At 40.4% G+C, this 213,587-nt stretch overlaps 2 protein-coding genes, 2 long non-coding RNA genes and 1 pseudogene across 18 annotated transcripts; 3 read left to right on the forward strand and 2 right to left on the reverse strand.

Annotated features, from left to right (window-relative positions):
* Window positions 1–14,792: 14,792 nt before the first annotated feature.
* On the reverse strand, window positions 14,793–34,197 carry LOC109114037 (uncharacterized). Of its 3 annotated transcripts, XR_016077091.1 has the most exons (11): window positions 33,638–34,197; window positions 33,379–33,549; window positions 24,502–30,301; window positions 20,383–24,399; window positions 20,082–20,271; window positions 19,289–19,459; window positions 18,304–18,451; window positions 17,997–18,215; window positions 17,341–17,508; window positions 15,253–15,509; window positions 14,793–15,116 (listed from the first exon to the last, which is right to left on the reverse strand). It is a non-coding gene; the product is annotated as an uncharacterized LOC109114037 (long non-coding RNA). The 3 variants fall into 3 exon arrangements; XR_016077090.1 differs by lacking the exons at window positions 20,383–24,399; window positions 24,502–30,301 and having other exon boundaries at window positions 15,253–15,512; window positions 33,638–34,171; XR_002022134.2 differs by lacking the exons at window positions 20,383–24,399; window positions 24,502–30,301 and having other exon boundaries at window positions 33,638–34,167.
* Window positions 30,339–33,149, forward strand: LOC104587733 (vacuolar protein-sorting-associated protein 11 homolog pseudogene; annotated as a pseudogene).
* Window positions 34,198–48,233: 14,036 nt separating the features above from the next.
* Window positions 48,234–55,869, reverse strand: LOC104587722 (ArgH (DUF639)). 4 transcript variants are annotated; one of them, XM_010245438.2, is made up of 10 exons: window positions 55,711–55,869; window positions 54,059–54,287; window positions 53,488–53,589; window positions 52,880–53,049; window positions 51,388–51,521; window positions 51,018–51,195; window positions 49,971–50,526; window positions 49,594–49,706; window positions 49,198–49,441; window positions 48,234–48,655 (listed from the first exon to the last, which is right to left on the reverse strand). In XM_010245438.2, the coding sequence occupies exons 1-10, from the start codon at window positions 55,767–55,769 to the stop codon at window positions 48,440–48,442; spliced, it is 2,001 nt and encodes a 666-aa protein (XP_010243740.1). In that variant the 5' UTR covers window positions 55,770–55,869; the 3' UTR covers window positions 48,234–48,439. The 4 variants fall into 4 exon arrangements, with proteins under 4 accessions (XP_010243740.1, XP_010243739.1, XP_088745531.1 ...); XM_010245437.3 differs by lacking the exon at window positions 55,711–55,869 and adding an exon at window positions 55,542–55,704; XM_088889405.1 differs by lacking the exon at window positions 55,711–55,869 and adding an exon at window positions 55,429–55,640.
* Window positions 55,870–73,709: 17,840 nt separating this feature from the next.
* LOC104587721 (uncharacterized) lies at window positions 73,710–77,343 on the forward strand. Its single transcript, XR_733638.3, has 3 exons — window positions 73,710–73,956; window positions 74,040–74,122; window positions 77,159–77,343. It is a non-coding gene; the product is annotated as an uncharacterized LOC104587721 (long non-coding RNA).
* Window positions 77,344–90,630: 13,287 nt separating this feature from the next.
* FIP2 (potassium channel tetramerization domain-containing protein / pentapeptide repeat-containing protein) lies at window positions 90,631–186,487 on the forward strand. 10 transcript variants are annotated; one of them, XM_088889883.1, is made up of 11 exons: window positions 90,631–90,888; window positions 91,311–91,414; window positions 103,593–103,727; window positions 104,746–104,901; window positions 105,417–105,500; window positions 110,072–110,184; window positions 122,999–123,072; window positions 161,921–161,979; window positions 162,257–162,316; window positions 173,133–173,213; window positions 185,973–186,487. In XM_088889883.1, exons 1-11 carry the CDS (start codon window positions 90,849–90,851, stop codon window positions 186,249–186,251), a joined length of 1,185 nt encoding a protein of 394 aa, XP_088746009.1. In that variant the 5' UTR covers window positions 90,631–90,848; the 3' UTR covers window positions 186,252–186,487. The 10 variants fall into 10 exon arrangements, 8 of the variants coding, with proteins under 8 accessions (XP_088746009.1, XP_088746015.1, XP_088746013.1 ...); XM_088889888.1 differs by having other exon boundaries at window positions 90,641–90,888; window positions 186,017–186,203; XM_088889885.1 differs by lacking the exon at window positions 110,072–110,184 and adding an exon at window positions 122,627–122,673 and having other exon boundaries at window positions 90,644–90,888.
* The last annotated feature ends 27,100 nt before the right edge of the window (window positions 186,488–213,587 follow it).

Here is a 213,587-nt window from a genome sequence, read left to right on the forward strand (position 1 = left end):
AAAGATTCATCTCAGCTATGCGGGAGATTGTTAGAACTTAAGCTTGAGATGAATCAGCAACTGGGACCTAATAGTGTCTAGAACTAGTTGCTTCTATAGTCATCATTATATCTAAAAGTAATGTCATTTGATCTTTTGTTTGCTTGAAACCAATTGAAATACATCACTTTTTCTTTGGTTTTACGTTCTGATAAGATTTGTTTTTCTTCTGCAATTTTAAGACCTCAGATTGGTAGATGAATAACTCTGAATGCGTTTAAAGGGGACAATGTTATTTCTAAGGTCCAGATCTCCATGTGTTATTCTTTGGTCATCTTGATTTGATGTATATGAAGTGCTAGCAAAAATTATTTAATTCCAAAAGGCTTAAAAGTTTTAGAAATTTTTTTGTGAATTCACATTTTTTTGAATTTTGACTTGAGGAAGCCATAAATGTAATTCAGGTGTCTGCGAATTGACTGAACTGGATTGGACTCAATTTTCTTGAGTACTGTGTCAATTTGTTGAAGTTATCTTGAGAACTACAACTATAGGTCCAGGATTCTCCAGGCATTCTAGAATTGAAATTTATATACTATTAATATAAACCTATATACATTTTGTAAACTTCTACAACTTGTATAAATCTATATGCATTATATACTATTAATATAAATCCATTCTAGAAGACATGAGAATGAGTACTCAAATAGATGCTTTCTTGAGTTGCATGGCCACTGGATTCAATTTCAAGACTTGGCAGCCTATTGCTTAAACCATGTTTAGTCATGTCATAAATATGGTTAATAGACAATGACTGATTTCCCCATTTAGGAAATAATAGATTAACCATAGTAGATATTTACAAAATACTTCTTCAGGAGTTCTATGTCTTTGCTTGTGAAAATTGTGGGTATCAACTCGGCGACTGAGGATGAAGGGAACCACTTCTGAGTCATCCACCAGTACAATAGTCTAGGGGTATAATGTGCTATTCCAAGTGTCCATTGATCCTGCACAAGCTACTTCCTTTTTTCCTCCCTTGAAAGATTTGAAGGAAAAGAAGGCCATCAGTATTTGATGGCAAGAACTAATGGGATGCACATGCTAGCCTGCAAATATGAATTTAAATCAGACCTAAAAAGAAAGATTAGACAAGAAAAATCAGAGTGACAGAAATCACAAAGTTAGTACATGCCTATGTGGTATATATTTAAGGCAACTCCAAATGGGGTAACCCCCATTCTAATCACATAGATATATTTTGTTGATGATATATATTTAAGTGGAATTCTAACATGCATTGCAAATCTTCAACATTAGACTTCAACCCAGTGTAGACATGCTGGGGTGACACTAGCAGACAAAAGCCAACAAGCATCATACCATGTTTGCAGTTTGATCTTTGATGAAGCCTGCAGATGAACCCTCCATAATGAAAATGACAAAAAAGAATTGAAGTTAACAAAAACAAGAAACAACTTGTAATGTAGATTCTAGAAAACTATTACGCACACACCTACCCAAACTTACAAACCTTGTGAAGGACTGTTGCTTTGGGGATAGGAGAAGTCCTTCAATATTATCACCATCAATTACAAACCTCTAAGTCTAGATTCTAGAAAACCATTATGCACACACCCAAACTTACAAACCTCTAAGTTTTTGAACGGCAGCTGCTTTGGGGATATAAGAAGTCCTTCAATATTATCACCACCAATCACTTCGATCCTGCCATTCCTATAGTAGTCTAAACAAATAAAAAGAAATAAAGTAAACTATATAGGAAAATCTAAGAAAGAAAATGTAATGAAAATTGCCTCGTAGCTCTCTATTTATGTCATTAATATTGCATGATGTAAGAATATCCTATTTTAGCAATGTGATCTTGCAAGTGATTTTAGACCTCAGATAGAATGCTCATTATTTGACATTTTGAAAATACTCACATATCAGAAAGTTTATATCACTTGATCATTAAGGTAAATCCATATCAAGGAGATTGATGAAACAATTATAATATATGAGATCTAGTGGATTAGACAATGGTTGCTTTGTTTCTTAATATGGCATTTGGTGTAAATTAGGTGCTAGTAATTAGCAGGTCAATCCAACTCATTGATTATAACAACATTGCACTTGCAGTCCAATTTCATTTAGTATATCAGAGTTTAAAGTAAGTATTTATAGAGACCTATTGGAGATAATCCTCATGGAACCTATCCTAACCGAACCAGCTTTGGAGATAATCCTCTTGGAGGTTATCCTAATAGATCCAGAACCTCTAACCAATCCAGATCCAATCTGGGCTCTGAGAAAGATAAGGATAAGGACTGTAAATCAAGATCAAGATGATCCATCCTATATCTAATTTTTTGTTGTTATCTTGTACATATCATTGTATGATCCAAACTCTTCACTAAAGTCTATAAATATCATTAGCTACAGTGCTCCAACTCACTGAAGTCAATTTTCTCATATCTGTCTCTCTATTTTTGTTATTTCTTTAGTTTAAACTTGGTATCAGAGCCAATGGATTTTTCTCAAGGGAGCATGGCAGTCGAACCAATGTGGATGCTGGTTCGAATATTTCAGGATTGACATCTTCGATTCCTTCTCTTTAGAATGTAATGCACTACCTTCCCATTAAGCTAGGTAGTGACAACTACCTACTATGGCGTGTGTAGTTCCTTCCTATACTCCAACATCACCATCTGATGGATCTTGTTGAAGGGAAAAAGTAACCTCCACCAGAGATGATACCTGATCTAGTAGGCGATGGGAGTATCTTGAATCCAGAATATGTCAAATGGTATGACACTGATCAACTTGTTCTAAGTTGGTTAATTTCTTTTCTTATTGAGGGCGTCATAGCCCAAGTTGTGAAATTTTCGACTTCAGTAGAGGTATGGTGCCCTCCTGCTACATCTTACTCAACCCATGCTAGATCTCGCATCCTACAACTTAGGAAGCAGTTGCACAGTTTAAAGAATGGGTCTTTATCTATTTCTGCTTACATTCAAAAAGCAAAATCTATAGCAGACAGTTTGTCTATTGTTGCTAAACCTGTTAGTAAATCTAATTTGGTTTTATATATTCTAGTTGGGTTAGGCAATGAATATGAGTCTGTTGTGACTGCCATAACCAACAGGCCAGATGTGCATACCCTCGGTGTGCATGATATTATTGGCTCTCTTCTGAACCATGAGAGTTGGCTTGAAGAGCAAGGACTTACCTCGTCAGATTCGGGTGTTCCACCAACTGCTAATGTAGCTAGAGTGAAACCGAAAAATAATATAGGGTTCCAGAATCAACAAAAAAATTCTCAGAATATGTACGGCCGCGGTAAAGGCCGAGGGTGAGGTTAACAACAAACTTTTTAGAATTATAATTCTCAACAAAATTACAACCATAATCAATTCTTTAATGGTGGACAAGGTAAGGCACCTCCAATTATCTGTCAGATTCACAACAAACCTAGACATGGTGTGCTCACTTGCAGGAAGGCGAAATACATTTTTGCAAATAACAGTGACCAAAATTATGAACCTACTACCTACAATAGTCTCACTGCACCTTCCTACAACAATGGTAATTCTTCATTTGATCCAATATGGTATCCTGACTCTGGTGCAACACATCACATCACAATCAATGTTGATAACATCCAAAATCGGTCCAAATACTAGGGTTCAGATCAGGTCAGAGTGGGTAACGCCAAGGTTTGCAAATAACACATACTGAACCTTTATCTCTTCTCTTTAATCAGCATGCTTTCACATTGATTGATATATGTCATGTTCTTGCAATCTGCAAAAATTTATTGTCCGTTAGCAAGTTTTTAAAGGACAATGATATATTTTTTGAGTTTCACCGTGATTGTTGCTTTGTGAAGGAGTATACGGGGAAAATCTTACTTCGAGGAGTCGGTAGAGGAGGGTTGTACTGTTTCCCATCAACAACATCCATTTCACACAGCTCGACAACTGCACCTTTTGCTCTTGTTAGTGAATGGACAAACAACACTTCATATAGTCTAGCAAGTCATCTTTCAGTATGGTTTACCGTATTCTAGTCAAAATTCTAGTTTATTTGTTTGTGAATCTTGTCAAATGGGTAAGAATCATCGATTGTCTTTACCTTTGTCTTCGTCTAGGTCTCAGAGTCCATTGGAACTAATTTTTTCTTATGTGTGGGGTCCTTCTCCAGTTAAGACTAATAAAGGGTATTCTTACTATGCGTTATTTCTTGATGATTATTCAAAATTTTCTTGGATATATCCCTTTGCATGAAAATCTGATGTTTTTTAGGTCTTTTTAAAATTTAAGCACCATGTTGAATTGTTCTTCAACTCCAAAATTCATGCTTTTCAATTTGATTGGGGAGGGGAGTATCGCAAGCTCTCCTCTTATCTTGATTCACAGGGTATTTCCCATCGGGTGTCCTATCCGCACACACATGAGTAGAACGGTACAGTTGAGAGGAAGCATCGTCACATTATTGAATCCACTCTTGCTCTACTAGATACCTCCAAGCTCCCCTTCTTCTAGGCCAATGCAGCTGAGATAGCCATATACTTGATTAATCGGCTCCAGGTTCCCATTTTGCAAGGTTCATCTCCTTTTTAGAAGTTGTTTCAGAAGAACCCAGACTACACTACGTTGCGGTGTTCTGGATGTGCCTGCTATCCCCTTTTGCAACCATACAATGCTTATAAGTTTAAATACCACTCTTTGCAGTGTATTTTCCTTGGCTATAGTCACTCTCATAAAGGGTACAGGTGCCTTCATGAAAGGGATGGGAGATCCATCATATAGATGGCCAAACCCTGCAAGAAGGTTGGGAAAATTTTCAAAAAATTTCTTTACTCCCATCTGGGAATCCTATTCCCAATTTAGAAAACTATATTTTCAAGGTTCGTTCTTGTATCCAAACCGGACCAAATCTAAAACCAAATCAAGGGAGGGATATACCTGATACGGAATCCACGCAAGAATGTTCCTCCCAACATAGGTGTTCACGCCCAACGAGAGTACCAAATCCTCCCTCCACTGAAGATGACACAACTTGGGATGAAGCAGGATCAATAGGTAGTTCTTCACCAACAACTAGTCATTCTTAAGCAAGAATCGAATGGGACAGTGAAAACAACTTCTAAATTGTTTCTTTTGGAAAGAAACAATATCAAGATAGAATATTGATCCAATCCAAGAACTGGAGATCGAACAGGGTAGGGCGGCAAACACAAGAAGAAAATGAGTTCCACTAGCACTTGCACTTAGGTCATAATAGCTCCCACTTGCACTTGCACTTAGAATAAATGTCATAATGTACATCATGCTGATTGGAGATAAGGGCATATACTGTCTAACAGCTCCCATTTGCACTTAGGTCCAATCGGGTATAAGCAAGAGTTCCATACTTTCCATGTGTTTCTCAAACACTTTTTGTGTTAGCGGCTTAGTCAATGGATCTGCTACATTTTCCACTGATGTTACCTTCTAAATCAGGACATCCCCTCTTCCAACTATCTCCTGCAGTACATGGTACTTCCTCTCAATGTTCTTTAACTTCGAGTGGGCTCGTGGCTCCTTAGCCTGAGCAATGGCTCGATTGTTGTCATACAATAGTGGAATGGGTGATGTGCTGGATGGAACTACTCTTAATTCATGAATGAACTTCTTCATCCTTACGGCTTCCTTGGCAGCTTCACTTGTGGCAATGTACTCGGCCTTAATTGTGGAATCTGTTGTGGACCCCTGTTTGTTGTTTTTCCAACTAACTACACAGGACCCCACCATAAACATGTATCCAGATGTAGACTTTCAACCATCTGGGTCTGACTGGAAATCGGCATCAGTGTACCTAAGGATTTGTAGTGAACTACCATCAAATACCAGACAAAACTCTTTTGTCCTTCGAAGGTATTTCAGTATGTTTTTCACAGCGGTCCAATGCTCTTGTCCTAGGTTAGATTGGTATCTACTTACCACACTCAAGGCCTGAGCAATGTCTGGCCGAGTGCACAACATGGCATACATGGCATACTTACCACATAGGGAACTTCCTCCATGCCCTCAATATCCTCAGGTGTCTTGGAAGACATACCCTTGGAGAGAGTGACTCCATACCTGAAAGGAGCATTTCCTTTCTTGGAGTTCTTCATACTATATATTTTGACTATCTTGTCAATGTAAGTAGATTGGGATAATTCTATCATCCTCTTCGATCTATCTCTATAGAGTCGAAATGCCAAGATATAAGAGACTTCTCCAAGATCTTTCATGGAGAATTGCTGTGAAAGACATACTTTCACCGTAGTCAACTAACCACATCATTCCCAATGAACAGAATGTCGTCTACATAAAGAACCAAGAACGTAACCTTATCCCCATTGGTCTTCCTGTAAACACAGGGCTCATCCAGATTCTGCTTAAAGTCAAACTATTTGACAGTAGAGTCAAATCGGATGCTCCAACTTCTAGAAACTTGCTTAAGTCCATATATTGATCGGTTGAGTTTACATACCATGTGCTCCTGACCTGCAGTTATGAAACCTTGCGATTGCAGCATATAGATATCTTTAGTAAGATCTCCATTCAAGAACGCGGTTTTGACATCCATTTGCCAAATCTCATAGTCATGGTATGCTGCTACAGCTAGCAGGATCCTAATGGATTTAAGCAGGCCACGGGAGAAAAGGTTTTCTCATAATCGATTCCTTCTTTCTGAGTGTACCCTTTCGCCACAAGATGAGCCTTGTAGGTCTCAACCTTACCATTGGGGCCCTTCTTCCTCTTATAGATCCATTTGCAACCAATTTCTTTTACCCCAGGGAGCGGATCTACTAGAGTCCAGACTCCATTGGTCTCCATTGAGTCCATCTCAGCTCTCATGGCATTTATCCACTTCAAGGAATCTATGTCCAACATAGCTTCTGTATAAGTCATGGGATCCTCCTCATCGGTTGTGGCTTCCACCAAGTAACTTTCTTGGTCATAGTCGTAACAAACTGGAGTCCTAGATGCCCGGGATGATCTCCTAGATTGGTTATTAAATGGAACTTGTGGGACATCTCTCACTACTCCTGAGCTCTCCTCATCAAGAACAACTTCTTGACAATGATTGTTTAGGATGTAATCTTCCTCCTAGAAATGGGCATTTCGACTACAGAACACCTTCTGCTCTCCTGGGTCATAGAATAAATACCCTACAGAGCCTTTTGGGTAACCTACAAATAGTCAATGATTAGTTTTAGATTCCAATTTGTCAGTACTATGTGTCAGACAACCCCAAATCTTCAAGTGTCTCACACTTGGTTTCTTACTAGTCCAAAGCTTATAGGAAGTCTTCAGAACAGATTTGGTTGGAACTCGGTTCAGCACGTATATCACAGTCTCCAATGCGTAACCCCAAAAGGATGTGGGTAATTCCGAGTGTATGAGAATTGATCGGACTATATCCAATAAAGTTTGGTTCCTCCTTTCTTACACACCGTTTAATTGTGGTGTAGCAGGAGGAGTTAGTTATGATACTATCCCATTTTCCATTAAGTAGTCCCTGAATTCATCAGAGAGATATTCGCCTCTTCGATCGAATCAAATGGCCTTAATGTGTCTCCCCCACTGTTTCTCGACCTCTTGCCTGAACTCTTTGAACTTTCAAAGGATTCAGACTTGTATCTCATTAGGTACACGTAACCATACTGAGAGTGATCATCGGTAAATGTTATGAAATAAACGTGTCGATTACGTGTACTAACATTCATGAGACCACATACATTTGTATGTATAAGGTCAAGTGTGTCTGTTGATCTTTCAGGCTTACCGTTAAATGCTCGTTTCGTCATCTTACCCTAAAGGCAAGGTTCACAGGTTAGGAGACCTTCTACAGTTAGAAAATCCAAAGGACCATCCTTTACCAACCTTGTGATACGATCTATGTTAATGTGGCCAAGTCGGTAATGCCACAGGCACATGGGATTAACTGTATCACGGGTTATTATCTGACGTAGTTTCAGTTATATTTGTTTTCAGAGAATGATGGAGAATATAGAGACCATTCTCAAGTTCTCCACATGTGAGGAATTTGTTATTCCTTTTGATAGTAATCACATTACTAAAGAGAACAGAATAACCATCCACACACAGTTCTGAAATAGAAATCAAATTTCTTTTCAAATAAGGTACATAAAGACAATCTCTTAATGTAATTATTCCTTCTCTGAAATACAATTATACAGTTCCTATGGTTGTAGTTGTAACGCTTGCAAAAGTCCCAAAGTAAAGAATCACTTCACCGTCACTCAGTCTTCTACTTGTCCTGAACTCTTGCAATGTGTTACTTGCATGAGTATAACCCCCGAATTCAATACATCAGGAAGCAGAAGTCACCAACATATTGGTTTCTATGACAAAGGATTCGAAATTACCTTGTTTCTTGGTCTCTAGGTACTGAGGACAGTTCCTCTTCCAGTGGTCGGTCTGTTTGCAGAAGTGACAGGCATTTGATGCCTTGTCCTTCCTCTGCTTTTTAGGCTTGCTAGTTTTCTTCTAAGGTTTCTTCTTTGCCCTCCTCTTCTTCTTGCTCGATTTTCCACTTTCAACAAGCATGGCAATGAGCTCATCCTTCTTTATCAGTTCTTCGGCCCTCTACAACATATTGTTGAGTTCCTGAAGGCTAACAGCTTGTTCATATTGTAATTCATTATAAACTGATTGAAGGAAGGAGACAAAGAGTTCAGGATGGCATCAACTTTGGTGACATGATCTATCCCAGATTCAAGAGCCTCCTGTTCAATGATATATCCCATCATCTTATGACAATGGTCATGAACTAGCTGGTTCTTGGACATTTGTGCGGTCATAAACTGCTTTATGACCTTCTGACGAGTAGAACAATTCTGCTCTTTATAAATTGTCCTTAGACTATCCAAGATATCTTTGGACACTTCGATCTGATCGAATTGTCGTTGTATCTGATTGTCTAAGGAGGCTATGATATAGCACCGGGCAAGAGAGTTTTTCTCTTCCCATTCTTGATATTCCCTCCTGCGGGCCTCAGAAGCTCTATCACCCAGACGATCCGAAGCAGGGTTCTTAACAACTTTGTCCAATTTCTCGGACGTCAAAACCAGCATAAGGTTACAATACCAGTAAGCATAATTTGGGCCCTTAAGCTTATTATCGTCCAACAGTTTGGCGAATTGTCCATTTGCCATTTTTGATAAAAGGCAAAGCAAATATTAATCCACAACCCGATTTGATTCATGTTATCTACATAGATATGGCTTTTAATCTATGTTAAGGATCACATCCACTCATCTCATGAGCTTTTCCTTTGCCCTCTGTCAAACAAGGTTCATTGCCATTTTAGGTTAAACCTTTCTGTCTAGTGAGTGTTTACTCATCATATCCGTGAACGCTAAGGTACCATGAGAGAGTCTTCTATTTTAGGATAGGCCCCTCCCACATCAGTCTATGACGCCCCTATCATCTTATGAAACAATCCAACAGATCCAGCAGCAAATGGATAGAACAATTTTATGGTGCATTTCCTCATTACTGAAGGACCCATCTTCATGCTAATGATGGAAGGCCTTTAGAGAGTTCATCATATGAATCTCCCTATCACATGCACTCATATTTTAGTGGAGGGAACGAAATATTACGCCCTACATTTATTTAGGTCTAACCAAAGTGGCTCCCACTGACTTTCTCAAAGCCATATTTAAATGGGCCCTAAACGGCTAGGGTTCCGCATGGTTCCTCTTGGGGAGGAAGCTGATGTGGGGCCCACCAAACGGGGAGATCATCCAATGATCTTATGGACACCCTGGCAATGATATGCATTCATCCATGGTGTGCGAAAGAGCCACTATCGAAATAATCATGGGCCAAGTACTTATGGTCCATATACGTAGCACATCACACATTCATACATCACATGCATGAAATAAATTGATCCAATCAATTAAAACATCTGTAAAATCATTAATTAATTAGATTAAATCAGTATCATCCCAACAGAGCCCATAATGTTATCATATAACATTATCTAGGTACATGGGTTGTACTGCAAAAAGCAGTTTGGCCCATGTAGCTAGATTAGGGCTGATTCAGTTTTATCATATTAAATTTAGGTTTTACAAAGGTGGTCCGAATTAAAACTTAAAGTGGGCCATCAACCCTCTAGCCTAAATCGAATTAGGGTTAGAAAAGCCTACCCCATCGAACCAACAATTCGGTCCAACCAGTTTGGACCAAATCTGGTGTAAATTGGCCCAAGTTTTGGTGTCCAGTTCAAGATTTAATTCAAGAATAATGATCTGAAAATAAATTAATTCAAGATAATTAGGTTATCAAGAAACTAAAATAGAGGGCTGCATCGTGATTTTCTTGGATATCTTGCAAACCTACAAAGAACAATTATTTGCAGATTGCATAATCGATATCTGCAAAACCACATATCGCAGAAGTTGTTTCTGCAAAATCTTCCTCTCCTCTGTTGCGTGCTCCAGCAATCTCCAGATGGAAATAAAATAGAAAAACCTAATTTTTCTATTATTACATCACATCGAATTCCTATACAATTTGTCTAAAAATAAAAAAATATATATATTTATAGACCATAATTGATTAGAAAAGAAATCGTAGGGTGTGTCATTCTTGGCACCAAAAAGATTCGATCTCCATCATATGTGCAGACCAAATATTCAAGAAACATTCATGGAACAATACTATAAATATGACAGAATAATAAAGATTTATTTTTCAGATTATCCGCCCATAATCTGGGAACCAATTCCTAAAAAAAATGCTAATTGCGCAAATTGGGTAGAACGCCTTCTGCCCATTTGCGCAAATTCAGATCTGTTCTAATTTGGTTCAAGACTTGAACCTAGTTCTGATACCACTGAAGGGATGGGAGATCCATCATATGGATGGAAAAACCCTATAGGAAAGTTGGGCGAAATTTCAAAAAAAAATCTTTACTCCCATCCGGGAATCCTATTCCCAATTTAGAAAACTGCATTTTCAAGGTTCGCTCTTGTAACCAAACTAGACCAAATCTGAAACTAAATCAAGGGAGGGATATACCTGATACGAAATCCATGCAAGAATGCTCCTCCCAACATAGGTGTTCACGCCCAAAGAGAGTACCAAATCCTCCCTCCACTAAAGATGACGCAGCTTGGGATGAGGCAGGATCAGCAGGTAGTTCTTCACTAAGAACTAGTGATTCTTCAGCAAGAATCAAATGGGACAGTGAGCACAGCTTCTAAATTGTTTCTTCTGGCTAGAAATAATATCAAGATCAAATCTTGATCCAATCCAAGAACTGGATATTGAACAGGGTAGGGCGGCAAGAGCAGGAAGAAAAATAGCGAAAGGCAAGATCAGTCTAAATGTGTGGTCTCCTCTCTATATTCAGTGAGTGTGTTTTGAAGGTTCGCCCTGCTTTCTTATTTATAGCCTTAAAGAGACAATTTCCTAATCTCATTAGGGGTTTCCTGATCCAAATCTTTTATTTGGATCTAGACTCTTTAAGTAATAAGGATAATCCCTTATCTTATCTGTAGATAAAGATCAGCCTTCCTAATCAAATTAGGAGTTCCTCTGATCCAAATCTTTATTTGGATCTAGACCCTTCAAGTGGATAAGGATAATCTCTTATCTTATTTGTTGATCCAAATCCCATATCCGACCCTATTTAATTAATCCAATTAACCCAATTCAAAATGGGTTTTTGGGCCCATTAAGCTTTCAAGCTCACTTCTACTTTGATGTTGGCTAGCTTGGCTCTCTTTGTATGGCATGGAACCCTATCGTTGATCTACACATCAGCCACATGGGTTCAACCTAGCCTATGTTATAAAGTCTGGCCGACTTCACTACTGAATACAGTGAACCCCTGAGTCCATCACTATGGGCTCTTAATGGGTCCAACATTTACACTAAATGGTCCTTGAGTCCAGCCATCTTATGAAGGCCCAAGGACTGTGGGCAGATGCTAGATTATCCCATCAGGTATAATCGTCAATGGTCTTACACTTAACTCTCAGCCCATAATGAACAAACACTGTCCGACAAGAGAGGACCTCTCCCTTGGTTGCAAGGTGCAGTGCTGCACTCTCTACTCACATGGATCCCGGGAATTAAAACCTTTTGCACACACTTTGAAACCATAATATATATATATATATATATGTATGTATATCTCTATATAAATATATTTTGCAAAAACAAATTTCAACGATTGAAATTAATTGCCGGTAATTTGGGTTTCCATCAGAGAGAGTACATCCCCGATCATTCACTTTGTCCGACAAAGGGGCTGATCTTGTCAATATGATCACACACTCAGATGAATTCTCGGACTGTTCCAACATACCCAGTTTTTGACCCCCTCTAAGGATCTCATTGATTGGCATGTCAAAGACAGCCCAATCTGACACCTAGTGTTGTATCATAATTGAGTCTAGGGGTCATGTGTAACATTTCAGTTTTGCCCATCTATCTCCAAGGTCCAGGGCAATACTAGAATTTTGGTCCGGTTCAGGGTTTCAAGAAAACTCACACTACATGTGCCTCATGTCTCACCTTGGCTGCTAAGACAAGCCACCCTAACCAACTTGGTGGTACGTCAGTGTCAGCCTTGGCAGGATAAATCTCTCTAGATTTATCCAATTGCTGTGAAGATTTTAAACTAACACGAGTCTCATATGTGTCTAGTTTAAGGGTATTACATAGAAACACACCATAATAACACGAATCAAATATGTACTTTATTCATTTACAATAAATGTCATAATGTACATCATGCTGATTGAAGCTAAGGGCATATACTGTCTAACACTTCACCCGTCGACAAGTTGAGAATTTATTACCCGCCATGTGGTATTCGATAAAGGTCTATTTCCTGGAATTCCTCCAGCTCCATCGCCCACCTTAACCGGGATTCTATCTACATGTACCTTCACATATCCCAGCATCTCGGGTATCTCCACCTTTAGTTCAGTCACTAGATGCAGCACCTCTTCCTAATCGCACCACTTCCGATTCGGCTGAGAACTCTTCTCCTATACAAGCTCCTATCCATAGTTTGTACAATGGAGGACTTGTTGGCTCACACACCAGCTATACCACCACCCACTCGGCAGCACTCTATGACCACTTGTTCTATGGATGGCACTCTCCCTGCTCGATCACATCTCACTACTCGATATCTCATTCCAATCGCCTTACTTAGTTCTCTCCTCTGAACCGAAGCCCCACTCCTATACAGAAGCAGCCAAGTCTCCCCAATGGAGGTCGGCTATGCAACTGGAGTTCGATGCTCTTTTGAAAAATCAAACATGGGATCTCGTGTCGTACCATTCTTCCATGAACGTAGTTGGTACTAAATGGGTGTATAAAATTAAGAGGAAGTCAAGTGGTTCTTTGGAGTGGTACAAGGCCAGACTTGTTGCCCAAGGTTTTCATTAGGTACCTGGTATTGATTTCACTGATACCTTTAGTCTAGTAGTCAAACCAGTAACTGTTCGTACCATTTTAGCCCTTGCCACTACTCATCGGTGGTTTGTACAGCAACTAGACATCAACAATGCTTTTCTTCATGGACTTATAGCAGAGGACATCTATGTTCGCCAATCCAAGGGGTTTGAACATCCTAACTACCCAAACTATGTCTGTAAGCTGAAGAAGGCCCTGTATGGGCTCAAGCAAGCCCCTCGTGCTTGGTATTTTCATTTGGCTTCCACTCTCATTCAACAATATTCCCCCATCATGCAAGCATTTATTTATTTATTTATTTTTTTTTTTTTTTGAGATTGTATTAGAAACATGTACAAGTATAGCTCATGCACAGAGAATGACTATATAATGAAGGTGGTTAGAACCAAAAAAAAAAGATAAAAACAGATAGAAACAGACACATCTTGCCCTCAAACCTTACACAAACAAACAGTTAGAAACAGATTGCAAGAAAGGCTGCATATTCTAGAATGCATTGAATTTTCTGTTATCACTTTTTCAATAATGGATTATCACTTTGTTAGAGTGTTTGCGCCTCACCTTGCACCTAAGGCTCTAGGATCCATTTGTGCTTTAGTTGTATTTCTCACTTTCAAAAGAATGCCTCTTGGGTACCTCAACAACATGGCATAAAATTTCAATTCTAGATTATCACTCATAGACGAATTGGGAATATATTTTGTGTCATTTGACAGAGCTGGTTATGGAGAAAGTGATCCTAATTGGTAGGTCTGCACTACAAACCGCCAGCATTGCTTTTAGCCGGCGGTTTACCAGTGGTCTTTATTTTGCTAGTATAACCACCGTTGGGGAAAGTCGTGACCACCCAAACATCTATTCGAAACCGCCAGTAAAGGGGGTACCAATTTTGACCATTAAATTAAGCCACTACCGGTGGTTTGCCAGAATTGTTGGCCATCCTATATTATACCGGCAGTTTAGGAACATCAGTAAAGTAAAAAAAATAAATAAATATTTTTTTAAATATATTATAAATACCGACATTATAGACCGCTGGTACAAGTAAAAGCAGACCGCCAGCTTGATTTGCAATTTACATGTGTGCCGGCGGTGTAAACCACCGGCGTAGACACCAAGGACCACCGGTGTAGGTTTTGGTAAAAAAACCCTACTCTTTTAGGTGGCGGTCAGAACCGCCGGCTATAGCTTTGCAAAAATGTGGCCTACTCCTTTAGGCGGCAGTCTGGACCGCCGTCTGAACCGCCGGCTTAGATCATATCTAAGTTGCCATTTAGGCCTTATGTAAAACTCAATCTATTAATATAAAGAATAATCATTATAATATTGAAAATAAATTGTTCAAATACAACTTATTGATCCATGGTGTTTTTTTCATGCAACTGTCTGGTAGAAACCTATGGAGAAATCACATTGCTATAGAATATTTGCTTGATTTCCTTTCAAGACGGCTACTACTTGTTCCTTGTTTTTATCTTCTGTGCATTTTCTTGTATTTTACAATGCAGAGCATCTTCCTTTCTATCCGCAGGTTTTCTTTTAGTAGAGGCATCTATTATAATTCCAATGGAGACCAGAGGCATCAACTATAATTCCAATTCAAGCACAAAGTTCTCTTTGGAACTGAAACATGGAAAGCCACAAATTTTATGAGTAAAATTTATAATACTACTGATCCATGCCACACATATGGCAAGTCAATCCAAAGTAAATACAATAATATATTAAAATGTATTTTGATATTTACTACAAGGATTACCTTTTGCCATATATGAAATGGAACAAGAGAAATAAAGTCAGTATCACCAGTTTCAGTTGTCAGATATGGAATGGAATGGATCTGTGGCCTAGCTCCGTCGTGTTCTTACTCGAGGCTTTATAGTACCATTACAATCGCCAGTAGTTGTAGCCGGTGTAGACTGTAACTAACAAACAGAAGCCGGTGCAACTGACAAACAGTTGTAGCTCTGTGACCAATTTGGCTAATCTTGCCAAATCATAATACAGTACCTCTTGCTGCTTCAAAATACGAAATAAATACCAAGATACCAATTAAAAAAAGCAAAGAATAAACTAGAATAAATAACAGAAATAGAAATATAAGCAATACCATTAGATAGAGTACTCCTTATCAACATGACATTTGAGCCAAATTTCAACCTATATTCTATTCTTTTGAAAATCAAAGTCAGTGCATAACCCTATAAGAACAACTTAAAGAATAACTCTATAACAATGCATACTATATTATGATGCAACAGAACAAACTGACATGGTTTAAAAGAAAAGTTTACTTGCAAGCATTATAGAAAGGTATCGATGGGAAAGATGCAACTTGGTGGGATTGAGTTGAAAATTTGTTGAAATTTAAATTGTAAATTCTTCAAATCAAGCACCCAACTTGCACCCAGATAGGATCAGAAGAAACTCCATAGCAAGGTCTAAGAAGATCCATATGGTACAGATTTTCTCCTGCAAGATTATATTAGAATTTAGCAATCACAAGAAGTCCTAACAAATACAACTTTGGATACTGCATCCCTTGTTAACTATTTACCAGATGATTCTCTTGGCCCATCTAGGATGAATGGTCAGATTTGGAATTTTGACCGAACTAGATCAGTTACTTGCTCCTCTCTCTTAAAGGTTTTAAGTGAAAATTTCTTAGCTCCATTAGTATTTGTGTAAAACCACTTTGGCTATGTCCTATTCCTTCAATTTTTTTTTTTTTTTTGATAAGTACCTATTCCTTCAAAAATTAGAATATTTTGCCAAGAAGATATGCACCAAGCCACCAAAATATTAACACTTACTAAATGTACCAGTGCAAAAGGAAATCCTAGCATTTACTCCCCTGCCCCTCCCCCTCCCCAAAAGAAATGCATTTTCTTTGTAAAGAACATTATTTAGCAGACTATTATCTCTTTGTTACATCTGACTTGTGTTGTAGGGATTTGGAACATTTCATAACCCTATTTGATGCTCAATGACAGCCTTGCAGTTGTTAAACCTACACTCTTTGCAGACAACTTCTTTTCTCGTAGGAAGGGACAGATTTGTATATAGTTCATCTAAGAGGGAGAAAAGGTCCTCAAACCTTCTCCCTCCCTACCTCCCTCTTGGGAAATTAAATTGAACTTCTAAAATATACACATTTTATAGTATGATTTGTTAAAATATATCATACCACATTAAATATTTATAAAATGTTAACACTATGAAGTAAACAAGTTTCCTGAATCATCTGGTGTCCTATCAGGTACATATCACGTCCAACACAAGTAATTTAAGCATGTACAAGTATCCAGTTATTACAGTCCATCACCACCAAAGTAGTCCAATAGCTACACACTAATAGGATTTCATATATTTCTGCATCGATGAGATGGTCAGAGGATGGACTCTCACATAGACTCATTTTAACAGTTGCTCCATGAATCAGAAGACTCGTCTTAACCTGAGAATGAGGCACTACCGCAAAGCCTCAGGCTTGTGGCAGAAACTAGTCGACAGCATGATGAGGGAAATTAACTTGGATTGTCATAGGCTAGTTAGATGGGCACAGAGGTCAACCAGCACTCAAATGTTTTTCTACCCTCATTCCATCCATCTATTTAAATGTTTTCTTCCCTAGTCCCTGCTTTCATCCATGTATTAAAGCCGCATGCTATCTTAGATAACCAAATGAACAGAAAAAATAGAGACTTACCTAATACATTCTCACAAGAAACCAGAAACATGCAGGATCAACATTGTCAATTCAAGGAATCCATTGATAAAAAAATAAAATAAACTAAGAATATGATACTAGTTATAGAAGTCAATTCAAACAATAGGGATCACTAACCTGCTTGCCCCTTCAAAGCCAGAGTAAATTATTCTCCCTTTTTCCACGACCTTAAACATGATATACTTAAGGCTAAAAGAGAACCCCCAAGAATAACCCCAAACCTAATGGTAGCAATGCTTTCAGTTAGCATGAAGGAAAGGAAGCCACCAACAGAAAGCAGGAGACCTACATAGAACAAGAACTCCAACAAAAATGTGTAAGTCAAACCAAAACAATTTACAAGTTACAACTACAGCTTATCTCTGTGAACCAAAAGATTATCAGGAATGAGAAGAAACCCTAAGGTTTCGTTTTCAGACAGAATAACATACAAATATATCATTAGTGGTGAGAGTTGCAAATTTTGGGAGAATCTAATTTCTCCCAAAATGGCAAACCTCCCAAGGATATAAGATAATTGAATTTCTCCCAATAATTCTTCTGAGAAACCCTAAGGAACAGTAATGCTATTACAGGTAAAGTAGTAAAGCGGTTAATTATTAGAAGCTGGAAATGGAATTTGGCTTTGTTCGGGATACAGAATCCCCCCCCCTTCTAAGCAGAAGGGTCTCATTCTTAAATTCTTATTGTAATCAATTTTGGTCAGTTATAAAAAGCTTGTCATGTGGGAAATTTATTTTTCCTTTTTAACAGTAATTGATGTATGGGCATACCTGAGGAGGAATCCCTAGTTCAAGAAAAAGGGGTCCCAGGATGAAGCCTCCTCCAAGACCAAGCAATCTGCCAACTACACCAGCTACAATCTCACACAAGCAGTAGAAGAAAAGTAGGTGCACTTTCAAATTTGTTACTTCCTTTCCCTTGGATGCAATTACCCTCTTTCAATTGTATAAGCATACAGCTTCATGTGACACAGAGACAACAATGGGTACCTTCAAAACATGAAATAATTGTTAGATATAATGATGACTATAGAAGCATTCTTTGCTCTAGAAATGGACTGAAATAAGTAAAACCGACCTTGAGCTGTTGATGTGAAGTTGGCATCCATGGCTCTATTCCGACATTAGAGACCAGAAACACCTCTTGCAGTTTTGTTATTTTTTCTCTCTCTTCTCTGTAAGAAAACGAACCGGAGAACACTTTGCTCCTTGCTGAACTGCAAAATCTGAAAAACAGAGTACAATGGGGACTCTTATCTCTAGTTACGGTTGCTCTCAACCGATGGATGGCTAGTGTGTGTGTGTGTATGGGGTTCTATTTGTAGAGCCCGAACCGCCTAGAGAGGGGCCTTCCTTCATGGTTAAGGAACTGTAAAACCAGAGGCTCCATCAACCTCTGTTTTACAAACCATTGGATATAAAACCATGTACTCCCTCTCTCAGTGGGAGCCTTAGGTGGGCTTCTAGAATAGCTTGGCATTTCAGCAGCTAGTTCTAGACACTACTGGGTCCCAGTTGCTGATTCATCTCAAGCTATAAGTTCTAACAATAATTATATTGAAACAAACTGGTTGAAGGACCTGGACCTCAAGAGGAATACTTGAACAGACTAATATAATGTAAATTGTCTCATTTTGACTACTCAAAAAGAGAATTTTCCTTTCAGAAAGAGGCTCTAGGTAAAAGACAAACATAGAACAGGTGCTTTCCTGGGGCTAGGAGCTTGGGTATGGCTGAGGTGCTTTTCCTTAGGGTGTTTGACTGTCTGGTATGGTCAAGTATCTTGAGGAACTGAGTATATTTCAGGCTTTGCCTTTTGTTTGTTGGGTCGGACCGGGTCTTTTTGGTCGGTGGGTTGCTTATTTTGTGTATGTTTTGTTGGCCTAATTTTTGCTGGGCTGCTTATTTTTGTGCTTCCAACCTTTTCTTTTAATAAAATATTTATTTTATAAATAAAAAATATAGTAGCACACAACACTCCTAACAAACAAAACATAATGCACCATATGTATTTAAAATACCTGGATGATAACACCATTAACAAGATTGATAAAGAAGATTACCTAGAGTGACCTTAATCACAGGAAAGCCTTTACTCTTCCAAGTGCAGCCTTGACCATCTTTTCTGCCATCACCATAGCTATTCTTTGGACAACAGCAGTAGAAAGATCCTATTGTATTTGTACAAATGCCTACACAAGGATTATTCCTTGGATATTCACACCCATTTACATCTGCAGAAGCAAAATACAAAGCATTAGCTACTCCAAACACTTGGCATGTAGCCTAAACCACCCAAAGATCTCCCATAGGCATTGCCTAATACCCCTGAAGGACCCAAGTGTTGACCTCCCTTTATAGGGTCCATTTGGTTCATAGTCTGAAATGGAATTGGAATGATCTATTCCCATAGTCTGTTTAGTTCAGACATGAATCGGAATGGAAATGGGAATTAGCTGGAATGGGATTTCATTCCCAAGGGAGGAGGAGGGAATGTCATTCCACCAGGAATGGGAATAGGATTCCAATTCCGCCCAACCAAACAGTTGAAATGGCCCATTCTCATTCCGATTCCAGACCCCTATTCTAGTAAACCAAATGGTCCTATAATTTTTTTGGTAAAATAAACTGCCCTATAATGCTTTCCCAATAGAACTTGTGAAATTAAGAAAAATTCTCTATAAGCTTTAATGGCTAATCTCACTACAATATCAGGTAGCACAAATTGGACCAGAGGATTTATTAATACATGTTCATACTGGTCCCATGATTCTTCTACTTAAAGAGTCCTAATATTTGCCAGGGTTTGGCTGCATTTTCATAAGCAGAAAAGGACTCTAAGAAGTGAACTCATACCTTGGCATCCATTGGGGAGATAAGGATTCCCGTGGTAACCTTTTATACAATGACAAAGATATCCAGGGCCATTAGTGGAGTTTGTGCAGTAGGTGTTCTTCCCACAAGCATAATCAGCCATTCATTGTGCTTCCCCACATGTCTTGGATTTGAGTTCAGTGCAAAAATATACTATTAGTCAAAGACAAATCTGCATATCAAAAAAAGCCAATGAGGGAAGTGTTTGATTAGGAGAGATTCATTGTAAGCAATAGTGTTGAATAAAAAATTGCAAAAAACATGCCTTTAGACATGGTTTAACCTGTCTAGGTTAGCAAGACCCCTAGTACTGCTTTAGGAGCAATTGGATAGACCTCTGAAAAAGTGGTTTGTCCTATCCCCTTTTGATGCATGTGGAGCAATATTCTCCCGTGCAAATTGTGTTACACTTTCTTTAAACTATTAGTATCACAAATGAGAGCTATGAGAAGACAACCAGTGTTATTAACTGAATATTTTCAAAGAAAGATCGTGGTTTTGTTTCCATATCATAGACAGTTCCAACACCTAGGAAATTATTTTTTCAACTCCTTTTCCTTGACCAACAATAAATAAATAAAATCAAATCCATCTATTGAACAAACATACTAAATTGAGAAAATATAAAATCCAATGTAACTTGTCTTAGAAAATACAAAAAGCATGTAAGCCAAAAGTAAACAGAAACTATATAAATAAGAAATTAATAAACTTTTCCATCATTTAAATCCTCAACGTTGTACTGGTTTAACCTACAAACAAAAACATTTAACCGGTTGAATAAATATCTTAACTATAACATAAAAGCTCATTGATAAAATTAGACTCAAAATTCTATATCTTACATATAGAGATAGCCAAGGAATATTCACCCCAACAGCTGTTCCAACTGTTCTAATTGAGCCATATGGACGAACAAGTGGCTGTTCCGGCAATATTGGGACAGTAACCATAACCTTATACCATCCTTGACCAAGCATTTGGGGCCCTACAACTTTTGATGGATCTGAGCTAATGACTGTTCCTTCTGCCACAAGAATTCTGGTTTTCGATGAGGCTTAGTAAATCTGTTGTGGATGCATTCGTGGGAAGAATTACCGCCGCCGGCAGCAGCAGTGAGGGGGCCCACACAGCAGCTTATCTTGCCACGTCAGCTCTTCTTGCCAGCTCGCCAATAGTTTACTTATTCCAGTTCTGTTCTTACTTATCTATTAGAGATAGGAACTGAGTTCTGTTAGAAGTAGGAGTTCTGTTCTTACTTATCTAGTTCTATTCTTACTTATCTATTAGAGATAAGAACGGAGTTCTGTTAGAAGTCTGTTAGAAGTAGGAGTTTGATTTAAAGTTGGATTGTCCTAGCTTAGTCGAATGGAGTAAGGAGTCTCCTCTTGTAATCTCCTATTTAAGGAGCTGTGATTTGGGGAATAAAGTATTCAGTTTCCGGTCAAGAGAAGAGTGAGGAGAGTTCGGGTGGTCTCTTGGACAAATCACCCATTTGGTTTTCCACAATAGGGTCTGCACGCAAGGGAAGGCGCAAGGGGAAGCAAGAGGTTCTTCCCGTGGACCGACCCGTGACGAGATCCTATGCCCGGGCCCATAACATTCTGGTATCAGAGCCTACCATCATGGGGGAACAGGAGCCGCTGTCTTCCAGGGTCCACGAACTGGAACATAGGCTCGCAAAAACCAGCATGGGGGTTCGTGAAGTCAAGGATGATGTCCGGGAGCTGTGACGCCTGCTGGAAGCATTCCTCTCCAACAAGGACAGAAGTTTTGAGGGAACCGCCACCACAAACAATCACCGTCCGGACTGGGCAGAGACGTCTAGCGAACAGCAGATCGCTGCCCCGACAGCCGCAGTTATTCCCAAGTATAGCCGGCTGGAATTCCCATCTTACAACGGCACCAGAGACCCGTTAGGATGGCTGTATTGCTCGAACAATTCTTCCGTAATCAGCGCACTGATGACAAAGATAAGGTCAGTCTGGCCGCCTTCCACCTATCAGAAGAGGCGCAGCTCTGGTTCTACCGACTGGAGCAAGAAGAACCCGGGCTCAGTTGGGGGCAGTTTAAATCATATTGTCTCCTCAGGTTCGGACCACCGTTGACAAGCAACCCGCTGGGCGAGTTAATCAACCTCAAGCAAACTGGAACCGTGCCAGAGTACCAACGCCAGTTCCAAACCCTTCTCGCCAGAGCAACCTCGGTTCGCGCAGATCAGCAAGTCGATATGTTCACCGCGGGGCTAGCAGAACCCCTAAGAGTGGACGTGGAGATGCAACACCCTCCCAACCTGGTCACAGCCATGAACCTAGCACGCGCCTTCGAACGCAAACTACAACTCAGTCACGGAATCTTCAGTATGAGGCGGCCTCCATCAGCATGGGCATCCCCGGAACCACTCGGAATGGCTCCATATCCAGCAGCCAGCCAAGAACGGAAGCCACAGACGAGCACCAATTCCAAATCAGCATCCAGTGTGGGGAGCAGCATCGTTACACCCCCTATTAAACACTTGTCCAGGGCTGAGATGGCAGAACGCAGGGCGAAGGAGCAATGTTTTAATTGCGATGAACTCTACTCAGCAGGGCACAAGTGCAAGAGATTTTTCTGCCTCCTGGTGAAACAAGAGGAAGATGAGGATGAACCCCCTTCATTGGAACCCAATCCAGGAGGGCAAAGTCATTCCACCTATCTGGGATTCCTTTGACGGTGTTTCCTGACACCCATCCTGAATTCGAGCTTGAGGACAAGCTCGTAGTCCAAGAGGGGAGTAATGTTGTGGATGCATTCGTGGGAAGAATTACCGCCGCCGGCAGCAGCAGTGAGGGGGGCCCACATAGCAACTTATCTTGCCACGTCAGCTCTTCTTGCCAGCTCGCCAATAGTTTACTTATTTCCAGTTCTGTTCTTACTTATCTAGTTTTGTTCTTACTTATCTATTAGAGATAGGAACTGAGTTCTGTTAGAAGTCTGTTAGAAGTAGGAGTTATGTTCTTACTTATCTAGTTCTGTTCTTACTTATCTATTAGAGATAAGAACTGAATTTTGTTAGAAGTCTATTAGAAGTCTGTTAGAAGTAGGAGTTTGATTTAAAGTTGGATTGTCCTAGCTTAGTCGAATGAAGTAAGGAGTCTCCTCTTGTAATCTCCTATTTAAGGAGCTGTGATTTGGGGAATATAAGTATTCAGTTTCCAGTCAAGAGAAGAGTAAGGAGAGTTCGGGTGGTCTCTTGGACAAATCACCCATTCGGTTTTCCACAATAGGTTCTGCACGCAAGGGAAGGCGCAAGGGGAAGCAAGAGGTTCTTCCCGTGGACCGACCCGTGACGAGATCCTACGCCCGGGCCCATAACAAAATCAACTTTAGAACCATCCTGTAGATGAGGCATTTATATATCAATATAATGGAAAACTAGAATCTTATTATTTATTAAAATTATATATAAAATAACATATACTGGAATATTTTATGTTTCAGAGTTGAAAAATGGCCACTAAACTGAGAGAAGGGAGCAGATGAATAATGTCTTCGTATTTGAAATGAATCCATGGGGTCCTAATTCAGACATTAAGAAGACAATTAACAACATTATATATAAATATAAATATATATAATAAAGAAACATCAATAAAGTAAGATACTGAAAGATAAAACCTATGTATTCTGCATCATAGACATGAAATCATTCATTTGATTTTGCATGGATAACCAGTCCGCCCTCAAAGTAGGCACTTCCATCTCAACCTTCTTTGCATGTTCCTTAAACCATGAAGGAAACTCCCTATTATGAATCATTTATAGATTATGTGGTCTCGCCCTAAGGTGTTGTTGCCGAATCATTTCCATATGTTTTCTGCATATGGTGGAAATTATAAGCCAAGGAGTCTAGGATAAAAAATACAGTTTGAGCAACAAATCTCAAACTTTATCTTTATTGTTCTATACAAATAAATTTTATTTATCAAATACTTCTATATAAATAACTTACTGGATATAAGGAGCAACTGCATCACAGTTGGTTAAGACATACAAGTGAGCCTTCATCATTGTGTCTCTATCAAGTTGAAATGTACTCATACTACAAATAGCATGGCCGATTTTGGAAAAGATTGCAAATCCTTCTTCCACTTCACACATTTCATCGTTTCTATTCCTCATTGGCCGGTTCAATTTGGACTCAACCCCTTGAAGATACCTCGAGTAGAATGTCAAACATTCTTCTGCTAGGTATCCCTCAGCTATGCTTCCTTCAGGTCAACTTTTATTTCGAACATAAGATTTTAATGTTCGAAGGTACCTGCTCAAATAAAATTATCATTATATTATAGAAATATCCAACATGGACATGAGTAAAAGAAAGAAAAAAATGAAATCACAAAATTGACCAAACTAAGCTTACCTTTTTATAGGGTACATCCAACAATATTGAACTGGTCCAGCTATCTTAGCCTCTTGAGCTAAATGGATAGGTAAATGCACCATCATGTCAAAAAAGGAAGGTGGAAAGATCCTCTCCAATATTACAAAGTACTACTGAAATTTGAGATTCCAATCGAAGGAAATCACCTCTTCTTGCAACGCTTGAGCACAACTCTTTAAAGAAGTTACACAGTTGTATTACAACTGAGCTTACATTTTGAGGCAAAACTCTTCTTATGGCTATTGATAGCAATTGCTGCATCAAGACATGACAATCATGACTCTTCAATCCAGTAAGTTTATGCTTCTTTGCTTGTACTATTCGTGAAATAGATGCATATCCATCCGGGACTTTCACATTCTGCAACACCTTGCAAAGAATAGCTTTCTCATTCTTATTCATTGCATAGCATGCTGAAGGTAAGGAGGTTCAACTAGGGCAAGAACCAGGCACTAGATGAAGTGCCTTCTTTATATCCAAGAGCTGTAAATCAAGACGAGATTTCAAGTTATCTTTCATCTTTCCCTCAATATTCAAAAGTGTTCCCAATAAACTCTCACACACATTCTTCTCTATGTGCATCACATCTAGGTTGTGACGCAACAACAAGGTTTGCCAATATGGCAACTCAAAGAATATGCTTTTCTTCTTCCAATTTAATTTCTTCTTTGAATTACCAACAACTTCATCATTCTGCCCAGGAGTGCGTCTCTTTATACTATTCCTCCCACCAACAACTTCGTCATTCTACCCAAGAGTACTTCTCATTTTACTCTTCCTCCCACCAACAACTTCATCATTCTGCCCAAGAGTGCTGCTCTTTTTCTTCCTTCCATCAACTTCATCTTTCTTCCCAAGGGTAAAAGTTAGGCCTTACAATTGCACTAACACTTGGTTACCAGTTAAAGGAATAGGTGTAGTCCTCCACTCTCCATTCCCATCAAATGATGTTTTATTACTACGAAACTTGTGGCCTTCATCCAAAAATCTAAGATGGCCTGTATAACAAAATATATGGCTATGCTTCAGCTTTAGTGAACAAGTATCCTTATTACATGAAGGGCATGTCAATTTTCCTTTAGTGCTCCATCTTGACAGGTTAGTATAGGCAGGAAAGTCACTAATAGTCCACATAACAGCTGCATATAATGGGAACATTTCATTCCTTGATGCATCATATGTTTGTATGCCACATTCCCATAGTTGAAGTAATTCACCTATCAAGGGTTGCAAGTAAATGTCCAGTTCATTTCCTGGTGCACATGGTCCCGGAATAAGCAATGACATCATCATATAAGGTTGCTTCATGCACATCCATGGGGGCAAATTGTATATTGTTAAAACAACAAGCCATGTGCTATGAGTAGAAGTCATTGTCCCAAATGGACTAAATCCATCAGTTTCCAACCTAAGCCTAACATTACGTGTTGAAGGGATGTGAGATCCATCACATGGACGCCCAAAAGTTGCGGAATAGGGTGGGCGAATTTCAAAAATTTATCTCCCTTCAACTGAGAATCGTATTCCCTATTTTAGAAAAATCATATTTTTCAAGGATCAATCTTGAACCATAAACCGAACCAGATCTGAAACAAAACAGTAGGAGAGGGATATACCTGATACAGAGAAATAATATCTCTCAATGGAGGTGTTCACGCCCAAAGAAGATCACCAAAAACTGCTCCCACTGAAGATGACACAGTGGATGGAGGAGCAGAATCAGCAGGGTCCGTCCCACGAACCGAATTCTTCAGCAAGAAATCAATGGAGGCAGTGAGCACAACTTCCTATCAGCCTTTCAGCAAAGACTGATGTCAATATCCAATCTTGATCACTCCTACAATGTTGGAGAACGAACTGGTAGTATGGCGGCGGCAGGAAGGGATCACAGGGAAAAGGCGCAGTCACATTGTGTATTCTTCTCTCTATAATTCGAGATCTAGTATCTCTGGAATTTATGGGATTGTTTTTGATGGATCGCCCCCTCCTACTTTTACAAGCTTAAAGAGATCAGCTCCTGATCCTATCAGGAGTTTCCTAATTCAGATCATTATCTGAATTTGGACTCTTTTTAAGTGATAAGGATAAGACCCTTATCTTATCTGCAGATTAGATCAGCCTTCTCCTGATCTTATCAGGAGGTTTCCAGATCTGAATTCAGATCTAGTCTCTCTGAGTGGATAGGGTAGGACTCTATCCTATCTGCTGATTTAATCCCAGATCCGCCTCATCTATTTAACTAATCAAATTAGACCAGTTCGAAATGGGCTTCAGGCCCAATAAGTCCATGTGCTCAAAACTGCTTCCAAACTGTTGCCCAATTGGGCTTCTTTGTATGGCGTGGGACCCAAGCATTGATCTACACATCAGCCACATGAGTTCGGCCTAGCCTTTGTTACAAGGCCTGGCCGAATACACTGTTGTGGACAGTGCACCCCCTAAAACCACATGGGCTTCTATTGGGCCCAACACTTACATTAAGTGGCCCCTAGGCCAAGCCACCTTATAAAAACCCAGGGACTGTGGGCAGATGCAAAATTAGCCCATCAAGCATTACCCTCAGCGGCCTTACACTTAACCTCTCAGTCCATAATGATCAAACACTGCCCAACAAGAGAGGACCTCTCTCCCTCGGCTGCAAGGAACAGTGTTGCACTCTCTGCTTATATGGATCCCGGGAATTAAAACCTTTTTGCAAACATTTTAGAAACCGTAATATATATACTTTTATATCTCATATAAAATATATTTTGCAAAACAAATCTCAACGATTGAAATCGGCTGCCGGTAGTCTTGGTTTCCATCAGAGAGAGTGCATCCCCGATCATTACCTTTGTCCGACAAAGGGGCTGATCCTGTCACTATGATCACCCACTCAGATGAATTCTCAGACTGTCCCAACATACCCAGGTTTTGACCCCTGCTAAGAATCTCACTGATTGGTACATCAAAGACAGCCCAATCCTACACCTAGTGCAGTATCATAATCGGGTCTAGGGGCCAGATGTAACTTTCCAGTTTTGCCCATTAATCTCCAAGGTCCTGGGCAATACTGGAAATCTGGTCCGGTTCAAAGATTCAATTAATCTTACACTGCATGTGCCTTGGGTCTCACCCTGGTGGCTGAGACAGGCCACCCCAACCGACTTGGTGGCACATCAGTGTCAGCCTTATCAGGATAGGTCTCCCCAGACCGACCCATCGGCTGTGAACATTCTAAACTAACACGAGTCTCATTAAGTGTCCAGTTTAAGGGTATAACACAGAAACAAACCACAAGAACATGAATCAAATATGCACTTTATTCATTTATAGTAAACGTCAAAAGTACATCATTCTGATTGAAGCTAAGGGCATATAACTGTCTAACACGTGTATCTGCAGCAAATGAATGATGAATGTTGTCAAAGGTTTTCCATGCTGGAGAGTCCGTAGGATGCCTTAATACCCCATCCTTGGTTCGCCCTTCATCATGCCATCTCATGAAAGATGCAGTTTTTTATGACATGAATAATCTTGATACCCTTGGTATCAAGGGGAAGTGGTGTAGAACCTTCGCTGGAATTTTGGTCTTAAGTCTAGCCGAAGGATTATCACCATGACCTTCTAAAGTAGAAACATGTTCAACCCATCTAGACGTGCCACATACTTTACATGTTTCCCTATTTTCATCGTGGGAAGTGGTGTAGAACCTTCGCTGGAATTTTGGTCTTAAGTCTAGCTGAAGGATTATCACCATGACCTTCTGAAGTAGAAACATGTTCAACCCATCTAGACGTGTCACATACTTTACATGTTTCCCTATTTTCATCGTCCTTCCAATATAGCATACAATCATTGGGACAAGCATGAATCTTATTGTAATTAAACCCTAAGTCCCTAATGATCTTCTTGGTTTCATAGTATGAAACCGGCAGCATTTCACCCTCAGGGAGTGCCTCTTTCAGCAATTCAAGTAGCATAGTGAATGACTTGCCGGACCACCCACAAAGGCATTTTATTTGGAATAGCCTCACAAGAAAAGATAACTTTGTGAATTTTTTACATTCCGGGTAGAGTTCTTGTTCAGCATCTCTTAACAAATTCAAATATTTGTTAGCTATTGCAGTAGGCCCTTCTTCTATATCTGTATGTGATGCATTAACCCCTTCACCATCAAGATTTGGTAAACCAAATGATTCTCTTAGCATCTCGTGAATGTCAGCATCAACAATCAGCCCATCGTTACAGATAGTCCTATCAGTAGATGTGCTTTGTTGCATCTTTTTCCCATGAAAAATCCAATCAATGTAACTAAGGAGGAACCCCTTCCACAACAAATGCTCTTTGACCCCTTCTATATCTAACAATTTAGAGTTGGCACAACTCTTACATGGACATAAGATCTTACCATAACGAGAATGGTGAGAGAAGGCAAAATCAAGAAATTTGTTGATGCCTTCAAAGTATGTTGGATCATTCCTAATTCATAAAATAGCACATAGGTATGTCAACATATTTTGTACTAAAATGTAGGACCTACATATAGAAAATAAGCTAGGTACTAAATGTACCTTGAAAGACTAATCCAACTCTTATCCATAAGTGCAGATCTGAATGATCCAAGGAATTATCAGTCAAAAAATGAATGTAAGGAATTGCCAAATACTTTATCCATCTACATGTGAAACCAAGCAAAGGAAAGTTAGGTTTCATGCAATGCATGGAGTTGAGTAGAAATTTGGTTAGGTATCAATTGGCAAAGTTGAGTGAAGAGGCCAACCATGGGAGGAGAAGGAGGAGCAAACAAACATGGATGAGGACCAACCATCCATGGAGATTCTGGGGCATAGGGGGACCATGGCTCCCCTGCCCCACTCCCAAGTCTTCGCCACCGATCTTGGGCTGACTGTTAACCCGGCCCAACCTATCTAATTTATACCCCTACTTTCTTGGAGAGTTCTAAAAGGGGTGACTAGGATTTTAAGAGGAAATGATGAATTTAATGGGGGAGAGACATACTACAAACATTGACTATAGGAGGTCTATCTTATAGTCAACCACCTAAATTCCCTATTGCCAACTAGTCAAATTGGTATACCAAAATATTTAGGTATTAGCATATTTAAATGTTAAAGCATGGTTTCTTTGCAGTGCAAATCCATTTTTATTGGTGCAGATGTATGATAGTGCAAATGAAATGAGAACATTGAGCATTGATCAAGACTAAGGATAAACTTATCCTTCCACACATGAATCGATATACAAGACTAAGGAACTTGAACATTGATCTTAAAATGAAAAGAACATGACTAAATAACCACCACAAAGTTAAGGATGATATGAAAATTCACAAGGGGCTGCTGCTGATGGACCATTCAGTGAAAGTGATTCATATGCCATTTGAAAAAAGGAATGTGAGAACAGTTGATCAACTTTAAGCAAGAACCATTTAACAATTCTATACACAGAATACCATCTTAGTGTTCAAGTGTGTTGGATAACTTTTATTCAAACTTTAAAATCTAAAATTTCCCAATAGAAAATCAATGTAAAATTTCACATAAATATGGAAGCAATCCAAATTTCAGTCAAAAGTTCAAGTAACCCAGAATAGACTGTCCCAAATGAATGCAAGTGTCCATGCTAGGGTACATCTCAGATTCTGACACCCCATGGATTCTTGAGGAATCTCCTTGTTACAAAGTTTAACTTTAAGATAATTTTCAGGGATATAGTCCATAAGTCCTTTTTCAGCTTACCGAACTGGACTTCTAGACACACATCCTGATTTCCCAATCTGTGTCCATGAAACATATGAAGCATGTATCAACACCAATAAAACATAATAAGCAAGTATTTAACCCTACTACTATGAAATTCAACATTGTATACTTGGTCAAGTACCATGATCAAATTTGACATCAAGAAAGAGTTCTGTGGTTCAACCAATAAAAGCATTTAATAAAAGGAAAGAAGTTGCTGAAAAAAACTAGAGGCTTTCACCAACTCCCACCATGCTATTTAAAAGTTTCAACCACAATTTCTGGATAGAAAGATGAAAAGGAAGGTCTTCTGATGAACCCTTTTTGTTTGTGACAAATAGGTAGGTTGGTTGAATTAAGGTCTCCTCAGTTGACACAACCCATCACTCTTCCCCTCTTTAGCAGGTTGCTGTCAATCTTTCTCCAATCCCTACATGTTGGACAAAGTAAAGGGATGACTGCAACAGAGCCAGTGACAGGTCCAGTTTATCCTATAATTAAGATCACTACCCACTCTTGTGGTGATGATGGTGGTGATAGTCGAAGCAAATGATAGGACAGACCTTCTAGTTCTAGTCCATGTTCTATGGATTCAAAATTCTCAGCTATTTCTCTTATTACTGCAATTGTTAGCAAGTTAATCTAAGTATTCTTGCTTTAACTGCAGTACTGTAATACTAAAGGTGGTTTCAGTGGCCTACAAGATATATGAAGGTTGATGACACTAAAGCCATGATATTCCCTGAGGTGAAGGTCAATGATCCTCCTAATCTTGTTTCTTGTCATTTTGGTTGTTCATATAAGGCGATGGGATAAGCTAGACTAATATGAAGGTTGACCATTGGTCACCTTGAACCTTCTTATGTGATACAGAAATTTCTTGATGCACAAAGAATATACAACCTTACAAATTACCTGGAAAACTTACATGAGAAGGGGCTGGCTTCTAAGGACCACACCACTCTCCTTCTCAACTGTTATACTAAACTGAAAGATGTTGAGAAGTTAAATATGTTTATCAAAAGTGAAGACAGCATTGGAGAACATAATTTCCCATCCGTCTCACAAGAAAACAGTGTCATTGATTCTAGAGCAACAAGTTCAATGGTAGCAGCTAAGATGTCCATGGAAGATTCCAAGGAAAGATCAATTGTTAAGGGAAAAGATAGTGACAAGGAAAAGGATCACCTTAGAAGACTAGAGAAAGGACTACACTTGCTTAAAAATGCATGGCCATCTGACCTGGAACATCCACTGTATGATGTCAATCTTGCTATCATTCTTTGTGAGATGAATACATTTAAAGAAGGGTTGTTATCTCTGTATGAGAAGATGAAACTATATAAAGAAGTGATTGCTTGCTACATGCAAGCCCATGACCATGAAGGGTTGATTTCATGCTGCAAGAAGCTGGGGGATTCAAGTAAAGGAGGTGATCTACTGAAATACTTTGGTGAGCTTGGAAAAGATTGCTCCAAAGAAGTAAAGGAAGTGTTGACTTATATTGAAAGGGATGACATATTACCTCCTATTGTTGTTCTTCAGACACTGTCCAGAAATCCATGTCTCACTCTCTCCGTTGTCAAGGATTACATTGCTAGAAAACTTGAAGAAGAATCAAAACTGATTGAAGAAGACTGCCGATCTATTTAGAAATACCAGGAAGACACCTCAGTGATGAGGAAAGAAATCCAGGATCTTAGGACTAATGCAAGGATTTTCCAGCTTAGTAAGTGCACTGCATGCACTTTTACCCTTGATCTCCCTGCTGTGCACTTCATGTGTATGCATTCATTCCACCAGTGTTGCCTTGGAGATAATGAGAAAGAATGCCCTGAGTGTGCTCCTGAGTACAGATCTGTCCTAGAGACGAAGAGAAGCTTGGAGCAGAATGCCAAGGACCAAGATCGGTTCTTCCAACAAGTGAAGAACTCAAAGGATGGATTTTCTGTGATTGTTGAGTATTTTGGCAAGAGGGTTGTGAGCAAAACTAGCAATGGCACTACTGATGCTTTTAGATCAGGCAGCACTGCCCCCAGTAGTGTCTTCTGACATGGCTTGTTTATTATGTTAGGTCATTTTTGTGGAACAACATTTTAGCTATTTCATTCTAATCTTTGGTGAGTGTTGTCGAGGCTTATATGGAACATGATTGGGGCTCAGTTGAGGGGTTGATGCATTTGATGCTCTTGAGATTGAGTTGTATTTGTACCAGAACCTTATCCAGCCAATTGATCAGCTAATTAAGGAAGAGGGAGAAAGATCCAAATCTCATTTACCAGTACATTTAAAAAGGCTTTTAGGGGTTGTCATATTTCATGGCGGGTAATCTGTTTCTCTTTGTGAGAATTAGTGGAAAAGGCTAGTCTTTTATGTTCTCTTTTTACAATCAGAAAATTAAAATTGGTTGAGGATATGGTTTTTGTGGCACATTTTAATTCTTTCTAGTGTAATGAAATGAGGTTTGTTAAAAAAAAAAAAAAAGACAAGCTAGACTAGGTCTAGATGCTCTCTTTTTTTGAAGTTATTAAGCCACAAATGGGTCTTTCTTGCATGCTTAGAGTGCCAATCTAAACAGGAATTATGCATGAAATTCTGCCCATTCACACCAAGGAATCCATGTGGGATTCAACCAGACTCAAACTCAAATTTGAGATGCAAATTGAGAATCTTCATTGAACCAGTCAATATAGTTGATTTCCAAATAAAAAAAGCAATTGAGATAGTTTGATGAGTCGTCACAAGTGGAAACTATTAAAACCACTAAACAAAAAAAGGAAATAAGTGTTTGGATTTTATTCTTTCTTCACAAAAGGTGGTATGCCAATCTCACATTTCTCAAAGGTATAGCAAAATCCATCAACAGCCAAAAGAGAATAAAAGGATTTGATTACAAAATTTCTATGCAAATTCCCTTATTAAGAAAAGAACGGAATATTAAGGAAACACAGTTCAGGCAAAGTAAGAGATCAACAAGTTCAGAAGGTCCGTTCTCTCTGGACAGGCTTTTCAGTTTGGATTCAAAAAGAATAATTTTACTACTGTTGTGATTCAAAAAAATAAGCTTAGAAATTAAACCTTCTATGAATGAATTATTTATGGTTTGACGTACCTTCTTTTGAATTTGACTTGACCTGCTGCCATCTATATGCTTCAAGAATCCAACAGGTCTCTTCTATTCAGGGCTTCACAAAAGAATCCAATAGGCCGTCTTTATGCAGCCATCTTTATGCTTCACAAAAGAATCCAATAGGTCTCTTCAAGAATCCGATAGATGAAATCCCTGCATATGAGGCGAAACAGAGGTGAAGATAAACAAAGAAATCCCATAATAAAAATATATAAAATCATAAAGGAAAGAAGGTGAATACCGTTCGCACAAGCAGGAATGGAGTACCAGGAACGAATCTTCTGGCTTCAAATCCTTCTCTCTGAGTTGGGCAGAGATATTCACAAAAATGCACAGTCCTCTTGAAATCTCCATTCTCACATCCACGGTTCTTTTGAAATCGAACTCAAGGCATGGTTTATCACACTTCTCAACCGATAAGCTAAATTGAGGAAGAAAGCTATTGCATCGAGATTCAAAGAAAGGAAGATTTTCATGGAGAGATATTCGTCGATTACGTTTAATGAACCCCTCATTTGGCGCAATATAGCCGTTTTGGCGGGACCTGTTTCATTAATCAATTAGGTTATTATTTTCTTTCTTTTTTCAAATAATAACCGCCGAGACCCATCATGCGGTTACATTATATGATTTGTTACAATTTGACCGCCGGCCCACAATTACCGAGTGAGCGGGCAAATTTGTTGTTCGATTTCGCTGGGATTTGCTGGCATTGGACGCGACCGCCGGAGACAAACCACCGGCTAATAGGAAATTTCTTGTAGTGTTAGTTTGAGGTCTTTGGTTGTCTCAAATGTTTCCAAGAAGATGGGGTGACTGTATTTGCTGCATGATAGATAAATTTCCTTAAGAAGACTTGGCTTTGGATGTTCTTGATTGGTTGGTTAGCTGTGGCCATGCATGTATTAGATAAAAGCTGGTTTGTGATTACTGCTAAAATATTTAACTATAAATCTATTCCGGATAGGGTGATTTGGTCCGACCTAGTAATAGGGGGACACGTGGACACGACCTAACCAATAGGATGACAGCTCATCTCGATGTCTGTGATGGACTGAGCTTGGATAATCGAACCACCTTGGGGTAAGTCCACCTCGGGGCAAGTCCACCTTGGAGCAAGTTCACTTCGGAATACGATCGCATCAGGATCACCTCGATTCCAAGGCACTCCGGCATTCGTACCAGGTCAGATCCAAGGGGCACTAGTCGGGTAGTATTGACTGACCTCTGCATGACAACGCCGAGGATCACACCACCAGATTCCACGCTTTGCGGGATCACGCCTCGTAACAGCTAGCCATATCTCCTCTGACCGATTCGGGCGGCAATAATATGTCTTATCGGCTAGCGACGTTATCTCCAGTTAATACGGAAATGGGCCTCATCATAGCAAGAATCCTGGAACCACTCCGAAAAACCCGCAAGGACTCCAATATATAAAGACCCCAACCCTCCGGGGGCAAAGGTACGCGTAATCTCTGCTTACTAGCTCTCTTGCTTTATAAACTACCTTCAGCTCGCAAATTACTGACTTAAGCATCGGAGCGACCTCGCCGGGTAAGCACCCCCGGGTTCTATAATTCTCTTTGTGTAGACTAGCCAACTCCGTTGTCTACTGGAAGCCAAGTCATCTCCAGCTAGGAGCAGCCAGATTGCGTTGCATCATTTGACGTCGGTTGTGGGAAACGCTTCAAAAAGTTTTTTTCCACTAAGCATTCCAGATTCTGCTTCCATGGCATCTTCCAGTAATGCCGGACACAATGCTAACATGAACGTTTTCGGGGGGCAACTCCAGGTCCCAACCGTGTGCATTGGACAATTCACTGTACCTCTCTCTGTGGATGGGGTCCCCACACTGAATGTGCCTCAGGTCATTGCACCGGTGAATGCCCCACTCCCTCTTACGGTGAGTGCAACCTTCGCCGAACCCTCTGTTATACCCCCGGTGGTCGGACTGAATCAACTTGACGACCTGGTACACTGCATGCGGGCTATGCAAGCCCAAATGCAGTAGTTTCAGCTGTACTAGTAGCAAGTTCTGCATCATGTTTATCAGCAACAATACCAACAGTAGTTCCCTCCACTACCACAGAATCAACAGTCGTTTCCACCTCAGCGTCCGGCAACACAGCAAGTCAAGCCTCGCCGCCAGAGCAAACGCCCTCCACGTCGGGGAGAGACCTCCCAGATCCAGAACCCTCTTGGAAGCCAGGTCTCATCCCGCGGCAGGAGGGAGAGACAGGTTACTCCTCCCGCCTCGCAGCAAGTAAATAGGTCGGGAGACACCCAGCCCACCAGAGTCGCTTCACCTTGGCCTTCACAGTTCGAAGTTCCACTTGCAGAAAACCGGTTCGGGGTTCTGGCCGCGGACTCTAGACAAGGCCCCTCAGTCCATAGCAGCCGTCGCCAGCAGTTCGAGTAGCTCCCTGCAAGAACAGTGCCTAACAACACAGAAGCTAGCAGCACTAATGCGGAGCCAGTAAAGAAGTAGCAGAAGCGGCGTCGTAAGGCTCGCCGAGCTGCAATTCAAAGTCAGCCCAAACAACCTAAAGGCAAAGAAGAGGCGAGATCAAGAACCGTGAAGACCACTCCACTCCTTTTCGTGCCGTCTCCTTTATCCCCGAGCTCCTGGCTGTCCCGATGCCCAAAGACTTCAAGGTACCTCCCCTGGACAAGTACGACGGGTTGTTTGATCCGAATGACCATGTGGATTCTTTCCAATCACAGATGCACCTAGCCGGGGCTGATGAACCCTGCATGTATTTGCTTTCTCCACAACCTTTAAAGGAGTAGCTCTTACATGGTACAAAAACCTCGCGCCCGGGACAGTTAAGAGTTGAGCGCAGTTCGTGCAGATTTTCACCTCGCACTTCATCACTAGCAAGAGGTGCCCGAGGTCCCAAGAAAGCCTCCTCAGCATAATCCAAAGGGAGGGAGAATCTATTCGGAGCTATATCAAGCATTTCAACCACGCATGCTTGTAGATCCCCGACCTAGATCCCACCGTGAGACTCACAGCTGCGAAAAGAGGCATCACCCACAAAGAGTTCAAGTGGCACGTGATTGCCAACAAGCCCAAAGATGTCACAGAGTTTCCCAAGCTCGCTGACCAATTCGTTGGAATAGAAGAAGAGGTGAACCAAAAAAGCGAAAATCCACCAGAAAAGAGGAAAATAGAAGGTGAAACCTCAACAAACAGGGATAATAAGCGGAAGAAGGATGAGCCAGCTCGATGAGGGAGTAAACCGGATCAGCCTTTCCGAACCCCTCCAGTTGAAAGGACGAACTACACACCCTTGAATGCGAAGCGAGGAGAGATTCTTATGGCAATCAAGGACGCCTCCTATGTTAAGTGGCCACCTCGGATGAGAGGGGATCCAAACACTAGAAACCGAAATGTATATTGTCACTTTCACAGAGACCACGGTCATAGCACCGAGAATTGTAAAAACCTCCGCGATGAGATCGAAGAACTCATCCGTCGTGGATACCTCAAAAATTTTGTATTAAAAGAAAATAAAAATCAAACAGATCGGCAGGGGGAGCAAGGAAGAGATGCACCCAAATCCAGCAATAGGCAGAGCGAGCAGCCGCAGAGACAGCTGCCCGAAGAAAGGCCGGTTCGAGGAATAATTCACATGATCACCAGCGCATCAATTGTCGCGGGCTACACATCAGCCGCGGCTAAGACATCAGCTCGTGAGATGGAAAGAGAAGAACAGAATCCTCCGAAGCAGCCGAGGTTAGAAGAGCCCATATTCTTCACCAAAGATGACGTGCACGGAGTTCAGTACCCCCATGATGACGCGCTCGTCATAAAAATGAGAATCAATGATTTCAAAGTGAAGTGCATCCTGGTCAGTTCTGGAAGTTCGGCAGATATACTGTTCAAGAATGTGTTCGACAAGCTGCAACTCCCAGAAAGTGACATCAAGCCCGCGAACACTCCTCTGGTAGGCTTCAGCGGAGAGGAAGTCAGGCCCCTGGGACGAATTTCAGTACCTATAGAGGTTGGTACGTGGCCTAGCATTGTGAGGTTCGACCACACTTTTCTAGTGGTCGCAACTCCCTCCCCGTACAACGCCATTATAGGTCGGCCTATCACCCACGCTCTTCGCGTAGTGGTGTCCACCTATTATTTAGCCATGAAGTTCCCTACGGACTTCGGAGTAGGGGTAGCGCGAGGCGACCAGCTCGAGTCTCACAAATGTTAAGTCGCCGCCCTCAAAGAGAAACACAAGGTAGCAGATGACCTCGAGCTAGAAAGACCTGCGGAGTACACTGAGGAGCGAGCTTCACCGATAGAAGAGACGGTCCTTATACCCGTTTCGACAGAAGATCCAACCAGGACTCTCCAAATCGGCGCATCAATTGAGGAGCCTCTGCATTCTCAGCTGGTAAGTTTCTTACTTGAAAATTTAAATGTGTTTGCATGGTCCGCGGCAGAGATGTTCGGCATAGATGCTAAAATAATAACTCATAAGTTGAACGTTGATCCTGTAGTTAGGCCCGTTAGACAGAAGAAACGCAACCTAACCCCAGAGCGCTGGAGAGCAGTCGACGAGGAAGTCGGGAAGCTTCTTGCAGCCAATTTCATCAGGGAGGTTCATTACCCGAGCTAGGTGGCCAACCCCGTTCTGGTAAAAATGGCCAACGGTAAATGGCGCATGTGCGTCAACTATATCGACCTGAATCGAGCTTGCCCGAACGACTGCTTCCCACTTCCCAAGATCGACCATCTAGTGGACGCGACCTTAGGGCATGAGTTTCTGAGCTTTTTGGATGCATACTCGGGCTACAACTAGATCTAGATGGATCCTGCCGATGAAGAAAAAATGGCCTTCATAACCGAGCTAGGCCTCTACTGTTACAAGGTCATGCCCTCTGGATTGAAAAATGCCAGGGCAACATTCCAAAGACTTATAAACCGACTCTTTGAGCCACTGATCGACAAAAAAGTAGAATGTTATGTAGACGACATGGTCGTCAAAACTCAGTTTTCAAATGATTTAATAAAAGATTTACATTCTATTTTTGAAATTTTGCGCAAATACAACAAGAAGTTAACCCCTAATAAATGTGTCTTCGGTGTCACCTCGAGTAAATTCCTAGGTTACATCGTTAACCGACGTGGCATCGAAGCCAACCCTGACAAAATAAAGGTCACCCTATATATGAGACCGCCCCATAAATTGAAAGAGGTTCAGAGGTTGAACAGTCGTATAGCCGCTCTGGGCCGCTTCATGTCTAAGTCGGCAGATCACTGCCTGCCATTCTTCAAGGCAATTAAAAAGAGCAAGGACTTTGAATGGACCGAAGAGTGCCAGCTCGCCTTCGACGAGCTCAAAGGGTACCTAACCAGTATCCCGGTTCTGACCCGACCCTAGGAGGGAGATATTTTGAAGTTGTACCTCTCTGCGAGTGATGAGGTAGTCATCTCGGTACTGATAAAAGAAGTAGATCGGGCTCAACGACCCATCTACTATGTTAGTAGATACCGTACTTTCAAGCCCATACCGTCGTCCTCCTCACCAACAAACCTCTGAGGCAAGTCTTGCTCAAGCCCGAGGTCTCCGATAGATTGACGAAGTGGGCCATTGAACTCAGCAAATACAACATCCAGTACGAGCCTCAAACAGCTATCAAGGCCCAAGCCTTAGCCGACTTTGTCGCGGAATGTACTTTTAGCACTGCAGTCCCTGAATCGATCGAGCCCGAGCACAAAGAGGAAGCTTCAACCAGTTGGCACCTCCCCCGGTTAGAGCAACACCAACCTAGGATGAGGAGCCATGGATCCTCCATGTGGACGACTCTTCAAATCAGCAAGGTAGCGGAGCTAATGTCATTCTGTACGGGCCAAGTGGGGTGAAGCTGGAGTACGCGCTTCGGTTCAAGTTCATCACGTCCAATAACGGGGCGGAGTACGAAGCATTGATAGTCGGGCTTGCTTTAGCGAATGAAGTAAGATCCAACCACATCGTTATTTGTAGTGACTCCCAGCTCGTGGTCAACCAGGTCACCGGTGAATATGAAGCTCGCGAGCCAACCATGGTCAGAGAGGCTCTGTGCGGTTTCCTGTCTTACTTCATCAAGCAGATCCCAAGGTCCGAGAACGCTGAAGTCGATGCCTTGTCCCGGTTATCCAGCACAAGTGACAACACCATGAGGACCGTGTACATAGAGAACCTACCTCGGCTTAGCATTCTCGGGAGGGCAGAAGAGGTCGCTCCTGTTGCACAAGCAGAGCCGAACTGGATCGATCCACTCGCGAGCTACCTGCTTCACGGGTCCCTCCTTGCAGATCCCAATGCGGCTAGACGGGTAGAGCAACAGGCACCCAAGCATGTCATAATAGACGGATGGTTGTACCGAAGATCCTACACACGCCCCTACTTGCGCTGCTTGCGACCCTCAGAAGCCGAGCTCCTTCTCCGCGACACTCATGAAGGTCTGTGTGGCGGACACTTGGGGGGCAGGGCTCTCACCCAAAAAGCGCTACGACAGGGTTACTACTGACCAACGATGAAGGCAGATGCGCTTGAGCTCATCAAAAGATGCAACAAGTGTCAAAGGCACGCCAACGTCCACCACCAGCCGTACCTGAAGTATCTCACTAGCCCATGGCCCTTCGCACAGTGGGGAATCGACATCTTTGGACCATTCCCGCCAACGATGGGACAGAGAAGATTCTTAGCGGTAACAGTGGACTACTTTACAAAGTGGGTGGAGGCCAAACCTCTTGCACGATCACAGCACGAAGCGTGCAAAATTTCTTTTGGAGGAGCATACTATGCCGCTTCAGACTACCCCGAGTGCTTATCTCCGACAACGGCAAGTAATTTGAGGACATCAAGTTTCAGAACCGGTGCAACCAGATGGGGATACAGCAGAATTTCACCTCGGTAGCACACCCTCAAGCAAACGGTCAAGTGGAAGTCACGAATAGGGCCATCCTCCGTGGACTGAAAGCACGCCTAGCCCGAGCTAAAGGACTATGGGTAGACGAGCTGCCCAGTGTACTATGGGCTTATCAAACCACTATGAAGACCGCCACAGGTGAAACCCCCTTCAACCTCACCTACGGCACAAAGGCAATGATCCCAGCCGAGATCGAGGTGCCTACACTACGCCTGGAGGAATACAACGAAGAGGCAAACGATGACGAGCTACGCACCAACCAAGACCTAGTTGAAGAGGTACGGGGACCTCGCATACATTCGGACCGTGGCCTACTAGCAAAGAGTGGCTCGGTACTATAACGCTAGACTCAAGAAGCGAAACTTCCGTGTTGGAAACCTGGTTCTTTGTAAAGTCATGGTGTCTGAGCCCGGTGTTGGTAAGCTCAGACCGAATTGGGAAGGACCCTACCGAGTAAAGCGGGTGCTCGGGGAAGGTACGTATGAGCTCGAAACCTTAGAAGGAAAATAGGTGCCTCGGGCATGGAACGTCAGCAATATAAGGCGGTACTACCTGTGATCGTCTAACTGGAGAGCGTACTATAAGTCACTCTCAGAAATCTAAGGACTAAAAGTGTCGAGCTAATAAAAGACCTCGGCATTATATAAGCCCCAATCGCCTCTTCGGCATGGGCAAATTCCAAGAGTGGATTACGAGTCGCTCCCAAGGCCTAAGGGATAAAGTATTGAGTTGACGGACTCATCACCGTATAAGTTCCAATCGCCTCCTCGGCATGGGCACCTAGGACCCGGTCGCCTCTTCGGCATGGGCATATAAGTCCTAGTCGCCTCTTCGGCATAGGCAAAGTACCTCTAATGCCTAAGGTGTAGACAGCTCGGGTATAAGCCCTACGATGTCTAGCCCACTTTGGCATATAACAATAGGTTGGGCCTGTTAGCGACAACTGATATCTAAATGAGTAGCCTATGCGCGGACAGGTCGGGTATATACCCCGTAATGCCACTCACCTCGGCGTACATTACGTGAAGTTACTCCCACTAGTAGTCTGGGCAAACAATTCGGGGTAATCTACACTTAGAAAAAATTTATTTTTGGTTATCCTTACTTATTGTCCAGCTCGGTAGCTCGACAATTCGGGTAACCTGTACATTCGCTACCTAGATCGAGAGTCACTCACTCTTAGAATATTTTTACACAAGGATTAGCCAAAAAGTTTAAATTTCATTAATGAAAAGATTGTAAGTACATAGATCTCATTGCGACCCAAGCTCAGTGGCTTCGGGGTGTACATCCATGATTCAAAAAGGAAGAGGAAAGAAGAATAAGCTATCAAGCGGGAGGACTGCTAGCCACATCAGAGGGGTCCACTACTCCGACCTCGTCATCGCTCTCCTCCTCCAACGAGTCGGGCTCCTCATTTGCTTCCCTAGCCACTCTGGGAGCTAAGCCCGACATCGTGATGGCACCGAGGTTGAGATCGGGGAACTTCTGTCGGACCAGATACCTGCACAGCTAGAACCCGGAGCGGTAGAAGCTTGAGCCATATTCGACCTGGAGAGCGCGGAACTCCGAGGACTCCTTGAAGCGTTCAACGGCCTGGTTCCTCTCTTTTGCCCGTGCCTCCTCGATGGCGGTCTTGAGGATCTGGGTACGCTCTTGAACCATCGCTTCGAGGTTTTTGACTTCTCATTGAAGTTGTGCCTTCTCCTCAGTCATTGTCGCGATTAGCTCCTTCTGCTTCGTGTTCTCCTTGGTCATCGCTGAAATCAGCTCCTTGTGCTTAGCATTCTCCTCGATCAGCGAGGAGATCTGCCCCTCCTGATCCAGAATCAGCTGCTTCTGGCACTCAACTCCCTTTTTATCCCGAAGTACCTCACCCCGAGCTAGGTCCAGCTCGCGATGGAGCTTCCGTGCTTCCGCCTTAGCATCCCGAGCTTCCGACAAGCGAATTGCGAACTGGCAGGCCAATGCGTGAATAGCAGAATTGACCTGTCAAAAGAAAATCAAGGTAAGTAAAAAAAAAAAAAAGAGAGAGAGGGGAACTGAAGGCAGGATACTTACCACCATGCAGTGGTCGGAAGCCATTCCCAGGAGCCAGGCCGAAGACATATCAGTCCATCGCGCGACCTCATGCGAAAAGATGGCATCCCTGCTCTTACGCATCGCGGTTATGTGGTCCAGGATGCTCTCTTTTTCGCTCATATGGGCGCTCTCTGGCTCGGCAACAGGCCCCTCTAAAGCGGATGCATCCTCCGGTTCTTGAGGACGAGCTTCCTCCTCGCGGCTCTTGTCCAAGACCACCTCGGGGCCTGCAAGTCGGGCCTCCTCCCTAGAGAGCTCAGTGGAGATCGGCTTCACGGCCAGGGCCTCGGTTTCTCCTGACGTTGAAGGCCCGACATCCTGGCAAAGTCTCTTCGCGGCCTTCTGCTTCTTCCCCCTCCGAAAGCTCGTCAGGAGGCTCTCCGCATCAACCTTTGGCATTGTAATTACAAAAAAACAGATAGTTAGTCAAAAAACTTAAGCAAATATCTGAAAGGAAACCTACCAGGAGGGCTCAAACCAGCTCGCAACAGCGTGTCCTTGGCCAAGAAGTTTTTCATCTCAAGCCCAAGGTCCCTCCATGAGTTGATCACCGCCCTGGTCTCTCCATTCAAGCTCACCCCGGGGTCTTATGTAGCTACCCTCCAATGGGCTGGGAAAGATCACCCTTCCGGGTTACGAGCGATGAAGTATCGCCTTTTCCAAGCCGGAACCTTGTTCAGACAACCGTGAAAGATTTTGAATCCGGGAATGGGAGAGATATAATAGCTCTGTCTGACATCCCCGCGCAGATAGGCCAAGTTACGCTTGATCGCACAGATCGAGCTGAAGATATCCAGGGTTAGAGGTCGGCTGTAGGAGTAGAATAGAGAAATAGTGCCAACGATATTCTGACTAGAGTTCGGATGAAGCTGGTCAATGGTGATGTTGTAAAACTTAACTACTTCTATAAGGAAAGGGTGAAGTGGGAAGTGCAGCCCTGCCACAAGCTGCTCCTCAAAAATGGCGAGCTCATTGTGATCATGAGCCCATGGGTATTGACCTAAGGGTACACTAAAGACTAAGCTATCGGGGAGACAATAACGGGACACTAAGTACAGCAGTCAGTCTGTCTGAAGACAGTTTGGAAGGCCCGAAGTCATCGGGATCCCGACCTCAGGAAGAAGTTGGGGCCCCCGACCTAGAGGATGGACCCTCTTCTTGAGCTTCAGTCTCCCCAAGCCGAGATGGCTCAACTTCGGGGTTAGAGGTTTCCTCCAAAGACCGGAGAGGGGAGGCACCCTACCACGGTCTGACTTCCCCGGCAAGAATAACAACACCCTCCACCTCGTAACACTATCTACGAGCCTATCTATGCTAGAACTCGACATAATCGGAGAGCATGAAAAAGCTAAGGAATGGGGACTCACCGAAAAGAAAGAACAAAGTGGAAAACAGAAAGAAGACCGAGCTGGCAGACTCCAACGTGACCTCGGGAGAGCTCAATCACTGAATTTGTTGCGAGAAGAATGAGTCGCAGACCCCCTATTTATAGCTGCTATGTCCGAGAACCAATAGTCGAGATCGAAGCAATCCAACGGCTCCTAGGAAAACCGGTTGCACAATTCCCGAGGATAAATCGGTTTAGCTCGTTTTTTGATGTCCACGGAGTTTATAAATCGTGTGACGTCCGCGCGTAAGGCAGACGTGGCCTGAGTTTTCCTAGTTGAGTCGGGTGGCCGAACAAGTCCGACCCGTGATTCATCTGACTAGCTGCCCGGTCCTCGAACCAAATCCACTTGGCTCGTCATGAACTCCCCGCACCAGGTCAGGACCCCTGGCCCAGGGAGTGGGGGGCAATTGATGTAGGGTGATTTGGCCCAACCTAGTAATAGGGGGACACGTGGACATGACCTAATTGACAGGATGACAACTCATCCTGATGTTTGCGACGAACCGAGCTCGGATATCGAACCACCTTGGGGCAAGTCCACCTTGGAGCAAGTTCACTTCGAAATACGATCACATCAGGATCACCTCGGTTCCAAGGCACTCTAGCATTGATACCAGGTCAGATCCAATGGGCACTAGCTCGGGTAGTATTGACCGACCTCTGCATGACAACCCCGAGGATCACGCCATCATATTCCACGCTTTGCGGGATCACGCCTCGTAACAGCTAACCTTATCTCCTCCGACCGATTCGGGCGGCAATAATATGCCTTATCGGCTAGTGGCGTTATCTCCTGTTAATACGGAAACGGGCCTCATCATAGCAAGAATCCCGAAACCACTCCGAAAAACCCGCGAGGACTCCAATATATAAAGACCCCAACCCTCCGGGGGCAAAGGTACACGTAATCTCTACTTACTAAATCTCTTGCTTTCTAAACTACCTTCAACTCGCAAATTACTGACTTAAGCATCAGAGCGACCTCGTCAGGTAAGCACCCGCGTGTTCTTTGATTCTCTCTGTGCATACTAGCCAACTCCATCGTCTACTGAAAGCCAAATCATCTCCAATTAGGAACAGCGAGATTGAGTCGCATCAAATATGTAATTCATTTGGTCAAGAATGGCCAGGGGTGTTCTGCGGATAGAAGCTACTAGGATCGGGAGGGAAGCCTTAAATTGAATGTTCCTAATTGGGTTAATAAATCCATCTGGTTCTGTGATGGAGGTAGCTAGGTAGGAATAGCCATACTGCCGGTACTCCAAGATTTTTGACCACTCAAAATCCCCGAATTCTGATAAATACACCTGATGGTTGTTTACGTATCTTTCAACCTGGTTGGTTACATTTCTTTCATATATCATTGTCGAAGTCGAACCCGGAGGAAAGATATATGAATCCATATGTGTTGTGTCTCTCACTAAATCTTTTCTTGGTGCTGCAGGTGGTCGTTTTGTCGTTTTGTTTTGTTGGATGTAGTGGAGTCGGAACTTATGGTTATTTCCAAAGTCCTTTTGAAGGCTAGGGAGTATGGTTTGAAATCACTTGATGATCTGTTCAGACTCTTGGCACAGTGCGGAAATAAACCATGTTCAGATAAGTTTCAAAGAAAGAGCAAAAATTGAAATAAACATGAAGAAAAATTCTTCAATGAATACTTAAGAGAAAATCAACATAAAATTCTCTTAGTTTTACCCAAATTACTCTTTATATAGACTTACATTCTTATGGTTCATACAAAAAAAATTCCTAATCTATGATTACACTCTTTAATAGAATCTTACTAAAACTCTTCAAAAAGAAAATCCTAATTGAACAAAAATTCAGAAATCGCAACATAACGCTAACTTGGTAATTATGAACTAAGGTAGAAGTTCCGCATTGACGCTAACTTGGTAAATTCAAAATAGGATAAAAATTTATGCTGGTGCTAACTTGGTAATTGCTTACTCAGTTGGGTTAGTAATGTCATCCCAGTTTCTTATGTTTCTTGTAGTGATCCCAACTTACATAGAACTTATTAGCCTCTTTTTGTATTACATAATCCTCCCCCTATACGTGCTAAGATTGTTTTCGAAAATTAACTTTATAAATGTTTACTCAATTGGTGAAATCTCATACTACATCATTCTCCTTGGATTGGAGAAAATCCAACATCGGATTCAAATTACCATATGAGAGGCACCAATATATGTTGTTGCACTTTTGCTATGGTTCTTTGTTTCTGACCATCTAACAGATAACTGGTGGTGCAATCATCCAATACGAATTTGAATATTTGTATCATATATCTTATATTTTGAATATATTTCCTATAGTTCATATAAGATACTTCTTTTTTTAATGATCATTTTGGACATTGCAAAATTGTTTGCCAATAAGAATCCTCATATGCTTGTATAAAAACAATGTGATCATAACCCCCAACATAATAAGTATTATCTCCATCATCTTGTAAATCATGATGAAGGATAACATACTCCTCTTGAGCAATGGATTCTTCATCATAGATTGGAGGTTTGGTCCAATCAACATGTTCTTCAACAAATGTTGTTAAGGAAAATGGCCATACAAGATTTTTGTTACAATCCTCAACAATATTAGTACAATCAATAAAGTCATAAGATATGATTTTACCTTCAGACTCTAAAATCGTTAATTCCTCTATGGAATTCCAATCCATGAATTCATTTGAGGTTATACCTCCATTAAACTCCAAGAACTCAAACCTGAGATCTGTTTCACATCGCTTCTGTTTTCCACTTGCAATTACAGTCAGTTTAGTTGCTTGCTGAGTAGAAAAACCTTCATGAAACTTTGGGATCTTAATCTTGAAACTCGTTTTCCACCATTTTTTGTCACCATCTACAACTACAGCTGACCTAGACGCTTGCCTTGATGATGAAAAGAAAAGAGCAGAGGCACTTGCATCGGAGACACTGTCCCCTCACAACGATTTCAACTCTTGAGCAAATGTATCGACTTGTCTTCTTAGCTCTGCCATTGCTTCTTATGTTTTGTTGTTGAGTTCCTACTCCATGATTAGACCTGTTCATGGGCCGGGCCGGACCAGGCTCGGGCCGGGCTTTCACTTATCACTAATGAAAATATACTAGGCCCGAGCTCGAGCCCAGCCCTAGTAAAAAACCCGAAACCCGAGCCTGAGCCCGAAGCCCGACCTAATTGAAAAAAAAAAAACAATTTTCCCTATTCAAATTAGAATTAAAAATTCAGATAGTATTTTTTTTCTATTTAAATGAACAATAGGCCCACAAGATGGTATTTTTCCCTTTCTTTTATATTTTAAAACAATTTTACATTCTTAAATCAAAAAAATTATTCAAATGGACATAATCACTTAACTAATTTTAAGTTTAATATTAGGTCGGGCCGGGCTATTTTAACAAAACCCAAGCCCGGCTCAAATTTATTGCGAGCCGGGCTTTTTGGCCCGAATTTAAGCCCACGGGCCTATAAGCGTGTTCAAGCCCATCCGGGGGTCGGGCCAGGCCAGGCCAACCCATCGGGCCACCCGGCCCATGAACAGGTCTATCCATAATGTGAACCATTTGTTTCTTCTTAGGAGCCATAATCTAAAAAATGATCAAACATGAACTCTGATACCAACTAGCACAGAACGGAAACAAATCATGATCAGAGAAGATTTAAGGAAAAAAGAAAAAACTGAAATAAATAGAAAGAACAATTCTTCACAAAATACTTAAGAGAAAATTAACATAAAACTCCCCTAACTTTACCCTAGCTACTCTTTATATAGACTTATACCCTTATGGCTCCTACAAAAAAGTTATAAGACTCTTTAATAAAATCTTATTAAAACTCCTCAAAAAAAAAAGTCCTAATTGAACAAAAATTCAAAAATCACGATCTAACAGTTCTGTGTTAACACCAACTTGATAAACTCAAACTAGGATAGAAATTTCATGCTAACGCTAACTTAATAATTGCTTACTTGGTTTCTTGTTGTAGTAGTCCTAACTTATATAGAACTTATTATTAGCCTCCTTCTATACTACACCATCCTCCCCTATGCATGCTAAGATAGTCTTTAAAAACCAACTTTGTAAATATTTACTCGGTTAATTAGTGCAATCTCGTACTGTATCAGACTATCAATCCGTTGTGCAGGAATTTCAAAATTCAAATGTTGAGATTCCCAGGCAATGCCTGTTGCTTGTTAACAAAATTAAGTCTAATTTGGGCCAGTTTAGTTGAATTTGATTAGGAGGACCTATGACAAACCTGCAGCTCGACTTATTTATGGCCCAGTGTTAACAAAATTAAACCTCTGATAACAAAATGGATTATAGTACCACGGCATTGTGTAAAACCATCAATGCTTTAACCGTTAGGAACCAAATTCGCAGTCCAGAAAAGTACTGTAAATCCAGGAAGAACAATTGAATAAGCAGGACAAAACATGGTGTAAACCAATATAAAATTACTTCATGACCAGGTATATTCTTGCTTCTTGCATGCAAAGCTTTCTGATATATTCTTTAGAACAGTCTAAGGAAGTATATATAGTACATCCATCAGCACTCTGTCGTCCACATTGTCCCATATTATATTGTAACCAAGCAGAAGCCGTCGGAAAAGACGACCAAACAAGACAGTAGTACTTCAAACAGATTATGGAGTTTTCTCTACAACTCGAACGGGAACAATTGGAACTGAGTTCCACCACTCCCTCATTCGTCTGTTGCTATGCTCATTTTCCATATATTTCCCAATCTCTGAAGACATCACAAAGTAATACAATGTGGTGGCTATGATGACAAACTTGAACGGGATTACTGCTAACAACATTGCCAATCCAATCATCACTACCATTACCTGATCTGTGTGCTGCAATGAAGGATTTAAAAATTAGAAGATACAATTCCTTCAACCTATAACCAGTGTTCAATAAAGGCAGATAATGGAATGGAAATAGAAAATAACTCCAACCAATGGCCTCTGATACCAGAAGAGCTTTTACCAATTTACAACTTTTGTGGTTCCGGTTGATTAGTTATTATAAGCTTTTTCCAGTATCATAGTCGATCCCTTATTCTTATATCATCCGTCTCACTAGACATAGTGTAATGAGAACTACACAAACCAGTAACTAGTGTATCAAGGGCATGTGGGGAGGCAGAGGTTGTACAGTGAAAATCATGGCAAGGGAATATGAATACCACACTCCTATCCTTTAGTCATTAAAAAAAAATCATGGTTGCGGTGCTATGCTGTTCCCATCATGATCTACTCTTAAAATTTCTATTTGAAGTTATTTCTGTCAGATATGTTGGTATTTAATTTCAGTGCATACATTGAAAACCCAATAGAACACAAAGCTATTATTTAAAAATAACACCCACACGAAACAGCAGTTGTGATATAAGTACCTTAGGTGCTTTTGAAAGCAATATGGACTGAATTTTCAATATTGTGATATTTGCAGTTTGTAGCATTGAATAGACACTTAACAATTGATGTTGTGCAGATACAATGCTCTCCACGGTTGTCTGATCAGAAGAATTGGAGACAATGACCTCAGTAAATTTCTCCCCTGTCCTATCATGTCTTGCCTTGAGAATTTTTCCGACTGCCCACACTAAGAATACTGCCAGCATTTTGCCTATCCACTCCCTATGTTGTAAAAAATGTTACTGAGTATGTCTTGAAGTAAAACATTTGCCTTAGCTAAATAGATTGGTAATTTACTTTCTTTTCTAACTTATGAACAGCATCAGTGTTGATCAAGTAGCAAAATGATGGACATAGTTGGGAATAAAACTTACTTGTAGATGATTATAACAGTCATGGAAAGTACAAAAACGGTGAATGAAGGCTTCTCCCACGAAATGACTCTTTGACACCATGGTAACACAGTCTTAAATGGACTTATTAGCTCCTGCACAACCCATTGATATAATATTAGATGGCTATAACGAATATGAGATAACAAAATCCACATTCATGTGCAGATGAAATCTACTAATACACAGGTGTTTCTATAACCTGTTTTAACGCATACACCCTCAGTGAGGTGTCACTTATGCTATATATATGAAACTTAAGATAATCCGTCCATTCAGAAAAACGACCAAGCATGCATTCTAACAGATGATGTAGATCACCAGCATGTCAAAGTAATCAAACTTGTCAAGGAGCTTACCATTAGAACAAGGATGTTATCGCTAATCCCTTCCTCTTTCAATCCATCAACAGTTGCCTTGGCAATACCAACCTCCTTTGCTTCCTCCCTTACTTTATTAATCTTAGTCTCCAATGATAAGAGATTGTCAGCTTGGCCACCTGCTATACTTTCCTCAATCTCTTCATTTACTCTTATGTTTGACATACTTGGGTGGGACATGTTTAAACTACAGAGGATAGAGCCTGCACTGCATGGGTTAATGCTACTAACCTGCTTCAAACCATTGGCAACCTCTTCCAACACGTAGTCCCCCTTAGGCAACTCCTCAAACAAGGCAAAGATTAAAAAGTTGGTGGGAACTGGGGGAAAAATTCTTAGCATCTCTCTAGCTGCATGGAGCCTAACAATCCCTAGTATTGTTCTTGCATGCATCTCCCATGCCTGTATTGTGGATTCAACCTTGAATTTTAACAAGAACTGGTGCAGCAAGATTACTTCCTTTATTAAAGCAAGCCAATGATCACGTCGTGTGGAGCTTGTCATCTCTGGGAATTCGAGCACTACAGCCTCTGATCTGCAAAGTTGGTGAACATGCTTTTAACTTGGAAAAGTTTCTTTGTTACAAAATTACCCAGTCCCTAAGGACAATATTTGTGTCATCCCCACAACACTCTAATACCACTAAAGTTTATCACATAAACATTTAGGTTATATTATCTATACCTGGAGATAAGTAGTACAAATAAAATGGATGTGTAAGGTTATTCAAAAGTAGATCAAATACCACCCATCAACTTCATAGCCATAAATCACAAGGTATTCCCCTAAGAGTACTCCTAGGGTAATAGAAACCATCCAATCATTTACACAATTACTTGAAAAGGTAAAATGGGCAATTAAGATAATATGGCTACTTATTTAATTTGTTGATGCATGGTAATCCTTCTTTTTTGGACTTAGAAGGGTCTACACTAAGTGTCTTTCCATTATAGAATATGAGCCATATATCAGCTTAAAAAATTAAGCCTTTTATATACATTTTGAGTAATGAAATTTCCAGCTTACAGTTGGGATGATTCATAAATTATGGCCTTGTCAAAAATTGGAGCTCCCCAAGGGCCAGTGGAAGAGGGTTGCACACTGTGATCAGCATTCTTCGAAAGGTCAATTTTAATTGCATCCTCATATGATATTACTCCCGATGCCTCAAAATAAAGAGCGTAATTCGTTAGTATGAGTCTACCTAGAAAAAGCAATTCCATGATTAGGATAACCCTAGGAATAGGCAACATAACACATAATTAGATAAACCAACCCAACTTGTTTCTAGCCAACCCAGAAAAAGCAACATGATTAGGATAATCCTGGGAATATGCAACCCAACATATCAATCTAACTTTATGTCATAATGGATATGTGAAATTTTGAGTCAAACCAGGCCAACTTGTTCCTCCAATGTGGCGCACAACCCTCTGTGATCCTGCAGTTCCCTCCATGTGCAATACAAATTCATCATCTGCAAACTCCATGCCAGTTGGTGTTGCTTGTTTTTGCAAGTACTTGATGCATCTATATATTCAAACCATCCAAAAACAAATTTTTTAAGCTGTACATGTGGCTAAAATATAAAAAAGGTGCGACCAACATTTTATTCAAACCACTTGGGAGTAGGCCTATCAATGGGTCAGGTGTGGTCTGGGTCGGGTAGATTACTACTGAAACAATGAGAAATGAGAACAAGTACAATAGACCTGGATCCAACTCAGACAATCTGATTCATGTCTCTGCATAAATAATATTTTATTATGTATATCAAAATTATGATGAATTCTAATGTTAATTTTTGAAATTCAAAGAACCATTTAATAGTTAAATTACTTTAAAATTGCCAAGTGAAGCTCATAACCTTTTCCTATTTGCTACATGGACCTGCTAAGTGAAGATCATAGCCTTTCCCTATTGGACAGTTTAAATGGTTAGACCATTGTTTTATAGAGGCATTTAAAGTGAAGAATCATAAGTTTGGAGAGTTCACAAAGCAGGAATTTTGGTAAAACTCTTGATGCACACTATATATAGCAGTTCAACATGTACTAGTCAAGACCTATGTGGTGCATGGGCTTTATTTATAAGCAAAATTGAGGACCTAGCTCTATGAATTTTAGGCAATTTATTAATGGAGTAATGGAGAGAGAGAGAGAGAGAGAGAGAGTTAGTGGCATGAGTTATTTAAGGAGAGAGTTAATAACATAATTAATAAGGAGAGATAATTAAAAGAGCTAATGGTGTGTTAATTAGGAGAATTAAAAGTTTTAAGGTGATTGTACACTTGAGTTATTTTGTTCAATTCTAAAATTAGACAAATTCAAAAAAAACAAAAAAAAAAGTAAAGAGCCTTTGAGAAGAAACAAAAACCAAGGAAGTACCAGCTTGGCACATTCCATTTTAATGTATAGATATAGATGTTGGGCACAAGTTATCTTGCGGACATGTGTCAACTCACGAGTCCCCTCCAAAGGTTGGGACTGGCAACCTACCTAATTATTATCAAGTATGAAAATTTGGAATCAAGAGATTCAAGACTGATACATTGGAATTAGGAGTCAAGGACCTGTCCCAGACCCTTTATAGTAGGGACTGATCCGATCATGTTATTAGCACAACCTAGATCCTTGACAGTCCTACTTGAGATATATTGTATGCCACCAAAAGGAAAAAGGAAAAAAACAACCAAAAAAACAATAATGAAATCTCCCTGGTCTATATTATTTTGTCAGCTAACAATATGATGCGGTTTCACTAGCTACAAGCATGGCATAGAGATAAGCTATAGATATGATGAAATTATAAGAGGCACCTATTTGTTTTTCTTTTATATTTTTGGAAGAAGTATGCATTTGTAAGACAATATAAGAGAGATGTGTTACTTGTCAATTTCTTTAATATATCTGTCATAAGCAGGGAAGTGAAGCCGGTTGGCAGTTGTTGCTGTTAATGCTTCAAAAGTGAATTGGCCATTCACAATGTCTGCAGGTAAAGGAGCCAAGGATCCCATCCACACAAAAGCATCTTCCCCAATGCTTGGATCTTCACTAACCTAAAAATGCAAAGTTATGGCCTAAGAATAATCCCATACTTAACAGAAAACCAACATGAAAATATCTTTAAGGGAAGGCATATGTGATCATATAATCACTAATATAATCATACAAGATTAATCCCTATTTAAAAGTATGCCTTTGAATGTTAGTTCATCTAATACCAATCATAGAGTTATTATTAAGATTTTAGTGACAAACAAGGATACATCTTCTATGTTCTGCATGTGTATCATTTTACGCACTAATAATTTAACAGTGGATAGGTTTTCAAATATATAGAACTGATTGGCAAAACAGGATTCAAGTAGCCAACCCCATATAGTTGGGATAAGGGATGGATGATGGTGATGAAGATGTTTACCAATTTATTAATGAGGAAAAATATATGCATTGTTTAATGTCTAAAAACATTTAGAAAGATATCACTGCCTTACAAGTAGTGGCATGATGTCAGAGTAGAAAAGAGGGATATCATCATGTTCTTCACGTCCTTTTGGAGGTATATTATTCTCTTCTTTCTGCTTAGCCACACTCTCCTAGAAGAAGGTATAGAAACATTGTCAGTACGCCAAGGCAAACCCATACAAAAAAGGGGAATGAAAAGATAAAAATAGAAGGTTGGTACCAACTCCAAATGGTTGCTCATTGTTTATATTATGTATTACTCTGTATGGTAAATTAAAAACAAACTTCAATTTTTTTACTAGAAAAATATCCCTTGATATTTCACATTCCATTTCTTTTCCAAATATATTATAAAGAGTAGCCAAACTCTTCATCTTATAGCAATGGTAGCTAGACCACATCCCAACAATTGATAAACAGTGTAGAATGTGAAAATGCTGGCACTGGCTCTAATATCTGATCAAAATCACAAATGTAAGCTTCTGTTTGAATACTAATGAGAACCTAAATCAGTATAACCATGAGTCAATAACTATTACACATTTGTGTACAAACAATACATTCTTCACTAATTCATAAAAGACAAGGCAACATGCAAACCGAATATGACTCTTCATCTTCTAAGCTGGGTCTCTCCCAAGCAAGCATCATATCAAAGGTGATTCGGCTAAATGACCCATCGGCAATTTTATCTTCTATGTTACAACAGATGTTACTAAGAGCCTTTGAGCTGCAGAACTCCACCAGTTTCCTGGAATAACCATGTCCTTCAGCCTTCCACCCTGCCTCAAAATCTTCCACAAGGCCATCTACAGAGATGTCTAGAATCCTGCAAAATCTTGTGGTTACTGCACGGAGAATTTAGCATTCCACTTTTGTTTGTAGTGAAAGTATGCACAATGGTCTCAAATTTTCACTTCACAATAAATAAAAAGCTGCATTGGGCATTTATGTTTCAAATGAAAGGATATAATCTGAATAGGTGTAACACAACAGAGCATCTACTGCCAAAAAAAGACCTCAAGCTAAAAGTGACTGTGTACACTTTACAAACAACCTGTTTCCTCTGATTGGTGGAATCCACTTAGCTTACTTTTATTTTCATGAAAGAGCATCTACTTCCTTTTGCAGAAACTAATAAATAAACACCAACAGTTTTGACCATTCATAATGAAGTTTAATTAATTAATTAATTAGCATACAACAAGCCCAATCATTGGATTGAGTACTGTTCTAGTGGAGCAATTGAATACGTTCAGTCAAACAAGCCAACTGGCGATGATCCTACCTTTTCAGCTAGGTCCTTCTCAACCATATTCTGCTCATGTTGCAGCCTGTGATTTTGTTCTGTCTTCTACTTCAGTATGTTTCCACTTTCTTTTGATAATCTAGACGGTCCATATGCAATCCCAATTTTAAGGATTATATGAATTATCTCTATGAATCACCCAAATCCTTAAACCACCCATATCCATACCCCTTTTTTGCCTTTCTTGGTGAGTTGCAACTGAAATTGCAACCATCTAGGTTTTATTTGGCTGCAACAGAATCCTATTCTCACATCTTTCTTATAACTGCAAGTATTCTAGAACCTGATATCTTTCAGTTCATGACCTCTTTCAGCTCCCCTCCTTTTTTATTCCTTGATGAACATCTTTAACAGCTATCTTTGTTGTATTTCTTACCCTGAAGCCCCCGAAAACCAGTCTCTTCTCTTCACACGCAAGGAGACAGTACTACCCCGGCTATTGACATCAATTAACAACAATCTGAACCTGAAGAGACTAATCAGTTTAATCAGGTTAGACCGAAGGATCATGTCATCCAGACAGATAACATCAAATTTAGTGAATAGTTGTCCTGCTGCTAAAACCCCGTTTAACAATAGTACACGACGAACTGAACGTAGTTCACAATGATTAACAGATCAAGATCAAGTGAAGCACAAAATCACACTATAATCAATCTACCTCATTAGCAGAACCCCAGATTGATTGAATGAACTTGATCGATCAACTCAATGAACTCATCATTCCTAATAGCTTGTAGAAGTACAGTATATAACTGATCATACGATGATCACCTTATTATGTTGATTTCTGGTTCAAAGTGTTTCCTCAGATGGAGCCCATTAATTGCACGATTAAATTTGTTGGATTTGTAACCCATGCATCATATGGATCTGAGCCATTACAAGTATCATATAAGACGACAAGTGCAGAGAGAAAGTGAAAGAGAGAGAGAGAGAGTACTGTGAACATTTTTGAAGAACGTCGTTGGCAATGGTGGATAGATGCTTCCTCTTCATCATCTCTTCTTCTTCTTCTTCTCAGAGGAATTGGAAGCTAGATGTCTAATGGAAAAGATCGATTCAGCATGGTTGAGATAAAAGATCATTTTTATAGGAAGGTCCACGACGTGGTTCCTTCACAATGCGACAAGTGAATGTCATGCAAATTATCAACAGACAAAGTTTTTCCCAATTCCTTATGTAAAATGAACCGTACGGCATACGGGAAACGTGGAGAGTTGCGTGCTCTTGAGAGAGTGCAGCTGTTGTTCGAATTCACATCTGGCGGTTGTAGTCACAGCACTCCCATTACGATCCCAAACGAAGCAGGGTAAATGACTCAAATACCCATTCAGTTCTGACAAATATTTTAAGTATTCTAAGATTCAAAACCTATTTAAAGCACCCCGAGGCTTGATGAATTCAGATTAGGCTATTAAATTGTAATTCTTCAAATTTGCAATGTGTTCTCATGATGTACGATCTGACAGTTTCATGTTGAAAGGTGACTCGGATGATGAATTGGTTACTTCGTGGAGTCGAATTGAAAAGAAACAGTATTAAAGTGTCCAGTGGGCATTATGATGTTTAAGTAAGCAAATTGGAAATTTAGGAGATAGAGAGCGAAATAGCTAAGAGTATTTTAGATTTGAATCGCACGCATACCTTCTCTAAGGAGTTTTATATAGGTGTAAGAAACAATGAGCTTCTTGTAATGTGAACCGTGTCCGCTAAGTTCAGAGGAGATCTCTTAGGTGGATATGTAATCTATACAGAGGAATAAGGTCCGTCTGATCAACTTTGATGCAAATGATGCGGAAATACGGGTCTAACAGCCAAGCATTGTGATCCTGGAGAAGTCAGAGATAATAACTCACTCAAAGGGGGAGATTCGACAGGTCGCTAACTGAACTCAAGTCAGGTCGACAGAAGCAGATCGCCTCTCATGCCGACCTAACATCTTGATGGGACCGGGGTAGTCCAGTGGAAGCAAGTCACATCACACACTGACCTAAGATCCCATCTAGTTGTTCGCAGTTTAGTCTATCTGGGTGGCCCCAAGGTTACTGATGCAATTATAAAGTGTCCAAGGTGATTTGCTTATGTGGTGCCAAAGTCACCCAACTATTTTGAGATACCACGTGTCATGATGTCATTGAAGGACCAAAATTTCCCCCTCTCTCGAGTACAGGGTGGCTAGTCCAACGAGGAAGTAGTTATGACTTGAGGCAATTTGGTCCATTCTCCATCCTTGCTCGTGATTCGACCAATGGCTCGGGATCGGGTCGGTTTAGTCAGTCCAGCCTAGGCATAAAGTAACGTACCGGGGAACGCGTGAACGTTATGCAACTATTAGGTCGTGTGGACGTCAATAACTCAATCAAAGGAGATCCGGCAGGTCGCTAAGTGAACTCAGGTCAGGTTGGCATGAGTGGATCGCCTCTCATGCCAACCTGACATCTTGACAGGACCGAGTTAGTCCGGTGGAAGCAGGTTGCTTCATACAGTAACTTGAGATCCCATCTAGTTGTTTGCAATTCAGTCTACCGGGTGGCCCCAAGGTTACTGATGCAATTATAAAGTGTTTTGAAGTGATCTACTTATGTGGTGCCAAGGTGTCACCTATCTGTTATGAGATGCCACGTGTCATTATGTCATTGGAGGACCAAATTACCCCCTCATCATGTTCCTTGAGGTTTCGGATTTATTACCAACTTGATGGCTGTCAACACAATCCCAACATGTTGTGGGAGCATCGTAACACGTGACTATACTTCCATGAACAAGAATAAGGGTGATCTTGGAGTCTTTAAGGCGGGCAAGGAAATGCCTTACGGATTGAAGAAGGTGATAAAAGGTTTAGAAATGGCTAAGGGAAACAAAATCAAAAGTTATTCAAATGTTTTGCGTGCTTGTTTGTTTATAGGATTGTAAGAGGAAAGCTACATGCATGCTAATGTATGTAGGGGGTGTCAATGGACCAGTTTTGGATTGGACCTGTCCAAAACAAAATCAATCTGGATGGACTGGGCGGATAGAGCCAATATCTGGTCCATTCATAATAGATAGGAATATAGGTGTCAATGAACTATGTTTGAATTAGAATTAATATAAATTAAAACAAATTTGAATAGATTGGACGATCTAGACATTGAATTGGACCAGCTTAAAATGGTCAACAATATTCATTGGATTGGACCTGATCCATTTGTAATTGACTCACATTGAGTGCATTGGTGTTGAAACAAATTTTGTGTATTTTGATTAAAAAAAATATGGAGACAAATTACAAAAATGAATTTGTAATAAAGAAAAGGGAAATTTTCAAATTAGTACCCTATAATTTGTCCCTAGTGTCACTTTGGTCTTCAAACTTCAAAACATGCCAATCTAATACCTAAACTTCCAAAATGTACCAATTTACTCCCATCATTAACAATCCGACAGTTATCTTGCCAAATGATAACATGTGTGACTTAAAACTTTCAAATTGTCAAAATTACCTTTCAAAATAAAACACTCTTCATCATCTTCTTCCTCAAGAAGAGGAAACAAAGCCCAAAAATATTTGTTAAGTATCAATTGCAGCTCATTAACTAGGAGTGGAAAAGATTAAAGCACCCAATTGCGTACAGAACAAAGAACTAAGTAATACGAACACAAGTAAATCAGGTTGTGCCACCCGCGGCCCAACACGATTTTGAGCCAGCCCAACCCGATTGTATAGGCCGATGGGTCGTGCCAGGCTTCGGGTTTCAAGTCAGCAGGTTGGGCCGGCATAGCCTAGACCGCAAGCCCGTAGTGGGCCGTGCTTGGCCCATCTGAAGAACTAGCCATTGGAGACCCCCCCAACAATTATAAATAGCTATATAGGGGGTATTTATGTATCTTGGCTTTAGGGAGATAAAATGAAAATAATGCCCCCCAACAACTATATAACAACTAATTTATGGGGTATTTAGGCAAAATGATAAATGACTTTATAATGACCAAAATACCCCTCCCAACAACTAAAAGATAGCTAGTTTTTAGGGTATTTTGGGGAAATAAATTATTTTCTTCCTATATATAGACTTATCCTCTACCATTCTCATTACACCAATTCACATACTCTCAAATCTCAATCTCTTCTCATATACCATACTCTCACATATACTCTTATACTCTCTCTACTCTCCAATTCTTAACTTGATTCAAGTTTCAACAAGAAAAACGCTTGCTTGGATATCTCAAGTTAGCAACTTGGGAGACTTTGAGGCTTCAACCATTTAAATCAAGTTTAAATTCCAACCCTACAATCCAAGTAAGTGCAATTAAATTAATTTCTTTTTATAATTAAAAAAAATGATCGGCTCCTCATCTCGCTCTCAGCACCAATTCCCCAATGTAGTCAATATCAACGATGATGATTGATGCTGCACAATCTGGGCACTCCTAGCTGGCTGAGAGTTGGCTCCTAGCTGTGACAAACTGCACCTGAGAGGATGAAGAAAGTGAAGGGTTCCCGGGCAGCTCTCCCGGCAGGAACACTCCAAAGGCTAAGTTAGAGCTCTAGAGAAATCTCAAGGAAAAACAGAGAGTAAGAGTGCTGAGAGTGCTAGCTTCAATACCTTTGCTTCGTGAGGGTTGGAGTCCTTTTATACCGGAGCTGGTCACATCAAGCATAACCGCCACTGCCCTAGCCGTTACTACCAGGGCAGGTGTGGCAGGTACAGGTTGCTGCTACAGGCCGTTGTTGAAAGGTACGGACTCGATAGTCGTGCCATGCTTTTCAGAGACGGCAAGCAGAACACCGCCTGGCAAGTAGAATGCCGCCTGTCAAGGGATCAGAGCCCTGCCACCGGATCCGGCAAGTATGGATGTCAAGCAGATCCCCCTGCAACCTGCCCAGCTATTGTACGCCGAACCCCCCGGGGCAGGTTTGCCTTGCACCGAGGTGTCGAGGTGCCGAGGTACGCCGAGGTGCCTGTACTGGAGGCGGGCCTTAAGCAAGTTTGAACAGGAGTCTCGACAGTGCTGCCCCGAGGTGTTTCTCCCTCGGGACACTTAGCCAAAAACCGAGGTGCTCCCTTCTTAGGAAGGGAGAGCTCAGGGCCCCTCAAGAGGAGCTCAGGTCTCAAGGGGAGCTCAGGCCCTGAGAGGAGTTCGGGACATCCCATACTTGGTGGGAGTCAAGGTTGGTCGGACGCTAGTCCCCGACGAGTCGCTTAACCCGTCGGGTGGCCAATGTTGGACTCGACGGCTCCCTCTCGTCGAGTCACGGTTGTGCTGTTAGGCTGAGTTGTTCATCGAGCCAGGTCACACACATGTGTCCCTGTGCTACGAGGTCGGGCCAAATCACCCTTCATCAATTTCTCCCCACTCCCCGTGCTGGGGGTGCTGACCTAGCGCTGGGAGTTCACGGTGCGCCAGGTGGATTTGGCTCGGCACTTATGCCACCCTGTCGGGCAACCCGTTGGCCAAACCGATCTGGCACTCGGTTCACTCGGAAGGAAAAACCCGGGCTGCGTACAACTCACGCGATATGGACTTCGCGGACGCCAAAAAATGCGCTAAATTGATTTCACCTCGAAAGCCTCGCAGCCGGTTTTCTTGAGAACCATCTGATTGCTTCGATCATAACCGTCGGTGCCCGGGCCTAGCGGCTATAAATAGCGGGGGACCCTGGTCATTTTCTTCCGCCACTAAGTATCCTTCGTCTAACTTGAGCTCGCATCTGGAGTCTTTAGTTCGGTCTTCTAACTCATCCAGTTCTAGTTCGGTTGCGTTTTTTCTTGGTAAGCCCCCGAGCCTCCTTTTCTCTCTTTTCAGTTCAGTTCAGTTCATTCAATGTCTAGCGGGGATGGTCTCTAAGACGAGCCTGAGGTGGGTACCTCGAGTCGGGGTGACCCCGCTGTTGCCCAGCCTTCCCACGAAGCACGGGTGACCTCGGGTAGGCTGACGTCCACCTCCCGTCGAGGTCGGGTACCAAATCAGTTCGGTCCATCCACTATGACGCTGGAGAGACTTCAGCACCTCGTCCAGCACTTCAACCTACCTCAGGAATACACATATAGTCTTCCAACCGGCAACTTCCTTGGGAACACGGTCTGGATGAGATCATGGTCTTTAGGGAGCAACTCGTCAGCGGGCTTCGTCTCCCTCTTCACCCCCTTATCCCCAAGGTGTTGAGACATTTTAACGTCACGCTGGACCAGCTCCATCCAAACTCTATCTGAAACGTGGTCAGGACTATTTCCCTTTGTTTCGAGTACAACCTTCCCCTACATATAGATATCCTTTGTTCTATTTTGTCAATAAAGAAGAGCGCCTCGGGCGTTCTCCCCGAGCACAGGCGGACTTACTATCTGTCCCCTCGTTCGGGCTTCAAATTTTTACATAAACTCCCAAGTAAGGTCCCGGCCAAGAAGCGGGACTACTTTGTAGTCCGGAGCAGCACGGGGTGGCCCTTCCTTACTAGCTGGAGGGTGGCTACCCAAGACCCCGGCATTATTCTCGACCAGAAGACGAGGGAAACGTTCCACCCATGGGCTCAAGTCAGGTTCGATTACAAAGATTACATTGCCGAAGAGAAGCTCATTCAGGCCAATTTGAGCCCGGGTAGGTCTATTTTTATCTTAGCGTCTCGCTTAATCAGCTAAGTGTTTTCAAGCATACTGACGTCAAGCTCTATTGTAGGTCCCATGGAGGAAGAGAGGATTATGGGTCAGAGGCTCCTTCGCCAAATGAAGAAGAGGAAGAAGCGAGCCGCCAAAAAGGCACGCATAGAGCCCCCAAGTACCCCCACCCTGGAGCCCAACCTCCCACAGGTTCCTTCTTCGGGGCCCGAGCTCTCACAGGCTCCTGTCTCAGAACCCAAGCTCCCTAATGCCCCTCCAGTGATAGATTTGGAGGGGGACTTGCCATCTTAGGAGCCTAAGGTGGCGCCAGAGCCGGTCGCTGAGCCAGTTGGGGTTGTTGCCGAGGCTTCTGAAGATTCGGCTCATCGTGCTGCTGAGGCGACAGTGTCCAGCTCGGGGAGCCAAGAGGAGGAGGAGAGCATCCTGATCCCCCAGTGTAGCCTTGAAAAAAGTAAAGGGGTTGTCCATCCCGCAGAGGTTACAGGCTGGGCCAATCTCACCCCTAGTCAGCTCGAGGCTCGTGCTGCAACTCACGCTATGGTGGTGAGTTCACACTCTAAGAATCATCATTTTCCCATTCTTTCGTTCTTCCCCTTAGTACTGACCGACCTCCTTTTGTCAGGTGAACACCACCGTGCACTCGTTGACCCTTCAGTCTGATAGACATCTGCAGCGGGCTTTGGCTGCTGAGGAGTCATCTCACACAGCTCATACTGATCTGAGGGCAGCTCGGTGCAAGATCCATCAGTTGGAAGGTGACGCTGTAGCTCAGAAGAGCTTCATTGAAGCTCTGTTGTCAGAGAAAGAGGAGCTAGCCCGTGAGAGGGACAGGCTGAAGGCTGAGGTGAACGGGCTCAGAGCAGACCAGGAGGCCTTAAAGCTCGAGGTGGAGAGCCTCAAGGCGGGTCAGAAGGCTTCGCAGCTCGAGGTGCAGGAACTTAAGGAAGCCAAGGGGGCCCTGGAGCACGAGGTGGAGTACCTCAAAGCTGATATTAAGGAGAAGACTGAGATCTTCGATCAAGCTCTCGAGGAGACAAAGGTCCAGGTCGTCATCGACTACATCAAATCATCTAGGTTTGATGATGTGATGTTGCAGGTCTACCGTAGGGGGTTTAAGCTCAACAGGTGGCTGATAAGGCATACAAACCCCGACCTCGAAACAAGTGCCATCACCACCTGGAGGATCACAGACGACATGGCTCGCCAGCCCATGGATGACCCAGACTCCAAAGAGGAGGGCGACGATGAGGAGGCTGGTGCTACCGACCTGGCTGACACCCACGAAGAGGCTCCGAGTGAAGTCGACAAGCTTTTGAAGTAGTTGTGTGCTCCTTGTACCCTGGGCCTGCAAGCTCAGTTTTATTTTCTCCTTTTCTTGATCCTTTGTACCGCGGTTTTTATAATGGAAGCACATATTATGTAATGGAAGTACATATTTTGTTAAGTGTTTGTGTAATTCTCTTCTGCCGAAGTGTTTGTCTTTTCTGGGCTATCGAGCAAGCGAGTTTAGTTCTTGAGGCGGGCGTCCCTTTACCGCTGTCACCCCGAACTGTTTTCCTGTACTTGGTAGGGGTGACCATAAGATTTTACAACATACCCCGAGGGGGACATAGTAAGGCGCATGCCCGACTTGGCTACTTAGGTTGGTGTTTACCCCTATATGCGTATATCGAGGTAGGCTAAGCGTCAGGGAGTTCATACCCGAGACTCCTTCTGTCCTTGGCATACTAAGCCTATGCTGGTGAGATGGTTAAGTCATGCATAGCGTCGAGGTCTTCAGTTAGCTCGGCGTGTTGGCCCTTAGGCTAGAGGGAGCGACTCGTGGTCCATTCTCCTGGAGTCTGCCCCTGCCGAGGGGGTGACTGGGTCTCGTGTTGCCGAGGTTGTCGCTAGCTTGGCGAATTGGCCCTTAGGCTCTAGGAGCGACCCGTGGTCTACTTAATTCGGTAATTATGGGTAATATTGTCGTAGTAAGACACAGTAAGGCAAAGTAAGGCATAGTAAGGCATATGCCCGAACTGCCTTCTAGTTATATGCTGAGGTGGGCTAAGTGTTGCGGGATCTACTTGTGCCCTTGATACGTCATGTACTGTGGTGGCCCCTTGAAATTTATTCGCGTCATAGAGGTGGTCCGCTCTTGGAGAGACTCATGGTTCGCTCTCGGAGTTTTATTGCGTCGAGGTCTTTGTTAGCTCAGCATTTTGGCCCTTAAGCCTTGAGAGTGACTCATGGTCTACTCAGTTATAGGTAATATTGCCTTAGGTTGACAATATTTCATGCCCGAGGTACTTGTTCCCCTTCCAGGGTTTCAAGCTCGTACGTTCCTTCCCCGAGTACTCGCTTTACTCGATAGGGTCCTTCCCAGTTCGGACCGAGCTTGCCAACACCGGGCTCAGGCATCATAACCTTACGAAGAACCAGGTCGCCAACGCGAAGAGTCTTCTTTTTGACCCTGGCGTTATAGTACCGAGCTACCCTTTGTTGGTAGGCCGCGGTCCTAATGTATGCGAGGTCCCGTACTTCATCAAGCAAGTCGAGGTTGGTGCGTACCTCGTCTTCATTCGCCTTGTCATCATGCACTTCTACTCTCAGCGATGGTACTTCGATCTCGATTGGAATGACTGCTTCGGTGCCGTATGTGAGGTTAAAGGGGGTTTCTCCTATGGTGGTCTTTTTTGTGGTACAATAGGCCCATAATACACTGGGCAGCTCGCCTTCCCATAGTTCCTTAGCTCGGTCTAGTCGCACCTTTATTCCGCGGAGAATAGTTTTGTTCGTGACTTCTATCTGGCCATTTGCGTGAGGGTGTGCCACTGAGATGAAGTTCTGCTGAATTCCCATGTCTCGGCACTAGTTTTGGAATTTGATGTCTTCAAACTGCTTACCATTGTCTGAGATCAGTACCCGAGGTACTCCGAAACGACATACTATGTTCTTCCAAAAGAAGTTCTGCACATTCTGAGCTGTGATTGTTGCTAGAGGTTCAGTTTCGACCCTCTTTGTGAAATAGTCAACTGCCACCACTAGGAACCTCCTTTGTCCTATTGCTGGTGGGAATGGCCCGAGTAGGTCAATCCCATATTGTGTGAATGGCCACGGGCTAGTGAGATACTTTAAGTCGACAGTAGGCCGGTGGTGGATGTTGGCATGCTTCTGACACTTGTCGCGTTTTTTGATGACCTCGGTTGCACCCGCCTTCATCGTTGGCCAGTAATACCCCTATCGTAATGCTTTCTGAGCGAGGGCTCTGCCCCCCAGGTGTCCACCGCACAAGCCTTCATGAGTATCGCGGAGGACGAGCTCGGCTTCAAAGGGTCGCAGGCAGCGCAGGTAGGGGAGAGTGTAGGATCTTCAATACAGCCGTCCGTCTATCATGACGTATTTGGATGCCTGACGCTCTACCCTCCTGGCGGCATTACGATCTGCAGGGAGGGTCCCGTGTAGCAGGAAGCTCATGAGCAGATCAATCCAGTTCGGCTCTGCTTGAACGACGGGAGCGACCTCCTCTGCCCCCTGAGAATGCTAGGCTAAGGCAAGTTCTCTATGTACACAGTCCTCAAGGTGTTATCTCCCGTGTTGGCTAACCGTGATAGGGCATCGGCCTCAACGTTCTTTGATCTCGGGATTTGCTAGATGAAGTGTGACCGGAAGTTGAGCAGTGCCTCTCTTACTTTGGCTAAGTATGCTACCATGGTTGGTTCGCGAGCTTCGTACTCACCCAGAACCTGATTGACCACGAGCAGGGAGTCACTGCAGACGACGATGTGCCTGGCTTTAACTTCCTTTGCCAAATCCAACCCGCCTAGCAGTGCCTCGTACTCTGCTTCATTGTTGGATGCCGCGAACTCAAAGCATAGTGAGTATTCCAGTTTCACACCGCTCGGCCCGTACAGAACGATCCCAGCTCCGCTGCGCTACCGATTTGATGATCCATCTACGTGAAGGATCTAGGGTTCTTCATTCCAGTTCGGGCTTGGCCTAACTAGGAGAGATGTCGCGTTGGTTGCTACTTCACGACGCTGGAGCTCAACCAACCCGAGAACCCCGAGCTCTCCCGCACTAGGGGCCTCATGTTCCACTGGCCTGGGGACTTCGGAGCTAAAGGTGCATTCTGCGACGAAATCTTCCAAGGCTTGGGCCTTGATAGCAATTCGCGGTTTATACTGGAGTTCGTACTCGCTGAGCTCGATGGCCCACATTGTCAACCTTCCTGAGACCTCGGGCTTGAGCAAAACTTGCCTCAGAGGTTTGTTGGTAAGGACAACGATGGTGTGAACTTGGAAGTATGGGCAGAGCTTTCGGGCTGCTATAACCAGTGCATAGGCTAACTTTTCTATCTCTGGGTACCTTGTCTCTGCTCCCTGCAACACTTTACTAACATAATAGACGGGTCGTTGGACCCGATCTACCTCTCTTATTAGTACTAAGCTGACCACCTCGTCACTTGCCGAGAGGTATAGCTCTAAAACATCACCCACTTCAGGTCGGGTTAAGACTGGGATGCTGGCGAGGTGCCTTTTGAGCTCGTCAAACGCGAGCTGGCACTCTTTGGTCCATTCAAAGCCTTTGCTTTTTATGGCCTTAAAGAAAGGCAAGCAGCGATCTGCTGACTTGGACAAAAAGCGACTCAAGGCGGCCAACCGGCCGTTCAGCTTCTTACCCTCCTTTAATTTTCGAAGTGGTCTCATTTCTAAGATGTTCTTGATTTTGTCTGGGTTGGCCTCAATGCCTCGCCGGTTAACGATGTACCCTAGGAATTTACCCGAGGTGACACCAAAGACACACTTGTTAGGGTTTAGCTTCATATTAAATCTACGCAAAATTTCATAACTGAATGCAAATCTTGTATTAATTCATGTGAAAATTGGGTTTTGATGACCATATCGTCTACATAACACTCTACTTTTTTGCCAATTAGTGGCTCAAACAGTTTGTTTACAAGTCTCTGAAAAGTGGCCCCAGCGTTCTTCAGCCCAAAGGGCATGACCTTGTAGTAGTACATGCCAAACTCGGTTATGAAGGCAGTTTTCTCCTCATCAGTTGGGTCCATTTTGATTTGATTATAGCCTGAATAGGCATCCAAGAAGCTCAACAACTTGTGCCCCAAGGTCGTGTCCACTAGACGGTCGATCCAGGGAAGGGGGAATCAATCCTTTGGGCAAGCTCGGTTCAGGTCGGTGTAGTCGACGCACATGCGTCACTTACCGTTAGCCTTTTTCACCAGAACGGGGTTGGCCACCCAGCTCAGGTAATGGGCTTCCCCGATAAAATCGGCTGCAAGGAGTTTCCCCACCTCCTCGTCGATTGCCCTCCATCGCTCCGGAGCTAGGTTACGTTTCTTATGTCTAATGGACCTAACTACAGGATCAGTGTTAAGTCTATGAGTGATAATGTTGGGGTCTATGCTGGGCATTTCTGCCGCTGACCATGCAAAATCATCTAAATTTTCGAGTAAGAAGCTTAGCAGTTGAGACCGCAGGGGCTCCTCGATGGAAGAGCCGACCTGAAGTACCCGAGCTGGATCATCTGTCGAAGCCGGGATGGGGATGGTCTCCTCGGTAGGTGTAGCTCGCTCCGCGAACTTCTCTACAGGTCATCCTAGCTCGAGGTCATCAGCTACCTTGGCCTTTCCTTTGAGGGCGGCAACGTAGCACTTACGGGACTCTAGCTGATCGCCTCATGCCACTCCGACTCCAAAGTCTATGGGGAACTTCATCGCCAGGTGGTAGGTGGAGACTACCGCTCACAAGACGTGGCTGATGAGCCGTCCTACTATCACGTTGTATGGAGAGGGGGTCGCGACCACCAAGAACTCATGATTGAGCCTTACCACATTGGGCCAGGTACCAACCTCCACCGGCACAGTAACTTTCCCCAAAGGCCTGACCTCCTCGCCGCTGAATCTCACTAGTGGAGTGTTTGCGGGCTTCGGGTCGCTTATTGGGAGCCGAAGTTGATCGAAGGCTACCTTGAAGAGGATATCCGCCGAACTGCCCGAGTCTACTAGGACACACCTGACTTCAAAGTCGTTGATCTTAATCTTGATGGCGAGGGCGTCATCGTGGGGGTAATGGACCCCTCGCGCATCGTCTTCAGGGAAGAAGATTGGTTCCTCCACCCTTGGCCGCTTTGGGGGGTTTAGTTCTTCTCTGGCGGCTTCGCGAGCTGATGACCGAGATGCTACCGAAGTGCAACCCACGACAATCGATCCTCCGACGATTACGTGGATAGTCCCCCGGATTGGTCTCTCGTCTGGAGGCTGCCTCTGCAGCTGCTCTACCTGTCTGCTGGACTCGGGGGCTTCTTTATTCTACTCCCCATGCCGACCTGCTTTATTATTAATGTTGTTGTGTTGTACAAAATTTCTCAAATATCCGCGACGGATGAGTTCTTCTATCTCATCGCGGAGATTCTTACAACTTTCGGTACTATGACCGTGATCTCTATGGAAACTACAATGCAAGTTCTTGCTCCTAACATTAGGATCGGCCTTGAGCCGAGGTGGCCACTTTACATACGGGGCGTCCTTGATCACCATGAGGATCTCGGCCCGTTTTGTGTTGAGGGGCATAAACACCCTTTCTGCTGCTGGAGCTCAGAAAGGCTCAACAGGCTTTGCTCCCCAAGCTTGGTCCTTCTTCTTCTTGTAGTCACTTGAAGTCGGGGGTTCTGGTTCCCTTTTTCTTTTCTCGAGGGCGTGCTCACCCTTCTGGTTGATCTCCTCATCTGTCCCTATGAACTGATCTGCGAGCTTGAGGAACTCAGTGACGGTCTTGGGTTGGTTGACGACCACGTGCCCCTTGAACTCTTTGTGGGTGACGACCAATTTGGCCACGGCGAGCCGAACTGCAGGGTTCAGGTCGGGTATCTGCAGGCAAGCGCCATTAAACCGCTTGATGTAGTTCTAGATGGACTCCCCATCCCTCTGGACTATGCTGAGGAGGCTTTCCTGAGTCCTCGGGCACCTCTTACTGGTGACGAAGTGGGAGGTGAAGACCTGCACAAACTGCGCCCAACTCCTTATTGAACCCGACGTGAGGTTTCAGTACCAGGTGCGGGCTACTCCTTTGAACGTAGTGGAGAAGGCCACACACGTGCAAGATTCACTCGCCCTGGCCACATGCATCTGGGACTGGAAGGCGTCGACGTGGTCGTTGGGGTCGAAGGACCCGTCATACTTGTTCAACGGAGGGAGCTTGAAGTCCCTAGGCATGGGGACAACGAGGAGCTTTGGAGACAGAGGAGAGGGGACCGAGAGAAGTGGTGCAGCTCTTACCTCTCCCAAACTTATTTCTATTTTTCCCTTGAGCTCAGGCAGATTGTGGGAGGTGGCAGTTTGGCGAGCCCGGTGGCGTCTCCACTACTTCTTGGTCGGCTCGGCGTTGGTGTTGCTGGCCTCAGTATTGCTGAGCTCGATGGGCCTAAGGGGAGGCAGGGATGGTTGTCGGTAGCTGCGAACAAAAGGACCTTGTTCCAGGTCATCGGCTAGCACTTTGAACTTGTTCTCTGCAAGCAGAGGCTCGAACTACGAAAGCTGAGGTGACACCGGCCTAATCGGCTGGGAAGCCTCTGACCTAATTACGGGCCGCGTGGCAGGGGTAGGGAGTCTTCCCTTCCTTCCATGCGAGGATGCCGAAGTCTCTCCCCGGCGGGAAGGGAGTTCTCTGCGGCGATGAGGCTTAGTTGGCTGTTCAGCCGGATGTCGGGGAGGGAGTGACGGGAATTGTTGCTGGTACTGATACTTGTTGGGATACTTGGTGCAACACTTGCTACTGGTGGAACTAAAGTTGTTGAAACTGCTGCATCTGGGCCTGCATTGCCCGCATGCACTGCATCAGGTCTTCAAGTTGACCTTGGTCGGCCACCGGAGGGAGGATGGTGGGTTCAGCGAAGGTCGTCCCGACTACAGGGGGCAGCGGAACAGTCACGTGTGCCACCGTCGTAGGCACGTTCAGGCTAGGAACCCCATCCGCAGAGAGGGGGATGGTGAATTGCCCGATGCAGACGGTGGGCAGTTGGAGTTGCTCCTCTGGGGTGTTCCGACGTCCGGAATTGCTGGAAGAAGCCATGGACGTCGGTGGTGCTGATGAGTTAAAGAGAATAAAGTTTCACAGAAGTTAGAGGGAGGCTTTTTGAAGCGTATTCCCACAGACGACACCAAATGATGCTGCACAATCTGGGCACTCCTAGCTGGCTGAGAGTTGGCTCCTAGCTGTGATGGATGACACCTGAGAGGATGAAGAAAGTGAAGGGTTCCCGGGGAGCTCTCCCGGCAGGAACACTCCGATGGCTAAGTTAGAGCTCTAGAGAAATCTCAAGGAAAAACAGAGAGTAAGAGTGCTGAGAGTGATAGCTTCAATACCTTTGCTTCGTGAGGGTTGGAGTCCTTTTATACCGAAGCTCGATCACATCAGGCATAACCGCCACTGCCCTAGCCGTTACTGCCAGGGCAGGTGCGGCAGGTGCAGGTTGCTGTTACAGGCCGTTGTTGCAAGGTACAGACTCGACAGTCGTGCCATGCTTTTCATAGACGGCAAGCAGAACGTCGCCTGGCAAGTAGAACACTGCTTATCAAGGGATCAGAGCCCTGCCACCGAATCTGGCAGGTACAGATGTCAGGCAAATCCCCCTGCAGCCTGCCGAGCTATTGTACGCCGAACCACCTGGGGCAGGTTTGCCTTGCATCGAGGTGCCGAGGTACGCCGAGGTGCCTGTACTGGAGGCGGGCCTTAAGCAAGTTTGAACAGGAGTCTCGACGGTGCTGCCCCGAGGTGTTTCTCCCTTGGGACACTTAGCCAAAAACAGGATGCTCCCTTCTTAGGAAGGGAGAGCTCGGGGCCCCTCAGGAGGAGCTTGGGTCTCAAGGGGAGCTTGGGACCTCCCATACTTGGTGGGAGTCAAGGTTGGGCGGGCGCTAGTTCCCGACGAGTCGCTTAACCCGCCAAGTGGCCAATGTTGGACTCGGCGGGTCCCTCCCGTCAAGTCATAGTTGTGCTGTTAGGCTGAACTGTTCATCAAGCTAGGGCATGCACACGTGTCCCTGTGCTACGAGGTCGAGCCAAATCACCCTCCATCAATGATCTCAATGTTCAATCGCAATATGATAGTGTTAGCGCCAATATGGATGTTGCTGATATTGCCAACATTCTCACACCTAGTACTGCTATTAGAGGTAGGGGAAAGAAAATGGAAGACACTAGGTAGATTGGCCCAGTTTGGATAAAACTTAGAATAGAGGAGGTTGAGGGGAAGGGAAAGAGAGCCATTTGTCAAAAATGTTGGAGTGACTTTAGCTATATCGGTAGTGGTGGTACTGGCAACTTGGCCAGACATTTGAAACGCCATTTGATGAAAAAAGAAGGAAAAGAAACATCACAAGCACAAATAAGGAGAGATTTTTTGTACTTTTAAATATTCCCAAGAAAAAATGAGGCAAGAATTAGCAAAATATATTGTGCATGTTGAACATCCAATTTTATTAATAAGAGGTATAATGTTCCTGCACATCAAATAGCAAACTGGAGCAAACATAACACGCAAGAGCATTTTTGTTATCTCAATATCCTCCTATTTCGTCTGTCCAAAACTTTGTAAGTTGCTCTTTCTGTTAATGTAATTTTACTTGTCAAAAAAACTGCATCAAATAATCCAATAATAATTCATTCAACATCTAAACAACAAAAGGTTCAGCATAATATCTACTTAGAAAGATGTTGAAACAACAAAAGAAACATTTGAGACAAATAAATGGATTGTATATAAGGGACCATTATTACTTCTGATCAGCACCCTCGCTTCGAACCCCATAACATAAATATCACTGCCCGGCGGGAATCCTATTCGAGGGCCTTCATTGTACCTACAACTCCTATCCATATGTTCGCTAGACATCACCCCCTTCTTTGACTTTGCACCAGACCCATCCAAAAAAGGAGGCAAAGGTGGGAAAGGGAAGCATTCACACACTTAACCAGGGGGAAGCACTTGCAACCGTGCATCGCAGATTTGGAGAGTACTGAAGGAATGTTGAGAACAAACAACAACTTTAGTTACTTGTGAACAATAACCAAAAGTTTACATGCATAAATCCTAACAAGGATATGTACAACTAGCGGAGGGCCCCTGCGTTGCAAGGGCTTGGAAAAGTTAAATTATTGTATAGAAAAAAAAAAAAGGTCACTACAGGAAAATGGGGTAACTACTGTATTTTAACTACGGACATTAAAACCGTAGCTAAAAGTTAGGCTATAGCCACAAACATGTTCCTGTGGCAAAATGTTGAGGTTTAGCTACGGTCATTCTGCCCGTAGTTAAAAGCATTTGTCCGTAGCTAATAGCTACCTATAACCACGGTTTTTAGGCATCCGTGGCTATAAATTAACCTGACCTATTACTACGGCTTTTTTTGTGGCTAAATACCACTTTCTTCATGGCTAGAAGCTACTTATAGCTATAACCACGGATTTTAATAATTTATTAATTACTATCAATAGTTACTAATTATTCTTCACCAAATAATTATTAGTAATTAATAAATATTATTATTAGATAATTATTAACAAATCATAATAACGATGAATGATTATTAATTAAAACTAATTAAATTAACAAATAAATTGTTAATATTTTCATAAGTAAATTAATAACAAATAAATAGTTTATAAAATGTAAATAAATAATTAAATATTAACTAAAATTAGTAATGAATAATTAATTACTTTATTTAATGAATTATTAATTAAAAATCAAATGATAATTATTAATTTATAATTAAAATTATTAATTAATATTAGTTCAAATAAAAGATTAATAAATTCATTTCTATATTAATAACTTAGTAATTAAATTATTAGTAATTTCATAACAAGTCATATATAAATAAATAAAACTTAATTATTATTTAATTAAATAAAACCTAATAAACTTAATTATTTATTCACAAAAATAAATAAATTTAATTATTTAATTTCATAACAATCTCTCTATCTCTCTTAGATGCATGGGGAAAAATGTTATGGCTTAGCCTATTACTCTACGAGGCTACACAACTTGAGTGTAGGGATGGCAATTTTCCCCATCCCAACTGAGTGCCCAACCCCCCATCTAGGCAAGGATGGGGATGGAGATTACCTTACCAGGGGTAGGGTGGAGATGGGGTTAATAGGAATGCCTTAATTGGGGACAGGGACAGGGACAGGGACTAAGCATATCAACAATGCCCAAAAATCCAACGCTCGATATGGGTGTTCACATTAAATGTCAAAACAACCAAATTGTCCTAACCCAACCCGGAACTGATCTTATATGTTTAAGTAATTATTAATTAGTCCCTACCCTATATGTTAAATGTTGATATATATTATTTGTTAGTTAGAACCTTGAAAAAAACTTGGTTATTTATGATAAAAACTAAAAAGTAAAACAATACAAATATAATATAATGGTACAATATTTAATTTAAACTAAATCTTGGTTATTTATTTTGATTTTGCATAAAAACTAAAAGGAAATAAACTTAAATATAAATAGATATTTTAGTTTAAAATATATATATAAAAACTGACTAAATCGATAAACCGACCCTTCATGTTTGGGTTGGTATTGCTTCAGGGTAGGTCGGTTTTGATTTAGTCAATTAGTAAACTGACTAGGTCAGGTAAGAAAATGACTCAAATTGACCCAACCCCGACCCATGAACACCCCTAATGTTCGATCTGATATGACTCGATTTGAATTCAAATCCTATTGGTAAGTCAGTTCTGATCAGATCCAAGTTTTTTTCTTTAACAATTAATAAATTATTAAAAGAAAATTAAAAGACACTAATTTAAATAAAGTAAAAGCAAAAAAATACAAGTTTTTTTTAATTATTTTCATCATATATATCATGTTTTTTGAATCGTCATTGACCTGGCCAGTCGGATCATTCGGCCTGGGAACCATCCAGGCAACCAATGGCTAGAGCGGTTTCGTTTCAGATTGTTTTTTAAAACACTGATATATATACATGTTTTTCATAAAAAATAAATAATATAACAAATTTATAAAAATATAATATAATAATATATTTATAAGTAAATAAATATATATTTATATGTATATACTATTTATATTTATAAATAAATAAACAAATTTATAAAATAAAAATATATGTATATAACAAATTTATATTTAAAATATAAAAATATATTTATAAATATATATATATATATAATATTTATATATTATGCCTTTTGAACAAATGTTAATGGAGGGGACACAGCTTAATGATGGTCCCATCACATTCTATCATTTCGAATTGGAGAAATTAGAGAGCAAAGAATTTAAAGACTAGAGGGAAAACCAATTTCAAACTATCAAACGAATTAACAAATCAAAAACCCTTGGTCTTCCTCTTCATTCTTGGCGCGATAGAGAAACTTTCACTCTCCCAGTCTCAGAGATTCGGACATCTCAAGCTCTCTCACGGACGACGCCCGACATCTGACGAGACGACGACCGACGCCCAACGAAGCGACGACCAACGCCCAACGAAGCGACGACCAACGATCTTAGACTCTCAGCAATCAACAATCAGCTCTCTGCAAGTCTGCAACTATTTCTTCTTCTTCTTCTTCTTCTTCTTCTTTTAATATTCCTGATTTGGGGTTCATGTTTGTCCTTTCTACAGCTATTCGTATTTGGTGATTGGCTATCAACTCCTTTGTAGCCAGCAACCACAGCACAATGACCATCATCCAACAACATTCAAAGGTAACACAACACCCAAAAAACCCTTTAAAGAAATGCAATGAGATGCTTCAGCTCTCTGCAAGTCTAAAACTATTTTTTCTAATATTCCTGATTTGGGGTTCTTGTTTGTCCTTTTTATTCTTCTTCTAATGCAATGAGATGCTTCAGTTCTTGTTTGCTGGGTTCTGTAGTACCTCTAAGTTTTAGGAAAATGTTTTTGCTGGTTTGCTGGGATCAAATTCTTTTTGTGAGAAGGCCATCAATTGAAAGGAGAATACCCATAGAAGAGCCCTTGATTGCACATAGAAATACAAATCAAATTAAAACTGATGAAAATCAAATTAAAACCCTTGTTGAGATCTTCCGGTTAGTAAAGCCCTGTTTTCACTACAATAAAGAGTAGGCTCTTCCTGCAGATTTGCAGAAGTGGGTAAGTATGCAGGCTGTCTTGAAACATTGTCAACATTTCCCTCCTTGGAAGTTTGACAAAGTATCTTATTTCTCCAACTAAATGCCAAGAAACCTGACATCTATTATTCCTAAGCCAGTCCACTACCTTTTTTAAAAATAAAAATCAAAGTTTTATTCATATAAAAAAATAATATGCAAATTTACTAAGGAAAATAGTGGACCATACATACAATCCACCCCAAACATTCAGTTCCTCTATAGTGTTCTAATTCCCTTAAGATATATCTGTACTTCCACGTTGCTTGTGCATTGTTTCCCTTAGGATACATCTATTTGTATGAGCTTCTTTTGATTTGATAAAAAGCTAATTTGGTACCAATAAAAAAAATGTATCCCACTTAACCTCAAACCTTGTAACAAAGAAAATACATCAACATGAGGCCATGAACCAAGTTAATGTCCCTACTTAGATAGAACCACCTTTGCCACTCAGTTCAGAGTAGGCATGATCACCACCAAGCCCTGAAGACCTTGGATTTCCTAGGAAGCACCCTTGTATAAGTAATTAAATAAATTACCAAGTGTACAGCTTGACAATAAAAGAAAAAAAAACATGCATCACAGTACACTCTGTAATGCTTTACATTATACTACCCTCTGCACTCAAAATGCCAGTCTAGTTAAACACAGATCCCTTCTACTAAAAGAACTCAATATGCAAGGGCCAATCCATAAGGAGATTACTGGTATCCATGCAAAGCCCAAAAAAAGCCTTTGTTCTTTTCAAATGCATGCCAATTTCTTTTGTTCCACAAAGCCCAAAAAATGACACCAGAAACCATTGCCCACAAAATGGCAGCTCCATAGCCAGCTGAAACTGATGGAGATGGCTTTTTTTGATAGATAACTGAAAATTTTCTTAAGAATGCATCAAATTTATAGAACTATGTACAATAAGCACAAGCTAGATATACTTACCTATCTCGCAAAGAAGAAAATTAACAAATTACAAAACAGCCAAAAATAATTAACCCTTGTTTAGCCAAAAAAAAAAATCAGACATTATTGTTCAATCTTGGCACCCACTGAAGTTAACTCCCATATTCAAAGTCGGTCATTTAATTTAAGTTCCTCTCAAGTCCACAAAGCTTTACCTTCATTGGATAACCCGATTACTATAGTCTTTGAATCACCTTCAATGAGCAGATTAGTGACATTCATTTGCTTTGCCAAACTGATGCCCTGAAGTGGTGCTAGCAGTTCTGCTCTAATAGAATCTTCAATCCCTATTCGACCTTAGAACACTGCATTAACTCTGCCATGTTCATCCCTGAACACACCACCCATTCCAAATGGACCTGGATTCCCCAAATTACTGCCATCAAAGTTGAATTTGATGGCTCTCCTATCAGGCGGTTTCCATGGATTTTTCACCACCACTTTCTTAGAGGAAGAATAGACCACCTCCCCCTATATCTACACAATATCATCAAAAGCGAAAGGAGAAAAGATAATAAAAGACTTTACCTAATGAGTTACTCTTTTTTTTTTGAACAATAACAGAAAATTTTCATTAAAAGATATGAATCAAGTACAAAGGTGGGAAGAGTTAAACTCTCTTAACTCTCCTCCCAAAGAAAAACAAAATTACAAAGTAGCCCAAAGCAAATGATTTCTTCCCACCCCTTGTTTACCAAGTTCGTCTGCAAAGGAATTGGCATATCTTTTTACCAACTGCAGCTTGACTTCCATGCTTTGAGTCAGAGAAACCAAACCTAAATAGAAGAAACAAAGGGGAAGGGGATTAAAAAATGGTAACAAAACTCACCACTGGCTTTACAAAGAGTACAACAGTTAGGAGACAAGTACCAAAACGGCTTCTTCCTTTGAAGTTGGTCTCAAGTGTTAGTTCTTTCCAAGACTTTCCCAGCACAGTGCTCCATCCCTTGGAATATACTTTATAAGTATGTAAATGTCATAAATTATTGAATTGACAATGCTGGAAACTTGATTCAAATTCAATTAGAAGAGAATCTAAACAATAATAAAATGGATAACTGTTGGTGCTTCACCCCTCTTTGAATAGTGAGGTCATATTCTCAACTGCCAGATAAACTTAAAGCAAGATTTTGGCTTAAGGAGGTATAAAATGAGAAATGACAACTTAGACACTTTGGTTGATAAAAGAATGAAGTAAAGCCATACACTAGCAAGAAGTGGAGTTGTAATAGGGAAGCTTTGTGATGGGGTTTATGATGTCCTAGGAATGATCTGTAAAGTGCTTATGACTTCATAGGTTTTTGTTTGTTGGCTGTATGTGATATCTTATAATCACCCTTCATTTCAAAGAGCTTGAAATGCTAAGGGTTGCCTTTTCCTTCTACCATATTAGTGCCCATTTGGGAGGGATTTCGGGACACTTCTTCTGTTCCGGGCTGGGCCCTACGTAGAATTCATAAATGCTGTTGTATTTAATGAAAATCCAGAATTCATGAAAGTTGTGTTTGATCTCAATCCTTGCATTTGTCATTTGTTTAACATTAGGCTTGGAAAGTAGGCAAGTTTATATTGCATATATATTTAATCAAATTTTCATACATGATTTTATATCTCAAAAAATGTGATTTCTAACTTATTTTCTTATAGGTTGAACATGGTAAAGGAGGATACTTCACACGTGTAGATGGAGACATTTGATTAAACTTTACATGACCCGTTTTTTTTTTTTTTGGATTGAGTTTCATGTATTCAAGAACCTTTAATTTGTAATAAACACATAAAACGTTATTTTTTAGCACAGTCAATGAAAACCGTTGCTGAAGGTTATATTAGCTAGCTGCAGCTAATTCACTTCCGTAGCTATAGATTGTTGTTCTTCTACTACATAAAACGTTAACCGTAGCTATAGGTTATTTTTTTAGCTACGGCCATAATATCCATACCTATAGATTGATGTCTTTTGCTACCAACTATTTAAATCGGTTATAAATGCAAATTTTGTAACGACGGACATCACAAAACTGTAGCTAGAAAGTCAAATTTGTAGCTATGGCTAACTTAAAAACTATACCTACAAGTACATATATAATTATTTAGATTAGGCTTTAGCTACAAGCACAAACCGTAGTTATAGGTTAGTTATAGCTATGGATTCGTTTAGTAGTAAATATTGCCTATAGCCACCGTGACTGTAGCTACCATTTCTTGACTGTAGCTAGTCCGTAGCTATAGATCTATAGCTATGGTTTTTGACATTTGTTGCTACGGTTTTGTCTATAGCTATAAGTTTATTTTCTTGTAGTGAGTTGAGAAGGTATTTCTTTTAGTGAAAGTATCTTAGCAAAAAAGTTACTTTAAATAAATTAAAATTTATGTCTAGTAATAGTGGTGAGAACCTCACATCGAAATGGCTACAGAAACAGGTTTTTAATTATTTTTTGGGTAAGTTATTTTTGAAATTATGGTAGAGAGAGTAGGTTATAAAAAAAATAAATCTATTTCTGGAAATTAAGGTAAATTATTTTTTTTCTGAAAATTAAGGTAGAGAGAGTCGGTTACAAAAAAAGGGTTGTTAAGTACACTGCAACCTAATGCAGAAATCTGAATTACAGCCCCCCATTGTATTGTCCCTCAGAAATCTGAATTTACAGCCCCCCACTGTATTGTCCCTCAGAAATCTGAATTTAGTCTAGTAGTAGCCCCTTATAAACTGCATCGTCAAGATTTATTCCACCTATACAATGGAGCTAAGGTTTTTAGGGGTGGATTGAGCAGTAAAACCCCAAAAAAATAAATAAATCTGCACTTGGAAATTCCATTTACTAAATGCTAAAACCATCCACGTATCACCATTTCATAATATATATATATATATATATATAAAGAGAGAGAGAGAGAGAGATGCCTTTCTCTTCGAAAATCTTTTTCATCGATTGGGGTACGAGGTATCCAACTATCCATTTCACACGTTTTCCTTCCTTTCCTACCTTATCTTTCCATAGTACCGTTACATCATTTAAATTACCTAAATGCCCTCTGCATCACTAATCAAAAATCAAAAGGGTATTTTGCTTTCGGAGAGAATGCAATTGGATGATCTCGATCTCCACCAATATTTGTGGTGTGGCCAATTACCATGCATGTTCCCTGGCCATGGGCCTCCCTACCGTATCCATATCATGCATGCATGGTGTTTTCACCATGGACTCTTAGCAATTGGTCAGTTCTTCGAAGGTCCGGAGATGGCAACGGGAAAGAGAGAAATGATGTGGGGAAGGAGGAAGAGAAGAGAAAAGGGAGAATCCTCCTCTCTGAGAAACCCTAGGTCTAAGTTATTATTGTGTTGTTTCCTAGGAAAGAATTGCTCTCCCCTTTTTATAGAGAGAAGGAGTTCTTTCTTATTAAGAAAGAGGATCTTTTTCTATTAGGAAAGCAGACATTTCCTTTTGTTTGACTATTAAGGGAGCATTACTAGAGAATCCTATCCCTTTTGGATTCTCTCTGTATGTGACCCTATTATACTAACGTGGCATGAGTGGCATCATCGTTCGGCGGGCATACTTTTATTAAACCCGCATGCGTATTTTAAAGACACACATATAACTATGATTCCATGGTTTTGTAATGGTCTCAGGTTCATCGCAACTCTGCACGCGTCTGAAGTTTATTGCGAATCCGCGCATGTCTTTTATAAATCATTGCAAATTTGCGTGTGTTTAAGCTTTATCGTAAGTTTATGTATGTCTAAGGTTTATTGCAGATTCGCGCTAGCCAATGTTCATCGCGGCCTGTTTCGAGCTGATTCTAACTCAACAACAGTCCATCGCTAGATTAGAGAGCCAAATAGGACAGCTAGCTGAAGCCAATGTGAGGAGAGAAGTAGGACAACTACCAAGTCAACTGTTTATGAATCCTAGAAATCAACCACCGGGTTTTCCTCCACAGCAGGTTCAACCACTTCCTAGGAACCCTCAATTTGAAAATGTCAAGGCTATTACGACTTTAAGGAATGGGAGCATTTTAGAGGACACATATGAGAAAAAGAAATTTGAAAACATCAGTGAAAAAGAAAAAGAGCAAGAAGACCATAAGTTTGGAGGGGAAATAAAAAGGAAAGGAAAATTTAGAAGAACCAATAGTGAACCAACCTATAGTTCCCTTTCCAACCACTCACAGCCAAGCCATTGCAAAAGACGAAAGAAACTCACAACGAGGAGATCAGGGACTTATTCAAGCAAGCCCATGCCAAATTCTTGAAAGAGTTATATACTCAAAAGAGGGAACCACGATCGGCCCCACAAAAAGTGATGCTCTCAGCAGATGTTAGTGCAGTTCTCCTAAACCAACTCCCTTAGAAAATGAAAGACCCTGGTACTCCTCTAATAAGTTATGTCATCTCTAGTATCATTTTCGATCGGGCCCTATTGGACCTTGGGGCTAATGTAAATCTGCTCCCCTCTATTATTTATGAAAGGTTCAAGATCGGCAAGTTAAAACCTACCCCGGTAATTCTGCAACTCACTAATCGGTCAATCAAGACTCCTCGAGGTGTTATTGAGGGCGTCATTGTCAGAGTAGAGGATTGTTACTTCCTAGTGGATTTTATCGTCCTACACATGACCCATACTGAGGAACTGAACCATAACCCGATAATCTTAGGATGTCCATTTCTAGCAACTACCAATGCAAATATCAATTGTAAATCGGGAGAAATGGACATTTCATCTGGGGAGCAAAAAGTCCGATTAAATGTATTTAGTGCTACTAAGTATTCAAACCTAGGGGAAGATGAGTTCAAGGTAGATGTAGTGGATGACATTGCCGATACCCTGTCTACCCTTTGGTTAGCCCAATTTGAGCCCTGTTTGTGTAAAGAATAAAGCGAGTCTGGAAGTGTAGATGTGAGAAGTGAGTGAAGGCGTAGCTGAAGACGTTAAATTTAGTGCTAGTTAGGAGGCAACCCAACGAAATTTTATTTTAGTTGTCTTGTTAGAGTTTGTCTTTTCTTTTGAATAAGTTTTAGAATTCAGTTGGCAAATCCTAAACTCCTGTTGAATTCTTACTTCTTGATTGTTCCCTTTGGCCCAAGTCCCTTTTGCATCATTCTAGTCATGCCATTGGGAACAATGGCATTTAAGTTGGGAGTGAGGAAAGAGATAAAGTTTTGAAAATTTGACAGAAAAAAAATTGAGAAGCTAAGCCTTTAAATATGTAGAATTAAAATTTCACTAAAAAATTAATTTTTTTTTCCATTAAAAGATATTCCCGAACAAAAAAAGTTAAAGAAACTGATAAAAGAATATTGAATTTTATAGAGATTGGTAGCAAGTGACAGGAGTTAAATTAGTCTTGTTTGAATGTTGTCGAAACTGTTTAGAAATTGAAAATACTCCCAAGTTTTCCCTTGTGAAGATAAGAAGAGAAAAATTGAGAAATCAAACGAAAAATTCTTCAAATTAATAGAGATAGTGGACTACCCCGAATAGTGCTGAATTTTACACAGTAGAAAAAAAGAAAGAAAAATGGAGAATAAAAGGTCAATGGAGACCCTAGACTTAGTAACCGAGTCTCTTCACCTAAGTTAAGTGTCGAGATTTGCGTCAAACGAGAAAAGGAATGCCAAAGACACTTACCTAACACTTAGTAACCGGGTCTCTTCATCTAAGTCAAGTGTTGAGATTCGCGTCAAACGGTGAAAGGTAGCAATAAAAATGTGTGTGCATATCAAGTTCAGGGGTAGAAATCCACTGTCAGAAATGATAAGAAGAATGCCTGCCTGATTTTAAAAATCAATCTCAGCTTATTAAGATAGTCTGCAAATGGAAGGGTATAAAAGATTTTTAAGCCAAGTTTCAGTAATGTTTAAAGCATGACGGTTTTACCCCTTAAACCCAATACTGATCTATACAAAGTTTGAGAATTCTAAAATCATGATACTTGGCTAATTTTGTTAGGGATGATCTTGCAATGGGAATGATCTCTTTATTCAGTGTAATTTTAAGGCTGCATTGCTAAGGGACTAGCAATGATCAAGTTGGGGGTGTGATAACTCTGTATTTTGATGCCTTACCAGGCATCATTTTAAGGTTACCTAGGCCTTAGAATAGTCAAAATGTGGCATTTTCCTAGTTAAATTCAATATTGTGACCTTTGAGGAGGGTCCCTATGCAAATGCTAGGGAAAACTGGGGAAGTTTCAGGGCTGAAATGCAGCTTTTGAGAAGTTGGTGTGAATTCCAACTGAGAGAGTGGGTGTTTATATTAAAAAATGAGCATAGAAGGGCGCCTCCTATCTACCAAACCCAGATAGGCGCCCCTCCCACTAAATTAGCAGAACTCTCTCTCGTCATTGAAACCCTAGGTGCCTCCCCCTCATCTTTTTCTCTCTTGGCCGCCCTAGGCTATCAAATCTCCACCCTCCACTTGCTCCTAACCTCTAATCTCAACCATACAAGCCTTAGTAACCTCTCATACCCTTAGATCTCTCCCTAAACAGTATTCTAGCCTTACACCTCACTCCTTAAAACTCAACCAATCACCTTAGGGCGCCCAAATCTCTGCCCTACATAATATTGGGCGCTCTCTCCTCCTCTTCTCAACTTTAGGATCTCCTTAAAACAATCCTAACCCTCCATTCTTAAATCTTAGGGCTCCCACATTTTTGCATAAACCCAAGAACTGCCCATCTTTTCCTCTCTAATCCCAGTTATGTCCACCATTCTCTATAAAAAAGGACACAAGGGGCCCTTGAGAAGGGGTTGGTTAGCCCAGTTCACAAGGTCAAGGCTTCTTGAGGGGTTCAAGGGTTACAGGAAGGAGAATGCCCAGTTCTTGTCAGGAAGGGTTCCTACAAGCAGTTTGTCCAACCTGCAACTGCCGCCACTGGAGCTGATCCACCATTTTTATTTTGTTTTATTTTCTTTCTTTTTGTTATTCAGTTTTTCTAGCAATTTAATTTTTGTAATTTTTTATTTTGGTTTGATTTAATTTCTATTTTCTTTGTCTTTTGCATATCTGAATTTTCAGTTGAACCTCTAACCTATGACCCTCTCCCTTTTTATGGGTTGATGCCTAGCCCAATTCTCTAAAATTGATATTTATTATATATATTTTAATGATGAATTTTAGCTTTTATTGATAGCCATCCACTAACAAATGAGTTTAACTAAGAACTAAAATACATATTTATATAACAAACACTTGTGGTATGGTATAGTAGAGGTGTAAATATGGTCATGTTGCCCGGGGCTCGGCACGAACTTGGACTGGCCCGGCACGGTTCGACATGACGGTCTGTGGGTCATGCTAGGCCTAGGGTTTTAGGTCCACGGGCCGACACGACCCAGCTTGTAGTCCCAGCATGGCCCGTGGCACGACTCATATATATTATTTATATATATTTATAATATTATATAAATTATAATTATATAATAATATACAGTATATATTATATTAATAAAATAAGTAATTTTTTAATTTTATTATACTAATTTATTTAATTATTGTGTATATATATATAAGCAATTGTATACACAAAATTCATATTAAATTAAAATTTTAAGTTTTTTGTCATTTTTCTAAATAAATAGCTTTGGCCCGACTTGGCCCAAAGCTCGGCCTATGGACTTGGGCCGTGCCGGGCTGACACCCAAAATTTTCATCGAGGAGGGCAGCACGGCCCGTAACAGCCCACGGGCCAACATGGCACGGCCCGCACTTTGTGCAGGCCGCCCGGAGGTCATGCTGTGCCAGCCCGATACGACCCACTTTACACCTCTATGGCATAGTGGTGGACTTATAGTCATTACAAGCTAATGACTAGGGTTTAAATCCTTTTCTCCCCTATTTGTGATTTTTAATAGGCAAGTTAGCGGTATCTCAAATTCAAATTCTAATTTGAACATTGCCTAAAATGCACTATTTAATTTACCTTTAATAACGTTTAATTAAATGTGATAATTAATTAAGAGTCATTGAATTTGAAAATTTAATATTCAGAGAGAATGAGAAAAATTAAATGTGATATTTAAAAGTTGCCAAAATTAAATAAGAAAGAAAAGAATATTAAATTCGAGAATATTCAATAAGAAAGAAAAAATATTAAAATCGGCCGATATGGACCGATGCAAAATTTTAAACCTTGGATACAAATATCGATTCATGATGTGCCAAGGGGAGGAAGATCTCATGTGCTATAGAGCAATGAAAATTTTAACTCATGGTTTGTCGAGGGCAGAAAAACTCATGTGCTATAGAGCGAATAAAATATTTTGATTCACGGTTTGACAGGGTGAAAAACTCATGTGCTATAAAAAGTGGTGAAAATATTTTTATTCACTACTTACTAAGGTGGGGAAACTTGTGTGCTATAGATCAGTGAAAATATTTTGATTCACGGTTTGCTAGGGAAAAATAATCATGTGCTATAGAGCGGTGAAAATATTTTAAAATTTTATTTTGCTAGAAAGGTAGTAACTTATGTGCTATGAAGTGGAGAAAAATGGTGATGTGTTAGTGTGGAGAAAAAATATGGGCTATGGAGTGGGCAATACTCAATGATGTGCGATGTGCTAGGGTAGTGGAAAAGCTCATATGCTATAGGGCGAGAAAAAAAGTGATTTACAATGTGCTATAGTGGCAGAAAACTCGTGTTATAGAGCGGGAAAACAATGTGATTTTATATGTGGTAGGGTGATGAAAATCTCATTATGATGCAATGAATGTTTAGAAGATGAAATTCGATTGGGGACTATTCCAAACTTAAATGAGAGATAAGAGTGGCCACCTCTTCCTCAGAAAGCAAAGATAAAAAACACATCAAACCTCAAAGACATAAACATTGGATATGCAAAAATTGTTAATCAAAGATTCACATAAAGAAATACCAATAAGAAGGGAGGTACCCCAATTAGGATCAGTAAAAAAATGATGTATCACAAAGGGATTAGTTGCTCAATTTAAAGCAGTGAAGCTGATGATTTAAAAAATGGGTACTTATGGCAAACTTCAAATGTGGGATAAAGTTGAATTTGCTTATGCTAAGTTAAGTGGTAATTTTGCCACGCTTCAAATTATTTACCTTGACTTTCCTTGATACTTAATTCCATGATGGATTGCACCCTTGTTTTTATTATTCTTCAATTCCATTCCTTGGGGTGGTTTTCTAGGTTTTCATCATCATTTTTAATTCCTTCATTAGTAGTGATTATGTTTGTCCAACATTAATTGCCAATTTATCAAGGATGGAAGAGGACTTCCAACTAGGATGAAACGTGGCCTAGTGCAAGGGTTTTGAAATGAAGGATAAAAGGCTCAAGAAAACTTAATTGCAATGGGTGTCAAATGTTTGAATCAACATCTAAGGCTTTATTCAAGGTTATCCTCATATGCTTTTACCTTCTCTAACTTTAACACTCTTATGGCCATAGATGAAAACATATTCCTCATGTCTTTCAATACTATGGGTTATGCACCCAATTGATCAAGGGGCTTTATTCTAGGACAAAATGTAAATAGGTAAGGCTTGAATAAAGATGGATTTCACTATTGGAGGATAATTTATCAACTTGACTATCGTATCTACCTTACTTTTTCTTGTTTATTCTTCTCTTCTTTTTCACGGAAATTGACTGCCCCAAATTTTTCTTGCTACCTCATTTCCTTTTTCTTTATGGAAGTTAACTGCCCCAGTTCATCCTTGCTACTTCCTTTTTCTTTTTCTTTTTCTTTCTATTTTTCTTCTTTCTTTGTTTTTATTTTAATTTGCGCATTTGCCCCAATTTTTCATATTTATTTCTTTATTTCTGCTTTTTCCTCAAAAATTGATTGAGATTCATACACACAACCGAATATTTGACATCCGTCTCCTGGGAGGGTTGGATTAAGCTGATAAAGGGGGTTTAAAGTGAAAGGGATAAAACAACTAGTCAAAAGAGGGATTTATATCATTTGATTGCTTCAACACTTCAAAACTTTTAGGTTACTTGAACGAGAGTGTTCCTACTCTTGGTATTATAATTCTTTGCCTTCTCTTATTTCCGTCTCATTCCTTATTATTTTTTTATTTATTCCTTTTTTCTATTTTCTCTTTTTCTCTTTTTTCTAAAACCCTTTCTCCAGCCCTTTGGAAAAAAAACATCCTAATAATTTGATGGATTTAACATAGAAGAAGGCCTAATGAATAAGATCAATGGACTAACTAGTAGTGTTGACAATGGAAATGAGTTTGGGAGAATAAAAATAACTGATAATGGCCTCTAGTCCTTTCCCCGATTAATCAACAAAGCACTAGGTTGTTATGACACCTTCATTCTATGTTGGCTTAGGAAATGAAACCACAAGAATGCATATCCCATCCCAATGACTTCAACCTTATTATTGCCCTGATTTGAGCCATCAATGATGGATTTGTTGTTTTGATTTGACAGGACCACCCCCTCTTTGAGCATTTATGGCTATGGACCTTCAATCAACAATCATTCTCTCATGTAATTAAGTATTTGGGGCTTATTTTAATTTTCATGATCAAAGAAAACCATGTTCATGCAATCATTTCAAAGGAAGTGGCGACTCTATGAAAAAAAGATGAATTTGTGGAACATCTAAGTAAAGCAAAAATAACAAAACGACACTATGGAACATCTAAGTAAAACTCAAGGCACCAAACCTAAGAAATTGAATTTATTATACATATTGCAAAATGAGATGATAAAAAGATGAATTTATACCTTTATTAGGAAAAACTAATTGATCCAAGAATTAGGACACTATTATTACTATATAGAAGTGACAACATGTCCAGAACCTTTAGGCTATGTTTCGTTTGAAGGAAAAGGTAGGGAAAGGAAAGGAAATATAGGGAAACATTTACAAACCTTGTATAGGTTTCCTTGCCTTTTCCCTTCCTTTCCCTACTTTTTTCTTCAAACCAAACATAGCCTTAGGTTAACCTTATCTTGTTCTTGTTTCTCTTACCATTTTTTCCCCCTTTCATCTTAAAAGAGCATTGAACCTCAAACAATGGATAACTTACACATGAGACAAAATAAAGGAAAAAAACAAAAATGTGCACATGTGTGTGTGCCATTGGTGGTGTGTATGAAATGCAAGAAAACGATGTGAGGATTTATTGGCTAAGGTAGGGTATAACCTATCAAGGGGCAACCTAAGGTTGTTCAACAAGTATGAAGAAGCCTAGAACTAGAAAATTATATTATTTGAATGGAAAGATTATTGACCATGAAATTTTACTTGATTATGAAACTTTATTTTTATTTTATTATCCCGGTCAAACCCAAGCACCATTACCCAAGTTGCCTATGTACCATTCGTGGGGGATCAGACCAAGTATAGTTTGGGTTATTTACAAATTTAAATCCAAAGCAACAGAAAATGATGCAAAACCAAAGGAATAAAACTTGCGGTATGCCACTGAAGTAGAAAGGTTCCACTATCAATAATATTCTACATTGTAAACCGGAGAAGAATACACTGATCAGTAGGATGTCTTGACATTTTATGATAATCGCAAAATGTACTCGATCTAGACCCTTGAGGAAGCACATTTGGAACTGGTTTTGGCTGAAGTGGAATTACATATCCTTCGTGTACCGGCCGAGGAAGTAACTGAGAGAGAGGCATTAGGAATGGAGCAAGCCTTCTCTTAACCCTTTTACCTAATTGTGAGGGAGTAGCATGACACTTCGTGTACCAGTCGGATTGTAGCATCTTGATAAAAAATTATGCTCAATTATCTTTCCAAAAGCGACTATGCCTTTGAAATTCTTAAAATTCTGATACTTCATGAATGTATCTCCTCCAAAGGGATACTTCATCTCCTCCAAAGGGGTGATACTTCATGAAATTCTTAAAACTCTAAGTTCCTTAGAAACAAGTTGATCATCTCCTCCAAAGGGATGAGAGTTTTCAATGGAGTAGTAGTAGGTTTCATCGATGTACATATTTAGCAAAAGATTCCTCTAATGCTTTCCACATGGCTTCTAATGTCTCTCTTGTTGGGGCCAGATCTATGCCATATTCAAACCTATCTAGAAAAGTTGTGACCACTTGGTTCCAACTTCCAAGTCTTCTTCTTATCTACTCCAAGTTATGTAAACCATGCTAGTGCTTTACCCTCCAAACTCTATTGGAAAAGTTGAACAATAACATTCTCATATGCTTTAAGTTGAAAAATCTCTCACAGTGTGTGCTCAGGTGCACTTTAGGACAACTTCTTCCATTATACTTCTCAAAGTCTAGAATTTTGACCCCCTTTTGGTAGCTCCACCCCTGGGTATATGCATAGCTTGTTAAAGTCTTGCATAGGAGAGGTCTAAATGTGCCTTATCTCCTCTAAAAGGGGTACAATTCATCAGGGAATTAAATATCTAAGACAATTAAGTGATCAACCATTCGAAGTGTGGCATAATTATCAATCAACCCAGTTTGAGCAAATTCAATTTTATCCTTCATTTGAAGATTGCCATAAGCACTCAAATTGATAAATCATCACCTTCACTACCTTAAATTGAGCAACCATTTGCTTTGTGAAACACCCTTTTGATTGATCTAAATTGGAGAAAACCTCCTTCCAACTAGTATTTATTGATGTGAATCTTTGATTAGTAGTTTTGTGTTTCTAATCTTCATGTCATAGAGTGGAGAAATATATACCAACTCTTCAAAAGCACTATCAAGAAAATCTATGTTAACACTTTAAGAAGTATAAAAAAATACACCAATAGCCCTAATCTTTGTCTAATTAAACCATTAACTAGAGGTTGTTCATATCATCAAATAGAATCAAAAGAGAGTTATTCTCATTATATTTGTTTTCTTACTACCAATTTCATAGTGTAATTTATCTCCATATTTCATGTTAATTCAATGTAGTAATGTAAAAGAATAGTATAATCGGGTAACTCATGAATTAGCCCAATATAACTTATACGGGATCATTACAGTGATGTGTGTCAGCCCGTATATCGTGCAGTATTGGTCGATACATCCAATATTCAAAGGCGTATTGAGGGCGTATCAAACAACACACTATAAAAATTAGAGGGTGGTATGATTTGAACCTAAGACACCATTGCCCAACAATTAAACATGTCATTAACCACTAAGCTAACACTCGTTTAACAATAATAAATTAAATACATTAACTTGTATTCAATTTAATGTCCACAATCAATTCAAATAAATAACATATATTATATCCAACCACCCAATTATAAATTAAAAAGAATAGTATTTAAAATTATTATTTTATAAATTAATAAAACAAATAATCTATGAAATCCACATTTATATCAAAATATGATATTTAATCTCAAGAAATTTATACAAAATAATTGTAAAGTTGTATGATATCTATGCATCTTACTATAAAATTGTAATGTATTTCTTAATATATATTTTCTATGTATTTATACACTATATATAGTTATTTTAACATTAAATTTAACGTTCGATACAATACCTAATACTAATACTTTAATCCTAGTATAATACTATTCTTTTTCATCATTCTTAATATTTGTATCATACTTTATTTCCTTTTATGTATTATAAAAAAAATTCTTTTATATAAAAAGAAATATTCTTACGGTACATAGATCATGTATTGGAACGTGTTTGGAGGGATTTTTATTGTCCTCGGATTAGGTGGGGTTCATTCAATTTACTCCACACTAGTCATAAATGTAAGTGGCGTGAATAGGACAATAACTAAAAAAGAGTACAGATCGCCTGCAACAAAACATGTTCCAACCCTCTACTAACAATATATCACGCCACACATCTCATACATGGCGAGTCTCAGTTTCGTGGTGAGATGTGCATCATTAGATCTATTATGTGTTTGGAATTGTGAGCATTTATTCACTAAACATTTGCACTTGATTTGTTTGCAAAACCGAAAAAAGCAATAATGAAGCCATTTATTTTCACTTAGGCGCCACTAGATGCCATTAGACACCACATTAGCAAAACAGTGAACAAATTGCCTACCTATTAGGGAAGCACTAAAATAAAGTTTCCCCCAGCAGTAGGCGCACACATAAATCAAAGCCTACTTTTTCGAATCTCTATGCGTATGGATCCACATAATGGGGGAAATGCTGAAGTGGCGCCTACGTGGTAGCGTTTATTCAATAAACGCCCATGGTTCCAAACACATGCCTAATTGGGAGAGGGTTGGAACTTGTTCTGTTGGCAGAAGATCATATATATAGGTCCCATTTGGCACATCTTTTTGCATGGGCTGTCAGCTTTTTAGAAGCTTGACAACTCGTGTTTTCTTATTTTCCTGTTTGGTTGGGAAAAAGTCTAGTCGCCGAAAGTTACAACCCTGAAAAGATGTGGAAATCCTAATTCGGTCTTTAAGCTGCTAAGATCTTAATGCAAAAGCTTACATTGGCTTTTGACTGTTAGATCTACTATAAGATCTTCTAAAAAAAGACTTGCCAAATGACCTCTAAAACAACCACCAGTGCACGGATGCAAGTGCTGTGAACGAGACAACGAAGAGGATTCTATGAAGAGGAAATCCTAGAGGTGTAAAGTAGGCCGTGTTGGGCCGTGCCGCCCTCCCTAGTGAAAAATTTGGGGGTCGGCCCAGCACAATCCACGACCCAGGCTCGTAAGGGCCCGTGTTGTGCCATGGGCCAGGCTAGCCGGTGGGTCGAGCCTTGGGCCAAGTCGGGCCGTGCATTAGGCCAAAGCTATTTATTTAAAAAATTGATAAAAAACTTAAAATTTTAATTTTATATGAATTTTGTGTAAACAATTGCTTATATATACAATAATTAAATAAAATAGTATAATAAAATTAAAAAAATTATTTATTTTATTAATATATTATATACTATACATTATTATATTATTATAATTTATATAATATTATATAAATATATAAATAATATATATGGGCCGTGGGTGACACAGCGCGCTTGGTCATGCCGTGCCGCCCATGGACCTAAAACCCCATGCCCAGCATAGCATGGGCCATTGTGCCGGGCATGGCCTGTGGGCTGTCGTGTCGTGCCTTGCCGCGCCTCTAAAATCCGGATTCGGCTGCAAGTTCTGTGAGGTGGGAGTGAAGAGGATGTTGTGAGTAGGGATTTTCCTTCGCAGAGGACGATACAAGATGGTGCACAGCCATCAGGGCAGCGAAGTGTCGGGCTTACGGCGTTATTTAGGGAAAAAATAGGGGTAATAAATTAAAAATTTCGTTCTTCAGCCCCACAATTAAGAAAACAAACAGTGATTAATTCGCGATGACGTCTGCTAGTTTCTCTGTTTCTCTGGTGCTTCTCTAGCAGCGGAGAACAACGACGATGACGTCTAATTCTCTTTCGTTGGTTCGTCTTAATATAGGTAAATAACTTTGAATCTCTTTCTAATTTCGTGTTTTAAATTTCATTGTATCTGTTCTTCTTGGTTTTCTTGGAAGCAACATTAATCGGTATTGCAGTTAATTGTTGAGATGCCAACCCTAATTTGCAGTTCATCCAGAAGAAAAAGAATGAAATTATAATATTTTGTTGTTCTTATTTGGATTCTTTACTGAAGAATGTGTCAGTCTACTAAATCTTTGAAATTGTCTGAATTACTCGCGTCTTTAGTTCCCGTTTTGCTTTCATTACATTCGCGAGTAAAATGTAAGCTATTTTCATGGTTATGTTGTTGCTTGTTTCTTTTCGCCTTCTTTTTATCCTTTTAGTTGAGGTTGTTTTAAATGATTTCTTTATTTTAATATGGAGAATTCGTTCAACTTATAAATATTTTCTGGTTACTAGGAGGGAAAAAATTTTGTACAACGATTGACACATTAACCCAAAGGGAGCCTGATTCGATGCTTGCTGCGATGTTCAGTGGCCGTCATACATTGTGTCAAGAAAAGGTACTTCCCTGCTATTGTTGTAGAACTTATGTTTTATGATTCTGCTTTACCATCTCTGCTATTTAACCATGCCATCACGATTTTAACATTGAATTAAGGTGCCTTGACTTATGGACATAAAAGTAGCAATGTCAATAAAGCTACTTGGTGCTGGTGCAATGGTGAAGTGTAAATGCCTCATTGATTAGGGCTTATTCTACGTTGTTCCATTAGGCTCAGTTTTGAAAGAGTACAAATACAAATATGTACAGTACAAAAACATACAAAATGCAAGGTTTTGCACTCTACATGTTTGTATTTGTATTCCTTCCGAACTGAGCCTTAGTAAAAACCCCATCCTCTAATCCCCGGAAAATTTTTCAAGGTCATTTTAATTACTAGAGTCCTATAATCGCAAGTCAAACCCTAGGCAGATCTCAGTGAAGAAGAAGACGGAGAGCTTTGTTCAGGTGACAAAATGGAGAAGAGTATTTCAGCTGGAGAAGAAGAAGATCCTATGGAGGAGATAACAAACAAAGGGAAGAAGAGTCTGAAAATAAGGGAAGACTGACGAGCAATGATCCTAATGGACTCAGAAGTGGTGGACTGGTTTAAAGGCTTCGTAGATGGTTTATTATTCGCAGAAAGAATACAAGATGGGGAAATGAAACGACAAACAATGGGAAGAGATTAACAGTAGAAAATAGAAGGAATAGGAATGGAGGATTTATTTTATTAACAGAGTTCTATGGCAAAGGGAGGAAACAGATAGTATGCCTACCGGAGGGACAAGCTAAACAGGGGTGGAAGACAGTCACAGGTGCACTTGATGAGTCAACCAGAAAAAAGGGAGCTCCTAAATACTGAAGAGCAAACTTTGAGGGAAGAACAAAATTCGGTGGAGGTAAGTGAGAGCTTAACTGGGAAAACAAGCCAGTTAAAACAAAAAAATAACAAGACTACTCTCATAACAGTACTTTCAACAGATAATAGTTCGAAAATATTGTGGGATGGAAGGAACGTGGACTGGGATAAGAGGAAGGTCGTGAAAGTAAAAACAGAGGTTGAGGATTGGAAAGAAGTATTGCAAATCTTGATGGAGACACTTCAGCCAAAAGAGAAAATTACCCTTATCCCCTTTGAAAAGAGTAAAGCAATTCTTGACATGGCCGAACATCAGATTGAGAGTAGAATCCTAGAAACCAAACTTGGCCAGATTGTAGTGGAAAACTGGTCGCCCTCCTGTAACGAATTGAACATCTCTCAGAAGACCACAATTATCAAGATTCTGGGGTTACCTTTTAACCTTTGGCAAGAACACATCTTCCACAAAATAGCAGTGGTTTGTGGTGGTGTGTTGGAAGGGTTTTGCGTGCAAAATCTTCAAGTGGCAAAACTCAAAGTGGCAGGAGTAAGATCTCGAAAAATACCAAGTATGGACATCTTTGCTGATGAATGTTGGAGAACGGTGTGGTTGGCGTCGGAAGTCGAAGCAAATCTCTGGAACAATTCAGAGGAAGAAGAAGATGCTGACATGGAATTTTGGAGGCCATGTGGTAAGAGCTGGGTGGACCGCTCGAAGGTCAAGTTGACCAGGAAATTATGGAAGCTGAAAAGTTGGGTAATAGTCTAAAGGACTCTTTGCCATTTAAGGGAGAATTTTCGAAAAAATTTGAATGGGATCCAACGGCCCAAAGGAAGTCCTACTCTAAGGTGCTGCGATCGAGAAGCGGGCTATCTTGTGCCCATCTCACAAAGGAAAATGGGAAGTTTGAGCCAGAGCTACATAACCTGGCCCAAATGTTTAAACCGGTTCATAATATTAAAGTTGGGTCACGTGACCCTTTAAAACTCACGCACGAAGGTCCTATGTGCCTATGGGGGATGATAATTGTGGTCTATCATCGTCTCCATCGACCTCCCCTTTGACGTCTATCAGGCCCTATGCGCCTATGCGCCTACGGGAACGACAAACAGAGTCATCCCCCCTCTCTTTCTCAGGCTGCAGGCGCCTTCTTTGCACAAGGAAAGATTCTTCAATGGAGGACGGCTGCTGAAGAGAACTCCATGACGCTTGAAAAGCCGAACCCTTGATACAATAGGAACTTGCAAGGGGATTCTGAAGATGATAGACTGGGAGGATTTGAGAGATTTGGAAGAGGAAGAAGTGGATCAGCTGTCGAGCATAGGCATCCCCGACTCAACAAAGGTCTGTAATTATATAGATCTCTAGGTCTTTGGAACTGAACTCCTCTTTAATGAAGAAGCTAGTACGGAAGTTTTTGAACTATAGGATTCAGGGGATGGTGACTCTTCTGCAGAGAGTGGGAGGCCTCTAGATGATTCTTAGAGAGAGGAGAAAGTAGAAACAAATCAAGAACAAAAGCAGGGTAGCGGGTTTGAGGAGATGGATTTGCACTGCAAACCAAACGTGGAACCACTTGAGGAACAACTCCCCCCAGTTGCACAGGTGGCTATTGAACTTGAACTCGAACCATTAGGGGTTGTATATGGAGTGGTCGATGGAAACCAGACTCAGGATCAGGGAGTTTCTTCCCCCCTTTCCCTTACCCTAATTCTTTCTCCCTCCCCATTTTACTTTCAAAACTCAATCGATATTGCTCCTTGTAGTAATCCTCAGCCTTTGGTTTTTGCAGTTCCAGCCGTTGAAACTTCACCGGTGGCGGATAATGACCCTTGTGAGGCAGGAGAAGAAGACGGGAGAGGAGATAAAGATAGGGAGGAGGAAGTAATCCTGAAAGTGAATCAAGAGAAGGTGTCAGAGAAGGAAGAAGGGGAAAATGGAACAATTGTAGGCACAGAAGAAGAGGGGAAGGAACTTAGTGTGTTAGATGAGAAAGAAGATGAATGCAGAGAACCACCCAAACTAAAAGGCAAGAACAAAAAGAAGCTAGAGGAAAGTTCACCAAAGGGAAGGTCTATCTTAGAAAGGAGATAGGAGATGACAAAAAAAGAAAAAGGAGAATGAATGAGGTAGAAAAGCTAATCTATGGAGTATCTTATGAGAAATCTGTAAATAGGAAGAGGGGGAAAAAAAGAGGAGACTAGGACTTGGAAACATGGAAGGGTTTAGACAAAACGTGGAATGAAGATTCTTTGTTGGAATGTAAGAGGGTTAAGGAGTGCAAAGAAAAGGAGAATCATTAGGAATGTGATAAGAATGGAGAGATCGGTAGTAGTCATGCTCCAGGAAAAAAAACTTTCGGATTTGGACGGAAGATGGATAAGAAGTATTTGGAGTAGTAGGGGTCTAAGTTGGTCCTTTGCCCCATCTTGGGGTGCCTCGGGTGGTATCCTTACAATTTGGAAGAACAAGGAAGTTGATTGTCAGGAGGAATTGATAGGACAATACTCAGTATCAATAAAAACCAAGAGGATGAGTGATGGAAGGATTTGGGTGCTGACTAATGTGTATGGCCCAAACTCATATAGAGAGAGGGATACATTCTGGGGGGAGTTAGCCGCAATTAGGGGCCTTTGGGATGGCCCATGGTGTTTGGGAGAGGATTTTAATGTGATATGAGTCCCTAGAATTGAGAGAACCTACCTTATTGCAAGCCTCTTTCACTTGGTCAAATCTTTAGGAAGGTCAAGTGTGTTCAAAACTGGATAGGTTCCTTTTCTCCATTGATTGGAAGGAGTCGTGGGGAAGCTTAACATTTAAAGCCCTTCCTAGAGTAACCTCAGACCACTGCCCCCTAAGCCTCTACCAAGAAAACCTTATTGGAGGCCCCACACCTTTTAGATTTGAGAATATGTGGCTGGAAGTTCCAAACTTTATGCAAAAGGTAAAAGATTGGTGGTCAGAAGGTGGAATAAGGGTTAGAGAGAAAGTGGTGAGATTCTTCAAGAAGTTGAAAAGATTGAAGGAAACGATCAAGGAATGGAACAAAGAGGAATTTGGAAAGCTTGAGGTCATACAGGAGGAATTAGCTAGGAAAATAGAGGATTTGGACCAAAAGGAAGGCCATAAAGAATGCGGGTCGGAGGATAGAGTTGAAAGATGGAACTTAAAAGTGCAACTAGAGGAGATCCTAAGGAAGGAAGAAATTTCTTGGAGACAAAAACCAAGGTGTAATGGCTTCTAGAGGGGGATGGAAACACCAGTTTTTTCCACTCCCTAGCAAATGGGAGAAGAAGGAAAAACCAAATATCTAGTATAGAGGTGGAGGGAAGAGTAGTAAATTCAAAGGAGCTTTGTGGATCATTTCAAGTCAATCCTTGGATCCTCTGTTGAAAGCAATTTGGAATTGGGAGATTTACAATGGGATAGAGTGCCAGAAACCGAAGCTGCCCTCTTAGAAAGAGCCTCCAGTGTAGAGGAGGTCTTTGAAGCAATTTTCTCGATGGATAGATCGAAAGCTCTGGGGCCGGATGGTTTTTCAATGGCTTTATATCAAGATTGTTGGGAAATCTTGAAGGATGATTTAATGGATGTCTTTGTTGAATTCTATCAAAAGGGAAATTCTCTCCAGGAGCAAATGCAACCTTTATTGCTCTAGTGTTACAGGGGTAGTTCTACTGCGTAAGAAACCCGTGCGGCGTCCAGGCCAAGGTAGGCCAGGACAAGCCTTTGTGTGCTTGGAGGCTAGGAGTTGCCCGATGAGATGGCTCCACCAAGGTCAGTAGCACTGGATCATGACCTCAAGTCGCATGGCTAGGGCACTCGGCTGGCTCAGACCGGTCCATGGGAGGTGCTGCTTACGTGCTAAAGGGGGATGGCCATAATGCAAGGCGACTGTACGCCGAAGAGGTGACTGGGCACCGATGCGAAGGGTCTCCTGTACGCCGATGATGTGGGCACCTGTGTGCCATGATGATAGGCAACCGTTGGGCCGAAACACACCCATGCGCTAGGGGCAACGGGATAGCTCAATCAGCTTGGGCAAGGGGCTGGCGAGGTGAAAGGTCATGCTTGAGCCAAGCCTGCATGCCAAGCCTCCCTTGAGTGTCGATAACGTAGTGCCAGTCCATGCACTGTCCCCATGAGCATGTGTGCGCCCATGAGGAACCTTGGTAGCCATGCTAGCCATTAACCAGGGCCGCCCGCAAGGGGATGATGGTTTAGGAGTGCCAAGGTTAGGCACCCAAGGAGGTCGACCACCCCTCCTCAAAGAGTACGCTAAGCTTTTGGTGGTCTGCCTAAAGATAACATCAATTCTCCCAAAAATCTTACAGGCAAAAATGACGGTGATGTCCCTTAACGTAAGCCTGCCAAGCGTAGGCAAGGCTAAGCCTGTGTTAGACCGTAACACTAGGAGCTTTTGTAGAAGGGAGACAAATAGTGGATCAAATCTTAGTGGCAAATGAATGTGTGGCAGCTAAGAAAAAACAAGGTGGCAAAGGTTTGATTTGTAAGTTGGACCTAGAAAACAACTTATGATATGGTGGATTGGTCATTCTTGTTGAATCTCATGGAAAAGATGGGTTTAGGTGAAAGATGGAGACTGTGGATCAAAGGAAGTATTAGCTCGACACATTTCTTTATCCTCTTAAATGGGGTAGCAAAGGACTTCTTCCCTGCTAAAAGAGGATTGAGACAGGGTGATCCCTTATCCCCATTTTTATTTACTTTGGTGGCAGAGGTTCTGAGTAGACAAATCATCAAGGCTGACTAAGAAAATCAGTTTAAAGGCTGGAGGATTGGTAGTTCAGAAGTGGTGGTGTCTCACTTGCAATTTGCAGATGATACAGTCATTTTCTGTGAGAGTTGTGATGAATCCAGTTTGAGGAATCTGAAAAATTTGGTGGACAGTTTCAATTGGCCTCCAAACTAAAAGTGAACTGGGAAAAAGCTGTGTAGCTGGAATAAACATAGGGGAGGGGGACATCCAAGCTATGGCAAATTTGCTAGGCTGTGAAGTGAAAAGCTGGCTTCTAGAATACCTAAATATGCCCTTGGGAGGAAACGTGAAAGCTGAAAGCTTTTGGAAGCCAATTTTAGAGAGATTCACAAACAAGTTGGCAATGTGGAAGAGAAATTATATTTCCTTGGGGGGAAGAATCACCTTGATAAAATCCACCCTAGCAAACCTGCCCACCTATTTCTTCTCCACCTTTAAGATCCCCGTGAAAGTAGCAAGGAAGTTGGAGAAGATAATGAGGGATTTTTTGTGGGAACCTAGTGATGAAAAGAGAGATCATTTAGTGAAGTGGGAGCAAGTCTGTAAACCTAAGGTGCAAGGTGGCCTAGGTATTGGGAACATCTTACAGAAAAATAAGGCCCTCCTAGGGAAATGGTTGGGGAGATTCCCTTGTGAAGAAGATAGGTTGTGGCACAAGGTCATTAAAAGCATTCATGGTGAAGCAGAAATTGGATGGGATGCAAAACTAGCTTCCAATGCAGCTCTGAATTCCCCTTGGAAGGCAATCTTTGAGGTACTACCAACCTTTCTTCAATTTATCCGTTTTGATGTTGGGTGTGGCAATAAAGTTTTATTCTGGGAAGACCTTTGGGTTGGGGATTTGCCTTTTAAGGTTAAATTCCCGGACCTCTACTCTTTATCAAACCTTAAAAACAAACCTGTTGCTAGGGTTGGCATACTTTCAGACTTGGGTATCTCTTGGGACTTTGGCTTTAGAAGGGGGCTAAGGGGAAATAAATGTGAGTCTTTATTGCTTTTGTTCTCAACCCTTGAGAAGGTCTATTTAGATCAAACTACAACTGACAGTAGAGTCTGGTCCCCAACTCCTGATGGTTTATTTTCTTATGCTTCTTTCTTCGGTTTGTTCACTCTGATCCTTTGGGGGTGAACTTTCCAGTGAGAGAAATCTGGTGTAAACCGATCCTTCCTAAAGTACAAGCCTTCTGTTGGGAAGTGTTTCTAGGGAAGGTAAACACTTGTAATGTGCTACAGAAAAGAAGGCCAAACAAATGCCTCTCTCCTCATGTGTGTGTCCTTTGTAAGGATTGTGGTGAAACCCTACCCCACTTACTCTTATCTTGCTCTTTTGTTTCTTGTATTTGGGAAATTGTTTGTTCTCTCTTTGGATGCAGATGGGCTCCTCCACAGGATGTGGTTAGTCTATTCAGCCCCTCCTTTCTGAGGCAACAGAAGAAAAGAGGAAAGTGCTTATGGAAGGCACCAAGAGCTGCTGTGGTATGGACTAAATGGGAGTAAAGAAACCAAAGAATCTTCTCTGAAAAAAGTAAATCAAAGGAGGAAGTCATTGAAACCATAAAAATCAGAACTGCACATTGGGTGATGACCATGGAACTATTCAAAAACTTCTCCACGAATGAGATTCTAAGAAGCTGGACTGAAGTAGCACAAACAGATGTACCCAAAGAAGTTGTGAGAGCGGAGTGGAAGCCACCTGCACCGAACAAACTAAAACTAAACTTTGATGGGAGTTCCTTTGGTAACCCGGGAAGGGCAGGTATAGGGGGTGTGATTAGGAATCATCTAGGTGAAGTTGTGGCACTCTTCTCAGGACCAATAGGTATTGGTGACTCTCAATACAGGCTGAACCTCTGGCTCTACTTCAAGGTTTAAAGATGGCTGAGCAGATTGGTACAACAGATTTAGAAATAGAAGGAGACTCACTACTGGTCATTTCTTAGGCTAAAAACATCACATCAGCACCTTGGAAGCTCAAATTTATATACATAGAAATTGACATAATTGCAAGGAGGTTCAACTCTCAGTTTGGGTGGGTCAAAAGGACCGCAAATGGGTTGGCGGACACCCTAGAAAAACAGGGGGCAAATAGATCTACCTTGTACTGGGCAGAACTATAACTGTTTTGTATGTGTTTGCAGATTGGATTAATGCATTCTGCAACCTATAACTATTGTAATTCAATATTCTGTTATCAATAAAAGTCTTTTAGCTGATTAAAAAAAATAATCGCAAGTCAAAATATTGGAACATTAAAAGCTGACAAAATAGAGTATCTAATAAATGTTGACTATTTAGAGATAGGCATTGAATGTATCTGCTTAAGTGTTAACGTCTATGATACCCAGATATGGCTAAGACATATCTTGACAAGGTGTCTGACATGGAACTTACATTGACTATTGAAATGTTGGATATGGTGTAATACTAACATAGTGTCTGAGGTCAAATAACTTGAACAAAGTGAAAGGAAGATCACTTAAACACAACAAATAGAACTTGAGCTTGTCTTTCCAACTCCTATGTGGTCTTCTCGTAGCATCTCCTGAACACAATAAACAATCCCAAATTTTTTGAGTTATAATTTCCAAACATTTTTTTATGAAGGAAAGCAAAAAGCTGGCAGGAGTATGGTACTGAGGAAGGCAAGAGGTACGTGGTTGAATGCAAGAGAAATGCCAAGGGATTCTACATAGCTTTGATTGAATTTTTTGGTAGGGGAAGGAAGCAATTAGTTTGTTTCTCAGAAGGAAGACAGAACTATGGCTGGGGGAAATTAATAAAATGCTCAATGAGTTCTGGTCCTATAGAGTAACAGATGAAAAGGAAATCTCAAGGGAGGGGAAGATTGGTGTGGTAGGTGCTTCTGAAGCTGAAGTTAGAGTATTGGTGATTGGTCTGAGAATGGTTAAATCTCTTCAGCTTAATTCTGTTCTCATCAAGGGGGATTCTGGGAATGTTATTAGTTGAGCCTCCCACTCAGATAAGGGCCCTTGGAGGCTAGGTCACTTTCTCAATGATATTTTTTTGATAAACAAAGTAAATCATTGTATTAATTTAAATTAATAAGTGAAAGCTGATACCAGCAGACTTGGAGAGGTGCGAGCTGCGTTTTCAAAGTGGGGAGAGAGAGAGAAGGGACTCTTTGTGAAACAGGGGAGAGCGGAGGTTGTGGGAGAGAGAGAGAGACCAGAGGGGGAGGGGGAGGGGGAGGACATCAACGCCAAGTACTGTATAGGAGGAGGTGGATTGGGGAGCGTTTTCAAAGTGGCATTGTCACGTTCTGGCCCCTCTCTCTCTCTCATTTGGACTTGGCAAACCGAACTTTGGCTTGCTAACGTCTCCAGAAATGGCGGAAACGGCTCGGTTCGTCTGTTTTGCTGCTCCACTTATACCGATCATTGCTGATGCTGATACGGGTGGTGGCAATGCTCTCAATGTTTAGAGGACTATCCAGGACTTATTTGCAGTGGGTGCTATTGGTTGTTTTCTTGAGGATCAAGCATGTCCAAAGAAGTGTGGCAAAGAAGTGAGGATCAATGTTTAGCGGGTGCTACTAGAGCAGGTTTTCTGAATGATGCCGGTGTTGAGATGAAGGGGACAAGGGTAATGTTGGGTTTTAAAAAAAATTATAGGTCACATGGGGTCACATGTGCACAGATCGCGACAGAGCACTAACGGATGCTAACGGTAGGGGTAGAGCTAGTCAATTGTCAGAAACAGTACGGGTAGTGTTAGACAATAGTCAAACAGTAAGGGTACAGTTAGTCAATTTTGCAAACAGTAGGAGTAGTTTAAGGAAATTGCCCTTCTATAAATTCCTATTCCAATCTATCGTAAGCTTTCTACATATCAATTTTATAAGCCATGATGCCCTTTCTGCCCTTCTTTTTCCTCAATAGTGTGGGGCATCTAATGAGCCAAAAGAATGCTATCGTTAACTTGTCTATTTGGCACAAAGGCACTTCGGAATGGGGATGTGACATTATCCCGAAGATGTTTGATCCTGTTTACTAGAATTTTTGCTATTAGCTTGTAAATAACATTACAAAGGCTAATGGGTCTAAAATTGTTTACTGTTTCTGGGTTTTTGATCTTAGGCTAATAGGGTAACATTAGGCTAACATTTTTCATTCATGTCTTTTTGTTACAACTTACATGAATAATCCAAAGTATCAATGTCAAGAAAGTGTATTCTTATGTATTAAGGATTTTTGCAATATGCTTATCTTGGTACAAGATACTTAAATAGTTCCTGGTTGGAGGATTATCAAGAGGGTTTTGATAATTCGGATAGACTAGCACATATTTTGCTTGCCTTTATTGGGTGATGAATCTTAAGTCACTAGTGGAGACACTGAAACAAATATGTGGGTGCTTGTTAGAGAACAGGTTTATTGAACTTGAGTCATTAATAAATAGCTACATGGAATCTTTTGTCAATAACTGATTCAATCATCACAGTTGTGTAGATGATCTTTAGACCTAAGGCATCATAGATACCTTGTGCATGGGCCTCCATAGTTTGATAGTGGATATAAGCATACACATGCCGGCTATGGTGGCTTGTACATGGAGGAATGTGAATGCACAAAATGGAATGCCACTCTCAATGAGGAGAGAGAATGTCCTATGCAACTAAGATTCATGTGACTCAACTAATTCTTGGCCAAGGCAATATGATTTATGGAAAGAGTTCCAAGTTTCACCTTATGAGTCATCATCAATACAGTGAGACATATGATTGGGCCAGTAGGGTTTGACAAATTTATCATGACTGTTTGCTCTTTCAGGACATTGTGTGATAGAAGAATCCTATTGCATGCTAATTGTAGATAAAAAGGTTCAATCTGCCAAATTCAAATTATTAGGGTGGTCATGACATACTGATAAGTGTCACTCATGACCTATGGAGTTCCATTGGGATGCTAAAGGAGTTTGACATCATTTTCCACTGCCTAATAGTGTCGAACCTAAGAGGTCACACACATTAAGGGGCAAAATCTGGAAGTATGAGGGAAGGGTGCATTCATTGAGAGGGATCTTAGTGGAGGGACCTTATTGCAATTATAGGAAACTTATGAGATAAGATTGAGCTCTATAAAAGGAGTGCATGGGGCGTCCCTAGGGTTTTTGAGAGTGTTTTCCCTGCTAAACTAAACCCCAATCATAGATAAGATTGCTAGCACATTCTTGGAGCCACCCCTTACTCTCCCTCTTCATCTTTCTCTCTTGGATCAAACTCTAGAAAAGATTTAGGAGCTTTGATTTGCTGCTGCTTTGTGTGCACTATCTTGGAGCCCAAACAATTGTAAGGCTGCAGAAAAAGTACCAAGGCAATTCTTTGCACACCTTTCTTGGAAATCAATCTACATAGACTCATGGAGGTATGCAGTTTTTATTTATTTTTAATTAGGGTTTTATACACCACGATGGACGTGATCTTGGTTTAACCAAGATTCTTTAAAATTTAAATTTCCGCTGCTAAATAATTAAAGATGGCTGTGGTTGGTCACTTGGTTGGTACAAAGTATTCTCCAATAGGTTAAAGAAAACATTTAGATGTGTGCTTTGGGTCTCACCCTAACAGTTGAAAGAAACTACTAACTGCCCAAGTTCACCATTGGCCAGGAATAGTTTAGTCAACATACTGAATATGCTTGTCTCCATTATTTTTGTAATCAACATAATCCTAAAATGCAGGTCAAGGGCTATTCACAAAAAAAAAAACCAAATAACACATGCGATTGTTCATGAAACGATTCTTTTATTCAAAATAAAAGCAGTTTACATATCCTATTGGATCCTGAGAGCATACATTGTCTGACAGTCTCCCCATTTTAATGCTACTGTCCCATACATATTCGGGGCAGGACAATCATTTAAATGTATCCTATATCAGTAAACATACATCTGGCTGCCAGAGGAAGAGATTGGTTCTTTTCTCTCCTATCTTCTTTCTCTTCTTCTCTCTATCTTTTCTTTCTTTCTCATAGACTGAATAGTGAATACCATTTACAAGATGCAGTACTAGGTTGGTTTCAGATGCAATAGTTAAGAAAAGGGAGGGAGGGAGGCAAGTAGTGCTGTTGCCACTAAGAGAAAGAAAGAGGATGGCTCCTTAATGCACAAACTCCAAGTGTTGCAGAGAAAACAAGCTTCATTCAAACTTTATTTATTTACTACCTTTATAGAGATAGACTACATACAAGAATTCCTATCCCCACTACTATCTCATAAAATGACAAATAAAATAAAAAAACCAGAAAATATCTTCTAGCAAATTTTTGGAGGAAATTGCATTACCTAATACTGCCATCTTAAACATTGTACACTGTCATGGCAATTATATAATTATAAATTGAATAGCCTTTACAGAACAATGATAAGTTTGATAGTTTAACATAATTCTCTTGCATAACTAATTTATCTATTATGTTAATTCATTCGCCAAAGTTTATGCTTTTGCATTTCATATATTTGTTTAGCATGGTATATTCTCTTCTTTCAGGTATTTGAATCAACCTTTATTCTTTGATTATACTGAATTCTTGCAGGGGTTTGTCTTTGTTGATAGGGATGGGAAACATTTTCGGCATATACTAAACTGGTTGAGGGATGGTGTTGTTCCCACACTTGAAGACTCACAATATCCAGAGCTTCTCCGAGAAGCAGAATACTATCAGCTACTTGTAAACCCTAACTCCTTGTAGTTTGATAGAACAGATTTATTCTTCACTGTATAATTTTGGGTAATTTGTTAGAGTTCATTTATTGCTAACTAAATATTGCTTATTATTTTTTGCTTCTTGAAGAATCTGGATAGTCTAGAACAAGCTTACTTCCAGTTTTGAGGTGTTGCTAGAAATTTTCTTTTGCAGTTGTTCTTCAGCATGTGAAAGTAAAGACCTAGTTTTTTTTGAAGATGTTTAAATCCTCTGCATCTAAAAACTGTACAAGAATGTCTTGAAGTATTAATTGAATATACTAGCAACATAAGAAATTTGTCTCAAGTTACAGGGCTAGAGTAGAAGTAGTAGGAAATTATTTAAGTGCCAATAATTTGACAGTGGATATGGCATTAAAAACAATGTAATGACGATACAGGATTCGTGTTAGCCAACTCCATATAGTTGGAATAAGGCTTGGATGATGATGGTGAAGACTAGAAGCTTAAGAAATTACTTCTGAAGAGTTAAGTCTATATTGGTTAATATTCTTGCAATGGCAAAAATCAATTGAAATCTGAACAATCACTCGCAGTTCTTGCAACAAAAGTTATTTATGCATAAGAGAGAAACTAATTTTGTTTAAAAAAAAAGTATGTCCTAGCATTGCTTTGCTTGATCTTTTATATATTTGTTTAGACACTATGACTTCATTATCCTAATTCAGGAAAAACCTTGAATTTTAAAAACTCACCTAAAAAGAATCTTAAATAACTTTCTAATGTGAAATTCCATTATAGATTGACAGCCTATTTGTGCTTTGGTTGTAGTACTCCCGAAGTCCATTTTATTTGTCTAATAGTAGGCTGGTTAGGTAAGTGAATGAAAGCCTTCTGATATGGCAATTTATTTCATGTTCTGTTTATTTTATGTCAAAGAGGAATTCCACTAAACACAAATCTGACAAAAATGAGTTAAATTGGTTTAATGTGTTTATGTATTGTCATCTCTATTCAGAAATGTTTTGCATGCATAATTTCAGGGGTTAGTTGATGGGATCAATGCAGTCTTGAATAGGAGGAAGGATGATGATGACTTGAAAACTGAATTGACACGTACAGATATAATCAAATGCATACAGTCTAAGAGAGTCAGATTCCGAGGGGTGAATCTTTCAGGACTTGATCTTTCAAAGTTGGTATGATTTCACATCCCAGCTGTTTTGACATTTTTCAGTTACATGTCAAAATAATTAACCTGTTACTACTAAAATTTTGTTGCTAGTGCATGTATTTTCTGTAGCCATTAGCCACTATTGGAAAATATGCTATGCTATCTACCTATCTTGCAAAATTTGGGGTTATCTTCACACAACCCATACTTTTGTAGGATGGCAAACTGGATTGCAAGTGTTGCCTAGATTTGAGTGTATCTTCTTTACTTCTGTTTAAGATCATTGAAAATGATTTGTTTCCTTTTTCTTAGTAAATTACTATCATGATTTTTTGAAATCTTTATCTGAATGTTATCTACCAAGTTGATTTATTATTTTATTATGAGAAAAAGCAGCGGAAAAGGAATGTAAAACTAAACTTCTGTGTTAGTTGTTTTCTTCACATTTTCATCATGTTTGCTCTGCATGGCTTTTATCTACCAGACTTGTCGTCAAAAAAATACATCCTGCTTTAATGCATGCTGTTTTGGAATTTGCAGGATCTGTCATTTGTTGATTTCAGCTATGCATGCCTTAAAAATACCTTCTTTTCTCGTGCAAACCTTCAATGTGCAAAATTCCGGGTATTACTCTTTGATCAGTTCAGTGTATTTTCTAGTGCACTTTATTAGTCCCTCATTTGAATGATCTTAAATCCCCCATGATTTTATTGGTCGTAAAAATGAAAATATATTAATATAGAAAGAAGAGTACAATAAGGTGATAAGAAATCACCCAACAAGAAAAAAAAGTATCATCTCAAACCAATGTAAAACAAATCCAACATTCATCTCCACACCAAGACAAACCCCACATAAGTTTTCAAAGATATTTGTTTTCTATTTCATTTGAGGTTGAGCTCAACTATAATAACACAAATGCTTGGGCAAAGGTTCATGTTTCAAGACTCAGACCAGACTGGATGGTTGGACTGTTCAACCTGGTAATCAGAAGGCAATTCAGTTTTTTAAAGCCCTGATTTTCTTTTTTTTTTTGAAAAACTGGAAGAACCAGTCAAAACCTGGTGGAACTGTTTCAATGACCTGCCCGGGTCACTAAAGGCACATATATTTTAAAATGCAAATGGAAAGACTTGAACTTGAGATCTCACAGTTACATGTGTTAGCATCAAACCACTAAGCGATCATATATTTTGTGCTTATTTATTTATTTTGATCTGTAATCAGTGGAATTTCATTTCATTATACAGAAGAAAAGTAGTACAGATAAAGATCAATTTTAGACATATGAGAAGCAAAGCTTTTCAAAAGTTACAAGATTATCCCAACTCTGCCTAGAAAAGTTGATCCCTATGTACCCCTTGTTTTTTCAAAGTATCAGCCATCCCATTTGATGTTCTCTTGACCCACTTGAAGCTTGCATCGAGATCCTTCGCTAAGCTCTTTATTTCTTTTGACCCACTTGACACCTGGATTGCTGTCATCCATCCAGAAAATTACTAATTTTGAATTATCTTCTATTTCCAAGTTCTTAAACCCCCCTTGTTTTGCTAGTTTCAGACCTTGAAGTGAGGCTGTTATTTCTGCTCTTGCCGAGTCCCCTATTCCTAATGGTCCTGAAAATAGGGTTATCACTGTGAAGAGTCCCAATGATGTGTTATATTACTGTAGTCCTTGTTGTATTAGATCTCTTATTTTCTTCTTTAGCTCCATAAGGGCTTTTTGGTAAATACTCGTATTTCACCCCTGACTTCTGTGTTCTCTTGTATGCATTGCTCGTGTGACATGGTATCAGAATAGGTTGCTCTATAGAGTGTGTGTGCAACATGTTCACTTACTAACTTCTCAAAGTTTAATGGTTTCTGGATTCATCGACTGAAGCTAGGGTTGTTTTGGTCAACCCTAACCCTGGGTTACTCTGTTCTGTGATTTCAGCAAGAGAAGACCTAATAGAACTCTCTGGAAAGGCAGCTGTTTGAAGTGAAATTTTACTGGCTGTGTCACCCAGACCAAGTTTACGTATTCAGAAAGTTTCATTGAGATTGGACAAGTATTGGAGTTCTGATCTCCTCTCTAGGACGGCAGTTTCTGAAAACCTGCACACACCAGGTTGGTGAATCACCTCTTTGTTTATTCAGCTGTCTTCTCTTCTTCTTGGACCCTAGATTTGGTATCGCCCTAGGGTATTCCTACTCCTCAACTGCTTTGTTGAAGTTCTAAATCAGTTCTGGGGTGTTTTTAATCCTCTCTTCAATTTGACAGTCCTGGAACACTACTGATTTGGAGTGTCAGCACTAGGAACTATCAAGTTGGATCTGTTCTGGTACTTTCTTGGAGGATTTCAATTCCTCTATAGGGTGAAACGTTTCTGTGGATTGTACAACTGAAGTTGGGTGATTATACATATCTTCTGGCCCAGTTTTTCTGCTGTTTCTCTGTAGTGCTTGCTTCGGCCTTGCTGTCAAGGGTTTTTCTTCTGAGAAACTCCCTTGTTTGGATGCTAGGATATTGATTTCAGCATTTACATTGTTTCTGGATCAAGTGTAGCGATTAACAAACTTGGCAATTAAATATCAGTGCTGTTATTTGTCTCTCTGGACTATATTTTTGGATTGAAATGGCTAAAAAAGTGGAAATTATTCCGATGAAGTTTGATGGAACCAATTGGGGAAGAGGGGGAGAGCAATCAAGAAGTTGAGTCTATTGGGGTCGTAGGGGCAAAGGAAGTAAGAGAAGAGGAAGAAGTGAGAAGGGACAGAGGGAGGAAAGGGGATAATGGTTTAGTGGAGAAAAAGGAAGGGGAGAGAGGAGAAGGGAATGAGGGAGGGGGAAGTTAGGGAATAGGAAACAAGAGTTGAGATGATGTAAGAACATATAAAAGGAAAAGATGAGAACTTTTCCCTTAGAAGAAAACAGAGAGAGGGGATTGAAATTGGACTCGGGGGAGGAAAGTGAGGATGATCCTTTGATAGATGAGATGCATAAGGTGGAGGTTACTTGTGACATTTGTTGAGTTTTGGGATGATATAACATGTTTTTTATTTACATAGCATAGTTAGGGAGTTATTGGGTCTTAGGCCCATTAGTTTATGTTTTAAGTTAAGAGTGTTTTTTAAATTCTCACAAGTAGCCGACTTACTAAGGGCATACTTGTCTTTGTACTCTCTTTTATTTATGAGTATATAATCTAATGAAAGGGGCGGCCAGACCTAATTCTGAACTTCTCCCATTCTCTTCTATCTCTCTTCTCTCTCTTTCTTAGCTAAAACCTTTTCTTCTCTTTCTTTTCTTCTTTCTTTTACAGTCTTTATATCAAAATAGGTTGTCCAAATCTTTCTACTTGGTATCATAGCAAGTTAAAAGATTTCTTGAGCTGCTCCACCATGCAACTCTAGATTGGTCGACTGCATGATAAGGTAAAGGGTTGATCGAAGACTTCAGGTAAGCCTAGTTTTTGGTGGAATTGCAATCCTTTGTAGCTGGTCTTGGGTTTTACACCAAAATTAGGAAGAACTAGAGAAAGGGGGAGAGTCCTGTTTTAGGACTTTCAATTTTCACCTAGGAAGTGGCGTTCTAGGGTTCCTTGAGGGTTTTTGAAGGGGCGGTTCAAGTCCCAACCTTTTTGGAGGTCCTTGGAGGGAGCGACAACCTCTTCTCTTTATTTTCCTGCTCCCACGGAAAAAGGAATCCTTGGAGGGAGGGGCTTTTAAGATTCCAAGAGGGTGTTTAAGGTTTCTAAAGAAGATAAATACCTTCTTTTTCATCTCAAATTGATTTCCTAATCTATTCGGAGAGTTGAAAACAAATTTACAAGAGAAATGAGATTCTGGGGATGAGGTGTTGGAGACCTCTTCGGGGCCAGAACCATCACTACAGTCAAGTTGGATGGTACAAACTACTTAGAATGGTCACAATCTGCAAAGATGACCATTGGTGCTCGTGGGAAATTGGGGTATGTCACCAATGAGGAAAAGAAACCTGAAACTAACCATTCTCGATGTGTACAGGAGAACTACATGGTGATGACCTGACTGTGTAATTCCATGTTGCCCCATATAAGTAAGAACTTTTTATGGGCTAACACAACTAAGGAGATTTGGGATGGAGTAGCAGAAACCTATTCATAGGATGAAAAAGTTGCTAGAGCCTATCAGTTGAGAAACTAGGTAATTGTTACTAGGCAAGGAAAATAAGTTTGTTGCTATTTATTTTTCAGCCCTCAAAACCTTATGGCAAGAGATAGATCATTTGGAGATTGTGGTTTGGGAAAGTAGCAAAGATGTAACAACTCAAAGCTGGTAGAAAAGAATATGGTTTTTGAGTTTTTAGTTGGACTTAACCTTGAGTATGATATTGCACGACAAAATATTCTTTTCGAGACAGTGTAACTCTCTCTCAAGCATATGCCTTTATGTCTGGAGAGGAGAGTAGGAGGAATGTGATGATAAGGAACCTAGGCCTTAAGCAATCAACTATGGTTAGCACTTAGCACAATGAAGCCTAAGCCGAGTGGGGACAAGGGTGGAAATGAACGGAGGAAGGAGGACAAAAGGGATTTGATCTGTGACTATTGTAAGAAACCCAAACATACTAGAGATACTTGCTGGAAGCTTTACCCACGCCTTGTATCGAGTCGGCTTAGAAATAAGAAGGGAAATGTGAATATGGCTATGTCTAGTGATTTATCAGGGCCACCTACTATAGCTTCTCTAGAGTTTGTTGCAACGGCTGCAGTGAGGGCCAAATTGGAGAGATATGGGCAGTTCCTAAATCAGAAGGATATAGCTAGTTCCAACTCATTATCAAGTGGACAACAAGGTGTAGGTGGATCAGTAGGTAGTCATTCTACTTCATTTGCACACACAGGTAGTTCACATGCCACTACAAATTATGTATCCACTACAGGTAAAGGGGGACCTCCCTGGATTATAGACTCAGGAGCCTCAGAACATATGGCCAACATTTCCACCATTTTCACCTCATACCACCTTTGCTCTGGCAGAGGTAAAGTTTCCACAATTGATGGATCACATGTTCCCATTACTGGGAAAGGGTCTGTCAGGATAACTGATACCATTACCCTACCTTTTGTCCATCATGTTCCTTGACTGAGCACTAATCTTTTATCCGTTAGTAGCTTGACAAAGAATTTGAACTGTTCTGTGATTTTTTCCCCTGGTCATTGTGTTTTGTAGGATCTGGAATCAAAGAGGACGATTGGGAGTGGTCGTGAGGTGAATGGAATCTATCTTCTTGATGCACTTTTCAATCATCAGAGTCATCATGCCAGCAGGAGCATCAAGTCAAAGTCAGTGGGTCAGATTATGCTTTGGCATAATCGGTTAGGACATTTTTCTTTTGCTTCTTTGCGTTTTTTGTTTACCAAATTGTTGGAGTGTGAGGGCTGTTAACTTGGAAAGCATTTTAGACATTCCTTTAAAGCAAGTAATAAAAAATATTCTTTTGTTTTTGATATTGTTCATACTGATGTATGGGGGCCATACTATGTTTCATCTATGGGTGGCTATTGATATTTTATTCTGTTTGTGGATGATTATTCTCAGTACTTTTGGATATATTTGATGAGATCCCGTGATGAGGTGCCATCTTTGGTTCAACAACTCCATCAGATGGTGTTGACATAGTTTGGGGTAAGAATGAAAGTATTTAGATCAGACAATGCCATGGAATACTTTGAAAAAAACCTGTCATCATACCTATTGGAGCATGGGGTTATCCATTAGTGTAGTTGTACATACACTCTACAACAGAATGGTGTAGCTGAAAGGAAGAACAAACATATTGTGGAAGTAGCAAGAAGCATGATGTTGAGCTCTATAGTTCCAGTTTGTTTTTGGGGTGATGCAGTTCTTACAATAGTGTTCTTGATTAATCGGGTGCCTTCTCGTGTTCTTAGATATAGCACTTTGTTTAGCCTTCTTTTTCTTGAGGGGGAGACATTCCATATTCCTCTAAGGGTGTTTGGATATGTATGCTTTGTCCATGTTCTTGGTTCTCACTACTCAAAGCTAGATCCTAAGGCAAAGAAGTGTGTTTTCCTTGGGTATGTAGTAAATCAGAAGGGGTATTGCTGTTATGATTCAGTCTCCGGGAGTTGGTATGTTACTATGGGTGTCACCTTTTTTGAGTCCACACCTTTTTTCTCGAGGGGTTCTTCTCAGGGGGAGTGTTTTGGAGAAGGAAGTGAGCAATCTATACCACTTCCTGTTTCAGCTCCTTTGTCTACTTCAGTGTCTGACCTACCTATCTTACCCACTTTGCCACCTCTATTGCGTCCTGTTTCTTAGTGTTTTAACGACAACGCCTACGACAATACATGGAGGTTGATTCTATAGTAGAGGAGTCCATGTCACTCCCTATCGGCTCATCGAAGATTCCAGGTTCAATTCACATAGACCCGGGTCTGCCTCTTGTTCCCCTGATGGTTTAGTTCCTATTGATCTATTACCCCTACTCCTAACGCCATTGCAGATGACTTTGATCTCCTTATTGCCCTTGGAAAAGGGAAGAGGAAGCGTACTGCTCATTGCATTTTACACTATCTTTCCTATAGTGGATTATCCCCTTCCTATTGGGCCTTCCTTTCCTCCCTTGACTCTGTGTCTATACCTAGGAGTATTAGTGAGGCTTTCTCCAAACCTGAGTGGAAGACAACTATGTAGGAGGAATGCCTTTCTCAATGGGGACTTGCAGGAGGTGTATATGGACCTTCCAGCTGGCTTCTACAATAATATGTAAAAAGGAAAGGTATGTAGGTTGAAGAAGTCCCTATATGGTTTAAAGCAATCACCCAGAGCTTGGTTTGACAGGTTTAGAAGTTCATTGGTTGTATTTGGCTATACTCAAACTCAATCTGATCATACTCTTTTTGTGAAGAGGAGAGGGTCACTGGTGTCAGTTTTGATAGTGTATGTGGATGACATTGTAGTTATAGGAAATGATTTGAGTAAGATTGATACCCTGAAGAAGAATTTGCACAAAGAGTTTGAGATTAAGGATCTTGGGGAGCTTAAGTACTTTTTGGGCGTTGAAGTGGCAAGGTCCAAGCATGGGATCTTCATCTCACAGAGGAAGTATGTTCTAGATCTACTACAGGAGACAGGAAAGCTTGGGGCAAAGGCAACTGATACACCTATTGATCAGGACCATAGGATAAATGCTTTAGAAGGTGAACTCGTAAAGGATGTTGGAAGATATCAGAGGTTAATGTGGTGGTTGCTATACATATGTATGACACGACCAGACATCTCTTATACAGTGAGTGTGGTAAGTCAATACATCCATGCCCCATGAGTTCAGCATTAGGAAGCTATTGACAGGATACTTTCCTATTTGAAGGGACACCCAGGTAGAGGCATATTGTTTGCTAACCATGGACAGTTGAAGTTAGAGGCTTACACAGATGCTGATTGGGCAGGGTGGCCAAATGATAGGAGATCTACATCAGGAGTTTGTACTCTTGTTGGAGGTAATTTAGTTTCATGGAGGAGTAAGAAACAAACAGTTATGGCAAGGTCAAGTGTAGAAGCTGAATACAAAGCCATGACACATGGTGTTTCAGAAGCTGAATACAAAGCCATGACACATGGTGTTTTAGAGCTCCTCTAGATTTGTTCCTTGTTAGGGGAGATTGGAGTTGAGGCCGAAGAACCTATGATGCTATATTGTGACAATCAGGCAGCAATTAACATTGCCCACAACCTAGTTCAGCATGATAGGACGAAGCATATAGAAGTGGATAGATACTTTATAAGGGAAAATGTGACATTTGAAGAAGTTTGCTTGCCATATGTTGTATTTGACTTGCAGCTTGAAAATGTTATTACAAAAGGAGTTGCAAGGAACAAGTTGGAGCATGATCTATGCTTGTTGGGAATGTGTGACATTTATTCCTAGCTTTAGGGGGAGTGTTAAGTTTTGGGCTGATATAACATGTTTTTTGTTTACATAGCATAGTTAGGGAGTTATTGGGCCTTAGGCCCATTAGTTTATGTTTTAAGTTAAGAATGTTTTTTAAGTTCTCATAAGTAGCCGACTTACTAAGGGCATACTTGTCTTTGTACTCTCTTTTATTTATGAGTATATAATCTAATGAAAGGGGCAGCCAGACCTAATTCTGAACTTCTCCATTCTCTTCTATCTCTCTTCTATCTCTTTCTTAGCTGAAGCCTTTTCTTCTCTTTCTTTTCTTCTTTCTTTTACAGTTTTTATATCAAAACGGGTTGTCCAAATTCTAGTTGTGAATAATGAAGTGGAAGTGAGCAAAATTCTGGGTCTATTTTTCCTAGGAGGGGAGGAATTTGTGAAGGAAGCTTTCAAGTCTGTGGAGGAAAGGAATGGTGAGAGCGAAATTAAAATTGATAGTGGTTGATGGCAAGTCAAGTAACTTCTCAAATCAAGGGTTGGAAAAGTTAGACGGAGGCAGTGAAAATAACAAGGAAAAGGGAGAGGTTTTGGAGGGGGAATTTGTTTCAGATAGGGGCAGGATTCTGAGGGGAAGATGGAAGAAGTCACTTGGACATTAAATACGGTGAGGAGATTCAAAACTTAGAAGATTAAGAGAAGTCAACAGTAGGTACTAGTGATAGAAACCAAACAGGCTCAATAGTTTTGTGTAGAGAGATATTTTCCCAGTTTTCTTCCTTCTTTATCTTGTTCAGGAGGTAGAGCTGCCTCGAAGTAGCAGGTCCGGCCCATCAAACCTGAGTCACAACCCATTAAGATTGAAAGAGAAGATAACCTTATTGGGCCTAAAGCCCATTTCGAACTAGGCTGATTTGATCAGTTAAATGAGGGGCAAATTCTGAGATTAGATTAGCAGATAGGATTGGGTCTTAAGATTCAGATTTGGACACCTCCTAATAGGATTAGGAGGGGGCTGATCTAATATGCAGATAAGATAAGGGTTTACCGTTATCACTTAAAGGGAATTCTGATCCAAATATGATTTGGATCAGCAACTCCTAATGGGATTAGGAGCTGATCCCTTTAAGCTTATAAAAGGAGGAGGGGGCTGCAGCCTTTAGAAGATATTCATATTCATATCCTCTTCAGAGCTGAAATCACAGAAGAGAGAATTCAGCATCACTGCGCTAAATCTCTCTTGTTGTCTCTTTCCTGCCGCCGCCATATCTGCCAGTTCGATCTCCTATTTTCAGTGGGAGTGATCAAGATTGGATCTTGATATCAGTCCTTTGTGAAAGGGCTGATTGGAAGTAGTGCTCACGTGCCGTCCAATTGATACTTGCGAAGGATCTGTTTCTTTTGAAGAATGCTGCTGATTCTGCTCCATCCTGCACTGCACCATCTTCAGTGGGAGCAGTTTTTGGTTCCTTCCTTGGGCGTGAACACCTCCATTGGGAGATATTATTTCTCCGTATCAGGTATATCCCTCTCCTACTGCTTTTGTTCAGATCTGGTTCGGTTCTTGGTTCAAGATTGATCCTTGAAAAATATGATTTTTCTAAAATAGGGAATACGATTCCCAGTAGGATGGAGAGAAATTTTTGAAATTTGCCCATTCTATTCCGCAAGATTCGGGCGTCCATACGATGGATATCTCATCCCTTTAGAAGAAGGATGTTCAGGGGTATGTAGCTAGATGTACAGTTTGCCAACAACAAAAATACTCCACGCAAGCTCTAGCAGGGCTCCTACAACCTCTACCAATCCCAAAGCGGGTGTGGGATGATGTGATCATGAATTTTATAATGGGCTTGCCTAAATCCTTGGGAAAGTCAATAACTTTGGTGGTTGTGGACAGGCTTAGCAAATATGCTCACTTCATAGGCCTGGCCCACTCATACACAACAGCTCAAGTGGCCCATGCTTATGTCCAACAAATGACTAAATTGCATGATACTCTGGTCTCTATTGTAAATGACCGTAACCCAGCCTTCGTGAGCAGGTTCTGGGAAGAGTATTTCAAGGCTCAAGGGGTCAACATCTACCATTCAACCAGCTACTACCCACAAACCGATGGACAGACTGAGGTGGTCAATCGGTGTCTTGAAACATATCTCCGGTGCTATGTGAATGAAAAGCCTACCCAGTTGATGAAATGGTTAGCCTGGGCTGAATATTGGCACAACACATCCTATCATGTAGCAGCTGGAACCACACCTTTCAAGTTCTATATGGGTGGGAACCCCCATCTCTTCGACCTTATGAGAAGGGCTCCACTCCAGTAGTAGAGGTAGAAGCACAACTGTTGGAACAAGATGATACCCTGCAAACTCTCAAACTGCACATCCAGGAAGCCCAACAGAAGATGAAAACATATTATAACAGGCATCACCGAGAGGTTGTTTACTAGGTAGGAGATTGGGTGTTCTTGAAATTGCAGCCTTACTGATAGACTACCATTGCCAAAAGAACTTGAAAGAAGCTGTCTCCTAGATACTATGGCCAGTGATTTAAAAGGCGCGCCTAGGCGCACAGGCGAGGCACATTTTAGGGTATGCACCTCGCCTAGGTCCTAGGCGCAGCCCTTTCAAAAGGCGTACGCCTGGTGCGCCTAGGTGTGTGCCTGATGCGCCTTGCACCTCAGCCCAGGCGTGTACCTTTCGAAAATTTGGCACTTTTTTGCTTTTTTTTGAACATAACGGCTGGGCTGGGGGCTCCGCCCCCGGACCCCCATGCCACGCCCCTCGAGGCAAGCCCAAACAAGTCCATGTTAGGTCTTAAATTCTTAGTTTTCACACAAAAAATAATGATTTTATAGTTTTATTTGCTTTTCAAGAAGACATTTTATTAGGATGAATGAATGAACAACATTACCAAACAAGCCCAACCCCCAATTTGGTAATGTTGTTCATTCATTCATCCTAATAGTGTCTTCTTAAAAAGCAAATAAAACTATAAAATCATTATTTTTTGTGTGAAAACTAAGAATTTAAGACCTAACGTGGACTTGTTTGGGCTTGCCTTGAGGGGCGTGGTACAAAGCCGGCTCGTAGAATCAGGAATGTAATATGTTTTACATTACATTAGCTATGTGAAGTACTACAATTGAGTGAAAAAGGAAATTAGAGGTTTTACATGCTTGAAAATGTTTTATATGTTTGATTTTATTTTTAAATTCTCATTCGAATATGCTTTACATCTTATGTTTATGTATTTTAATTTTAGATAATAGGTTTTTTAAAACATTATTTTAAAATTTTAGTTTATATTTTTTTTATTAATATTATGTTTAATATTTTTTTTATTTTTTTTGAAAATTTTGGCATTTTTTTTGAAGTTTTGAAATTTTTTTGTTTTAGCATTTTTTTTTTAAATTTTTGCGCCTTGCATCAAAAAGGTGTGCGCCTCACCTTGGGCCTTGCGTCTTAGGCGCAAATTGAAGGGGACTCCAAGGTGGTGGTAGGTTGGTTAAGAGATCCAAACTCAATGATTTGATGTTATAGAAGTGAAATGAAGAAGTTTCAGTGCTTAACACAACAGATGAGTCTAAGTATACAGTGTGTGGGGAGAGAGGCTAATGCTTTGGTTGATTCATTAGCTAAGCAAGGGGTGATTAGGGATTCTTTGTATTGGGCACAATTGTAATTCTGTACTAGCTCTGTTCTAACGGTGAGGCTGCATCTTGCGCCTCCTTGTGGGGTGCTTGTAATGATGCCTATCTTTATGATTTTCAATGAATTTTAGTGATCTTTTACTTGTCAAAAAAAGTACGGATTCCGTCTATTATTTCACGATTGGGGTACAAATATTTTGTATTGTTTATTGATGATTGTACCAAGTACACTTGGATATACTTTCGCAAACACAAGTCAGAAGTGTTTCCAACCTTTCGATTGTTTCATGCTATGGTTCGAGTTCGGTTTCAATCAAGTGTACGGATCTTACTTTCCGACTTAAGGGGAGAATATAGTGGTGGAGAATTTCTAGTTTATTTGAAACATCATGGACATCATGGCATATAAGTTCAATGGAGCTATTTAGATACTCAACAAAATGGTGTGGTGGAACAGAAGAATGACCACGTTCTCAATGCTGTGAGGACTCTTTTGCATGAGTCACATGCGCCTCTCTCATTTTGGGTAGAGACTGCTAGTACAGCTGTGTGTTTAATTAATTGTATTTCTTCATCAGTTCTTGTTAACATGTCTAGTCATCAAAAAATGTTTGGTTTGCCTCTAGGTCATTCTCATCTTCATGTTTTTAGATGTCTTGTTTTGTACATCTTCCCTCTCGTGAATGTTCTAAGCTTTCAGCTCAATCTATTTTGGGTGCCTTTGTAGGATATAGTCCTAACCACAAGGGATTTGTTTATTATGATCCCTTTGCACGTCATATTTGTATTTCTTGGAATGTAGTTTTTCTTGAGCATCTCTTTTTTTTCAGGACTAGCCAAGTTATCTGCACCTTTTGTTTTTGTTTTGTGTGACTTTGATTCACAAGATGCTTTATCTTCAACTACTATGAAGGATCTTCTCATCTTCTCTCGCAAGCGAGTTTGTTGTCCACTACCTGCGCTTACAACCCCCTTTTCTCACAGTCTAGATCCTTCGTCCGTCTCAAACAACCCTATAAGTGACACTCCTATTTCAGATTCCTCTATTGTTTCTTTTGTTCCTTTGTGTTGTTCTACTTGTTTCTCTAGACCGCCTGATTGCTATGGTTTTCCTTCAGACCATTGCTCATTTTCTGCTGTTTTGTCTTCTATAGATATTACTTGCTCTTACTACCAGGCCATTAGCAGTCCTCAGTGTGTTAGATAGTTTTGTATGCCCTTAGCTTCAATCAGAATGATGTACTTTATGAGTTTATTGTAAATGAATAAAGATACATATTTGATTTATGTTCCCTTGGTATGTTTCTGTGTAATACCCTTAAACTGGACACTTAATGAGACTCGTGTTAGTTTAGAATGTTCACAGCCAGTGGGTCGGTCTGGGGAGACCTATCCTGACAAGGCTGACACTGTAGTGCCACCAAGTCAGTTGGGGTGGCTTGTCTCAGCTGCCAGGGTGAGACCCTAGGCACATACAGTGTAGGATTAATTGAATCTTTGAACTGGACCAGATTTCCAGTATTGCCCTGGACCTTGGAGATTGATGGGCAAAACTGGAAAGTTACACCCGACCCCTAGACTCGATTATGATATTGCACTAGGTGTCGGATTGGGCTATCTTTGATGTACCAATCAGTGAGATCCTTAGCGGGGGTCAAAACCTAGGTATGTTGGGACAGTCCGAGAATTCATCTGAGTGGGTGATCATAGTGACAAGATCAGCCCCTTTGTCGGACAAAGGTAATGATCGGGGATGCACTCTCACTGATGGAAACCAAGACTGCCGGCAGCCGATTTCAACCGTTGAGATTTGTTTTGCAAAATATATTTTATATAAGATATAAAAGTATATATATATGGTTTCTAAATTGTTTGCAAGAAGGTTTTAATTCCCGGGATCCATGTGAGTGGAGAGTGCAACACTGTTCCTTGCAGCCGAGGGAGAGGTCCTCTCTTGTCGGGCAGTGTATGATCATTATGGGCTGAGAGGTTAAGTGTAAGACCATTGAGGTTAATACCTGATGGGCTAATCTTGCATCTGCCCACAGTCCCTGGGTGTTACAAGGTGGCTTGGCCCAGGGACCTCTTAGGGTAAGTGTTGGGCCCGTAGAGCCCATTTGATGGGTTTCAGGGGGTGCACTGTCTTTAACAGTGTATTCGGCCAGGCCTTGTAACAAAGGCTAGGCCGAACCCATGTGGCTGATGTGTAGATCAATGCTTGGGTCCCACGCCATACAAGGAAGCCCAACTGGGCAGCAGTTAAGAGGGTTAAGTGAGCACATAAGCTTAATGGGCCTAAAGCCCATTTCGAACTGGGCTGTTTATTTAGTTAATAAAGGGGCGAAATCTGAAGTGGATCAGCTAATAGGATTGGGCTTAGACCCTATCCACTTAGAGAGTCCAAGATCTAAATAAGATTTAGATCTGGAAACCTCCTAATCAGATTAGGAGATGGCTGATCTGATCTCCAGATAAGATAAGGATTATCCCTTATCACTTAAAGGGACTTCTAACCCAAATATGATTTGGATTAGCAACTCCTAATCTGATTAGGAGCTGATCCCTTTAAGATTATAAAAGAAGAAGGGGGCGGCAGCCTAAAGTATATACACACAGATCATCAGGTTTTCTTTAGTGCTGAAATCAAGAAGAGAGAATTCTGCTCCCTGCAAATACTCTCTTGCCGCCTCCCTGTTCTTGCCGCCCTGTTTGCCGGTTCGATCTCCACTTGTGGGAGAAGTCAAGATTGGATCTTGACATCAGTCCTTTGAAAAAGGATTGAAAGGAAGCTGTGCTCACGTACCATCTTGCTGATTCTTGCGAAGGACAGAGTTCTTGGAGAAGAACACTGCTGATTCTGCTCCACCTGCACTGCGCCATCTTCAGTGGGAGTAGTCTTTGGATCCTTCCTTGGGCGTGAACACCTTCGTTGGGAGATATTATTTCTCCGTATCAGGTATAATCCTTCCCACTCCTTTTTGGTTCAGATCTGGTTCAGTTTATGGTTCAGAATTGATCTTTGAAAATATGATTTTCTAAATGGGGAACACGATTCCCAGTTGAAGGGAGAGAAAAATTTTGAAATTCGCCCCTTATTCCGCAATCTTTTGGGCGTTCATAGGATGGATCTCTCATCCCTTCACAGTGAAGAGATGCCATGGCTACAGATGTTAAATCTTTGCATGAGAACGCCACTTGGGACCTCATTCTAGCTCCTTCAGATGGCTCTATTATTGGAAGCAAGTGGATCTATTCCATCAAGTTGAAATATGATGGCTCTCTAGACTGGAGTATGGCATTAATTATGAGGAGACATTTGCTTCAGTGGCCAAGATGACTATAGTTTGTGTTCTTTTAGTCCTCTTTGTAGCACACTCTTGGACCATTTTTCAATTGGATGTGAAAAATGTTTTTCTACATGGGCATTTAAAGGTGACAATATATATGAAACACCCTTTGGGTTATTGTAGTGATCCTTCCCTTGTCTGTTTCTTGAAGAAATCTCTCTGTGGGTTGAAGCAAGCTCCTCGGGCATGGTTTGAAATATTAAGGGATGTTGTGAATGCTACTTATACTCGGAGTGCTTTTGATTACTCTCTCTTTGTTCGGAAAAGGCCCCTTGGATTACAATTTTCTTCTAGAAATGATATAGAGGAAATTCAGGGCCTCAAAACTCTTCTTCACAGTTACTTTTACATGAAGGATTTGGGTCTTCTTACCTATTTCTTAGGACTTGAAGTCCAAAGGAGTCACTGGGGATATTTAATTTGCCAACACAAATATGCCTATGATCTTGTCAAGTTGGCCATACCTTACTGATGATAAATAGGTTGATACTCCCTTAGAGCTGATTGTTAAATTGTCCCAAGTTAGAAGGTTCTTTACTTATTGATGCCTCCATCCATCGACAACTTGTGGGGTCTCATCTATCTCATTATGACTCATCCTAACATTTCAGATGCAGTTTAGGTTGTAAGTCAGTTTGCCTCTACTTCTCGTTAACCTCATTTGACTACTGTACATCGGATTATTCGCTATGTTTGGGGCACCTTTTCAGAGACTATTCTTCTCTTTATCCTATTCTATCCAATTGAGGGCCTATGCTGATCTAGATTGGGTAGGCTTCCCCGACACACACTGTTATACTATTGGGTGGTGTGTCTTCATGGGTGATTCTCTATCTCATGGAAATGCAAGAAATAACAAATTGTGTCCAAGTCATCTACGAAGGCAGAGTATAGGACAATGTCATTTGTATGCAGTGAAGTTGTTTGGCTTCAATATCTATTTAGGGAACTGAGTCACTCCTCTACTCTCATCCCTCTATATGTAAACAACACTAGTGCTATAAAGATTGATTCTAACACTGTAATTCATGAAAGAACGAAGCACATTGAGGTGGATTGCCACTTTATCTAAGACTCATTCCTTGCTAGCTCTATTTCTCTCCCTCATGTTGCCTCTGATATGCAAGTTGCTGGCATCTTCACAAAGGCCATGACGAGATCCAAACATTTATTCCTTGTGAGCAAACTGGTGCTAATGCCTTCGCATCAGTTTGAGGGGGAGTTTGAAGGGTCCCAATGATGTATCATATTGCTTTAGTCCTTGTTGTATTATCCATCTCTTATTTTCTTTTTTAGCCCTGTAAGGGCTTTTCTATAAACACTCATATTTCATATATATCGTAGTTGTCGAGGTGATGCCTAGGTGGGCACCTAGGTGACAAGGCGCCCTTGGAGGCTCGCCTCACCCAATCGCCAAGCTGTTTTGTATATTGTCTTATAAAATATTTTTATATTGTTATTTTTTTGAGATTATAATTATAAAACAGACATTATTAAACAAATATATTTATTTTTTGTGTTTATAAACTAATTTCTTTTTATTATTTTCTTATTTGTTAGGGTTTAATCAACACAAACATTGCTAACTACTTTATTGAACCCTCAAAGACTTCAAAATCTGAACCAATAAGTAAGGGAAGAACTTAAAATTTTGTCTTATCAACACATTTCTTCTTCCACATCTTCTTCTTTCAATTATTTTCTTCTTCTTCTTTCACTTATGCTTTTCTTCTTTTCCTATAACAAAAATAGGGGTTCAGCCTCTATTTTTTTGAATTTTCTTTTCCTTCTTTTTTTCTCATAAATATGTTGATTTTCTAGACTTAAACATTAGGTTTGTAATTTTCTGATGAAAATTATGGGATTAGTTATTAAGGAATGATGGTTATGGAACCTAGGGAACTACCGTAGGATATGTGGCTTTTACTTAAATAATCCATCACCTCGGCGGTTAGGCGCCCCCCTGCTGCATAGCCTCGCCTTGGGGTGGGTTCAATTGATTTAGTTTTCACCTGACTTCTGTGTTCTCTTGTACGAACTTCTTGTGTGACAATTACTTTCCCTCCATCATCCCTGAACACTCCTATTCCTTAAAGCTCAGGATTTCCTAAAGAGCTTCCCTCAAAATTTAACTTTAGTCTTTTAGGCTGAGGAGGCTTCCAGTCCAAGACTACTTTGTCTTTCACAGTGGCTGGATTTGCTACTCCATACCAGTCTCTAAGAACATAATCTACTGCCACCAGTATGAATGCTTCCAAAATTTTTACCCAGTTTGCTGTTTTGATCTTTATGCTTTCAATAAGGTTATCTATGCTCCATGCCTTTACTTTGAAGAGTCTGCCATTTCTTTCGTCCCATAGTGTCCAAATTGTTGTTGCCCTTGCTGTTTCCCATAGCAATCTTCCTCTCTTTTTTCTCCTGCCTGAAAATGGTTGGGCTGAATAGAGTCGTAAAGTCCTGTGGAGGGTCCCACCTGCAGCCAAAGAGTGAAGATATGCATGACCAAACATATTTTGTGCTTATTCATGTATCTTTAATATCTATATTGATTAAATATGCATATACTTTTAATAAAATACAAGTAATGAGACTTGAACCCTGGTCATTTATGCCAAAATTCAATGCCTTAACCATCTAGCCGTCACTAACATTTAGTTTATAGATGAAAATATCTATTATGTATTTTTTGCAACTTGCATTCAAACTGTTTGATCCATGACCCGACAAGCATTCTGGTTTTGTGTCCGGTCTGAATCTTAAAACATTGGTAAAGAGTATTCACACCTAGTCCATTATGTATAGGTGTTCTTTTTATGTGTCTCACATCAATGAACTATGTTGGAACCTCTGGTTTCATATTGCAGGATGTGGAGGCTGAGGGTGCCAATTTTCACAATGCAATTCTGCGCGAGTAAGATGCTTAATAGAGTTTTTATAATTCTTAGATGTCTTAGGTTTAGTTTCTCATTTCAGCGACCATCATAGAAAAGGATATTTCTGGACTTTTGGTTATTGCTATATTATAGAAGAATACTATCTTTATATTTGGATTTTTGATATGAATGCTTCACCATGGTCAGCATTGATTGAAAATCCATGGTTCTTACAGGATTTATGTGTTGTTTCACTGACAAAAATATGTTGCTTTTAATATATAACCTTTACATCTAGCATTGCCGTGTCTTTTAAGTTCATATTGCATGGATTATCTTAATGCTTTGTCTTTCCTAGGGAAGATGTGAATTTACTGCTGCAAATCTTCGTGGTGCTTTATTAGCTGGTGCTGGTCTTCAGAGTGCAAATCTACAAGGTACTCTCTTATTATCTTTTCTTGATATTACTGAATAATGTATTGATTACTCTTGCTGACCATAAAATACTTTTGATAATACTTTCTTCAGTTTATAATATTATATTCATCACTCTTTCTTTTTGAGTTGATTACAAATATTTCTTTCTTTAAGGAAAGATTAAAGGCATGGTGGGTGTTAGAACTGTTAGAAGTAGTTAATAGGGGCAGTATTGTCTTTTTCATGTTATTCTTTCTCTCTTATATCTGCTGTAACTTTCCTAAGGGTATTGTAGTCATTTTAGCCTTAGTAGAATGCTAATACAACTTAGGTCGACAGTAAGGAAAACTGAACAGATTTCTCCTTTCTAGTCTTCCCTCTTTTCTTCTCTTTCCCTTCCCTTTCTCTTCCTATCTTCTTCTCTTTCTTTCTTCTATCCTTTTCTTCATCTTTTCTTACTTTATTAAAGTTGGATCATGATATCAGAGCCTTGAGGTCGACTATACTGTTCGCGACACTGTTCACGTCTCAACTTTTTGTGCCCTAGGAATAAAGAATATTCTCTATTCTTCGTTGGAAAGGAAAAGGACTTAAGAGGACTGGTCGCCCACTTGGGAAAGAGGCTTTAATGCCTCAAGTTGCAGTGTCATTTGAGTTGGTGGTGTTTTTCTAAAAGCCCTCTATTTGACAGTTTGAAGAGGGCAGCTTTGTGATGTTTCGAGTTATGAGGTAGGTGCTCCTCAATGTGTGGTGATTTTGTAGTGATTTGTGTTGTGGTGACACCTTGTAGTAAGTACGCAATCTTTTCCAAGTGTTTCTAAAGTAGAGGGATGATGATTCTCGTTGTTTCTCCTAAAGAAAAAAGTGTGTTGCTGTAGTTGCATACCAGTTGTTTGACAGTTGCGTAGGTGACAAATCAGTGATCTCCTCTCACCCATGGCTTCATCAAATGGTACAATGAATGGGTACAAGAGAATTCCCAAATTATGACATCACTTTGGAATAGTATGGAGAAACACATTAGTGTAAACCTTATGTTTCTAGACACGGCCAAGGAGATTTGGGACCATGCCAAACAATTGTACTCTGGACAAGACAATGTCACAAGAATTTACCAGTTGTACCAAGACTATTTTTCTCTTCAACAAAGGGATAAAAGTGTTGAAGAATACTATGCTTTTCTAAAAAGTTAACTCCTATCCATTGATTTGAAGACTCAACAAGAACAACGGGAATCTAGACGTAGCAAGATTTTTATCTGGGTTGAGGTCTGAATTTGAACCAGTGCGGGCCCAAATCTTAGGGAGTAGTGATCTTCCCTCCTTGTCTGAGGTTTTCTCTCACACAAGGAGAGCCTCAAATCCACATAGTGATCATCCCCCACCTTCAGAGAGATCAGCCATGGTGGTTTCCAGAGGAGGTTTTACTAGTAGACATATGTGTGGTAGAAGTGGAGGAAATGTGAGGGGTTTTGGCCATAGGCCCAGAGGTGCACGAGGTGGTAGAGAGTTTGGTGGTGCAAGGGGTGGTGGTGGTCGTAGTGGTAGTGGCCGTAGTTCAGCCCGTGAGTGCTCACATTGTGGACGAGAAGGTCGCATAGTCGACTTTTGTTATGATCTTCATGGCCCTCTAACTTTCTGGGCTAACCAAGCAATGGTGGAAGGTGATTTTGGGAGTCTTAGTGTGATCGGAGATGCTCCTACTTCCAATGTTGGTAAGGATAAGGACACAATCTCTATCTCACGTGAGGAGTATGAAAAGCTTCGCCAGTCTACCTCTTCTAGTTCTGCCACTGCTACACTTGTGAAGTCAGATACTGCTTGTCTTGCTTCTAGTTATTCACCTTCACCTTGGGTAATTGATTCTAGAGCTTCAGACCACATGACTGGCTTCTCAAATATGTTTTTATCCTTGTGACCACTTTCTACCTCTCAAACCGTTAACATAGCTGATGGTTCTTCTTTTGCTATTACTAGTACCGGTAATGTGTCTCTTGGTTTTGACCTTAGTTTATGCTTGTTTTTTTATGTTCCTAAGTTTCCCTTTAGTCTCTTGTCTGTTATTAAGCTTACTCAAACCCGTCATTGTTCAACAACATTTTATCCTTCATATTGTGTCTTTCAAGATCTCAAGATGGGGAAGATGTTTGGTGGTGGTCGTGAAGTTGGAGGACTGTATTACTTGGATGACCATGCTCTTTAGAAGGCTCTTCATTCCTCTCTTACACCACATCAGTGGCATTATCGTCCTTCTCTGCGTGTTTTGAAAAAGCTAGTCCCAACTTTGGTGTTTGTAACTCAGCTAGATTGTGAGTCATGTCAGTTGAGTAAACATCATAGAGTGTCGTTTGTTCCTAGGGATGATAAGAGAGTCCTAAATCCTTTTGCTTCAGTCCACTCAGACATTTGGGCTAGTCGTGTGTCATCTTATAATAGATTCAGATATTTTGTAACGTTTATTGATGACTATTCAAGAATGACATGGATTTACTTAATGAAGGATCGTCAAAACTGTTCTCTATTTTTCTATCTTTTCATACCAAGATAAGGAATCCATTTGGTGTATGCATTGAAGTGTTTCATTCAGATATTGCCAAGGAATACTTTCATAATAATTTTCAGTCTTATTTTGACTCTCATGGTATATTATACATCAACCCTCATGTTTACACACTCCTCAGCAAAATGGTGTGGCTGAGAGAAAAAATTGCCTTGTGATTGAAACTGCTCGGCCCTTCTTGATTCAAATGTTAGTTCCTAAAATCTATTGGAGTGATGCAGTTCTCACCTCTTGTTTTCTTATAAACCATATGCCTTTTCCGGTCCTAGATGGCAAGTCACCTTTCTCTATCTTGTTTCCTTCCACCTTGCCTTTCTCTCTTCCTCCTTGTGTGTTTGGTGTGTGTTTTGGTCACAAATTGGGTTTAGGCCATGGTAAACTTGACTCCAGAGCTATTAGATGCGTTTTTCTTGGTTACTCTCATACTCAAAAAGGTTACAATGCTATGATCCTATTTTACGGAAAGCTTTTGTTGCTCCGGATGTCACCTTCTTTGAGAGTTTACCCTATTTCTTTGGATGTGAACCTTCTCCTATTCCTCTTCCCTTTGAATTTGGTGATGTCTTTATTCCCTTGCCTACTATGGAGGAGCCTATTCGACTATCTATTCATAGAGTGTACTCTAGATGTGATAGACAACCAGAATTGTCGCCAATAGTTGATCTGGCTCTAGCTTCTGACATGCCACTAGAGTCTTTGCCATTGATAGATTCACCATCCTCAGATCTTGATCTTCCTATTACCCTTCGTAAAGGTAAGCGTAGTTGCACAGATCACCCCCTTTCTCATTATGTCTCCTTTGCTCACTTGTCTCTTTCACATAAACGTTTCATTTCCCTTCTATCCTTTGTGTTAGAGTCAATTAGAGAAGGGCATTTTGGTCTTTTTCCTTTATGTATTGTGTTGGCTGTATGTCTCCTCATATGCAGGGGCATTTCAGTCTTTTGTATTTTATATTTCAAATTCTAAGTATATGGTCGACTAGGTTAGACGAATAGTCTAACTAGTTCGACACTTTCTCTTCTTTCTTCTTCTTATTCTTCTTTCTCTCTCTTCTCTTCTCTTCTCTGTTCGGTTGAAAACTTACATGGTATCAGAGTGCCATTATTAGAAGTCGACTGCAACTTCCTTTCTTCTTCTTCTTTATTTCCTATTTTTTTTCTTGGCGTGAGAAATCTGGGTTAGAGAAGAAACCCAAGTCTTTGCGACAACATCTAGAGGTTCATGACAGTAGGGTTTCTGCAGCAATACCTAAGGTTTCACAACAGTAGGGGTTCTGCTGCAATTTTTTATGGTGTGAGAAATCTAGGTTTGAGGACTGTGAAGTAACCCAGTTTTCTGGTTCTAGTGACAGTAGGCAATTACAGCAGTTCAAGTGAATAAGAAATCCATGTTTTTTGTCTGTGTGTGGACCGCTGTCACTATACGTGACAACTGTGGTGGTCGAGTAGGTATAGTGGTTGTGGTCTGACCCTCGAATAAGCAGTTTCAAGAGGGATTCTGGGTGTTTTTAAATCAGCCTGTGTGCAAATCAGTGGTGTTCAAAGTGGCCGAATGCATGCTAGGGCAAGCTAGTGGTGACTTTAAGTGTGATGGGCAGAACCAGCTTCGTAGAGTGATATGGCGTTGGTGGGTGATTCGTGCTGACCAGAAATCGAGTGTGATGATATCCTCTGATTTTTTAAGTGTCCAAATGACATCCATCAAACTCAACGATGAAAACTATGTTCCATGGGCCAAGTCGGTGGAAGTGTTTCTGAAGGTCAAGAAGAAAGTGAAACATGTACAAGAGGAAAAACCGAGTGCTGAATCCCCGGGTTTTAGTGATTGGGAGCAAGAGGATGCTTAGATCATGATATGGCTATGGAATAGTATGGAGCCTAAAATAAGTGTTAACTTCATGTTTTTAGATACAATGAGGGATATATGGGAACATGCCAAGAAACTCTATTCGGGACAAGACAACACTACAAGGGTTTATCAACTTTATCAAGAATACTTCAGTTTGCAGTAGGGAAATCAGACTCTTGAAGAATATTATGTTAGCATGAAAAATCTTTGGAATGAACTTAATGTCTATCATCCCTTAACCTCGAACGTTAAAATTCAGCAGCAACAAAGGGAACAACTTGATGTTACGCGGTTCTTGGTGGGACCGAAAGCAGAGTATGAATCGGTCAAGGCACGAATATTGAGAGGATCTACTCTCCCGACTCTCGAAGAAGTGTTTGTTCGTCTCTGTAGGATATCTCTTAGCCCCTTTAGCCCCTCAGAGAGTAACATTACTTCCGAAAGATCAACACTGGTTAGTACTCGAGGTGGTTCTTATGGGCAAAGAGGAGGTGGCTATACAATTAAGGGGGGCCATGGTAATCCTATGGGTGGTCGTACTTGTGGAGGAGGTCGTGATTCAGGGGGAGGCCATGGTAGAGGAAGGGGGAACACAACAAGGAAATGCACACACTGTGGAAGAGAAGGACAATTAATTTTTGTTATGATTTACATGGCACACCATCCACATGGGCTAATCATGTAGCTGTTGGTGGTAGTGAAGTTAGTTATACTCAACCAGTTGATCCAGTATATTCTACAGTCACAACTACTTCTGGGAGGGAGATGATGAGTATTCCCAGAGAGGAGTATGAGAGATTTCTTCAAACCACTGCACACCAGAACACTGCCACCTTTGCTCATTCAGGTATAGCTTGCCTAGCATCCAAACCTTCACCTTGGATAATTGACTCTGGAGCCTCTGATCACATGACTGGGACTCCAGATGTGCTTTCCTCCCTTTCTCCAACCTCTATATCAAATAATGTTACCCTTGCTAATGGATCCACTTCCCTCATCTATGGTGTTGGTAATGTTACCACTGCATCTCTATCTTTGTCTTCTGTCTTGTATGTTCCCAAGTTTCCTTTTAATCTTATGTCTGTTAGTAAACTAACCAAATCTCTCAATTGTTCTATCACATTTTACCCTTTCTCTTGTGTTTTTTAGGATCTAACGACGAGGAAGAAGATTGGTGGAGGGCATGAAACTGGCGGATTGTATTATCTTGACGGTGGAGGATCTACAGTTGCGCTTCAAACTTCCTTGAATCCTCTTCAGTGGCATTGTAGACTCAGCCATCCATCTCTTAAAGCCCTCAAGCTTCTTGTTCCATCATTGAGTAGTCTGTCATCTTTGCAGTGTGAGTTGTGTCAGTATGGGAAACACCACCAGTTTTCCTTTAGTCCTAGAGTTGATAGTGGTATGTTGAGTCCTTTTGAGTTAGTTCTTTCGGATGTTTGGGGTTCAATTAGAATTGAGTCATACAATGGTTATAGATATTTTATAATTTTTGTGATGACTGTTTCAGAATGACATGGCTTTATTTAATGAAAGAAAGAAGTGAGTTATTTTCCATTTTCCAAAAATTTCTTGCTGAAGTGCGTATACAATTTGGTGTTTCACTTAAAATTCTTCATTCTGACAATAGTAGAGAGTATTTTCTCTCTTCCTTTCAGCAATACCTGGAACAACGTGGTATAATTCATTAAACCTCTTGTGCTCACACTCCTCAGCAAAATGGGGTAGCTGAGAGAAAGAATAAACATCTACTTGAAACATCTCGGTCTCTTCTTCATCATATGAATGTTCCTAAACGATTTTGGAGTGATGCAATCCTTACTGCTTGTTTTCTCATTAATCGCATGCCCACGTTCATTCTTGGTGGTCGTTCTCTGTTCTCTATCTTGTTTCCTACTTTGTCTCCATTTCCCTTGACACCTAGGATCTTTGGGTGTGTGTGCTTTGTTCAGAATCTCGGTCCTGGTTTAGACAAGTTAGATGCTTGCTCCATTAAATGTATCTTCCTTTGCTACTCTAGGACCCAGAAAGGGTATAAATGCCACCATCCTATTACCTAGAAATCCATTGTTTGACTTGATGTTACATTTTTTGAATCAGTGCCATACTTCTTTGGTTTTGATACATATCCTTTGCCTACGGAGGTTCCTCTTCCTCTTCCGGTTGACGATTCCATTCTGGTGGTTCCTCTTGTGCCTGGGTCTCCCCCGGTCCCATTATAGGAGCGTCCTGAACGACCACCAATACGTCAAGTGCATACTCATCGACAGAGGCCAGCACCTCCACCACCTTCTACTCCGGCGGCAGATCCAGCTTCTTCCACAACTGACTTGGCTTATGATCTTGACCTTCCTATTGCATTGTGGAAAGGTAAACGTAGTTGCACACTTCATCCCATATCCAATTATGTTTCTGTATCTCAAATTTTTGCTTCCCATCGCCATTTATTACTTTGTTGTTCTCTGTATCCATTCCTAAGGATATTTAGGAGGTTCTTACATCGTCAAGGTGGTGAAAAGCTATGGAAGAGGAATTGTCTGCTCTTCATCACAATCAGACATGGGAACTCACCACTCTTCCTCCAGGTAAGCATGTTGTTGGTTGTAAATGGGTGTATGCTGTTAAGTATCTATCGGATGGAAGAGTTGAACGCCTGAAAGCCCGTTTAGTTGCAAAAGGGTATTCTCAACTTTATGGTGTAGACTATGTTGAAACCTTTTCTCCAGTTGCAAAGATTGGCTCCGTACGTGTGTTAATTTCCTTAGCTGTCATGCATGATTGGCCTCTATTTTAGTTTGATATTAAAAATGCCTTTCTTAATGAAGATCTTCTAGAGGAGGTGTACATGGAGCAACCACCAGGGTTTGTTGCTCAGGGGGAGGATGGTAAGGTGTGCAAGCTCAAGAAGGCAATTTATGGGCTTAAACAGTCTCCCTGTGCTTGGTTTGGAAAATTTAGTGAGATGGTGAAGGAGTTTGGAAGGAGACAATGCCAAGTTGATCATTCATTATTTAGCTATGATACTCTATGGATGGGAAGATCTTGCTGGTAGTTTATGTTGGATGACATAGTAATAACTGGCAGTGATAAAGTTGGGATTGACAGATTGAAGACCTTCCTACAAGATCAATTTCAGACAAAAGATCTTGGGAAGTTGAAGTATTTCCTGTGTATAGAAGTTGCTAGATCAAAGCAGGGCATAAACCTCTGTCAGCGGAAATATGTACTTGATCTGTTGGAAGAAATAGGGTTACTAGGTGCTAAACCAGTTGAAACCACCATGGAGCTGAATGTGAAGTTGGGAAGTGACACAAGTGAATTGTTTGATAATCCTGGAAGGTATAGAAGGCTAGTGGGAAAACTGGATTTTCTAATTATCACTAGGCCTGATATCTCATATGCTTTCAGTATGGTAAGTCAGTTTATGCAGAGTCCTCAGGTACCTCACTGGGATGCAGTTCTTAGGATTGTGCGGAATTTGAAAGGGGCTCCAGGTCGTGGGTTACTATACAAGCCAAGGGTAATCTTGAAATAGTTGGATACACTGACGCAGATTGGGCTGGATCTGTATTAGACAAAAGATCCGCCACAGGTTATTGCACCTTTCTAGAAGGAAATCTTGTGACTTAGAAGAGCAAGAAGCAGACGGTGGTAGCAAGAAGTAGTTCAGAAGCAGAATACAGGGCCATGGCACACATTGCATGTGAACTAGTGTGGTTGAAGAATCTATTGCAGGAAATCGGGTTCTTAGTAAGCAAACCCATGAAGCTATATTGTGACAATCAGGCTGCAATTCACATCTCATCTAACCCAGTTTTCCATGAGAGAACTAAACACATAGAGGTAGATTGTCACTTTATAAGGGAAAATGTCATCAATGGTGTGATAAAGATAGAGCATGCGAGAGCAGGTGATCAATGGGCAGATCTATTCACAAAAGGGTTGAGTTCAGGTAGAGTGAGCTACATATGTAACAAGCTGGGATTTAATGATGTATCTTCTCCAGCTTGAAGGGGAGTGTTAGAGTTAATTAGAGAAGGGTATTTTGGTCTTTTCCCTTTATGTATTGTGTTGGCTGTATGTCTCCTCATATGCAAGGGCATTTCAGTCTTTTTGTATTTTATATTTCAAATGCTAAGTATATGTCGACTGTGTTAGACAAATAGTCTAACTAGTTCAACACTTTCTCTTCTTTCTTCTTCTTCTTTCTTCTTCTTCTTTCTTCTTTCTCTCACTTCTCTTCTCTGTTCGGCTGAAAACTTACACTCTATTTCTCTACCGTGCTCTCTATAGGAAGCCCTCTCATCTCCTAACTGGAAAAAGGTGTTGGATAAGGAATTTCATGCTCTTCAATCCAATAATACTTGGGATCCCACTTCCTTACCACCTGGGAAGCAGGTCGTTGGTTGTCAATGGGTATATACAGTTAAGCACTGTCAAGATGGTAGTATTGAGCGGTTCAAAGCTCGACTTGTTGCCAAGGGGTATACTCAGACCTATGGTGTGGACTATTCAGAAACCTTCTCTCCTGTGTCTAAAATAGGTTCTGTACAAGTGCTCATTTCTTTAGATACCCACTTTGGTTGGCTTCTATTTCAGCTTGATGCCAAGAATGCGTTTCTCCATGGTGATCTTCAAGAGGAGGTTTATATGGAGCAACCTCTTGGGTATGTTGCTCAGGGGGAGTCTGGAAAGGTGTGTCGATTGAAGAAGGCTATCTATGGGCTAAAACAATCACCACAGGTATGGTTCAGTCATTTTAGTAGTGTGGTGTAAGATTTTGGCTTGAAACAATGCAGTGTTGATCACTCTGTGTATAGTAGAGACTTGTCGTCTGGCAAGATCATTCTAGCATTGTATGTTGATGATATTGTTCTCACTGGCAATGATACACATGGAATTGATGAGTTGAAACAGTTCCTACAACAACACTTTCAAACTAAAGATCTAGGAAACTTGAAGTACTTTCTTGGAATTGAGGTAGCTCAATTGAAGTGGGGAATCTCTTTGTCCCAAAGATAGTATGTTTTAGATATGTTGGATGAAACTGGGTTGTTAGGATCCAAGCCAGTTGTAACTCCCATGGATCCCAATGTGAAGATGACTGATAGTCAAGGGGAGCCATTAGAAGACCCTACAAGGTATCGGAGACTAGTAGGCAAGTTGATCTATCTTACCATCACTTGGCTTGACATCTCCTTTAGTGTTGGAGTCCTTAGTCAATTCATACAGAATCCAACAACCACTCATTGGGATGGTGTTATGAGGGTGCTGAAGTATCTAAAGGGTGCTCCTGGTCAAGGGCTTTTGTATAAGAAAGGGGGAGATATGTCTCTGGTAGGGTATTCAGATGCAGATTGGGCAGGGTCTCCGATGGACAGGAAGTCTACTACGAGTTATTGTACTTTTCTTGTGTGAAAATCTCATTACTTGGAAGAGCAAGAAGTAGAACGTAGTTGCTAGGAGTAGCACTGAAGCTGAATGCAGGGCAATGGCTCATGCTACCTACCAGGGGCTCAGAAAAAGAATTTACCTTGAACTTATCATGCATTTGAGGGGTGACCTATCAAGACAGCTTTCACCAAGGGTGATTTGTTTGCAAATGGTGATTCCTTTGTTTCCTTAGATGAGGAAAAGATATGTCAGTTGATATCCTTTGCTATTTCTTTTGGTTTTTTGGCTATTAGTTTGTTTGGTCGGTTCTCTAAGAAGTGTTCCTCTCCTCATGTTTGGATAATTGACTTTGGTGCCTCAAACTATATAATAGGGGCATATCCTAATAACCCTAATAATTTCTCTGCTCCTTAGCACAAACATATTATTATTGCTAATGGTGATAAATTAGACATCATTGGCTACAATTGTTTGTCTCTTTCCTTATCCTTCACTACCTCCTTTTCTCTTCTTAAGATTCTCTTTCTCCCTAACTTAACCACAAACCTTATATCAATTGGTCAGTTGGTTGATGATGGCAACATTGTTATTTTTTTTTCTTGTGATGGCGGTTTGATTTAGGACTAACGAACGGAGGTGAAGGGAAAAAGTTATAGACTTGCCCGTTTTTTTGTACTAGAGTTCGAGAAGTCTCTAGCATCGTTTTCATCTTGTTATATCTTTCTATTGACTCTACTTCTTTATTAAGTCATTGTAATGATGTATGAGATTTATGCATAAGTGTCTAGGCCATCCAAAAAGTATAATTGTTATTTAGTATTGGTGTAGGGAAGGAGGTGTGAAGGCAGTCTAAGCTTTGGAGACAATAAGTAGGATGCAAAGGTTAGACAAAATCTGGGATACTTCGAAAAAGGGTCCTTTTCTGTGTAAGGACTCTGTCTATTTATAAGCAAAAGTGAGACCACTTTTGGGCATATGCATGAATCAGGAATTCTAGAATATTCTTTGCACGGTTATGGGTTTGAATGCTAGGGTTAGTGAGATGGGGACCAGTGTTTTAAAAGGCATGGGAGGTGTACGCTTGGAGGCACGCTTCCATGCGAGGTGCCCCCAAAACGCCTTGAGGCGTATGCTAGAGGTGCTGACACCTTTGAGGCGTATGCCTCATACGTTTTTTTTCATGAGGCGTGCTAGAGGGATACGCCTCATGCGCTTCATGCAAACCTCATGTAAAAAGATAGAAAAAAAAAGAAGAATGAAAGAAAAAAGAGAAAAAAAGGAAAGGAAAGGGAAGGGGAAGAAAAAGAAAGAAAGTGAAGAAAAAAAAAGAGAAAAAGAAAGCAAAGATAAGATAAGGGGAAAGATTTTTATTAAAAATAAAGAAAAATGAGATTTTTCTTCCTCTTTGTCCTCCTCATCCCCGCTCCTCTTAAGGAGGCCTACACCTCCTTGTGTTCGGGAGGCTTACACCTCTTATGTTCTGAACTACACCTCATGCCTCTAGGTAGTGGAACGCCTCACGTCACACCTCCACATTTTAAAACATTGATGGTGACACATGTCGGGCTGCGATGCATGGAATTTGCTCTGATTCCTATGCTCGCATGTGCTCACTTCGTGTCACTTTATGGGGGAAATGTACTCTGATTATATTTAGTTACTTATCAGTTGCTGTTTCCCTAAGTTTCGCTTTTAACATTAGGTCTTTGCGGATGTTGTTATGTTCGCGGCGGTCGTACTGGGTGAGCCTTGGTGTTTCAGGGTCTGCGGAGCTTGTGGTTCTTGCTGCAATTGCCGGTCCACAGCATTACTTTGCTATTATATAAGTCTATCCCTTTACAATTGGTTTAATAAAGAATAAGGTTTCTTCTTTTTTGTATATTGATACTTCTTGCAGATCTTGTTATGGAAGTATCATACTTTACCATTTCCCAGTTTGTCTAAGCATGCCACTTCTCCTGTGGTCATACAAAATGATGTATGGACACCACTGTCATTTATGCATAAGTGTCTAGGTCATCTGAAAGTAAATTGTTATTTAGTACTGGTTTAATAAAGGATAAGATTTCTTCTTTTTTGTGTATTGATACTTCTTGCAGTTCTTGTGATGGAAGTATCATACTTTACCATTTCTTAGTTGGTCTAAGCATGCTACCTCTCCTCCTGAGATCATACCCAATGATGTATCAATGCCACTGTCATTTCTACATTGGGTTTTGTAGCAATATTGGGCTGAATGGGCCTTAATTTATTTCTTGTTTATTCCTTTTTTATTTTATATTAATGAGCCTTCTCTTTATGGGCCTCTTATCATCCTTTTTTATCTGGTTTAAGTTGCCGCCCCCTATGGGCACTCTTGTAATTCTACCATGATTTCTCATTTCCTTCTCTACTTATTCTGATTTCTCTTTCTATATTTCTCTTTTCCTTGATCATTTCTGTTTATTCTACTGCTGTTTTGTTCTTGGTATGAGAATGGTACTACCTTTTTTCTCCTTTCCCTATATTCCCATACTCAATGTGTATGGAGAACTGAGTTGGTAATTGATTGAAGATACATGCAACCTAGTTAGTAGAGGATTTCTTGAGAAAATAGGCATTCAGATTGGTGCCCAAGATTATTGTTGGACATTTTACCCAAAGCCCTAGCCAAATGGAGAAAACAAGTTGAAGGTCTTGTAGTTGGTTCCAACCTAGCATTTAGGGTTTAAGGGAAGTTTTTTGTTTTTTACGATTGATCCAAGCTTTATTGATTTTTGGAGTATCTACAAGGAACAACTGTAGTTATCTTTTTTCTCCCATTTTGTAGGGTTTTGTGAATGCTTGTTTTTGGTCTTGTTCAGGTTAGTTATGGGTGCTCTCTCTTCTGGTTATCCCTATTTTCTAGAAACTTTTTCTTCAAGATTTGGATTAATGGAAAACTTTGAAGTAGAGATTTAGCAAAGCTCAGAGTCGGGACAGGGTTTAGGAGCATCTATAGGTTTTCTTTTAGTAGTGATAATTGTAAAACTTGATGGAACCAAATATTTAGCTTGATTGCCGTTAGCAAGAATACATGTATGTAGTAGCGGAAAGTGGGGTTATATTCCTGGTAGTAAGAAGTAGCATAGGAGGATGATCCCTCCTATGAGAAGTGGATGTAGGAGAGTTTTGCTATCATAGATTGGCTAGTGAATTCCAAATATTTATCTTGACTGCCATTAGCAAGAATACATGTATGTAGTAGTGGGAAGTGGGTTTTATATTCCTGGTAGTAAGAAGTAGCCTGGGAGGATGATCCCTCCTATGAGAAGTGGATGTAGGAGAGTTTCGCTATCATAGATTGGCTAGTGAATTCCATGCAACCCCACATCAGTCAACATTACTTATGGATGGACTCTACAAAGGAGATTTAGGTTAGTGTTGCAGTGACAAACTCCTAGAAAGTAAATGTGGCTAGGGTGTATCAGTTGAAGAATGTTGTAAACAATCTACAATAGATGAAAAACCTTTAGCAATTTACTACTCTTTGCTGAAATCTCTTCGGCTATAGATTGATTTGATGGAGATAGTAGTTTGGGAAAGTACAACAAATATTGAAGCATATAGGAGACTGGTGGAGACAAACAAGGTGTTTTAGTTCTTGATAAGGCTGAATCTAGAGTATGACACTACTAGGCAAAATATCTTGGCAAAGGATGATGTAACTTTGTCATAGGCATATGCTATGTTTGGTAGTGAGGAAAGTAGAAGGTAGGTACAAGTTTGGGGATTACCTCTTGTTAACCTTTTTGCTAATGTAGGACACTTGTTGGAAGTTACACCCACACCTTTTGCCAACTTGTTTTAGAAATCCAACAACAATAAGAAAGATGGGAATGGGAAGAGTTGGAATGTTAATGCAGTCATGGTTCTAGATAGTGACAAGGGTTCTAGTGATGAGAAGACTACTATTGAGCAATTGGCAGCAGTAAAGGCTGAATTTGAGAAGTATGGAAGGTTGATTAATCATCTCGAGGACATAGTTGCAACTTCTATCCCTTTAGGCAATTTGACTTCCTCTACTTTTGCAGATTTAGTTATTCGAGATACTGGCAACCTTGCAAATATCTTGGATTGTTGATTCTAGAGATTCTGATCATATGACTAGTGTATCAATCCTTTTTACTACTTACAATTTCCTTTTTGGCCATGATAATCCTTGATGATGGCTCTCTTGCCCCTATCTCTGGAAAGAGAGGCATCAAGACCTTAGATTTCCTTACTCCCACATTTTTCCTTCATGCCCCTAAGCTCAACACTAACCTTTTGTCTATTAGTAGCATAGTTAAATCTTTAAATTTTTGTATAATCTTTTTTCCTTATTGTATCTTTCAGGACCTGCAGTCCCGAAAGGTGATTAGGAGTGGCCATGAGGCAAATGGGATATAGCTATTGGATGTTCTTAAGTGAAGCCAAGAATAACCTCTAAAAGTTGCTTTTTAGTATACCTCTTTAAAAGTCCATCAGTCCTAGTATGTTATATCACTTTCATTTGTAGGTCATTTGTCTTTTTCATCTTTGAGTTATTTCTTTGTAGTGTTGTTTAAATGAACATGTATGTCAATCTTTATTGTGAGTCATGTGAGTTCTCAAAACATTGTAGAACAAGTCTAGTATGTACAAAAAGATCTACTTTTCCTTTCTATATTGTAAACTTTGATGTATGGTGGCCTTATCATTTACGTTTGTGGGTGGATTATTGATACTTTATTTTATTCATTGATGATTTTTTCTGGCACACTTGGATATATTTGATGTGTTAATGTGATGAAGTCTCAAAGATTGTGAAACAATTTCTTGAATTTGTTCTTACCTAATTTGACACTTTATCAAAATATTCTGCTCCAACAATGTTAGGGAATATATTGAAAGAGCCTTGCTTCCTACCTTGATTATTTTGGGTTATTCATTAGAGTTCCTATGTTCACATTTCACAACAAAACAAAGTTGATGAGTGGAAAAACTGTCATATTGTTGAACTAGTAGTAGTATACCTTTTGCTTTACAAGTTCCTATAAAATTTTGGGGGGATGTTGTTGTTACAACAATATATCTCATCAATCATATGTCATTTAGAGTTTTGGGTTTTGAGTCTCCCTTTAAACTTCTTTTTCCCAACATAGATATTTTTTTTCACTCCCCTTCATGTCTTTGATTGTATATGGTTGTTTTGAAATGGTAAAAAACTGATCTCATTCCATTGCCAACCGGCATATTTATACAATAAGCTGCTGCAATAAATAGAAAACATCTTCCTAAATCAATCCCTATAATTAAGGGACTAACTATTTTAATCCCCATATTTAAGGGATTATACTCTTCCACAATCCTAGGAATACATATTCACACATTCCTATTTTTACACAACTACCAAATATAGATGCTAACTACCAAATATGCATCTATACCAGTAACCCCACGTTTTCCAACACTCCCCCTCAAGCTGGTGAATAGAGGTCCTCCATTCCCAGCTTGGCTACAATTCTACGAAAGTCTGTATTGAGCCCTTTAGTAAGTACATCGGCCAATTGTCCTTCTGTAGATACATAGGGAGTGCAAATCAACTTGCTGTCCAGTTTCTCTTTTATAAAGTGTCGATCAATTTCAATGTGCTTTGTCCTGCCATGTTGAACAGGATTGTGAGCGATATTGATGGCTGACTTGTTGTCATAATATAGTTTCATAGGCTCTTCTCGTGGAATCTTCAAGTCTTCTAAAATTATCTTCAACCAGAGTAATTCACACACTCCTTGTGCCATAGCCTTGAACTCTGCCTCTGCACTTGACCGAGCCACTACATTTTGCTTCTTACTCCTCCAAGTGACTAAGTTTCCTCCCAAGAAGGTATAGTAACCAGAAGTGGACCGTCTATCTACCGGAGATCCTGCATAATCGGCATCTGTATATGCTTCAAGAGCTAGTCCCCCATTCCTTCTGAATAAAATTCCTTTCCCTGGATTGGCTTTCAAATAGTGTAGAATTCGATTAGCAGCCTACAGATGAACTTCTTTAGGATTATGCATAAATTGACTTATTACACTTACAACATATGCAATATCCGGCCGTGTATGTGCAAGATAAATGAGTTTTCCAACCAGTCTTTGGAACATCTCCTTGTCTGCACTTGCATTCTCGCTGGCTTCTCCAAGTTTATGATTGGGATCTATAGGCGTGGAAGCTGGTTTACATGCCATATTTCCTATTTCTCTCAAAAGATCAACAACATACTTTTGTTGAGAGATAAAGATGCCTTGTTTAGAATGTGCAACTTCAATTCCTGTTTCTCCCCAAGTCTTTTATCTCAAATTCTCTGGCAAGGCAGTTTTTCAATGCTTCCTTCTTTTTATCATTCTCAGTAACGATTATATCGTCCACATAGACTAATAGTGTAGTAACTCCCCCTGAGGTTGTGTGTTTGATAAACAATGTGTGGTCACCTTGACTTTGCTTGTAACCTGTACTAAGCATCACCTTTGTAAACCTTCCAAACCATGCTCTCGGAGACTGTTTGAGACCATATAGTGCTTTCTTCAAGGAACAAACTTTGTTCCCCTTAATGCCTTCTCCAAAACCCGGTGGAATGTCCATGTATATCTCCTCTTCTAGATCACCATGGAGAAATGCATTCTTTACATCAAACTGTTGCAAATCTCAATTATAGTTAGCAGCCAAAGACAATAACACCCTTACTATATTCATTTTAGCTACTGGGGAAAAAGTCTCCTGATAATCTACCCCATAAGTCTGTGTATATCCCTTGGCTACCGGTCGTGCTTTGTACCTTTCTAATGACCCATCAGATTTGTACTTAATTGCGAACACCCATTTACATCCTACAGCCTTCTTGTTTCTCGGTAGATCCACAACTTCCCACGTGTTGTTCTTTTCTAGTGCCTCCATTTCCACTCCCATGGCTTTTCTCCACTCCTTATTAGAAAGTGCCTCGGCTAGAGTATTAGGAATTGGAATGGTGTTAAGGCTGGCTAGAAAACTTTTATGGGGTTCAGAGAATCTTTGGAACAACACAGATTTGGCTAAAGGGTACAATGGGCGTTTGGTACATTCTCTGGTTCCTTTTCTCAAGGCAATAGTTAGGTCATACTCATACTCAGAATGTGAAGGTACAGGTTCAAGTTCTGAACATCCCTCAGTTCTAGGATTAGGAGTTGAATCTTGGACTTGCATAAGTTGAGGATCTGGATTTTTTCTCCTAGAGTAAACCTGCATATATCTCACATCATCATGCACATCATTGGTGGGGTTAACAGTGTCTGGATTTGGTTCAATGGTCGGGTTGTTTGACTCTTGTTGAGGCTCGGAAATGTGGGGCTCAGAGGAATGTGACTCAGAAGGATGTGATTCTTGACGGTTGGATGACTGTGAGGAGGGTAATACATCTAGGGAGAGTATATCCGAGGCCTTATCTTCCATTAATGAGGGCTCCCCCTGAAGATAAGGTTGAGTGAAAAAGGATTGTCTCTCCTCAAACGTGACATCGATGGAGGTGTAGAATTTTCTGGTGGTTGGATGATAACATTTATAACCTTTCTGAGTTGGGGAATATCCCAAGAAGACACACCTGATTGGTCGTGAATCTAATTTTCCCTTATTATGGACATGAACAAAGGCAGTGCAACCAAAAATTCTTGGTGTGAGATTATTTGAGGTTCGAATATCTGGGTAGAATTGAGAGAGGACTTGTATTGGGCTTCGGTTGTCAAGAACTTTAGATGGTAGTCTATTTATGGTGTATGCAGCGGTAAGGACAACTTCCCTCCAATATTGTTTTGGGACCTGGTTTTGAAAGAGAAAGTCTCGGGTGGTTTGCAATAGGTGGCCATTTTTCCTCTCAGCTACCCCATTCTGTTGGGGAGTGTTATCACAGGAGGATTCATGCACAATGCCTTCTTTCTGGAAAAATGGGGACAAATTTTGATTAAAATAATCTGTAGCATTATCAGATCGAAACCTTTTAATTTTCACACCAAACTGAGTTTGGACCATGTTATGAAAGTTGGGAAGAATGGTGCCCACATCAGATTTAGACTTAAGAAGAAAAATCCATGTGACCCTAGTGCAATTGTCAATAAAGGTGACGAACCATCTAGAACTAGTAATGTTGGGAATTCGAGAAGGGCCCCATATATCCGAATGAATCAAATAAAAAGGGATTGAAGATCTTTTATTGCTGATTGGGAAAAAAACCCTTTTGTGTTTAGCAAATTCACAAACTTCACAATGAAAGGTTTCAACATCAATCCCTTTAAACAAGTAAGGAAACATTGTTTTTAAAACAAAAAATGAAGGATGACCGAAACGAAAGTGATGACGCCAAATTAAATCTTTATTGGAGGTAGATAAGAATGACTCGTGTGTGGCATGCATAACAGTGTGAGATGGTTTGCTGGTTGCTTCAAGGTAGTAGAGTCCATTCCTTTCCTTAGCAAGTCCAATCTTCTTCCCCAAAACCTGGTCCTGAAATACACAGTAAGAAGGAAAGAACACAACATTGCAGTTCACATCCTGGGTGAGTTTATGTATAGAGATAAGGCTAGTGGATAACTTAGGAACATGAAGCACATTTTTAAGTAATAGGGATGGAGTAATCTGAATATTCCCAATTTCTGCCACTGTGGTGAAAGAACCATCAGCAACAGAAATTTTCCTACTACTAGGACAGGGTTTATAGGTGAGAAAATGTAGTGAAGAGGGTGTCATGTGGTCAGTAGCTCTAGAATCAAGAATCCATGGAAAAACTCTAACCGAGACATGTAATTCTAGAGATAAAGACTCACCCGAGAGAGCAAGAGAGGTAGAACCACTTCTTGGTTTCAAGGATCCCAGGAAACCCCTTAGTCTTTCAATTTCTTCATCATTAAATGGCCCCTGACTTGAGTGTTCTTGCTGTGGGATTGTGGAGACATTATGGGCCTATTGAACTGCTTTCGAAACTCCTCGATTGGCCCATTCCTTGCTGGATGTGGGAGGTTTCCCATGAAGTTTCCAGCAGCGACCTTTTGTGTGTATGGGCTTCTTGCAATTGGTGCACTAGAGGTTATCATTAGAGTCACGGGTGGTTGTGTCACGAGTCAAGTTGTGATTGTTCTCACCCTTTGAACCTCGATAATTTCCTTCCCTTGCCACCATAGCAGAACCTTTGGGATCTTTAGGCTCAAGCATGATTCCACGACGGCTTTCCTCAGCTCTGACAAGGGCTATAACTTCATTCAATGGAGGCACTTCTTCTTTGCCGAGAATTTGTATTTGGACCTGATCAAATTCAGCATTCAGTCCAACCAAAAAATCATACACCCTATCTCTTTCAATAAAATTCTTCAAGATCACAGCATCATCGGGGCACTTTGTCTCAAGAACCCGATAATGATCAAGCTCATGCCACAAATTTTGCAGCAGATTTGCATACTCTGTAATGCTTCTACTCCCTTGTTTGGCCGCCACTGTCTTCACTTTGATCTCATAGACACGAGCAGCGTCATGGGCTTTGGAATAGGTTTGTCGGACAGCGTCCCAAATAGCCCTTGCAGAGGGAAGAAACATACAAGTATCACTAATCTCGGGTGTCATTGAACTCCACAACCATGACATAATCATGGAGTCCTCTTTGTCCCAAGCATCAAAATTTGGCTCTCCCAATTTTGGCCCTATTCCAAGAAGGTGACTAATTTTTCCTTTTCCCTTCAAATAGGTACGCACCAGTTGTGACCACTTCAATTTGTTCTGGCCATTCAGTCCATATGTTGCCTGAATATTCTGCAAATCACCGGTATGAGGATGAGAATTCGTTGCTCCTTCATCGGTTTGGACAGGAGCACTTGTTGCAGTCACGTCGGACATTGTCAATGGAGGAAGAATAAGGCTAGCGGGAAAGGAGAATAAAGAAGGAGGAAAAGAAACACTGCTGATTACAGATCAACACTAAAGGCCAGAAAAACACGAAAAAAAAACTGGCAATGAAGGCTAGAAAAGTAGGGAAAAGATTTGGCAATGAAAGCCGGAGAAAAAAATCTCAAGGTTGGCAAACCTAGAGCTCTGATACCATGTTTTGAAATGGTAAAAAATCTGATCTCCTCATTCCATTGCCAACCGACATATTTATACAGTAAGCTGCTGCAATAAATAGAAAACATCTTCCTAAATCAATCCCTATAATTAAGGGACTAACTATTTTAATCCCCATATTTAAGGGATTATACTCTTCCACAATCCTAGGAATACATATTCACACATTCCTATTTTTACACAACTACCAAATATAGATGCTAACTACCAAATATGCTTCTACACCAGTAACCCCACGTTTTCCAACAATAGTATATTTGTATTCCTAGCTCTCAAAGACACAAGTTTGAACCAAAGACTCACAAATGCATATTTCTTGGATATGCCTCCACACAGAAGGGTTACTATTTTGTTCATCCTATTAGTGGCACCTACTTTGTTATTATGGACGTCACCTTTGCTAAGGCTATTCTTTTCTATATCCTTTCCTCTAAGGAGCAACAGTATTTTGAGGTATTCGATTTCCCTCTTATAGTCCCTGTTGAGTCCGCAGGTGGAGTTGCTCCTTGTGTTTCTACTCCTAGTTTGTCACTTCCTCTTACCACTTCAATTCCCTTTTCCTCTTCTTTCTCTTAATCCTCATTTCATTGTCATTCCTACTTTTATATAGAGGTGGTATCAACAACAGGGGTACATGAATGAATAGGTTCTCATCTCCACAATTGAGCCTTCTACATTTCTTGGTAGTGAAGAGACAACAGGTACTAAAACCTACCTTTAGCTCCTCATTCTATCTTTTCTGACCTTGATGTCCTTATTGCGATAAGAAAATGTAAGAGAAAGTGCACTGCACGTTTTATTTTAACATACCTTTCTTACGGGTTGCTTTCATGATGTTATTCCTTCCTAGCCTTTGTTTCTTCTTAGCCTATTCTTAAGTTTGTATCAGAAACACTATCAAAACTATAATGGAGGGATGCTATACAAACTAAGATAGAAGCTTCTATACCATCAAGTATCATGCAAATGACTCCATTGAGAGGTTTAAAGCCCAATTGGTTGCTAAGGGGTATACATAGATGTACAGAGTAGACTACTTGGAAAAACTTGGCCCAGCTACTAATTGACCTTTGTGAGGGTCTTGTTATCTTTGCCCTTTAATTTTATTGGCCCCTATATTAATTTGATGTAAAGAATGCTTTTTGAACGAGAATTTTCATGAAGAAGTATATATTTCTCTTCCTCCTGAGATGTATGGAAAGGATATGCAAGGAAAGGTTTGTAAACTGAAGAAGTCACTATATGGCCTTATGTAGTCACCTAGAGTGTGGTTTGAGAGGTTCAAGGCATCCCTTGTTAGCTTTAGTTATACCTATACACAGTCAGACCACACCCTCTTTGTAGCCACTGGTGATGATGTGTATGAGTTTGATTTTCTCATGAGGATTCTCAATATTGAGTTTGAAGTTAAGGATTTGGGGGAACTGATGTACTTCTTTGGGATTGATGTTGCTCAATCCAAAGATGACATCTTCATCTCCCAGCGTAAGTATGTACTTGATTTGCTTCTTGAGACAAGTAAACTTGGGGTTAAGCTTATATCCATACCCATTGATTTGAATCATAAGATCTTAACTTTTATGGAGAGTTGTTAGATAATCAAGAGTGTTTCAGAGGTTGCTTGGGAAGTAGTTGTATCTCTGCGTAGCTCATCTTGATATTTCCTATGGGGTTAGTGTTATCAGTCAGTTCTTGCATGCTCCTATTGGCATTTTGCAGTAGAGAGAATTCTATGCTACTTGAATGTGACCATTTCTTGTACCTTGGTTCAATAGTTAAGTGAGAGAGGGAGGATGCCATCCATCCAAAGAATTAGAGTAGTGATAGGCAAATACCATATAGATTAAAAGGAAAATTCTACAAAACAATTGTAAGGCCAGCTATCCTTGTATGGAGCAGTGATGAGCCCAAAAAAAAGAAATAAAAAGGAGAGATAGAGAAATGTGAATTTATTCTCTATTTGTATGCTTTTTGTAGTAGGATCCCAAATTGTTGTGTGTGGGTAGCTTTTTTGAAAGTTTGGATCGAAGGGTATTTTTGTCATTTTATAATTCAAAATCTGGTTAGGCGAAGTTCAACACACATCTATTGGGTTTTGGTTTCTTGGGTCTTTTTGTAACAAAAGTTATCTTTTGGGGTTTTGTCTAAAGTTAGCTTTGTTCTTAAGGAGTTGTTTGTGAAGGGAGAACATTCTAGGGGCTTATGTGTAAATATTTTAGTTGGCTTCTCCAACAAGGCATTGAGTCTTACAAAAGAGATGGGAGATGTTTCATTAGGGGTCTTTTTTTGTTCTTTCTCTATTGTTTGAGTTGTAGCTCAACTCCAACTAGGGTTTTCAAGTATTGAAGCTTAGGTTTTTAAGAGTCGATCCATTTTTGCACCTTCCAATTCCTCTATCGCTGTGTGTCCGCACAAGAGGCAGCTTGATGCCATTGTTATTGTAGCGAAATTGTTCTAGGAGTTCTACTTCAACTTCAGGTTTGAAATCCCTAAAAATCCAACTTGTTTGTTGTTTTCAACTTGGTATTTTTTTGTGCTTAATTCTGTGCACTTGAAGTGTTGCATATAACTTGTTCTTCTGTCCACATCAAGTGGTATCAGAGCAAGTTCTTTCCTTGGGTTTGCTTCAAAGTCCTTGTTGTGTTTTGCTATATTATTATGGCTGTAAGGAGTGGACATGGTAGGGGTGGTTAAAGACCATAACATGTCACTATAAAGGTTTTTCAAGAGGCTATAAGAGGGTTGCAAGAACGGATTGAATGTCTTGCTCAACTTGCAGCTCAAAATGCTACTAGGGATGGTGACATGGCAAGTAATTTGGGGCTTGGAAGAAGATGAGCTCCTAAAGTAGATAAATAGCCCACTGACATTATGAGTGAAGAATCAAGTAAGAAGACATTGAGCAACTTGAAGGTGATCAACACGAAAAGACTAACAACCCGCGAGGGGAACACCAAATCATGCGGGCTTTACAATCCAATCAAGGTGATGGTGTTCAACTTCATATTAACAAGTTTGGTGGTGAGTTAGAACTTGAAGAGTTTCTAGATTGGTCGGACAGAATTGAAAATTATTTTGATTGGAAGGAAATGAATGAAGAAAGGAAAGTGAAGCTTGTAACAACAAAGATGCGTGGAACAACCTTGGATTGGTGGATAAGTTATCAAAGTGATAGAGAAAGGAAGGGGAAAAGAAATGTTATTCTTGGGTATGAATGAAAGAGAAGCTGAAATCAAATTCTTACCACTGGATTATAAGCAAACTCTTTATCAAAAGGTGCAGAATTTAAGGCAACGGGAGAAGAGTGTAAAGGAGTACACAAAAGAGTTTAATAGATTAACTCTTCGAAGTGATAATACAGAGATTGAACAGCAAAAAGTTAGTAGATGATGCATATTAGCTAGCTCTGAAGGTTGAAGCTCAATTGAGTTAGAGCTCAAGGCAGAAACTAAGTGTTGCCCAAGGTACATCTTCATCAGTAGGTTGAAGTGTTGGGGCAGGTAGGGGTTATGTGATCATCCAAATACGGCCTACAATCCAAGGAACCTCAAGTGCAACAAAGAGCAATCAAGGGCAGCCTACTATTAGATGTTTTAGGTGTATGGAGTAGGGACATTGTTCCAATGAATGTTCTGAGAGAAAGATTGAAGGTCAAACACATTTGGTTGATGAAGTTATTGATGAACAACAAGATGATATAGGCCATGCTGAGGATGGACAAGGTCTGGTTTGAGTCTGTATGATGTTTGGCAATTAGGTAAACCTCACAAATGGAAGAGTTTTGGAAGGTAAAGCATTGGAGAACCAAGGTTGCCATTGAAGCGAAAGTGTTGTTGTTCGAACATGGGAGGTTGGCAGGTAAGAATATTTTGAAGATCAGAGGAGGAAGATATATGATCGTTTTGGCAGAGGAGACAATACTCTGGCTTAAAAGGTTTCGTAGATGTTGCGATCTTCTCCCAAAAGAAAGATGGGTGGAAGAACACCATGATAATTGACGGGAAAAAATATGAAGCAGAAATAAAAAGGAACTCGAAAGGTTGGTATTCTTGATTGAGGCTGACAATGGGGTGAAGGACTTTAACCGAGAATCTACAGCTATTCTTGATTGAGGCTGACAAGGCATGCCCTGTCGCCTTCAATGGAGGACTCGGAGGGAGTAAAGTGCGGAAAGAGTCAAAGGTAAGAATGAAAACAAGGAGTGAGGAGGGGGTCAGAGTATTACCGTGTCAAGTGCAGAAACCTGAATTTATGCCATTACATTGGGCAAAATCAGTTCGAAAATTGTTGGTGCCAGCAGATAGGGGGGATTGGGAGAATCGATTGGTGGTAACAGTGGAGGAAGAAAACCCAAATTGGAGAAGAATTCGTGACCTGGTTGTGGAGAAACTTGGAGTGGATGATCTCGCAACAATCATCCTGTTCGAAAATAGAAAAGCTATCTTTGATATTGGAAGTAGAAAGGTGGGATTCCCAACCATATCTTCAGGCAAGCGTTTAATCCAAATACAAAACTGGACCCCTCTGTGCAATGAGAAAATCGTCTTAGGAGGAAGCTTTTTTATTAAACTTGTGGGACTTCTGTTTCACCTCTGGAACAAAAAGTCCATCGGGCAAATAGTTCAAGCGCTAGGAGGAGCAATGGTGGATTGAAATCTATCAATCTTATTTGCTGCAAAAATCAGAATTGCAGGACTGAAGCCTGATGAAGTACCGCGTTCGATCGATCCTATCAGATGGGGTGTGGAACAGAGCTTGGCTACTTTCAGAAGTCGAAGCGACTTGGTGGGAGGAAGGAACCAAGCTTGAAGACGTAGACGTGGATGTGTGGAGTACATGTGGCGGACAGGGATAGGGCGAAAAAATTAGGACGAGAGTTTTCCTCTCTAAGACATCTCAGCAGTCAAAATTAAAAAATCAAAACGCACCTAAACCTGATTTGGTTTAAATTAAAGGAAGACAAAGGGGCGAAAGCCACTTATGCTGACGTGGCAAAGAGCATGGGGAGCAGCTGTCTTAATCTGAACCGGCCTAGATTACAAGTGCCTTATTGTTAGACCGACCCAGTACATTGGTTAGGCTGAGCCAAGAAAAAACTGAATAATGTGACCACTTAATTTCTCACATGGGTCGGGTTATGGGGAAGAAGACTACAGACAGATCCACAATGGTGCGCAGCCTCAGGTTCGTAGGAGCCCTTACATTGGATTCCTCGAATGGAGATTCTGTTAGGAACCTGCCAAACTCAGGGCCCTTCGAGGGGCCAACCTCCTGAATTCTTGGAAGGAGAGGGGGAGAGAGAGAGAGAGAGAGAGTTATAGTGCTACAATCTTGACTGTTACAGCTGTTACAAGTGGATGGCAGTTGTTACAAGTGGCTGGTTAGTTGAGCTGATGTGGCCTCCTCTTGTAAAACTGACTAACTGCCTTCTGTTGGTCTGTTCCAACAGTCTTGACAATCCAATTGGATGGCAGTTGTTACAAGTGGATGGTAGTTATTACAAGTGGCTGGTTAGTTGAGCTGATGTGGCCTCCTCTTGTAAAACTCACTAACTGCCTTCTGTTGGTCTGTTCCAACAGTCTTGACAATCTCCCCCTTCCTTTAGAGCGACCTTGCCCTCAAGGTCTATTGTAGGAAATTTGATTGCAGATCTAAGTAGGAAAATTTGAGTCCATGTGCATGAATATGGGCTGATCTGGGTCTCCTCTTTGCTTTGTCAGTGTTGCAAGACTGATGGGCCTTGGACCCTTGCATGTCTGCCCTTGTAGATGGACTGTAGAGTTTCCTGATGTGAAGTCCATGGTGAGACGGGCCCAGTCACAGACCACGGGTCCTAGCTGCCTTAATGGAGAGGATATAGGTCCACTGCAAACTGATGACCCTGAATCTTTAGTGGTAGGCCCATGCAAATGCTATTGCAAGAGAGGCTGTTACCGTTGGCCACATGAACCGTAAAGGACGTGTTTGGTTGCACCGGAAATCCCATTTTATCCACCAACACTTGAGTTATGAAGTTAAGGGAGCTGCCACTGTCTATGAGGATTGACACTTGGCGTCCAAGAATCAGCCCTGCAACTCTCATTGTTTGAGGGGACGCAAGTCCCGTAAGGGCTTGTAAGGATATTTTAGGCGTGCCATTGGACTGTATTTCCCATCCTGGGTTAGATTCTCCGCACCCGGGGATGTCGTCTTTCTCTTTGGCATCTGTTTGGAGGAGAAACGCTTGCTGTTTTTTGCAGCGGTGGCCCGGCCCAAATTTCTCTTCGCAGTTGTAAGATAGACCTTTGTCTCTGCGGGCTTGCATCTCTGCCCAAGTCAACCGTTTGAAAGGAACCAGTGGGCCTGGGCCCAGTACTCCTTCCTCCTTGTTTGGTGCTGTTGTCTTTTCTTGCTCCCTTCTTGCTTCTGGACCCCATGGTCGCTGCACCTTTCTTGCTTGACTGAACTTGTCCTCGTACAATCTTGCTAGTGCTGCTGCATTGATGACTGAAGTGGGCTGCATCGCTTTCACTTCCAGTCGCAGTTCTTCTTTTAGGCCGCCGACGAAGCTTCCCACCAATGCCTTCTCAGTCCACCCTTGGACTCTCACGGCTAGCCTTTTGAACTCCACCTGGTATTCTTTTACTGATCCCACCTGCCGCAGCTTTGCCAAATTTTCATCAAGATCTTCGAACCCAGATGACCCAAAACGGACAGTCATGGCGTCGGTGAAGTCTGCCCAGGTTTGGCGAGGCTGCCCCCTTCGGTACCATTGAAACCAGAGGATGGCTTTGTTAGACAGTTTTGTATGCCCTTAGCTTCAATCAGAATGATGTACTTTATGAGTTTATTGTAAATGAATAAAGATACATATTTGATTCATGTTCCCGTGGTATGTTTCTGTGTAATACCCTTAAACTGGACACTTAATGAGACTCGTGTTAGTTTAGAATGTTCACAGCCAGTGGGTCGGTCTGGGGAGACCTATCCTGACAAGGCTGACACTGTGGTGCCACCAAGTCGGTTAGGGTGGCCTGTCTCAGCTGCTAGGGTGAGACCCTAGGCACATACAGTGTAGGATTACTTGAATCTTTGAACTGGACCAGATTTCCAGTATTGCCTTGGACCTTGGAGATTGATGGGTAAAACTGGAAAGTTACACCCGACCCCTAGACTCGATTATGATACTGCACTAGGTGTCGGATTGGGCTGTCTTTGATATACCAATCAGTGAGATCCTTAGCAGGGGTCAAAACCTGGGTATGTTGGGACAATCCGAGAATTCATCTGAGTGGGTGATCATAGTGAAAGGATCAGCCCCTTTGTCGGACAAAGGTAATGATCGGGGATGCACTCTCACTGATGGAAACCAAGACTGCCGGCAGCCGATTTCAACCGTTGAGATTTGTTTTGCAAAGTATATTTTATATGAGATATAAAAGTATATATATATATATATATATATTATGGTTTCTAAAATGTTTGCAAAAGGTTTTAATTCCCGGGATCCATAAAAGTGGAGAGTGCAACACTGTTCCTTGCAGCCGAGGGAGAGGTCCTCTCTTGTCGGGCAGTGTATGATCATTATGGGCTGAGAGGTTAAGTGTAAGACCATTGAGGATAATACCTGATGGGCTAATCTTGCATTTGCCCACAGTCCCTGGGTGTTACAAGGTGGCTTGGCCCAGGGACCACTTAGGGTAAGTGTTGGGCCCATAGAGCTCATTTGATGGGTTTCAAGGGGTGCACTGTCTTTAACAGTGTATTCGTCCAGGCCTTGTAACAAAGGCTGGGCCGAACCCATGTGGCTGATGTGTAGATCAATGCTTGGGTCCCACGCCATACAAGGAAGCCCAACTGGGCAGCAGTTAGGAAGGTTAAGTGAGCACATAAGCTTAATGGGCCTAAAGCCCATTTCGAACTGGGCTGTTTATTTAGTTAATAAAGGGGCGAATTCTGAAGTGGATCAGCTAATAGGATTGGGCTTAGACCCTATCCACTTAGAGAGTCCAAGATCTAAATGAGATTTAGATCTAGAAACCTCCTAATTAGATTAGGAGATGGCTGATCTGATCTGCAGATAATAAGGATTATCCCTTATCACTTAAAGGGACTTCTAACCCAAATATGATTTGGATTAGCAACTCCTATCTGATTAGGAGCTGATCTCTTTAAGATCATAAAAGAAGAAGGGGGCGGCAGCCTTTATACACATATACTACAGATTTTCTCTAGTGCAAAAATCAAGAAGAGAGAATTCTGCTCCCTGCGAATACTCCCTTGCCGCATCCCTGTTCTTGCTGCCCTATTTGCCAGTTCGATCTCCAGTTGCGGGAGAAGTCAAGATTGGATCTTGACATCAGTTCTTTGAGAAAGGATTGAAGGGAAGCTGTGCTCACGTACCATCTTGCTGATCCTTGCGAAGGACAGAGTTCTTGGAGAAGAACACTGCTGATTCTGCTCCACCTGCACTGCGCCATCTTCAGTGGGAGCAGTCTTTGGATCCTTCCTTGGGCGTGAACACCTTCGTTGGGAGATTCTACTTCTCCGTATCAGGTATAATTCTCACCTACTCCTTTTGGTTCAGATCTGGTTTAGTTTAAGGTTCAAGAATGATCCTTGAAAATATGATTTTCTAAATAGGGAATATGATTCCCTATTGAAGGGAGGAAAAATTTTTGAAATTCGCCCCTTATTCCGCAATCTTTGGGCATCCATGGGATGGATCTCTCATCCCTTCAGGCTTCCCCTTCAAGATGCGCAGAAGCCAGAGCTAGCCTATCTTGCCCCGGTGTTTCATGGTAATCGAAATACCTTTCTGCTCTGAGAATCCAGGGAGTTGGGTCGCCGCTTGAGAAGATGGGGAAGTCGATTTTGGCCATTCTTGTTGCCGCCCCTGTTTTGCGGTTGTTTTCATTGCTGCGCTCTTCTTGGCTTCCTCTGTCAATGTTCGTTGCCCCCTGCTGCAGTCGAAGGAGGTGAGCAGTGAAACTTTCCTTCATTTCCTTGAGATCTGAAGACATTCGATGGATCTCGACTTCCATCTGATCCACTCGGGTGTTTACTGATGTGTTTCTTGTGTTGGTCATGCTGGCTCTGATACCAAATTGTTAGGAACCTGCCTAACTCAGGGCTCTTCGAGGGGCCAACCTCCTGAATTCTTGGAAGGAGAGAGAGAGAGAGAGAGGGAGTTTAATGCTGAAAGAGTCCTCCTCTATTCCTTTTCTGCTCTACTAATAGTGCTACAATCTTGACTGTTACAGCTGTTACAAGTGGATGGCAGTTGTTACAAGTGGCTGGTTAGTTGAGCTGATGTGTTCTCCTCTTGTAAAACTGACTAACTGCCTTCTGTTGGTCTGTTCCAACAGTCTTGACAATCCAATTGGATGGCAGTTGTTCCAAGTGGATGGTAGTTATTACAAGTGGCTGGTTAGTTGAGCTGATGTGGCCTCCTCTTGTAAAACTGACTAACTGCCTTCTGTTGGTCTGTTCCAACAGTCTTGACAGATTCATGGTGTTGGTGTAACTTCTTTGTTCAATGAGGGGCAAAGACCTATGTTCGAAAGGCACCATACGGACCTAAGGTTGGGTGAAATGCGCAGAAGATGTGGAATAGAGTGAGGACGAATCAGATGATGATTGTAGTCGAGGGAGTTCAAGGGAAGTAGAAGTCCAGAACCAAGAAGTTGAGGCATCGCTACTTCAGTTACTATTTCAGGAAGTTGATGACAAAGTAAGGGTTGTATCAGTTCTGGTAGCAGATGTCAAACCAAATTCAGAAGATGAGAATTTGCATTTTAAGATTGCAAGGAAGTTTAATCAAAATCTAAACACAGAAACACCTATACCAAATACTCAACAACAGGTTTTCGATAAGGAATCAACTCAGGCCCACCAGTGGCAAGAAGAGAATGTAACAGGTCGGGATGAACAATAGGTCGTGGGAAGGGATCAAGGTGCTGACAAGTGGCCGGGTTTATTCTCAACTAGGACTCAATCTAGGGGGATAGTTGAACACCTTTCTTCTAAAGTTGGAAGGCTGCAAGAATGTTCCCATCAGTTACCAGATCCTCCTCAAAATCACAACTCAAGTAACCCTGTCAATTCGGTTTTTAGTACTGATGTGTGCTCTGTGTCCTTGGTGCCAGATTCCATCTCAGACCCAAAGCCGAGAGCCCATGAGAAACCTAGTGAGGAGTGTTTAAGGAGCAGGGTAGTGAAGGGAACTAAAAGAGGTAAAGTCTTAGAAGAACAAGAAGAGAGAGATAAAAAGTAGAAACAAATAGGGAGGAAAAAAAGTTCTGACTCCAATTGAGAATGTTTTCGAAGGGGAACAAAGAAGAAATATGGGGGACTCGTTTGTGGGGAAACTAGGTTGTAAACTCAAGGATCCCAATGATCTGAAAGTCTTCTTACAGAAACAAAAGGAGGAAGGTAATAGGAGGAAGCGAAAGCTAATGGAAGTGGAGAGATTAAGGAGAGATGTTGAGGGTGATAAAACTCTAGGAGGATGAGGGGAAAGGAGAAGAGGGCATAAGTAGGAAGGTCTAGTAGGGGTCTCCTAAGCGAGGTTGGAGTGAAAATAGTTAGTTAGAATGTAAGGGGTCTAGGAAGCACGAGAAAAAGAGCAACAGTGAGAGAGGCCATTAGGAAGCTAAACCTAGATATAGTGCTGATTCAAGAGTCGAAAAGAGGATTTTGATAGAAGATGGGCTAGGAGCATATGGAAGGCTAGGGATATTAGCTAGGCAGCTGCTCCATCATGGGGATTGTCGGGAGGAATAGTTACATTGTGGAAGAATGAGGTGCTAGAGGGGACTGAGGAACTCATTGGAAATTTTATAGTCTCTGTAAAGTTTAAACAAGTTGAGGATGGGTTTGAGTGGGTGCTCACGAATGTATATGGGCCAAATGATTACAGGGAAAGGAGGAAATTATGGGAAGAATTGGGGGATATTAGAGGGCTGTGGGAAGGACCATGGTGTATTGGAGGAGATTTTAATGTAATTCGGTTCATGAACAAAACAAACAATCCCAGGCAAAGGGTGACAACCAGCACGAGGAGCTTTAATAGTTTGGTGGATTCCCTCCAGCTCAAAGAGATACGCAATTTCACTTGGTCCAACCTCCAAGCGAACCCAGTTTGTTCCAAATTAGACAAATTTTTGTTTTCTCTAGATTGGGAAGAACATTGTGGTGGATTGATGCCGAGAGCACTCCCAAGGGTAATGTCAGACAATTGGCCAATAGTGATTAGTGATGAAACACTAACGAGTGCAGGCCTTACTCCATTCCGGTTTGAAAGCATGTGGCTAACACACCCGGATTTTGTTCAGAAGGTTAAGGGATGGTGGAGGGAGAGTAACCCTCGAGTGGAGTGGAAAGGAATGAGATTTCATAAGAAGCTTCAATACTTGAAAGAGAGACTGAAGGATTGGGATATGGTTGAGTTTGGGAGGATAAAGGAGAGGAAGAATGCTCTGGTGGACTTAATTGAGGAGATTGATCGAAAAGAAGAAGATGGGAGTCTTGAGGAAAGAGATAGGGAACTAAGATGGAATTTAAGAAAACAAATGGAGGATATTTTGATCAAAGAGGAGATTGGCTAGAAGCAAAAATCAAAGTGTAAGTAGATCAAGGATGGTGATAGGAACACAAAATATTTTCTTGCCCTAGCAAATGGGAGGAGAAAAAATTTTGTTTCCAAGTTAGAGGTGGAGGGTGTCACCTTAGTTCATCAAAATGAAATAGCATAGGCTTTTGCAAATTATTTTAGGTCAATGTTTAGGAAGCCTTTGAATCCGAGAGTGTGGATTGAAGGTGTAGAATGGCCTACATTGAATTCTGAGTTGAGAGATTGGTTAGAAAGAAAATTTGAGTTGGAAGAAATCCAAGAGGCTGTATTCTCTATGGATCGTTCAAAAGCTCTAGGTCTAGATGGGTTCACTCTAGCCTTGTACCAGGATTGTTGGGATATACTAAAGGAGGACATCGTTGGAGTATTTGAGGAATTCTATAGAAGGGGAGTAATTAATCCTAGCATGAACTCCACATTTGTGGCCTTAATTCCCAAGAAGAATGAAGCCATTCAGCCAAGAGATTTTAGGCTGATCAGTTTGGTGAATATTCTTTATAAGATCATAACAAAGGTGATGGCATGTAGGATCATGAAAGTCCTCCCCAATATCATTGAACCTAACCAAGGAGCCTTTGTCAAGGGGAGACGGATTATTGATCAAATTCTAGTAGCAAATGAAAGTGTGCAAGACTTCAAAAGATCGGGGAAGAAAGGTGTGGTATGCAAACTGGACCTGGAAAAGGCGTATGATTTAGTGGATTGGTCATTTTTGCTTTAGGTAATGCTTAACTATGGGTTTGGAGAGAGGTGGTGTAAATGGGTTTTGAGGTGTGTTAGGACTTGCCATTATTCCATTTTGGTGAATGGGTCAGTGGTGGATTTTTTCCCATACATAAGAGGATTAAGGCAAGGAGATCCCCTTTCTCTGTTTTTGTTTACTTTGGTAGCAGATGTTTTGGGAAGATTGGTTTCTAGAGCGGACTCGAGGAATCTAATAAAAGCTTGGACAGTCGGGAAGGATGGGGTTCCCCTAACTCATCTGCAATTTGCGGATGATACAATCCTTTTTTGTGAAGCAGGTGATTGCAGATGGTTTAGGAATTTGAAACTTAGCATACAACTGTTTGAGCAAATGTCTAATTTAAAAGTGAACCTCGACAAAAGCTGCATAGTAGGGATAAATCTTGAGGAGAGAGAGTTGGAAGAGTGTGCAGATTTTTTAGGGTGTGTGGTGTTCATGTGGCCAGTGAAGTATTTGGGGCTGCCTCTTGGGGATAACCCAATGAGACAATTTTTGGAATTCGGTGGTAGAGAGGTTTGAGAAGCGGCTTGCCAACCTTCCAATATATTTCTTGTCAGTTTTTAAAATGCCTGGGAGGATTTCCAGAAGGTTGGAAAAATTAATGAGTAATTTTCTATGGGACCCAAGCGAGGAGAAGGAGGATCATAGGGTTAGGTGGGATTTGGTGAGCAAAAGCAAAGAATGTGGAGGTCTAGGGTTAGGAAATATTCAGAAGAGGAACATGGCTTTGTTGGGTGAATGGTTATGGAGGTATCCCCTAGAGAAAGAGAGGTTGTGGGTGAAGATAGTTGAGAGTATTCATGGGCTCGCAAGCAATGGATGGGATGCTGGAATCTCGGCTAGGTTTACAAGAGCTTCTCCTTGGAAAGCCATTCAAGCTGCCTTGCCTCTCTTCATTCCATGGACAAGGTATGATTTGCACTCCGGTAACCTCATTAAATTCTGGGAAGATGTCTGGATTGGGGATTCTCCTTTGAAGGATCAGTTCCCTTCTCTGTTTGCCTTGTCTAATCTGAAAAATATGCCTATTTCCAGTTTCTTGGTGCCCTCACAAGCTTCCTGAGGTTTCTGGTGGAACTTGGGTCTTAGAAGAGCAGTTAGGGAGTGAGAACTGAATGGTACTTTGTCTCTTCTCAATATTTTAGAAGGTGTCTTCTTAGATCCCTCTAAATCAGATAGAAGGGTCTGGTCTTTAACAGCCTCTGGAACTTTTTCTTGTGCATCTTTTTTCAAAGCCTTAGATCATCCAATGGGTCCGTTGGGGCAGCCTTTTCCAGTTAAGGAAGTCTGGTGCAAAGCGATTCCTTCGAAGGTTGGGAGCTTTTGTTGGGAAGCAGTCCTGGATAGAGTTAACACTTGCAGTCTCCTTCAGAGAAAGAGGCCTACGAGTTGTTTATCTCCCTCCTGGTGTGTTCTATGCAAGGCTGAAGGTGAGATTAGTTGCCATTTACTGATTTCCTGCTCTGTTACAAATAACATTTGGGAATGGTGTTCATCTTTGTTTGGTCGCAGTTGGTCTCCTCCACCGTACAAAGCCTCTTTGCTCCCTCCTTGTTTAGTTGGTCGAAAAAAAGAGAAAGAGTTATGTGGAGATGTCTCAGGACTGCTGTTTGCTGGACCATTTGGGAAGAAAGAAACAGGAGAATTTTCTCAGATAGGGAAAGAAGACTGTCAAAAGTTCTGGAGCTGATTCAGATCAGAGCGGTTCATTGGCTGAAGCCTCTGGGTCTCTTTTAAGATTTTTCAGTGGATGATCTGCTCAGAAATTGGAAGGAAATTGCAAGTTCGGATCTGGTCAAAGACACTTCCTTTCCTGCTTGGAATCCTCCTCCTAGAGGGTTTGTTAAACTTAATTTTGATGGAAGCAGCATGGTTTATCCGAGTCCTTCAGGTATTGGGGGTGTCTTAAGGAATGAGGCAGGAGTGATAATTGCTTTTTTTTCAGGACCAATCGGTTTGGGTGATTCTCTAAAAGCTGAGATTTCAGCTGTTATTGAAGGAACTCAAAGGGCAATCGATCTGAATATCACTAATTTAGTCATAGAGGGCGATTCTAAATTGGTAGTGAACTGGCTGAGAAATGATTCTGCTAACTTTTGGAACTACAGCAATGAGAAGAGGAAATTCAAATGGTTAACAAAAAACATTGAGGTGAAGGTAAATTGGGTTAAGAGAAGTGCTAACTCCTTTGCTGATGGGTTAGCTAAACAAGGGGTTTATAGGGACTCTTTGTTTTGTGCTATCTTGTAACTGTCTTCTTGTTTTGTTGTTCTGTATGGTGAGATAAGAGTTCTTATCTCCCTACTCTTGTACCTGTGTTTTTATCTCTATTTTTAATAAAATCTGCGAGTTATTGATCAAAAAAAAAATGTTGAGGATGGACAAGTGTCTGAAACTACTGAAGCCAATGCTTTAGAGGAAGAATACTTAGAAGGGGACATCTAGTGATACAACACTCTATGGTTGCACCTCAAGAACCACTACTTGAGGACTAGTTGAGAAAGAATATCTTTAGAACACGTTGTACAGCTAGTGGGAAGTTGTGTAACTTGATTATTGACAACAAGAGTAGTGAGAATCTTGTTTCTCAATAGATGGTGGATATAAATTACAGCTCAAGACTATCAACACCCCCAATCATATCGCATTTTGTGGTTCAACAAAGGAAATGAGATAAAAGATTCTTCTAAATGGTTAGTTATTTCTCTATTGATAATACATTTGAAGAATCAGTTTGGTGTGATGTTGTCCCAATGGGCACATGCTATGTTCTTTTGGGACACCCATGGCAATATGACCGTAAGATCATTCATTATGGGGACAAGAACATATACAACTTTGTGAAAGACAATAAGAAGATAACTCTAACCAATGCAACTTGATTCATTTCCAAAGAAGGAAACTAAGCCAACCACTACCCTCTTCACCTCAATTAAATTGACTCAAGAAGATGGGAATTTGGATATTGTTTATGTATTGGTTACAAAAGAAGTTAGCAAATAAACATTTGTTCTAGAGATGGTGAATAAACTACTTTATGAGTATACTGATGTGATGCTTGAGGAATTACCTGATGGCCTTCCTCCCCTAAGGGATGTACAATAGATTTAATGTCGGGAACATCATTGCTTAAGTTACCTCCCTTTAGAATGAGTCCTAAGGAGCACGAGGAGCTCCAAAGACAAGTTACAGAGTTGTAGAAGAAGAGGCAGATCCATCAGAGCTCATTCCCATGTGATGTACCAACTTTGCTCATGTCAAAGAGAGATGGTAGTTGGCATATGTGTGTTGACAATCATGCTATTAACAAGATTATAGTTAAATACATGTTTCCCATACCTCGCCTTGATGACATATTATACACATTGGCTGGCTCATAAGTCTTTTCAAAGATAGATTTGAAGAGTAGGTACTACTAGTCTTGAGACAAAATCAGCTATACATAAATTTGAAAAAGTGTAATTGTATGATAGACCGGTTGGTGTTTTTGGGGTATGTTGTTTCAGCCAAGGGGATTGAAGTGGATCAAGAAAATGTTCAATCTATTCAAGAGTGGCCAACCCCAAAGACCTTAACTGAAATTCGTAGTTTCAATGGGCCAGTAGTATTTTATCGTTGATTTATAAAGAATTTCGGCACTATTGTGTCATCCATTACTGAATGCTTAAAAGGAAGTGTTTACTTGGATTCCTATAATTGAGAAAAGCTTCCAAGAGCTAAAGATGAGGATGACCAAGGCTCCGGTTCTGACTTTACCTGATTTTAACAAGCTCTTTTAAGTTAAATATGATGCATCACATGTTGGGATTGGAGCTGTCCTTAGCCAAGAAGGCTGTCTTGTTGCTTACTTTAGTGAGAAACTCAATGATGCTAGAATGAGGTATATTGAAGTTTTGGAGGCCTTACCTTATCCAACTAGAGTTTGTGTTGTATTCAGACCATGAAGAATTGAAGCACCTTAACTTCCAACAAAAGAGGAAGGGAAGACATGCTAAATGAATTGATATTCAACAATTATATAATTTTGTTTTGTAGCATTGGGTTGGACAGTCAAACTGTGCAGCTGATGCACATAGTAGGAGAGTTCATTTGGTGAGTACAATGTCTATTAATGTTGTGGGATTCAACTCCATTAAAGACCAATACCAAGATGATCCTTATTTTGGCCCTATTTGTCAAAGCTATGTAGCTGGTGACAAAGTTATTCGAGCTATGTTTGTGTGGAATGATGGTTATTATTCATGGGCAATAGGTTATGTATTCTATCTAGGTCTTTGAGGGTGCTACTCATTGCTGATTTGCATTGCAAGGGACATTTTAGTCACAAGAAGACACTTGAAATGGTTTCCAGAAGATACTTAAGACCAAGGCCACACAAGTATGTCACAAGTTCCAAACATCTAAGTGGCAGCCTCAAAATACATGTTTGTATCTTTCCTTACCCATACTACAAGCACGATGAACTGATATAACTATGGAATTTGTGTTGGTATTGCCAAGAAATGCTTAGGGGTAATGACTCTATTTTTGTTGTGGTTGTTCGTTTCTCTAAAATGGCTCACTTTATTGGTTGCCAAAAGACTTCTAATGCTTATCATGTAGCTAACTTGTTTTTAAAGAAGTTGTTCAGTTGCATGGATTGCCAAGATCTACATAGAAGAGAAGAAGAGAGAAATTGAGAAGAACGGGAGAGCCAAAATCAGATCTGGCCGCCCCATTCATTATCTTATATACCCATAAAAAATCTGAATACAATGACATGTATACCCTTAGTAAGTCGGTTACTACTAAAGAACATTAGAAAGCTCTACACTTGAAAAAACATAAACTAATGGGCCTTGGGCCCAATAACTCCTAATTAAACATTCGGTGCGGCTATGATATGGAAAAGATATGATATCTGAAAAACAACTGACCAATAAAGTGGAATAAAAAACGTGGTAGCAAATAAGGTGTTATTTATCAAAATTCATGGGTGGGTTTTGATTGGTCAAAACTCTTTCCGTACCATTTTTTTCCCAAATCATAGACTTACCCTTAAACATTATAAACAAAAACCAGTGTTATCAGCCTAATCTCAACATCTATAAATATATGTTAAAGAACAGTACTGACCCTGACACACTAAAAGTACATAAAAGGCACAGCATAAACATCTTCCATTGTCTATTCCTCTTTATGCTGGCAACACTATTTCTATAAAGATTGCATCTAATCCTGTTTTTTATGAGAGAACTAGATATATTGAGGTTGAATATCACTTCATCAGGGATTTCTTGTTGGCTCTGATTTGCAGCATTTTCACCAACTCTACGACTTAGACAAGACACTTATTTCTAGTGGACAAACTAATATTGATGCCTCTACATCAGTTTGGGGGGGTGTAGAGAGGAAGAAGGGGTTAATTTGTAATTTTACCTTTGTATCTTATGTTGTAATATTTGACGTAATAGGCTATAGTGTCTTTTTTGCCTATAAGTGCGGTATTGTAATTTTTTTAATATAATATTATACTGGGTCCTTTTTGGGTGGAGATCAATCACTTTGGACACATCGTTAGTTTCTTCTCTTTTCCCTCTCCTTTCTTGTTTAAACTCAAACTGCTTGGGTGAAGGCTGATCTGATTGTCATACTCGTCTTTTCACATGCTAGACACTTGTCTTTTCACATGTCGGGTAGGCTGGGCTGGGGTCTGGGGCTCTGGGCAGGGACGGATGTATACAGCCTTACCTCTGCACATATAGAGAGGCTGTTTCCAAGATTTGAACCCTGGTCACCCAGGTCGCAGTGGAGCAACCCAACTGTTGCTACAAAGATAACATCTTTCTAGAATAATCTGACTGTTGATATGGTCCATTTTTTTTAAGGCTCCAAGGTGAAGCTAGGCGATTCTGGAGTGCCTAGTCATGGGGCTGCAATTTGGGCGGGCATGCCTAATTCAAGCCTGACCTGACCCAAACAATTTCATAGTAAATCATAGAAAATATCATGTTCTTGAGTATATAGATATTTCAAAATATTATTTGCAATATTTCAAGTATAATATTGCAATAATAATAATAATGAATCAATAAAGCAACTACATTAATATTAATAAACTAATGAATATTACAAGTACTTCTGTTCCAAATGATATTAAGACAAGTTTTCACATAATTTTTCTTCAACTAAAATATTTACATAATCTGTTTACATGATCTTAATTTTGAATTTTGAGTTAGATTCCTGATAAGAGAGAAATTCAAGTATAAAATAGAGATAGTGACAGAAATTATAAGACTTAAAAGTTGTTAATAATTTATTTAATGTGTCATGGTTAGCGCACCCATATTGCATATTTAGATGCCTAGGTGCTTATCTGTGTGCCTTAAGGGCTGAGAAAGTACCTTTTGAAGTACTTTGATGCACTGCCATTAGACAAGCCCCCAAACTGCCTGTGTAGCAAGCGTCACCTTGACAACTATGATATGGTCATGGTTGGAAGGTTGGGTTTAGTTATATCATTTAAACCACAAAGCACATTTTGATTGATTATGTATTTTGACCAGACACTTGTCACAAATATGTTTGTGAATGCATACTTATTTATCTAGTGATTTTTCAGATGCCTGTTTGATTGATTGTAGCCTCTGTGGGGCAGACCTCCGGTCAGCACACCTACAGGTTGACATCTCTCTCTCCCTTCCTCCCCCCACCCCAACATTGTGTATATTTTGTTTTTCATTTTCTTAATTTTTGGAATTAAATGTCTTCTGTTTATCTGCTTAAGGACGTTTGTAATCTCATAATATTCTTTTTTGTGAAAAATAACCATCTTAATTTTTATAATGCTTTGCCCATTTGTTTGTTGTATTAGTTATTCTGTATGCTTCTTTTTAGTCTTATTTTAGATATTTTAAAGATTTACTAATTTTCTTTACTAGCTCATTTTATATTTCAGACTGCAGATCTTACGAATGCAAACTTAGAAGGAGCTAACCTAGAAGGAGCCAATTTAAAGGTAAGGTCTGCATTTTGGCCGTATATCGATATCATCTATACTTGGGAATCCAAGATCTTTTTGCATGGAGTTAAATAGGATATGGCAGGGCCTGGGAGGCTAGAGCAATTTAGTCATGAAGTGATATTAGCCTTGATGTAATAGTGTTTGATTTGAGAATATATATATGGATTTTGTCCCTTACCATAATCATAACTTTTGTTCTCTGAGTATCTTACTCCATCCATGTAAATGTCTAAAGAGAAATCTTGTTTGGAACATATAAAGTTTTCATTTCATTGAAATTCTATTCCAATTTTCAAGATCTAAACTGTATGTTTTGTTGTCCCCTTTCTTGTTAATGAATTTATTCATGGTCATTTATATTTACATTTTCATAATGTTACTTCCAATCTCTAATATTTTAGGTCTTTGATTGGTTTTCTGCATCTAAAATACCTCGTGAGATTTGGTGTGTCATGTGTGGTTGTAATAGATTTTGTTGGTGGTAAACATTGTGATGTAGGATAACTACTTGAAAAAATGGCTGTAAATATCAATGTTGTATGAGGTGGTTCAAAATATAACTAAAGCAAAATGGACATGTTATAAAGATTGGCAAAAGACTAAAAATGTAGAAACTTGGAAGGATACAACCGAAAAAAGAAATCTAAATAAAATTTAAGGCATATGACAAACTCTATCATAAACTAAGCACCAATGAGGGTGAAATGGAGTATATAAACTCACAAAGATGAGAGAGGAAAAACAATGATCTACTGTTAGATGCATCAAAGAGGAAGATCAGAGTCGAGGAAAGATGGAGAATATTTAGAAGGTCTATTGGGGGAGAGTTAAATATTAGAAATTTAATAGTACTCTTGTAAAGTTAGAGTTTTTGAACTAAACGAGACTTTAATAAGATGAAGTGAAAGGTGTTAGGACTGAATGGTATACTGATAGAAGTTTGGAAAGGTATGGGAGAGGTAGGCAGGCCTATCATTGGCTACTATTTAATAAGATAATGAAAGTATAGAAGATTGTTAGATGAATGGAGAAAGAGCACTATGGTTCCTATGTTTAAAAATAAAGGCCATGAACAATATTGTAATATGGTTGATCTAGAATTTAAGGAGTAGAGTTAATGACATGAAATGAGTATATAAAAAAAAAAAAACAATTTAGTTTTACACTAGGGAGATCAATAGAAAAATTTAAGAGAAGAAGATAGGTCCTCGTTGATCTAGAAAAAGCAAATGATAGAGTTCCCAAAAAGATAATATGGTTGGTTTTGGAAAAGAAAGGAGTGTCTAATGGGTATATGGACTTAATTATGGACATGTATGAGGGTGTAACAATCAATGTTAGGACAGTTGTAGGAGAGACATTGGAGTTTCTAATTACAATGGAACTTCACCAATGCTTAGTAATTAGCCCTTACATTAGTCATGGTTGAATTAACTAAACATATTTGGATGGAGGTTCCATGGTGTATGTTGTTTGCTAATGACATAGTATTAATTGATATAACTAAAGAAGGATTAAATGAAAAATAAGATCTATGGACAAACACCTTAGAAACAAGAGGTTTTAAAATAAGTAAGATTAATACTTAGGACTAGAAATAAAGGATATTTCGAAGTGAACTCAGTTGAATGGGTGTGGGAAGAAGAAAGGTTATGGGAGAAGAGGGTGTGTTATTGTTCACACCCAAAACATTTCATTTTATACTAAAGTTTGTAATTACATTTATGTCCCTATATGGGCACCCAAACTACAAACAAATGAAATGACAACAATACCCCTAAGCCAAATACATATTCTCAACACACCCTCAAGCTGAGCATAGATATTTATCATGCTCATGCCCAACTTGCTTAGGTTTCTATCAAGTTTTGGCTTGTTAAGACCATTACTGAAGCAATTAGCAAGTTAATCTTCTTACTTGAGAAAAGGCACACATTTCTCCGTTGGCTATCTTTTCTATAATGAAGTGTCTGTCAACTTCAATATGCTTTCTGTGATCATGTTGAACAGGGTTATGAGCATTGTTTATAGCAGCTTGATTATCATAGTATAGTCTTATTGGGGTTTCAACTTGGATCCCAATCTCTAATAACAAGGTCTTCAACCATAGCAATTTTGATACACCATAAGCCATAGCTCTATATTCGGCTTCAACACTAGATCTGGCAACAACAGATTTTTTTGCCTTCTCCAAGACACAACATTACCACCTACCAAGGTGTAATAACTGGAGGTGGGTCTTCTATCATCCATAGAACCTGCCCAATAAGCATCAAGTTAAACCTTGACCTTGCGATGTCCTTGGTTGGAGTAAAACATTCCTTTATGGCTTTACCCAGACATCCCTTTAGGTAGGCAAGAATTATGTTGACAACCTGCATGTGTAAAGTTCTAGGACTGTGCATATACTGACTCACCATGCTTACAACATAGGATATATCAAGTCGAGCCAGCCAGTCAGGCACAGGTAAATAAGCCGACCAACAAGTCTCTAGTAGACACCCTTGTATAGAAGAATATCTCTATCATCGACACTTAGTTTATGATTGGGGTCAGTAGGAATTTCAACTGGGTTGCACCCTAGTTTCCCAACCTCATGAAGGAGTTCAAGGACATGCTTCCTCTGTAAAATGAATATCCCTCCCTTTTACCTTGCCACTTTGATTCCAAGAGAGTATATGAGATTCCCAAGATCTTTGGTCTCAAATTCAGAAACAATGAATGACTTTAGTTGGTTTATCTCAAAGTGATCATTTCTAGTGACAATTATATCATCAACATACACTATCAACAAGGTTACTAGGACATTAACCCTTATGAACAAAGCATGGTATGCCTGTGATTGTGTGAACCCATTTTTGAGAACAACTTTACTCAATCTATCAAACCAAGCTCTAAGGGATTGCTTAAACCCACTTGCAGCTCAATGGGACTTTGCCTTCAAGAAAAGGAACAAGCTCCCATGTGTGGTCTTTTAGGAGGGCCTCTATCTCTTGGTTCATAGCATCCTTCCATTGAGGTGACTACATTGCATTTAAAACATTACAAGGAACAAAAACAGAGGAGATAGCAGAAATATAGGCATAATAGGAAGGTGAAAGAGCATTATAACATACATAGTGATGGGGTAGGTAGTGCATTTTCTTTTTCCTTTTCTAACTGCAATGAGGAGGTCAAGGTCAGATTGTGAGATATCAGATTCAATAAAAGTAGGAATAGGAAGTCCAGGGTTGCTTTCAAAATTACTTTGAGGCGGGTGATTAGATTGTTGTGGAATGTGGACATTAAGCCTTAGGAGTATCCTTCCTTCTACGCCTTATGAATCATTGTTGCTAGGACTGCTGTAGTTTCTTTCCTTCAGCATCAGGAGTTGGTTGTGGCATCACTCCCATAGTGGAGATATAGAATTAACCCACATGACTGCAGTCTCTCAACAGTATGGCCTGTTAACCTCACATTCACTTATTTTAGAAAAGATCATTGATGATCCAATTTTAGATTAATTTTAATTATAATGTCTATTTATGTACGTGTGTATGTTTTTATCTCTCTCTCTCTCAATATATAGTTATGTGCTTAAAGTAAAAGTTCAACAATTTATATATTGATAGAGAAGTTAAAACACCTTTAATTTGTTCTAGATGTTCACTAGATATATCCACATGTATTTCCTGAAAAGAATTGTTAGTACCTATCTTGCTTGATAGGAAATTTGTTATTAGCTATTATAGGTTCCTAATTACAAATTGTTGGACCAGATTGAATAACTTGGTTCCTCCAATTATTCTGTAATATCAATAGTTATTCTTGTGCTAATCCACCGTACTGTATATAGAAACACTCTGAAACAATAACCTAAATAAGTAAAGCTCTATTTGGCAGAGGTGACACAAGAGCTGCTCTCTATGATCTACTTTTGTTAGTAGTTAGTATTCACCCATGAGAAGCTCAAAATGAAGTCAAGCATCAAATGAGTCAAAACATGTATTCAAGTTATAATATACAGGAGATATGCATGTAAATTTAAACAAAAGGCAAGCAAGTTCTATTGTTTTCCACTGAAAAACTTGGTGACTTCTCTTTATTTCTAAAACTTAGGTTGCATTTGGTTGCAGTACAAATCTGAATCAGGCATAAATTTTTCACCCAGTTCAGTTTTGCATCTGTTTGCTTGTAACTATGATTTACACTTCTACCTGATACAAAATTTGTACTTTTTGTCTCACTAGCAGGGTAAATTTTGCATCTCAAAGATTGATGTGAAATTTGCACTACATTCCTCCTACCTCAATTCTCTCTCATATGAAGTGGGGACCACATTATCTTGCTTCATACCTCATTCTCAAACAAATAATCCTCCTACCACCATTCTCTTGCATATAAGGTGGGGCGACACCATTTTACTTCCTATTTTACTATTCACAAACAAACAAGACCAGGTCAAATCTGAATCAAAATTTGACCAGAATTTACACTCAACCTATTTGCACTTCCTTGCATTTACACAAGTTCAAATGAAAATATTCACCACAACCAAACGCCACCTTGGGACTCTTGGGTTCAAAGTTTGTGAACCATTTCAGCCTCTTGGGTTCAAAGAGAGATGCATTGGGTTCTTCACTCTAGTTGTGGATAAATTTGAGTGGCCAAAATTGTTATGTAAGTAATTGAAATCTTCCTTAAAAGCGTTACTGAAAATGAGAAAAGAAGAAAAAGAAGTTAAGAAAGGTGTGCATTCAGAAGAGAAAGGAAGCTATAGGTGAACTAGAGAGAGCCCCTCCTCTCACTATCAACCCTTTGTTTCATTAAGCTCTAATGTTTGTAAAATTACAGCCCTTATAAATAACAGGAGACAAATCAAACATATAACAAGTGAGAAAAAGTCTAAAATACTGCCATTGACTACACTTCAACACTCCCCCTCAATCTGGAGCATATATATCATAAAGATCCAGCTTGTTACAACATAAGCCTTTGGTGAACAAATCAGCAAGTTTATCTTCTGACTGGCATATGGGTAACAATATCACCATTTGCCACCTTCTCCCTCACAAAATGGCAGTCAACTTTTATATGTTTAGTCCTCTCATGGAAATCTGGATTAGATGCAATATGAGGTGGTCTGTGAACAGAAATATTTATCTCCTAAAGGAAATTTCTCAACCAAATCAACTTCTATACTCAGATTTTTCACTACTACTAGGAACCACACTCTACTTCTTACTCTTCCAAGTGATAAGATTTCGACAGAAATGTACAATATCTTGTGGTAGATTTTCTATCCATTGACGACCATGCCTAGTTTGCATCTGAGTACCCTTCTAGAGACAAGTCTCTCCCTTTCTTATAGAAAACCCACGACCAGGGGCACCCTTTAGATACTTAAACACCCTATAACACCGTTCCAATGAGCAGTTATAGGATTCAACATGAATTGACTAAGGACGCCCGTACTAAAGGAGATGATAATCCTAGTGATAGTGACATCAACTTGCCTATCAATCTCCAATATCTTGTAGGGTCTTCTAATGGCTCCCCTTGACTATCAATCATCCTTACAGTGGGATCCATAGGAGTTTCCACTGGTTTGGATTCCAACAACCCAATTTCATCTAATATGCCCAAAATGTACTTTTGTTGAGACAACGAGATTCCCCACTTCAATTGAGCTACCTCAATTCCAAGAAAGTACTTCAAGGTTCCAAAATCTTTAGTTTGGAAATGTTGCTATAGGAACATTTTCAACTCATTAATTCCATGAGTATCATTGCTAATAATGATTTTCTTAGATGAAGAATCTCTACTAAACATAGAATGATCAACACTACATTGTTTCAAACCAAAATCTTGCTCCACACTGCTAAAGCGACCAAACCATGCTTGTGGTGATTGATTTAGCCCATAAATAGCCTTCCTTAGTCTGCATACCTTCTCTGTTTCCCCTTGAGCAACATACCCAGAAGGTTGCTCCATATACACCTTTTCCTGAATATCACCACGAAGGAAGGCATTCTTCACATGAAACTGAAACAAGGCTCAGTCAAAGTGAGCAACTAAGGATATAATTACTTGTACAGAGCCCATCTTAGCAACTAGAGAGATTTTTTGAGTAGTTAACACCATAGGTCTGTGTGTAACCTTTTTCCACCAGTTGTGCTTTAAATCGTTCAATGCTACCATTTTGTCGATGCTTAACTATGTATACCCATCGACAACCAACTACTTGCTTCATTGGAGGCAAGCACGTGAGATCCCAATTATGGTTAGATTGGAGATCATGAAATTCTTTATCCATTGCCTTCTAGTCAGAAGAAGTAAGGGCATCCTAGACTGAACAAGAAATTGAAATAGAAGAAAGGAGAGAAGCAAACTTCTAATGGGAAGGAGATAAGTGAGAAAAGGAAACATTATTAGGAATAGGATGATCAGTACAAGCACGATTATCCTTGTGGAGGGCAATAAGAAGATCAAGATCTAATTATGGAGGATCTATCGATGATAAAGCTGTTGGAGGGGTGTTAGAAGCCATAGGTGGAGCCGAAGTTGGTGGATATATTGGCTCCTATTCCCATCTATACATGTTGTGAATTGATGGTTGTAAAGGCTCCTATGAAGTAGGAAGAGTGATAAACACATCACCTAAAGCAGAAGGAAGAGGAATAGAGGGAGAGAGTTCCTGTCTAGAAAAGTAAGGTAAACTCTCAAAGAATGTAACATTAGGAACAACAAAGGCCTTATGGAGAACTGGATCACCCTTTGTCTACGGGAATAACCAAGAACACATATGATGGCATAAAAGTCAAGTTTATCATGGTTAGGACACAACTTGTGGTCGCGATGTGAGAACGACATCACTCCAGTATGTCTTAGGCACATACGTTTGAATCAACAAAGCACGAGTTGTTTCGATTACATGGCAATCGTAGTTGTCAAGGTGACAAGGCGCCCTTGGAGGCTCGCCTCACCCAATTGCCAAGTAATTTTGTGCAATATGTTATAAAATACTTTTATATTTTTAATTTTTTGACATTATAATTATAAAATAGGCATTATTAAACTAGAATAATCATTTTATGTGTTTATGTACTAATTTCTTTTTATTATTTTCTTATTTGTTAGGGTTTAATCAACACAAACATTGCTAATTGTTGTATTGAACTCATGGTTCAAAGTATCGATACACCTCTGTGTATCGGCAGAGGTGTATCAGTACTTATAACAATACTCCCCCTATTTTTTATTTCTTTGGCTTTCAATTTCATTTATATATATATATATATATATATATATATATATATATATATATATATATATATATATATATTATTTAAAAAAATAGGTTCCAAAAACACCTGTAAACATGTGTATTGAGGTGCCAAAGATACAATACAATACACCCGATACGGGACATATCGTATCGATTTGATCCTTGATTGAATCCTCAAAGATTTCATAACCTGAACCAATAAGCAAGGGAAGAACTTAAAATTTTGTCTAATCAACACATTTTCTTCTTACATATCCTCTTCTTCTTCCACCTTTTCTTTTCTTCTTTTCCTATACCAAAAGTAAGGGTTCAACCCCCTATATTTTTTTAATTTTCTTTCCTTTGTTCCTTTTCTTCTCATAAAATGTTGATTTTCTAAACTTAAAACATGAAATTTATACTTCTCTTATGAAAATTATGGATAATTATTAAGGAAAGATGGTTATGGAACCTAGGGAACTACCCTAGGATATATTGTTTTATTTTAAATAAAATTCATTGCCTAGGCGCCTGCCTAGTATCTGAACAGAACACTTTGATACACACACCAAATTGATTTCGTATTTTGGCATGAAAGGAATGAAATATAGAAAATAGTTCAGAATGGTTTTTAATTAAATAAATCCATATTATTCTTGAATAATCATCAATGAAGGTTACAAAATATCTAAATCCATTATAAGATGACATTCAACTAGGACCCCAAACATCTGAGTGAACAAGTGCAAAAGGACTCAAAACTATTTTATCTTCCCTAGGAACAAAAAAAAAACACTATGATGTTTATTCAATTGACATGACTCACACTCCAACTGAGATATTGACTCTAAAGTAGGAACTAATTTCTTCAAAATATGATGCGCGGGATGGCCTAAGCGACAATGCCACTGATGAGGAGTAAGTGATGACTGGACATCCTTCATTGGACCATTGACATCCAAAAAGTACAATCCTCCAACTTCATGACTGCCACCAGTCGTCTTCCCCGTCTAGAGATCTTGAAAAACACAATAATAGGGATAAATGGAGTGACTGAATAAGATTATTTGCAGACAAAAGACAGGAAATTTTGGCACATAGAAAACAAAATTCAAATTGATGTCAGAACTAAGATACATTACTTGTACCAGTGATAGGGGAAGAAGTTTCATCAACTACGGTTACTGTTTGGGATATGGAGGGAGAAGACAAGGACATAAACATATCTGAAGATCCAACCATATGATCTGAAGTTTCAAAGTCAATTATCCAAGAATTACATTTAGAATTGGAGACAAGACGGACTATACCTGATTGTGCAAGGGTGGCAGTAGTGTCGGAATAAGACAGGCGGAGTCTTTCATACTCTTCACAGGTGATTTTGTTACCACTATCGTCTCCCACAATGGCATGATTAGTCCAAGTTATTAGAATGTCCCTCACGACCACAATGAGAACACTCTCATAATAGGCCCCAACCACTTCTACCATCACCCTTCATACTAGTTGACTCCCTTCCACCACTTCGGCCACCTCTAAGCCCATGACTCATATTAAGAACACTCTCAGAACTCCTCTACCAGACATATTCCTACCTCCACTATCTCCTCTATGGTTGCCAAGTCAGACCTCTCTGGCATGGGAACATGGTCATTATGTGGGTTTGAGGCTCTCTAGATGCGAGAAAACACTTCAAAGTGAGATGGGAGGTCACTATTGCCTAAATTCTGAGCCCTCACTGGTTCAAATTCACTGAAGTTGGATAAGAACCTTGCAACATCCAGATGTTCCCGTCATTCTCGTTGAACCTTCTGGTCTACAGTTAGGGGTTAATAAACGTTTAACTCATTTCTCAGATTCTTCAATGCAGCGTAATATTCCTCCATACTCTTATCACCCTGTTGGATAGTGGAATATTCCCTATACAATTGATATATCCTCATCACATTATCTTGACCTGAATACAGTTGCTTAGCATGATCCCTTATCTCCTTAGCAGTGTCCAGAAACATAAGATCGACACTGATATGGTTCTCCATACTGTTTCACAATGAAGTCATGATCTGTGCGTTCTCTTTTACCCACTCATTGTACCCTTCGGGTCCACTCTTCGGCTGCCCTTCCTTAATATATTTTAGTTTTCCTCTTCTAATCAAGGATTCCTCAACCGGTTTAGCCTACGGTATATAGTTTTGTAGCATTAAGCTTTACCGTAGTTAATTGTGTTTTAATAATGTCTGATTGGACCACCAAGTCAGACTTAGAGCCATAGGCTAAAGATGCCATAGGTCACAACAAGGAAAATAGCTTGACAGAAAAGGGAAAAACTCAAGGGTGATGCTTCTGGACACTTACTGTACTATCTTCGAACACAAGGAAGAACACCGACAAGCTACCACACTCTAACCTGAACCATTTCTGGACTTTACATTACTCAAAACTGACCTTCCACACCACCACAGTCCATTCAATCACCACAAACCAGTCTTCAACTGCTGCACCAAACGAAGCACTAACCACTGCTCCTTTTCAAACTGCCAAATACAGGACCTCTAGAAAACCATAGAAAACTCACCAGGTGTCATGGTTGGATGCATAGAGGCCTCCTCTCTCCTTGTTGAATAGAAGATTTTCTATACTCAATGAGAACAAAAACATATGTTACAATATGACCAGGTAGATCTACCTGGCTCTGATACCATGAAATCTTCCTTATAAGTGTTACTAAGAATGAGGAAAGAAGAAAAAGAAGTCAGGAAAGGTGTGTGTTCAGAAGAGAAAGGAAGCAGAAAAGGTGAAGAAGAAAGGATGAAGAAAAGAAGGGTTTTCTCAGTGAGAGAACTCGGGAGAGCCCCTCCTCTCACTATCGACCCTGTGTTTCATTAACCTCTAATAATTATAAAATTACAATTCTGCCCTTATAAATAACAAAAGACAAACCAAACATATAACAGGAGAGAAAAGGACCAAAATACCCCCACTAACTAGACTTTAACAGTTATAATTGACACATAAATTTAGTAGGTAACAACCTATTTAGAAAACCAATGAATCTGAATTTTTTCTAATCTTTTTGTGTTTTCTGAATTGGTATTCTTGTTTCTTTTTGTCATTTATTTTGGTATGTATTAGTTTTGGGAGTTGTTTGACTTCTTAGGGATTATGTGTCACATATCACATACTTAATCTATGAATATGGGAACATTCATTCTTGTTGATATCGTTGATTATTGATACTTTGATGAAGTTTTGCTTGTGATCTTCGACTGTGATTCTCACTTCATGTTCCTTGAGTTTTGTGTGACTTTATACTTGATTGAAGAGAAGACTTGTGACTCTTTCATATTATATCACAAGAGAAGACTTTTGACTTTATACTTGATTGAAGATAAAACTATACATTTTTCTCATTCTAGAATTATTTTCCAAGAGTCAATTATCGAAAGACACTACATATTCACCTTTTATCTATACCTTTTTTTATTAACAATGTGAGATTCATTTATATAGTTTTTTATCTAGTTAGATCAATGAATCAATTTGTTTTTTATCATCAATTTACAGGGTGCAAAATTGGGTGGTGCTAATCTGCAAGGTGCAAATCTTCAACGGGCTTATTTACGAGATGTTAACCTACGAGAAACTGTAAGTAAATCAGTTGAAATTCAAATATTATCACTTTTATTTATGTGGAGCAACTGATGAGGGTAGGAAACAATGAAGGTGGTAATTCATATCTTTTTGGGCAAACTTGCATGCTTGGAATGTTACTATTTTACTATGTTAATCATTTAGTATGAAGATATTCTTGTAGGTAAATTACTAAGCACAATGAAACTCAGGGTCTCTTTGATAACAACTGAAGTGACTGAACTGAATAGCTATTGCTTTGTCTTTTACTGAATAAGTTTTAAGGAGGTTGTGGGCTCCTTAGTGGCTTCAGTAGATTACAATTCCATTAATTATTTTATCCACTAAAAGACAAAGCATTAAGTCTTTTAGTTCAGCAATTTGAGTTGTTATCAAATGGCCCCTCAACTAAACAAAATTATCCCGTTCATGTGGTGAATTACTTCATATTTTTCCTCACTACCTCAACCGATGCATTTCTATCTTCCCCTAGTTCTTCTAGAACCTTTACTCTCATTTGCCACCAATTGGAACTTCTCCTTTATTCCAGTGAATAAACTGGTTTTATTTTATATCCTTTCCATTCCATGTGTTTTTGACATCCTAATCTTTTCTATACTCTTTAAGGCGGACCTATTCCCCTGTGATGGCTCTTGCATAATTGATTTTCTGCTTTCTTCACTTTGCACTAGAGAATATACTTGGCTCAATAAAAGTAAGCTATCTCGACGAAGAATCTTTGACATCCCCTGTGATGGCTCTTGCGTAATTGATTTGACATCCTAATCTTTGCACTAGAGAATATACTTGGCTTCACTTTGCATTAAAAATATTCTATTTTGTTCAACTTGATCTTCGAATTTCTGCTCATCTTCCTTACATGTAGGTTTAAACATTTGGTAATAATGCAATCCTTTCCACAAAGCCTGAAGCGATGAGTAATAATCAGCCAATGATTTATCCCCCTATCATAAGCTTGATATCTCTAGCCTTATTTGATAGATTCCGGTACTGTTCTTCCATTTGAGAATGTCTTTGTAGATGCATCCCATATTTCCACAGAAGCTTTTAAGACCAAGAACCCTCTGCTAATGTTTGGTAACATTGAGTTCACTAACCAAAACATTACAACCAGATTTTCTGATTCTTATTTTCCGAACTCCAGGGAATCTTCTTCTGGTTCAAGAATCCTCCCATTAATATAACCCAACATGACTTCCAGTAAACATTCTCACCAACTTTGTGTTGGAGGGATTAGAATCCATCTCATGGATGGTCGAACCATGTTGGATGGTTGGGCGAAATTTCAAAAATTTTCTAACCCTTCTAGGAACCAATTTCTAGGTGTTCTGAAAAATTGCATTTTTCTGAATCGATCTTGCACTGAACTGGACCAGATTTGAAACCAAATTGAAAAAAGATTATACCTGATATGAAGACCACAAACACAACTCCCAAGGTGGAAGTTCACACCCAATAACAGTTCCAAAATTGGCCCCAACTGAAGATGGCGTAGTATACAAGAAAAATCGATTCAACAACACTTGTTTCAGCAAATCTACTATCCAACTTGCTTGGATCGATTGGGTTGTGTGAGCCTAATATTCTTTGACGTTTTTCTTGCAAAAACTAGAAATACTGATAAAAATCAGTTCTTGCAATGGCTAGGTTGTGATAGGGTTTCTAGGAAAGAAGAGAGAAGAGGAGAGAGCAAGAGAGTGAAGAGAACAAGTTCTATTTTCCCTCTTCCTCTTAACCCCTTTATATGGAGCACTCTCCTAATCTAATTAGAAGATTTTCCAAATCTGGTTTGGATCTAAACTCTTTTAATAGATAAGTATTATCCTCTTAAGAGGATAGGTGCTCCATACCCAGAACCATGCCCAGTTTTAACCCAAATCATATGACAACTTAAGTGTTGCATGGCCACTTTGGGCTTGATATTGTATGGCGTAGGACCCCACAAAGGTCTCATACAAGTCCATAAGGGTTTGGCCCTACCCTGAAGGAGACTAGGCGGAATTCACTGCTCAAGACAGTGAACCCTTGCCACAATAAGCATTGGTTCAGTTTGGGCCAAACATTTACGCCTAAATGATCCTTGGATTTACCCACCCTATTAAGACCCAAAGACAAAGCCCATCAGGTAATCATCCCTATAATGGTCTCTTACACTTAACCTCTTGGCACATAATGATCACAACATTGCCTGACAGGGAAGGACCTCTCCCCTGGCTGCAAGGTGTAGTGTCACACTCTCTATTGGGATTAAAACATTTTTCATAAAATAGTAGTATAACATATAAATACATTTTGCAAAATCAGATTTCAAATATAGTTGCAATCCACTGCCGACATTTTAGGTTTCCATCAAAGAGAATGTAAACCCTGATATTCACTTTGTCCAACAAAGGGGCTGATCCTATCACTATGATCACCCATTGCATTTTCCTTTGTGTTTTACCCTTTTTTTTCTGGCAAGCAGGGTCTCTGTCCTATTCTGTTTTTCCCTTTTATTTGTGAAAAAAGCTCCCATTTTTTCCATCTTTTTCTGACACAAAATAGGGGCTATGCTCCTAATGTTTTATCACCCTATCCTTTAATGCAAAACTAAACAAGAGCTCTACTCTATAGTTGTTGGAAGGACTGAGAATTTGATTAAACATGGCTGAACTTATTACTGTTGTCAGTCGAATTTGAAAAAATCTCTCAGCCCAACCTAAGAATCGGTTTCTCGATATTTTGAAATCTGAACTTTTGGATCAATCTTGCACTAAACCGGACCATATTTGAAACCAGATTTTCGAATAGATCATACATGATACGGAGTCCACAGTACACAGCTCCCAAAGTGTTGATTCACACCCAATATTAGACCCAAATTGGCCTCTAACTCAGCAATGCTATTTTCTGCAAAACCGAATTTCAAACTCCTTGGATGGATGCAGCTGTGTGAGCCTAAAGTTTTCTGATGTTTTTCTCCAAAAACACAGCAGAGGACTGATGAGAATCAGCCCTCGCTATGTTGGTCCGAACTAGGGTTTTGGAATGCAAAGGGGGAAGAGAAAGCGAACAAGAGAGTGGAGAGTATGGGATGGTTCACCCCTCTCCCTCTAACCCTTTTTATATAGTCTGTAGAGAACACTGATGTGGGCCCCACAGCTACGGTCCCACTGTGTTCATAGGGCAGAAGGTGTTCTAGTCTGCCTAGGGTTAGTTATTGGTCATTTAGTTGTTTCAGTTGTTATTTATTTCAGTCTTATTTTTGCTCTATTTGTTATGTAAAGACTAAGGGCAGATCTGTCCTTTCCATGTAATGAGCATAACCTATAAATATTAATTAAAGTGGTGGCGGCAGAACATTAAGCTTCTGCTCCTCCTTTCAACTCTTGTGTTCTACTGCTTCTCCTCCCTCTTCCTCTTCTTTCCTCTTACCTTTCTTCTTATTTTCGATCCTGAAATCCATTAGGGTTCAAGACTGATAACAGTCCTGAACTTCTACTTGGTATCAGAGCTAGGGTTTCTCATGTGAGTCTAGTCCAGCCGACCACATGAGAACCATCTAAGGCTGGAAGCTGAGAAAGCAGAGTCATTGACTGGTTCTTGGAGATCTCCAGAGGATTAGTAGCTGTTTGAAGAAGTGCCACAGTTGCAGCGAGTTGGTGATCAGGAAGAATCAGAGAGGGATAGGGTTCGGGTAACCTTGGTAGGCAGCGAACTGCATCCTATTGTAAGTCTTTTATTTTCTAAGAGAAGTAATATTAGAGAAGATAGGTTGGACCTATCCAGCAAGGGTGGCCGAACCACTCTAGGGTTTTATCTCTCTATTCTCTAGGGTTTTGTCTCATCCCTGCGGCAAACCCTAGTATTGGACTGAACCTTGTGATCTTATCCCTGCGGCAAACCCTAATAGTTCTCCTCAACATTGATCAGTTTTAGGGTTTCATATTAACCCTAATACAAACCTTATCCGTACGGTACTGTCTGGAGTGTACGGCTTTTAGGACTGATTAAAACCTCAAATTGGCTTCAGCATATCAGATTGTTCTTCAAACTGTTTTTTAGTTTTCTTTTGGGGTTTCGAACTCTTCTAAGAGGGTGAAAACAGTTCGGACTGTTGCTGTTGTGTGTGGTTACTGATTTCAGATCAGTTTATACCTGTTTCATGTACATCTACTGTGAGTACAGATTGGTTCTATACTGATTTTGTGATTGTGGTTGATAGTCCAAGTGTTGGTTTTGACTGTAGTAACCCTTTTTTGAGACTTTTGACCAAAATGGAGTTTAAGAATCAGGCAGAAGGCAGTATTGGGAACAGCAGTTATGTGGTATGTGGGCATTGTAAGAAACCCAAACATACAAAAGAAACATGTTGGAAGCTACACCCTTATTTGATCCCGGCAAAGTTAAGAAGCAAGAAGGGTAACGTTCATGTGGCAGTGCATACTAATTCAGCACCCTCTGGCACAAGAGGCACATTCTTAGAGACCTTAGCCGCATTTCGGGCTGCTCTTATACAGTTGAAAGGGGAAGTTGGGAACTCAGCTCAGCCACCGCAGTCACCATTAGCCCCCGCCACATGTGCTTCCGCAAATTCAGGTACTCGAGCCTCAGCCTGCCATGCCTCAGCTCTAGGTACCACTGAACACTGTTGGGTAATAGATTCAGGTGCATCCGACCATATGACTAGCTTGCCTTCATTGTTTACCACTTATCATTTATCTTCTGGTAGGGATAAAGTATCTATTGTTGATGGCTCTCTTGTCCCCATTTCTGGCAAGGGTGACATCAAGCTATCGGATACCATCTCCTTGTCTTCTGTCTTACATGCCCCTAAGCTTGATACTAATCTCCTTTCAGTCAGTAGTATTACCAAACACATGAACTGCTCAGTAACCTTCTTCCCTGACCGGTGTGTTTTTCAGGACCTGAAGTCGAAGAAGGTGATTGGAACTGGCCGTGAGACGAATGGGATCTATCTGCTCGGGGAGAGTTCTCGTCAGAAAGAGTCAGGGGATAAGAAGTCACTTGTTTCCCAGAGTGTGAGTTCGGTTATGCCAAGCATAACCGATTGGGTCATTCGTCTTTTCGGTCCTTAAGGAGTCTGTTTCCTAATTTGTTTGAGTCTGTTGAGTTGTCCCAGTTGCAATGTGAGAGCTGTGAGTTTGCTAAACATTGTAGACACTCTTATTCGTTGAGCAATAAAAGGAGCAATCGTCCTTTTGATCTTGTGCATACGGATGTTTGGGGGTCATATCACATTCCTTCCATGGGTGGGTACAGATATTTTCTGTTGTTTGTTGATGACCATACCCGATTTTCTTGGGTTTATCTTATGCGTTCACGAGATGAGGTTCCCACCCTGACCCAAAACTTTCACCAAATGATCCTAACCCAGTTTGATGCCAAGATCAAAGTTCTTAGATCTGATAATGCAAAGGAATACTTTGCTAAGCTATTGGCTTCTTACCTTCTTACTCATGGGGTTATTCACCAGAGCACTTGCCCCCATACACCTCAGCAGAATGGGGTTGCAGAAAGGAAGAATAGGAACATCTTGGAGGTGGCTAGAAGCATTATGTTTACCTCCAATGTCCCTATTCGCTTCTGGGGTGATGCTATCCTCACGGCAGTATATCTTATTAATTAGGTTCCTTCCCGGGTTCTTGATATGTCATCTCCTTTTTCCCTTCTATACTCAGATGAGGAGTTGTTCACTGTTCCCCTCAAAACATTTGGTTGTACCTGTTTTGTTCAGCTTCTCGGTCCCCATCACTCCAAGTTCGCACCCAAGGCCTCCAAATGCATCTTTCTTGGTTATGCACAAACTCAAAAGGGTTATTGCTGCTATGATCCTATCTCAGGGAAGAAGTTTGTATCCATGGATGTCACTTTCTTTGAGGAGAAACCCTACTATTCTCGGGTCTCTCCTCGGGGGGAGAGTAGTGAGCGTGGAGTTTTGGGTTCTTTTCTTCAGGGGGAGTGCAGTGAGGGAAGGGTTAATATTAGTAGTGAGCGTGGAGATTTTGGTCCTTTTCTTCCGGGGGAGTGTAGTGAGGGCAGGGTTAATACTTTTGGGGCTGTTCCCTTACCTATTCCAGTGGGTGATGAGGGCTGCAGTAGCGAAGGTGGTCAGGGGGATCGGGAGTTGAGAGTCTATCACAGGTGATGCAGGTAGGTTGATCCTAGTCATCAGCAGTCCCGGCCAGCTCCAACCTCTTCTGCGGCTCCAAGTCCAGATATTACAGTCCCAGGGCCCACAGAGACTCCGTCCATTGTTGCTACCTCACCCCCTGCAGATGACCTTGACCTTCCCATTGCCATCCGTAATGGAAAACGGCATTGCACTACATCTACAGCCCACTGCATCTCCCAGTTTTTGTCCTATGATCGCCTATCTCCCTCCTACAGGTCCTATCTCACTTCCGTTGCTAATGTCCCTATTCCAAGAACAGTGCAAGAAGCCCTATCAGTCTCGGAGTGGAGAGGTGCAATGCAAGTTGAAATGGATGCCCTGTTGAAAAATAATACTTGGGAGCTAGTTGACTTGCCCAAAGGAAAGAAACCAGTTGGATGCAGATGGGTATTTACTGTGAAGCACAATGCGGATGGTTCCATTGAGAGGTACAAAGCTCGACTAGTTGCAAAAGGATTTACTCAGACTTATGGTATAGGTTACTTGGAGACATTTGCCCCGGTAGCCAAGATGACCACCATTCGGGTTCTATTATCTCTTGCAGCAAACTACACTTGGCCTTTGTACCAAATGGATGTTAAAAATGCCTTCCTGAATGGAGACTTGTAGGAAGAGGTTTACATGCAGTTGCCTCTTGGATTCTATGATACAGAGGCAGGTAAGAAAGTCTGTCGGCTCAATAAGGCATTGTATGGTTTGAAGCAGTCACCTAGAGTTTGGTTCAACAGATTCAGACTAGCCCTTGGGAAGTTCGGTTATGTACAGGCCCAGTCAGATCATACACTGTTCATCAAGAGGGTGAAGTCCTCACTGACACTACTTGCAGTATATGTTGATGATATTGTGGTGACAGGAAATGACAGCCATGAGATTGAGTCCCTCAAACAGCTCCTTCATCAAGAGTTTGAGGTGAAAGATCTGGGTACACTACAATATTTTTTGGGTATTGAGGTTGCTAGATCTAAACAGGGGATCTTTGTCTCTCAGAGGAAATATGTTCTAGATCTGTTGGCTGAAACTGGAAAGCTGGGTGTCAAACCTGCAGATACACCCATTGAACAGAACCATAGGATTAGTGCAAAGAGTGGGGAGCTGCTTGAAGACAAAGTTATGTTCCAGCGGTTAGTGGGGAAGCTCCTATATCTATGCCTCACTCGGCCAGATATCAGTTATGCAGTTAGTGTTGTCAGTCAGTACATGCATTCTCCTAGAACCACGCACCTTCTAGCAGCAGAAAGAATACTAGCATACTTGAAGAGATGCCTGGGTAGAGGTATACTGTTCAAGAACAATGGCAACATGAAGGTGGAAGTCTATACGGATGCCGATTGGGCTGGGAGTGTTGATGACAGGAGGTCTACCTCTGGATATTGTGCTCTTGTGGGAGGTAACCTGGTCTCTTGGAGGAGTAAGAAACAGAGTGTTGTCTCCAGATCTAGTGCTGAAGCTGAGTACAGATCAATGGCTAACGGAGTGGCTGAAATTCTTTGGCTGAGATCACTACTTGAGGAGTTGGGTATTGAGTATGAGAAGCCCCTGATGCTGTATTGTGATAATCAAGCGGCTATTAATATAGCACACAACCCAGTGCAGCATGACAGGACTAAACATATTGAAGTTGATCGACACTTGTACGAGAGAGGGTCTCATCACAAGAAGTTTGTCTCCCATACATCACCTCCAACATGCAGCTGGCAGATATCCTCACCAAAGCTGTACCACGGAAGAAGCTAGAGTCAGATCTATCCAAGTTGGGAATGATAAACATTTATTCCCAACTTGAGGGGGAGTGTAGAGAACACTGATGTGGGCCCCACAGCTACGGTCCCACTGTGTTCGTAGGGCAGAAGGTGTTCTAGTCTGCCTAGGGTTAGTTATTGGTCATTTAGTTGTTTCAGTTGTTATTTATTTCAGTCTTATTTTTGCTCTATTTGTTATGTAAAGACTAAGGGCAGATCTGTCCTTTCCATGTAATGAGCATAACCTATAAATATTAATTAAAGTGGCGGCGGCAGAACATTAAGCTTCTGCTCCTCCTTTCAACTCTTGTGTTCTACTACTTCTCCTCCCTCTTCCTCTTCTTTCCTCTTACCTTTCTTATTTTCGATCCTGAAATCCATTAGGGTTCAAGACTGATAACAGTCCTGAACTTCTACTTAGTCCAATTCAGATTTGGATTAGTACATTATCTTCTTAAGAGATTGGGTGTTCCATGCCCATATCTATACCCAAATTCGACCCATGTCACATGACAACTCTTGTAACCTCCTAAACTAATCTTATTAGTAATGGCCAATGGGCCTAAGTTCCATTTTCTTTAATGGATGACATATCTAGGTGTTGCATTGCCACTTGGGCCTGAATATTGTGTGGCATGGGACCTACAAAGGTCTTACACAAGTTCACATTGGTTCAGACCATCAAGTTGGGCTCAGTTTGTGCCCAACACTTAAACATAAGTGATCATTGGATTCAACCACCCTATGAAAGCCAAAGGATAATGGACTTATATAAGATAAAACCCATCAGGTTATCAGCTCTCTAATGGTCTCTTGCCCTTAACCTCTTACTGCTTAATAATCAAGACACTGCTTACAGGGAAGGGCCTCTTCCTGACTACAAAATGTAGTGTCATACCTCGAATAGATCTCTAAATCAACAACTTTTGCAAACCTTTTTCAAAAAAAATAGCATATGTATATGTATATGTATACGTATATGTATATGTATATGTATATGTATACGTATATGTATACGTATATGTATATGTATATGTATATGTATATGTATATGTATATGTATATGTATATATATATATTGCAAATCCAATTTCAAATACTATTAAAATCCATTGCTAGGAGTTTTAAGTTTTCATTAGAGAGAGTGCAAACATCAATATTCACTTTGTCTAACAAAGGGGCTGATTCTATCGCTATGATCACCCACTCAAGTGATTTATTAAACTGCTTCAACATGCCCAAATATTTGACCCTTGATGGATTTTACTGGTTGGCATATCAAAAGCAATTCAGTAGTAGAAAGGTGTTGAAATAAAAATCTGTAAAAGAAAAGAATATTTCTTATAGAAGAAGAGAAGAAAGGAGAAAAGGAAGAGAAGAGATTTGAGAGAGAAAAGAGAGCAATAATGTTGGCTGCCCTCTTCACTGTAACTGCTCAAAAAGGATCCAACAAGAGTGTTGTGGTCCCCACATCCTATCTAAACAATAAATAATCAAAAACAACCACTATAGACTACACGATTTGTCTAAAACCTCAACACTCCCCCTCAAGTTGGAAGTAAATGTCACACATTCCCAACTTGCATAGATTGTATTCAGGCTTATCTTTGCAACCCCTTTAGCGAAGACATCAACCAATTGTAGTTTAGAGGAGACATAAAGCAAGCAGACTTCTCCAGTTGTCACCATTTCTCTTACGAAGTGTCTATCAACCTCAATGTGTTTAGTCCTGTCATGCTGAATTGGATTGTGGGCAATATTGATTGCAGCTTGGTTGTCACAATATAACATCATTCGCTTTTATTCCAATCTCATTCAATAGAGATCTCACCCAAAGCAGTTCTGAAACACCATGAGCCATAAATCTATATTCAGCCTCTACACTTGATCTAGCCACAACTAACTATTTTTTACTCTTCTATGAGACCGAGTTTCCTCCCACAAAGGTGCATACTCCTGATGTAGATCTCCTCTCATCTAAACTATTTCCTTGGCAACCTCACATGCAACATTGTACTCGACTTCGGTCGTAGAGTTTGCTATGGACCCTTGTTTGCTATTTCTCCAACTGACAACACAGGATCCAATCATAAAGATATATTTAGACATAGACTTTCTATCACCTAGATCAAACTAGAAATTGACATCTATGTAACCAATCTTTAGTTCTTAGATATTTTAGTGTGTTGTAGGGATGGCAACTTCTACCTACCTAGTAGGTACCCACCCCAATGGGGCAGGTTGTTTTTGCTTAAAGGACAGGTTTTGGGATTCTACAACCTGTATAGGTACAGGTAGGGTACAATATTAAATGTTGAATTTAATAATATTTTGAATTTTATGTGAAGGATAATTGATAGTTTGGTGTTTTTTAAATGTCGTAATCAAATAGCTAAAAATTTTGTTGTTTGTTTATATTATTTTACTTATTTATTGCTTATATATAATAAGAAATAATAGGAAATTAGATGCGGTTTGGATTTTCAAAATCCCCCTATATGGGTTTTGGGGTGGGTATGGGTAAGGAGGTTTAGAGAGGTGGGAGGTTTACAAAAGCTTCCCCAAACCTGCCTCGTTGCCATCCTTATATGTTGTTCACAGTTGTCCAATGCTTTATTCATGGGTTGGATTGAAATCTGCTTACAACACTAACGGCTTGAGATATGTTAAGTCAAGTGCACAACATAGCATACATTATGCTCTCTTCTTGGAATCTTGCATGTTGAATTTCTTGACTATCTTGTCAATGTAAATAGACTGAAACAATCCAACCAACCGCATTGATCTATCTCTATAGAGTCAAAGTCCCAAGATATAAGAAGCTTCTCCAACAAGATCTTTCATGGAAAATTATTGTAAGAGCAATATTTTCACTGTTATTAACATTCCTACGTCATTCTCAATGAGCAAAATGTCATCTACGTATAGAAGTAAGAATGCAACCTTGTCTCCCACTATCTTTCTATAAACATAGGGTTCAACCAGATTTTTCTCAAAGTCAAATTCTTTGACAATTGAGTCAATCTGGACGTTCCAACTTCTTGAATATTGCTTTAATCCATATATGGGTGTGTTGAGCTTACACACCATGTGTTCTTGACCTTTGGTAACAAATCCTTCTGGCTGTTGTTGACATCCATTTACCAAATTCCATTATCATAGGGTGCAGCTATAGCCAACATCTCGGTTGTGTTATCTGTTACCTATGTTATTAATTGTATGCCTTCTCGGTTGTTGAATTATAAGACCCCACATCAACTCCTCTTCCTTAAAGCTTTGTTGTTTTCAGTTCCTATGCATATGTTTGGATGTCAGTCTTTTGTCCATGACTTGTCTACCACTCAGGGTAAACTTGATCCTAAAGCCATTCCCTACATCTCCCTTGGTTATTACCTTTTCTTGAAAGGGCTACAAGTGTTTTTACCCTGTGTCTCACAAGTACTTTATCTCCATGGACGTCTCCTTTGAGTTTGACCCCTTCTTTTCTGTTTCTCCTAAAGGGGAGTATAGGGTTGAGAAGAAACTAGTTCAGGTTCTGTTTCCTCCTCCCAATATTCTTTCTCCCTATTGTGTCTTCCTTTATATCATTGCAAGCTCAACTAAGTTCAAGAGTCGTGGATTAACTTCAAGCCATGCAGCCGATATCATCAGGTTCTTCGAAGGAAAATCCTCCTCAGCTAGGTACTCCCATCCCTATTGATGTCCTTGATCCTATTGATATTGTTGTCCTTGCTGCTAGTGATCTAGACTTTCCTATTGCTAAAAGGAAGGGTGTCAGATCTTGTTCCACCAATCATCCCATTTAGCATTATGTTTCCTATGAAAATGTCCCACCCTCCTTCCGTGCTTTCCTTTCTTCCATTGATAGTGTCCCCATCCCCAAAACTGTTGCAGAGATTCTATCTATTCCTAAATGGACTGATGCAATAAAGGAAGAAACCAGTGCTCTATATAAGAATGGTACATGGGAACTGGTGGAAAAGAAGATAGAGGAGGATGAGTTACATTATTCCCTCTTAAGTGATAACTAAGGAATGAGTACGCTTAATATTCTTTTAGATATCTCAAAGATACTTATTGATAAAAAAATGATATCTCAAAAATTCTATACCACCTTTTTCATGCTAAATGCATCACTTAAAAACATAGAAGAAACATGGGACCACACACTAACTAAACATATAGAACGCTTAACCATCTTAAGAGCATGGAGTCAGTATCATACCATAAAATTATAATAAACAATTCAGCTTTCATTACTATGAGAATCTTGAGAAGTTTTGATTGGGATTGAATCTTCTGCATATTATATTGGGTCCACCTGAGTCAGCAACCAACGTTCTGGGCTTGCTTAAGTGGGATCAATTTTGAGGCACTTGGGTTCAACTCAATGATTTATTAGGCTTGGGTTTGTTCATGAATATTTGTTGGCCCATGGAACTGATTTGGGATCTCATTGATACCTGATCGTCAGACCATCATGAGAGCCATTCGAGGTCTATAATGACCTGGAGGAAAATTGGGTTCAACTTACCCTACACTTTTGCCCTGCATCATATGTAAAGTTGTATTCTTATAACAAAACCCTCTTTTTTTTTTAATTGTACGTCTTTCAGAGTTAAAACAGGAACAGGACTTATTTTTTGTACTGCAAACTCTACCCACTGCTTCATAAACTTAGAAAATACGTACTCTAGATGTTGAGCCTTGATAGTTTCAGAGACCGAGTACACGTTACATTGTCGTCTCATAAAATGCAACATGTGATTGTTTTTCATATAATGACAAGGAATTTGTGAATTATTTACATTTGCTCTTTCTGTTTCTTGATAAGCTAAGTTTTATGGGCTCTCTTACTGCACTTTGCATCTGAAACCTCTCAGCACTTGGAGGGTGCAAAACTCGATGGTGCAAATTTGCTTGGAGCAATCAGGTGAAAGGAAAGTTCTTTACATTCAATATCAGAAAAGTTTACTCCTGTACGTGTATCCAGAAATCTACTACAATGTCTTTCCTTGTGTATCCTGGACTCTAATGTGGAAACGAAGATCTGTCAAGTTCTGGTTGCCAAATCATGTGTGTGTATACTCCAGTGTTTTGCCAAAGGTACTATTATAACATGATCTTGTTGTATAATATAGAGATACCAACAGGCTGGATTGGGTTTGTGGAAATGCTAAAGGTGAACGTAGTCTAATTTTAAGGTTCTCTAATACAAGATCACTCTGATTGGTCTTATAAACATTTACATGATATTTGCTTTCTCATTAACCAAACATTGCAATTTTGGGAAGGATGTATCCCAACTTTGTGAAATTTAGTGTCATGTTCTCTACTATGGAGTGTGTGGAAAAGTATTTTGCAAACCATCTCCAAAAGTAAACTATTTATTAGTATAAAAGCATTTGGCAAATCGATTTTAAACTTATTCGAAATCTACTGCCAAGAAATTTAGATATCCATCTGCTATAGTCCCATCTTTGATTGCACCAACACCAACATACCTAGGTACAACCCCAAAGGGATCCCCTAGTAGCAAATCAAAAGCAAAAATATCTGATTGGTCTAGTTCAATGTTTCACAATCAAACCCCTCTTTTGATGATCCGCCATATGATGTGACAATTTCACTTGATATGCTTTGATTTTGAGTGGGCTCTAGGCTCCTTCACTTGAGCTATGGGTCTAATATGGAACGACCCCAGCTCCTAGACTAACTTTTTTATGCGCATGGTTTCCTTGGTAGCCTCACTAATAGTTTATGTATTTGGCTCCAATTCGGGATCTACTGCAGAACCCTATTAACTACTCTTACAATCCACAACACCCGATCCCAGATGGGTAATAGCACGCAAAGGATGTTGCAGGCCTATCTCGCAAGTTTGTATCACAACTTTGATGTTGCAATTTTCATCATAGTAAAACATTATGGTATCGCGTTGTATTGATATCCCTTATCGCAATGAGGCCATCATGATTCTACAACGTAATTATATCCTATGATTTCATATTTCTATTTACCACTGCTTTTTATTATTCGTTCATTGTACATGGATCAACACATAACATTCTTACACTAAATCTCCCATCACGAGTCTACCCAAGGCTTCAAAAGGAGGGACTAGCAACACTTGTGCTCACATGCTCACATCCAAGGTAACCCCGCATGGACACGTGACAAGGCCCAACTAGTCCAGATGTCACCGACCTAACAACTTTGTAACAAACTCTAAAGGAACTTCACGAAAGAGGAAAGTTTCCTAGAAAATACATAAATAGGGTTTCCTAAAGAGATCCATCACGCATTTATACTCTCACACTGTAAGCTCTACTATTCCTAGTTGAGGACTCTCTTCCTGCCTAAAGCTTCCCTCCTAGATCTCAAATTCAAGATCTGAGAATTCCTACCTCTCCTCAGCTTCCCAATGACCCTTATTGTATAGCCATTTGTCATCTTTCGGGCAGGCCTCTATAGTGCCTTTCACAGAGACTTACATTTAGAATATCTAGTTGTGTTCTTAATCAAGGAGATGGTATCCAAGAAGGTGAAGACCTCAAAAATACTCTGGTCTCGGAGGCTCAATTCAAGTATGAAGAAGGCAAGGAGATCAAGATCCTTGCCAACAAAGTCTATAGCCTTGGGGATTGGGTTGCTAGTATTGAAGGCCGCCTAGAAAACATAGCCACCAACCTCCAAAAGGTCAACTGAATCGACCGATAGGAGTAGCAACATAATGAGATGAAAGAAATGATCCTACAACTTCTTCAGTGACATCAACAATAACTGCAGCCACATGTGAGGTTACCACAGATGTCACAACTAGTAGCTTTAAAGATATCGGATCTCGCGCTTATGTTCTTGGTGAAGAATGGAACCCAAGTTGTGCTTTTACAACTACCACCAAGGCACCAACCATCATGTGAGGTCACCACACACTGTTCTTACAACACATAATAGAAAATATTAGGTGGAGGGCCCAAGTAGCTCAAGTGCTAAAAAGGCCTAGCGAAGAGGACTAGATTGCTATGGTCCTAAAGTGCTTCAACATAAAACACTCAAGCAGGCTAACACTAACCCATCACCTGACTTTCCATTACATAATCTACATCGGCTATCAAATCAAAGACTCATTAGTAGTCGGTAGAACAATCCCACTTGTTCCTTCTACAAACAAGATCTGTAATGCACTCACCAGCGACAAAAAGCCCATAAGGGCTGGATCTTCCCAGCCGAATGTCAACCAACTTTCAATCAACTACAAGACTCAACCAATTGTAAATAATGCAGGAAAAGCATCAGTCTATGAAAGTAAACTGGAACAGAATCAGCATAGCCAAAGCAATCAACCTAGGTAGTACAGGAGTTAGTACCCCTAGAGACAGGACAGAGAGTACTAACTTAGGTAGTCCCATGAGCCAATTGCTCCCAGGCCTTCTTGAGATGGACCTTTTGTCTCCCTTAGCACTCAGGCCACCTCTGGACCCTTTACCATCATAGTTTAACAGAAATGCTATTTGTGAGTTTCATCATGTACCAAGTCACTGAACCAACAAATGTCATGTGCTAAATAATGTCATATAGGACCCAATAGACAAGAAATAGATCACTATCCCAAGTTCAAGCAATCAATAGTAGCCAAACATCACTACAAACCCATTACCTAGGCATCAGGTCGGCACTTTGCAGGCCAAGATGGATAGTCCAACCATTTATCCAAAAAAGTTCATTAGACCAATCCAACCGGTAAATCTTATACCGACAGTCTCAACAGTATCGGAGGTGTTAGACCTCACATCATTGATCAGTTCAATCAAGGAGGCAAAGAAATCAATGGAATTGGGAACTATGGCTACAGTTCATTGGTGGGCTAAATTGACCTTCGACCTGACATAATTCATCACCAAGATATAGTTAGAAGAGAATGTGAATATGGTCCTTCCCAGTTGTCAATGAAAAAATCTTCTATGTTCCAGGACCAGTTACGTTTGACAAGCTAGTTGGAGGCACAAAATATGAAGAAGTTGGACTCACATTTCCTACCAGAATGCTCTAGAGGAGTCAATGAAACACCCATCTCGACTTGTGACTCTTGAAAAGGTAATCCAAATAGGTCAGCAAAGCCAGAATGGTCAACCAAAAGTCAACATCCTATGTTCCTAGAGGACATGATCAAGATGGGACAACAAAACAAGGCTCTAAGAATCAGCTACCCTGTGTTGTTAGAAGAGATCTTCTAAGAAGGACAAATGAACCAATCATCTAAAGACAACAAGGACTAGCTGACGTGACATATAGGATTGGAAGTGACAGGCATTTTAAACCTCCTAAACTAAAATGGCACCCGACTAGACAAGGGATAGGTGAAGCCTCCACATCCATGACACCTCTAGTAGTGTCACCAATAGTACAAGAGCATGTATAAAACAAAAGTCAGGCACACATCCCCAACTAACATTTTGGTTTGGGGATTATTAATGACCTCTCTTGGCTATAGAAAGGTAGTGATGGACCTTCTTAGCCAAGCACACATCCCAAATGATATATAAGGCCTTAACACTTGGCTCACACCATTGCAAGCTTGGGCCAAACCCGCACATACTTTCATAGACCAAAATTTGCTAAAGGAAGGGGTCAACAATACAAATGTCCTTAATATAACTTTAGATTGCATGAATCAAAGGGCCCCCCTCTACTTGTTAGACAATGAGGTATGGTTGAATGTATATCCACTCTATGTCACACAGTATTTGGGTCTAGAAGACAATCTCCATCCTTGTAGGTTATAGTCAAAGCCTTTGACAATCATGAAATAGAAGTAGAAGGGGTGGTCACCCTCGACTTTACAATAGGGATGGTCTAATTCCAAGTTACTTTTGTTGTCATTGATACACTTGCAAATTTTAACCTTTTGTTCAGGAGGCCATGGTTGCATTCAACAGGGACAATACCCTCATCCCTCCACTAAAGGATTAAGTTCTACGATGCTAACATGGAGATCCAAAATTACACTCTAGAATCCATGTCACTACAAAGTGAGTTGGCATTGTTAGAAGAGTACAATTCAAAAAAAAAAAAAAAAAAAAAAAACCGATGATGAGAACATTACCCTTATGCTAGGGTCTTCTAATATCATGATAGTGTGGACCTTGAGATCCATAGGATATGTGTCTAAGGCTGGGTAAAAAACAACAAGGCATTATTGAACTAATCTCAATACCACAACCAAAGGGAAAGTCTTGGCTAGGGCACAGACCAACACAGGTAGAGTTTAAGGCAGCTTGATTAAGGGAACTCATTCCAATTGTACCTTAAACATTGAACTTAAATTACTATTTCATTAAGGCAAGAAAAAAAAACAGACCTGCCAACCCCTAAGTTAGACGCAAGGACCATAAACACTAGGTGGGAGGAGGAAAGATTTCCAAAAGTTTGACTATTACAAGTGTGAAATCCAGTTGCTTGAGTTTGAAATGTTAAACAATGTATGCCTTAGCTCCAATCAGATTGATGTACAATTGACATTTATTGTAAATGAATAAAAGTACATAATTGATTCATGTTATATTTGGTATGTTTCTGTGTAATTACCCTTAAATTCGACACTTATGAGACTTGTGTTAGTTTAGAATGTTTACAGCCATTGGATAGACCTGGGGGAGTTTATCCTGCCAAGGCTGACAGTAATATGCTGCCAAGTCGGTTGGGGCAGTTTGTCTCAGCTGCCAGGGTTATACCTGAAGTACATGTAGTGTGGGTTTGCTTGAAACTCTAAAACAGATCATTTTCTAGTTATGCCCTGGACCTTGGAAACAGATGGGTAAAACTGAAAAGTTACACCTAACCCCTAGACTCGATTATGGTACTGAACTAGGTGTTGGATTGGGCTGTCTTTGATATGCCAATTAGTGAAATCCTTAGCGGGGGTCAAAACATGGGTATGTTTGGGCAATTTGAGAATTCACTAGAGTGGATGGTCATAGTGACAGAATCAGCCCCTTTGTTGGACAAAGTGAATGATCGGGGACAACACTCTCTCTAATGGAAACCTAAACTATCGGCAGTTGATTTCAAACTTATTTGAGATTTGTTTTGCAAAATTTATTTATATAGATATATATATATATATATATATATATATATATATATATATATATATATATATATGTGTGTGTGTGTGTGTGTGTGTGTTTTATGAAAAACGTTTTCAAAGGTTTTAATTCTCGAGATCCATCTTAAGCAAAGAGTGTGATACTGTACCTTGTAGCCGAGGGAGAGGTCCTCTCTTGTCGGGTAGTGTTTGATCATTATGGGTTGAGAGGTCAAGTGTAAGACCATTTAGGGCTTTTATATTTGATGGGTTAATCTCACTTAACACCATAGTCTTTGGGCCTTCATAAGGTGGTTGGACTTAATGACCATTTAGTGTAAATGTTGGGCCAGTTAAGAGCCCATATTGATGGACTCATGGATTCACTGTGTTTAATAGTGAATTCGGCCAGGCCTTGTAACAGAGGCTAGGCTGAACTCATATGGATTTTGTAAATATCAATGTTAGGGTCCCCACGCCATACAAAAAGAGCCAAGCTAACCAGCAATTAAAAGGGGAAGTGAGCCCACTTACTTAATGGACCTAGGGCCTAAGATTAATATGATTAATCAATATGGGCAAATTTGGGTTTAAATATGGGTTTGGATCAGCAGATAAGGATAAGAGGATAAGTCTTATCCACTTAAAGAGCCCATATCCAAATATAGATTTGGACTAGGCAACTCCTAATCAGATTAGGAGATAAACTCTTTAAGATCTATTTAAATAGAGGAGGGTGAACTGCTAAAAGGTTACACACTACTTTTAGTTCTCCCAATCCTTCTGCTCTTGCCGCCACATACCCTATTTGATCTCCATTCTTGGACAGATCAAGATTGGAAGTTCATTCTGATTTTTTCAAGAAAAATAAGATCTGAATTCGTGCTCACCTCCCTTGCTTGATCTTTGCTGAAAAATTGCAGTTCTTGCTAAATGACTGCATTGTTGATCCTGCTTCATCTCAAGTTGTGCTATCTTCAATGGAGGCAGGATTTGGTATCCTCTTTGGGCATGAACACCTACTTTGGGAGCTACATTTGTGGACTCCGTATCAGGTATAGCCCCCCCTTTATTTTGATTTCAGATCTAGTTCGATTTGTTTCAAGAACAATCCTTGAAAAATGCAGTTTTTTTTCTAAAACTAGGAATACGATTCACGGAAGAAATAAGAAATTTTTGAAACTTCGCCCAGCCACCCTACATGGTTCGGCCATCCATATGATGGATCTCCCTTCCCTTCAATGGTATCAGAGCTAGGTTCAAGTCTTGAACCAAATTTAGACTAGATCTGAAGCAACACAAATCGGCAGAAATTATTCTACCCGATTTGCGCAAATTTGTAGTTTTTTCTGAGAATTCAGTTCACAGATTTTGGGCGTTTGATCTAAAATTAATTCTTTATTATTCTGCAATAATTATGGAATGGTTCTATGATTATTTCTTAAATATTTGGGTTGTTCGTGTGATGGAGATCGAATTCTTTTATGGCACCAAGATTTGCGCACCCTGCAGTTTATTCTATTCAATTTTGGTCTGTAAATATTTTTTATTTTTAAACAAAATGTATAGGACTCGATCTGATGTAATTAATAGAAAATTAGGTTTTTCTATTTTTTTACATTGGAAGATTTGTTGGAATGCGCGGAGGAGAAGAAGAAATTTTGTAGAAAAGAAATTTGCAATCTACGATTTGTAGAAAACAGTTTTGCTATCTATGATTAACCTTTTTCTTGTAGGTTAGCAGTCTGTCTGGATCATCACACTTACAACCCCTTGATTATGTTTTCTTGTTGTTCTTGATTGTCAATTTTGGCTGTAATTAATTTCATATCATAATCTTGATTATTGGATCATGTATTGGACACCAAACCCTAGGCCGAATTTGACCTAGTTTGGTCCAAATTGGTTGGACCAAACCCATGGTTCAATGGGGTCCATTCTCAGCCCATGGATCACATTTTAGGTGACCCAAATTCGGTTATGGGCCAAGGGTTTGATGGCCCATCACATGATGCGGTTCGGCCCACCCCTGTAAAACCCTGATTTGCTAAGTTAAAGAAAAATCAACCCATTTACAACATAACAACTATATGGGCCAAACTTCTTTTTTCAATTTAGCCCATATACCTAAATGGTATTATTTGATAATACATGGGCCTTAATGGGTTGATAATGTGGTAACTTAATTATTTAGGGTTTTACAGATTATTTAATTAATTGGATCAATTTATGCATGTGGATGTGATTGTATGTGATGTGCTGAATGTGATTCGTACATGGGCCATAAGTACTTGGCCCACGTTTAATCGTTAGTGGCTCTTTGCGAACACCATGGATGAACGCACATCATTGCCATGGTGCCCTAAAGATCATCGGATGATCTCCCTTCTCAATGGGCCTCAGATCAGCTTCCTCCCAAGAGGAACCATGCGGAACCCTAGCCCATTTTGGGCCCACTTGAATCTGACTTTATGAAAGTCAGTGGGAGCCACTTTGGTTTGACCTAAATCAGATCTAGGGACGTTTCAACTTGTTCCCTCCAGTTATATAAGTGCATGTGATAGGGAAATTCATATAATGAATTCTCTAAAGGCCATCTGCCATTAGCATGAAGATGGGTTATATTGGCAATGAGGAGATGCACCATAAAATTGGGTTGTCCATTTGCTGGTCCAGTTTTATGGATTGCTTCATAAGATGATAAGATTGCCATAGACCGATGTGGGAGGGGCCTATTCTAAAATGGAAGACTCTCTCACGGTACCTTGGGGTCCACGATATGACGGGTTAGCACTTGCTGGACAGAAAAGTTTAACCTAAAATGGCAATGAACCTTGTCTGACAAAGGCCAAAGGGAAAGCTCATAAGATGAGTGGATATGATCCTTCATAGAAAGTGGTAGGGTTTTGCAGCTGAAATAGTTGGCTCCATGCACTTATGTGATTTCCCACATTTCCAGAGACATAATCGTGTCTCCGTCACTGAGATGGTAGGGAAATCTCAGAGATGAATAAATGGAGATGGAACATAGATAAAAGACCTTTCTATGTAAATAACATGAACCAATTTTGGTCGTTGACTAATTTATGTTGCCTTTTATCATAAATGAAAAACGGACAATTCGCCAAATTGTTGGATGGTAACAAGTTTAAGGGACGCTGACTGGTTCTATAACCTTATGTTGGTTCTAATGTCCAAGAAATTGGACAAGGTAGCCAAAAACCCTGCACCGGAACGTCCGGGTGACAGAGCTTCCAAGGCCCATAAGAAGAAATATCAAGAATGAGAGGAGAAGAACTCTCTTGCCCGGTGTTACATCATAGCCTCCTTAGACAATCTGATACAAAGATAGTTCGATAAGATCGAAGTGTCCAAGGATATCATAGATAGTCTGAGGACAATGTATGAAGAGTAGAATCGTTCTACTAGATAGAAGGTCCTAAAATTGTTTATGACCACATAGATGTCTAAGAACCAATAGGTTCATGACCATTGTCTTAAGATGATGGGCTACATTAACGAACTGGAGGCTCTCGGCACAAGGCATCGGATGCGTGTCATTTTTGCAAACAGACCTGACACTAGAAAAGGAACTGTCCTCAATATCTGGAGACCAACAAAAAATAAGGTAATTTCGAATCTTTTGTCATAGAGACCAATATGTTGGTCACTTCTACATCTTGGTGTATTGACTATGGGGCTTCTACTCATGCATGTAACAAATTGCAGGGGTTCAAAGAAGGCTGAGTGACGGAGAAGTGACGCTTTACTTGAGGACTTCTGCAATAGTTGCAGTTACAGCTATAGAAACTATAGATTTATTTTTCAAAGAAGGAATTGTTACACTTAAAGATTGTCTTTATGTACCTACTTTGAGAAAAATCTAATTTTTGTTTCAAAATTGTGCAAGGATGGTTATTCTATTTTGTTTAGTAATACGATTACTATTAAACTGAATAACAAATTATATGCTTACGGAGAACGTGAGAATGGTCTCTATGTCCTCCATCCTTCTCTGGAAACAAACATAACCGAAACTACGTCGAAAATCATCTCTAAGAAAAGACCATATGATACGGTTAATCCCACGTGCCTGTGGCATTACCGACTTGAACACATTAATATAGATCCTATCACACGGTTGGTAAAGGATGGTCCTTTGGATTTTCTAACTGTTGAAGATCTTCCAACTTGTGAACCTTGCCTTCAAGGTAAGATAAAGAAAACAATCATTTACAAGAAAGCCTGAAAGATCTACAGGCACACTTGACCTGATGCATACTGATGTATGTGGTCCCATGAATGTTAAGATACGTAACCAGCATGTTTATTTTATAATATTTACCGATTATTTCTCTCGGTATGGCTACACATACCTAATCAGACATAAGTCTGAATCCTTTGAAAAAGAGTTGAGACAAGAGGTCGAGAAACAGTTGGGGAGACGGATCAAGGTCCTTCGATCAAATCGAGGAGGCGAATATCTCTCTGACGAATTCAGTGACTACTTAAAGGACAATGGGATTGTATCATGTTTGTTCTGTAGCTACAGTATTTTGAACCAGGAGAAGAGAATAAAAAGAAGAAGAAAATGAAGAGAACAGTCGAACTTGATAGACTAAACCCTATTAGTCGACCCTTAATATGGATTAGCCTCTAATTAGTAGTACAAAGACTAAGCTGCCCCCACTTAAGTATGGAACAGGAAGTCTCTATTAAAACTGCCACATAAGCACATAACTTAACAGAAATAAAATGACTAATCTACCCTTATTCAGCTAGCTCTAACACTCCCCCTCAAGCTGGAGAATATATGTCATATAATCCCAGCTTGTTACATATATAGTTCACTCTCCCTAAGCTTAAGCCTTTTGTAAACAAATATGCCCATTGATCACTTGAGCCCACATGTTTTGTGCTTATCTCTCTAGTAAGGACCTTCTCCCTCATAAAGTGGCAATCAATCTCTATGTATTTTGTTCTCTCATGAAAAACAGGGTTGGATGAGATGTGGAGTGCAGCTTGATTGTCATAGTACAATTTCATAGGTCTATCCATGGAGAACCCGATTTCTTGTAGGAGATTCCTCAGCCATACTAATTCACATGTAGTGTGTTCGATGGCTCTGTATTCGGCTTCAGCACTGCTCCTTTCCACAATCGTCTGCTTCTTACTCTTCCATGTCACAAGATTTACTCCAAGAAATGTGCAGTAACCTGTAGTAGATCTTCTATCAGACACAGAGCCTGCCTAATCTGCATCTGTATACCCAATTACTTCAAGTTTTCCTCCTGGTTTGTACAATAACCCACGGCTTAGAGCTCCCTTCAGGTACCTTACAATTCTAAGAACTGCATCCTAGTGAGGTATCCGAAGGTTCTGCATAAATTGGCTCACCACACTGACTGCAAAGGAGATGTTTGGTCTCGTGATAGTCAAATAGTTCAGCTTCCCCACTAGTCGCCTATACCTTTCAGGATCATCAAATATTTCCCCTGTATCACTGCTCAACTTAGCATTTGGCTCCATGGGAGTTTCAGCCAGTTTTGCACCTAACAGTCATGTTTCATCCAGCAGATCAAGAACATATTTTCTTTAGCATAGGTTTACACCTTGTCTTGATCTAGCAACTTCTATACCCAAGAAATACTTCAATGTCCCAAGGTCTTTTGATTGAAAATGATTTTGCAGAAAGACCTTTAGTTTATCGATCCCCAATTTGTCACTATCAGTTATGACAATATCATCCACATAGACCACTGATAAAATCTTTCTAGCTTCTGAATTATAGTTGAACACCGAGTGGTCAACCTGGCATTGTTTCATTCCAAAATTCTTCACCACTTCACTAAACTTCCCAAACCAAGCACGAGGCGATTGTTTCAACCCATAAATTGCCTTTTTCAATCTGCACACCTTACCATCCTCCCCCTGAACAACAAACCCAAATGGTTGCTCTATATATACCTCCTTCATAAGGTCACCATGAAGGAAGGCATTTTTAATGTCAAGTTGAAACAAGGGCCAATCATACATAGTTTCTAGGGAAATTAAGACACGGACAGAGCCAATCTTATCCACTGGAGAGAAGGTCTCCATATAGTCCACCCTATACAACTGTGAATAACCTTTAGCAACAAGTTTGGCCTTCAGACGCTCCACACTACCATATGGCAAGTATTTAATAGTATGCACCCATTTACAACCCATAACATGCTTACTAGGTGGAAGAGTAGTGAGCTCCCACATGTAAGTATGCTGAAGGGCAGAAAGTTCCTCCTCCATTGCCTGTCGCCACCCAGGTGAGCTAAGAGCCTCTCAGACATTCTTAGGTATAGAAATAGATGACAATAGTGAAACAAATTAGCGATGTGAAGCAGAAAGGCGAGAGACTGAAACAAAATTGGAAATGGGATGGAGGGTACAACTACGTTTACCTTTTCGTAAAGCAATGGGAAGATCAAGTTCTGAAGGTTCAGGGACGAGCAACAACAGGATCCGTAGACAAGGTAGAAGCTGGAGAAGGAGTTGGTGTCTGTCAATGAGTATACACGTGCCGAATCGGTGGTCGTTCAGTAGGGATCTACACAGGAGGAGGTGAAGGGTCAACCCCAACTGGAACACCCGGAACGGGATCACTGACTGGAAGAGGAAGAGGAAGCAAAGGTGGAGACACAAATACTTCAGGTCCCAAGAAGAAGGGGACGGACTCAAAAAGGGTGACATCAGGACAGACATAGCACTTCTGAGTAATGGGATTGTAACATTTGTACCCTTTTTGAGTCTGAGAGTAACCAAAAAAGACACACTTAATAGAGCGTGCATCCAGCTTGTATATTCCAAGACTCAGATTGCGAACAAAGCACACACAGCCAAAGATACAAGGTGTTAATGAAAAGGGAGACAAGGTGGGGAACAAAATAGAGAAGGGAGACCGACCATGAAGAATGAAGGAGGGCATCCGATTAATAAGGAAACACGCAGTAAGTACAACATCACTCCAAAATCGTTTAGGAACACTCATATGATGAAGAATAGACCGAGCAGTTTCAAGGAGATGACGGTTCTTTCGTTCAGCCACCCCATTTTGTTGAGGAGTGGATGCACATGAAGTTTGATGAATGATGCCATGCTGTTCTAAATACTGTTGAAAGGAAGTAAGAAAATATTCACGACCATTATCTGAACGAAGAACTTTGATTGGAACACCAAATTGTGTACGTATTTCAGCATGAAATTTTTGAAAATGGAAAATAATTCACTCATTTCTTTCATTAAACAAATCCATGTCATCCTTGAACAATCATCAATAAAAGTGACAAAATACTTGTAACCATTATAAGACTCTATTTTAATCGAGCCCCAAACATCTAAATGAACCAAAGCAAAAGGACTCAACATACGACTTTCAACTCTAGGACTGAAGGGAACATGACAATGTTTCCCATACTGACATGACTCACACTGTAAAGACCACAAATGACTCAAAGATGGAACCAGTATCTTGAGTGCCTTGAGAGATGGATGTCCTAATCGGCAATGCCACTGTAGAGGAGTGAGTGAAGTTTGAAGTGCAACTGACGATCCACCACCGCCAAGGTAATACAATCCACCAGCCTCATGCCCCCAACCAATCTTCTTCCCCATCTTGAGATCCTGAAAAACACAAAAGGAAGGGAAAAATGTAATAGAGCAATTAAGGGTCTTCGTTAATTTACAAATAGACATAAGATTGAATGGAAACTTAGGGACATATAGAACAGATGATAAAGAAAGAGAAGTCGTGTCAACATTACCAACACCACAGATGGGAGAAGAGGAACCATTGGCAAGGGTAACAGTTTGAGATGTGGAAGTTTCAGAGAGGGAAGATAACACACCTGGAGTCTTGGTCATGTGATCAGAGGCTCCAGAGTCAATAATCCAGGGAGAGGGTTTGGATGACAGACAAGCTATACCTGAGTGGGCAAGGGTGGCAGTAGTATGCTGTGAAGTAGTTTGGAGGAACATCTCATACTCATCACGCGGTACACTCACCATCTCCTTCCCGGAAACAGATGTAGATGTGGAAGGAGTTAGATATGCCTGTTGGTTATCACTGACATCAGCCCCACTAGCTACTGCATGATTGGCCCATGTAGAAAGAGGGTCATGGAGATCATAACAGAAATTCACCGAATGTTCGTCCCTGCCACAATGGGTACACTTCCTTGTAGAGTTACTTTTTCCTTTACCACGGCCTCCCCCTGAGTCACGACCACCACCACGGCCAAATACGAAACCACCACGACCTCCCCAGGAGGCATGTCCTCCCCCTTTAGTACCACATCCACCTCCTCTAGCTATCACAAATGCTGATCTGTCAGACTGTGTGGGATTCTCTGTAGGTCCCAAAGAAATCCTACGAAGCCGTGCAAACACTTCCTTAAGTGTAGGAAGAGTAGAGCCCCCTAATATTTGGGTCCTAACTAGTACATATTCTGATTTCAACCCCACTAAGAACCTAGTGACATTTATTTGTTCCCTCTATTGTTGCTGAACCTTAACATTTGGAGTGAGGGGATGATAGACATTGAGTTCATTTATGAGGTTCTTCATACTGGCATAGTACTCTTCTACGGTTTTATTCCCTTGCTGCAGATCAAAATACTCCTGATAGAGCTGATATACCCTTGCAGTATTATCCTACCCAGAATAAAGCTTCTTGGTGTTAGACAGTTTTGTATGCCCTTTAGCTTCAATCCGATTTAATGTACTTTTGTTATTTAGTGGAAATAAATAAAGTGCATGTTTGATTCATGTTGTTTGGTACAATTCTGTGTAAGACCCTAAAACTGGACACTTATAGAGACTCGTGTTAGTTTAAATGTTCACAGCCATTGGATAAGTCTGGGGAGATTTATCCTGCCAAAGCTGATACTGGTGTGCCACCAAGTGTTGGGATGGCCTGTCTCGGCCACCAGGGTAAGACCCAAGGCACATGCAGTATGGGATTACTCGAATCCTTGAACCGGACCAGATTTCCAATATTGCCCTGGACCTTGGAGATAGATGGGCAAAACTGGAAAGTTACACCTGACCCCTAGACTCGATTATGACACTTCACTAGGTGTCCGATCGGGTTGTCTTTGATATGCCAATCAGTGAGATCCTTAGATGGGGATCAAAACCTGGGTATGTTGGGATAGTCTGAGAATTCATCTGAGTGGGTGATCATAGTGACAGGATCAGCCCCTTTGTCGAACAAAGGGTAATGATCGGGAATGCACACTCTCTGATGGAAACCAAACTGCCGACAGTTGATTTCAATCGTTGGAATTTTGTTTTACAAAATTAATATATATATATATATATGTCTCGAAATGTTTGCAAATGATTTTAATTCCCGGGATCCATGTGAGTGGAGAGTGCGGCACAGTTCCTTGCAGCCGAGGGAGAGGTCCTCTCTTGTCGGGCAGTGCTTGATCATTAAGGGTTGAGAGGTTAAGTGTAAGACCATTTAGGATAATACCTAATGGGCTAATCTTGCACCTGCCCGCAATCCCTGGGTTTTTATAAGATGGCTTGGCCCAGGGACCACTTAATGTAAGTGTTGGGCCCATAGGGTCCATGTGATGGGCTCAAGGGTTTACTGAGTTTTTCAGTGAATTCGACTGGGCCTTGTAATAAAGGTTGGGCCGAACCCATGTGGCTAGTGTGTAGATCAATGCTTGGGTCTCACGCCATACAAAGAAGCCCAACTGGGCAGCAGATTGGAGACTAGTTAAACATTGAACACTTAATGGGCCAAAAGCCCATTTCAAGCTGGGCTGATATGATCACCCATCTATGGGGCGAACCTGAGATTAATGTTAGTAAAAGGATAGGGCCTTTAACCTTATCCACTCTGGGAGACCAAATTCAAAACAGATTTGAATCTGGTAACCTCCTGATAAGATCAGGAGTAAGCTAACTTAATCTGCAGATAGGATTAAGATAATCCCATATCCAAATACTGATTTGGATTGGGATAACTCCAAAATAGGAGGTTTCTTAATCAAGAAGAAAAGAGGAGAAACCCTAAGAGAAATATATCAGATTTTGAACCAAGGGTTTGTGGTGCAAGAAATTATCTTGCAAACAGATATTAGATCTCATACAGACTCCAGAGAGAAGAAAAGCAGTTCAGCCATCTTCATCCCAGGAGTTCTCCTCCAACCACCGCCATTTCCCTCTTGCAAGATCTGATCTTTGCAGCAATAGGGAGTCAAGAAATCAGTTCTTGACATCAGTCTTGCGAAAAAGACTGAGAAAGATTCAGTGTTCAGAGTTTCCAAAGGATTCTTGCAAAGGATCCAGTGTGTAGGACGCACCCTGCTGGTTTTGTTCCATCCACAGCTGTGTCATCTTCAGCAGGAGCGGATCTTAGTTTCTTCTTTGGGCGTGAACACCAACTTTGGGAGATACTGCTTCTCCAGATCAGGTATATTCCTCCCCTTTGCTTTTTGGTTCAGATCTGGTTCGATTATGGTTCAAGTAGGATCCTTGAATATAGTATTCTAAATTTAGGGAATATGATTCCCAGTTGGAAAAAGGTAGGAAAATTTTTGAAATTCGCCCACCCATTCCGCAACCTTATTGGCGTCCATTAGATGGATCCTACCATTCTTTCACTTGGCATGTTCCCATATGTCCTTAGTTGTATCTAAGAACATAAAGTTGGTACTTATTTTGGGTTCCATACTATTCCGTAACCATGTCATGATTTGGGCATCTTCCTGTTCCCAGTTATCAAACCCTGAAGAGTCAGCAGGTGGTTTATCTTCCTTCACATGCTTCTCTTTCCTCTTTGCCTTGAGAAAAACTTCCACCGACTTGGCCCATGATACATAGTTCTCACCATTAAGTTTAATTAAAGTCATCTGCACACCCAGATAGTCAGAGGGAATTACCACACTAGGTTTCTGATCACTACAACCATGTCCAGTTGCTGCCATGATGCTCTTCCAATGCTACTTCTAATATGAATTCTTGGTCGCCAACTAAGTACTGCTGTCAGGAGTTTAATGTTCCAGACACTACAGCAGTCCCCAAACACAGTTGATAGGTACACGAACTTTTGTTCTTGTTCACACCACTACTGATTTCACAAAATCATGAATCACACTAACATTAATTCAGCAACTCACTGACCGCATACAAGCCCTCTTGAAGCTGCTCAATAGAGATTGAGCATCACAAGCACCACCACACAACCATAGCTGTCACACATGGTACAGATCTATCTGGCCTTTTCAGAGGACACTACAAGTCCAAAGAAAACATCAACTACTACCACTGCAGTAACTTGCCATTCAATTCAGGTCACTTGTGACCAAAAAAGGCTTCAAAACAACTACAGACCAACATAAAAGGGTCAAACATACCATTACACCATTCAACCACTATAAACACAGCATGTTCTTGGACCTTTTTCCAAGAACCAAGGCTACAAACAACCTAGTTCTCTAGGTTCTGATCAGTCCCCGCAGATTTTGAAGGCTTTCAACCCAGAAATACCAACAGCACACAAAAAAAAAGAGGTAACCAACCTTCGATGGAAAGCTTCAGTTGACCATCCACTTCTGAAGTTGTTTTTTTTTCTTGAAAAACAGTCAAGTTCTGCGCAGAGGAAGAAGGACTGAGGTATTCTTAGACCTAGGTTGAATCTGTGTTCTCCATTTTTTTCAACCCAAAAAGAAGAAAAAAAAATGAGGTCACAAACAGAAAGGAACAGGTCACGAATCTATGAGGAGATTTAGAGAGCAACGTCCTGCTCTGATCATGTTTGTTCTGTAGCTACAGTAGTTCGAACCAGGAGAAGAGAAGAAGATGAAGATGAAGAGAACAGTCGAACTTGATAGACTAAACCCTATCAGTCGACCCTTAATATGGATTAGCCTCTAATTAGTAGTACAAAGACTAAACTTCCCCCACTTAAGTATGGGACAGGAAGTCTCTATTAAAACTGCCACATAAGCACATAACTTAACAGAAATAAAATGACTAATCTACCCTTATTTGGCTAGCTCTAACATATCACAATTAACTCCTACTACACCATAATTAAACGGTGTATCGGAGAGGAGAAACCAGACTCTATTGGATATGTTATGTTCACTTTTCGTCCACTCAGAACTACCTATATCCTTTTGGGGATACGCATCGAAGACTACGAGCTTCGATAACCTTTGGACCAGTAAGAAACCAAATGTGAGACACTTGAAGATTTGGGGTTGTTCGACACATGTTAAAAGAATAAGTGATGACAATTGGAATCCAAAACCAGTCGTTGCCTATTTGTAGGTTACCCCAAGCTTTGCAGTCAAAATGCCTACTTCTTGCAAGAAGATTACAAATTGGACAATCATTGTCAGGAAATCGTTCTTGATGAGGAGAGCTCAGGAGTAGTGGGAGATGTCCCACAAGCTCCAGATCATACCCAACCCAGAAGATCTACCCATGTTTCTAGGCATCCAGTTCGTTACGGCTATGATCAATAAAGTTAATTGATGGTAACCATGATCAGGGAGGAAGATCCCATGACTTATACGGAAGCTAGTTGGACATAGATTCCTTGAAGTGGGTAGATGCCATGAAAGCTGAGATAGACTCGATGGAGACCAACAAGGTCTGGACTCTTGTAGACCCACCCCCTGGGTGAAAGCAATTGGTTGCAAATGGATCTACAAGAGGAAGAAGGGCCTTAATGGTAAGATTGAAACCTATAAAGCTCGTCTTGTAGTGAATGGTACACTTAGAAAGTGGGAATTGATTATAAGGAAACCTTTTCGCCAATGGCCATGCTTAAATCCATAAGGATCCTGCTAGATATAGCAGCACACTATGACTTTGAAATTTGGGATATGGATGTCAAAACTGTGTTCCTGAATGGAGATCTTACTGAAGATACCTATATGCAGCAACCGCAAGGTTTCATTGCTGCAGGTCAGGAACACATGGTGTGTAAACTCAACCAATCCATCTATGGACTTAAGAAAGTTTCTAGAAGTTGGAACATCCGATTTGACTCTATCGTCAAACAGTTTGACTTTGAGTAGAATCTAGATGAGCCCTGTGTTTACAGGAAGGCAGTGGGAGATAAGATTACGTTCTTGGTTCTATGTGTAGATGACATTCTACTCATTGGGAATGATGTAGGAATGTTAACTACGGTGAAGGTATGGCTTTCACAGCAATTCTCCATGAAAGATCTTGGAGAAACCTCCTACGTTTTGGGACTTCGACTCTATAGAGATAGATCAAAAAGGATAATAGGATTATCCCAGTCTATTTACATTGACAAGATTGTCAAAAGATACAACATGGAGAACTCCAAAAAGGGATTTGTCCCTTTCAGACACGGAGTCACTCTCTCCAAGGGTATGTCTCCCAAGACTCCCGAGGAGATTAAGGGCATAAGAGAAGTTCCCTATGCCTCAATCGTATGGAGCATCATGTATGCCATGTTGTGCACTAGGTCAGACATTGCTCAGGTTGTGAGTGTGGTAAGTAGATACCAATCAAACCTAGGACAGGAGCACTGGACAGCTGTGAAGAACATACTTAAATACCTTCAAAGGACAAAAGAGTTTTGTTTGGTATTCGATGGTAGTTCACTACAGATCCTAGGGTATACCAATGCCGACTTCTAGTCAGACCCAGATGATAAAAAGTCTACATCTGGTTACATCTTTACGATGGGGTCCTATACAGTTAGTTGGAAAAGCAGCAAACAAGGGTCCACAATAGATTCCACGACCGATGTCAAGTACATTGCCGTAAGTGAAGCTGCCAAGGAAGCAGTAGGAGTAGTTTCATCCTTGCTGAATGAAGAAGTTCATTCAAGAACTAAGAGTAGTTCCATCTAGCACATCACCCATTCCATTGTTGTGTGACAACATTGAAGCCATTGCTTAGGCTAAGGAGCCCCGAGCCCACTCGAAGTTGAAGCACATCGAGAGGAAGTACCATGTACTACAGGAGATTGTTGGTAGAGGAGATGTCCAGATTCAAAAGGTAGCATCAGCAGAGAATCTGACAGACCCATTGACTAAGCCACTGATACAGAAAGTGTTTGAGAAACACGTTGACAGTATGGGACTCTGGCTTGTACCCGATTGGACCTAAGTGTAAGTGGGAGCTATTAGATAGTGTATGCCCTTAGCTTCAATCAGATTGATGTACAATTAACACTTATTGTAAATGAACAAAAGTACATAATTAATTCATGTTATATCTGGTATGTTTCTGCGTAATTACCCTTAAATTGGACACTTATGAGACTCGTGTTAGTTTAGAATGTTCACAGCCATTGGATAGACCTAGGGAGGTTTATCCTGCCAAGGCTAACACTAATGTGCTACCAAGTTGGTTAGGGCAGCTTGTCTCAGCTGCCAGGGTTAGACCCGAACCACATGTAGTGTGGGTTTGCTTGAAACTTTGAACCGGACCATTTTCCAATTATGCCCTAGACCTTTGAGATAGATGGGCAAAACTAGAAAGTTACACCTAACCCCTAGACTTGACTATGGTACTGCACTAGGTGTTGGATTGGGCTGTCTTTGATGTGTCAATCAGTGAGATCCTTAGTGGGGGTCAAAACTTGGGTATGTTGGGGCAGTCTGAGAATTCACCAGAGTGGGTGATCATAGTGACAGAATCAGCCCCTTTGTTGGACAAAGTGAATGGTCGGGGACAGCACTCTCTCTGATGAAAACCTAAACTGTCGGCAGTTGATTTCAAATTTGTTTTGAAATTTTGTTTTATGAAAAATGTTTGCAAAGGTTTTAATTCCCAGGATCCATCATGAGCAGAGAGTGCGACACTGTACCTTGCAGCCGAGGGAGAGGTCCTCTCTTTCCTGGCAGTGTTTGATCATTATGGGTTGAGAGGTTAAGTGTAAGACCATTTAGGGTTTTTATACCTAATGGGCTAATCTCACTTAAGACCATAGTCCTTGTGCCTTCATAAGGTGGCTGGACTCAAGGACCATTTAGTGTAAATGTTAGGCCTATTAAGAGCCCATATTGATGGACTCAGGGGTTCACTGTGTTCAGCAGTGAATTCGGCCAGGCCTTGTAATAGAGGCTAGGCTGAACCCATATGAAATTTGTGAATATCAATGTTAGGGTCCCGCGCCATACAAAGAGAGCCAAGCTAGCCAGCAATTAAAAGGGGAAGTAATCCCACTTACTTAAAAAGTCCAAATCCAAATAAAGATTTGGATTAGGAAATTTCTAATCAGATTAGGAGATAAACTCTTTAAGATCTATTTAAATAGAGGAGGGTGAACTGCTAAAAGGTTACACACTGCTTTTAGTTCCCCCTCTCCTTCTGCTCTTGTCTCCATATACCCTATTCGATCTCCATTCTTGGACTGATCAAGATTGGATATTGATTCTGATTTTTGCATGAAAAATCATATCTGAATTTGTGCACACCTCCCTTGCTTGATCCTTGTTGAAGGATTGTGGTTTTTGCTGAAGGACTGCATTGTTGATCCTGCTTCATTTTAAGCTGTGCCATCTTCAGTGGAGGTAGGATTTGGTGCCCTCTTTTGGCATGAACACCTACTTTGGGAGCTACGTTTGTGGATTCCATATCAGGTTAGCCTCCCTTTATTTAGATTTTAGATCTGGTCTGGTTTGTTTCGAGAACGATCCTTGAAAAATGCAATTTTTCTAATACTAGGAATATGATTCCTGGAAGGGAGAAAAGAAATTTTTGAAATTTTGCCCAACCACCCTGCATGGTTCAGCCATCCATATGATGGATCTCCCTTCCCTTCATGAAAAGGGGGACTTTCTTAGCTTGATTCCTAAGCCAATCGAGACAATCTATGACCCCTTTCAACTCAACAATTCTAACATCTTCAGTCTGGCCAATCTATTCAATGAACTAAATGATGAAGCACTTCCTAATCTAGCCCAATTGTTGACTGACTCTTTTAACCAACTAAAGTCGGTCAACAATCAAATATAGTGGCCGCATTAGAAATTGAGTCCTTTCTACAATGGTATCGAGTCCGAAGGGTTGAGGGAAATGTGGAGGCATATGTCACTCTCATCCCTTCAAGTTGTTGGGCTAGTTTGAACTTCTGACAATTACTGATATATAATCCAATATAGGACAATGAAGAGTGGATTTGTGCGGGCATGATGCAAATGAATAAGGTTTTTTATACATTAATGAAGAAAAGAATTGGGCCTTTTTTATGACTCATGTTAATCTGAACCTTGGGGATATTCCCCATATTCATGGCTTCAACCACCCACAAACTGGATGAAGATTCCTATTGGTTCCTCTAGAGATTTTTTGCAAACATTGAAGAGGATGAATCATCAAATGACAAAGAGTTAGAATCCACAGATGAAACAAAACGATAAAGTCATAAGAGAGCATTCATGGACCCCAAAAACAAGTCTAAAAAGGATCTTGGGTCGAGCCAAGCACCCTTGCATTGAAATCTAGTAAAACAAAACCCATTAAGGAGGCAAGTCAATATCAAGCAACTCAGACCCCATGGAAATCGTATCAGTGTCATCAAGGCCATGGTCCAATATGCCACCTTCACCCAATGGTAGTATGGGAAAAAACTCCACATCCCCAAGTATGAATTCACCATCTCATCATCCCAAGGGTAGGACTCCATCAACTTTGAGTGAGAATTGGGTTAAGTCCCACATCTGCACTATCGTGGCCCTAATTCATAATGGGCAAGACATAGACCCAATCATGTGCATCCGACCAACGACAAGTACAAACTACAACTAGGAAATCATTTCCAAGGTCATCTACCACCAAACCTACTAGTCATTCAAAAAAAGTTTATGAACCTCCCCATATTAAAGGCTTTTGGCGTTGCATCAACTAGCATCACATCATCTTGCATTGTATCACCATCTCAAAAGGAAAAAAAAAAACAAACATTCTTCAAAATCTAAAAAATCAAACAATTTTCAAAATAAAAAATAAAATATTTTTTTAAATAAAAAAAACATATATTTTTCAGAACTCAATAAAAATCAAAATTCAAAAATCAGAAAAATATCTAAAATTCTTTTGAAAATTTCAAACCGACTTTACTCTCTAACCCCGATAATGGTCCAAGTAATAAGCACAATGATACTCTGGAAGGGCTAGCAAATTTGTTCAAAGGGCATGAAGAAAGGTCCCTACCAATAGAGGATGAGAATGAGACTGTCAACCTAGGCACTAAGGATGCTCTAATGATGGTCAAGATAGGCACCACCTTGACTCTTAAAGAGAAAGAATCTATGGTCATGTTATTAAAGTCAAGGGAATTCCAGAAATGCCACCTCCCAAAATAGAGAATGTGATAAGAGGATTCATATTCAAAAAACAATACATCAGTTGGTTCATTACCTAGTTAAATCCGATCTATGAGTCAATATCATGTTGCTTAGGAATAATTCTCCCAAGGAATGGACTAAGTAATGTCAAGTAGAACTTGAAAAAATTAATTGATACCTACTCAACCCTCTAGTTCCACTACCACCAGTTCTAGGGCAACCACTTATTCCGTATCTCTCAATCACAGACACATCAATGGGAGCAATATTAGGGCAACATGATGAGACGAGGGAAAGTTAAAGCCACTACTACATCAACAAGCATTTATTAGAGTCAAAAGTGAAGTACTCACGTTTAGAAAAGACATGCCTTGCCATAATCTAGGCCACCTTGAGGCTTACACATTATATGCTTATTAGGGCAACCCTCTAGTTCCACTACCACCAGTTCTAGGGCAACCACTTATTCCGTATCTCTCAATCACAGACACATCAATGGGAGCAATATTAGGGCAACATGATGAGACGAGGGAAAGTTAAAGCCACTACTACATCAACAAGCATTTATTAGAGTCAAAAGTGAAGTACTCACGTTTAGAAAAGACATGTCTTGCCATAATCTAGGCCACCTTGAGGCTTACACATTATATGCTTTCTCACACGATATGGCTCTTGGCACGAATGGACCTACTAAAATATTTGTTTAAGAGAGCCAACCTTGTCAAGAAGGATAACTAGTGAAAGCTATTACTATCAGAGTTTGACATTACCTATGCCTCACAAAGTCCGTCAAAGGTCAGGTTATAGCAAAGCATCTTGCAGAACACCCCCTTTCAGACTATGAGCCACTGAAAATAAGTTCCCCAATGAATACATCCTTACCCTTGAATTGAAATCAGAATAATTAGTCGGTTGATGGAAGATGTATTTTGGTATGGTAAAATGAAGTAGTAGGCCAGGCCGAACACCAAGGTGCCCGTTGGGGCTCCCTCTTCTATTAAACATTGGAAAGAGGGTTTCTTCTTTGTGAAGCACCAAGGAGGTTGGTCGTTCCCCCTTACCCTGTCCACTCCAAGGACCAAGGATAAGGGCCCTTCCCAGGCCGAGCTGTCGGAGGAGGAGATAACTATCGTGAGGAGAAAAGTGTGGGTGCACATCGGGGAGTACACATCATCCCAGATGCTGATCCTCACTGGACTGATGTGCCCTCCAGCCAACCAATTTTAGTTTGGTCCGTAGATTGTGGGGTCTCTTCTTGATGTGCCTCTTTCTTTAATTGGTTCTGACTTTGTGGTAATTTGTGCAGATTCGGACATGGTTGCTAATGAGGAAAGAGCTAAGCATATGCAGGTTGTGGTCATGAGGAAGGCACAGGCGACGAAGGCCTTGGGCACATAGTCTGGGGCCGCGGACCTCCAATGCCATTCAGCGGAGTGTATGCCTCAGCAGGCAAAGAGGTTGAGGTCAACGAAGGAAGTCCTGGTGGTCGATTCCAAAGAGGCCACAACTCAGCTCGAGCGGTCTTCGTCGTAGAAGAGGGACGCTTTGAAGTACGCTTCGGTCGAGGGTTCGATCGGCATATATGTTCTACAGTGGTCGGTTCGGCCAGAAGACACCCTTGAGACAAAGGAGGTGGCTGAGCAACTTGACCAAGGTGTGATGCTCCCTAGTATTAGGAAGGAGGACAGCAAGCATACTGGCAGCTTCCTAGAGAGCACAGCTCTCCATCAGATCATGGTGGTAAGTTTGGTTCCACTTCTTCTCCCTTAGTCTCGTTTTTTTTGTACTAACTATTTGGTGTCTTGCAGTCAGTATGTTCGGTCGTCAGCCTTATCAACCGCCTCCATGGGTTGTAGCGATTTTATGAGATGCGAGAGGTTGAGAATGCCCAACTGAACGCGGAGTTGGCTGAGTTGAAGCGTGATGTCGAGGAAAGGGACGAAACTGTCTGCAAGCTGAAGAGCCGCATCCATGATCTCAAGGAGGCACAAGAACTGCTGAAGAAGGGGCTCAAGGAAACTGAGGCAAAGATAGCTCAGGCAAAGGACCAATGAAATAGAGCATAATAGTCCCAAAAAAAACCCAAGATATCCCTACTCAAAGCCAAGAAAAGACAAAATAACATTTTAAAGCTCATCAAATTTACATTTTCTACCACTGACAGCTCCAAATACGAGACTTCCATGATAGGCACGCCCCAAGCTCCCATTGGACACACAAAACCTGTGAAAACCACCCCTAAATCAAAGAAAATGTTTCACCAAATAGGAAAGCTTGACTGGGCATCTATTTCTTTGAAGAATCTTTGCCTATTTGTATGAAAAACCTCTGTTGAATTCCAGGCACTATAGCTGAACGAATTCAGACCTGACCCCCTCCCTTTCTCTATAAATACTGATCTAATTCAAGATCAAAAGGGGGCAGGAGGAGGAAATGAAGGAGGCCCCTAGAGAGAGAGAGAGAGAGAGAGAGAGCTAGAAAGGAGGACGGGGAAGAGAGAAGAGAGCTTTCTCCCAGCCCATATACTGCCTCTTGTTCATTTGAAATTCGGAGGTACTCTGAACCTCAAATTCTAAACTCGCCTCCTCCATTTTCAAGCGGAAGTTGTTGCATCCAGAAGCACTCCCTAGCTCAAGAACCCATTTAAACTTCATTTTATCTCATCCCTAGTTGCTGGAAAACTTTTGATAAGGTACATACAAAAGGTAAGTCTTCTTTAGTTTTTCTGGGTTCCTTGAAGTTCTGAGACCTTGGAAAAGCATTGTTCTTGACTTCTTCTAGACAGATTATAGAGGCAGAGAGGTGAGGGTCTTAGGGGAATTAGTACCTAAGACCCGATAACATCACCTCAAAGTCGGTCTAAAGAGAAGAGAGCATGCTTCTCCAGATTTTATAAATTCCACCAGTTGTGTTTATTTGTTTTCTAAAAGAAATAGAGCCTAAACAACTCCCGTATTGGGCTGCTATAGCAGCTTGGAGAGAGGGGTGCCTAATAACTTCCCTCTCCCAATCCTTGTGACACAAAATCTCTCGGTTGTGTGTCTTTTCCATTGAGAATGGAGTCACTACCAAAGGATTAAATTGAATTTTTCAAATCTGAAAATGATGGCCCATTTCCTCTAAAAAATGGGTGGCGACTCCATCTCTTTGAGTTAGCCATGAGCTTTGCGGAGCTCACACTTGGCTAACTTGACCATTATAGTTTTCGCCCCTGGGGTAACTCCGAAGGCCTTTGATGTCTTCTTTGTCTCAATAGGTTGGACCCGTCGGCCTCGAACACTAGAAATATAATTGTTGCCCTCAGCTCCATATTTGGCAGCAACACTATACATTTTTGCTAATCAACAATAATTAAAATAATTTTTGGAAATTATCATAAAATATTGTTATTTAATTTACTATTAGTTAATTAGTTATAGAAAATTATTAGAATTGTAGATATGGCAATTTTCCCTATAAAACTAGGGCCCTACCCTATCCCACCTCAAACAGGACAAGTTTTCTTGAATTTTAAATAGGGATGGGCAAGAGATAGGGTGGGGATGGGAAAAATGTTTTTGCTCCAAATCAAGGACAAGGTTTGCATATAATTCCCCAAACCTGATGATAAATTAGTAAAATATCGGTAGATTTAATATTGATTTTTAAAATAACTCTAAGTTTTCCTCATATTCTTATAATCTTAGGATCCCACAATTCCATTTATAAAATACTCCCAAATTGTCATAATCCAATTCTTAAAATACCCCCAAATTCCCATAATCCTATTTGTAAAATATCCACAAATTATATTATTTTTAGGTGGTTTCCTCAGGGTGGGGAAAATTTGGGGATTCCCCGTCCCTGACAGGGAATGGGCGCCTCGCCTCGAACATGCCCCACCATCAGGGATGGGGCAGAGATGGGGTTGAGTGTATTGACTACATGGGCAAGGGACAGGGAGAAGTGCCCCATCCCGAGATATTAATTATAAAATAATTTAATTTGTTATAGATTTTTAAAATATTAATTATAACATTTAAAAATCAATATTAACAATTTTCGTGAATAATTAAAAATACCTTAAAATGTTATTGCTTTTAGTAATTAATATTATTGATAATAACTATAAATTAAAATTAGTGCTATTTTTACTAGAGGGGACCCATGAAATGCATGAATTTTGTTAAAATAATTTGAAGCAAAAGGAGCTAGAGTTGTAGCTTGGGTTGGGTGGGCCTAACCCGAGCCCAACCCAACTCAACCAAAACTTTTGCACAACTTAGGCTTGAGTTTTCAAACTTAAAGCTAGGTTTAGGCCAAAAAACTCAAGGCTAACCTAAACTCAGGTTGGGTTTGGGTTGAGGCTCGAGCAGTTCGAGCTCGATCCAACCCATTTGAGCTCATGCCAACATTTTATGATAGACTAGGCTAAATAGATCAATACGCCCAAGCCCAAGTCTAGCTCAAGATGTTAGGTTAAGCTTGAGTTGGGCCTAAGTTGGTAAACACGGGCTTAACCTTGGGTTGTTAAACTCAGGCTTGGGTTAGTAAATTACCAGTAACTATTGTCATTTTATTTTTGTTATATATTAGTAAATTATCAGTAATTATTGAAAATTACCAATAATTTTTCTCTTACCAACCTAGCCTTAACCTGAGCTTTAACCCAACATCTTGGGTTGGGCTTAGGATTGGATGTGTTGAGATTTGTGGCCCAATTTCCAGGTAGAATATATTGATAATATGTAGATATGTATATAAAAAAAATGTTGGGCGGGTTCAAATTGATCGAATCGGGCTCGGGCTACCCATGCCCTCAACCCAAGCTCAACCTGAATTTATATTTCACTTCAGTTTTTTGGCCTAAGTCCAACTTGAAGTTTGAAAACACAATCCCGACCTATGCAAAATCTTTGGTTGAGTTGGGTCGGACTCGAGTTAGGCTTACTCATCTGCACCTTAATTCCTTTTGCCCCAAGTTATTTTAACAAAGCTCGTGCATCACACGGGTCCCCACTAGTATATACACTAAAGTAGAGCTTGCCATGTCAG

This window comes from Nelumbo nucifera, chromosome 6 (genome assembly GCF_055504915.1).
Source record: "Nelumbo nucifera cultivar China Antique chromosome 6, China Antique-T2T, whole genome shotgun sequence".
Classification (NCBI taxonomy): Eukaryota; Viridiplantae; Streptophyta; class Magnoliopsida; order Proteales; family Nelumbonaceae; genus Nelumbo; species Nelumbo nucifera.

Coding starts and splice junctions, on each gene's coding strand:
- LOC104587722 (XM_010245437.3), bottom strand. CDS start 55,627: ATGGGTTACAAATCCAACAAATTTAATCGTGCAATTAATGGGCTCCAT. Junction 53,050..53,487: donor CTGACATCATGCCACTACTT/GTAAGGCAGTGA, acceptor TTGCATTTTTAG/GTTAGTGAAGATCCAAGCAT. Junction 51,522..52,879: donor TATATTAAAGAAATTGACAA/GTAACACATCTC, acceptor TTGAATATATAG/ATGCATCAAGTACTTGCAAA.
- FIP2 (XM_088889883.1), top strand. CDS start 90,849: ATGACGTCTAATTCTCTTTCGTTGGTTCGTCTTAATATAG. Junction 90,889..91,310: donor GTTGGTTCGTCTTAATATAG/GTAAATAACTTT, acceptor TCTGGTTACTAG/GAGGGAAAAAATTTTGTACA. Junction 123,073..161,920: donor TCAGAGTGCAAATCTACAAG/GTACTCTCTTAT, acceptor GTGATTTTTCAG/ATGCCTGTTTGATTGATTGT.